This window comes from Cynocephalus volans, chromosome 6, assembly GCF_027409185.1.
Source record: "Cynocephalus volans isolate mCynVol1 chromosome 6, mCynVol1.pri, whole genome shotgun sequence".
In the NCBI taxonomy this organism is placed as follows: domain Eukaryota; kingdom Metazoa; phylum Chordata; class Mammalia; order Dermoptera; family Cynocephalidae; genus Cynocephalus; species Cynocephalus volans.
This window is the reverse complement of record NC_084465.1, coordinates 58,924,287-59,212,644: the sequence shown is the minus strand read 5'-3', so window position 1 is coordinate 59,212,644 and position 288,358 is coordinate 58,924,287. Positions and strand designations below refer to the sequence as shown.

General features: G+C 34.5%; 1 protein-coding gene across 1 annotated transcript; it reads left to right on the top strand.

Moving 5' to 3' along the window:
• The first annotated feature begins 73,936 nt into the window (after nt 1-73,936).
• Nucleotides 73,937-198,384, top strand: SEMA3D (semaphorin 3D). The gene is made up of 17 exons (XM_063100692.1): nt 73,937-74,087; nt 95,188-95,348; nt 111,871-111,933; nt 120,508-120,627; nt 125,242-125,335; nt 127,820-127,948; nt 137,015-137,157; nt 158,494-158,608; nt 159,819-159,888; nt 161,929-162,073; nt 173,055-173,277; nt 177,878-177,966; nt 179,867-179,908; nt 182,762-182,919; nt 185,252-185,316; nt 190,555-190,694; nt 197,959-198,384. The coding sequence occupies exons 1-17, from the start codon at nt 73,937-73,939 to the stop codon at nt 198,382-198,384; spliced, it is 2,334 nt and encodes a 777-aa protein (XP_062956762.1).
• Nucleotides 198,385-288,358: the final 89,974 nt, after the last annotated feature.

Genomic DNA, 288,358 nt, shown 5'->3' with positions numbered 1-288,358 from the left:
TTTTTTTTTTTTTACCTGTTAATCTTCAGGCCTTCATCTTCTATACTCTGTCTGGGACTGGGAACCTAAAAATTATATTCTGTATTACTTTGCCAACTGGGCCTTGGTTAGATTCAGTCAAGAGAAGAAATTGGCAGAAGGTTAGCAGGCAAGAGAAGCATAAATGCTTTATGCCTCTAATTCCCACAATGAGGCAAGTGCTAGTAGTTCCTGGTAGTTGCAAGTGGAGAGGTAAAGGGGTCAAGGTGTTTCTAATACCTTACGGCACTCCAGTCCTGGTCAAGAAAGCTCATTTTAGGAGATCCAGTATGTACTAGAACACCAGGTCCAACAGTACAGCAACTGGTGGACTTAGAAACTTCCATCCTTGGAGTGCTAGTAACATCTAACCTTTGAGTACCATCCTTTCTTTCCTTTTACTTCCAGACTCCCTCCTTCTTTCTTTTATTGCTCCTTCCAACATCTTTTCACCCAGTTCCCTATATTAAATGCTTTTGGCTTGATATACTTTGAATGGTTGTTGTTTCCATAACTGGACACTGACTTGATAAAGGGCTTGAGGCAGACTTTAAGTAGGGTGACAGAAAAATAAGGTGTACAAGCATGTTCATGCAACACTGTTCTAATTGCAAGATGTTATAGAAATAATTCAAGAGGCCCCCAGTGTCAGAATGGATAACTCATTGCTGTAGATTGGATGCCCCCCTGACATCATTGAGGCTTAATCCCCACTGTTGAGTGTGGGAAATCCTATTATGGTAATTGAAAGAGGTGATTAGATTGCAGGACCATTCAGTAGTGAATGAATTAATAATGGTGGCCAGAAGCGTGGTTCTGAGGGCTTTAAAAAGATAGTGAATGAGCAGGTTACTCTCTCTGCTTTTGCCATCTTGCAACATGAGAATCCTGGGTCACTGTTGTGACCATCAAGTCCCTCACCAGAGATGTTCCCTGAACTTTGGACTTCCCAGCCTCAGAAACTGTAAGCAATATATCTTGTTTTCTTATAAATTACCCAGTTCTGGGTATTTTGTTATAAGCAACAGAAAAAGATGAATATACTCATGATATTTTCACCAATAATATAATTAAAGGCAATGAAAGTGAACAAAACAACAGCTACACACAATAGGAAAGATGAATCTTACATTCATAATTCTGAGTAAAGAATGAATCATGGAAGATTATCATTTTTATGATAAAATGGCTCCTGCTATTTATTTAAAACTAATAACAATACACTATACAATATATTATTTAAAGTTATGTATGTAAATTGGGCAAAAGGAAGAGAAAATAAACTCTCAATTTAGGATATTGTTTATTTTTTGTGTGGTAGGCAGAGGAATAGAATCAAGTAGGAACACAAAGATGACTTCAAAGATACTGGTAATTTTCTAATTCTTAACTTGGATGGTGTATTATTTTTTTTAAATTTATGATTGACATATAATAATATAACAACTGGTTTATTTCTCTTAGCAACATATATTTAAGTTACCTCCATGTTTTTTCCATGGCTTAGTAGCTCACTTCTTTTCAGTGCTGAAAAATATTCCATTGTCTGAATGTACCATAGCATATTTATTCATTCACCTACTGAAAAAAAAAACTTGGTTCCTTCCAAGATTTGCCAGTTTTGAATAAAACTACTATAAACATCCATTTGCAGGATTTTGTGTGGACATGTTTTCACCTTATTTGGGTAAATATCAAGGAATACAATGGCTGTATGTTATGTTTAATTTTATAAGAAATCTCCAAGCTGTCTTCCAAAGCATCTCTACCATTTTGCATCCCCACGAGCAATGAGTGAGAGTTCCTGCTGCTCCACATCCTCACCATCCTTTGGTGTTGTCAGTGTTTTGATTTTGATCATTCTAATAGGTGTGTAGCAGTATCTCATGGTTGTTTTAGTTTGTAATTCCCTAATGACATATGATATTGAACGTCTTTTCATATGTTTTCTTGTCATTGGTATATTTTCTTTGGTGATGTACCTCTTCAGGTGTTTTGGTCATTTCTTTTATCCAATATTTGGCTTTTATTGTTGAATTGCAAGAATATTTTGTATATTGTGAATAACATCTTTTATCAGATGTGCCTTATGCAAATAGTTTCTCCTTATCTGTGGCTTTTCTTCTCATTCTCTTGACATTGACTTTCACAGAGCAAAAGTTTTAATTTTAATATACAGCTTATCAATTATTTCTTTCATGTAACATGCTTTTGGTGCTGTATATAAAAAGACATCATCATAGTCAATGTCACCTAGAATTTTTCCTACATTATCTTCTAGGAGTTTTATGATTTGCATTTTATATTTAGGTCTATGACCCATTTTGCATTAATTTTATAAGGGGTTTAAGATCTTTGTCTAGATTCATATTTTGTATGTGAATGTCCAGTCAATCCAACATCATTCATTGAAAAGACTTTTTCCATTCTATTGCATTTGCTCCCTTGTCAAAGATCAATTGACAATATTTATGTGGGTCAATTTCTGGGTTCTGTATTCTGTCCCATTGATCTATTTGTCTATTCTTTCACCAATCCGCTATGTTGGTTACTGTGGTTTTATAGTAAGTCTTATAGTTGGGTACTGTCAGTCTTCCAACATGTTTTTCTTCTTCAATTTTGAGTTTCCTTTTCTCGGTATTTTGCCCTTCTACATAAACTTTAGAAGGAGTTTGTCAATATCCACAAAAAAGCTTACTGGGATTTTGATTGGGATTATGTTAAACCTATAGATCAAGATGGGGAAAACTGACATCTTAAAAATACTGAGTCTCCATTTCAATGAATATGGAATATCTCTCCATTTACTTAGTTCTTATTTTATTTCTTTTATAAGAGTTTTATAGTTTTCCTCATTATGTATCTTATATATATAACATTAAATTTATACCGAAGTATTTCATTTGTGGAGGAGAGAAGGTAATATAAATAGCATCATGTTTTTAATTCAAATTCCACTTGTTCAATGCTCATACATACAAAAGTGATTAACTTTTCTATATTAGCCATTTTTCTTGCAACCTTGCTATATTACTCATTAGTTCCTGGAGGGATTTTTGTCGAATCTTTCCTATTTTCTAAGCAAATGATCGTGTTAATGGCATGTGTTTTGATGTCCTTTCTAGCACTTCTGATATGAGATATTTGTCTTCTCTCCTTTTTTTTTTTTTTTTTTGTTCTTCCTGGCTAGATGCTTATTGATTTTATTTATCTTTTCAAAGAAATAGCCTTTGATCTTAATGATGTTCTCTATTGATTTACTATTTTCAATTTATTTGATTTCTAATTTTTATTATTTATTTTCTTTTGCTCACTTTGATTTTGATTTTCTCACCATTTTCTAGTTTCTAAGATGAACACACAGATTATTGATTTTACACCTTTCCTTTTTTTCTAATATATGTATTCACTCTAATCACTGCTTTCACTATATCCCACAAATTTTGATAAGTTGCATTTTTATTTTCATTTAGTCAAAGCATTTTTAAATTTACCATGGGATTTCCTTTTTGACCCATGTTTAAAAGTGTGGTGTTTAACCTTCAAACATTTTACAATTTTCTAGTCATCTTTCTGGTTTTAATTTCTAGTTTAATTCCACTGGGGCCTGAAAGAAAATATTGCATGATACCTATTATTTTAATTTGTGAAGGTGTGTTTATGGCCCTAAAAGTAATCTCTTTTGGTGAATGTTCCATGGGAGATTGAGAATATGTAATCTGCTCTTGTTAGATGAATTAGTCTATAGATGTCAATTATAACTAGTTGATTGATGGTGCTGTTGAGTTCGATTACTTCCTTACTGATTTTTGGACAGCTGGATCTATCCCTTTCTGATAGAGAGATGTTAAAGTCTCCAATTCTAATAGTGGATCCATTAATTTCTTCTTGCAGTTCTTCTTGCCTCATGTACAAGTATTTTGATGCTCTGTTTGTTAGTTGCACACACATTGAGGATTGTTATGTCTTCTTGGAGTATTAACCCATTTATTATTATGTAATGCCTCTCTTTATTCCCGATAATTTTTACTCTGACATACATTCTCTCTAAAGTTAATAGTTACTCTTCCTTTCTTTTGATTACTGTTACGATGCTATATTTCTCCATTCCCTGTATATGTGTCTTTATATTTAAAAGGGGTTTCTTGTAGAAAACATATAGTTGGTTCTTCTTTTTTTAACTGTTTTATTTAGACCATTGATGTTCAAAGTGATTATTGATACTGTTCGGATAATATCTACCGTATTTGTTATTTTTTTCTATTTGTTGTCCTTGTTCTTTGTTTCTATTTTGTAATCCACACTTTTCTGCCTTATGTGGTTTTAAGTGAGCATTTTATATAATCCTACTTTCTCTCTTTTATTAGAACATCAATTTTGCTTCTTTTTTTTTTTTAACATCTTTTAGTGATTGCCCTAGAGTTTGCAGTGTACATTTATGGCTAATACAAGTTGAGTTTCAAATAACACTATACCAACTTACAGGTAGTCGTGTACCTTATAATAAGGGGACTATTCTTAATCTTCCTTCCTGTCCCTTGTATTATTACTGTCATTTATTTTGCTTATATATAAGCCTATGTACATATTTGAACATTGCTACTATCATTACAGTAGTCCCCCCTCATCCACAGATTTGCCTTCTGAAGTTTCATCTACCATGGTCAACCATGGCTTGAAAATAGGTGAGCACAGTACAATAAGATATTTTGAGAGAGAAAGAGAACATTCATATAACTTTTATCACAGAATATTGTTATAATTATTTGATTTTATTATTGTTGTTGTTACTCTCTTACTGTTTTTAATTTATAAATTAAACTTTATCATAAGAATATATGTATGAGAAAAACCACTATCTGTGGTTTCAGGCATCCACTGGGAGTCTTGAAATGTATCCCCCATGGATAAAGGGAACTACTGTATTTTGAGCAAATTGTTACCTGCTAGATCATTTAAGAATAAAAATAAATAAAAGTTCTTATTTTACCTTCATTTACTTATTCTCCAATGCTCTTTCTTTCTTTATGTGGATTGAGTTTCTGACCCATATCATTTTTCTTTTCTGAAGAACTCCTTATTTTTTGCAAAGCAGACTTACTGACAACAAATTCCCTCAAATTTTGTTTGCCTGAGAAAGTCTTTATTTCTCCTTAACTTTTGAAGGCTAATTTCACAGGGTACAGGTTGTACGTTGTTGGGATTTTTTTTTTCTTTCAACACTTTAAATATTACATTCCACCCTCCTCTTGCTTTCATGGTTTTTGAGGAGAAGCCAGATGTAATTCTTTTTTTTGCTTTTCTATCAGTAAAATATTTTTTTCTCTGGCTTCTTTCAATATTTTCTTTCTTTTTCTGAAATTTGAACACAACTTGCCTAGGTGTAGGGTTTTTTTGGCTTTTATTCTGCTTGGTATTCTCCGAGTCTCCTGTTTCTGTGTTTTGGTGTCTACTATTACTTTGGAGAAATTTTGAGTCATTATTCCTTCAAACACTGTTTCTGTTTCTCTGTTTCTTCTTCTTATATCCCCATTATGCATATGCTATAACTTTTGTTTGTCCCACAATTCTTTGATATTCTGTTCTATTTTATTCAATCTTTTTTTTCTTTGATTTTCAGTTTTGGATGTTTCTGTTTTCATATCCTAAGCTCAGAGATTCTTTCCTCTTTGTCCATACTACTAACAAGCCTACTAAAAAGGCATTATTCATTTCTGTTGCTGTATTTTCCATCTGTAACATTTCTTTTTGATTTTTTTTAGTATCTCCATCTCTTTGATTACGTTACTCATCTGTTCTAGCATGTTGTTTACTTTTTCCATTATTAAAGCCCTTAGCATATTAATCTTAGTTTTTTTAAAACTCCTGGTTTGACAATTCCAACATTCCTGGCATAACTGGCTCTGGTTCTGATGCTTGCTCTGTCTCTTCAAACTGTGTTTTTCACTTTTTTAGTATGGTTTGTAACTTTTTGTTGAAAGATGGAAATGATGCAGTAATGGGTCTTAAGCAAAGTATTGGTAAGGTAAAGCGGGAGAGGAAGGTTTCTATAGTTCTATAGTATTGTCTCAGTCTTTTACTAAGCTTGTGCCCCTAGACTGTGAACTTTACCAGTGCTTCTCGGTTTTATTTTCCCTATTAGGTGAGATAGAGTGACTAGAAGGGGGCTGGAGTTGAGTATTTTCTATCCCCAAAATGAAACGCTAGAGCAGGCTGGATTTGAGTATTTTCCTTCCCCTAAGTCAGTTAGACACCGATAAAACCCCAGCAGGTTAGACTCTAGTAGTACAGTTTCTCCTGAGGGCAGGGTTTTAAAGAATGGAATGCTCTGGCATATTTCAAAATGGTTCCTTTTCCCCTCCCTCTAACGTAAGTAAGAGGGTATATTTTTTTCTCTGACATTCACTGTGAAGACCTGACAGAGCTCCAAAAGGTAAAATACAAAAGTGTAATCCTTTGACTGGAGCACCTTGTAGTTTTTAACTCTCAGATTGTCCACACTGAGCCTTCAATTTCAGGGCAGATTTTCTACCTGAGGTCTAGTTACTGTGGAGGCTTCTGATGTGGATTTTTGATCTGATAAGTGGTGATTCTTGTATCTTTCTGCCTATTCAATTTGAAGGGCAGTGGTTTGCCCTGTGAGCTTACTTCTCTAAGGGATCTAACAAAAGTTGTGCAATACTTAGTTAGCTCAGTTTTTTACTTGTTAGGATGAAGTGTTATTGTCTAAGCTCCTTGTATGCTGGACTGGAAACTGAAAGTTAATGGCCATATTTTTACCTTTTAAAAATTGTCTCCTCTGCTTAGAATTGTAAGTTTTAAATAAAGAAAAATTAGAGATAATTAAATAATATGTAGGTTATCATAAACTCTTATTGTAGACATTCTTTTGGCAGACTCAGGAATAAGATTTGGGAAGTAAAATTTTGCTTGGTGTAAGGAAAGATATCTTTATTGAAGTGACAAGTAGAAGGAGAATGCAATTTGTTGATAGTATTATAATGATTGGTTATAACACAAAATTAAAATTAAATTAAATAGAAAATCTTGAGCTGTTTTATAAATTTGCTTTGCAAATGATAATTCTAATGAAAGTACATCTATGCCTCAAGGGTAAGAATGTTCATTGAACTAGATAAACTTAAAAGAACTGGATTCCTTGTTACCTTGTATCTTAGAAAAGCAATAGCTCAATACATTCAATTAAGCACTTTAAGAAATGACATTTATTCTTCCTGATTGATAAGACACAATTTGGTCTATTTCAGCAATAACTAGTTAAAGGCACAGATTAGAAGTGCCCCACTAGCCCACCTAATGAACAGAGACGATCCAGTCAAATAATTGATGCGTGATTTTAATTCACATAACTTTAAGTTTCTTTATCCATATAGTAATAATGATGTTAATAATAATTATTATTATTATTAGAGAGTTGGACTAAGGCTTTAAGAGCCTGGCCTGTTTTAAACCTTTGACATTTACTTAATTACTAAGCCATTAAAATCACAGTTTGTGTGAAAGTCATTCTCCTGATAAGCAGAGGCCATTTCCTACTAAACACATCTCCACTTTGCTTTTTTATGAAGACATGGTGGACATTTTTTGTGATATCATAAAATTAATTTTATCTACAAACCATAGGATGTAACACACTTGTTACATCCTTATTTTGGAGTAAACCAGGAGGAAAGGAAAGAAAAGAATATTGATAATGAGAATCTATGTTCTTTTCACTGCTTTATTATATATTTTACCCTCTTTAATGAAAAAGTCAGCATCGTCTCATAGTCAAAAAAATAGTAGAAGTACGATGCAATAGGAAAGGAAATCGTGAATTTTCTCCTATTTATGGAAAGTGATGGTTTAAGTCTGTCCAAAATAAACCTTACTATTTAGGAAAGAAATTCTATCTAATGCATTTATTTGGAAGGCATTTTGATAATATCTGTATGAATCTGTGGGTTATTTTGGAAAATATTCCTCCATATTCAGGGATACTGATTTCATAGTGGCTAAGCAGCTGCTTATGACCTTGAACAAAGCAGAAGTCTTGGAATGCCTTCCTGCTGTCTGTATAGACATGCTCTTGCCAGTTACTGCACAAAGGAATAGTTTAATTCCATTTGGAATACAGGTATTTTTAGTTTTTAAGAAATAATAGAGTACTGTTGATTAGTTGTGAACCAGAACAAATAAGCCACAAGAGGGCATATTTTCCTTCATTTCATCACCCTTATACAAATAAGGCTTCCCTCAGGTATCATTAGAATCTCTTCCCAGTCCCATTTTCTTAGAAGAATATGTATCTAAAATATACTCTAAGGGTGGAATGGTGGTGTTATAAAGGTATTAAGAAAAGCAAACTTAAAGATGATATTTTTTTCTTATATGATGCTTAGGAAAGTTGTTTATTTTTCTTTAAAAATCCTTCCTTGGGGATTGCTTATTGATATAAGTACATGTTACAAATACAAAACAAAGAGTGGTTTATCTGACTTTAAATTCTCCCATTCTGAAATAGCTGTGTGGACTCCTATATCAGGCATGGAAAACCTTTCCAACTTCTAGTAAATGTTCATAGTCAAGGAGGTTTTTCTTTTCTGAGGTCTCAGGATTTGGGCCAAAGGGGCTGGGCTGTGTTTTTATTTTTATTTTGAAGCACATTCCTGCTGAATTTAATTATTCACCACACCCCAACCCAGCTAAGTAAATATAACCTTAAGATTCTGGCTTAGAAAGGTTTTGAAAAATAGCTGATTTTTTTTTTTTTTTTTTTTTTTTTTAAAGAAAAGATTCTATAGCAGGGTGAAGTGGTGAAGTATTGTACAGAGGATATCAAGGCAGGAGTCAAAAGATAGGTGATCATTCCACCTTGCTTGGCCCTGGTTTTCTCATGTATAACATGAGGGCTAGAAGGTCTCTGAGGTCTCTCTTAACTCTGAGTGTTTATGATTATTTATGATATTACGAGAGTTTAAAACCTGAAGACCTGCAGCAAAGTTTGGACAGTTTTACATTCCAATTAACTAACCATAAACTATCTTCTGTCTTTATCTGATGACGAGAAACAGGAATACATTTACTTCTGAGAGTTCTATGTATGTGTAATTAATACTGAAATAAAAGCTAAAAGTCAAGTGTGCTCTTTCCCACCACTAAACACATATAATGATCTTATAATGTAAATATCTAATGATCCAGTGATGAGTGAATCGCCATGATCAAATGAAGTAGGTGGGGGGGAAAAACCCTGAATTTTATAAGGGGTAAAGGGAAAGTACCTGGTGGAGGATTAGGAGGTGGGTGAGCTGCTTTCAACTCATGCCATCACTTGTTCCAATTAGACATAAATTAACACGTCCCAGTTTTCTTGTATAAGGATAACAACATTTTTCACCTGTCAGTACTGATATGTTAATATGTGGGAAAACATTCATAAAGTAGTATTTATTATAGACAGAGAGGTTTTATGTATGACCCAGGTATGATTAGTTTTATAGAAATAAGCACTAAATGGCTTGTTTTATTAACTCCATTTTCCTTGTTTGTCTCTGTGCATAAACTTTGAAATCTCCTTCATTAATCTTTTTTATTCTTTCAATTCCACCAAATTTCGATTTGGTTTGTGAATATAAAACCATTCAGAGAGAACCAGGACTACAGATTTTGTAGGAAAAGAACTACTCTAGTGTGTTCTGCTGAGAGCACAGCCAAATCCTGTAAGGTCTTGCTAGATTTAAATTCTGGACCCAGTAATTATCTTTCTCCTGTCTTCTGGGCAGAGGTAGCTATATGTGGAGTTGGAGAAGCCTGGAATATGCCTATTCTTCTACCCTTACCCATTTCAGCCACCCTCCTCCATGGCTTCCCACATAGATTGATAATTATTGAAATTATACACTGAGAACTTTATTCTTTGGCTTCATTTAGCATTAAAATGTAATCCTTTGGGAAATAGTGTATTTCACATTATCTAACACATATCTACTATCATATAGTGCATATAGTAAGCGTGACTTACTCAGATTTTATCTGTAAGCCCGAATTGGAGATGGATGAGGGATAGTATAGCACAGAGGAATAGTGTGGATTCTCAAGTCACATGGTTTACTTATTCAACAATTTTTCTGACCATCTGAAAGTTGTTTTCTTTCTCATTCCTTTCTTTTCTTTCCTTTTTTCTCACACTGAAACAGGCACACCAGCAGCAATTAGTTAGTTCTAACTGATGATACACACCTCTCTTTCAGTGTAATTAAGATCATTTGTTGAATCTTGAACAGTCACTCTTGGAGTCAAGCTAAACTACAATAAAAACGACATTTTAGCAAAATTTAATCTAAAATAGACTTTTTCCCATTGGGTTTTATTGCAAGGATTCAGATAGCGTATAAGCCATATAGGACAGACTACCAAATTGTTTTTGATGATAGTAAATCTCAAACTTTTAGAAAGTTGTTAAAACCATCCTAGTGGGATCCTGTACAATGAACAGAAATTTAGGAATAAATTCAGTGACTAAATATTATCATATCCACTGTTTTCATTAACTCATTTAACTCACAAATATTTGTTAAACACCTAGTACATTAAAGACACTCAGGGAAGCACCCTGAGGATTACAAAGACATTGACACAGGGGAGGCCCTGGGCTATGTGGCTGAGTCTGCCTGTGTCATGCTTAGAGAAATTAAAAGGAAAGAAAGCACAGAACCCATGTTCCAGATGTTGTCTTCTCATGGTATGTTCAGGATGCCCTTAGTAATTCAATGTAAATTTTAAGTCAAGGTACTTCAAACTAAATCAGTTGATTCAAACTCATAAGCATTGTATTAGGGGTTGGGGAAACAAAGACATAAAGCAGCCAACACTTTTGTATGAGATGCGGACACATGCATAACTAATTGTGATACAACATGAAAAGGGCTTATAATAGCAGCGAATCAAAGTGCTTTGGGAAAACAGGAGGGAGTGATTAATTCTGTGGGGGCTTTGTGGAAAGGGTTGAAATGGCAGCAAATGGGAGGTGTTGTTTGGTTTGAGTATATGAAGCTACAACTTTGGAGGAGAAAAGGGGAAATCCAGTGTTAACCACAATACTAAACACAATATCCTGACCAACAAACTGACAAAAATACTAGAAAATCAATAGAGAATTTTTAAAAATCAAAATCTACTTACCATAAATGCATCATGTGCAAAGGGCTCTAAGCTGTGCTGTCAGAGACAAAAAGAATTATTTTGCCCTCACAATCAGCTTGCAATTTAGATGGAGGACCAATGACATAAACAAATAAAGCAACATAAAAATATAGAAAAACATGAGGAACAGACCTACGGTATGATTAATTGCAAACTGAGTGGTATGTCATTGAAAATAAATCATTCAAAAAAAAGTTGCTATAGGTCTGTGGAGACATAAATTTTCCTGTATCCAAAGAGGAAAATTATGGGGTGGGTTGGTTGACAGTCAAACCCTCAGTTATAGAGATAGGGCAGCATGAGACACAGGAAAGAACCTTGGTCAAAGTTAGGAAACTTGAGTCCCTCCTTGCCCTACCTTGGCCACCAGCCATCTGTAACTTCAAATGACTCATTTAGCTTCTGTGGCCCTCAGCTCTATGCTGCAGATGGGAGGCTGAATGAAGAATCTCCTCCACCTCTTCCAGTTCTTCCATTATCGCCCTTGTCTGCTCACCATCCCCAAACCAAGACACCCCTTGTCATTCCCTAAGGAAGCTCTGAGACCTTACACCCTGTGCTCTTAAATCAAGCTCACAAATACAGGCCCCATGTCTGCTTCTTTTCTATGGCTCTACACTGTCAGTGTTATGTTTGGGACTAAGGGCAAGGTGTGTGACCTCGAGTTCCAATCACAGAAGGATTTACCGTGCTGCTAATAAGACCTAACCTTCAGGACTCAACATTCGCACAGGCCCTTCCCATATCCCTGAGGGTGATCCCATAAGTTCACATTGTCATATGTTTTTGTAAAATCTGTAAAAGTAAGCTATTTCGGTGTTATTTTGCTTAAAGAGGATCCCACCTTCAAAATGTGTAAGTTACAGGTTCCACAAAATCTATATCTGCTCCTTGTCCCCATATACTCCCAAGTTTCCTACTATGTGATCAAGGTGTGTGAAACTCCACAAAAGAAATGTCCGAAGATGAGAATACATGGCTCACCCCTGCAGGCCTGATGTAAGGAAAAGAGGAAAGACTTAAATTTTGCGTTCGCTCACGCGCACTCGCTCTACCAACCACCCCCTCCCCCCGTCCCTCCGCCCCGATCAGGCTCGTCTTTCCCGGGTGTCAGCCCCTACATAGAAGGCTGGGCCCCCTGTCCCTCATCCCCATGCCTGCTCTTCAAAGACCACTAACTGTATTGGGGTTTTATGTAGTGGAACACAGTACTTTGCGGGGGGTGGGGGGTGGCCAGAGCTACCTCTAACTCCACGCAGCTGACAGCCTGCCCGCAGACAGGGACGATCCCGTGTGCGCGGGGCGGGGGGGGGGGGGGGGGCGGGAGCTGGGGGAGGAGATCGGAAGGGAGAGGTAATCCCCGGCGTTTTCAGCATCCCCTTTTTAGAAAGACTGAGACTCTCCCAGGACAGCTGCTGCGGTCACACCACAAACTTAAAAGCTGCCCTTCCGCTTGGAGCGTGCCTTTCCTCGCCACCCTCGCCTCCCCAAAGCTCCAGCTGGTGTCTCACTCTCCGCCTGTCCGCGCACGGCGCTCGGGGGCCAGCAGCGCCCCCTGCCTCCCCGCCTGGCCTCCGCGGCCGCAGCCTCCGCGCTCTGCCAGGGCCACCGGCGGCTCCGCGCCTCAGCCCGGGCTGCGGCTCAGAGGATCTCGTGCCTGTGCCCCGGGTCGTCGCGGCGCTCGCCCTAGGCCTGCATCCCCTTCCCCTTCCCCTGAAACGGCATCAGGAAAGAGAGAAGGACAGAAGAGTTCACAGCAGGTAAGTCTGGTTTCGGATCACCTGCTACTCCAGTGGGAGGGTGCGCTGGAGACCGCGGTGTTAAGCAGTGATGACCCCATCTGGGGGTGGCTATGGGTCCTATGGGAGGATGTAGAGTGACTGGGAGATGAGGAACCGTCCTGAGACAGAACAGGCGCTCGGAAGCGGACAAGGAGTAGACGCACAGGAGAAGAGAAAGTCGGCGCGCGGGGAAGGAGACTGCCCGTGAGCGCGGCGCCGGCGACAGCGCGGCAGCCCGGGCGCAGTCCCACCTCGCCGCAGCCGCTGCCCTGCCGGGGACTCCTCATCCAGAGCCTCCGCCCGCCGGCTCTGCATAAAGTTTTCCTCCTGAGACGTGCCCGGGAACTTTGTTGTCTCCCTGGCTCCCTCGCAACCCCCAGTCCCTTCCCGGTCAAGGCAGCGGAGAGCGCTTCTGAACGTGCCCGGTGGCTTCTGCCGGCTGCAGGTTCATTTGGAGACGCGTGAGTGGGGACCGTCCGGGGAGGACTTAACCAAAGGGTATCTGTGCCCTCTCTCGCTCCTCTTCCCGTGGGGCTGGGGGAAGGAAGGAGGACAGCAGGGTTGTTGTTTTTGTTGTGGCGCTTAGGGAGAGGGGTGGGCGACGCCTCTTCCCTAGCAAGGGAATCGCGACACTCCGCCTGATGAAGTGTGCATCCTTCTGGCTCCACAGGGGGAAAGTTGGAGTCAGACACTAGCCACGAAGCTGGCTGTCTGGGAAATGCGGTTACGGCAAAACGCTGTCTTGCTGGAGCGGGGGATCTCGTTGGAACCCTCGGCTTAACTTGCTCAGGAAAGGCCCCGATCTGCCTCCTGCTGGGCATTTAACCCGAGTGCCCCCCACCCCCGCCCCTGCCCCCGCCCCACGCCGGGTGTCTCCTCCCGGCTTCCTCCCGACGCGCCCGGAGTTGGCGCGGCCATGGGCTGCCCTGGCAGCGCACGGGCCGTTTTCGGCACTGTGACTCTCTTTGCTTGCTGACTTGTGTTCAACCTCGTGGGCTGAGTTGCTTTGCTTGCGTCTCAGCGTGAGGAGGGGACTTGACAGGAGGAGGAGACGCCGCGCTCTCGCCGGGCCGTCTGGAATCTGGGCGGCTGGACCCGAGCCGCGCGCCCAGCAGCTGGGGCGGCTGACGTCCCGGAGTCCGTGTCATGGGGATCGGCGCTCTATAGGCGAACTTTTCGCTATTTAGTCTCGAGGGAAACCGTGATAATAGGCAAGTGTCCCTACGTGAACTCTTCTTTCTCCACCAACCCCCGTTCCAACCCTACTTAGCTTGTTAGTGCTATTTGCACAAGCAAAACAAGGGGGGGGGGGTAAGTTAAAGTCTCACGAATGTGTCCACGAGTGTGTGTGGAGGGGGCAGGGGACTAGGGAGAAGATTTTGTCACAGGTAGGGAAAGTCAGAGACGCAGGTAGAGGAGACGGTTCAAGACCCCTCCTGGGTCTGGTGCTGCTGATATTGTGTAACCATGACAACCACTAAGCCAAGGGCGGTCAGAGCCTTCCAGGTTCCGCACGTGGAAAGAAAAATGTGAAGAGTGGGAAAGGGAGAGAGCCCCACATGTCATCACTCCAGTGATGCCTTCGCTTCTCCCGCTCTTTCTCTGAGGCCAGACGGCAAAGAGGATGAGCAGGAAGGACCAGGGTTGGGAGCGCTCAGCCCCAGCAAGCGGTTGCTTTAACCCACTCCAGTATTGGAGTTGCTGAGACTCGCGCCAGCAGCTAAAGTTGGCGAGGGGAGCGCTCGCTGACAGGCTACAAAATGATGGCCCAGGTCAGGGAGACGGGAAAAGACCTTGGCCTTTGTAAGGGAAAGGCCAGGAAAGACAGGAAGATGATGTGGGACGAGATAAGAATAGGGTCAAGAGGTAGCTGAGAGACAATAAACTGGTACTGATTTGGACTGCCAGCATTTCAAATGTAATCTGCCCGTTTATGAAATGGAAAATTGGAGAAGAAGGGATTTATTCAACACCTATTGTGTCCCAGATATCAATACTCCTAACAAATACTATGCAAGTGTCAATTCTCTCTCTCTCTCCTTAGGGTATTTTGGCTTTTAAGTTCTTAACAAAGAAACAAATCTGAAAAACCATATATACATAATTAGAGGAGTGAACTAGGTGGGTATCATTCTCATTTTAGACACGATGATAATGAGATGCAAAGGTGTTGATTGATATGTCCAAATATACAATAGTAAGGGGTAGAGCTGAGAAAGAAAGCACCTGGATGTGGGTCTTTTTGCAGGGACTTCAGGCAACCTGTCATGAGCCCACTTAAATGCAGAAGCTTTCTAAGGCTGCCTCTGACGTTGTATCTGTATCTGTTACCATTTACATGAGAAGAGCACCAAAGAATTTAAATGAGATCCATGGTTGAGGATGGGCACCGGCCACATCAAATCTACAGACCTAGAATCATATGTTTGTGGTATTAATATTTAAAAGGACTTATTGTACCTTGTAGGAATGATTAGTGGCTTTCACAATGTTTGTTAAAAAAAAAAAAAAAAGACATCAAACAGCCACCCCTTCCTGTGTTGAGAAAATTTCTTGGGATTAAGTTCTCCTCCGTCTACTTACGACCTGAATGCCTAAAAATGTATTTCATATTTTGGCACTATTGGTTCACCTCTGTAAAAGTCTGGTTCATCTTTGTAGAGTCTGTTGCCCATTAGGAAGAGTAAAGATTTGTCTCTGGTTACCTTCCTGCTGACTCTCTGAGAGGGGAGGTTAAGAAAAATGTCTGGCAATGCACAATGTTTTGGAATTATCAGGAAACTATGATCAACACGACTAGAAACTAAGGATAAAAGGTACAGAAGTAATTGCTGTGGCTTTTCTTTTGCCGTACACTAGAATTACCTTTGTTGGAAAGTCTTACCTAATGAATTTGCTTTATATTTAATTTATATTTATATTTAATCTCTTTTTTATGTGTTGGGAGGGCTGGTGAGTATGGGAATGGGAATTATTTTTGGTGGCAGGGAAGGTCAGAAATATAAACAATTACAAAGATAGAGGAAGTGTATCTTCTACTGTTTCTGACAGGCTAACAAATCGGACAATAGGTTCAAATTTGAGTCGCTGAGCTGAATTATTTTCTTTTATAAAACTAGGAAGGATATTGTTTGGGGCTGGAGTTAAATGAATGCCGAAAGTTTCACTGCGCCCAGTTCTTATTCTTTATACTATGCTCTCATCCCACTGCATAGGCATATGTTACCTGTTGAAGGGCTATCACACACCAGGAGGTGTCTCTGAAGATAACTTCTGGAATTGATATGCATCTCTGTGGCCCAGTATTTGTTTACTGGTTGAATAGAGTTACTGAGTTAAGTCACCACCATTTTTATTATGTATGTGGGATATCAACTTCTCAGTCTCAACGGGAAAACATTCCAATTGGTGCTAGTTTAACAGCTATTATTATATCTTCAGGTTGTTATAGCCTGAATATATAATATATAATCAATACTTGTTCACTTATCTCCATATTAATAAATATTTAATAATTTTAATAGTCATAAACCAGGACATCTTTAACCAGCTTGCTAATATTGCATTGGTAAATGCATTCAGTTTTCTCACTCTTTTGCAAAGCTCAATAAGCTACAAATATTACCCTCCCATAGAAATGTGCAAAGGAAACCAAGATTAAGTAGTCTAGGGTTCCCAGAAGAATCTGAAATTATCTGAATCTGAATCTATCTTTTATATTGGCCATATCATCCTTTAAAGATGTGTGTCTTCTGCCCCAGAAATTAGGAATAGCTTCCTTTATATCTTTGTTTTTTCTGAGGGGTATTTAACATAATAACTTCATCATTTTATATTTTTAAAACTGGTATTTATAGTGTGCTCTGTTAGTGAGTTTTCACTAGCAAATTACAGGACAAATGGAAAATTTTGCTATGTTTTTCTAATTAAATATTCTTATTAAATAGAACTATTACTACTAAGGAAAAGTTGATAAAATAAGCAAAAATGTCTAAATTATCAAGCATCTTAGAAGAAATATTGTTCTATTACTTTCAAGAAAAATAAAGTGGCATAAATATACGAAGGCGACATTATTAATTTACCATCAGGCAAATGTTTGTTTATTCAATATTAATTAATTATGAATTTTCCTGGGTCCTGCCTTGCTAAGGTTTGAATGTGTCCACCAGAAAGCATATATTGGAAACTTAATTCCCAATGCAACTATCTTAGGAGGAGGGGCCTAATGAGTGGTGATAAAGCCATGAGGGTTCTACTCTTAAGAGTAAATGAATGCTATTATCACAGTAGTGGATTTCTCATAAAAGGATGAGTTTAGCCTCCCTTTCTCTCTCCCTCATCCTCTCTTTGTCCTTCTGCCAAGGGATGAAGCAGTAAGAAGGCCCTCGCCAGATGTTGCCACCTCGATCTTGGACTTCTCAACCTCTAGAACCATGAGCCAATAAATTTCTGTTAATTGTAAATTACCCAGTCTCAAGTTTTTTGTTATAGCAGCACAAAAAATGGACTAAGACACCTCTGTAATCAATCTTTTGTATATTCTAAACAATTTTTCAAGATCATGATGTCACATTTTGTTCCAAAAATGAGCCTACCTAACTGGTACTTAAACAACTGAGTTAAGCACATACAGTTTCAAGTATATTGCATAGCAGAAATTAGACTAATAAAATTTCTCAGTAGAGATATTATCTGGATTTGCCTTAGTAAAGAGACAGCCAAAATAGTATATTCCATACATTTAACATCAGCATGCATGATCTACTTAAAAACAGTATCCAGGCTTAAAAAAAAAAAATCCATTGAAATTGCTCAAATACTCCCATAGAAGGGCCTATATATATATATATATATATATATTGGCAGCTGGATTCATGACTAATAATGGAATCATCTCAAATTATGTCTACATATTCTGGCTTCTTTTGATGGCATGTATAAAATTACTGTTAGGCTTTTACTTCCCTTTTTTTTTTATATCCTTATCGTAAAGACCAGTCTATACAAATTAAATTCAGACATTCTGAGGTTTTGGTGTTTGTTTTTCTTGCTTTCAGCTTTCGGATAAATATTTACTGCTTATATCCAAAGTGAATGCTCTACGAGAGGAAGAAGTGTTTTATAGGGCAAAAAATAATCTCTTGGAAAATAGATACTGTTCTTATTTGAAGGAACATTTTCAATTTTGAAAAATCACACTTTATTTCAAAGGCAGATATTCAAAACTCTCAGAATTCTTAGTTTAGTTTTGACACTAAATACTGGGTCAGTAGAAGTTGATACTAATTTGAGTTTTCTTGTTGAAATGGAGCATATGTTTTTTGTAGACTTAAAAAAAATTGTAGTAATGATTTTCATTACAGAAATAGTTTATGACCATTACTGAAAAATTAGAAAATACAGATAAGCATAAAGTAGAGAAATATTAGTAAGCATTTATCCATAAATTTATTATACACAATAATATATATTAATTCTTAGCTAAGGCTTAAGTATATTTTAAAGATAAATTTTATATTTGACACCTAGTGCCCATATCTTGCTTTCTAATATCAATCTACAAGAGAAGAAATCAGGCATCCTTGGAGAAATGGCTGATTCTAAGACTGGGGCAGTGAGTTTACAGGGTGAACCTGGAGCATCTTGTAGTGCCAGAAAATAAAGCAGTATTCACCACACACACACACACACACACACACACACACACACACACACACACACCCACATGATAGATGTTTGTCAAAGGGACACAGGAACCAGTTGAAAGAGCTTCCAATGGCCAAAGCTGGAACAATATGAGAAAAAACGAAAAGAAAAGAAAAGTAGTATTGACAATAATACAAGTATAAGGTACATATCTATGAGACTATGCTAGGATAAATGATCGAATAAATTCATAAGTGGGGCAGAAGAGACAAATCACCCATGCAGAAGAATTTCAAATAATGTATGTAGATACTCTGTCCTCAAGGAACACGAGTGTGGGCTCAGCATGGCAACTTCCTCCCAAAGTGTCCAGTATGGAAAAGGGATGGGGGAAGAACACTATCTCACCATCTCAGCCAGGTAATCAAGGTCAACATCAACAGTCATAAATTGTGTCAGTAGTATGTGCCCTTGACAGGATTGGATGAAAAATGACATTTTACCTCTGCGATATTTTCCCCCAAACCCATAATTTCAATCTAATCCTGAGAAAAACATCAAATAAATTACACTAGTGGAGCATCCTACAAAATACCTGACCAGTAATCTTTTAACCTATCAAGGTCATCAAAAACAAGGAATGTCTGAGAAACCGTCACAGCCATGAGAAGCCAAAAGAGATAGAGCTACTAAAGGTAATGTGGTATACTGCGTGGGATCGTAGAACAGAGAAAAAAATGTCACATAAAGATTTAGGAAATTTGAATAAACTATGGACTTTAGTTATTGTCAATTTATCATTATTGATTCATTAATTGTAACAATATCCATATTAATGTAAGATGTAAATAATAGGGGAAACTGAGTGTGGATTATAGGGGCACACTGTACTATCTGCTCAATGTTTCTGTAAATCAAAAGTGTTTTAAAAGATAAATTCTATTTTAAAAAATTATATTTAAAGCATATAGTAGAAAACTGAATTAAAGGTTCTCTGGTCAGTAACATTAGTGTCTTTCAACTTAATGCTTATTTTATTCCCCTAATTCCAAGCACCACTTTTCTGCTATTTATTTCTGTTGGCAATAAATATAAGAGAGCCTATTATAATAAACAAATATTGTAAATTAGTTGTTCTCATAATTACTTACTTTTCAAAATAAAATGGAGTATTTGAATCACTAAAAATTTCTAGATCACCATTATTATGGGCTTTCATGCAATGAAAGCTATGTATTAGTCACATCCTATAATTCAATCTTAAATATTTTTTTAAAAGGCAAGCTTTTTACTTCTGCCTCTGTCTTTGCTATTTTATTGATATTAGCAAGACCCATCATCAGTTCCAAGTGTCTTCAGTGCGAGATAATCATTATGCTTTCTAATTTTTTTTTGCCAAAGTGACTGTATGACTACTTAATCTTTCCCCCCACCTCTTTGAATCTCAAGGACATCTACTATTTTAAGTACTTTAAAGATTATTCTCCATCAAATGTTATCATACACTGTGACTATTTATTTTTTTTTTTTACATTGAATTATATCTAGGAGGCCTCCACCTCCCACACATACAAAAAATCCTATAAGCCGAGACTTGCATGTGGTCCAGCCAATGTAAAGTGGGTAGCAAATATGGCTGCCATATTCCTTTCTTCCTATTATATTTTACACATGTACAGTCATGCACCGCATAATGACATTTCAGTCATCAATGATAGCGTATATGATGGTGGTCCAATAAGATTACAATGGAGCTGAAAAATTCTAAGCTAGTCATAGCTGTCATACATCCCTTTCTATGTTTAGATAGGTTTAGATACATAAACACGTATTCATATAGTAACATGCTGTACAGGTTCATAGGCTAGGAGTAATAACTATACCATGTAGCCTAAGTGTGTAGTAGGCTGTATCATCTAGGTTTGTATACTTTGTGATGTTTGCACAAGAATGAAATTACTTAATAACGTGTTCCTCAGACATATCCCTGTTGAGTGACGCATGTCTGTATATGTGTATATATACATACATACATGCATGCATGTATGTGTAAATATGTATGTGCATGTATATATCCAGGCATATATATATATATATATATATATATATATATATATATATATATATATATATATATATATATATATATATATAAATACAGTGCTTTGTGTGTGTGTGTGCATGTGTGTGTGTGTATATATTTATATATATATAACAATACAAGCATTATTCCTTCTCTTTCTTGTGTCCCAAATTGCTGCATTTTTTAAAAAAATGTTTTGAGTGTTACTCTCTTTCATGAAGCTCCCCTAATAGTTGGGCCAAAAATCCTGTCATTTTACCTTTTCTCTCTTGGCTTTTCTACATGCCGATGTCTTACTCTTTATTACCTCATATTTATATCAACTTAATAGTGACCTGGCTCTGTGCTTCATGGTTAATTGGAGTTTCTGCTGAATTTGTGTTCTACTGTGGCAATTGTCGAAAGTTTAGAAGTGCTTTTTTTCCTTCTGTTTTTAGTTTTTATGAGTCATAGCATAAAAATACACACTTCAAGAGCTTGTTTGGGACAAGTCGGGGAACCTGATCCTAGAATGTCTGACTAAAGGGCCTCTTTTTTGGTGATATCCCACTGAATTTCCTGAAACAATGAAAGTGTCTGGAAAAAACTCACATTAGTATGACTAATACATGCTGGGCTCTCACTGGAATCTTAAATTTAGGATTTTCATTTTTGTTACACAAAATAAATTTTTAAAAAGTGATCCTGCCTGTGATAATTAAGCTCAATTAAACAGAGGAATGAAGCAACATAACATTCTGAATAAAACCTTGAAAATACATACTTAATTTGCATAATAGAGATACGTACAATTCACATTTTTGCATAGACTATCATGTTGTCTCTCTTTTTTACCTCCTTATCAATGTATTTTGAAGTCATTGATGGTTTGTGAATACTTAACTATAACTAGAGAACTATTTTAAAAAATTTCTTTGTAATGAAAAAATAATCAAATCATATAAATTTTGAAGTCTGACTTTACATATCAAAGACAAATTCTTTAAATGTTAGTGCAATTGTATATTTATTAATTTTGTCTTTAACTTATTTTCCAATTCAAAGTTCATTATTTTGGCCATGCTAACTTTTATCTTCTCTCTTCATGTATTTATATATTTTCATATCATAATCTAATTAGTGTGATATACATTGCTTCCCAAGCAGGTTGGTAGATGAAAAAAGTAGCCAGATTATTCTGTCTGCAAAAGTATCTTCATGTGATAAAAAAGTATAAGATGAATTATTAGTAATTTTAAAATGGGAAGTTAATACAAATTAAGAAGCTGTTGTATCAACTTTTGAAATAAAGCCTTTTATCACCTGTAAAGTAGTTCTTCAAAAACATTTATACCAAATATACAGATAAGTGAATAACATTTCCCTTTCTTTAGTGTGATTCACATTTCACAGAGCTGAGGGGATCATTGTCTTAGATTTCACTGTGATGAGGTTTGGCAGAAAGCATTCATTGTTCAGGTTTTAAAAAGGGCAAGTTTTTGGCAGGAATAACTTGCATAGAGAAGGAATGCTATGCTTACACATATGTACTCAATAAACTTTCAGACAGCTTGAGTTAAGATATTACAGGATTCCTTTCCCCACCCTACTCCTAGTCTCTCAATGTTGATTGTTTAGAAGCCTTCTTTCATTGTGTTACTGTCACACAGGTCATTTCATATCTTGGGAAAGAGTACTTTGATTCTTTATTAGCGTATAGTGAACAGTCATTTCATACCCTGTACACTTTCACTCGAGAGTTATTAAAAGTAACAACTGCATTCAGGTCTGCTTTCCCCTAGTATTTAGCAGTTCACAGCCATCATCTCCAGGACAGCCAACAATCATTCTTTTGTATATCTGTAACCCTTTATTATTTCCAATAATCAGAAATGAAGATTTTACGTTTCCCTTTTTTCCTTTACTCACTGTGTTTAAGCAGTATTGAAGTATGTGTGCTTTATATAGATAGCGTAGGATGAGCAGAAACAGAAATCTTGTAAATTCCACAAATCAATAAAAAGAACAAATCAGCGTTAGCCATCTGGGCCTGGCACATGGGCCTACAACAGCTGTGTTCTTTCCACCTGGAGCTCTAGATGTAATAATTTGTCCTTTCACTTGGAGTCATTTTATGTCTTTTATTGCCTCCACCTCTCCCAGCCCACAGCCAATACCACTCTTCTCCCCCGATTCCCATCCTTACCACTCCACAGATTCCTGCTATATCTTACCTGGAAAAGTGCTTTTTGCTCAAATCCACCCGTCCATAAGATCTCCAGACTCCAATAACTACTGCCCTCTCTTACTTCTTCCTGTACCACAAGACTGAGTTTCTCAAAGATAAGGACCAAATTGTAGTTATCTCAATATCTTTTTCCATATCCCCAAAGCATACCAAGTCTTGGACATGATAGATGCACAATCCCTAATACTTGAATTAAAATTAATCCGTTCAGAATCTATAACCTCTGTTTTTTCCTCTTGTGACTACCTTTGATATGAAATTCATCTCAAAGCTTATTTCACACATATATTTCCCATATATTTATATTGCTACTGAAGTCCTCTTATTTCTAATTCCCTTTTTATATTTTCCTAACTTCAAAAGTATTTATTAATACTTTGAGCTGGGGGTTATGAGAGTCACTGGTAAAACACAGATGAAAAAACTTGACTGCTGCCCTGAAGTAGACAATTGTAGAAGAATTCATTGTCATCATGGATCAAATCATAGCTCTTTATGATATCAAATCCAAATAAACAAAAGGTCTTATTCAGTGTCTTGTTCTTTTCTCTTCCACCTATTCTTTAACTATGTCATCTTCCTCCTTACCTTCTACTTTTATCTATGTGGAGATTATGCCCCGAGCCTTATATCCAACCTTGATTTCTCTCTGAGATCCCAGTCATGTCACCACACCATCCTGAGCCCTAGCTTATCACCTGGGATTTGTCCTGATTGCTCAATACTGTAGTTATGAAGAAGGCCATTTACTATGGTAATTGAAAGTTTTAGCGTCATTGATTAGTGTAATTTTTGAACTTGGGTTTTAAAGTGTGGGAGAGAAAGTGGTGCCGTGGTTAAGACTACAGGCTATGAAAGCAGACAGCCTGGGTTCAATCCTAGCTCTGTCAACTCTTGGCTGTGTGATTCAGACAAGTTATTTGACCTTTCTACATCTCAGTTTCCCATCTTCTAACTGGGTTTCATGAAAGTACTAACCTCATAGGGTCATTGTGAGGAATAACTGGGTTAATACAGGCAAACCAAATGCTGTATGGCACATTACAGTAGCTGCGTTTTACCTTTCCTTTGTCTTACACCGGCTATGCATGTTACACCTAGGTTGGATTCCCACTCCATGCACACATTGTTCTACTGTCTTCTTGTTCTTTATCTGCTGAGTTCCATCCACCTCATTCAAAGAACAGTCCTTCGGTGGTCTACTTCAAGTATATACCTGGATAAGAGAATGATTACCACCTTCTTTTTAGCAGAGAAAAGTGCTTAAAAAGATATCATTTGGGGGCACACTGCAACAGACAATGGTACAGTGATGTGAGAGAGAAGCCAGGGCAGACAGAACGCTTGATACTAGCTGTCACAGAAGAGGCAGCCAGTTATAGAAGCTAAACAGCAAGTAATAAGGTCCTTATTAATTAATAAGGTCCACTGCCGTTCCAATTCCCAGCCTTATTTCCTAGCATCACACTGTTCTCCTTTAGCTACCTCCTACTGGATTGGTAACATTGCATATTTCCTTTCCTTCCTACAGTGCTCTATCCCCAAATAAGCAATGTAATGCTGATCTGTTCTGCTCAGCAGCTCTCCCTTCCTTTTTTTTTTTTGTTTTTGTTTTTGTTTTTTTGGCTTTTATCTTGGGCCTGCTTTCATTCCCATTGCCTTGCCCACAGTTTACTTCCATTGAGCAATCAGTAACTACCCCTGTACCTCTTCTAACCAGGTATTGCTCTTGGGACCTTCCCTTAAATGCTCTCACTACTCTGCCATTTCAGAATATTCTATTTTAGTCTCCTTCTTCAGAAAGCAAAGGGAAACAAAATGATCTAATTCACTGTCTACTCACTCAAGGATCTGGAAATAAGCCCAGAAACATTCTCCATGGTACAGTTAGTCTCATGCCTAGAAACTAGATCTTTTCTAGACCACACATCAGTGCTAAACTTGCCCTGCTTGGGCCCTCTAGCTACTAAAAGAGCCCTGGATCCTTTTTCTCTAAACTTTGGGCCTCAGGGGACCTTGAAGGGCCCTGCAATGAAAATTGTCTAGTGGAAGTTAAGCCCACATCCCTTAAGGAGGAAGTTTAGGAATAGGCCAGAGAGAAATGAGTAAATTCTGCATCTAAAAAAAACCCTAACATGCAGAATGTGTCTTTGTTCCATGCTGCTTCATCTGCTGGGCAGTTCTATGAAATATAATTTTAAAAAAGCAGCAAGTATGTTAATCAATATTATTTTCCAGAATTGAACATAAAGGTCATTTCAGCTTCTGAGCAAGGGGAAGTGAAACTGAAAAACGTTCTGATTATTTTACGGGAAAATGCTTTTCTAATGCTTTTCTCGGTATGGTTTAAAATTCGTCTGTTCCCATAATTGTCACTTTTGCTTATGGATTTTCATGAATATATATTATATTAATAATAATTTATGAAACTCTATCTCACAGAAAGTGAAATGTTCTAGAGATAGGATAAATAAGAAGTACTTAAAATATTTTCTAAATATCACAAAGCTTATCACTCTATAATGTTCCTCTTAGGAATATTAAATATTTTCCTATAGTTGCAAATAGATTGGTGTAGAATGTTTCTTTTATTCTTTCACATGCAGAGAAAAAGAGGTTTTTCTTCAGATGTACGTACTTGTATATAGAGATGGTACTCAATGACTTATTACGGTTTGAGTTAACAATTTTTGTACTCTGTAGTGGTGTGAAAGCTGAAAGCATTCAGTCTGCTCCTCGACTTACCTATCAGGACATAACTCCACCATAAGTTGAGGCATACTGAATACTTAATGATTTTTTTCCAGGTAATTCTGGAGTTACTAAAGAAAAAGTTTGACTTAGATCAAGGTAACAATACTTCTTCCAGGTTCATAGCTCAGAATTGAAGATGAGTGGGGAAGGTGGGAAAGTCCTGGGGCTATCATGTGCATTCTTTATTTGAGCGCCTACAATTCTGGGGTTGGCCCTGAGTGCTTCTTCTCTAACTCTGGCACAGTTGTGCTTTCTCCTCTTCCTACTAAATGCTCTTTGTATTGTTTTTCTCTCTGCAGACTTTCCCCACTGATCCATTCACTTTTGTTGCTTTGGTTGTTATTTAAATGGGAAACACTTAAGTTATTAGTCCTGACCTCTCTCCTGGTCTTGATGCTTTTTCAGGGAGGCCCTAGTTTATGGCAACTGACCATCCACTATACAAATAGTTTAAGTTCTTATTACGACCTCACCATGTGGCTTCTCCTGTTGTGATTGTGATTTTTTACACATAAGTGCTTTAACTATACAGTAGTAGAAAGGGAGTGCACTTTAGAGCCAGGGCCGCAGTTATTCTACTTGTTATTTGAGAGAATTTGGGAAGTTATTTAACTCTATCAGCCTTAGTGTACTTATATATTAAGATGGAGGTAAATGACAGTTTTGAATTCAAAACACATGTGAGTTTTAAATGAGAATGTGTAAATAAAGAATCTATGCCGGTGCCTGATGTTATTGTTATTTAATAAATCAACATTAGTAGTTTGATTTATTCTCATCATTATATACATTAAGCATATTCTCCTGGTTGCAGAGGCCTTGAAATGCTAGGATATAGAATTTGGATTTTATTCCAAAGGCCATGAGAAGCCACCAAAAGTTATTTAACCATGAAGTAACCCAATAATTTGTGTTTATGAATCTAGGAATATTTTTTAAGGAAACTAATTAAGAGAGTTTTTTTCATAGATTTGATAAGGGCTAGGCTAATGCAATCGTGATGAGAATAGAAAAGAAGGGTACCAGATTAAAAAATGGGCAAAGGAGCTGAATAGGCATTTCTCAAAGGAAGATACATGAATGGCCAACAGACACACAAGAAAATGCTTAACACTTAGCATCCCGGAAGTGCAAACTAAAACCACACTGAGATATCATCTCACTCCAGTTAGGCTGGCTTTTATCAAAAAGACTGAGAAAAACAAGTGCTGACAAGGATGCAGAGAAAGGGGAACTCTCTTACACTGTGGTTGGGATTGTAAAATTGTGCAGCTATTATGGAAAATGGTATGGAGGTTCCTCAAATAACTGTGGACAGAAATGCCGTATGTCCTAGCTAACCCACTGCTGGATATATACCCAAAGGAATGGAAATTATTGGAAAGGGACACCTATACTCCCGTGTTTATTGCAGTTCTATTTACAATAACCAAGAGTAGGAACCAGCTGAAATGCCCATCACTGGACTAGTGGGTAAGGAAAATGTGGTATATTTACACAATGGGATACTACTCTGCTATAAAAAAGAATGAAATACTGACACTCGTAGCAACATGGATGAAAAATTATATTAAGTGAAATAAGCCAGGCACAGAAAGAGAAATACCACATGTTCTCACTTATATTTGGGAGCTAATAAAAATAAATAAACAACACAAAAAGACACAACAATTACAATAATTCATTGAACTTTTTAAGAGAAGAGAACAGAACCGAGGTTGCTGGGGGTGGGAAAGGGGGAGAGGGAAGGGGGAAAGGGAAGAATTGGTAAAGGGCCAGGAAAATCGATTATATTGTATAATGATTGATAAATAAATAAATAAATAAGAAAAGAAGAGTGCCAGAGAAATTATAAGTTACAACTTATGAGACTATTATATCAAATGTTGACTGTCTGCTATTTGTATGTTTCATGATTTTTCCCTGTTGTATATTTTAAGCATTATTATTATAATGGGAGTTTTGCACTCAGACTGGCATTGCTGTGGATTGGATGTCCCCCTAAATCTCATTGAAGCTTGATCCCCATTGTAACAGTGTTACTAGGGCAAAAAATCAGACTCTGGCAGTGTTGAAAGGTGGGGCCCTTGAAAGGTTCTTTGTTTAAGATGACTATGCCCTTGTGAATGGATTAACCCATTCATGGAGTAATGGTTTAGTGGGTTGTCATGGGAGTGGCACTCATGGATTTATAAGGAGAGCGAGCAAGCATGTTATAGAGCCCTTGCCATTCTTTCCCTGTGATACCTTGCATTTCCATGGGACTCTGCACAGAGCTCCCACCAGGAAGAAGGCCCCCACCAAAAAGAAAGCCTTCACCTGATGCACCCCTTGGACTGTGGACTTCTCAGCCTCCAAAACTGTAAGAAATACCTTTTGTTTCTTTATAAATTACCCAGTTTCAGGTATTTCACTATAAGCAACAGAAAACGGACTTATATTCCTCTCAGAACCTATATGTGTTAACCTTCAAACTTCCTTACCAATGTTATACTTTTTGAAATGACTGTATATTGTTTCCAAAATTCACAATAGGACAAATAATATCTACCCTTATACTTACAAAGTATATTGGTCAGACTTCATTCCAGCAGTATATAGAAAACCTCATGTTTTTTTTTTCCTGTAAAAGGAAGATGACTATTTCAGGTTACTGAAATAATCTTTAGATACAGAGGACGGAGAGTTTGCTTAAATAGCAACTTTCAGACATATGTCACAAAGCTAGAAATAGAAGCCAATGACAATCTTACTAAATATTTAGTTTGTGAAATAAAATAGTACTGAATTCTTATTTTGTTGTCACATATGTTTGACACTTAGGGTCCAGCATTGCTCATGCTATTCATCCTAAATGGAATTCCTCCCTTTTCTCTCTCTTTTTAAAATCTGTTGGTATCCTATTTTTCAAAAGCCAATTAAATCTTTCCCTCTCCATCATACCAATATAGAAAACATATATACAGAAACTATTTTTCTCATCATGCACATTCACACCATACAATAAATCACTTTAATTTTAAGCTATTTTATGTGGAAACTTTACCTTGCTAACAAACAATCTGTTCCTGATGTCCACATCTCAAATTCATTTTCTTTCACACCTAGCGTAGCAATCAATACTTGTTAATTTGTAATTGGAAATGAAAAAAAAAAAATTAAGTAGATTTTTGAGAGCTGAAACTAAGATCCAGAGTCATGGATAGCATTAGCAAAATATTATTTTGTTTAAATAATGAAATAGATACTTCAGAACTTCTTTTTCAATTTTGGTTACAGAGAATCAGGAAATCTTAGAATGATTATTCCTGTCTCAATCAAAAACATCTAAAATTAATCACTTAGTTGGCAGTATTGATTTAACTAAAAATGGGTGAGGTGCAAGGACGAACATTTTAGCCTCTATAAGTTACAGAAATGTTTTAAGTACTCTATTTTGCATCCTTACTATCAGCTCATATTGGTGTTAGATTATTTACGTTCAAAAGAATGTTAAGAGCTAAAATTACTCCGTAAAAATAGCAGACAATTTGTCAGTTTTCAGAAAACAGTATTCCTAAAATTCAGTTTTACAGTCTAAATATATTGAATTAGTGCGTATCCAACACAGAATTTTGAAATTCCTCCAACAAGGTGTATTTTGTCAAAATATGTCTAATAGAACATCACAGTGTGCTCAGAGGCATACAACTGAGTAATCACAGAGAATGCAACTGATGTACCTTCACTCCTGGAAGAGTAAATTTTCTCCTCCTTAATGACAAGGGATTTAGAAAAGAAACCTGGTGTATTCTACCAGAACTGTTGATACTTAGACCCAGGCAAGGTGACAAGTAATAGTCACATTGTGATGGCCATTTCCAGAAGATCAAATTAAGTTTCTTACCTGACACTCAAGTATTCTATTCTGCTATGATCACCAAATCTATAGAGCTGCCCTTGTTCTGGTCTTTACCTGTCTAGTTTTCCTTATTAAAAAAAAAAGAACATTTATAAATGTGCACATTTATTTATACTATGGAATTTTCTGCCGTTCTATATATCCACTTATATATACATGTCTTTCATGTGACATGCTAATCCTATAGGATACATATGATTATATATACTATGCATATATGATTGCATATACTACACATTACATGTAGGATAACAATTTTTTTATATATATATTGTAGGTTTAAAATGTGATGGGCAATAAGATAGTAATAAAGTTTTGGAAACTTATTAAATTTTTAAAAAATTAATTAGAAAGAATCAGAGTACTGGGGCAAAAAAAGAAAATCTTGTTTTCTTGTGTACAGTAGTTTTTATAATTACTATAAATAATATGAAAGCACACACTGACTCAAACATTCCTTTTCCAGTTGTAACACAACTTGAAATTGCCTGTTTTCTAGTCTGTGTCTTCCATTATAATGTAAACTCTGTTAGGGCAGGAATATGTCTCTCTCTTATCATCATCATATCATGTAGTGCTAATAAAAATGTAGTAGATTTTCAATAGGGAAGTGTTAAATTGATTCTTGTATAGAATGAATGTCTGTGAAGTTAGTGTCTGATGCAATGCTCTCACCGACTTAGGACAGTTAGAAAGATTGTCACTGACTTAGGACAGTTAGAAACATTCTTCCAGACAACTAGAAAGTAAATTTCATTGATTTGCTGTCTTTGTCTTATTTGAGTACCCTCTGACTTATGTTGCTGTTATCTATTTTACTGTCTTCTTCATTCAGGAAACATAAACCAGGGAGAGGTTTGCTTTGGCGACAACTCACACTCATGCGTTCATTTGTAGAGAGGGCCTTTTATAGTTACTTAGCTATTTAAAAATAAAAATAAATAAATAAAATAGATCCTACTTAAACATTGAAAAAGTTAAGTATGATTTGCTATTAAATATTGTTTGTGTAACTTGTTCTGAGTAGCCCATAGAAAGGATGGAGTTCTTTGGGGACTGGAGTCTGACTGCACCCAGCAATCTTAGGTAATGGGTAGACTGTGTGGGCAGAGGTGGGCCCTTTGCTACATAGTTGCTAGTTTTGTTAAACAAGAATCACAGGTTGATTAATCTAGTTCTGCCACTAGGCTATGATAAGAAAAGTATAAAATGCGGGCACAGTTTTCAATTACAGTGCAGACTTTAGTTCAAAATAAATGCCTTCATCAAAAATATTCATGATAATGCTTAGAATGCAGCTACTGGTGTTTTTTAAATAGCTCTTTGTGTGAGGTACAGACTTATCTAAAATGTTGCAACTTTCCATTTATCATTTGGGTGTGAATAAAGAAAAAGATAACATTTTTACACATTATCATGCTTTTTTGATGTAGTCATGTTTAATAATAGAAACCAAAAGAAACATTTCCCAATATATTCATCATAATTCTACCAGGAAGCAGATGTACAGTCTTTTTTTTTTTTTTTAATCATGTATTTATTTATTATATTACATCTTTCAGTTGTGAATATTTTCCTGTAGAGGGAAATTCCATCCTTCCTGGAATAATAATTCTCCATCTTAGATAAAAATTTTTAAACTGGTGAGTTGATGTGGAAACACACTATCCCTTCTTATATGTATTGGTCTTTTGAATGTTTCTCTATAGAGGTTGACTCCGAGTGCTTATAATGCTTCCTAAGGATATTTCTGTGATATCATAATAAATCAAAGGAATTTTAGGGGGTAAAAAAATCACATTTTTACTAAAATATAAAAAAATGGATCTCCAACAGTTAGTATCAGTTTCACAGAAAATTATATCATTTAAAGGTGAAAATTTATAATAACTCAGCCACCTCTCCATCTAGCTCTCTCATTTCTTTTATTCATTCCTGCTGAAATGCTTTATGTCTCCATCAGAACATCTCCACCCTTGACCATTCTCCATATTTCCAGAGACTCTTGACCTCACTTCTCCATGTATCTAGGCAAGACCTCCACATCAGGAATTTTGAGCACAACTTTTCAGGCAATTATAACATCTCATCTCTTGACATTTGGATGTTGCTGTAGTTTCCTACATACATGATCTCATTTCGGCTTTATGATCTTCAGGTGGGTTTCAGTTCACCTCTGTCTAATGAGATAACCTACTGGTTTCCTAGCTGCCCTTGCTAGTGTGTATTTCTTAAGGCTAATTAATTTGTGCTGGCTTCAAGATATTGTTTCAGCTAAATTTTAATAAATTTGGTAATTTACATTCACATTCACAATGCCTGTATACCATCATTCAGACAATGGTTATGATTGGTTGTTTTGGCCATAACCCTTTATAGACTCCTGTACAAAACTTCCAACTAATGTTTCTTTATCCACTTTTATTTTCTTCCAGCCCTTCAAACACTAAATGTCCATAGTAAAAAAGGGTTTTTATTTTTTCTCCTTTACTGACCTTTTAAACCTACTTTCTTTATGTCTATGATCACCCTACAACTAATAATTTAAACTTTATAAATCAGTATTCTTTAATGCAATATAGAGCAGGTGCTGTGGGCCTAGTCAACCTGGGTCCACCTCCTGATTCTGTCAATTACCAACTTGTAGCCTTGGACAACTTGTTTTATTTTTCTTTGCCTTGGTTTCAACATCTGTAACATGAAGTAATAAGAATATATAACTAACAGGTTACTGTGGGGTTTAAATGAGTTAGTACCACATGTTCACAACTTAGACTAGTGTCTAGTCCTTAGTAATCCCTGCATAAACGTTAGTTACTATTATTATCACTTTTCTTTGCTGTCTATTTCCAGTTAGTTCAACAAATTTTCTCAAAATTTCCCTCCTTTCTGTTCACTGCCAATACCATGATTCAAACCTTCGTGATCTTTTGCCTGAACTATTTTAGTAGTCTTCTAAATCAGATCCCTGTTTCATTTTATCATAAGCTCTAACTAAATTAGAATAGTGCACTCCAGAACCTTTATCTTGGTTAGGAACACTTCACCTGGCAAAAATCAAGGTCTTAAAGAAAAATATGTAATTTAAGCAAAACTGAAAATGACGTTAAGTATTATGTGTGTGTGTATATATATATATATATATGTATGTGTGTATGAATATGCATATGTGTTTAGGTGTGTGAAATCTTGTAGTGGTAAATAAAAGTGAAAGCAATACCATTCCAAGCAAATTAGATACTAATGGTTATTAAATCTGCTCATGTCATTAACATTTTCTTGGCACCTTCCTCTGTTGATTAAAAAACTGCTGAAGCACATAATATACTTAGTTAAATATGTATATAATTTTTTGTGTGCAAGACCATATGTCCTTTTAAAGTTGTGAACCAATCTGCATTTTCCCTTGCTGCTTTTTTTTTTTTTTTTTTTTTTTTTAGCATCTTCTCCAAATAAGAAACTGGCCCTTGCAAAAAGTTTTCTGTGTTTAAGATAAAAGATTTTTTTTTTCTACCACATCTTCTTTGTGTATATTGAGTCTCTTTACACCACACACTTGCTCCTGTTTTATATGGGAGACAACAGAAATAGTTAACATCTTTTTTTGTTTAATGGAAATGACCTGAAATGGGTATAAAGAAATATATTGTGGACTTCTTAAAAATTGACACACATATGTACCAAGTTATTGAAAAAAATAACAGGTGATGATGCCATTGTGGGTTAAGTATGATTTTTTTTTTTCCTGATAACATTATACCTAATAAAGTGATTGCCCTGTTTGAACACCATTTTTGTCACTTACTCCCTACCTCAAGTGATGGCAGAATCCAGTGCACACACCTTACCTTGTCATGATTGGGCTGTGATATAATTTTGCAGCTTAGACCATGCTTATCTTAGCCACATGAAACTATTGCATCATCTCTTTCCTCGTGACATATCTTACGTGCCTCCTGAAACATTACCTACTCTCAAACTCCAGCTTAAATTACATCCCGACTATGAAATTTTCTTTTATCCTATTCCATTCCACTTCTATCTCAATCAAGAATTTTTTTTTACTATTTTATTTATATTTTGTATATCTTGTATTACACTTGCATCTGTTTAACTTACAGCTCTTTGTATACAAGTTTTATTTCTCTAAATACATTGTTATCTCCTTGAGTAAAGGACCACATTTTTTTCACCATCTACAAATACATTAGAGTTGAATCTCACACAGGCTCTAAGTTCTAAAATCAATATTTAAAGTTAAAATTTTACACTGTCAAAATTATTCTGAAAAGATACTAAAGTGATACACAAATGTATTATACAGTATTTATGGGCCTCGTTAGGGGCTGGCATTCAGTCTCTCAATAAAGTAGTACACGGCTGAAAATTTTCCTTTGTATTGTGTTAGGTCGCTTTCTTCACTTCAGTGCCAGATGAAGTAATTGACTTGTATTTAGAGGCTGTGTTGTATGAAAAAAATCCATGCATCTTTAAACACGAAAATTAGATGCAGCTTGGGGAGATGCTCAGACTATGAGAACTGAGAATTACTGAGGGAATTTCATTTTCTTTTCCAAAAAGATTATTTTTTAAAAATATTGATAGTCCAAAAAAGTCCTGTCTGCTTAGCTTTCAATAAATTTGGTTGTCCAAACTCACAAGAGTTTAGACAAGTAAATATATAGAGAGATGCATACAGATATAGATAGAGGTTGTTGTTTTTTTAAGCACACAACTAGTTTAAATAATTAGTTAACTAGTTTAAATGCAGGATGCTGAGTCATCATGTAATGATATGATGTAGTGGCTCAGTTAAAGTTATAATTCTATCAGGGCTTCTGTATCACAACATTATTAAAAATGGCAGACTTTGTTCAGATAGACTTTCATTCAAATCCGTGCTCTGCTACTGACTGTAAAACCTGGAGCACTAGCTTAACATCTCTGAGCATCAATTTTATAGCAAGCTAATTGAGATTAAAAAGAGTATCTACCTGCAAGTATGAAATGAGAAGCATGGGGTTTACTTCATAGTAAGCACTCAAAAAAGGTTTGTTATTGTTAACATTATTATTGATTGGCCCATTTACAAAATAAATATTTATAACTTATAGTGAAAATTTAAGCCTTCCTTTTTAGAATGGGAGTCTATGACTTTACTCAATTCAATTTATATTTGGAACATTGACAGGAATTACTTTTCTTTACTGTTTTTGAAAGGCCATTCAGACATGAAATGCTTGGTTATTTACTTGAATCAGGACTGAAAGACTTTGGCGGGTTGAAGGCAATTCTGGGAACGAGAAGAAGGGAGCCTCTTTGAATGACTGAAGCTGGATTTCTGAATTGGGTCTTTCAGAAGTAAGGGGCTTCTTTGCCCATTTTCCATGAATTTACATTTTTCATAATAAATTGCCTTGGATCAGATCCATTTTAAGTAATATCTCTTACTTTATTCATTACTTTTTAAAACTGCAGCCTTAAATAATCTAATTCTTTTTCACTCTCTTTTTGTCCTTTCTGTTGAATGCTGGATTCTTTTTTTCTTATTTTTCTATCATACTTACCATTTTTATAGCCTTTTAAAAAATTTTTGTTTCTGATTTTTAAAGTATTATCAATACTCTATGACTCTGGAAATTTGGCTTACATTTTACTGCTTACTCTCTGACAAACACTGTGTTATTTCCTTTTCAAGAATTTTCTTACTGAATTTCCTTGTTGCATGGTAGGTGAATATTATTTTCTACTCTTCACAGGTAAGAAAGCTGAGATATAGAGAGGTTAAATAACTTACTGAAGCTTCCTCCTCCTCAGTCATGAAGATTGGACGTTGACCCGAGCAGCTTGATTTTAGGGCTTAAACTCTCAACTGCTACACAAACATTAGCTCATTTTTTTGGAGAGGCGCTTTCAAAGGCTGCTGATTTTTCTTTTGTTTGTATTTCTTTTCCTTTCTATTCTCCCTATATATTTTAGATTTTTTCTGTACTTTTTAAAATATCTTTAGTTATTTTCATTTTATTTTCCCCTTCCCTTCAAAATGTATGTTAAAATTTCAGAATACACCGCTCTTTGCCTGGCACACCCCATCCTTGTATTTCCCTGTCATTAGCTCATCACTTTGAGCTTTTGTCCTATGACATTCAGTTGCTGACTTAGTTCCTTTACTTCTGTCTTCCAAGGAGTCTGAACATTTTAAATGGTATTTTCCCTTCAGTCAGTTCCAAGATGATGTTTGCCTCTGCTAAGTGTATTTCCTTGCAGCTACTGAAATTTTCTGTTCTGCAGATTGCTCCTTGGTGCGTTTGGGAAGATGTTGCCAAGCTTCTTGTTGCACATGTGCTTGTTTTTCAGTTCCTGGAAACTTGGCAGAGCTTACCCTCTTTCTCCACATTCTTCCTCAGCTTTTCTCCCACCCTCTGAGAATACCTCTGCCATGTTGTTTTTCCCGGCATTTGCTGCACCCCACTGCACCTTCCAAGTCTCCTTTTGTTCTGAATGCTTGAATCTACCGGAACCTTCCACTGTCTTTTTCCATTGTGGGGAGAGTTGTGTTTTAATCAACTATGATATTTTAAGGTCATTCTGTGAAAACAAATGGCTACACATTCAGGAAACATAAGCAACTAAGTTTTGATCTTATTACTTTTTACTTGATCTACTTCATCTGCTTCTTTCATCCTTCTTTTATAATTGTGCTTTTATGACTTCCCAGAAACTTATAACGAGAATGTGGTTTTATACAATAACCACTGTTTTGTTAACTCTAATTGTTTATTGATGCTGTGATTTAGTACATGAATCATGTAAGAAATAACAGTACAGTGGAAAGATCACTGGATGGGCAATCAGAAGATGTAGGTCTTTGCTATTGCTGGTTCCTCTTGTTTGCTTGACATCAGCCTCTCAGTAACGCCTCTGACTCTCAGCCTTGTTATTTGTAAAAAGAAGAATGAATAACACGTAACTTCAGAGGTGATGTTCAAATGAGATAAAAAGCACACATATGTCTTACAAATTGGAAACAGCTACACAGCAGGTACAGATTATTATTATATTGACCCTCAAAGCTCAGAAATGAGTTTGTCAAGCAAGTAAAAATATAAAATAAAACAAATGAAAAATATGAATATAGCATCATTTATTCAGAGTTTTCTATTGTTTTCTTAAGGTGTTTCTCAAGATACTGAAATCTGCACTTTGGGTTTTAATAAGAGAGTATTTCTAGATAGCACTGAGAGTATCTGAAGGGTGGGTGCCATACCTGTTTTGCTGACCCAAATATCATAATCCAAAAATAATACTTGTGTGGGTAGTTCAGTTTCTTCCCATGATGGGATGGATATTACAGAGTGATTCATAGAGAAAACACAGATCAGCCTGTATGTACATGTGGCAGCATATGTTACGAATGAAGTTCCACCTGGGAATTCCTTGCTTCCTTCTGTAAAGAGCCATCTTACTCCCACAGGGATGGTGATTTCAAGCTGTTATAGCTACCCACATGTCTTATTATATAAGTGATTCATTTGTATTTTCATATTTAAAAAAATATCAATTTGCAAACCAACAGAACTTATCACTGGAAACTATATTAAAAGGACCTATTATCCCATTTTACTTAGTTTCCTTCTGGAAACTGATAAATTAATTTACCATTTCAGATCATTAATTAAGTGAAGACCATTGTATGAACAAAATATAGAGGATAAAGCTAAAGTTTTCAGTCCTTTTAAAAATTGAGTTGGAATTATTAATATGATTCCAATAGTCCCCTATTGTTCTGTTGATTGCATTGTCTTCCAGAATCATGGGAACCACTGTGAGGTCGAGTTGCTTGGATTTTATTCATAGTGTCACAATGGTGTCATCTGTTTCCCAGGACAGTGTCCTCCTCCATATGAGGCACGCAAATTCATTGCTTGCATTTTTATACTTTCTTTTCTAATTTTCAGGTTGCCTTCTTTTCTGCTCTTTTGCAATTATTCTCCATAAACCTTCTTTCTGGTAGAAGATTAAATAATATATATTTTTCTCCATAATATTTATCTTTTGCTTGTTTGTACATAGAGACTTAGCCCATTTAACTTACTGCACAGACAAGTTGTGCTTGTTTAGTGCTTTAATCTTTCCCCATAAATCATCTTTGTCTGCATCTTAAACATTCTTCCATCATGTCTCTGAACTCCTTCCAGCTCCTCTGCACCTCTTGTATAATGAGGTGCCCAGGTCTGAACACCAGGTGCAGTCCCATCAGTCCTGCCTATGAGGGTCCTATTACCTCCAGTGCTGCTATGGTGCCTTCTTGTTCCCTGAGGTATTCATTAGAGAGATGATGCCTGTCTCTACAGGCGCAGAGTCAAGCATGCTGTACCACCCCATTCTCCTGCACCTGCCTTCTGGCTAATCCTTTTTCCAGAGTGGAAAGCTCAATCTCAATTTCTCTCTCTTTCTTTCTCACTATGACTCTGTCTCTTTTGTTCTTTATTGTTTTTATTTCACTCATGCTGTCTGACTCAGATCTAATTCCTCTGTTTACTCCCCCCTTTTTTTCTTTTTATCTTGATCTGGCCCAATAGCTTCCTAGTCCTACAATTTCATGCTGTGCTAATAGCAGTCTCTGCTACTCTGACTGCATATGCATCCATCTCTTAACCACAGCAACTTCTTTCACACCTCAATGGTGCAAGATACATTTATTCTCTTACATTATCTAATGCCCTATCTTTTTGTTTTTTATTAAATCAGTAAATAGTTTGGCATTATTCTATTAGGCTTGAAAACTAAATTTTTATCAAATTTGCTTACAGAATTGAGCTATAAATTATTTTTAATATTACTATTTGCAACTTAATAAAATAGCAGTTCAGTTTTTATCGATAAATTATATAGTTTGGGAGAAATGTGATAAGTGTGATATCTCTGGAATAGTTACTGTGTAAATTATGGCTTGTGTGCCTTGAATTCTAGTTGGTCATTCTTTCTTTCTTCCTTCACCTCTTCTTTCCAGTCCTTCCTACTTCCTTCCTCCAATCATGTAGTGGTTACTGAAATCCTATCATCTGCAGGATAGTGCAAGGGAGAGAATACAGCACGTGTATTCTATGTCGTGCTCCAAAGTGATTAGCTCTGTAGCTACATCAAATCACTTACATTCTGCCATGATGTTCTCGTGGACACAGTGCTCTCATGGAGTGGAGTTTAACAATATGACAATAAGTGAGAATAAGACACCCAAATTAGGAGAATAGTGAGAGATAACACCAAAATTGAATTTTGGATCAGACTGAAGAGTACCTTGAAAACTTGAAAAGTTTTTCTCTCTGGTGTGTACAACAACAAATAGCTCCCATTAACCACCAAATTAATTTTATCAAAACACCTTCAGAATATGAATGTGGTTTGTATATGACTGGAGTATTGAAGTGAGGGAGGTGGGAAAGGAATTAGGAAAATATTGTAGTAGTCCAGGAATTAGGTAATAAAGACAGAAAAGGATTAGAGCTTGAAGGAAAATTTGAGTCTGGCACTACAGATTTGAGAACCAACTTTAAAGTACGTAGCTGGTAAAAATGATTAGATTGAGTTTTACCACCTGGAGTGTTTTCATGGTTAGTCCAGATTCCTGATCACCCCTCTGCCACTTGCTGAAATAGAGTATTTGGAGATGACAGCCTGGGAACTGCAATTTTAACAGTTCTCTCAGTTGATTCATGTGCTTATAACCGGTTGTACAATTTTTAGCTGAAAGAGCAGTCATCATCAAAGTAGGTGAATTTTAGGGTCTAGAATACGTAGGATAAAAAGGGACAGCCAAAGGGACTGAGAGCATGGGATCCCATAGGGAAAGAGCAGAAGCTGAGATGAAAGTAAAGTGAGTGATGTGGTTAATTAAGCAGGTAGACACAGTAGATTCTGTTGGTTGGAAAATGAGAAAGGAGTTAAGTAAGGAATTTATGATAGAGCTGAATAATTCTGAGCTTCTGGTCTTTGTGGAATAGAAAAAATTCAGGGTGATGACACAAATCGGTGTGCTTTCGGTAACTAAAGTGAAAGGCAGAGGCTGGCTGGTTAGCTTAGCTGGTTAGAGCACAGCTTTATAACACCACAATCACGAGTTCGGACCCCTGAACTGATCAGCCACCAAAAAAACCAAATAAAGTGAAAGGTGGAGGACTGAGTATTGTTGGGGAGAGGAGCTACATCTCCAGTCAGCAGAGCCTTTGTTAGTTTGTTTTGTTCTGTTTTCCCCCAACAATGCCGATGCATATATAGCTGTAAATCAATATAGCTGTAAATGCTTTTTATTTACTTCTAAGTCTTGTGAAGTAAAAGTGGAAAGAGAAATGGATGAATATCTTGAGATACAATGCTGAAGACTCAGACATCAAAGCATTAGAGTGAGCACACCTTAGACAATGTACATAGGTTGTGGGTAAGGGTCAAAGAGTGGAGAAAAAGCACATACAATGTACAAAGGGAAGCTGTTTAGCGATAACAAATTAACTGATTTGTGAAAGCATCTTTTCAGAAACTTGGCCTCACTTGGGGAAATGAATTAAAAATCTCTCTGTTAATAGTTTGAAAATAACCAGAATCTTACATTCAAATCATTTTCATTGCACTTACTCTCAAGTCATTTTCAATGCCAGTATTGTAACATTAACATTAAAATCGCAACCTTGCTTGTTATTGTTAACATAATTTTTTACTGCCACGTTTTTAATATTGATGTTATTTATCCAAGAAAATAAGAATGAATTTTTATTCTTATAAATAGAAAAAGTAGGATAAAAACACGGATCTATTTTTTTAAGATTTGACTAGAAAGGTGTCAGGGATAGTGAGACTTTTTATATTTCAAAGTGGCATTTATTCCTGAAACATATTAGCCTGTCTGCACAATGACCACTGTGTTTATCTTTATAAACAGTAAAGTAAACCATTATGGAAATGCACTTCCTCTGGGAACTGTAGTACCAAGTGTTAATGGCATCATTATTCCAAACAAAGTGTATTTAGAACTACTATTTTTCATGGTATATTTCTTGTGAGAATTTCTGTGAAGTTTCTTTAGTCTATAAGATAGTCACATGGCATAACTGTTTTCTTCTCACTATCTGTCATGCTGTTATGCTTTTTTTTTTTTTGTAAACAGTTTTGTTCTTTTTATAAAGAAATGTCTATTTCTTAAACACATAAGGGGATGAAGTTTGCTGATAAATTAGTATGGATTCTTAAAATTTTTCAATATTGAATTAGAATGTAGTTAAGACCATAGATCTTAAAGAGAGGCTTATTTTTTCTCGAGAGATTTTTGGAACTTTATACTGTGGAAAATCCAATTATCCTTTAAGCTGATAGAATCAAGTTCTGAATTTTATGAAATATATGACAATTGGAGACTGCTTTATTATCTTAAGAATCAATTATATTATGGAATCATGCAATATATTAAAATCTTATTTTCTACATGCAACATTTCTAAGCTAAAGTGTGTTTTTATATAAAATAGATGGTTAGAAACTACCAATTTTCAGAAGAATAATCAAAATAATTGAATGGGTCTACATAAATTTAGATGAAAAAGCACATTAGCTAAAATAAAGGGAATTGTAAAAGTGTGATACGTCATATAGTTCATTAATGTTTTGAACAGCTCAGAATTTAATAGTTATTGGTTAAGGTGCCACAGTTTTTTAATAAGTCAAGGGCTGTTCACTTGCTTTATGATAGATGCAAAGATCACCTGGTCATCTTAGGCACTTTGATAATTTTTGTTCTCTTTACAAGCTAAACTCCATTAGAAATAAATAAGTACCCAAAATAAAATAAATCATTCATATCTACAAATATAACACCCCTAAAAGTAAATAAGCTATTTTATACATTTTCAACTAATAAATTTATTTCACAGTCACTAAATATATAAATGAATCATTCACAAAATTTCTGTAATTAATACCATCAGTTGGCCCTGTTCACTGATTTGTCTATAACTAAAGATTGGTGTACTCTTACACGTTACTCCCTTGCTGAAAATGCTAAGTGTTATTAGGGGTTTAATATGTACCTGTGGAAAAGAAAATAGCTAATTGACCCATCAGGGAGATTAAAACTAAGACCAAATCCTCGTAAGCACTAAGCTCTAATGGACAAGTTAACTAGCTTGTAAGTGATTCAATGCACAGTAAGACATGTATTTTGTTAATTACTGTTATTTCTTAGCAGTATATTTTTAAATTAAAGCACAAAATAAAAGTATTTGTATCATGCTAATGTGTTTAGGGGTGGAGCATACCGATATCATCATCTTACTTTGAAAAACATTGTTTTTTAAATCAGATGGATTGGCAGGGATGTACAGACATGTTATAAAACCAATATAGAAAAAAGTTGATTATAGAATCTGGGTGTGGATATATGGATGCTTGCTGAACACTTCCACTTTTCTGTATTTGTGAAAATCTTTATAATAAAATTTTGGAAAAATATTCACACCATAAGAATATTACATCTTTTTGAAAGCAATCAATCTGATAAAACATTAAGGGAGATGCCAGTAATAACATGACACAATTTCTCATAAGTAGAAAGACAAGTGATACTATATTTTAAAATAAGTACTTTTTAAAATAAGTAAATATGAGTAAATTCCTTTCAGATCTATGCATATTTTTTGAAAAAATATTTTACTCTTTTCTGTAGATTATGTGTTCAAACCTAATTATTTTTTATGGTTGTCTATTATTTAAGACCAACCTAAAGTAATCACCTTGTGTTGTATTTTAGTCAATGAGCTTATTCAGTTTTATGGTTTTCTCTGGTACGTTTACAAAGGGCACTTTATACTGCACTTCTAGTTCCCTATAAACAAGGAAACAATCTGTACTACTGTATTTCAAATCATTTCCATCCCAACCATTACTTCACTTGCAATAAAAATTACAAACTGTGCAACTGCATTTCATACATGCTCATTTCTAAAGTGTTAATAAGTAAATGTCTGGTCATCCTTGATGTAGAGTAAGTGGCAGACCCCCCACGTGGGAGGATTTGTGTGAGGTTTGATAGAATACCAAGAGTGCACCTCCATGCCCATTCTCCTGAGGCTCTCTTTCATGGGAACTTCCATGCATTCTTCCATTTTTTTTTAAATAAAATATTTAAGGATTCTACTTAAAGGTAAATGTTATCAGCCACTGTAAGTTATTAATATCTGAGCTTTAATTAATGTATACCCTAGCAATTCCTAAGAAAATGGGGCATGGGGAGAGTTTGAAACTTAGGAATTCTCTGTTGTCTAACATCTAAACATCCCTGAGATCAGCAGACACAGGGGATAAGGTAGCTTGGAAGTTTAGCAGTCAGGAGCAAACAAGGCACTGCATGCTGAAAAAGAAAAGAAATAAGGGTCTCTGTAATGATTAATTTTATGTGTCAACTTGACTGGGCTATAGGGTGCCCAGACATTATTCTGGTTGTGTCCATGAGGGTGCTTCTGAATGAGATTAACATTTGATTGGTAGACTGAGTAAAGCAGATTGCTCTGCATAGTGTGGATAGGCCCCATCTAATCAGTTCCTAAATAGAACAAAAAGCCTGACCCTCCCATGAATAAGAGGGAATTTCCTTCTTCCTCACTGCGTTGACCTGGGATATCATTTTTTTTTTTTTTTTTTCCTGTTTTTGGACTTAAACTGAAACATCCTTCTTTCCTGGTTCTGCAACCTACAGGCATTCAGACTCTCCAAATTCTCAGGCCTTCAGACTTGGACTGAAACTGCATCATCAGTTCTTCTGGTTCCCCAGCCTTCAAACCTAAACTGGAAGGAACTGCCCTATTTGCTGTCCTGGGTCCCCAGCTTGCCAACTGTAGATCTTGGGACTCATCAACTTTTCTAATCAGGTGAGCCTATTCCTTATAATAAACCTCTTTTTCTTATCTTTTTCTCTTTCTCTCTCTCTATATACACAAACATATATATACTTCTATATATATTTATTTCTCTCTGTATTATATTTTTATATATATATATATATATCTGGAGAACTCTAATACCATCTCTGTGGGCTGGGGGGCTGAGATAATAGAAAGAGAGGAGACAGTGTAATGTTAATTTGCCAGGGCAAACTTTAAATATTCTGTGCCTATATCACATGCTATGCTTTTCTAGATATGGTCATTCCAAGAAGATCAAATGATGATTGGATCTCTGCCATATAATCTCACTGATTCACTGAAACAAATATAGTGTAAAGTCATTATAATGCCTTGGATCCTGTTAATTATATACATTAGAATGTCATATAATCTCACCAATTCATTGAAACAAATATAGTGTAAAGTCATTATAATGCCTTGGGTCCTGTTAATTATATACATTAGAATGTCACTAGGTTAGAAATCACCTGCAAATAGTTACTCTCTCAGAATGAGCAGCCATGGCTTTCCTATAATTGCCTGATTTGACATGTCAAAGTGTCCCAGTTTCTGAGGTTACTATTCTTGACTTTGATTTGCATTGGTATCTACTTTTGCTTTAGCTCCAGAGCTAAAGATTAACAAGTATGCTGGGGCCTTCTAGTATTTCATTTGTTTTATAGAATAACAAAATTTACCATATGGGAAACAAATCACTGGTCAATTTCTAATACTGACACACATTTGTATTTGTTTTCTAAAATATACTCTTTTGATAGAAATAATTTTGATGAGATTATCAATTTGAAGACATATTGCTGGTACCTAATCGTAGCAATGCTCTATTATTATTTATTACCAGCTGTACTAAAAATCAGCACTGAATGTTCTGTTGTTTCATTGTTTTCCAGGCATAATCAATAACTCTCAGTTTTCTTTTGCTGTAAGATTGTGATTGACCTTTTATGCACTTCCCCAGTCTAAGATTATTTTTAAACTTGCCAGCTTATCTTCCTCCACAAACCAGACATAGCGTTGTTCTCAGATTTTAAGCCATTCCTTTGGGGGCATGAACAATGATGTCTTTTGACTACCAAGTCATTTAATTTGGTGATCTGAGATCAAATTTAGTTGTGAATATTGACATCTCTTTAACTTTCTTATGGTCAACAATGATCCTTTCACATTCAACTTTGGCTTATTGTCATAATCAGTAAGAGGTAATTCAATCATTACTCATTTACACATTGCTGTAAAATTCAACAACAGGCAGTTAAAACTATCAAAACCTAAGATCAAATAGCACTCACTCTAGATAAACAAATACTGTCCTATAAGTAAGTACAGGTGTAAAATAAGACATAAAAACAAAACAAAGAAAAGATTGAAGTGATAATAAATGATTAATAAATCAAAGGAAACAAAATCGTAAAGTGATTGTGAAGTCAGTGATTACAAAATCAAAAGATATCTCTTTTATATATCTAGCCATAGAAACCATAAGATAATGAACTCCTGTTATAAGTAGAAAGTAAAGAAAACATCTCAGGCACATAATACATTTGTAAGAGGTGTTCTTTGCAAATAAGTTTTGTGGACGTTTTTTATTATTTTGATCAATGTAAGGTCAGAAAATCTTTTATTCATTTTACAGGCAATCTAAAACATGGGAATTTATAATATGAATTTAAAAATTCCTTAGGAAAAGTCTAATATAAAAGTTTAAGATTGTCTAGAACTTTCAGGTCAATATGATAAACTGAGTAGGAAATACTAATGCAAAAAGCTTCACTAGTACAAAATGCTTTGAGGATATAAAAACAATAGTAATCAAGTAAAATATAATAAACTAAAAATTTCATACCTGTATGATCATCACATACATAAACCCAAACATACACACACATCCATTTTGAAGCTCAATCTTAAGCGATATAGAAATATATCACTGTCTAATCATTAGCTCTTCTGGTAAAGAACAATTCACTTTCTGAAACTGATTTTGGAAATAATCTATTATTGTTTGTTAAGAACATTACACTGTTTTTGTTTGCTTGTTTGTTTTGTTTCATTTTGTTTTAACCTGGCGTTAGAAAGCATTTTTGGAAATTAATTATACATATAAACTTAGAGAAGTTTACCTGGTTTATATTGAAGACTTTCAAAGTAAAGAATGAAGGAAGAAAAGAAGACAGATTATGCAGGACCAGAAGAAGGAATAAGAAAATGAACAATCTTCTTGAATAGCAACTCTATTTTCTCTATTTAGTTTTACATAGGGTTTCTGCAGCAACTTGCCTTTTTATATAGCTTTATTTTATCTTTCTGTCTCAGGGTCATATAACCTCTCTAATTGTGTATGTGTGTGTGTGTGTGTGTGTGTGTGTGTGTGTGTGTAACAGTGGTTTTTGTTACGGGTAACAGTGGTTTTTTAACATTTATATTGCATAGAATTTGAAGAAAATTTCAGATGATACTTAGCTTTTAAATATTATGACTTGGTTAAGTTGTTTGAAAACTTTAGAAACATTGTTTTAAAGTATTATTTTGTTTTGTGTTATTATTTTGTTTGTCTCATAATGAAAGGAATTCACAGAAAACACAAAATAACACAATTTACCACAGAGGGAGGACAATGTAAAGAAAATCAGCCTTGGACTCTTTCCAGTAGAGTATAATTGTGGTACCACAGTAAGACATTGTTATACTAGGATTTACCTAGCTAGTGAGCTTACATATAAACTTAGGGAACCACAACATGGAAATGCTTCAGTGACTATAATCTCCTGGTTATAAATCTAGAAAAAACTGGAAAATAAAGAAGAGTAAAGGAGATAATCAAAACAAGCATTTACATTCGAGCACTAAATTGATTAGTACGTTGCATACACAAATTCTCTTTCAGGTCTGATAAGGTGAGTGATCCTACTTACAAGAATATATATTTTATTTTCTAGAAAAAATCTTTCTAAGATTCTTCCATTCTTAGTACATTCACAGCTCAGTCATTTTTCATGGCACCACCACACTAACAAATACCAAGAATTCTGATTATTAAAAATTTATGGCCAAACAACTTAATATTTATGTTCTGACAACCTACATTGAAAGAAAATATAAAATTAATATTTTATTTTATTCTTAAATTTCTTACTAATTACTTACTGATGGGGTGTGTGTGCATGTTGGGCACAAATTCTCAAACCTCAGAATCCGATTGAATGCTGGGCACTTCATTATCTGTTCCACACAGACTTTCAGGAGGATTTTGCTTTTTATCACATCACCTGCTGAGAACCTAACTTCATACCACACGGCTATGACACCCTTAAAAGGAATTTGGCACTTTCTAATACTGAAACTGTGAAATACCTTGACTAGTAGTTTGTGCAGTGTCTGACAGATGTTGAGCCTTGTTATGCTTACACTGAAATTTTAAAATATTCCATAGCACGTTCATGGAATTCAGTCACACATAGTTTTGAAATCACAAATTTAGACTATTAGACGCTAATGTGAATCATAGCCCTTGTATCTTAAAATTGAGAAGTCAAAAGGCCTCTGCCACAGGGAAATGAATGGAAAGCACCGTAAAGCAACTACAAAAGCTCAATATCTTAAAAAAAAGAAATCTCAGTGTTTTCTAGTTTTTCTCAGTCCAGTTATCAATTCACAGTACAATTGCCTATGACTTTGGAAATGTGATATTAGCATACACAGTGACGGTATATGGGACCATCATCATTGTTGTGTATTTTTAAGAAAATAATATTGTCAGTGTCTATTATGATATTTTTAATTTTGACCCAGCATTTTAACATTGGGACTAAATGTTTTCCGAAGTTTGTAACTACACATTTTTATTCACAAGAGCTACTTGTTCTAACAGTCGATATGAGATGCATGGGTACTGTACTAAGAGGAGTTTGCAGTTAGGATATACTCTCATGTATATATCCTAACTGCACATGAATCCTGGGGGACCCCAAGGAAGGAGATTTGAATGATTTTTCCATTTATCTAATTTTTGTGTTTCAGTAACTGTATAAACATTGTTTCCTTTTAAAAACAAGTATCTTATAGAAATGTGTACTTACTTTCAGCTAAGGTTCTTAGTGGAGATCTTATCTGGATTATTAGAAGAACTCAAATATGGGAGTCTTTAAACTAGATGATGTTATCCGTTTCTGCTCAATAAACTGTGAACTCTATCAGTGTCCCTACTGAAAGCTCAAAATAGAAAACTAAAGCAAGTTATATTAAGATGAATAGTCAAGAATATAAATGAATTTTTTAGTGAAAAGAAAAAAAATATGATGATGTAGAGCTATTCCTCCATATCTCAGGCAGGGTAAATTAACACTGATCATTAATGGTGATACTTAGTAGGAGTTGCCGACATTTACATAATTTTAAATTCAAATTTTGTCTTACTCATTTTCTGCCCCTGTTCGTTTTGATCCTAATTTCCTACAACCTACTTCATTGATCAAGTTTCTGTACCTTTGAATAGATCAAATCATCATAATCTCTGGCCGTGTTAGCAAATTAGCTGGCATTAGTAGCAAGGATAATTTTCTTAATTTTTATTCATTGGTTGAAATCTTTTATCATACTAGCAGGTATTTGAGGATATGAAACCCAGAACTAGTGCTGGGAAGGCTGGTGGGTTTGGGACGTGGTTCACTTTGTCAGCTGGAAGACTCTTAAAAGTCTAAGGAGATGTGGCAGGAAGATGATCATATGAATAAAGGCTGTTTGGAAGTAACAGAAGGAGCACTTCACCCGTGTTATATGTCCAGGACTGACTCTGCCTATTTCATATACAAGAGCAGAAAACAATAAATTAAATTAGCAGATATCTAGGTAAGTGAAAAATGTTTAGGAGATTGAAACAGAAGAAATAAATAATATGTTAATATAAGACACCAGAAGAAAAATAATTTTTTTTTCTTTTTATGAAATCCTATTACCTAAATTTGAAAAAAAAATACACACCCATACATATCCATGCACGTGTGTGTATGTATTTCCAGATTTTACTTCCAAATCAACTGTGGCCTTATGATTTTCATTATTGGTATCAAATTATTTTCCAGCAAGGTATCTTGTATAAGGTCTGCAGATAGAGATATATTTACAGATGATTGGAAATAGGAATGATTAGAAAGATGGACAGAAAACTACGCCTGTGACTGGAACTGTGGCTGAATAATGATAACACTGATGTGTGGCCAGATGTACCTGAAGGGATGAACTATATATTTTCTTGGTTCACTGACTTCAGTGTAATTGCTGCACTACATTCTTTTTTTTTTTTTTTTCAGACTTTCTATTCCTGAGGCTATTCCCTTGAATTGTCCATATTACATTTGCTACTCCTCTGAGTATCCCCACAGGTTTGCAACATCTTTTTGTACCCTATTTCCATCCACTAAAGTCTGCTGCCTTGTCATCAAAAAGTATCTGGAGACTTTATTGTGCATTCTTCCATCAACACATATTTGTAAACATATAAGAAGACTAGTTCTTGTGTTCCACTCCTCCATTTTTTTAATCTATGATATCTGCTATTAGGCCAGCTTTTTTTCCTTTCAAAAACATAAGTCATTTCTTTTTACCCATACAATTGCATAATATCTTAAATGCAGAATTTTTAAGTATAGGGTTTAAAAATAGCATAATATATGAAATGTGATATTATGTATGTGTATATGTGTGCATATATATATGTATACACATACATGCATATATATGTATACATGTGCATACATATGCATATAACGATAGGAAACTGTAAGGCACTATACAAACATAGGTAAATTGAATTATCTATTTATACCATTTAGTTTATTTTTATTTGTATGTGTTTTGAAGGTCTCAAAGTTTTGTATTTGAGTAATAAGAAATACCTCCTCATTACAAATAGCTTATAAATGCTGCTCAATACAGGATCTTCTCCCCACCAGATTTTTTATTTATTTTTTATGATTAAACATACTCTATCACCTTGCTCAGCAAAAGGGTGTGATTCCTGATAATTTTCTGTTTCTTTTATGGGAGTTCTTACCTATGAGTTATATTTTTAGTACTCCATGTATCCAGCAAGGTAGCTTTTGAAATGGCAAGTTTCTCAATTTATCATACAGTACTTAAATACCTGTAGAAATAAAAATAACCAACAACAATAGCATAAAAATATGTCAATTTCTTCTTTTTACTGTTTGATTTAAGGATTATACTTTTGTCTATACCCTCCCCAAACAATAAAACATCAAAGGCAACTCTTTGATGTATTGTTCAGGCCATCACATCTGTGTCACTTTACAGTTTATATTTGGTTTTATTCTTTCGTTCACTCATTATTTCTTTGATTCTATGCAATAAATTAAACATGTCTTATGTACCAAAGATTATGTCAGACTAGGATTAAAATGAGGGATAAGAAAAAGTCTCTGTCATCATAATTCTTATAACTGAATGGAATCATTCCATGAAAAGTTTAAAAATTTGGAAGATAAATTGTTGTGATTCATTTATATCCAATAATTCGGAGCCCTTGAAACATTCCTAATGAAGTTTCAAATATATTTCTCTTTCTTACTTATAAACAAACAAAGTTAAATCAAACTAAACACTAATAAAAGCCAAACCAAAATTGTGAACATTACCCAGCTGGTTCAGAATTTCCAAAATGTTCTCCTTGCTTAAGTTCAGTGGCCACCAAAGCCAGATTAACTTTCAATAGCAATTGCTTTTATCTTTGAAAGGTTAATCAATGGGTTGGTATTAAAATAGGAACCCATAGTAAATCCTAACCAAATCCTACGAAATATTAATATCTGCTTTACATTAATCAGATATTCCTAACTAGGGGTATAGAGTACAGGACAGAAAAGAACAAATGTAGGTTCCATGTTTTCTACCTTTGAGAAGGAGAGTGAAGGATGTGGATATCCATATCTTATTTAAGTTTCTAAACTGGGTTTAAATTTACCTTTTATGTTATTTTATTTTAATTAATGGGACTTTTATAAAATGTGAATACAGACCAAGCATTTCTAATAAAAATTTAATTTCTACATAGAGAAATGGTGAAAGTGTAAAATGCACTGCTGATTTTGAAGACAGCAAATAAAAAGTACAATATTTGATTAATAATTTTTGTATTTATTACATGTTAAAATGATATTTTGGATATGTTAAATTAAATCACATATATTATAAAAATAGTTTTATCTGTGATTTTTTACTTTCTTACTTGGCCGCAAGAAAATTTAAAATTCTGTCTCATATTTTTACTAGAGAGTACTAGAATATACAACTGGATTATGTTACACATATTATATATTTATGTGACTCTTATCTCTTACCTCCTTGAAATCACCACAAGAGTAATGAAATTATGAACATTTACCCTAGAGCTCATACATCAGGCACTATGCTAATCACTACTCACATGGTCTGATCTTAATATATATACTATGTCATACAAATTCCATACCTAATTGCATATAGCTTCATGATAGGTATGTAGTAGGCACTCATTACCATTCTTGTCAATGATTAATTTTTTAGATGATCTTATTGAAAATAATTTTTGCTTTATAAGTAAAAATATGAGACAAGTTAATTGAAAAGAGGAGAAAATTTTTTCAAGTTGTCTCAGGTAGATTTCCTCTTGACATTAATTTTTTAAATGAAGGTGGCATTGCCTTAGCATTTGGCATTCCCAAAGAAAGTCTTTTCAATTCATGGATATGGTTTAAAATAGAAATATTTAGGAAAAATATGTATAAGATGGATTATATTTATTTTGAAATACCAGAACCCAGCCAAAAAGAGAAAAGGTTATTCCCTTCACATCATATTGCTTGTCTGGGAATCTTTCTAGTGAAAAAGCAAAAGGAGCCATAAAATTAAAGAAAACATTGATGGGGTTTTTTGGACACTAAAAAATGCCATCTCTTTTTCCTTTCTTTGGAAGAATCTCTTTCTGAGATCTCTGAAATAAAACAAATATCTAAAGCCTTTATTCATTTTTTCTAAAACTTGTCTACATCCTGCTCTTGAGATCCATGTCCAATGCAGATTAGGGAAGAAAATGCTGTATTACCATGGAGAATGATTAAATGAAAATAAGACCACCATGAGCTAGATTCCTTATTTCCCTGATGTAATCTGTGTCTTTTATAAATAAATTATGACAACTTTAGAAAGTTTTTATTATTGAGTTTTAAATAAGGTTGTAATTTTATGTCTAGAGAAATAAATTTTGACTTTTAAAACAATAAATTTCATGTGAAATTAACTTTGGCTGATGCTGAAGTTGTAGATAAAACTAAGCACTTTCTCAATGTTTTACTAAATATTTTTGGTTTCAAAATCTACTATATTGGTAAAGAAATGACTAAATAAAAAATTAAATAAAACTGATTAAATAAAAAATTGGCTAATTTAAAAGTTGGGGAAGAAACACCCAACAAATTGTCCATTTTAGTGATGTTGATACACAATTGCTTAGAAATTCTGAAACACCAAAATCAACTAAAATGCACTACCAACTCCCGTATAGTCCATAGAAAACAGAAACACATTGTTTTTCTCCTTCTTTCTCTCCAGCCCCCCTTTTCTTTGGTGGCTGTTAAATTTTAGTAGTACATTAATGTATTAGAGCTTTGTTTAAATGCAGTTTTTTTCACTCTTTTTCTTATTCTCTTTCTTTGAGTGCAAAGTGCATTGCACACATCATAAATTAATACTGAGAAATCTAAATTTACCCCAATAGGGTCTCTCAGTGACGACTTTATAAACTGGGCCGTTGTTTATTCTGTGTGTGGCCACTTTGGTTATTAGTAGGGGTTACACTGACCACCTTTTCCCAGATTTATGAGGCTTGGCAAAACCTTGAGAAAACAGAGACCAGCCTCTCTCAATAGAAAACATTATTAGATACTAAGTAAACATTAATTTAGGTTAACCGGTACCACTCTGCCCAAAAGGGACACGTTCTTATTTAGCTTTGCTCTTATTCAGATGGGTGAAAGAATAAGTGGGGGAATTGCTTTATAGAGATCACAAAGAAAGTACATTTAAGTAATAGTTAAGACTTTGTCCTTAGAACACCTTTGTGCTCTCTCATGAAGAGCAGTGAACTCCTTCCAGGGAGGACATGCATCATGTCCTTCTCCCAGTGGAGAAAGATCAAGAGAACACTCAATCTTTTTAAAATTAGCACAGAATCCTCGATAGCACATGATTGATTTCTCTGGATTCCAACATAAGCTTTGAGAAATAAGGCATATTATGAAGTTAGTTAACACATGGTTTTGAAATAAACTATTAACTCATTGACAACATTAAAGTTCCTGGAGAGATTAAAGCATTTTTAAAAGGATAACTTGAACTTATATTTCACCAACAAGTTAATGTACAAAAAAAAAAAAAAAGAAAGAGGGAGGTTGATTCAAATGTTTGATTAAAAGTGATAGGGCACAGCTAGGTACAGTGTGCCATATTGAACTGGACCTGAGTTAGACAAATCAGCTATAAAGAACAGTCTTGGGGCATTTCTGAAATTTTTAATGTGGACTGGAGATTAAGTAAAATGAATATTTATTGATGAGGGGAAAAGGAGATAATTAACTTATAGATAGGTTACAAAATAGAATATTTAATATAATCTTGCTTTAGTAAGACACATTTCTATATATGCATAGAAAAATAAAGAAGGATAAAGAAGATTTTAACAGTAGTGATCTTTAACTGGAGTGCAGATAGGAATAGGGTATTTTAATTTTCTTTTTGTTTATCTGTGGCTTTAATTCTGTAGAGTGCAAACATACTTTTGTAATAGTCACAATATATTATTAATAAAATATTTAACCAGCATTAAAATTGACCTTGATGTTTACATTAAGATAATGTGTATTGTGAGAGAATATAAAGAACCCCTAGACTTTATTCAGTGCGTGTTTGTTTTTGGTGTAGAATCCCATGGGTAGTTTTAAGGATATGCAGTATGTTTTTCCCAATAACAAACTAGTTTGTATAAAAAACAACACTCAGACTTTGCTAAGAAATATTGAGTCTCTTTTCGTACAATAAGAAATAGATTAAAGCAGATTCTATCTTTTAAGTATTCTAAATGCACTTTGAATTGTGTCATTTTTAGAGTAAGAACAAATCATTGCTTTAAATAAAAGTTTTTCAAACTCATTACTTTCTCATTCCTAGTCATGTTATACATTTATTCATTCAATATTAGGCCATTCCCCTAGGAAAACCAGAGGAACTTGGGTTAAACAGATTTGGCATTTAATAAGGACTCCTTGGTAATAAAGAGCAGTTCGTAATATGTTTGTGTCTAGCAGGTTGTAGACTATAGATTAAGGGAATAAATAATGTATGACAGAGTCAGAAAATAAGAAATAAGAAGGCTGCTGTTATCACGTTGGACAGAATTTTGTGTTGATGTTTGAAGTGACTATGATGAAGAACGTCTCAACATTTTTCTAATGCCCATTTCAATTTTCATGTCAAGGCAGATGTTATGGTTTATAACTATTTCTCAAGAATACACTTGGACATTTTTAGGATCCCCTCTGGTATATCTAGAGAGGAGCAATGCCAGGTAGAAAAGAGAGATCAGAGGCTATTTCTTTTCTTTTCACTTTAAAAAGAAAATCAATTTCATTCTAGTAAAAGTGGAGGAAACAAGATTTTGTTCTATTAATATATATCCAGTTAGTATCAAGCCCCAGGTAAGGAATTAAGTCATTGCTTTGAATGGAGTTATTGTGCTTAAAAGGGTAGAAATGTATAAATATATTTAATGTTCACAGTAGCCTACTTAATGTAAAGTAGATGTAAATTAAATATGCTGTCCAATTTAAATTGCTTCCCCATCCCACCTTTTTAATCCCTTCCATTTTTCTCCATAGCTCTTACCACATTCTTACACATCATATTATTTCTTTCTGTTTGCCCTTTTTTTGTTTCTTTTTTCAAAGTGCAAGCTGCTTGAACAGAGATGCCTTCTTCTGTGTTCACTGAGGTGTCTACAGTGCCTGGAAAGGTGCTGGACATTTAGAAGGTGCTCAATAAGTATTCCTTTGGAATGAATAAATCAATTACTTTTCATTCATAGTAGCAGTTCGATTATTATTTTTAATTGGGTAAAATAGAATATTTTTCTCCTTATATTAACAAGCATTAAAAATACGCTTATAAACTTAATTTTACAAATATGATAGTAAATATTTTTATAGAGTACGTATATTTTAAAAATTATAGGACACATATTAATAGTAGCCTATAGTAATATGTTAATTGTTCAATTATTATTTATGGCATACAACAAATTTATCTCATTTTACTTGTTTTGATAATTCTTACTTTTTCTGCTATCTTGATGGTTTAACTTTACAGAGTTTGACCTTCATTCAGCAAGGAAAATGGTACTGATTAAGTATGTCTGTTGTTGTGTGGTGGGAATACTTGTTTATTCTTCAAAAACACTATAAATGATAGTGTTTATCATTTGTCTAATTTTTTGATAAAGAAATGGAATGCATAACTTAGTCTGGTCATAAAAAGAAGACAGTACAGTAGTATTTCATGAATTTTAAGATAGGTATTTTTTCCTATTTAAATATCTCTGAAATCAATGGCATCTTAAAATCAATGCCATGTGGTAATTTGATTGGCAACATCGTTATCTTAGACTTAAAATAATGATATATATTACAATGGCATGTTAGGTTAGATTAAACAGGTATAATAAATAATATTCACTTTCTTAGAAATGTTCTCATGATATGTTTAAAACCATTATTCTTTGTGAGAAAGACAAAAATTTGTTGACTTGTTACAATGATTGCAGAAAGTCTTAAGCCTTATATTTAAAGCATTTGCTGATGTAACAAGATGTTTTCATTGTTAAAATGATACAAAAAAATACCTATTTGAATAGTAATTGATATTTTTATGTATTGCATAACTCTTCAGTACTGTTTATATCCAATAGTCAATACTTAGATCTCATCTTACTGACATATTAGTAACATTTAACACACTGGCTCTGTTGATCACTTCATCTTCCTGCAAATCCAGAGCCCCACATACTCCTGGTTCTCCTCTTCCCTCTCTAGCAGCTTTTCCCCAGTCTTGGTTGCTGGTTCTGCCTCATCTCCCTGATCTCTGAATGATAGAGTATGACAGGAATCAGTCCTTGCACATGTTGTTTTCTCTACCTGAATCCTTCCCTTGGCAGTCTCATCTCTCATAAATGTCATCTATATGCTGATGACTGAAATCAATGACATCTTACAGTCAATGCCATGTTGCAATTTGATTGGGATATATAACCAAAGTTTTACATCTATCCCTGACTTCAATTCAGTTGCCTTCTCAGTGTTGCCAGGTGGATGTCCAGAAGACAGACATATCATATCTAAAACCCAAATCTTGATCTGCCAGCAAACTTCTCTTGAGAACTCTCCTTTGTATCCTATATCCTGTCTGTCAATTAATACTTCCCTCTTCAGAACACATGCAGAATCTGACCAACCCGTCTTGCCACCTCTACAGCTAGAACTCTGCGTGTTTCATCCACCGAATATTGACCTTCTCCAGATCTTTACTCCAATCTAACTTTTCATTTAGGCCTTCCCTAAACATCCTCTTTAAATTTAAACCCAACCAGAAGCATTCTCTATCCGCTTCTTTTTCATTTTTTTTTTTTCATAGCACTTGTCATGATCTCTCTGATATAAGTTTTGATAACTATGTGCCCTCTGCACCCATAACTAATAGAAAGTAGGTTCCATTTGAGGTAGAAACTTTATCTGTTTCTATGTTTTATTTTCAACACCTAGAAGAGTCTCTACTGCATTGTAAATGCTCTATAAATAACAGTTGAATGAATTTAAGACCATCAGCATCACCAACATAGGAAATACTTCCTGATTCTATCCCTCTCTCCCTCTATGCCTTCTTTTCTTCCTTCCTTCTAGCAAAATGTATTACTTGGCCTATTTAAGACCTGTGGCTCATAGACCTCCTGCTTTAAGTTAGTTGTGCATCCAAAGTTTGTGACAACTCTCATAAAAAACAATTTTTGAATTGTCTTTGCTTATATTGTAGCTCAATAGATCCTCCCAAATATGAATTATATATAATATAGCAACTTATTGTATATTATGTTGAATATTTTATTAAGAAATTTAATGTGTTCTTTACAAAAGTCTATTAACTAACAATGGCCACAAAGTAATTCCCTGGTGTATTTCTCTTTCCACTGAGTACAGTTAGACTGCATTTATCATGCTCACGGATAAAACACATGTCAGCTATGAAATAAAGTCACGTTTTGTATTTTTCTTCCTTTTTTAACTTCTAATCAGTTCTGCAGTGATTATCATTATCAGACTTTTGATCCACCTTTATTATCACTTATTAACTAGTACTTCAGCAGTAGTGTTATTTTTGAAGTTGCTGCTGGAGAACATGCCTGTCAAATTGCATAGTAAAATTAATAAGGAAAGAAGGAATAACATTTCTAGGTTGAAGGTAAGACAAAAACATAGTAGGCTATTAATTAAGCAGCGTTTAAATATGTTTGGCTGAAAGAGCTGGAATTTTACAATGATTAAAACGAGTCTAATCTTCTCTTATCCTCCGATCATATGAAAGACATACTAAAATTCTACTGTCTAATAATGTTAAGGCAAATATCATTCTACATTTTTACTGTTTTTGAAGTAATTTTATGACAAAAATTTATTGTAAGTAAAAGAGGTTATAAAACATTTGTACAGTTTAAAGATTAATAAAATTTATATCTATCATTTTTCTGTTACAAAAATACATCAAAATACAGTGCTCAAATGAGATAGTAGTGTGTTTCTCTGTTTTTCTGTGCAAAAGGATGGATATAGTTGAGGGACCAGGGTGGGTCAGTGGCTCCGTTCTGCCCTCAGAACCCTCAGAGAATTGCCCTCAGCTGCACGCTGAGCACCACTGGCTCACAGGCACCTTCAGCCTGTTTCAATAAGGAACAAAAGGGAATGTAGGCAAGTAATTTATTTTAAAGAAGTGTCAAGTGCATTACTCATATCACTTTGAATTAGTGAGAATTTATTGACGACCCTGTCCTCCCAGCTATGAGAAAAGATGGGAAATGTAGTTTATACCCTGTGCCTTGCTTACAGTTGGAACTGGTCCATTTCTAGTCCTAACATGAAGTAAGGGTGTTGATTCTGGGGGACAGTTTCTACCATGCCCACATGGCCATTTTCATCATATGATAGACATCTTTTAAAACAGATAGTCTTTTCCAAGGAAAACACTATTTGTAATGTTAAAAACCGAATTTTATTTTTCATTATGATTTCATTGTAGATTTTCAAGCAATCCATACCTTACTAAAAGTCATAGTTGTTTAGTGGAGATAATGTAAATCATAACCATAATTTTGTATATCTTGTGTGTAGTGTGATTTTTTTAGGCTGATTATAAACCCATTGGAAGATTTTCAGAAAATCAATTTGTTTGAGATTTTGTTTTAAAATAAAATATACTCTTGGTGGCTAAACATCTTAAAGAAATGGATACTATCAGAACTAAAATAAAGAATGGTTCAACTACACCCAGACATCTGAGAAACATTGTGATGTTTCTTCATCCACACCTCAATATTTTCTTTTATTCATAAAGCATAATCTACCTATCTCTGCAATTTGTTATAACAACTATCATTTTTTCTCAAGTTCTCTATAACAAATTTACATGTAATTTCCTAATTATTAAAGGATACCATTTATCACTCTTAGAAAATTTACAGAACCCTGTACTCCCAAGATTCATTTAGTGTTTAGTGAGTCAGAAGAATAGATTTTTAAATTACGTTTCCCCTTCATAATTGGTTGATCTATCTAATGAACATTTATTAGGCTTTTACTTTGAGCCTAGTCAGCTTCTATGATATAAAGTAATGTATATTTTCTATGTATAATCATCTTCCAAAATTTTTGGAGAAGTAAGATGTACATAAAATTCAGACAATATACAAGAAAATTTGCCTGTGAGTGTAGAGTGGAAAAATCTGCTTTAGTTATCCTGGTAGAGAGTGAATGAGTGTTTTGACCTGAAACTTATCCAGAAATGCTCTTTGGATGAGAGTGTATCCATGAGAGAAGAACGTCATGCACAGGGAGAAGGAAATGAACATGACTTGGATTTGGAAGGCATGTGTTCATTGACCATTTTAACAAGAACAGGGAGTGCACGTTGAGGAACAAAGAGACAAAGTAATTTGTTAGTTAAAGAAAGAACTTGGATACCAAGCTAGGAAGCTTATATTTTAAATTAGAGATGGCATTATGAAAGCAAACACTTTAAGAAACATTTAAGAAAAACACTGGAGAAAGCAAATCTGGAAACACTAAGCAGTCCCAGGACTGGAGGTTACAGGCAGAGTCCAGAATACCAATTGTAGTAAGCCATGCACTTATTCACAGCAACTTGAGGCTACATTAGTGGCCTTGGAAATGGAGTAGAAAATTTAATCCTAGAGATAATATAACATTGACATTATCAAAGGCATCACTGACACTGAGACAACTTTGGTAGTTAAAAAACAGATACTCCCTCTCCTGTCCCTCTGTGCGTGTGTGTCTGTAAACATATATATGTATGTATGTAGTCGTGAGCTCCATAACGATGCTTCAGTCAATGACAGATCACATAAACAATGGTGGTTCCATAAGATTATAATGGCTATACTCTATAGCCTAGATGTGCAGTAGGCTCTACCACCTAGGTTTGAGTAAGTACACTCTGATGTTCATACAACGATGAAATTGTCTAACAGTGAGTTTCTCAGAATGTTTTCTCATTGTTAAACAACACATGACTGTAAGCACTTGTACATATGTGTGTGTATATAGATAAAATATATTAGTTTTCTATTTGATAAACAGAAATTATAAATCTGAAAGCAGCTTTCTGATATCTGACTCTGCAGTAGATAAAATCTAATAACATTGATCCCTGAGAAAACAAACTGAATTAAGTTTTAAAAGTTAACCTCTTTTAAGAAACAAATAGGTCTATGTATGTTGTTAGTTAATCATTTTTAAAAATCTATAAGTACCTTACTAGAACCACGTAATGTTTCTTTTAGGTTGATGACTGTTAGTCTATTTCTGTAGCTTATAAAAAAAATACCTGAAACTGGATAATTTTTAAAGAAATAAAATTTATTTCTTACAGTTTGGGAGGCTGGAAAATCCACAGTCCTGGGGGAGCATCTGGTGATGTCCTTCTTCTGGGTGGGAACTCTCTACAGGGTCCTCTGGCAACACAGGTATCACACAAGATACTTGTGTGATAGAAGGCAAGAATAGCAAGACTTTTTCCATGTGTTCTTCTTATGAAGCCACCAGTCCACACCCATGGTAACTCATTACTCAGTGAATGGATTAACCCATTCCTGAGAGCAGTCTTAAAGGTCCCACCTTTCAAATACCATAATTGGATTTTTTCACCCTCTTAATAGTGTTACAATAGGATCAAGTCTCCAATACATGAATTTTTTTTTTTTTTTTTTTTTTTTAAAGATGACCAGTAAGGGGATCTCAACCCTTGGCTTGGTGTTGTCAGCACCACGTTCAGCCAGTGAGCTAACCAGCCATCCCTATATAGGATCCGAACCCGTGGCCTTGGTGTTATCAGCACTGCACTCTCCCGAGTGAGCCACGGGCCGGCCCCCAATACATGAATTTGCTGGGGGGCACATTTGACCTATAGTAATGATACATTCATTGACATACTAAATTTACATTAAAAAAATCTGACAATGAGTGGTTAATTAAATTTCCAAAGATAAGATGTCCTGTATTTTATCAGAGGCAAAGTCTTTAGGTTCTTAATTCATTGCTCTTTCCACTAGAGCATTATGCCTCCTTGCTCACGTTTTCTTTGCATCCTTTATAAAAGAATAACTGGAGAATCTGACATACATTTGAAGCATCAGATTTTAGTAGTTCAAGTTGTGTGATAATAAAAATCTGTGAAGAGCAAAAAGCTAAAATTTCTTTTTCCAGTCAACGCAAATTTCATTTTTAGCAGCAAAACGTAACTTGCCTTTTGATGGTAATGATTTTATCTTTTTCATAGTCTTTGAAGGAGAAACATATTGTGTACAATTATATAGTTTAACTGTTTTTAAATTAAAGCCATTTACAGTTTGTAATATTTTTCCTAAAACATATTACTTTACAAATTTGTACTACAGTGATTGATCAATAGGTTGATAGATAATAACATTTGCTCATTTTAAAGTAACAAAATGCAATATTTGAAAAATGAAAGTTGCATTACTACCTAATACTCCATAGTCCCTGGAGGTCAGACTTTTTTGAGTGAATAAGTAAAATAGTACCCAAATTAACTTTTTAAAAAACTCTTAATTTTATGAGGGTAATGCAATACAAGTTTTGTTGAAGAGATGTCTGTAAAACTGATTTATTGAAGTGCTAAGGGTAGGAAGAAATCTTTTTCACATTGTTTTATAATCAAGAATTTGTTGCTCTTCTTTGACATTCCAGAAGACACAGGCATGCACTATTACAATTGAACTTCACATTCTTTCTTGCCCAAGACAGCAATAATCTCTACATCTCTGCTTTTTTCCTCTAAGTAGCTTGCATATTTTACTGCTTAGACACTGCTCTCCCATCCCCTTTTTAATGTGGATATGTATTTATTTAGAAAGAGGTATGTGTAGTAAATTTTCTAGAAATGTGGGAATTATATAGACAGTACAAATGCTTAATAGCTCTTAAATTAAATATGTTCTTATTTTCTGATTATGTTTAACTTATACTTTGTCTTCTGGATAAAACTCAACAATTGAAAGGAATAGAGAAGGGGGAAGTAGAAAGATGATAGTAAAGAAAGTATCACATTAAAATATCATTTTATTATCACAAAAATTTCCCCACTGTGACCATGGAGATAGGAGAGGGGAGAAACTTAAAACTTCCCAAATTGTTAAATAAGGATTCACTCATTTCCGAATCCAAGTACCAACAGGATTCATTTGCAGACCATATCCAGTTAGAGGAATAGGACTATCCTAATCTATAATAAGGAACAATCATCAGTGGAATCGTCAAAATGGCTGTCATTTATTTTGTACATTATTTGGATAGAGATTTTAATGTATATTAATTCAAATTCAATAACAGAGCAAAGTTGTCATTACTTTCCAAATTTCCAAGAAAATCTTATTCAGGAAGTGGTAAAACTGAAATTCATACCCAAGCCTACCTGACTCCAAAGCTCAAACACCTTCCATCGTTTCATGACCCCTCTCTATATGCAGGGTTTTTCTGGGACATTCTTAAGTGATATTTTTTTTAAAAAATGTGATTCTCAAAAATCTTTAAAAATGATACTCAGAATTACCAAGAAAGTCCCTGAACCACTCAGTCATTTCTCCTATTTTTCTTTAGGTATGAATCTCTGTAGCATCCATAGGTCATTCTAGTTTAGTCCCCAAATTCCCTTATGTTTCTGGGATCATTGGGGTGACACAAGGTTTTTGAGTTTCCATGGTATAACACACAAGGATGGTGTAAAGAAATTTTAGCTGCTTCTTCACCATACATCAGAGAATTGGGCTGGTGAGAGAAAGAGGAGAAGATTGACTGCTTCTTACATGTACTTAAGAAATGAATGCTCATCTCCTACTCTGTGCCAGACACTGTGATAGGCTTTGGGGATACAGTGGTGAATGAGATAGATGTTGTGTGTTCATGTGGTTTAAAGGAAGTGCATGTGCCTGTAGATAGAGATTATGCTTGTTCTGGATTGTATAAATGCAAATATTGTGAGAGGCAAGAAATGGCCCTAATATCATTTGCAAAGATTTTTAAAACTGTGATTTTAGGGGCTGGACCCGTGGCGCACTCTGGAGAGTGCGGCGCTAGGAGCCCAGCAGCGCTCCCGCCGGGGGTTCAGATCCTATATATAGGGATGGCTGGCCTGTGCGCTCACTGGCTGAGCGTGGCGCGGATGACACCAAGCCGAGGGTTGTGATCCCCTTACCAGTCACAAACAAACAAACAAACAAACAAACAAACAAAAAAAAAAACAATAAAAAAAAACTGTGATTTTACTGTATAATAACAACTCAGTGTTTTGAGTACTCTAAAAAAAATGCAGCAGTTATAATTAAAGCTAAAATTTTTTATGTGTAAAACTTTTTTGATTAGTATAATATCCAAATAAGCCTTCAAAAATAACTTTAGGTTGGCTTACTATCAAAACTGTTTTTAAATATTAATATTAGCTCCAAGACCTCCCTCCTAGACTTTTTCTTCAAACATATTTAGTAATCCCAAATTGAATAGTCTAAATTTTTTTTCTTTTTACTCTGCCTTTTATTTTTTAATGTCTACAATTTCTACATCCAATGAAGCAATTAAATGTGTCTTTTTTTGTTGTTAGGATTTCATTTTGGCAGTGCCTATGGGCTCAACAAATTGGAAGTTTAGAGAAAACTAATGTATTATTATTGCAATAGGGATCTTATCTAACTGTGCACTGAAAAAAATTTACATTGTAAGATAAAGGGTAGAAACTTATATGCCAAATTACACAAACATATTTGCAAGCATGATAGGAGAACATGGGAGTTTCCAGGCATTCTTTTAAGTTTCATATTCACTTAACATCTTTAAAAAAATAATTGCTATCATAGTTCATTGAAGAGCTTTAAGCTTACACTTGTTGAGAGATAGTTATGTGCCAGACAAGGTACTAAGTGCTTTCCATGCATTATCTCATTTTATTCTCACAACAATCATATTTGGTAAGAACTGATAATCCTGTTTGATTAGGAAACTAGACTTAGAGAAATTAAGTGAATTTTCCCAGGGGATAAAGCTGATAAGTAGAAAAACAGGGATTACAACCCAAACCATCAAATAGCCAGGGCCCGAGCTCTTAACCAGTAGGCTGAGCCACCCCTGGAAGATTCAAGAATTTTATCTTAGTTGCTATAACACATGGTGAAAATAAACAAGTTTAATTACTGAGAATTGTGAGAGAGAGATTATCTAAGTTGAATTCTGTATTTTAAAATCCAGACCAAAATGCTAGTTTCATTTCTGAGTCAATTTCAAAGGTCATATAGTAAGAGGCAATATGATATTTTCTGTAAGAAAAAAATGTGAAAAATAAAAATGAGGAAATGTCCATTAGTAGCTGTGTGCTCAACTCAGAAAACCCCTGCTTATCCTAACTGAGGCACTTTTTAAGAGCAGAAAGATATGAGGTGGCCACTTAAGTCCAGCTGTTCAGATGTAGCTGAGGATATAAGGAGGAGTTTAAACACAGCTCAGAACCTGCTGGAACTAGATAAGGAGGGCGATGAGGTGGAAGGGAAGTTAGATAGCCCAAATACTCAGCTCATGACTTCAACAGTCATGCAAAAAAAAAAAAAAAAAAAAAATTTTTACATAGAAAGACCAGAAGGGTCTTTAGAAATATGAGGCTGCCTGAAACTTCTGACACTTGATTAGTTTCCCTGTCATATGACAGGACTCTAATCCACTCTGTATATATTGTTTATGCACTGGGCAATTGCAAGTTACTTTTTAAATACAAATGTGTTTGTTCAGGAACCACTCATTTATATGCATTAAGAGAATGCACATCTCTTAGACTATTTTTCTGTTGTTTATGACAGAATACCTGAAACTGGGGTGTTTATTCAAAGAAAAAAAATAATTTATTTTTTTACAATTCTGGAGGTTGGGAAGTCCAAGGTCGATGGGGCATATCTAGTGAGAGCCTTCCTGCTGGTGGCAGGGGGCATCACATGGCAAGAGGGCTGAGGGCTCTTCTTTTTCTTGTAATGCTACAAGAATACTCCCATGATAAACCTTTAACCATAATAAGCCATGAATCAATAACCATGAATGGATTAATCCATTCATGAGGGCAGAGCCCTCATAATCCAATCACCTCCTAAAGGCCCTACCTATCAATACTGCCACACTGAGGATTAAGTTTCAATATTAGTTTTGCATGGGACATTCAGATCATAGCAATAGGTAAAAGGGATTGATTCAGCTTTACTCATGAGTACTATATTAAGGTCCATACAGTGCCTCTATATTGCGTGACCAGTACATCAAATAGTATTTGTGAAAGAAAGTGTTATAGAGTCATACTTCAATATATAATATATTCATATGAAGGTATATATAAAGATAGTTTAAAACTCATATTAATTTTTAAAATAATAATTTTACAAAAATGCATTTTGAAATTATATAACACATTGACATTTATTTTGTTTTATTAATTTCTAATTAACATTAATTAAAATATCCATGTTGAGGACAGTAAAGCTCATGGTACAGTAACATTTAATACTTATGCAAATATATATTTGAGTTTTAGTTAAGTGTGGAAGGAATTAATACGTGCTTTTAATATTCCATCTTAGAGCTAGCTGATATATTAAGACATCCTAAGAAGCACAATTGCTCTTTGAATCTGTGGGAAAGACAACTCAAATCTTTGGTATGCTATAAATATAGTAATTTAAAAACTGTTATCAATAATACTTGGCATGTTTACAGATCTGGAATGGTTTAATATGTGATTTAAGGTACTTTTTTTTTTTTTTTTTTTTACTTATCAAAACCTAATTGAATAATAACAAAATATCTGTTTTTGCCACGTTTTTAGTTAGAAGATAAGTGCCTCCCTTTTTTTTTTTTCATTATCATAGTCAATAAACTAAAAATTATTTTTGAGCTCTTCCTATACATATCAAAGTTTTGCTGTGTTTAACATGTAATCATAGAGTGTTAATAATTATGTTAGATCAACCATGTTTTATAAGCTGTTATGAATTTTAAAACATAGTTGGTAATAAAATAACAATTTTAATGTAAGTAAAAATCCTTTTAAAAAATTGATCCTGAATAAAATGTAGCTGTTTTTAAACACTTTTTTTTTTTTTAAGTAGGGAAATTATTTTAATTAACTATGTAAAATAACCCTACACATATGTTCAAAAAAGATCAGCAACTAATAAAATAAAAAGTATGCTGAGTTCTTAAGTGGCATCATAACCAGGCAGAGGGGCCGAGCCCGTGGCGCACTTGGTAGAGTGCTGCCCTGGGAGCGCGGCAACGCTACCGCCGCGGGTTCGGATCCTATATAAGAATGACTGGTGCAGTCACTGGCTGAGTGCCGGTCACGAAAAAACGACAAAAAAATAAATAAATAAATAACCAGGCAGAGTAATTTGTTTAATGAAAGCTGAAAACAAATAACTTTAATAAGAGTTCATGAAAGCTCTATAGGCAGGTTTTAAATGTAAGGGTTAAGGGTGAGAATGGAAATTAGAGCAATGAATTAAGTAGGATAGATGTATAAAAAAATTACAACCTGTTAATATCTAATACAAAGGATATAGACGTATGTTATTGCTATACTTTGAATATACCATTAAATATACTGTATCCTTAAATTTCAGAGTCCATAATCTTATGTAAATTTGTTTTCTTCTTTTGAAGCTAGTATTTTTTCTGGAAAAGACACCCCAAAAAAGCCTAATTATTTTAATTTTTTTAATACAAGTGAAAAATCTTAAAGTCAAATATTACTCATATTTACCAATGTTCTACTTTGATTTTTTGATTTTAAAGTTTTATATGAACTTATTATTCTATTAGTTATTTAATTATTTCCCTTTCTTGATAAATTATGTGACTTAATTTAAATGAGTAACATTAGAGGCATTCCTGATACAATTATGTCTTACCCTTCCTAATGAAATTCAAATGATCACTTTTACTCTCCCCTCTTAAACTATAGAAATGGAATTTATTTGCTTACATGTTCATTTGCTTTGGTGATCTCCAGAAAGAAAAATTATTTTCTTCATTTTTCTTTATACTCTTAGATGTTCTGTAGTATTTTCCTAGGAACTCTACTTTACAGGCTTTATAAACTATAAGGATACTTTTAGGTCATTATGAATTGTCTTTAAAACCAAAGTTTGCTCTTGTATTTAAGTAGTATATTAAGGCAAACTGAATACAATAATTTCAAAATGCTGATACTCATTGATCGCTCGCTATGTACTTGGCATGATGCAGTACTTTACATCACAGTTTTTTAATCCTCACAACAAATGAGTTAAATAATTTTATCATCGGCAATTTCAGATGTGATAAGTGAGACATGATGAGGTTAAGTAACTGGCCCATGGATAAACCGGAGGCAAGTGGCAGACCTGGGCTTTGTGCCTGAGTGCTTAAACACCATACTACTCTGCTTCTGACATTTTTCAGAAGAGTTACAGAAGATATAATTGGGAAGAATTAGAAATGTGGGTAAAAGAAATTTAACAATGCAGTCATAAAAGGTACACCAATGAAAATAATAATATCAGTTTATATATAAAAGTTATAGCTTTGTTTTAAAAATTACTTTTTAGATTTTAATAGCTGAGCTAAGCCAAAAGCAGGAATATTGACTGGGCCAGGGTCTTATAAACTTCTGAATTTCTGGAAGTAGCTGGTAGATTATCTATGGCAAATTCAGATTTCTATTATGGATAACTGTCTTTCAGAGACTAGCCTTATTCTGGGCCAGCAGCCCCAACAATGAGCATGTACAAACATTCTATGATATTCACCTAAGAAAGACACAATTAGAAATACAAGTGGATTGGAAAAGTCTCATTTGAAACATTTTAAACCAAGGTGAAATCCCAAAAACATATGTCATCATCACTAGTAATATAAACAATGATCACTATTGAACTATTAATGTCTAAAGTGTTGGGAAATTTTTTAGTTTTTAATTGGAAAATATAATATAACATGAAAATTGTAAAAAACAGGACCACCACATGTCAAGAAATGAAAGGAAATTCTCAAATTTACGCATTTTGTCTGCCATTCTTATGCAGGTGTTGTGCTCTTCTTATTAAGCAAGCACCATGATAATATTTTTGAATATAATGAAATACCTATGTTGCTTTGAAAAATAAATTTCCAAGCTCAGAGTTATTTCTGCTGATACAAATGCCATGGAGCCACTAAATTAATTTGTAAACAGAATGAATATTCTTTATATGTTGTTGCGAAGAATCAGTTTTTAAAGATTTAAATTTATTTATTGCCCACGTTAGCAGAAAGATTAGATAAATATTATGAAGTCTGGGAAAATCTTCATTGGACATACAACTCAACATGTAAATTAATAAATAAATTTGTAATTCAGGAAAGAAATAAATTAAAAGTTTTGGATATTTGCCAAAACTTAGCTTTGATAATAATGACATTCCTAAAAGATAAAAGAACTCAAATAAATTATAGCTAAGAACCTCTCAACAATAAACACATGTTTAATACTTAGTTTATTATTTCAAGAAAATATAAGGGTTTTGCCTTCATAATTGCAGTAATTCCTATTCTGCTTTATTCAATATTCTTTTTATTAAAAAAACAACAACAACAAAAACCTAGGGGGCATGTATCAAAATATTTGAGGTAGATGGTGTAAAGTTCTGAAAAACAATCATTTTGTATTTTGAATACAAAAGGCTGACATTAAAATTTGACAAAATATTCTATAATTCTTAAAAAGCATATCAGAATTCTAGAGGGTAAGAAAAAGGATGATCTTAGTCATTAAATGGTGCATGGGTCAAAATGCTCTCTAGAGTAAGAATTTGAAAAGGGAAATCTTAAACCTTTGGACTATGGATTATTCCAGTTTTAAGATAGACCAATTATGATTATGGTATTGGTACTTTCTCTGATCCTACAAATTGATAACTATCAATTCCCTGCTTTGAACAGCAAGTTGACATGGGATTTAGGATAAGGAAGATGATTATCAACAAAGTCATTTACAGTAATGTTTCATTACTTTTTTGTAAATGTCTTAATTGAACAGTTTGAACCTCAGAGGCACTTTATTTCATTGGGACTCTTTGTAATTTGAAGATTGTTCTGTTGTTCAAGAAAAAATGCAACCACAGTATTAAATCTAAGTGGTTACACATGTATATTCTAAAATCTCACTATTATATTATTTTCTGTTGAATTCATTAGGGGTAAGAGCCTAAAAAAATTGATCTGGCTATAAGTAAATGGCTATAAAGCATGCAAACCCAAGTGAACTGTAGCAGTTATACTTTATTGAGCAGGTATTTATATCACAATATACTTTCAGCATATTTTAGAAAAATAAACATCATGTTTAATCCACTGTGAAATAAAAACATAACTGCTGTATTTTATCTTTAAGGACATTAGGAAGTAGATTAACATTTAATCAAATGCAAGTCTCTTCTTCATGGTCTTTGAAAAGTCAGATAGCCTTCCAGATTCCATTGAAATATATCAATTGATGAGAAATTCATGACATTAGCAGGAAATGAAGTCCATTAGTAGAAAATAAAAGTCTTTCAACAAAAACTTGCTGCACTAGAAATTCTACTCATTGCTAGGAGTACTATACACTTGAGCAGTGGTTGCATACTCCTAACTCTAATAAGCAGTAGGATATTACGTATACTAGAAAATACGTAAAAGGGAAATTCAGAAAGGATGAGATAAGGTAAATTTAAATAAAAGTTCTGGCATTCCAAGATCCATTCTAGCAGACTTCTTACATACCACTTGTATCTTTCTTTGGTATTATTGCAATTATCAATGGAATATAAAACCATAGAACTTCTCATTTGTTTGTCTTGGGTCTCAATTTCTTTCATAATTGCTGTTTAGTTCATCATCCACAATTATGCTAGTGAAGGAATGTTGTGAATAATTGGTCAATTTTGTGCATCCTATCGGAAAACCATCTAATCAAACAGTTGCTCAAAAGTATGAGTTGCAACTTGGCGAAAATGAGTTCATACATATATTGCTTTTAATTTGTGGTAGCCATAGCTCCTTGTTCCTCCTCAGATAAGTAAAAAATTCTCAAGTGATCTTATATGCACCCCGGAAGTACAAAGAAATAATAGCTATTTATACAATTTTTAAAATCAAGGATTCTTTTTCCCCTTCCATGACCTACACACACACACACACACACACACACACACACACACACACACACACACACACACACACACCCCTGAGAAAAAGTCCTAAATTAAGTGTTCTAGGTTTTCATGTGTGAAGAATTATTGTATATTTTAATTACTGTCCCATGAGCAGAAGCCATTTTTCCACATAACAGTATATTATCCTGTCTCAATGACTTTGACACACATGAATATAAATAAATAAGACAAATCAATGAAGTTCATATATAAACTTTTATATCTCTTGCTCCTCAAATAAATGTTTTGATGAGTTACCATTTATCTACTAAGTTCTGGACTCTTTACACTCCTTAGGGAAATGGCAAAAGGCTCTCTTGAGTGTTAGATTATGCATTTGGATCTCTGATTTAGTGGACAGTGTGTAAAAATCTCTCAGAATCAGAATACTCCCTATTGGCTTCATATCTGAAAATCCCCAAGAGTGCTGTTTGTCCCAGTGAACATCTGGAGTAGATTATACACAGTTAACTGGCTCCAGGTCGAGCCTGTTACAGACAGTAGCATGTAGTATAACCTATAGAATTCACTAAATCCACCTACTTTGGGTTAAATCACACCTACTTCTCTCCGTAATTCCTCCCATATACAGGACACATACACATGTGTATGTGCACACAAAATACACACACACACACAGACATACACACTGAAAATAGGAAAACATCAGTAGAAAGGTTGTTGGTAAGACATCTAGCCCATAAATTATCTCAATTAAAAGATTAACTATTGAATTAAAAGGATTGTTAGGAAGAAAAACAAAGAATTAGGATCAGCAGATTGTAGAGAATGACTGTTTTATAGTAGAAAAATATTTAAAATCTTTTAAAAAGTTCTAGCAGTTTCAGGATTTAGGCTTTATTTTGTTCATCCTCCTTAGTATATGTTTCAGCACGTGTAGGTACTTACCAGAATGCCTTAGCAGTAAAGAAAGCAATTCTTTGATTTTAAACTTATTTAATGATATTAATGAGTTGGGTTTAAAGGAACAGTATAACTACTGTTCATTGAAAACCAAAACATCAATCTTCTTAACTTACGATGTTGGAGGCACAGGGCATGTCTTAGCGATTAATGGCCAGTTGGAGGAGTAGATATCGCAATACATAGCTAAGGGCCATTAACCCCAGCTAGTCATTAATTCCCAGGAAATATCCTGTACTGAGGTCATTATTCCTAGTAAAATGCAAACATGGAAAGTTCCCTTTCTTTTGCCTATGTACATAAACATACACTTACATTACATGACTTGTTAGGTGTCATGAAAAAAAGTAGTATTTAATATGTTCAGAAGCTCAGTAAAACTAAGCCTAATGAGAAATTTAATACAATTAGTCTCTACATTCAATTTTCCTTTCACTTTTTTTGGAAAGTGTGGATAGGAGGGAGAATACATGTTTGTAGGTCAAGGCTGTGGGTCTGCTGCAATCAAGTACCAGTGTTGTGCTAACATGTGGATATAGGGAACAGGGAAAGGAAAAGGGAAATGGGATTACAGAAGCTCTGTTGAATGTGGGTGGAACCATCACACATGATCAAATACCAAAGGCAGTAAGGAGGACGCGTTGTTTTGAGTCATAATATATTAGGCACCAGAACAGACATTAGGCAAAGCTGCTCTTTGGTGTCCCCTTTTCCTTCTCTTCATAGCCATCTAATCAAGTCTACCATGCTGTCTGCCTATCTTTTCAGCAAGCCTTCACCAGGTATCACTGTTTTCTGGAAACTCTTTTTGTTCTTCATGAAACTATTTTTGCCTTGTATAAACCAATACGATACCCCTTTTAGCTGCTTCCGTAGAATCTCAAAAATATCTCCACTTAGAATTATTTTACGGTACTTTAATTATTTGTACGTAATCAACTACTCCTTTCAGAAAAGGATCTTATCTTTCTCCTCACCTTACTAAATAGTTAGGGATTAACTATGGTGTTAATGACTGAAAAGAATATATATCATATTTATGTGAATATATATATGTTCAAATATCATTACAAGTTATATAAATATACATAAATCTATAAAATATTAAAATATAAATATGTAAAACTTGTGATGCTATATGTATAAAAGCAACAAGTTTTTAAGAATCTGTAACTCATAGAATTCATCCACTTTTAGTGTAAATGGTAAAGTAAAGAGAGACTGAGTAATTTAAAACTCACGTAATTCAAATCTAATCTGATAATTTTTCCTATAGGTCAGCTAAAGTAACTGTGTTGTAGCACTAGCATAAACATGTTTTCTTACTGCCTTTGAAATAAATAATTTTTAGAGCTTATTTCAAATGTTATTTAAAGAAGGACTTTGTTAGTGTTTTATATTAAAATATGCAAATCAAAATTCTAAAAACTAAAATTTTTATGACGGGCTACTGATGGTATGGATATTTCTGGTAAAAAGGACATTCCTGTTGTCTTTCAAATTATTTCTAATTAGGTGAAACTTTCAAGAAATTTTAAGTAAATGTAAATAAAATATGTGATATGTGGCATATTTAATAAATTACTCTTAGAAACATGTTTAAATCAATTTTATCATTTGCACATGCAGTAATCTTCTAAAAGAAGAACTAAATATACACAGAACACACACAAAGAATAATTTGATACTTCCTGTAGGTATCTTTGAAAGTAATGAAAGTAAAGAATATAGTTTATTAAGCATTTGAAAAAATATAGTTTATTAAGCATTCACATTCAACATTTCACAAAGAAATTTAACATAAAATTTGAAGTCTATTCTTAAATGCTTATCATGTATAAACATAAATTGAAACACCTTATAATAGTATCTTATTTCGCTTCTCCAGATTGATCTTAATTTCTGAGATTTTAGGTAACTGGAGCCTTGTTATTCATAATCTGGGAGGCATTTTAGTTGTGAAGAGTTGCCCTCCCTTTACAAAAATTTACTTTGTTTTAGACCTTCTCTTAAAACTAAACCATATATGAATAAAATATTTATTTTGAACCTTAAATAATTAGAAAATTACTTTGAATCTAAATTTTTTTAGGGCTGAAGCTATCACCGAAGAAGTACAAAAATTATTTGGACAACAGTTAAAGCAGATATCACATCTGGAATTCTCCCTGGAAGCTGACATAGCATGATCCTTTCTATAGGCTGTTTCCTAGAAAGAGAGTAGTAAGTTAATGGAGAAGGAAGAGAAGTTGAATATTCCATCAGGAGTTGAAGATCACTTGATCCTACCACAATGAAAAGCACCCAAAGACTTTAGTGTCAAGAAGGCAGACTAGCTAAAGTCCTGATCAAGTGTTATTTTATCTACCCTTACTTGCCTGTGACCTTGCAAAAGCTATTTAACTCTGTACCTCAGTTTCCTCATCTGTAAAATGAGATAAATAATTTCCTACCCATTATGGCTGTCATCAGCATTAAATCATTTTATCTATGTAAAGCAGTTTTTAAAAAGTATCTGGTACTATAAATACTCAATAAATATTTGTAATTTTTATTATCAGGCTTTGTTTGAAATACGGGTGATTTACTTCATGTCTTAACAAAGACAACCCAGTCAGCATATGTATGGCAACCTAGTTTATAACTACTTCCTCCCACTTATACATTTTTGTTTTTCTATACAGTGCTGCCCTGTGTGGCATAGTAAGACTGCATTGTTCTAGGCCTAACTTCTACACTGGTGGCCCTAACCTGATCTTGTCCAATTTCTTCAATTTAAGTAGACTTTTAAAATGTCTTTTACATCAGAAACAAGAGAAGAACTCCTTCAAAGTGACAGCTTTTGTCTATTTTCTTTGGGGATCTTTTCTTTTGGGGATGATATGAGGTTAAGAAGTAGGCTCCTACCAGTGCTCTTATCTGACCAAACAATTTATCAAGTTATGGAAAAATTTGGAGTCTCAGACATTTGCATTAAAAACAAAAACAAAACAAAACAAAATAAAACAAAATATGTTAATAGTGGAAGAGATGTTAATTGACATAGTTGAATTTCTGGTGGTGCATTCATTTCTACACCTGAGCAAAGCCAGTCCTGAATTTTGCAACTCAGTTCTGATTCATTTACTCTGCAATAATTTCGTAAGAGCAAAAGAAGAGAGGAGAAATTGTTTTTAAAAATCTATACACATTCAGAGAATTATAATTTAGTGAAGTCGAGGAAAATCTGCAAAGTACTATATTAATAGTTCTTTTCTTATTGTTTTAGATTAAATTACCAGTGTTTGAAAGGGAGCAATTGTTTTCATCATGAACGCTAATAAAGATGAGAGACCGAAGTCCAGAAGCCAAGATTTTCACCTTTTTCATGCTTTGATGATGCTAGGCATGACCATGCTGTTTCTTCCAGTCATTGGAACTTCTAAGCAAAATATTCCACGACTCAAGCTAACCTACAAAGGTAAATATGTAAACAGTTCAGATTGTTTATTAAGATTTCTGAATGCCTTTATTGATTACAGTATTTATTTTATTTAGAAATGCATATTGACTTCTGTGAAATGTTTATAGTGTGGGCATCAGTTACTAAATTATAGAACACAAGACCAAGTATTTATTTTTGTGAGAAAAAAGGATGTTGAAACTACTCAAGTACACTTCCAGCCCAGTATTTGTGCTCATCAATTTGGTCTGCAAGTTGTAATTGATTTTGTGTTAAAACAAATGTCTCTGAAAATAGGAAAATGTTAACTCCACATACTGCTACTAATTAGTTTATTCCTCATTAGAGGGAATGTTTTAAACACAGTAAGATATCTTCAAAAAAAATTTTAACACACTAGGATCATTTTAAGATAAGCATATTCATGTCTTGTAATAGCAAAAAGGGAATGTGAAAGTCTTAGAATATTGAGATGAAAAAACGATTTAAGAATTAAGCTAATTCTTTGTAAAAGCTTAAATTAACATAAAAGCAAAGTTTATCAGTTATAGTTAGTCATCTTGTGTGTGAAGGGAATTTGTGTGTATACAACTTTTTCCACAAGTTTTGTGACCAAAGGCTTTTTTTAAAAAAAAGTAATGTATTCTGGGCTTCATTAATACAAGTAATAAAAGGGATGTAGGGAGAATCAAACTCCTTTATTCTGAACTTTGGCAGGTGAAAATTATGCTGAAAATTTTAATATCCTGTGATCTTTAACATCATATTTTTCAGCCCAAATGATTTAATGTTATTAAATAAAAATAATAAAATAATAAAAGCTAATTGGGTGTCAAATGTAAGAGTAAGTGAAATTAGCACACTATAGCCATTATGCATTTTATATGTTGGTATTTACTTGGAATTTATATCTCATGTATTGAAGAATTGAACAATTTATATGATTTTTTGAGTTTTTATATATTTAAATGTGTGGGTCTTTTAAATTAGAAGTATATTTATTGGTAATCTAGGATGAGATTTTTATCTGGGAACATTGATCTTATTATGAAATATAACTTACTAATATTTTATTTAATCAATAATTGAAAGCTACATTTGAGTGTCATCCACTTCTTAATCATGAATATGTTCAATTTTATATGATTCCCCGAAAATTCTTTTGGCCTCAAGTAAACATTAGCAGTTATGCTAAAGTATTGGATACAACTAAAAAACAAAGTCAAGGCTCTAACCACTTTAGAGTAACTAGTAGTGGATTATACTTTTCATCATAAACAATTATACAACTGGACAAACTACATGAAACAACCATTTTTAGACATTGAGCAATAGGAATCAGGGAGGAGAGAAAGAAAAAAAAAAAAAAAAACCACCAAAGGGGGAGGTTCAGAAAAGATTGCATTTCAAAGAATGCTGAGAGATAGAGGAGTTCTGAGCAGCCAGGAGGAAGATACCTGACTTAACACTTTGAGCATTCAGGCAACATGCTGAAAAGATGACATTTTATGAGCTGAGCTTCTCTGTCTGTAGAGCAAAAAATACTCAAGTCCTGCTTTAAAAAAATTTAAAATTAAGCCTCCAAAGGATCAAGATGATATGCCAGCAAATTTAATATCTGCCAGAAAAAAAAAAAACTCAACAATTTCTAAGGTAAGAAAACCCACAACAACCAGATTTGCAAAAATTTAGTAGCTACAATGTTAAATGCAATCAAAAGTTACTAGACTTATAAAGAAACAGGAAAATGTAACGTGAGATCATGCAGATGTTCACATTAGCAGACAAAGGACTTTAAAAAGCTGTTATAAATTTGTTCAACATTTTAAAGGAAAGTGTTTTAAAAGTGTAAACAGGGAATTTCAGCAGAGAAGTGAAAAATATGTAAAAAAAAAAAAAAACTAAATGGAAATCCTAGGGATGAAAAGTATATCTGAAATTAAAAATTTACTGCATAGATTGCAGATTAGAGATAGCAAAGCAAAGTTCAGTAAACCTAAATACAGAGAATTAGGGACCATCTAATATAAAGAATCCTTCTACGTTTCTTATATATCAACTTATAATGCACTACGTTAAACCAAAACTATTTCTCCAAAGCTGTTTGAGATAAGCCTTTCTATTCTTTGAGTTCTCTTTGTGACTACTATGTGGCAATATATTTAAGATTCTTAGAAGCCCTATTGTTTAACAGAGAATCTTCAAAGCTACATGTTTTAGGTTTTCTGTTGTGGCGGTGCCCCATTCCTAAAACCGAAATACAATTTGGATGTCTGCTGCTGTGTAACAAGCCTTCATGATACTCAGTGCCTTAGAAAAACAGCAATTATCTTATTATCACTCTAACTTTCTGTGAAAACCATGAAAGGACTCACCTGGGTGGTTCTGGCTTGTGCTCTCTGATGTAGTCGTCAAATGATGACTGATGTTGGAGCAGTAAGGGTCTGGAGCACTGGCTGTCTGGCATCCTCTCCTCATGCAGTCTCAGATTTCTCTGAGGGGGTCTTTGCACATGGGTAGTTTGAGCTTCCTCAAAACCTCATGTTCATATATTTCAATAAACAAGGAGGAAGTTGTTTTTTTGTTTGTTTGTTTATTTTTACCTAGCTTCAGAAGCCACATAGCATTACTTCCAGGGCACTCTACTGGTTGAAAAGTGGTAAGTCCTCACTTGATTTCAAGAGGAGAGCACATAGATTATACTTCTCAGTGATAGTTGTGTCAAAATCACATATACAAGGAACTGTGGCATGGAAGGTATTGTAAACACCTTTGTAAAACACAATCTGCCACAACTAACTTTTAGAAAGTCTTTTAATTTTTATTAAAGACTTCTATGCTGATCAGTGGGGAAAGGAAATGGTACTGAAACAATTTGATATCCATATAGAAAAAATGAACCTCAATCTTTACCCTAGAATATACACAAAAAACAATTTAAGATGGATCATGAGCCTAAAAGTAAAAGCAAAAATTCTAAAGCTTCTAGACTAAAACATGAAATAATATCTTTGCAATCTCAGAGTAAGCAAACATTTTTTAGGACTTTAAAAACAATAACCATAAATATTTTTTAAACTGGATATCAGCAAAATTAAAACAAAACTTTGCTTACCAAAGACACTATTAGGAAAAAGAATAGGCAAGGTACAAAATAGTCACAAAACTTATATCTGAGAAAAGACTTGAATCCAGAATACATATATAGCTTAAACACATCAAAAAAGAAAAACAAAACACCAAATTTATAAAGATTAATACCTGAACAGACACTTCACAAAGGAAGATATACAAAGGACCAGTAAGCACATGCAAGTGACAGACATCCTTAGCCATCAGGTAAATATAAATTAATATTATAAGGATATTCTCCTACATATCTATTGGAATAGTTGAAATTTTTAAAAAGTCAAAGATATCAAATTTTGATAACTATGTAGAATAATTTGAGCTTGCAAACATTATTGGTAAGAATAAATTTGTAAAAAAATTTTGGCAGTTACTTATACTATTAAACATACACTTACTATTTATCTGAAATTCTAGAGAATACAAAACTAATCAATGGTCTAAAAAAATCAAAACTGTTGCGCATGGGGTGGTAGGGAGGATTGACTGGGAGGGGCAGGAGAAGAAACTTTCTGGAATTTTAAAAGTGTTCTCTATCTTGACAGGGATGTGGGTCACCCAAGTGTATAGATCTATCACAACTCATCAAATTGTACACATAAGACCGGTCCATTTGCCTATATACAAAATTTATTTTTTAAAAAGTACAGAAAACAAATATTAAAAGCCAAACAATAAAAAAAGAATATGGACAGTTTGAAAATAAAGGAATTGGAAAAAGAAAAATAAGAAACTCTATCTGGTCTGTAATATAGTGAATGTTACTAAAATATTGCATTGATAAGTGTGGACAATGCAAAATAAATCACACTTGCAAATAAACTTTAGAATAGATAATTGATATTCATTGAGGATTCATTATGAGCAAAGCATTAGTGGAAGGATAATGCGTGAATTATCTCTTACCATCTTCACCATCACCCTGCGAGGCATGATGATCTGCTTCCTGAATATGAGGATACTGAGGTACTGAGAGATTGCATCATCTGCCAAGGTTACAAAATTCACTCTCAAATCCTGGGCAGCCTCTGGCTACATAGAGCCTGGGCTTCTAACCTTATCTCACTGAATATAGACACAAGTAGTTTTCCCCCCGAGACACATACCTACTAGAGTAAAAAAGTTACAGAAGCTTCACACTGATATTTGACTAAAATTGATTATGTGATTTTTAATTGTCAAAATTAAATGGAGTTAGGAAGACCACATGCATTCTTTTAGATAACCGGATGGCCAAAAGAAATTTATTGACTTTTGTGGGATTTTGTACCCTTTGCTAAACGTATAGGGGAAAAAAGTAGATTGTTATTGAGATAGTTTGTCTTTATAATCAAAATTTTGTAGAAAATTGACTTCTAAATATTAACTCAAATGTGGGAAGTTGATCATTTGAAAATAAAATTATTTGTGTTAATGTATGTTTTTGGCCTTGGCATTAACCCTGTAAAAATTATGAATCTTGTTTTATTTATCTCTCTATAGATTCTCACTCCTCTCAGTAACTTGATCTTAACGGGAGAACTGGTATAAGTGTTTATTGGATTAAATGCAATAAGCTCTGCTCTTTTGATGCTTCATACTCCGAATTTATATCTTTTCAGATATTTTAGGTTATCTACATGTCAAGAAACTGAGTGCAGGATAGGGATTCTAGAAATCTCCTCCCAACTCATCCTCAACACACACACACACACATATACACGCTCCTACCAGCTCCCCGTGGCTGCTTGTAATCATTCATTTCTAGATTATATACTAATAATAGAGTAGTCACCTTTGCTAGAATTATTGATAATCCTTACCAGCGTGGAGCATTAGTCTTTCCAACCACTTTAAAGAATGTGGGGTCAGTACTAATTGTTCAGTACTATAAAGCCTATATCTCCTATCCACTTTCAAGAATGTCAACAGTTTGTCTAATTCTTCTCCCCTCCCTCCTCCAACCCCCGCCATCAGATCAGGTAGTTTAGAAGTGTAAATCCTGGCACATCACTTCTTAAAAGTGGCCTATTCCTGAATAGTAATAAAGAAAGTTACGACATGAAAATTACTGCTAATTTGGTGTTTTGATGAGGAAAAATGCTTGTTTACCACACTCCTACTTCTGAGATAAGAATTGCAACTCTCCCCTGGCATTCTCTTAGGTCTCTGACTTATAAATTAAGATCGGCTGGTACCACCCTTTGCTTAGACAGTACTGTGATTCTGAAAGGTCATGTTTTGGTACTAAAACACTGGTAGAATGTGAGATTTTAAAAAATCAGCCAAAATAAAAAATTAAGTTTGGTCTTAAAAATAATTTTTATAGGCACAAAATCAGCTTTGTTTTCTTTGCTTTCCATGATTCATGACTTTTCGGGCGCAGACCAGAGATTCAGGCAGTAAGTATTAATAGTTAGCTATTGGGAACAGCTGCAACATAATTTGGGGGGATTTCTTATAGGTCAACAGAATTGTAATAACCATTTTATCCAAAGAATGTTTTTTTGATAAAGACTTAGCTTTTAACTTCTGTATCCACAGGAGCTTGTTTGGTTCTACTGCTGTGTTAAGAGATTTCCCTTCAGTTCATGTTTAGAATTCTTGCATATTTATGAATACTGAATCTGTTTCCTGAATAATAACTAAGGTATCATGGAAGTCAGGATGTTCAATATTTCCAGATTTTGTATTATATGATTATTACCTATATTTTGCCCTACAAGCTAGGCTTCTCACAGTGACTTTGACAGTTTATACTGTAGCTGTAAAAATAATTTTTGAGAGATGACCTACTTTAGTCTTATGATAATACAAATATTTTGTATCCCACAATGATCATGAAGGACCTCATATATGTTAGGGATATTTATACCCAGGAATCACTGGTGTCTGCAATGTTATTTGTTTGGAAAACTCCAGAAAATGAGATACATATAAGACAACAGACAGGAAAGCAGCTCATTCAATAGTTACCATATATCTTACCTATTCTACAAATATGCACTGAGGGACCTTTATGTACCAGTGTAGGGAAAGTGAAGGAAAATGGTCAAGGCCCCAGATGTTCAGAATGTTGCTGAGCATTTGAGGTAATTATGCACGTGCACCTAGGTGTTCCTTGGTTATTGTCTAATGCAATTGCGCCTGTGCACCCAGGTGTCCCGGGTTTTCAGACTTAAGTATAAAGGACGAATGGCTCTGATACATAGTGCCCCCACCCCCAGGATGCCCCTGGAGGGGCCATGGGGAGGCCGCTATTGCTGCTGGAGGCTGTTGCTACCAGTGCCCCCGGGATGCCTCAAGAGGCCACCACCACCACTGCTCCTGCTGCTATTGATGCTGTAAGCTGCTGCTGCTACTGCTGAAGACTGGGCTCATGTCATCTGCCAATGGCTCCTGGCATCTTTCCCAATCACCTAGCATGGACTTGCACGTGAGAGGTCTATGACCCAGCCTGGCATGTGAGGGGTCTGTTGACCCAATCTGTACAATGGGTTTGAAAGGTCTGAACCCTAGCCCTGACAATACAAATGGAAACAGTATAAGTAAAGTAATGAAATGTTTTGGCTTTAGTTATGAATTGCTTTAGCAATACAATTGGTGTAGCCATACAATTGGCTTCATAGGCAGGATTCCGACAATAACCCTAACCAGACAATTAGCATAGCTATTGCTGTAACTCGACAACCAGGCATTGCTCTAGGTCAGGGATAAGTCACTATCCCCTTTGAATTTATTTTTCAGATAGGCAGATAGGGAAACAGATAGTGAACAGGTAAACTAACAAGTGAATATCATTTCAAATAGTGGTAAGTGCTCTGTAGCCTATAAAGCAAGCAAGTGACTGGGTCCGGGTACCCTACTTGGGCTTTTTCATGTCTAAGTTTCACAACACTGTGAAAACCATTGTTTTCATACCCATTTTATAGATAAGAAACATGGGGCTCAGAGCCTGAATGACTTGCCCAAAAGCAAGAAGCTATTAAAGGGCAGAACCAAATTGTGTGCTTACATTTGTCTAGTTCAAGGCCCATGCTCTTGTCATGTCATCGTACCCGTGAGGGAAATATTACTTATTCAGGGACACAAATATCAAGATACTAAAAATATTCTAGATTTTACCATTACTTCTTTGGTAGCATGTTCCTTTCAATACTTTCGAATAGTAGTAATTATTTTCTGTACCTCCAAAACTTTTATTTTCATTGACAAGAAAAATTTTAAAGCCTTTTTGAAATTTTTACTTTCCTACTTTATAACATTAATTTATTAGATAAAGTGGTTCTTTGTTTTGTCGGAATTTTCTGAGAAATGAGTAGATAAGTCTATATATTTTTCTATATTTACAAATTAATTTACTTAGATGTGAAATTAAGCATGTGTCTAAAGTAGAGACCTCACAGCTATTTGACTCACTCGTCTAATTTGTTTGATTTGACTCATCTGATAATATGTGTGTTCTCTAGATTCAGTGTGATGTAGCAGTGGGGAGAGCAGGTTCTGAAACCAAACTGCCTGCATAATAACTGGTGTCATTAATTGTGAGATATTTGGATGTTTATTTTCTGTGCTGCAGCTTTCTTATTTGTAACATAATAAATCTGTAATAAAATAGTCACATGCATTAATCTATTTAATTCTAGTAAGTTTCTTGTAAAGGTGTGCTGATCCGTGTAAAGTACCTAAACCAGTTTTTGGCATAGGAGGCATTCAGTAAATGCTGGCAATTTATTTATTTATTTATGCATTCATTCATTCATTTATTCAATTAATTTTGGGCAAAACATATTGTCTTACTAGATGTTAATGATTGTTTCCAGACCAAAGGTTTCCCTATGTAAACAAGTTTGAAAAATATTATATAACTTCCTCTTGGCGATTTACAATGCACATTAAAATTGCCCCTGTGCATTCCCAAAGCATTTTGTAGTAGAGTTAGTTTCCCCCAGGCAGGAACCACCCACGGATTGTGAATTTATTGAGGGTACTTTGCAGTATTTTTACTTTGTGGTCTTCTAGTAGTCAGCACTGGTCTCTGTGGCTAACAAGCCCTTAGGTTAATAAGAGTATTGTTGACCTTGATAAGAATAGTGCTTTTGAGCAGTTGTAGCCCTCAATATGGACTAAAGTGAGTCATAAAATCATTCAGGAGATCAGATTACATAATGCAATCTAAAGTGGACATTTTTGCTGTCAAATCAATAGTAAAAGAGGATGGCCTGTTCTGACCACCTCTCCCTAAGTACCTACTAAAAAAAGCATTATCAATCTTCCACAATTATAGAATTTCCACATAATATATTTTCTATAAAGCAAGTCATTAATGGTTTAATTTTGGTGATGTGCCATGTTTGAATGGACTTATATAGTTTCCCAGACATATTTTCACTAAACTGAGACTCTTACAGTTGGGTTTGCATAGCTGTAAGACTTCAGGAATAATTTTATTGTGCATGTGATATCAACTATCAACAGTCAATAACAATAGTTTGTGAATGCCTACTATGTTTCTAGTGTTGTTCTGGCAACTAGGGGATATATCAGCAAATGAAAGAGGCAAAAATCCTTGCCATCATGTAGTTTATATTCTGGTAGAGAAAACCATAAATAATTTATTTAGCAAGATAGAAGGTGATAAGTATTATGGAGAAAAATGAATCAGGAAAGAGAGCTGAAGAGTGGTGGGGTGTAGTAGTCAAATACAGTGGTGAGGAAAGAGCTCACTGAGAGAGTCATGTTTTCTGGAATGCTTAAAAAATTACTATAACAAGTCATGCAGATATTTGGAATGTTCTTGACAGAAAGAACACCAAGTACAAAGGCCCTGAGGTGAGAGGGTATCTGGCATACTTTAGGATGCTGAAAAAGACAGTATAGCTAAAAAACAGTGGGATGGGGGAAAGAAAAAGATGGATTAAATAGAGAGTTAACAGGAGGGATTAGGCCTTCTGTGGCTGACTGTAGTTAAAGCACTGGCATTAGTCTGAGTGTTATGGGAATCCACTGGAGAATTATGAGGATAGTCCGACATGATCTGACTCTCAGTGTAACATGACCATTCTGGTTTTTGTATTGAGAATACACAGAAAGGAGGAGATAAGAGAAATAGGAAGTGAAGCTTGAGGCTATTATAATAATCCAGGTGAGAAATGATGGTCCATGAGCCAGATGGAAGCAGTGGAGGTAGGAGAAAAAGATATGAAGATAGAACCAACAGGATTTGCTGGTGGACTGAACATGAAGTGAAAGAAGGAGAAATCAAATATAACTCCAGGATATTTTTTTTTGGTAGGGGAGATGTCTGGGAATGGAGTTACGATTGATTGAAGTGGGGAAGGGTGAAAGAAGTAGGTTTTGGGGAAAGATCAAGTGACAATATTTTGTTCAAGAAGGCTATTAGATATCTATGTGAGAGGCCAAGAAGGCATTTGAATATGTAAGTCTGTAGTTCATGGAGATGCCAAACTGGAGATATGAATTTGGAAGTTAGTATATAGAAATTTTTAAATCTACAAAACTCTGTGAGATAAGTAAAAGATGAAGAAGAATTCAAAGAATTGAGTTCTGGGAAACTTTCAAGTCAGGAAATCAGAGAAAGGAAGAATTAACAGCAAAATGAACTAAAAAGTGATGCCTAGGTATGTGGGAGAAAAAACAGGAGCTGTAGTACAGAATAAATTAAATGAGGAAAGTTAAAGGAAAGGTGATGATCAGTGCTATCAAATTCAGCTAATATGTCAAGAGAGATGACAACCAAAAATTAACTTTAAATTTAACAACACATGGGTCACCATTGAACTTGACAAGAGCAGTGTCTGAATGTAGGAGCCAAAGACAAATTCAGACAAAATCTTGAAAGCATAGAACTGGGGACAGGGACTACAGATAATTCTGAAGAGGAATTTTTTTTTTACAATGGGGACATAGGCACTAGCTGGAGGGGCAATGAGATCAAGAGACTTTTTTTTTTAAATGGGAGAAAAAACAGCATATTTATATGCTGATTGAAGTAATCTAGGAGAAAAGTAAATGATGATACAAGAGAGATGTTATCTCTTATTAAAGAAAGTATTTGGTGAGACTTTATTTCCCTGAAAACAGTATTTTTAGAGCACGTTTTAAAAAGTGACATTTTTCATAATAAAGTACATCTCATTCATTATCAGTGGCAACTATTGTCAGGATGGAAAGAGAGGTTAAATAGACAAAAAAATAAAATAAAATTTCAAGGAATAATGTGTTCAGGTGTGATATAGTGACACAGGTTGTAAATACTATACACATTTAGAAGATTGATATATGGGGATTGGAAACAAAACTACAGGGAGATTAAATAATACCCCAGCCTACTGCTTTTCAGTTCAATATTGTTTGTGCTACAACTTACCTGCATCTAACCCTATCAATTAATAGTAATTGAAATCTACTGAATACTAAATGTGGAGCACTTTTCTAAACATTATTGGTTTATGGTGGTTCACAGAATGGTGGAAGTTACACAATAATAAAAGGCAATATATGACATAATATCACCATACAAGTGTCATGCAAGAAGCCTTCCTGAAATTAAGGTAGATAAAAATCTCTAAGGTCTACTGTGGTCATATATGTCCTCCTAAAACTAGGCCTTGAGACACTTCAGTAGTGTCCTTGGTTTTCCATAAATGCAGAAGGGACTTTAGAAGGGGCATAGCTTAAGTAAAGGCAATTTTTACTAAGTTTAAACCCAGTCATCTATTTTAAGGATGGAAAAGTTCTTTTGGAACAGATCTTATATGCAATTGGTTTACTATTCTATAAATTATTGAGGAGATAAAGGTTTTTATGTACAACTTCTTATTTTATAACTTCACTTACCTAAAATTTGGCTCTAATTTCTTGGGTCTTATTACAGGAATTTTCACAGTGAGATTGTTTCAGCACATGTGTATAAATATAAATTTAACAACAGTTTTAAATAGGATGTCATTGGGTCTTTTTTAACAGAATATTTGACAAATGCCTCTCTGGTTTCTTAAGAACTGGTAATATACAGTTTGCATTTGGTAAGAGTCCTTTAAACATGCTGCTTTAATCCTGTTAATTCAAAAGAGGCATAAATTAGAACTAAAGTGCTTTTTTACTTACAAAGAAAGATAGTTATAAAGACTTTTATTTGACTAAAGCCACAGTGAGCCAGACAGTCTAGAAAATAAGATAAATACTTCAGTAATCCCAACGGAGTGGTGAAGTGGAAAAAGCAATAGAAGTGAACTTGTCTGTTGGTATATTCAGTGGAAATGTAATTAGAGCTCTTTTGAAAAAGAATTTTGATTTTCTAAGTAATGCTAAATATCAAAATATAAAATATAGCTTAATGAGGCTTAGAATTAGAAGACCTACATGGATTTTAGCTTCTTCTCTGACATGTACTGTCTTTGCACAATTACAACAATTACTTGCTCTTTCTGAGTCTAGGTTTTCTCACCCAGAAATTAGGTTCTACTTAAGGATCAAATTAAATAGCATATGGGCAAGCTCCTCAGATGTTATAAAGCACAAAATGAATGTTGTAACAAACATCCAAGAGAGCCTAAATGTAATATATTTCTGAATTAATTGAAGTAATATATAAAGAAAATTTAAGGTCTTTAAAGATATAACTGTAGTTAGGCATCTTGAGTGGAAATTTTGTTGCTACAATAAGAGGAAAGATACTTGAAATGAAAGCCTATCAAAAATTGGCACGTTTGCATCTTCTTTCCAAGTTAATGTATGTTGAGTGAATGTACCTCTCTTCTTTATATGACAAAACTGAAGGGGAAAACTTTATATATTGTTTAAACTGATCAGGTAATTTATCACTTGTAGCAATTAAAGAATAAATTTGTCAGGGGTGTAAAGATTTGATCAATTTAGAATTGTAAAGGAAAAAAAGAATTTGGCCACCCTACGTATATTAACACGTCATGATTTAAGAGTTTGACAGAAACTCTAGAATGAGGAAGAAGAAAAGAATCAAGCTCTTTAACACAAGTAAGCTGAGAGTAATGGGACCACAGGATACTTTAGACTTTCTATTCCAAGTGTGGCTCAAGGACCAGTAGTGTCAGTATAATCTGGGAGGTTGTTTGAAATGCACAATCCCTGGTCTGCTCTGCTACTTCTAAATGAGAAGCTGCATTTTAACAAGTGTCCCAAGTGATTAAAATGCATGTTAAATCTAAGAAGCAATGCACCAGGCTGTTTTGTTTCATGCACCATATCCCCACTCCTCATACGTATCAGCATGTGGCAGTCACACAGGAATCCTTGTGGTTGCAAAGCATTAGCACAATTGGGTCTCCAAATAGCACATTAACTTCTCTAAATTATTAATAAGGCTGTAATAAATTCTGATTTAAAATATTGAAAGTAGATAAAACAAGGCAAACAAGAATCACTAGTTCATATACTTAATTCACATACTTAATTGACAGACTTAAATGCACATACTTAATTGAAACAAGTCCTTACTCATTTGTGACATGGTGCCTTAATCTTAAATATTCCTTGAAATTTGAAAAGAAAGGAATTCCAAATACCTTTAAGGGAGTTGAGAAAATAACTGTCAAAGTAGAATCAATCTTTCTCAGAATTATCCTCTCAGCTCTTTCTGAGGAAGTTTTTCTATCATGCCATTGCTCTTCTAGAAACGTACTAGGTATTTACACCACTGACTTTTTTTAATAGGTCAACAGGAAAAATTATCATAGCAGAACTATTGAGAATGTAAAATGACTCATTGTTACTCAAAGTATGAATTTTAAAGAACTCAGAATTATAAATTATGAATCTCACAATGAAGAATTATATAAAGTATTCACTATTGAAAACTAGCCAAATAAGAATAAATGTGTGATTTAAAAATATGGATGTGGATGGAAATGTGACAGTGTAAAATTGCCACACTCCTACTCTACATCCTGTCCTGGCAAGAACACAGTTCCGATGATATAATAGGCTTTATTTGTTTCTGATTTATGTTTCCGTATGTGATATCATCTGATTTATTATTGACATAGATAATGTTCTGTTTAAACTAATAAGCAGAATAATCTCCAGCATTCCATTATAGAGGAGCAAATGAGAATTTGATTTGTTTGTTTGTTTGTTCTTTCTGATTTGGACTTGTATTTGCAAGAAGAAAACAGTTAAGGTTGGATATTTCACCTAGAAAAGCATAATGATAATTCAGTGTACACCTGTAATTTTGAAGAAGTTTTGTAAGGATTTTAGGTTTGACTAATACTTTCTTTATATGCTTTGTATTGTTTGAGCAGTTAGCTATGGAGATTAAATATACACAGGTAAAGAGTAATTGGTAGTTTTGTGTAGGTGGAGGTGAGCTATCTTGATAACCAGAATCTTTTCACATGATCTCAAGCCTCAGAAAACCTATTGAAAGTCAGCTGGGGCCAATTTAGTATGAGGTAGTTTTCCCCAGATTAAATCCAAGGGAGAATCTATGCCTTGCCTTGGACCAAAAGCTGGCGAGGCAAACACAAGCCCACAGAGAGTCAAAGGGACTCAGTGAGCCACAATATTAGGGACTAATTTTCACTTTGGAATAAACAGAGTTTTCTTCCTTTGTTCAATTCTTGATCCAAACTGAGAACAGACGTTTTTGTTGGGAAGGGTTTGGTAGCCAAGACATTTCTGAAAACTAGGGGAAGAAAGAAGCTTCGAGGGAACTCCACAGAGGGATCTTAGGGTGCTAAGTCAGCATGAAAAGCTCTGGGAATTCATAGAGCAGGGGAGAAAAGCTCAATTTAGAGGAAAGGCATGGGCAGAAAGGAGTTTGAAAGACTTATAGATAAACTTCTTTACTTAGACAGCTTTGCAGAGAATACACTGGTGATCTGACCATATTCAAGTAAACCTCAGAATAGCTCTACTGATATAACTGCTATTTCCTGGGGAAGAAGAGGAGTGGGTGGGGCAAGAATTTGTGCTGAATATCCTGAGATGGCAGGGAAAGGTGACTGGTTTCGATGTGGGTCTATTTTTAGGTGTAAGCTTTCTCTGCTGAGGAATTCTCCTTAAAGTAGATTGGAATTTGACTTTCTCCAAAGCTGTATTTTTTTTTTTTTTAACCCCATGGATTTCTACTTCTACTAACTTTGATTTTCTTATTTAAAAAAAAAAAAAAAAAAAAAAAAGTCCAGTGAAGTATTCTTCTCTAAATGATGTGGGAAGCCATTTTTTAGCTATGTAGTCTTCTAGTCTTCTCGTGAGAGAAACTGACAGCTCCACCCAGTTCAAGATCTCTGGCAATAAATGCTGAATTTCAAGGATATGGGATCTTGTTCATTTAACAAACACTGAGGAAGTCTGTGTTGCTTAATCCTGAATTTATTGGACTAACCACTCCCTTCCTTTCTGGGGTGAAGAGGAAGAATGTAGACCATCAGGTCAAATGTTTCTTCAGGCTGAATGAACAACTGTATAAGGGACACTGAAAGAGAGATATGAAGAATTCTTTTTAGAGTGCTTATTTCAAATAGGAGCAGGGATTACCCAGTCTTTAGCCTTTCCCTCAAATGGAAGAGCATCTGGTTGTGCGTGAGGAGATGTGCTGTTGCTGAACTCTACCACTAAGAGCAGATCGGATAAGTGAAGTCCACTTAATCATTCTGGACCTCACTGAATTGGAACATGTGAGTCAAATGGAATTATTGATATGGTCTTTCCTTAGCTCCAGTTTTTATTTACTCTATTTCTGTTTTTCCCAAAGGTTAGAGGTACCTAGGAACCAGAGCAGAAATCAGTAGTAGTAGGTGGATAACAGCTTGCTATTTGGTATGTCCTCAATTTTAACAAAATTAATCATAAGGTTAATGATTAATGAAACCAAGTGAGCTCATTTGGTTTCTCTACCCATACTTAGAGATGAGAAAACTGAGGTAGCATTACTAGACTTGCTAGAAAGAATACAGTTAAGCAGTTCTTTCCTTTTTGAAACTAGAAACACGTAACAGTCTATACTACTTTATGTATTATTGTCCTTTGTCACAAGTATATTTTCGTTTTTGTTGTGAAGGAGCACTTCCTCCCCACTAGGCTGTAAGTTCCACAAAGGCAGGCATAGGTCAAACTCATTTTCAGTGTCTTTCCAGAAGGTACAGAGTATCTGGTTTCAAAAGTCAAGTTTTATGAGGATAGTGATTCACTTCCTTGTGCTAGAACTGAGAAATTATTTTAAATATGGCTATTGACTATTTGTGGAAAACATACAATTTACCCTGTAACTTTCGGTAAGATATCAAGAGATGTTGATGAGAACCACGTACATCCTCTTCAGAAAAATGCACACATAATTATAAACATATGTAAATTTCATGTTGTTGATGGAGACTTTGATCCTCAGAACCATTTTGGTAGCAATTTGTTGATGATGGGTCAAGAACACCTTTTCTGTGTCATGCTTCTGTCAAAATCCATCATACACAATGATTTCCATATGTAAACAGGTAAAATAAATGAGTAATCATAACTTTGCTTCATTAATTTTGGAAATGATAAGATTGGGGATTTTCCAGGAATGTGTAGCTAGAACAAAAGTGGGAATGTGAGGCCTGGGTGACTGAGATCACAAACTGGAAACAAGGTAGTAGTAGGAGAATGTACTGCTAAAAAGAACAGTTAGATGGAGTGATTATGTGGATTAGGTCAAAGGTTTAGATGGATGGAATAAAGAAGTCATTTAGGACCTAGACATAAGGGCTGCTGACATCCCGAGGAAGGGTGGAACTGGCCAACCTAGCACAGAGCAGGCCTCCTCTGAATGGCACATAAGAAGCAATACACTCACTGTTCCACTCAAGGGAGAAAAAAACAACAACAAAGTTTCTGTTTAAAAGGCTTAAAAATTGTGCACAGTCTTTAAAAATCACATGCCTGAGAATTTTCAGTATAGGAGAAAAGAAAATAAAGCTCTAAAGCATATTGCCAAATATTAGCCTTCACCTCTCATGTGTTTGCACCCAGCAGAGTCAGTAATCATTTCTGATTCCTGAAGTTCAGAGAGTGTATTAGCTTTAGGTGTTAAGATACATGCTCTGGAATTAACAATTCTTTTTCTTTGGGTTTTGGTTGATTATCCCGTAGAAACAAAATGCCTTTGCTTGGTTTGGCAGAAATGCAAGAAAGATAAGCTGCTTGGGGAAGAGGGAACCTGTCCCAATCCCTGACCCAAGGTCTTTTCATAATGTGTGCGTCAGCATGAGAAATTTTCATATGTAATGCCGAAATCTAATTATTTAGTTTGGCTACAAAGGATTGGCGAAGCATGCCTTAATCATTTTGATGCTAACATAGTCACAAGGCAACATTAAATCATTTGGAAATGATAATACTCCAGGTTAGTCACTATTTTTGCAGCTGTTTTCCCTTGTCAAGTTTGTTTGAAACTGAACCCAACAGAATTGGTTATGGTGAAAGAAAATAAAGCAAATGACTATGTCAACTTTATATTTATTTTCCTCACTGTAGAAGGAGAGACAAAAAATAAAATACACGGTTTGTAAACATCTTCCTCCTCCCATTGGCATTGCCGTAATTCAGGGACTCAACATGTTTCAGAAACTTCTGGGTAGTCTTCCCAATTCCACCTCTCCTCATTCTCATCTGCTGAACACTGCAGCCAGACTTATCTTTCTAACACTCAGTTATATAGTCTTTGTTACTCTCCCGCATAAAACATTTTAGTTGTTTCCAATCTCCCACATAATAATGAAACTCCCCAGCCTGCCGCCCTAGGCCCTGATTATCTAGAAGCTGCCTTTATGTCCAGTCTTGCTTCTCATCTCCCACAAATATTCTCTGTGTTCCAGCATAGTAGATTTCTTCCATTCTATAAATATTTATTAAGTGCTTAATTCATCTCAGGCTTCAAGCTAGGTGCTAGGATTCAAAGGGAAGTAAGAAACGGTCTTTGCCCTGAAGGAGCTCACAGTCCAGAGTAGGAGATGTACTAAAAATGCAGTGTGTAAGTGCAGCATGTGATGATATCTGCCCCTGTACATTCCAGTGTTCTTTCTGCATGGAATAAACTTTCTGTTACATATTTCCTGTCAAACTTCTATCTGTCCTTCGAGACTGTGCTCAAATGTCACCTCCTTTTAGAAGGTGAGGCACAATTAATTACTTGAAAGATGTGTTAACATTTTGTGTATAATTCTATTAGAATTTATTTCACATGTGTTGTCTTTTTTATACATATCTGTTTCCACACTGATCTGTGAGCCACTTGCAGGCAGGGCTCACTAATCACACAGCTTTAACACCATGCTCAATACCTAACATGCACTAGATGCTTATAAATACTTGTGGAATTAATAGCTTTCTAATATTACTTAAATATCATAATAAACATAGGGATGTTCTCATCTTCATAATATTGGTTTGATGGAAGATGAGATAATATGCTTTTTTAGTAGAACTTATTTGGCCCAAACTGAAGTTTAGGAATAACATTTAAAGTGATACTATTTATTGAACTTTTTCTATCTACCAGAAATTGTTCTAAGAACTTCATATAAATTTTCATCTTTAATCATCATGGCAACAATGTGAGTTGAAAATATTATGATTACTTTTTTATAGGTTTTGTATACACTTTAACAAACATATCATTATCACTATAAATAGCTGATAGTGGCATACTATTTAATATGTACCAGGCACAATTCTAATGCTGATCATCTATTGACTCACTTATTCTTCACACTAATATGGCTTATTACATAGTTTCTGTTATTATCCCCATTTTGTAGATGAGAAAGCTGAGGCTGAGACAGGTGAAGTGACTTGTTCTTAGTGAGTTGGGAGGTTAGGAGATGACCCTGGTAGTGGAGACCTAAATCTCACACTCTGACTCATTATGCTAAATAATGTTACATTTTGTAATTAACACTGCAATGCATGGTCCAAAATAATTGATTATGATTCATGAATACTTGAAATAATAACTAGTAAAGTACTTAGTTGGATCAAGATAAACTCCTGGGAATTGTCTCGCATATTTCGATTTTGCTCATTTCAATCTTTCTTAAACAAGGGAAATCCCATGGGAGATACAGAATTGCCTGACTGAAGGAAGGTTTGTGTGAAATGTTAGGGCTTTAGATTATATCTGTCTTAGCTATTCTCTTGGTTTCATTCTTCTCTTCTTAGTTCTACTTTACAGTCTGTATGAAATGTTTGTTGGATATTAGCCCTGCAAAAACAGGCTTACTGCACTTGGAACTGCTAAAAAATATTATACTATTATGTCTCTGATCTGAAAAATGATTAAAGTTATATTTAGCTTAATAAAAAAATTAACATAGAGTACAGATTTCCAGCCAGTGTACACAAAGCATGATTCATAAATATTAATACAATATTTCTATTTTGTGAAACCACACTCAGTTGAGATTTCAGATAGTATCATATCTTCTTCAATGTATTGCCTTTTTGTTTGTTATAACTGAGACAGAAATCTAGCTTAGAAACTAAGGGAAATAATATTTACCCATTGTAAAGTAGAAAAAAGAGTGAAGGGAATGCTCAAAAATATGAAATAATAATAAAGCCCACAGGTGATAGATGGAATACATAGCTCTTAAATTTAAGGGGCTCAAATATCCATTTTATTTTATTTATTTTATTTTTATTTTTTCTTAATTTTATTATGTTGATATACAATGTGGTTGATTATTGTGGCCCATTACTGAAACCCCCCTCCCTCCTCCCTCTCCCCGCTCCCACCCAACAATGTCCTTTCTGTTTGCTTGTCATATCAACTTCAAGGAATTGTAGTTGTTGTGTCAAATATCCATTTTACAGAGGTTGAAATTGCCATGATACCTTTTAAAGGTATCTTGATGCTTATTTTTGAGACATTTTCCTTTTTATTTTTCTCATCAATAAGTAATAAATTACTTTAAAGTAATGAATAGGCTTTAAAGTTCAGTAACATATAATGGACTTTAATAAAGTAATGAGTGATTTTTTACCCTATTGGCATTCAGTATTCTGGGATCATAGAAAATGCAATGGTATTGTAAAACCATGGGGTAAAATCTATTGAAATGATTTAGGTTTCTTATAGGAGTCTGTGCATACCACAATTATAAATGAAACAAATAATTTGTACATACAGACAAGCGTTGAAGAGAAATGGAGACTGGGAACTCCAATTCAATTATCTGCTTTGTCACCATGTGATTTTGTGACTTTAGGGCATGTGGCTTCACATTGCTGGGATTAAACACCTTCATTTATAAAATCATGACTTTTCATTAATTGATTTTCAAGGTTCCTACCAGCTTTAAAATTCTGATTCCGTTACCGGTTCAAGATCATGTATATTTCAGAACCCATTTGCTTGGTTTCAACTTCTTTGTTTATATCTTCTTCCTGCACATATGAATTAGGAATAGTGGAATCCTTCAAACACAGGCATCAATCTAAACACAATCAAAAGTAGGAAAGAGAAAAGACAAGCCATTGAGAGAAAATGTTTGCAAAAGACATATCTGACAAAGGACTGTTATCCAAAATATAGAAAGAAATATGAAAACTCAGCAATAAGAAAACAATCCAAAACACAAATTAAAAAAATAAAAAATTGGCCAAAGACTTTCACAGACACCTCACCAAAGAAGATATATAAACATCAAACAAGCATATGAAAAAATGCTATCAGGGAAATACAAATTTAAAAAATAAGATACCACTACACACCACAGAACACTGACAACACCAAATGCCGATGGGTACATGCAGAAACAGGAACTGTCATTCATTGTTGGTGGAATGAAAAATGCTACAGATACTTTGGAAGGCAGTTTGGCCATTTCTTACAAACTAAATTTCTGATCCAGAATCACGCACCTTGGTACTTACCCAAAGAAGCTGAAAACTTATGTCCACACAAAAACCTTCACACAGATGTTTATAACAGCTTTACAATTGCCAAAACTTTGAAGCAACCAAGATGTCCTAGACTAGGTGAATGGATTAATAAACTGTGGTACATTCAGACAATGGAATATTAGCACTCAAAAAATAATTTGTCAGCTGTGAAGACATGGAGGAAACCTAGATGTATATTACCAAGTGAAATAAGCCAATCTGAAAAGGACACCACATACTTTGTAATTCTAACTCTGACATTCTGAGAAGACAAAACTAGGAAGACAATAAAAAGATCAGTGGTTGCCAGGGGTTGGGGACAAGGAGTAAGGATAAATAAGTGGAACACAGAGGATTTTTAGAGCAGTGAAACTACTCTGTATGATACCATAATGGTGGGTACATGTCATTATATCTTTGTCCAACCCCCTAAAATGTGGAACACCAAGACTGAACCTTAATGTAAACTATGAACTTTGGGTGATAATATGTGTCAGTGTAGGTTCATTGATTGTAACAAACGTACCATTGTGGTGGGGGAAGTCGATAATGGAGGAGGCTGTCCATGTGTGGGAAAGCGGATATATCTCTGTATCTTCCTCTCAATTTTGCAGTGAACCTGAAACTGCTCTAAAAAAATAGTCTATTAAAAAAAAGTAGGAGAGGAAGAAATGCTATGAGATTTATGATATTCTTTGATGCTTACTTTGCATATATTGATTAATTTTATCAGTTTCCAAATATTACTATAGGAAGATGCTTTAAATTATAATTTAAAATTGTGAACACTGGGTTGTGAAATATTTTTCACTCAATTTTTTTTGTATTTACATGTTTTATATTTATTTTAATAACATGTTTTTATACATAAAATAAATGTTGTGTTAATAAGTTGCAAGTATAATGCATTGCATCTATTTCTAAACCAGTATGTGTTGAAAACTCTAGTTGTTTGCATGTATCTAAATTGGAGCTTTCACAAAATTATATATTCATTTACAAAGTGTGACAATATGTTTATTGAGACAAGTAAATATTTTGCTTAATAAGAAGTTTTTCTTTCTTTCCTTCTTTTACTTTTCCATAGACTTGCTGATTTCAAATAGCTGTATTCCCTTTCTGGGTTCATCAGAAGGACTGGATTTCCAAACTCTTCTGTTAGATGAGGAGAGGGGCTGGCTGCTCCTGGGAGCCAAGGACCACATCTTCCTGCTCAGTCTGGTTGACTTAAACAAAAATTTTAAAAAGGTTGGTTTATTTATATAAATAACTGATTGAGTTTATTTACTTTTATCTGTGCTCCTCTTCTGTTTTAAGTGACTCAATGTCAAATGCAGTAGGTCACTTACATTCAAAAAAAACATATTGCCTCTGATGTGCATTTTGGATTTTTATGGATGTAAGTACATATACATGTTCTTTATTAAGAGTGAATGAGTATAATACTAAAACCTCTGAAAATATGAATAAAAGGCATCAAAATTAGTAAATGTGTACTAGGCTGTACAGTAGAAAAGCCAAGTTTTGGATTGAAGAAATGGCAAGTGAGTTGGTTATTCACCAAGAATGAACATTTATATCTATAGCAATTGTAAAATTAAGTTTTTATTAACTTTCAGTAAACAAATAAGCATATCTGCAATTCATAGTGTGGCTATGGTAGCATTTTAACACCATACTGTTTTCTCCATACTATTATTTTACATCTGAACAGGTTCCTCCAATGGCCCAATCATTCTCAGCTATTGAAGATTAATGTCCCAACTATGGACTCATTAAGGACAATCTTAGCACTAAAAAAGGAATATACACTAGGTATTGAAAGTCCAAAAGGCAATTGCTCTTGTATCTCACCGTACCAACTAGCAGTGTGAAACCCAGAGGAAAGGGTGCTACACTGTAGGCCTTATCAATTATTATTAGCTAGTACTTTAGCAAATATTAATATCTGTGCAAGCAGAGATGAATACCAAGACTGGTAGGGATTAAATAATTGATCAGAAGACATAATATAGGGCCGAGCCCGTGGCGCACTTGGTAGAGTGCTGCGCTGGGAGCGCGGCGACGCTCCCGCCGCGGGTTCGGATCCTATATAGGACTGACCGGTGCACTCACTGGCTGAGTGCCGGTCACAAAAAAACGACAAAAAAAAAAAAAAAAAAAAAAAAAAAGAAGACATAATATATAGGGCTGGCTGGTTAGCTCAGTTGGTTAGAGCACGGTGTTATAACACCAAGGTCAAAGGTTCAGATCCCTGTACTGGCCAGCTGCAAAAAATAAAATAAAATAAATAAGTCATAATAGATGACCTATTCTGCTTCTATGAGGCTATTCGATTGATTGTTTGGGGGGTTTTGTTTGTTTGTTTATTTGTTTTTACCTTTTTTTCAGAAGCTTTGCAAAAAAAAAAAAAATTAGGAGATATTGCAAGATTTCAGGTCAGTAGTTCCCAATATAAGTTTGTCCCACTCAAAAAAGAGTTTTTTTTTTTTTTTGTTGTTGTTTTTTTTTTTTTTTTAGTGAGTCACATCTGAATATTTATTTTCTGTATATGATGGACTCTCCATCTCTAAAATGATATGACATCCTTATAGTTCTGTTGATGATTATATTTGTTGATGCTTAGGGTCAACAATTTCAAATGATCCTTAATGCTGAAATAAGACACATTACTATCATTTTACTTCAAGTGTAATTTCAGTTCCAGAGAAGGCAGTGCTGTCTTAAAGGTCTGGACAAGGTTTTCTTTTTCTTTTATTCCAGGAAGATCTCTTAACAACAAATACTTGAGATTTCTTAAATGACACAAAGCAATGATGCCTTTGTCTGTGACATTCCCACAGGAAATTATTTCCATTTCCAATATGCTTTTTTGTAATTTTTCAAGTTGACTAAGCCTCTGCAAACAGTTATCCTCGATATAATGACACTTGCATAGCCTTATTTTTTCAACATGCTCTAGGCCTTCCATATAATCAAATCCAATACTCCTAGGTCATCCTAGGACCTTGGACCTTGAAACTTCATATAGCATTTATTTACAATGCCCACTTTAACTTAACCCTCTAATTGTGAGGTGCTTTTTATAACTAAATATCCATTGCTCAGTTATTGGAGAATTATATGTTCTTAGGACTTTAGTGTGCATATACGTTAATATTGCTTAATTAATTCCTGCATTCAAACGATGTCTTTTGCTTTATAATCATTTGATTTTTAAGTAGGTCTTCTGCAAATTTTTGAAGTCTATTGAAGGAAAAAGAGTTATTTCTTATGAATGCTCAGAATTGATTAAAAAAAAAATCTTTGAATGAAAATCTATGTTCCTAGAAGAAAAAACGAGGTCTAAAATATTGCCATAGTTGTTTTTGACTTCTGTTCATAGAAACACACCTAGAAACTCTTAAGATTATCTTTTGCTAAATAAATAAATAAATAAATAAAAGTTATCCTGTAGCCTGGATATAGATTATAGTAAGGTAAAATTAGCAGTTGATAGTGTGCTAGAATTTGAAACCCTCCATTCTGACATTATAGCTTCATTCCATTTTTTCTTAAGGCTGAATTTTTTTCTTTAGTAATTTATTTTTAGAGAACTGATACTCCTAGAAGAGCTGATTGATGGTATCAAGTAATATCTCAATTGGCAGTAAAGGTCTAAGAAGGGATGACACTTTTTATGAAAGAGGCCAAAGAAAAGTCTTAGTTAGCTTTGCAGTTTTGCTTTAAGAGATGCTACATAGTTTAAAAGGCATTTTTTCAAATAGGTCCGTTTTAGTATAACCAAAAGCAATTCATACTTTTAAAGTAATTTGTTCTTGTTCTGTTCTCTGCCTTCAGGGATTGGGGAAAAGTCTATTTATCTGAAGTCAGTGTATTAGATCATTGCTTAAAATACATTCTGATAGTAGAACTTTCTTCTGTGACTATTTTAAGCAAACTCTCTTTGGCCATATTCCATGCCTGGAATGTGCTAATATTTAATAAAGTAAATGTTTATGAAATATCAATTTCTCTTATGATGTTATTGAAGTAAATGGCTATTTGAATACATTATAAAATTAGAGATTTTCTACACAACTGATACTTCTTTATATTTCTATAAAATGTATAATTCATTAGGGGGTTATGTACGCAATGGTAACAATTTATGTTTATATAGGTACCTACCATTCCAATTTCTATAAATCACTCCAGTGTTAAAAGGTACTCCACAGTAGCTAGTAAGTGTCAAGATGTAGTACTTTAGCAGTGTTTAGACCTATGTGGTTTGCATTGGCTCAGTGCCCCTCGGCAAAGATCCAAACTCCTCTGTGGAGGAAACCACACATGTTGGGACTCTGAGGGGCTGAAGGATGTCCTTTGTACTCTTTAGAGTTAGAGCAATCGACAACACATAATTGAGTTATGAGTGACTGGTTGGGAATTTTCTCCCCTGGGAAATTTTTATAAAAGAAAAAAATCTGTGGGAAATACTCAATTGAAGTAACATATATATTACTCTTATCAATTGGCATGGTGTTAGCTTAGAATAAAATACACCTACCTTGGACTGGTAAAAAATATAAAAAATAAAAATATTATATCATATAATAGGAATAATGTCCAGAGTCTGGGTGGCTCCAGAGATGGTAATATCATCTGCTTAACGATGTTATCAAGGACTTAGTTCTTTCTGTCTCTGTCTGCCAGTCTTATTGTTGGCATTATCCTTAGGTTGGTAGCAAGATGGCTGCAACAGTTTTAATGTCACATAACCAGGAAATGAATAGGGGAAAAAGATCATCACTTTTTATGTATGTCTCTTTCTTAGGAGCAAGGAAAACTTTTGCAGAATCTTCCTTTACATCTCATTGGCCAGAAATTCATCAATTCCAATTCCCAAACTTGCAAGGGGATTTGTTTATATAAATCATCTCAAGTGAAAGGAGTGTTCAGGAACCAATCACATTGATCGCTACACATACAGGAAGGGAGTAGAAAACAAGCTTTCCTAGAAAAGTAATTTACTTAGAGGCCTGGCTTTTTCACTTTAACATGGTAGCCCTAGGCAAACATAAAAGTTTTCTCAGCCAGTCATGAAGAAGTATAAAGATTTTCTAGTTCTACAAGGAAATTTTCTGGAAGAATTTATTTTTCTTTCAGGAGATAGCTTTGAAAAGTATTTATTGTCAGTAAAAATCTTTGAAATAATGTATTTTTAAAAAAATCTTTGAAATAATGTATTTTTTTTCCCACCCTGCATGGTAAAAATTGAAAAATTTGCTAACCTTCACCAATACTTCCCTTGCTTATATAAAAGTTCATTTGCCTCTGTAAAAGTTCTCTCTGTTTCTTAATTTAATCTAAGCTTTATGAAATCTGGTCTGCCGCAGATCTCTTCAATTTTGGTGATATTATTTAAGTTTTCTCCCTTTAATATTGTAACTGTTTTAAGGAGAGACATTGCTGGAAAGGAGTAGATTATAATTTAGGTCAAAGAATTAAAGAATATATCATTATTCTGTAGTAATAGCATTTAGCATTGTCTACTAAATATTTCATGGACAGAAAACATTTTAAAAACTCAAATAACTAAATATGACAAGTGTCATTGTATATATTTCTTAGCAGAATTATATATTTAAAATGCTACTTTTATTGATTTGGTTTTGTCAGTCTTTAAGCTTGAAACTATTTGGGATAATTTTTTAGTGACTAAATTTTTTATTTTTTTCTTTTCTTTCAACAAATGTCCATTGTCTACTGTTGGCAGTAAGAATGTTGTAATAGAATATAAAACTTAGGTCTTGTCATTGCTCATACCCTAGTAAGACAGACAAAGCATAACGTAGTTACAAGACAAGTCAGAAAATGTTTAAATGTCCAAAACAATGAGACATATCACATATCATAGGAATTGGGGATGGGGAAAAAATCACATATTGTGCATGGATTTGAACTAGTTCAAGATACATGAGCAGAATTTGGATTAGTGTTTACTGGTTTTTTAAATGGTTTACATTTGAATTTGGAACTTGGGGCTTATTGTTATTTTGCTGTTCAATTAGGATGGGTAAAAACATGTTTGAGAAATGGAGCAGAAGAAAGTTTATTCTTTCTTCTGTGTGTAGCTCTCTCAGAGTTTAAGCTAAGGGAGGTGGATTTTTCTACCCGAGCCTTTAACTTCCTACCCTATCTCTCAAGTCAGAGGAAGTATGTAAAAGAACTTTAATAGTCCTTGAGAAAGGTGGTCAACTGTTGATGGACATTTACATTCATTTATCATTCATTTATAAGTGATGCATTAGAAACCTGTTCTGTGTACACATTATAATAATAAAAATGTTTGACATTAGTTCAATATGGTTTAAGGACCTATGTTTTCTAAACAAATGATTCTAAACTATATTATATCTGTCATTTTGACTGCAAGTGAACATTCTCTACCTCAACTAGCCTTAAGTAGTCCTAGCAATAATTCACGTAAAATCCAGAGCTCTCTCCATATAAACTTCAGGACTAATATATACAAGCTGAAAGCCTCCCTCTTCCTCTTTCTCAGTCTTTTTTTAAATGGAGTCATAGTTGATAGTGGAAAAAAAAAAACAAAACAATCCACTACTCTGTTTGGTTATGTTTCTTAGTTAGACTTCTGATTTAATGAATTGTTGGGATCCTTCCATCTGAAAATGTTACTTATTTTGGAAGAAGTTCAAACTTGCATGGGTAGAATAAGTCTCTAAATCATGATGCAAGCACAGGTCACAAAAACAATGATTTATTAAACTGACTACTGCTTTTGTATCCATATTACTCAAGCATTTGTTTCTTGATTTTCTTTATTTTTTCTTTCTTTCTATTTTTTTTTTAAGGTGGGCTCTAGCAGCAGGTAAGTAGTCTAATAAGAAGTAAGCTTACTCTGAAACCACAATTATTATTTATTTTACCTGCTAATCTGACAGTTACTGATATGTCAGCCCATGTCAGTATAAGACAACATTATTTTTCCTTCTGAAATCCCTGTCTAGCTCTGTGGGGCTAGTTCTTCTCCCGGGCCTGGTCAATAACTCCAGCTAGCCCCATAGCTCTCGAGGCCACTCGAGGTAGTACAGACAATTGTTATCTAGAAATTAAAAGGTCCAATCTAATGTCAGAAAACTCCCAACTTCATTTACAATTGCACTCCGCTTCCTCTGCCTGTCCCCGCTTGGGCCTGCCGTGTGAGGGAGGCGCCGGCAGTGGGGAGATGTTCAGAGTCTTCTCTGTGGCCCCCACCGAGCAGTCCTCCTCCCCAAGCTTGATAACCACATTGTAAACCCCTCCAGAGTCAAATCAGGAGGAAAAAGAAAGAGTAGAAAGAGGTTCAGAGAAACATTTACTGGCATTGTCAGAGGGACATCACTTCTTGACTTTCTGGCCTTGTCAGATGTTTAAAGTTGACTTTTCTGGAATAGATGCCTTTGTGAGTTTTTGGAATCCCCCCTTTCTGGAGTTCTTTTCCTTACAGTTCTCTGGAATAAGGGTGACTGCATTTCGCCCCTGGCAGGTATGTCTTCATTCTTTATCCTGAGACAGATTCAGTGTCACCAAGTGTTCGCTTCTGGAGTCTTTTCAATCAACCCTCTTGAATGGGAGGACCACAGTTCACTTCGTGACATCCCATTTTTGAGCATGGCTCGCATCTGTTCCATGGAAAGCCATTACGTGCTTTTTCTGGACATGCTGTGGAATACTATGACACTAATTTAGCCATGTTTTTCATTGCAGCTAATTTAGCCATGTTTTTCATTGCAGCTTGTCCCTCTTTCCCCTTTAGAATTCAGTCCACAATGTCCCACAAAAGCATGTTCAATGGGCCAACCCCATGGCTCACTCGGAAGAGTGCAGCACTGGGAGCACAGGGGCACTGGGAGTGCCGAGGCCACAGGTTCAGGTCCTATATAGGGATGGCCAGTGCGCTCACTGGCTGAGCGTGGTGCGGGCGACACCAAGCCAAGGGTTACTATCCCCTTACCGGTCACAAAAAGCATGTTCAATAGCAAGTGCTTCTTGAGGTTACATCAAACCCCCTTCTCTGGCCCCTGCTCTTCACTCCTGGGGGTTGTAGGACTTATGATACAACTATCTCAGAAGAAATATCTTTCTCAAGGGGAAGGAAAGAAATTTCAAATCTCCGGTTTCTATTTTATAGCTTTGACATGGGTAAAATAGTCTAAGTCATTCTTGGCCACCTACTTTGAAAGCTTTTGCATCTTGAGGTAGCACCTCATTTTTTGCCTTGGGTAAAACATCTCTTTTAACATCATGCTATCCTATCAAAGCTATAAAATAAGATCTCGAAAAAATATTGCCTTCTGGCTAAGATAAGTGTAGTATCTGTTCTTATCAACATTGACCCATTTTTAAATAATCTTCAAAATGTATTTTCAGGGCTGGCCAGTTAGCTCAGTTGATTAGAGTGCCATGTTATAACACCAAGGTCAAGGGTTCAGATATCCATACCAGCCAGCTGCCTATATGTGTGTGTGTGTGTGTGTGTGTGTGTGTGTGTGTGTGTGTGTGTGTGTATAAATATATATAAATATATATTTTTAAATAGTTTACTTTTATTTTGAGATAACACTCAATCGTGTTTATTTTTTATTCAATTAATTTAAAGATACTTTCTCTTGAAACTGATATGTGTGAACATTAAATGTCATATATAAAGTGTTCAAAGAATTGCTATATTAAGAATCAAAAGTGAAGATCTTCTTTAACTAGGCCTCAACAAAAGCCTGTCAGTTAAACCTTCTACTTATAGTACTGAAGGTGAAATAAGTATAATACTTAAACATTTCTGTCTGAAACAATTTACATTTATTTTTGATGTAAAAATACTTTTTAACTTTTGAAAAACTGTTTAATGTAAAAAATACTAAATATGATTCTGGATAAAAAGGAAGTTTTTGTATAGGTTTACAAATGAGAAAATAATATATGAAAACAATATGCAAATTGCATGGCCTACCTAAGGCAACTTCATATTTTTATGGAATAACTTGAGACTATTTCATTTCACCTTGCTAAAATAAGATTTAGGTCTCCACGTTTATTTACGAACTTTACTCTTTTGGTTATTTACTCTTTTGGTTATACAAGTCAGCCTGTATACCGCCATCTTCAGCAAACCTTTTTAAGGAACATTTATTTAAGAACTTTACTCTTTTGGTTATTTGGTTATTAAGCCAGAAGGTCATCAGAATTATTTAAAAGGGGGCTTGCTGGTTAGCTTAGTTGGTCAGAGTGCAATGTTATAACACCAAGGTCAAGGTTCAGATCCACACAATGGCCAGTCGCCAAAAAAAAAAAAATATGTTTAAAAAGAAACATTGGATAAAACTTAATCCAACTTGGACACTTGAAGAGGATTGACTTTTTAAATTTTTTATCAAAATGTAAAGTAATTCCAGGTTTACATATGCGACAGATTTTTTTTTTCCATCTAGCAATGGTAATGTAATTTTTGTGTTATTTTTCTCCTTATTTAACGTGAAAATGGGGTGTGTAATTATAAAAATGACTCAATTACTTGAAATTCATCAAACTATTCTCTTATTTTTGAGCACTTATATTACAAAAATAACTAAGCTAAATAGTTTGTAATTTTAAACGTAATAATTTTCAGTGGAATATTTAAACATTCTTCTCTGCCTAACATAAAAAGGATTTTGTTATTTCTCTTTCTTTAAGGAAGTCTAAAACAAGAGGGTTTTCATACATGAGGATTCTGCACTTGCTTATTTTATATTGAGTATAAGCAGAAATTCTTTTATAAACCAGAATGACCTTCTGACTCCAGTTCTATTAACTTCCTCTATGGCTGAAAAAGACATTTCTGTCTAAAGCTGTACCCTACAATCTGTTATTGAGGGGAAAAAATCAGAGCAAATAATCTTCTCACTTAAAATCAATTACTGATCAAAGAAAATTGCCATCTTTTTAAATCATGTATAATACTTGAAATTAATAAAATATGAACACTGGGAAACCATGTGGATATCCCAATAAATTAACTTTGGTCTTAGGCACCCTGCTTAGTTTCATGGTGATTAATCTGTTCCTATTGCCTGCCGAGCACATGTTGGCTAGTAACCACAGAGGCAGAACAATCAACTCGTTCATGGATGTGCTGGCTCCCCAGCCTGGGTGCTGATGTGCAGGTCCCATCTGGTCACTGTAGTGTATTGTCAGGATGTTATCAGACTGCTCACACTCCTGCCAAACTTCCAACAAGGCTCCTTCTCTGTCTGCAGTTCTAAGGGAAACTCTGCAGGTCCCTTTCCAACACGCAATTATTAAGTACTTACTATGTGTGCATTACTATGTGTGGACCAGGTGATAAAGAGAGTAGGAAGAAGCAGCAATGCCCCTTGACACTGCAGATCACTGGTCACTAAATTTCAATGAGTCATAGTCTTCTTTAAGACTATAATGGAAGCTATGAGCAGCATTCCTTACAAAGGTTTCAAATCCAGCCATAAGAGCAATTGGACCACAAATTCAAAATTACCAATCCATTTGTGGATTTCTTGAAATTTATTTTAACTTGTATGGTACATTAGCATTTCTCTCTCTTTCATGAAATACTTATTTATTAAGCTTTTATATTCCTACCACCCTTCTAGATGCTGGGAATACAGTGGAGAATAAAACAGGTTAGGCCTCTGTTCTCATGGTGCCTCTAATTTTGGGGGGAGGGGGTGGATGGAGAGGAAAAAAGGAAACACATAAAATATTAATTCTTGTCAAATGTTATTTTAAAAAGTGTGGTTGTGTTTCTGGGAAACTACTTCAGATCAGAGAAGGCCTTTCTGGGGAGATGATATTAAAACTGACACCTATTTATAAGGGGATTATCTAGAGGAGGTCAGATGTATTTAGGGTAAAAGATGCTCTATCTGGAGGTTAATAATGAGATAATTTTTGAATAGTAGCATTATCTGGCATACAGCAAGAGTTCATTAAATGTTAACCGTAAATTTTGCTCAAATTGGTATTAACTTGGTAGAGATCCATGCTTTGAGGCTGGGCTATGGAGACCTACAGCTACCTAAAATAATGTGCCAAAGAGTGGTGAAGTAGGGATTCAGACTCGTGTCTTCTAATTTCACTGCATTTCATTGAACTTTACACCTAGAGAAAGTACCAAACTAAATTTACTTGCAAAAAAAAAAAAAAAAAAGTGCCAGGTGGATATGATAATCACACATGGAATCAAAGAGATGGTTGGTGAAAGAAAGCTAAAAGGCAAAGGAGGATTTTGAGCCGAGTTCAGAAAAAGGAAAGGGGAGACAGTTGTCACCCAAGGCTTTATGAAGGATGCATCATGGGCAGACTAGGGGAAAGCGCACTTTAGACTCTATGCCTGGAACTCCATCTTCTGTATTGAAGGATATTTTCTTGGAAAACTTGTAACCCTGCACTTATATGTAAATCAGAAAAAAATAAAATAAAAATAAAATAATAAAAAAAACCAAACAGAGAATTAAACTTCCCATCTGTAACAATTTCTGCCTAGGCCAGTTTCATTATGCAAGCTTTACCTGTGGTACTCCTGTCCTTAGTTTTTAATACGTCCTTTTTCGAGCTCAGATCTCCTGCCTCCTACCTGTCCTTGGAGCCCAGAGCAATCATTGTTCTCTTAATTGTTGAAATCCTTGTACCATGTGGCATTTAGAGCAACATTTTTCCAACTTTTTTACAACCATTCAAAAACTTGTATCCTGTTGTTTGATAGAGATTGCCACTATCTCTAGGTTCTGAATTTTTGTCTTTAATTAGGTTTTTTGAACAAGTTGCAACTTCCTCTTGTGTGTCCCATTCAGTGTTTTAGTATCTCTGAATTAGGACAAAGGGTGTTTGACTGACCTTCCACTTGCTGACTTGAGTCAATTAAATTGCTTCTCCAAAGATGAAACGAAGAACAGATATAATTAGAATTTCCTTCGGATGTTATAAGGCCTTATCATTATTTGAATGTTTCTGTAAGTTGCCTAATATTAAATAATTAAAAATACATTGCCTGACATTTTCACTTTACTAAATGATACTTGTTAATGAATTATATAAATTATGAATGAAACAATAATTGTTAGGGACGATGTAGTTTTTTTTTGTTTGTTTGTTTGGGTTTTTTTGAGTTCCTCCTACTTTTTTCTCCAAAGTGAAGTAAAAATTTTTGATTTTGGATAGACAAAAGCAACTAAAGTCAATATAAAATAAGTACATCACAGGTTGTATTTTTAAATTCATGCAGTTTTCTCTGTATTTTTATGAGAAAATTATTACTAAATTCCTTTTAAATTATGTTTAAAATATAACTCTATGGCACAAGCACATGTAAGGAGGCACTGAAGAGAATTTTCATTTTATTAGAATGATTTATTTTCATATTGGTAATCTATATTCTATAACTTTAGTAGAAAAATAGGCGTACATATATATTTTTAGAGGTTAGTATTTGAGTCTTCCAAGTATAGTATGAAAATATTAATTCTTTGGAAATGATCAATTAGGGACTATTACCAAGGCAATATAAACATACTAACATAGTTAAATCAGTAAATTATAGAATATGGGAACTGGTTTATCAGACATAGTCATTTTGCAATGTTTACCCATAAATGATCACTTCCAAGTGAAAAAATTTTATATATTTATTTACTTGTATTTTCTGTTGTCAACTAGATCTATAAGAATTAACACTCAAATTAAAACCAATTTACAAGCCATAATTGTTTATAGTGGCTCATTTGTAGTTACACCCTGGATGATTAACCCAGGAGGAATTCTTGGGCTCATCTGGATCCACAGAGAAGATCTCCTTTGATTTCTGAAGTTTCTGCACATGGGTGGGGAGAGCAGCAATAAGCTGTCTACATATTTGCAGTGGTTTATATCAAATCCCTAAGGCCCCAAAGATCACTTCCCACCAGAACTATAGCCTTAAAATCTGAATCTGTATCACACAAGGTTAATTAGGAACTAGTGTTCCATGGGAATATTTCGGGACAGTTGAAATAGTGCAGTTATGCAAGTGGCATCTCTGCTTCTGGTATGACTCTGAAAAGTGAAAGAAAAATATCTGGGGTTAACACTTTAAGGGAGTAGTACAGCTGCATCAACTTTTAGAAACAGGGGTATGTGCTTTGTTTTGTGCTACTAAATGCAACTTTTAATATACCTACATATTGTGGGTGTAAGGTACTAAAGTGCAAGAAAAAGTATATGGCATTTTATTGCTGATAAATTCATGAAGCAGTGAGAATATGCGTAATTGCCACACTGAAATTGTTCACATTATCTAGTGATCAAGAGAAGTGACTTCTTACAAATATTGTGGGACATTGTATTTTCAAGTGTATGGTGTGATTTTTGTCTAAGAATGGGTCAATCTCAAAGTGTACTGACTGGTCTACTAAAATAATCTAAGAATATCAGGCATCTCTTGAGCTTTTCTATGACCCATGCTGAAACTTGAGACTATATGTGAGATATATAATATTCTATACTCAATCAAAGTTAACATCTCTATCTCTCCCTCCATGTATCTGTGTGTGTCCTTCTCTGTCTCAATTTCTCTCTTACTGTTTTCCCCTTCCACATCCACCTACTCCCCCATGTAATTAGACTAGAAAAATATGGAACTAGTGGAATGCTATTTTATATATGTGTGTGTATTGCACATTATTTGTGTCAGTCACTTCAAAAGATTATTGAAAAACAGAATTGTTACTTGAACATATTTTTGCCAACTCTGTATAAGTCTAAGAGTGTGTTTTAAAAAAATTTTTTTTGTCTCTCTCTGTTTTTAGATTGAATTGAGGAAAATTCAGTTTTAAAAAATTCTTTATCAATTAGGAATCCAAAGGAATATTTTTTAAAAAAGCAACCCTTTATTCTAATGACTAGGTGGCAAGTAAAAGAAAATCCTACCATAAATCGTAATTAAAATGACATCTTTTAAATATTGGCACAACTACAATGAATTTTTTTTTTCTTTCTAAGTAAATATTTAGATTCTGGAACATAATCAGATATCTCATAGGTTGTTGTTACTGAGTAAGTCTCTTTGCGATTCCTAAATTCTTGACAGCATTGTGTCAAAATAAGCCAGTATGTAATCTCAATAAATCCTTATTTTGAAGACTTGAATGTTATATTAAGAAGTAAAATTTTCTTGTGACACTGTCTTAGAATCCCTGTGCCATGATAAAAATGATCCAAGGATAATTTCTATTTTCATCAGGTTCTAGACATTAAGGTATTAAAGATGAATAATGAGAAGATAGATGACATTTTTGGGAAAAAATCTGTTATGTAAACAAAGATTGGAATATTTATATAAATTGGCTACTGGAGTTCAACAAATTCTCAGAGCTTGTGTACCTTTGTACAACATTTACCTGCTAATCAAAAAGCCAATTCTCTTAAGCTCATAATTAGTTTTATTGTTGCATTAACTAGGATGATACAACTCAATTTACAGTTATATGACTTATAATCGATAACTGAAAATGTATGACAGAGCCCTTAAAGCACCTTTTAGAGACTAGCATTCCTTTGCAAAGAGAATAAAATATGCTTTGCTATTTTAGTGTTAAGTCTCTAACAAAATTAGAGTTGAAACTGTTAAGCTAAACAAAACTAAACTGTTACATTGGAGATAAAACGATTAAAAGCAAGTAATTTTAAACAATGGCTCAAAACTAGGGAGGGATGAAGACTTTGTTTACCACGAAGTGCTCCTTAGTGCTCCCCGGGCACAGTGTCTTCATTCTTCTCACTCTGCATCTCCCAAGAAAATGTAGTTACTCTGTCTATTGTGCTGTCCTCCTGACTCAGATCTGAGCACCTCAATCCCATGCCTCTCCTGGCATACAGAAAGTGCTTCATAATTTTGTGTCTAATGAACAAATGATTAACGAACAGTAACTGCTTGGTGTTAACTGTGAAACTTTCACTTATATTTCAAAAAGGATACAAAGATTGTTTCCACATCTTGTCATTCTTTAAACAACTCCTTCCTTTGGAAAGCACCAATGAATACATTCAAACTCAGTTTTGGAGACAACATTTATCTTATAATTTGTTTTAACTCAATCACCCAAGACACTGGTTTGATGTAAAAAATAAAACCCTGTGATGATCTTTCCTCTCTTCAGGACTCATTTACTTAACATGAAAAAAGTTCTATATTTTCTTTTTTCCCTATAGTATTAATAACAATAAGATATGTAACTCTGGACAAATCTATACATATTTGTCCTAAATTTATTTTTGAAAAGTGATTAAATCTGACCATCATCTAAAACAGAAAGAACAGGATCTGACATAGTGAAATGACTCAAAGAAATATTAATCTAGACTAGAGATTAAATACAATGAGCTAACGTTAAACCAATTGACAGATCATGGATATGTATTCTGTGTATTGTATTCTGTTCCATTATTTAAAGTTGGCCTTCGAAAAATCATTAAAATATTGAAGAATCAGCAAGTTATACCATTCCAGTTTTGCAAGAGAAAAAAGTTCTGGAGATTGGTTACATACCAATGTGAATATACTTAACATTATTAAATTGTACAGTTATAATGGTTAAGATGATAAATTTTATGCTATGTATATTTTATCACTATTAAAAATAATAATAAAAATAGAATTAGTGAGAAAAAAGTGAGAAGATACCTTGAGCTCATAAGCTCAAATATGGAGCAAAGACTTCTTAAGTATAAGATGTTATTTTAAAGGAGAGGAAACACTCAGTTCAGTATTCTGGCTACCAATGGTTAAACACAAACAAACATACAGACAAAAACTTAAAGATACTTTCAAATTCCCTGCTAGCTGCACTGTTTTATTTTTATTATTTATTTATTTAGGACTTCACGATTCTGGGTTCATGACTGACTGTTATCAATTTGTCCATGTGTGGCCCATCTGATGTATCTACTTATTAACCTACATTGCTTGTTTTTAATTATGTGTTAAACATCTGAAAACACATCATTCAGAACAAAATCTAGGATCTGGTAAATAACCTGTTTCTTACCACAAACTCATTCCTTTTTTTTTTTTTTCCTTCCATCTTGGTTAACAATTTTTCTAAATCTATCTACATATGTGCCTCAAATGTGTCTGTCTTATTTTAGTTGTTTTGAACTTTATTCTAAGGGGATCCTGCTCTTTGTAATTTTGAGAGATGTTCTTTTGTTTTAACCTAATAATGAATTGCCAAGATTCACTCATACTGATTAGTGTTGCTGCTGTTCATTGATATTGAGTACTGGATACTATTCCAAATTGTGTGTGAAAGTACAATTGCAATGATTTAAACCATTTCTGAATAAATAGCATTTTTAGGCCCTTATTGTGAACCACATCAAGGTTGGCTCACCACTTGAACCTACTGCTGGCTCAGCCACCCTGCCTGTATACACCTTTGCATTGTAATTTGTGGGTTCTCAAAATGTTCTCTAAATGAACAACCTTACTTCATTTTAAAATCTCAATAGTTTTATTGTATTTGTCTATGATGAGAGCTTTGAGTGCTATTCTCTGTTGTTCTTTATTTAGAGACATAAAACCCTAAAATTTTACTATCAAGATAATATCATATAAACATTGGTGACTTCTAAATCCTTTGTTAATTCCAGGTTTAACAAGTCAGGGTATTCCCTCAGGATATTTTCTTTTTTCCTCATCCGTTAAAACATTTTCTGTTAACACTGGTGAGAAACAATAAAAGTCTGTCAGGAACTCTTGGAGCTTACATTATAAGCATCTCAGAGCTTGCTTTTCTTGTTTCTTCTTGCCTGTGGCTTAACAGAGAGCATTCTTTCTGTAAGCTAATGAAGTAACCTAACTGTTTGAACTTTATTTTGCAAAAACCTCCTGACAGAATTCCTAAATTTTGTTTAAAAAAACAAAAACAAAAACAAAACCCCACCTTCTAATAAATTTAAGACTGTTGAGCATAATTAAAAGTTGCTAACCAGAATTTGGTGCCCTAGACCTTAATTATTTGCACAAATAAATTTAATATTAATAGTTGAAACCCTCAGTTCAGTAGACTTTGGGTCAGATTGTGGCTCTGTCACAAACTAATTTTGTGGCCCTCGACACGTTCAACAGCTGTATGAGTAAGATTTCTGACCTGAAAAAGGGAAGAATAAGTAAAGCTATCTTACTGGGTCATTGTGAAATTTAAGTAAGATAATGCTTATAAAATGTTTAGCTGAGTGACAGATGTGTCTGAGCTCTATGTATGTTAAATATTGTCAACAATTTCACATCGATCCTCGGCTTCGAGGGGTAACTTATACTTGTGACAGCGAGCTTTTCCTATCACCCCATTGTACATGTTTATAATGCACCATCACTTTGAGTCAACACAGAAAAACAGGGTACTTAGAGCCTTTTATTTAGGCAAACACTCATGTGAAATTCTGTTGATATCACAATGAGAACTTATGGCCCACTGAACATAATTTATCTATTATTACATACCTTAAAAGAGAAACTGGAAGATGAACAAACAAAAATGTAAGGTCCTACACAGTTCTTTTTAGAAACTTTTCAGAGTGGCTTTGGAAAATATTTAAATCTTGAAATTCCCACATTGCCTCTAAAATCATGTTTAATATCCATTCTTTAATTTCACACATTCACTTCTCTAATCAGAAATTTAGGGTGTTAGGGTGTTTTAGATATTCAGATCCTAACATACCTTCAAATGTTTTACAGATTTATTGGCCCGCTGCAAAGGAACGAGTGGAATTATGTAAATTAGCTGGAAAAGATGCCAGCGTAAGTATAAAACTTTGAAAATTATCTTTGTTAAACTGGTACTAATATGATAGTAAATATTTATATTGTGTTTTATTGAATTACTGGCATTAATGTATTATTTTTAAGACTAAACAAGCATATTATTTGTAAAGATTAATGTGGTGTAAAATATTTCTACCTTGCCAAAAGCAATCATATTATTCACAAAAATTCATAAATTTAGAAATACTGCACTTTTTAATGTAGTAATTCTGAATATTTTTTTAAAAAATTAGAAACACATTAAAATATTTAAAAATACATCAGAAAATTGTATTTTTAAGAATATATAGTTTTGGCCGAGCCCGTGGCGCACTTGGTAGAGTGCTGCGCTGGGAGCGCGGCAACGCTCCCGCCGCGGGTTCGGATCCCATATAGGACTGACCAGTGCACTCACTGGCTGAGTGCCGGTCACGAAAAAACGACAAAAAAAAAAAAAAAAAAAAAAAAAAGAATATATATTTTTAATTTATATACATGTATTTTGTAAGTGTACACAAAACCATCAGTTATAGCATCACTAACATACAATTAATATTTCATTTCATTTGAGTTGAAATTAAACTTAAAACACTTAGTAGTATTCTTTCACATGGTGACATTGTAGAGGTAACAAGAAGAATTGGTTGAGAATGAATGACACAGCATTCCGGCACAAGAATTAGAAATAATTTACTCTAAAATTTACTTAATAACAATGATATGAAATAACTTATAAAAGATAAATAGGGGGGCCTAGTGTAAACTTTTAATTTAAGATACCTTAAGGACGAGAGAAAACTTTTAGACAGGTATGACTAACTATTCTTTTTTGGTGTGGTCCTGTCTGGATTGCTTTTGCACTAAGTAGTCCTGCAAACTCCCACAAAGTGTGTTAGCTGTTCTATCTCCTGCAAGGACTGGAGAGTGTGTGGCTCTGATTGCCTCCTTTCCCCATCTGAGTGCCAGATGCTCTGTGCTCTGCCCTGAATTCTTACACTTCAATGATGGGGAGAATTGCTCTTTTTCAGCAAAATTAATCATATCCTGAATGTATCTCAAGATGAAAACCTTGGGCAGAATCATGGATTCTGAGGCTTTTTTGCAACATCCTCTAATGTTACCTGTAACAACAATAACACAAGGGTGTGAAGCTGAGCAATGCCTATTTTTAATAATAATGGATAGTGTGTTATATGAAAGCATAATTCAGTTAAAAAATTCTCAATGTGATATAAGTAAACAATGTGACACAAGATGCTTAATGAATTGAGGGGAGGCCTAGAAGACAAAGTATCTGAGACAACAGGTTAGTTCACTCATTTGTTCATTCATTTATTCAACAAATATTTATAGAGAGCCTAAAGGTATGTGTGAAATGGTATCTATCATAATGGAGCTTTCATCTAAAGGGGCATATAGATATTACTCAAATGATAACATACATACTAACATGACTTCAAAACAAAATAATAAAAAATAAATAAATAAACGTGGTTCTGCCTGATTTTGTATTATGTCAGAAATACATCAGGGAGTGTTAGTGTCAAATGTAATGGGAAACAGCTTTTACATTTATTTTACTAGAAACGTAAGAGATTAAACTATTGTAGAATATATTCTTCTTCCTCCCATAGCTCTAATATCTTCACTCTGTTCAACATCCCAACACTGAGCAAGTGCCCAGGTCTGCAAAAATACCAATATTGAACATGTAAGGAAAAAAGGCTTTGTTTATGAGAGTTTTCAAAATTATTTTGTTGAATGAACAGAAGCATGGTATAACCAACATAGACATTTCATATTTTGTGTTTGACCAATATTGAGTTTATAATGATGAGGCAAGTAGGAAAACAGTGTTTTTAATTTACTGCAGTAAACTAATGTCAAATTTCCCATGATGTAGATGAGAGAAACACACAAGGTTAAACAGTCAGTGAAGGTTTAAACAGTGACAGTGTTCTCACTTCAGTATGTTCACTAATTCCAGTTATATAGTAACTTAATTACCCCTCTTATTAAGTTAAAGCAAATGGTGATAAACTTTTCTGGAGATGGTATCCTTGAGGACTCTGAATATGGAACATATTCTTCCAATTTGATTCTATTTGTGAGCTAGTGATTACCTCTAATCTTAAAGCACATCTACTGCTAACACAGGATTAGTGACATGGGAGAGTTTCTCTTTTTACTAAAGTCCATAAAATTTGATGTTGAATCATTTAGGGATAATACAAGCCTTTGTCTCCTCATTTTTAATTTGTCTCTTTAAAATAATGTACTACTGTAGAGTTACTAATAATAGCTAACACTTTCATAGCAGTTACCGTGTTCAAGGAACTGCTTTCAATGCTTTACATTCATAATCTCATTTAATCCTTATAACACTATATGCTAGATTTTATTATTATTCCCTATTTTCCATATGAGAAAACTAAAGCCAGAAAAGTTAAATGACTTGTCCAATATTACATATTTGATGAATAGTGAAGCCAGGAACTGAATCCAGAGGTCTTGCCCCTTGTTCTGTGTTCTTACATAGCACTATAAAATCTGCACGTAAGGTCTAAAAATTGTATCTCTCTAATAATTTTTCTCTTCAGTATACCATACTGTAGATCCTCATTTGAACAGCATTGCACAGATTTTGATTAACAGAAAACTGAGACAAGTCTGTGGTTTTATCAACGTCTTTTATTCGCGTTGGCATTACCCTTTCTTTTCCCACCTCTCTAGTAATTTTTGCCTGCTTCCCAAGAGTGTGTTTAGGATTAACAAGTGTTTGGAAAGACTGTCCCTTTACACAAAGGTACTGTATAACTGCAAAATGGTGAATTATTTACCATAATGAAAGTTAGCTAATTGGAGCTGGGAGGCAGTGGAGAATAAGGAAACAAAAGAGAATTATTCCACTTTCTTGAACACAGTCCCCAGTTTAATCCAGGGACAGGGAGAGGTGACAGGAAGATATTTGGTAGTATTTTGCTCCTGTTTAGATGACGGTTATTCAAAAGAAAGTCACCAAAAATGTCTTTAGTCCTGCCTATAAAGTACTGGTTAAACAGCTCAGTCCAGGCAAAAGAAAGTACAGGGTGAGGGCAGCCTTAGCTCTTTTTATCAGCTTAACTGAAGAGGTTCATAGCACAGAGTTAGAGGATCTTCCACTTCTAAAGTTCGAGGATTACATTATTTGATTTTTTTTTTAACCTTTCTTTTTTTTAAAGATGACTGGTAAGGGGATCTTAACCCTTGACTTGGTGTTGTCAGCACCACGCTCTCCCAAGTGAGCTAACTGGCCATCCCTATATAGGGATCCAAACCCGTGGCCTTGGTGTTATCAGCACCACACTCTCCCAAGTGAGCCACTGGCCAGCCCAATTTTTTTTAACCTTTTAAGAAAATCTAAAAATAAAACAAAGAATTCATTGTAAAAATGTTGCAAATTACGTACAAAAAACGGAAAAAGGAGTCATTTATAAATACCTCCTCTCCCAGAGATAGCTGGTGACATTTTGATGTTTATTCTTCTATCTTATCTATTTACTATTTTTCGGAATGAAATCATTGTTCCTTAACACATTTTTTTTTTTTTCACTTCACAGACTGCCATGAGCATTTTCCCATGTCATTAAATTCCTTTTTATAACACTACTTTTAATAGCTACACTACATTCCTTTAGACATTATTTCATCAATCCCCTATTGTTAGAAGTTTGGTATATATCCAGTTTTTACTATTGCAGATGATACTGCACATGAAAAACTCTATATATAAATATTGCAAGCATCTTTGATATTGAATAGGCTTTTACTAAACATAATTTTTTTTATAGACATATTGCCAAATTGCCCCCCAGAAAGTTCATGCCTCATATACTCTAGCCAGCAGTGCATGATCATGAGAAGGTATATTTCCATGTACCTGGCTAATATGGGATACAACATATATTTGATGTTTATTACAAATGCATAAATGGATAAAACATATTTTACCTTTGCCAACAAAAATAAAAATTATTTTTACTCTTTTAGCTTGAAATTCTTTCATTGTTACAAATACTAAAGATTTTATATAGTTGTAAAAGTAGGATTTTTTAAACCGCATATCCTTACAATTTGTTCTTTTTAAATTTTAGTGTTTGCATTTTCCTTACTGATTATTTTTAGATTATTTATAGATTTATGAAACATATATATGTATACATGTATATGTTAATGTACACACACACATATATATTATTAGTTTGTGCTTCACTCATGGAAAAATATTTTTTATCAGTTATCTTATTTAATATGTTGACTTTTAAATATTTTAAAAAGCATAAAAAAGTAAAATGTTTTCCTTTGCCTTTTTACTACTACAGATTATTATTGCTCTTTAGAAATCTCCACTGTTAGATCATTTTTAAAAGAGAAATGTGATATTTGGATTTTTACATATTTATTTTAAATTGTTGACAATGTATTAAAATAGATTAAACATTCTAAGACAGAAACAGGTATATCTTCACACTGGATTCTATTTCAGAACTGCTAGGCAAAACTAACCTGTAGCACGGTGACAGGCATCTAGTGAATGCTCAAAAAGTGTTTGATGATCACATTTTTCTGCAAAAAGGTACTACAAATAAAAGCAGACCAGATTCCTAAATCATGAGTGTCTTCCCATATTTAACCTAAATAAATTAAAATTAGCAATTTTAAGTCAATTATCAGAGTTACATATGAAGCTGTATTGGATTTATTTGGGCTCTATATAAGTCTTGAGAACTATACATACTTCTGTTTTGCTAATATCTTCCCAGGTATCTGGTGAGAAACTAAAATTCTAAGTGTTAATGCACAGACTGACATGTATTTGTCTTTTCTTCAAGTCTTATTTCAGCTTTATATTTATTGTATTTATTTGATTATTTATACGTGTATAGATGTGTATGATAAAATATCGAAACATCTAATATTACATGAGAGAATAAAAAAGTCGACACTTGTTTTTGGTTCTCTCTCTTTTTCTTTCTCTTCTAGTGGGGGTGGGGTGGGTGGAGAGGGGAAGAGGCTGGAATAAGGGGAGGAAGGAGAAATTCAATACTTTTCAAAGTTGAATATATTACTCATAGGATTGTTTGGTCACATGGACAATTGCCATCGAGGTCGGTAGCTGACAAATTAGCCAGCTTGCAGGGAAAGATAAAAAGCTGCTTCTCAAAGTTATCTTTCTTCAGGACTCACAGAGTTACGCTACCATTAGTAGCCATGCAGGTCAGTAAGTGAATTAAATCGAGCTGATTATTGATCATGCCATATAAACAAAACTTTGAAACTTTGTGCATAAAAAACAAATACAACATAGAATCCTTGAGACTTAATAACTGAAATTATGAATTAAAAGGGAAGTCATTGTGAAGATTTTGTAGCAAGAATTGTTTGGCTGAAATGTCTTCCCCAGGCAAAATTTGAAATAGGAGATCTTGTCTTTTCTATCTCTGTTTACAGGTGTCTTTCCCTCAAGCAACCGATGCCTTTCCATTACCTTTAGGCTGCCTGGAGATTTAGCCCCTATCAACTTCCCCACAGAAAACTTTTACTGAGCAGAACTGACCTTTTTGTAAACTGTGTCAGATAACTCAAGACTTACCCTTATGTTCTATTCTGTGTCAGCCCGTTCAGAGACATGACGAGTACATTAATCCTAGATAACGTTTCACCAAGTTAGGGAACTGACAAACTAGATTATTTTTCAGTGCCAGCTGTATTTTAATAAAGTACTCCTAGAAATGTTAAAGAATGGGAAATGTTTTAGGTATGATTCAGAGCTTTTTGTTTTAATCACTACAATGATATTGCCTATGTGTATAAAACTTCACCCTGGGCCTTACTTGTCTCTGTAAACAGTGCTGTGTCTCTCTTAGTCCCTAATCTTTCTGACTCCATAATTTATAATCTGGAAAGGGAGTTGTTTAATTTCTTTATGCAAATATTTATTTCAGAATCTTGTGAAATTACCCTCTAAGTTCTATGACTATTTGGTAAAAATGAGCTTTTGAAAAAAATGATGAAATAACTAGCAACGAGTCAATCCCACCTCACTCCAGCCTTATAATTTCGCTCTTCCCCTCCCCGTGTACTATTCCTTGTGTAGATCTCACCCTTACATGAATCTGTTTGTGGAGGAAAGGCCAAGAAATAAAAACCCCTTCAGTGAACATGAGTGAGCAAGATAAAGGCTGGATAATACTGAAACCTCCTACCTTAGCCATGAGGCATCATTAGAACTTTTGTGGTGATTATGTACATTTCTTTGCCTTGGCTTTTCTCACATTACTGTGCCTCTATTGTTTGTTCAGAACCATTAGTATGGCATATTTACTCTCTGAATTAGGTTTTCATTTGAGATTTCATAACATGGTGTTAAAGAATGTGAAGCTAGTTCCTTGGTGGTGCCTTTGTGCAAATAGAAGGTAAGCTTCTGTTATCAGACACTTTGATGGGAAGGTGGAAAACTGGCATAATATAATTTTGTTAAACAAGACAGTCTTCCAGAAAATTGTCTTAAAATATAATAGAATCTACGTATAATAAACATAGGAAAATATTTTTTTTTAAATGTCTGCAGTGTGATTTGTACATCCTTAGGATGTCCTTTTGTAGCATACATCCTAAGCAACTCTATATGATATCCTTCTGCAGCATACAGCCTAAGGAACTATACACAGGGCCCTGCTCTTGTTAAAGAGTGCTAAATCTTCCTACCTGACTAATGAACATACTCTACCTGTGTGGCACAGGAACCAATACTGGAATTTCTCACAATCTCAAGCAACACTGTGTTTATAAGGAAGCAGAGAGCAGAAGACTCACTGAGTTCAATGTAGCATTCTTCTTTGATAGTATATGAAGATTTTGTTAACTGGGATCTACAAATTCTTGAGACATAAAGTTGCAGGCTAGCCAGGTGAAGGAAGAATTAGGAGCTAAGAACTCTGTAGCACAGATTTGCAGATGTAATTATTCACCCTAAAATCAGAGCAGCTGCTTGGATATTGACATTTTGTATAGGTTGAATTCAGGGTAATGAATAAATAATTATTAAATGTTGTGTTATATCGTTTTTTCTGCATAACCATCATAGCAATCTTATCAGTTAAGTCATCATCTGCCTTTTTAAATTTGCATGTATTGTACATATTTATGGGGTACAGTTATACTAAAATATGTGTAGCCAATGTGTGAGTATCAGATCAGGATAACTAGCATATTTGTTATTGCAGAATTGTTTCTTTCTGATGAGAACATCTGAGTTCCTCTCTTCTAGCCAATTGAAAACATACAATAAATTACTGTTAATTATAGATGTCTAGCACTATTGTAGACCACTTGAACTTATCTGTCCTATCTAGCTGTGATTTTGTCTGCCTTTTTAATTCTAAGAACCACCCTATCAACTAGGTCATTGTCTTGGGGTTTTTTTTGTTGTTGTTGTTGTTGTTGTTTTTTAATATATATATATATATTTCTCCCAACAACCCTAACAAAAATGACATTATGTCAATGACAGACTGGTGAGGAAACCCATGGCCACTCAGGAAGAGTGAAACTGGACTTTTTCTATGAAACCCAATGGTTTCATGCATCTCCAACTTCCCTAGTAAACACTTGCTTGTCTCCTGGGTAGAATCAATCTAGAATGAAAGTGCGCTGCAGCCCAGTGATTTCTCAGGGGTCTTTGGGTCCAGGAATCAGTAAGCCATAGTTAAGAAACTGCTTCTAACAATTATGTAAATAATTGGGAAGAAATAGGGAATAACTTGCAGGAGGTAACTTGAAAATAATATATAATAACAAGAATGAATATTCTGAAAACTAGGGAGCCACTATGTACTAATAAATGGTGGATAGACAATAATGAAGTTCTAAAGATAATAATAATGTAAAGAAATATTTTTAGACAGAAACAAGAAGAAGTATAAAAATTTCTTCAAAAATGTGACTTGATGTAAAAAAACTGTCATGGGACAAACAAAAGAGACTCTTGAAATCAGCAGGAAATAATCTGATTCTCATAAATTCTGTGAAAATCAAAGGAAATAAGTGGTAGACATTTTTGTCAATAAGAATGGAATACATATCTACGAATACATATTTGTGTTCAATGTAGCTGGGACAGATGATGTTGCAAACAGTAGTAGCTATATGAGATAGTTGATGTATTGTCAGAGCACAATGGATTTTGTTCTCTATGTACATCTTGAAAGAAAGTATGGCTCTCTCTTTCATATTCTGTTTATATCCACTTTCTAGGCCTCATTAAATACCACTGTAGAGATTTACATTCTAACACTGATTAGTTCAAAAGTTTTGTAACTTCGCAAAGCTGAAAAGTCCCTCTTTTAAGCCATACTTTCAATATTTGTCTTGCCTCCTTTGCTAAATCAGGTATTTAAATATTTCTCATAATCTATTTCATTTTTGCTATTATTTGTGATGATTTATCTTTTTGAAAAACAGGTGGTATGAATGATAATCTTTCAAAAACCTGAATTGTATGCTGATGCTTTTCATTTTTATGCTCAACAGACAGAATGTGCAAATTTCATCCGAGTACTTCAACCCTATAACAAAACTCACATTTATGCATGTGGAACTGGAGCATTTCATCCTTTATGTGGGTATATTGATCTTGGAGTCTATAAGGAGGTAATTTAATGAAGTGGCATGAAAAGCATAATTTATTGTAATACATTGATACTTAATGCCTTTGACATAAAGCAGGCAGATTTGAATATAAAGATTGAAGCATAGTTTATAACTAAATAAGAACTCATGTTTCTAACTGTTTTATGGACTGTCATTTTCATTTTACACTTTATCTACCTAATAAAAATTTTTTTCCATTAAAAGTTGTTTTTAGTCAGATGATGAAAATTGATAGTATAAAATGTTTAAGGAGCCTTTTTTCTATGTACTCTATGTCTTTATTTATTTTCTTCTGAGTTTTCTTTATAACTGTATCTCTCTCTCTCTCTCTCTCTCTCTATATATATATATATATATATAAATAGTATGTTGCTATTGGTAAAACAAAAACATTTTCTATAGGACCTTGTAGTGGAATTTCTCCTTAAAATAATTTCATTTTTTCATGTAATAAAGTTGACCTGTAAACGTATGTTTGCAGTAGAGAACACTATGTAAAGAAAATTTTAATGACTTTCTTAGATTTGTATAGATGGTCAATAGCACACTGAACTCATTGTTTTTGCTGGACCAAACTGACATAGTGGAAATAAAGGATATATTAATTAGGAGTAATGTATTCCAGATATCAACAAGCATTTTAATAAATGAGAAACATGCAGATTTAGGTAATTTAGTTAATAACCAGTTCTTTAGAGTGCTCTTTGTGTCATGGACTGTGCCATGAACTTTCTGTGGATTGTTTCTTTGGAATTTCACAACACTCTCAATGAAGTTGGTACCATTATAATTCCCAATTTACAGGTTAGCAAAACTTGAGTCTCAGTGGATAAAATAGACAAGGAGTCTGTATCTAGAGCAAGCATGTCCAGCTGAGCTTTAGAATATGTGCTCTAAAGTATTTCTTTGTATGTCCTGTTGTGCTCATGTTTATGTATATACTTCTTGTAAATAACCACACATATTTGCAAGATAATTGGCTGTGTGTTTGAAAGTAAAGTCTAGGCTTATGAAGCACTTTTCTTTACACTGATTTAACTGAAGTCAAACCCACAACTGTGGCTAGACAGATTTTTCCTCTCCAACCAACTTTTCTAACCAGCCCAGACTGAACTGTTTGAAAATAGAGCAACCCTGATAGTTAAATCTCTGAACCTCTAGGAGACTTGGCAACTCGAATCCATCATTCTTTGTTGCTGGTGTAATGTTCTCCGGCCTGGCTTTGATGAAGGGTAATATATAACAGTAGCTCATAGCATAGGGTGTAATTATATGAGATAGCCCCACAGCTTGGGTGTGTTTTGAGGCCTGAGGCTAAAGGCCAAACTCACAACCTGCTGAGGGAAGCAAATAGTGTTCTATAGCTTTTTAAAAGTCACAAGTGCTGAAAGGGAATTTAGATGGAGCTAATTACTGAGCTTGGGACTGTCAAGAAGCCCTGGGGCAGTCAAATTTACAAGTTCTATGAATAAGAGAATTATGAGTGAACAGGGGTATTGAGCCTTGTGAGTTTTCAGCTGGTCAGGAGTACAGGTAATTGTATGGCAGCCCTGCTTGAGGATTGTTAACTTTTCTTATGAATCATTAGTCCCAAGAAATCATTGTACTTCTAGAGGGAGTTTAGAAGGCCCTTCCATTTTCAAATTAATAAAGTTGCTCCTGAGGTGGTTGGGAAGAGAGAACAGAAGTGTGCCAAAGAGGTGGAGGAAGGCACACTCTGGGGACTGCTAGGCAGTGTGCCTGGGGTAATGGGAAGAAAGGGGAAGAAGCTAAGATGAATCCCAGCTTCCTGACTTTGGCGGTGAGTGAGAGAGTGATGTTATTTATTGAGGTGAAAGCAATAACTAGTTTGTGGGAAAATGGTGAATTGGTTTTGTATATTCTGCATTTAAGATCTGTTCAGTAGGTCATTCCAAGTGGGCAGCTGGATCTGCAATTCAGGAGAGAAGTCAGGGCTGCCACCAACAATAGTAGATTGAGCCTGGACAACCCCAGTGTGAAATGTGGCTCCAGTCATTTTCCAGCTCCACGGCCTTATGCACACTGCAAAAATCTATAAGCTTCTATTTATTCGGTAAAATGATGATGATAATAGTAATAACTACCTCCCAGAGTTATTTGGAGGGTAAAATGAGGAAATGATTGTACAGGCTTTGGCATATAGCACTTGTCCCATTCCAATTACTTAATCCTCATCCATTACTTAGCAACAGGAACACAAAAAGTAAAGAGGCATGAATTTCAAAAGTGTATAAATACACTTTATATATATATATATATCCTGTAATATGGCTGTTTAATAATCAGATTGAAACTACGTTCTTTCCTGTCTGTTCTCCCCTCTGCTGCTGCAAATCTCATCTTTAAATGGAGATGGTATTAACTATAACTTTGCCTAGTTGTGATGATTAAATGTTTTCTTACTGTCATTCTGATCCACTTACCTCTTCTCTAACAATATTCCTGTGTGTGCAGTTCAGACAGGTGCTTTTGTATAATGACCTAAGCTTAAGGAATTTTGTAGGAAAAAATCTTATAAAATTGAAGCTTCAAAATTTAGAGTGTCATGTAATTCAGTCAGTTTATCTCAGGAAGTGCATTGAATCATCTAGTATTTTTTACTTTATTTTCCTGTAGTTGTCCTTGACTAGCTCAAGGAAACTTGCTGTCTTGCTATATTCTTTCTCCAGGAGATTATAAAGGAGAACTTGTTCTCAGCTTCCATAAACATCAATTATATGGGGTTTTCTTGAAAATTTAATGAAATATTATATTTAAAACCAGAAATCTATACAATTGTAAGTTTATCTAGTATCTTGGTTCCACTATGGCATTCTCCCAGATATTTTCTTGGTTTTTGTATTTTAGCTTTTTACTATAATCTTCTGGGGCACCAGAATTTAGTTTACTTTTCTCTTTATGATATCCCATTATAGGCTTTTAGAGTCAACAGTTCTGTTTAACTTGTAGAGAATAATGTACCCTTAATGATATTTAACTATACTTAAGAGGCACTATCTACAGGTGTTTTTTTCCTGGCATGCCTCTGGTCCCACCCACATATGGGAAGCATGCCCTGAATGTGTTTTCATTGGACTTTTTTTCACACCAGTATCACAACTTTTCATTAGCTGACCTGTCCAAACTAAACACACTTGGACTTGATCATGTTACATAGTCATGGAGGGTCTATAAATTGATTTCAACATATTTTTAAATTCATGAGTTTGAAATTCTGGAACTAGATTAGTTAAGAGTGTGAACTTTGGAGACAAAGCTCCTGCTTTTCCTCTTAATAGCTATGTGACACTGAGCAAGGTATGTACTACCACTTTCAGTCATCAATAGTACACTTGCAAAGCTGGAATTATTAAAGTAGCCACTTCATTAGGCTTGTGGTGAGAATCCAATGAGACAATGTGTATAAATTCCTGGTCCTTGTTTAGTAGCTCCTAACAGCTAGGTATCATTATTGTTAGTATTAAAATGTGTTTACTTAAAATTATGGAATAGCAATTATAAATCAGCCTATTTAAATTGCTATGATTATTTTTTAATGATGCAGTTGTTTCTATTGGTCTTGTTCAAAAGAAAAGAAAAAGATCTTAAATTACAACATAATAAACCAATAATCCAATTCCCCCTACCCCTTTTGCTTCACTGCTTGCTTTCTATATAAGAGGCACTGAATGGTCCTTTCCTATTATACGTGTGCTCCAATTTAACTTTGAAGATTCTAAATCTAGAGAGAATGTCTGAAATGCTGGACTTCTCTACCTAGTGTATGCACTGGGTGAGTCATCAGCCTTTTAGCTGGATGGTAGTGTTGTCATTGTTATGAAACACTCAAGCTCATGGGGCCACCTTCATTATACATTCATATTTTTCTTGGAAAGTTCAACTTAAGATGTTTTTTTCCCCTGAATATTATAAGTCTGCCAATATCATTCTGTCTGTGACCACTATTAAAGAAACAGATGTTTCAGCCAAAATAACTATGTGGCTTTAATGTGTACAGTGTTTTCAGCATAGTGAAAATACTACAATGAGATTCTTTTTTTTTTTTTTTTGGTCCACATGTATCAACAGCTCTTAAAATGAACTACCTGCCTTAGAACACTTTTATGCTACTATCATTAAAACATATCACAAGGCTTAAGTAATTTGGTAGAGTTGCAAATGCTTAGTTGTATAGACCATAATCATTATCTTGAAAGTATAATCATTTAGCAAATTTATTTCTTTAAAGAGAACATTGGTTTTATTAGCCTCAATAAATTTGCTATTAAGCTTAAGAAATATGTGTGCGTGGTGGTGATTTTGATATTTATAGTGGTCTAGACTAAATGAATTGGTGAGTATACCACTATTTCCAAACGAAAAATTCACACAGTATTATCATTACCACATTGGGCAAAAGGAGACTAAAACATGAGTATTGAGTCTTGCCAGATACAGTATTTGCTAAAAAGTTAAAGAGCCCAGCATGATGCACATGCTACACGGTCAATTGGTTTTTACCAAATTAATGAGTTAAAATTTAGTTATCTCCTATGTTCTTGCTGATTGTGATATTTTTAAAAATCTCACTTGTGCTAATGTTTCTCACAACAGGAAGTTATATTCAAGTTAGACACGCATAATTTGGAGTCTGGGAGACTGAAATGTCCTTTTGATCCTCAGCAGCCTTTTGCTTCAGTAATGACAGGTAAGATCAATGATAGGCAGTTCTCACTCTTAGATGATTTTCTGTAAAGGTATGTGTAGACTTAACCACATTTTCTTATTGAGTTCAATATCATCTTGGATTAATCTTCACCAGCTATTTTATTCCAGTATTTTAGTGCCAAATCTCTCTGTACTGAGCATCTTTATCAATAATAAAGTGAGGCCACATCAATCCTTAATATCTGCACAGTTAGTTTTTAAATAAACTAAAAGATTAAATTCTTTTTAATGCAAATGAAACACACTTACTTGTTCTGTAATTTTACATTTAGATGTCTGGTATTTTCTTTTCCTGAACTATGTCCCCATTTGGCTCAGTATGAAAGTTAAATTTAGTAGTTCCCTAAGTGGGTAAATTAATACGCCAAATGAATCAAGCTATAGAATACAGATAATAGAATATTATAACACCTTTTCCCCAATTTCTCTATAACCTGATGATATTAATGGAAATGTTGTGGAAATTTTTGCTAACACATTTAGTCTTCTCTCACTTTGTATACATCTTAAATTCTCTTATGAGATGACCATCCTGTTCAAAGAAGTCCGTGCTGTGTGGTCTGAAGTCTTTTCTGAGGAATGTGGGCAAGACCTCTGAATTTCAACCATTATAAGGATTTCTTTTGTCTTGGTTTGGTTCATGACTTTCATCTCTTTTTATTTAACTTGTCTATCAAATGTTTGAATAGAAGATGATAGGAGAAGCACCATGACGTTTTAATTTTCACTTAAAACTAGTGATCTTGCTTTGAAGTGAAAGTGTGTGCATTTTTGTGTGTTCTGAAAATTATATGACTAATGTTCCTTCATTATTCTCAGAAAATGAGATAGATGATTTGTGATTCTGATCTGTCAAGTAGAGTTGACACACCCTTAATTTAAAAAACAATAGATATAGTCGTTGGTGACCCTTCTTAGGAATCCCTAAGTAATTTTAGATACAAAGAAGACAGTTTTAAAACCTGATTATTCAGATCCAATTTTTAGGTTGAAACACACCGTTTTTTCCTTACAAAACATTCAAATATCTGCAATTTTATATATCTCGAAGTGATGATTTGCTTTCTTTACTCTTACCAAACTTTTCTATGATGCCATTGTTGTTGGTGGTGGTACGTTTTTTTTTTTTTTTTAACTTGCTCCACAATAAGATATTGCCATTTACCTAATATATTTCAGGGAAATGCCTTCACAGGATGGAAACAGTACCGTATCTACAATTGCTTTACATAGTTAGATTTCTCTCATTTATGTTTTTGTTTTGTTTTGTGTTTTCTTTAGAAGTTGGCTATGGTAATTATTTAGGTTGAATTATCCCAAATAATTCAGTGGAAAGCTTATTTCGATGGATATAATCAATGACTTTAGAAAGTATCTTAATTGCTTCTTACACAAGACAAAATTTTAAAGAAATGAAAGTTGAATTTCAGTAAAACAATGCCTTTGTTTTCATATTTAAGCGTTTAAAAAATCTAAATGCTCTGTAGAGATTAGCCATTTTTGCTTTGTTCCATTAAGTGTAATCCAAAGTAGTTGATTACAAATGTCTCAAGATGGCAGAGGCTTCGTCCTCTATGGGGTGACATATTCTACTGCAGGGACAGCCTTCTTCCTGCCACCCCATCCACCCCCACTCAATGCTCTAACTAGTGTTGGGACAGATTGACCTCTGCCCCACTCTTTTCCTCCCTCCATCTTTTCTCTCCCCTTCCTTCCCTTTTCCTCCATCTACTCTTCCTTTTCTTTTTTCACTCTCTTCCCCCCACCTTCCCCTATTTCCCACCCCCCACCAAAAAAAAAAAAACACAAAAAAAACCAAAACATAGGGACATGCACTTTTCCTAAATAACAGGACAAAGAAGTTTGGTATGCAGCAATGGCAACATTTTTCCCTTTTCAAGAATTCCTGTTTATCAGAACTATTAGAGACATGATTAGCTACAAGGAATGCAACGTGTTATAATTACAGAGAATGACTTCAGTGCTGAAAGCTCCCTTTCAGCAGAGGTTAGGCAAAGAAAAGTGGTGGTCATTGAGGTTGTGTCAGTTAAGTAAATACTAATTACACAATCCATTCCTCATGATGGCATTTAAGTTTTAATATATTTTGTGTGTTATTATAAAGAGGAACTCCTAATTATGGTATTTTTTTGAATTATTTGTGGGGAGAAAGCAAAGAGGAAGAGCTCGTTCAAAAGAGAAACCAATGCATGTGCAATTATTCAAAAGAATTTGGATTTTTTTATATTCAAGTATCTAACATCAGTTTTACAAAGTTAATTGAGTTATTTTTTTTCTTCAACTGAGCTAATTTTTCAAAATCTGAAAGTAATGTTTATGAAACAACATATTCTGATGTTAAACAATAAACTTCTTTGGTGTCATGCTGTGAAATTTGAATATTTTAAGTAGTGTCTACTGCTATATTCTTAAAAGTCCTATGCATCTTTTTTCTTCCTCCCAGATGAATACCTCTACTCTGGAACAGCTTCTGATTTCCTTGGCAAAGATACTGCATTCACACGGTCCCTTGGGCCTACTCACGACCATCATTACATAAGAACTGACATTTCAGAGCACTACTGGCTCAATGGTTAGTGATTTCTTTTTTCACTTTTGATTGTTTTGCCTTTGCTTTTGCATAGATAAGAAGGTCATTATTATTCTTTCAAATGTGTTTTGGGATAAATGATTTAGCTCAGCATTATAAAGTATGTTTGAAATAATTCCATGTTAAATTGGAGAAATCTCCAGAACCTTCTGTATGTACAAAAATAGTTGATATTTATTGAGTGTGTCCTATGTCCTCAACACCATGCTATGTTCTAATTGATATTTTTAATATTCACAATGACATATGAAATATATTATTATTTTTTGCTTTTTAGAGATGGACAAACTGAACTAGAGAGAAGTTAAGTAATTTGATCAAAGTTTTACAACTTGTCATTTGCATAGCTGGAATTCAAACTGGCAACGTTACTGCTGTAGTCTGTGTTTTTTTTTTTTTTTTTTTGTCGTTTTTTCGTGACCGGCACTCAGCCAGTGAGTGCACTGGTCAGTCCTATATAGGATCCGAACCCGCGGTGGGAGCGTCGCCGCGCTCCCAGCGCAGCACTCTACCAAGTGCGCCACGGGCTCGGCCCTGTAGTCTGTGTTTTAATGACTAAGATATATACTGTCTATTAGCCCCATCAAAAGGGGTTAGATTGTAATGCTAACTTCTGTTACTTAAAGGTAACTTATGTTTAGGTTAAGACATACCCTTTCAAATTTTAACCATAACCATATTTATATTGACATAGATTTGTCTGATTACTCTTTTATTTAGGGGTCATACAATATTTTGGATTTCCAGAAAAAGAAAGAAAGAAAAAAACAAACAAACGACAACACCAAAAATAAACCAAGAATCTCCTAAATGAATTTATTTAATTAATTCAAGAAACAATAGGAGGCTTTCCCTCTACTTCTTACAACAGATCAGATTTTATCATGATTTTTTAATGTTCTCTAATTAACATATGACTTTATTTCATTGCATGGCAGAATAACAAAACAGTGTTATTAAAGCAGGTAGACAACATTTCTCATTCCCACCATAAATATTGGGTTTTAATGGAGGAGGCCAGAGTAGAGATTTCCTAGGGTCTATCTCCCTATCTTTCAGTGTCATTTAAGCAGTGAAAACATAAACAAAAAGGAAAACACTTTTAAAACATTTCTTTAGTCAAAACCTCCAGATCTATTTGTTTACACAAGAATGTGATTTCCATTGACCCCAAGAGTACCTTTTTTTTTGGGGGGGGGGTGTTGCTGAAGAGTACTCCTTTGATAAGGAAAACAAATATAAAATATCTACAAATATGTGATTATTCATAAATTTCTTAACACACATCCAAGGCAAGACTATCTTTTTGTGCATTGTGAGATTGTTGTGTAATTCCTTGCTTTTAGAGTAACTTTATAGATTTCACGTATATAAAGGCTTAAATATATCTGTGTAGGTAAGATATTCTTATGACTTTAAAATGAAGTGTAAGACTATGTCTCTCAGTCTTGGGATGGCAAATATCATCACATTGCTACTCTTTTAAGAGATTATTCCCTTTTTTCCCTTAACTACACCATGTCCATAAAGAAGTCTGCAGCATTGTTAAAACAATAAATGTAGGAAATATGTATTCAACTATTATTTGCATAGAATGCTGTTCTTAGTGCTATGTGAAGAGAATTACAAAGTAGGAAGCCTTTGAGTTGGTTTAACATTCCCTTAATAAACAACTCTTGAAGCCCTCTTGTATATTGAGTGCTATTCCACCCATGGGACCTGCACAGATAGGGAAGGGTCACTGACCTCATGGGTGATGAATGGTTTGCTCAGCTTGGAGCATAAGGAGAGAGTGGGAGATAAGGCTACAAAGCTATAAATAATATCCTGAAACCAATGGAGAGCCATTGATGGTTTACTTTTTAATCAGGGAGTCAGAACTTTGTTATTACAAAGGTAACTGACTAAAGGAGAATGAGGACAAAGAGAGAAGAGGCCATTGCCTGGAAACAGAATGAGAAAGGGACAGAAGCAAAGGTGGTAGCAGTGGGGAGGCAGGTGAGAATACACAGCAAAGAATATTTGGTAGAGAAGATATTTGCTTGTGAATAGAAGAATTGGAGGACATAAGGCAGAGTTCAAGAGAAGATTTTAGATGCTGGGAAAACTTTGCAATTAAAGAAGAAGCCAATAGAAGGAAGAAATTAAGGTAGGAGGAAAGGTACATCATAAAAGAAGTCTCAATGGACTGAATTCAGGCAATTACAAATTAGGAGAACTAACATTTGTGGTTCTAGGTCACTCAAGGCAGATTGCTTAGTGGTGTGATAGCCAGGGTGACCATGTGACCTGGTTTACCCATGGCTTTTCAGTTTACTTCTGTTGTCTTTTTATTTTTGAGTGTCCCAGTTTAGACAAAAAATATAGTTCTGTTTCTGTGGAACTTAATTATCTGGACTTAAATTCTAACTTTCATTTACCCGTGACTTTGATTATAGCTTTTAGTGCATCCAAATTCTTTGTCTAGTAATATGGCATAATAATAGTATCTATTCACAGAGTGTCATGGGATTCAATTAGATCATATATGGAAGTCTGACAATTTTAAGAGCTGAATTGCTGTCAATATTATCAACATCATTATTGTTATACCTTCAGATAGGAGAGGTAGGGGGCAAGACTAAAACCTGGGATGCTCTGAGAGTCTGTCATCTCTTTAGCATTTTAAACCATTTGACTACCTTTTCCTTCTCTCCCTCTAAACCTCATAATTCTGTGAGCTCACCCATCCTAAAAGTTTCAACTGTTTTCTGAGTTCCTTTTCAATATTCTCTTAAAAATATTCATTTGGATCGCTTGGATTTTAATCTCAGATTAAAAGAAAAAAAATGGTTGCTTAGTATTGGAATAAAGACACCTAAGCTTTAGTCTTATTTGTGTCACTAACCTGCTTTGAGATTTTTACAAGTTGTTTAATGGTCTTTTGATTGAATTTCTTTTTATGTACATATACGAGTGACTAGTTGGATCTAAAATCTAAAATCCTGTGAATCAAAGTTAAAAAGAAAACTATCTTGCTTTCTCTTTCTAACTTGCCCTTCAGTATCAGTTTCCTAATCTTATCTATTTTAACTTTCTTCACTTCCTCTACCCAGTTACCTTGGAATTATTGATTTCTTCCTTTTCCTCATACTCCTTATCTAATCTATCACTAAAGGCTTTAATTCCTTCAAAATATCCATCAACCCCTTGTTCTTTGCACTGCCACATCTTCCCATAGGTCTTCATTACTTCATTTCTAGTTTATTGCCACAATTTTATTGTTTACTAATTGATCTCCCTCTTTGTCTCTCTCTCTTCTCCTTCAAATTTATTTAATATAGCATCCATGGTAGTCACTACCTTAGACGCTTAAAGTGCTATTTTACTCACTGGTATAATCCTGGGAGAATTACTATTTGCACTTTACATTTGGGGATACATTAGAAGTCAGATAGTAGCCCATAGTATCTAGTAGAGGTGAGCTTGAAATTCAGATAAGTCTATCCAGCTGTAGACACTATGCTCTGTCCATTATTTGACACAGTTCATCAACCCAAATTTTGCTCTTTTGACTACACGTACCCTGCTCTTACAGCCTCACTGCAAACACAGTCCATGTCTATGTGCCATGTTGGGCAACAGCAAAGCAAAGATGTGAGTCGGTTAGCAGGTAGTAAAACAGAAAGGGAAGGTGGGTTAGGCAACAGTGGGGGAGATCTAGGCAGTCTGGCCATCAAGGGAAGTACCAGCAGCAGGTCAGGTGTTGGCTGAGGGAAAGAAAGCCCAGAGTTAGAAGAGTACAAGCTTCAAGAAACTCAGTCAGTCAGGAGTTTCCCAGTCCATTAAAACTAGGGCAGAGCAAGGGGAGAAATTATGGAAACAATATGAAGTGCTTATAATGAGGAGGGACCTGATGGGCTAAGACAAAATATTTGCTTGCTCAACAAACATTTTAGTCTTCCTTTATGAGAAATGGCCATTTTCCAAATATAGTCAGCCTACGATCCAAAGACAGAAGTCAATGGGATCATCTGGCTGGAGTCAGGAGTGTGAGGAGAGAGAAGACAGACGAATTATGCTGATTGTTGGGAATGAATGTTATCTTAGACATTATCCTATTTAACCTCGTATTTTGCAAATGGAGACATAGCATGAGGAAGGGACGTTTCAAGGTCTCCTAGCTGCCAAGCTCATTCTTCCGTTACAACACTAAGCCTGTGGGAAGAGTAGTCTATCATATCTTCTGAATCTGGAAGCTTGACTGCCTTTTTGGTGGCAGTTATGGGAATAAAGAATCTGTTTCTGCCTTAACACTGGACCTGCCACAGCACAATTACTGACACAGGCTACTAGGTCTAAAGCCGTACTGTCCAGTATGGTAGACACTAGACACATGTGGCTATTTAAATTTAAAGTAATTAATATTAAATAAATTTAAAATTCAGTTCCTCAGTCACACTAGCCATATTTCAAGAGCTCAATAGCCCCATGGGCTAGGGGCTGCCATATTGGATGGCACAGATATAAAAGATATCATCAATGCAGTAACTTCTATTGGACAATGATGCTTTAAAGTATACTCATTTATTAATTATGTACATTAGCCAATGATCATATAATGTGACACACTTGTGAATTTTCTTTCCTATTTATACAGCATGTCAATATGAAACTCACTGCTGGGTTTCATAAGATTGTTGCTGGGTTGAAAGAACTGACCAATATTTAATATTTCAAATAATGGAGTCAACACCAATGTCTTTTTTGTTTCTTCTATATATAATTACATCAGTGTATTGTTTATTTCTAGTTAGAGAATGTTTTGTTAAATTTTGCTTTCTATGCTTTTTTTTCAGTTTAAATTTCTGCTTTTTACATGCCCATGATGAACCTAACTCTTGTAAATGTAAATGTGGTAATATGTTTAAAGTGAAATGCAAAAATTAAGTTAAATTTGCAATTGAATATTTAACTGTTAAGATGCAGATTCTAAAGAATTATCTTTTTTTAATATGAAGCTACATGAGTCTTTTATAAGTCCATTTTTATCACTGACCCACTTAAGGAGTTTAAAATCCTTAATACATTTAAGTAAGCCATATTTTGTTCTGTGCCCTACTTAGGTTTAACCAGAGTGAGATCAGCTAACCTCTTCATTTAACAGTGCAAAATTCCTTGTCAGGACTGTCTTCTTCCTTGAGATACTAAGCCATCTATTAAATACCTTACCAGGAGGATAAAAAATTACAAAGATGAAATACTATGGACAGTTCTAGATGAAGACTTACATGCTTCCACAGTTTTCTTTATTAACTTGATCTTAGAAATATCAGGAAATAGTAAAATAGATATAAGTTAGGGTGGCTACTCAAATGCAGGTTAGTTTTTGTTAAAATTTTAGGATAAAACTAAGAAATAAGACCACTTGCAAAAAGAAAACACATAATGATGCCTCGCATGCATATGTTTTTGTTTTCTTTCCTGGAATAGATGAGAACTTTTGTTTTAAATTTTTATTTTTAACATATGGAGGCAGTTTGCATTTGAAGTTTCTCTTGGGATGCTCTGCTGTCTATAAATGCTTCTTCCACATAAAAGGAGAAAATTAACAAAAAAACAATAGGAAAAAGATATAGGAAGAAATAAAAGGAAGTTAGAAACCTACTACCTATTAAATCACGGGGATAGGGGTGCTCATCTGGGTGAAAAGATGTTCATAGGGAAAATGAAAGCGGTGTGAGTACAGGCCACACTGGCTTATGGTATTCTCATTTGGCAGTGCTTCTTGGTGTCATGCTAGAAGTTTATTTGTGAACATGCCCCATTTCAAACTCCATCCTTACTAGGGCATGTGTTTCAAATGCCAAAGGGGAAAACTGTGCAATAATAAAGCACAGGTGTCTATTGGTATGATTTAAAATTGTTTAATTCAACAGCTATGCACTGATTAAATGATACTAATTTTACCAAGTTTGGCAGCAAGCCAGGAAAGAGTTTCTATCATAAAATACTGACATCAGTGTTCTAAGACAGGACCTCAATGGAATCTGTAAGAAACTCTCTATTCTTGAAACTTGTATTCATTTTTAACTCATAAGTATGCTTATTGTTTAAATCACAGAATAGAGTACTATTTGATACTCTTTTTTTCATAATTATGTTTTTTTATATAATATTTGGTTTACACAATTCCACCATTCTCCTCCAAAGCAGTTTTCTTGCAATACCTGTAAAAGAACCAACATTTCATAGAGTTCAGTAAAATCAACAGTGACTGAATGAACAAACATAACAAGGCCACATATATTATATATTAGTTAAAAGTTAAAAGAAATAATACTTGAAAAAATATCTACACTGTTTTCCCCCATTGATGTCATAATGAAATTCCTGAAATGTGGATTAGTGTCATACTCTGTACCTTTGGCCATTTCAAGTGGCAATACCTGGCAACACCCAGATAATGTTTTTCATGTCCGAAGTGATTTGTTCTGTGCATTTCTACAATATGGCAATGAATTTACTTGTTCTCCTTTCAGAACTTGTGCTTTTTGCTCTGTTTTAGAATTGTCTTTCTTTTGATGAACTCTATAAACAAGTGACACTAAACAATCAACTCCTATAACCACTTCTAGCATCTGGGTATCTGAGGAAAGCTTTACAAGCTACTCTCTCTTACACACTGTAAATTTTCTACCACCTTGTTCTTTTCTAAATTATAATTTTAACTCAATTATTATGTAAGTCTGATAGACTACTAACATTACAAGGATCATCATGCTGCATGTGTAACTTGTATTTAAACTATATTAGAGTGCTACAATAAATTCTATTCATGTTAATGACCATTTCAAAGCTCACTATTTGTCAAGATAAGGGAAGCCAATCATATTCTTGTAATTTCTGCATAGTTTCAGTATTTTCCTTTTTTTGTACTTTGTTTCTAGCAGTTTTTCTTTTTTGCTCTAAGCTCTTTAAATATAGTAGTAATTAAATAAATTTTCTTTGTTTTCATGAATTCGCTAAAACCCTAATTCCACATTTATAGAAAAATTTGTTTCCACAAAGAGTTGTGTTTTTTTTTTTCAAGAAAATATGTTTAAATAAATATCAGAAGTGTTCATTTGTGACCAAAAAAGGATTTTTATTTTGCTTAGGGACCAAGATCACGTTTGTGATTTATCAACAACTTAAAAGAGAGATCCTCTTTTAAGAGAAAGAGGGGAAAAAAACAAAACAAAACAAAAAGCTTTGTATGGAATTGTTAATAGACCTTGTCAATTTAAGATTAATTAGCAAAGAATGTGGTATTCAGAAATTTAATTTTTATGAATTTTCTAGGATGATATCATAGCAAGATTATCAGGAGCGTAAAAATCCGTTGGAGTTCTAAATTCCAGAAAAGAATAGGGAAATAATAAAGCATAAAGAGAAGGTGCATGCACATATTTCCCTCCTCTCCTTTCCTCTTAAGGTTTCTCATTTCAGTAGAGCAGAGATTGGATGGGAAACATAGCGCTGACCTAAAGAAGCTGGGGTGATAATGACTTGACTACCCACCTCTTGGAATCCAACATTACCTTTTGTCTGTTGAAGGCTATTGTGAAGCTTACTTTATTGGGCTATTGACCAATTGCTGTGCATTTGCAGGAAATGATTTTCAGTATTGCCAGGGTTCACATCAATCAAAGAAACTTTAGAGAAAGCAATGTTGATTGTTTTCACCTCCTACCACTTTTTTTTGTTTTGTTTTTAAACTTTTTGTCTTCTCTTTTCTCCTGCTTCTACTTCCTAAACACTCAGAGCTCTGTGCTTTCTTCTAGGTGCCTCACATTTTCTACTTAATTAAAGTCCTTCGTTCTTTACCAAGCATTTGCTTTCACCAAAAGATTGTTTCTGAACTAGTATCAGCCAATTATAGATCTGTTACCTGGTTAATTCACAATTATATGACAGGTCTTCAAAAAGTTCATGGAAAGATGTATATTTCATTTTTTCAAAAACTTCTTGAAGAACCCTCATGTAAAACTGAGACTTAAACTTTCCAATACTTTTAAAACAAGGAGTTGGTAACCCAAATCAATTAATTATTGATGTAGTGCAAAGAGATTTGTTGTGTTCCAAATACTTTTTCACTTTACAAATGTTGTGGACATCTTTTCATGTGAATACATACAGACGTACTTCATTTTTAAATAATTTCATATTATTTTTACAAGTACATGGATATGCTCAACTTTCTATCAAGCCTCTTGTTATTGGTCATAATAATAATCATAATTATCACACCCATCACTGTCTTGATAATAAATCACATTTATTGAACTCTTATTATATGTCAGGCACTGCCAGATGCTATGTGCTTTATGTTTATTAACCCACTTGGTTATCACATCAGTTATCCTATTAGGTGAATGACATTAATAGCCTAATATGCATGAAAAAGTTGAGGCATGGAGAAGAAATAATTGGCGTAAGGTCATCTTTCCATTAAGAGGCAGAGATAAGATACAAACTTAGAAAAAGTGTCTCCAGAGACTCTACTGGAGTTGATTCAAGCACTATTGGTTGTTTATATTTTTTTCCCCTTGGGCAATTACACAAAATGAAGCAAAGAACATCACAGTATGTCAAAATTTGGGATATTTTTATAGTTTTTCCTCTGCTGTTTATTAAAGACATTGTAGTTAAAAACACAGTGACTTCATCATATAGAAGGAGAATACAAAATCATAAAATCTCCAGATTTGGAAAGACTTACAAGTAATTTGGTAGAGTTGTAACAATTGTGAGTTATCAGCCAATCATGTCCTCACCTGCCGTCTGGAATAACAGAGAACTTGTTCAGTACTTTATGTGAATAAATGTTTCTACATTTTATCATGTTTATTTGTGTACACATCTCTTATTTCAACCTCGGACTCATGGTTCTGGTTCTTTTTCCTTTCTTTCTTTCTTTCTTTTTTTTTTTTTTTTGCTGATAATTGTTTTACACACAGGACAACGGTACTATTACAACTGGATTGCTTCAGTATTTTAATTCATAGCTTCTTTTCATTCAAACAGGAGCAAAATTTATTGGAACTTTCCCCATACCAGACACCTACAATCCAGATGATGATAAAATATATTTCTTCTTTCGTGAGTCATCTCAAGAAGGCAGTACTTCTGATAAGACCATTCTTTCTCGAGTTGGAAGAGTTTGTAAGGCAAGATAAATGTATTTCCTTTATGTAAGGTATATATGTATATGTATGAAACAATTAACCATGTAATGTGAAATGAAAGTTGATGTCCATTATTCACGAGTGGTAAGATACATTCCTATTATCCTACATGGATAATTTTTATTACATTTTATTTTTTATTGAAAATAATTGGTTAAATATATCTTGGGGTACACAGTTCAATATCAATACATGTGTACAATATGTGATGATTAAATTAAGATAAATAGCATGTTCATCATTACAAAACTTAAACATTTCTTTTGTGCATTAACCAATTTCCCACTAACCTCCCTCCCCTCCCCCTCTCCCTCCCCTCCCCTTCCCTCCCCCTCCCTCTCTCCTTCCCCTCCCTCTCTCCTCCCCCTCCCTTTCCTACCTCTAACAACCACACCTCTGTTCTCTCCTGAAAGTTCAACACATTATTGTGTTTCTCTTTCCCTTCCTTCCTTCCTTCCTTCCTTCCTTCCTTCCTTCCTTCCTTCCTTCCTTCCTTCCTTCCTTCCTTCCTTCCTTCCTTTTCTCCAAGCTCATCCATATAGCTGTGAATGGCAGAATTCCATTCCTTTTTATGGCTGAGTAGTATTCCATCTGTGTATATATACTATATTTTCCTTATCCAGTAGTTTGTCAATGGACATTTAGGTTGTTTCCATATCTTGGCTATTGTAAATAGAGGTGTGATAAACATGGGAGTGCAGGTATCCCTTCCACATGATGATTTCCATTCTTTTGTGTATATACCCAGTAGTGGAATTGCTGGATTGTATGGTATTTCTATCTGTTGTTGTTTGAGAAACCTCCATACTGTTTTCCATAATGGCTATACTAAGTTACAGTCTTACCAAGTGTACAAGGGTTCGTTCCCCTTTCTCTGCATCCTCTCCAGCATTTCTGATAATAGCTAGTCTAACTGGGGTGAGATGATTTCTCAATGTGGTTTTGATTTGCATTTCCCTGATGATTAGTGATGTCGAGCATTTTTTAATATACCTATTGAGTATTCATATGCCTTCCTTGGAGAAATGTTTATTCAGCTCCTTTGCTCGTTTTTAATTGGATTTTTTTCCTGTGTTGCTTGTGCTTTAGAGGTCTTATTCGTAACGTCTTTGTCCAGTCCTACATCTTGAGGTGTTTCTCCTATATTTTCTTCTTGGAGTTTTATAGTTTCGGGTCTTATATTTAAGTCTTTAATCCATTTTGAATTGATTTTGGTATATGGCAAGAGGTGAGAGTCTAAGTTCATTCTTCTACACATATATATCCAGTTTTCCCAGCACAATTTGTTGAAGTGGCTGTCCTTTTCTCAATGTATGTTCTTGGTGCTTTTTCAAAGATCAGTTGGCTATAAATACATGGATTGATTTCTGTGTTCTTTATTCTGTTCCATTGATCCATGTGTCTGTTTTTATGCCAGTACCATCCTATTTTGGTTACTATAGCAATGTAGTAAAATCTGGAGTCAGGTAATGTAATGCTTTATTTATTTATCTACTTTTGCTCAAGATTGTTTTGGCTATTTGGGGTTTTTTGTTGATCCATATGAATGTTAGAATTGTTTTTCCTATTTCTGTGAAGAACATCATTGGTATTTTCAAGGGGATTGCATTGAATCTGTAGGTCACTTTGGGTAGTATGGACATTTTCACAACATTAATTCTTCCAATCCATGAACATGGAATTTCTATCCATCTTTTACTGTCCTCTTTAATTTCTTTCAGCAGTGATTTGAGTTCTCATTGTAGAAATCTTTCACCTTCTTGGTAAACTTATTCCTATGTATTTTATTCTTTTGGTAGCTATTGTAAATGGGTTTGCTTTTTTGATTTCTTTTTCTGCTTGCTTGTTGTTGGTTTATAAAAATGCTACTGATTTTTGTGTATTGATTTTGTATTCTGCAACTTTACTCTATTCACTTATCAGCTTTAGGAGTTTTTTGGTAGAGTTTTTAGGTTTTTCTGGGTATAGGATCATATCATCTGTAAACAGGGACAATTCTGCTTTGTCTTTTCCAATTTGGATGTACTTTCTTTCTTTCTCCTGCCTGATTTCTCTAGCTAATACTTTGATACTATGTTGAGTAGGAGTGGTGAGAGTGGGCATCCTTGTCTTGTTCTTGTTCTTAAGGAAAAAGCCTTCAGTTTTTCCCCATTCAGAATGATACTGGCAGTGGGCTTGTCATAGATAGCTTTTATTGTGTTGAAATACTTTCCTTCTATACCTAACTTGTTGAGAGTCTTTATCTGAAGCCATATCGAATTTTTTCAAATGCTTTTTCAGCATCTTTTGGGATAATCATATGGTTTTTTTCCTTGAGTTTACTGATGTTATGTATCACATTTATTGACTTTTGTATGTTGAAACATTCTGGCATCCCTGGGCTGAATCTCACTTGATCATGGTGTATAATTTTTTAGACATGTTGCTGTATTCTGATTGCTAACATTTTGTTGAGGATTTTTGCATCTATGTTCATCAAGGATATTGGCCTGTAATTTTCTTTTTTCATTGTCTTTAGGTGGTTTGGTATCAGAGTTATGTTGGCTTCATAGAATGAATTTGGGAGAAGGCTTTTGTTTCAATTTTTTGGAATAGTTTGAGGATAATTGGTATTAATTCCTCTTTAAAGGTTTGGTAGAATTCAGCTGTAAAGCCATCTGGACCTGGGCTTTTCTTTGTTGGAAGATTGCTAATTACCACTTCAATCTCATTGCTTGTTATTGGTCTATTCAGATTTTCTGTCTCTTCTTGGTTCAGTCTGGGTAGTTTGTATGTGTCCAGAAACTTACCCATATCTTGCAGATTTTCATACTTGTTGTCACACAGTTGTTTATAATAGTTTCTAATGATTCTTCCTATTTCTGTGGTTTCAGTTGCAATGTCTCTCTTTTCATTTCTGATCTTTGTTATTTTGGTCTTTTCTCTTCTTCTTCTTTTTTTTTAACCTAGCTAATGGTTTGTCTACTTTATCTTCTTGAAAAACCAAATTTTTTTTTCATTGATCTTTTCTATCATTTTTGGGGTCTCTATTTTATTTAGTTCTCCTCTGATGTTAATTATTTCTTTCTGTCTACTACCTTTAGGATTGGAGTGTTGTTTTTCAAATTATTTGGGGCACAGTATTAGGTTGTTTATTTGAAGTCTTTCCATTCATTTGATGTAAGCGTTTATTGCAATAAATTTGCTTCTTAGTACTGCTTTTGCTGTACCCCACAGGTTTTGGTATGATGTATCTTTATTTTCATCAGTTTCAAGAAATTTTTTTATTTCTTGTTTAATTTCTTCTTAGATCCATAGGTTATTCAGGAGCCTATTGTCTAGTTTCTATGTATTTGTATAGTTTCAAGGGTTTTGCTTGTTATTGATTTCCAGTTTTAGTCCATTGGAGTCTGAAAACATACTTGGAATGATTTCAGTTTTTTAAAGTTTGCTGAGACTAGATTTGTGACTGACTTTGCGGTCTATTCTGGAGAATTTTTCGTGTGCTGATGAGAAGAAAGTATATTCTTTAGCTGTTGGCTGAAATGTTCTGTATATATCTGCCAGGTCCAGTTGGTCTAAGGTGTAGATTAAATCCTGTGTCTCTTTGATGACTTGTTGCCTGGAAAATCTGTCTCATACATTCAGGTCACCCACTATTAATGTATTAGGGCCTATTTCTTTCTTTGGGTCTAAGAGTGTTTGCTTTGTATATCTGAGTGCTCCAGTTTAGGGTACATACATATTTTTTATTGTTATGTCTTCTAGCTGGATAGATCCATTTATCATTATATAGTGGCTTTCTATGTCTCTTTTTATGTTTTTTGGTTTAAAGTCTATTTTATCCAATATAAGAATAGCTAGTCCTGCTTATTTTTGGTTTCCATTTGCATGGTATATTTTCTTTCATCCCTTCACTTTTAGTCTGTGTGTGTCTCTACAGTTGAGATGGGTCTCTTGAAGACAGCATATACTTGGGTCTAGTTTTTTAATCCAATCAGTCAATCTGTGTCTTTTGAGTGGGGAGTTCAATCCATTCACATTTAGGGTAGTTATTGACAGGTTTTGTTTAACTCCTGTCATTTAATTTCTTTTTGTTTAGATGTTTTAATTATCTTTTGATCATTACTTCCCCCTTTATTTCTCTTCAATGTTAGTTGGAAATTTGAGATGACATGATTTAGCTTCTGACTCTTTCTCACTGGCATTTTTGTTTTAGTGGCAAGTTTTGCTCTTTCTTGTGTATCTGTGACAGTGATCCTCATTATTCAGATTCCCAATGCAGGACTCCCTTGAGAATCTCTTGCTGGGCTGGTTGTTTGTTGGTGAACTCCCACAATTTTTGTTTGTCTCAGAAATAAACTATTTCTCCCTCATTTCTGAAGGAGAGCCTTGCTGGGTAAAGAATTCCTGGCTGGCAATTTTTTTCTTTTAGTGTTTTCAGTATATCATTCCACTTTCTTCTGGCCTGTAGGGTTTCAGTTGAAAAGTCTGCAGTTAGTCTGATGAGGGTTCTATTATAGATGACTTGATGCTTTTCTCTTGCTGCTTTTAGAATTCTCTCTTTGTCTTTGAGCTTTGCAAATTTGACTGTAATGTGTCTTGGAGAGGATATTTTTGGATCGAATCTGTGTCTCTCCCTACACCTGGGAAGTTTTCTGTTATTTCTTTGAATAGGTTTTCAATACCTTTTCCTTTCCCCTCTCCTTCTGGAATACCCACAATTCAGATGTTAGAGTGCGTGAGGCTGTCTGCTATCTCTTGGATTTTCTTCGTTATTTTTAATTTTTTTTTTCCTTTTTTTTGTCTTCCTGGGTTATTTCAAAAAAATCATCTTCAAGATCTGAAATTCTTTCTTCTGCTTGCTCTAGTCTGCTCAAACTCTCTGTTGTGTTTTTTATTTCATTGAGTGAATCTTTTATTTCTAGAAGTTCTGCTACACTCTTTTTTAAGGTATTAATCTCTGTTAATTTCCTCCTTCATATTCTGGATTTTTTTTTTGTTTCCTTGTGTTCTCTATTTGAGTTTTCTTTTATTTCTTCAAGCTTTCTTAAGATCATAGCTTGGAATTCTTTTTCAGACATTTCAAGTATTCCCTGTACTATCGGGTCTGGAATTTGAGCCATTACTGTATTCCTTCAGTGGTGTCATATCTTCTTGTTTATTTGTAGCTGTAGTATTTTTTTGTTGATGTTTGGTCATCTGGTGGAGGACTTGCTTCTTCTGTTACTCTGGGGTTGGCTACGAGGATAAAGATTTCCTCCTCAATTTCAGGCTCTTCTGGTGACTCTTATATCAGTGTAGTCAAGTGAGTGGAAGATTGCCTGTAGAGTGGCCTTGGCTGCTACCATGGTGATGAGCTGTTCTTGTCGTAACAGAAGGTATCACGGTTTCTATGTTATGTATCACGGTTTCTATGTTACACCACCTTGGCTCCTGTTCCAGCTCTCTGTGGCCGTAGACTGAGCCCCTGGTATTCTGCAGGTCTTGACTCACCTCGGCACCTGCTGGGCTGTGTGTGCTTCCCTTCCCCCTGGGGCCCTAGATTGAATCCCAGTGCCATGTGGGTCTTGGCTCACCTCAGTGGATGCTGAGTTTTTAAGTTTGGTTGTGGGCTGTGGGCACTTCCCGCCTGGGCCTTAGACTGAGCCCTGATGCTGTGCAGGTCTCAGATTACATCAGCAACTGCTAGGCTGTGAGCCCTTCCCTCCTGGGCCTCAGACTGAGCCCCGGTGCCATGCAGGTCTCAACTCACTTTGGCCTAAGTGGGGAATTTAATCCATTTACATTCAGGGTTGTTATTGAAAGGTATTGTGTTATTCTTGCCATTTTATTAATTTCTTTATGTTATATTACTTTTGTTGCTTTCTTTCCCTTTTATTGTTTATCTTTGCTGGGATTTTTTTTGTGTGTGACAAGATACATTTTCTTTCTCTTTCTCATTTGTGTGTCTGTTCTACTAGAGGATTTTATTTTTTCTTATGTATTTGTGGTGATATATATTGTTTTTTTGATTCCAGATGTAGAACTCCCTTGAGGATTTGTTGAAGGGCTGGTATTGTGATGAATTTCCACAGCTTTTGTTTGTCTGAAATAATAAAGATAATATCTATTTGTCCTTCATTTCTGAAGGAAAGCTTTGCTGGACATAGTATTTTTTTTTTTCTTGGCAGTTTTTCTCTAAGACTTTGAATATGTCATCCCATTCTTTTCTGGCCTGTAGGTTTTCTGTAGAGAAGTCTGCTGTTAGCTTGATGAGAATTCCATTATAGGTGATTTTATGCTTTTCTCTTGTTGTTTTTAGAATTCTTTGTTTGTCTTTGACTTTTAACAATTTGATTACAGTGTGTCTCAGGGAGGTCCTTTTTAGGTTGAATCTGTTTGGGGATCTTTGAGCTTCTTGGATCTGGGAGATCATATCTCTCCCAATACTTGGGAAGTTTTTGGCTAATATTTCATGTTGGATTTCAATGCCTTTTTTTTTTTCTTCGCCTTTTGGTACACCTGTAATACAGACGTTTTTACACTTAAGGTTATTAGAAAGATCTTGTAGCTTTTCTTCTTTTTTAAAAAGTCTTTTTTTCTTTTTCTTTTCTGATCCAACTCTGTTAATTCAAAAATCCTGTCTTCTAGTTAAGAAATTCTTTCCTCTGCTTGTTTTAGCCTACTGGTTATGCCCTCAGTTGTGTTTATTTTGTTGAATGACTTCTTTAGTTCTAGGATTTCTGCTTGATTCTTTTCTATTTTTTCTATCTCTTTGTTGGATTTCTCATACATGTCCTGGTTTTTTTTTTTTTTTTTCTTTGTTTGCTTTTTTGTAACTTCATTGTGATTTCTAATTTTTTTCCCATCATGTTGAGTTTCCTTAGTATTGCCATTTAGGATTCCTCTTCAGACAATTCATCAATTTCCTGTTGTTTGAGGTCTGGTATTGGATAATTGTAGTCTTTTTATGGGAGAGTCACGTTTCTCGGTTTTTTCATGCTTCTTGTATCTCTGCATTGATGTCTGGGTAGTATCTAGTATTGTGATTGCTTCTTTTACTTTAGGAGTGTTTTTTGAAGGGAGAGACTCTTTCCTGTAGAGGTGTTCTATATTGACAGCCAGGTTGGGCATTTTAAGTTTGGATGTGGGAAAGTGTAGTAGTGCAGGCTTTGCGTGGCTTCTTCAACTGTACTCAGTCTTGGAGTTGTCTGTGGGTGCCTTCGTGGCCTAGGCAGTGAGACCCTCAGCAGTTTCTTGTTGTGATGGGTGATCTGCTTTCAATGTGTAGGCAGCTGTACAGGTGCTGTAGGCCCTAGCGGCTCTGCAGTGGGCCGCCTTATCAGCTGTTGTGGCTGGTGCAAGTCTGCGAGGGTGCAGCCAAACCCAGCAGCTCTGTAGATGCCTTGGAGCATCAGAGCCCCTGTCTGGTCTGCTGTCAGTCTGGGAGTAGGTATACACTGTTGCAACAGGCCCTGTAGAGGGCCACTAGATCAGCTGTTGAGCCTGTAGCAAACCTCAAGGAAGCAGCAGACCCCAGCAGCTTTATGGAGGGCTGGGGGTAGGGGGAGGAGGGGCCACCACTGGGCTTGCTGTTGGCACGCACACCTGTGGGGTCAGTGGGTTCATGGGTTGTGCAGGGCAGGTGCATGCAGATGTGGGGAATAACCACTTCCTTGCGGCTTCCTTGCCCAGCTGATCTGCCTGTCCACTCAGAGGGAAGAGGAGCAAGTGTCACACAGGCTCAGATACCAGGGTCTCAGTCCCTCTGCCTGTCCTAGACTCTAGGTAGCTGAGATTGTGATCGTGCCAACACCCATGTAAATGTGTAGAGGGTTGTGGGACTGGGTGGCTGTGGGCTGGTGTGGGCACCTGTTGGTTTAGTAGGTCCGTGGGTGTACAGTGCAGGCCATGAATGTGGGGAACCATGACACCTTGGTGTCTTTTCTGCTCAGTGGGCCTGCTTGCTCACCTGGGGTGGAGAGGGAGTGCTGTGTGGGTTCAGATGTGGGGTCTTGGTTTTTCTGTCTGTAGGAGACTCTAGGCAGCCTGGGCTATGGTCCTGCTGTCACCCCGAGGGAATGTGGTAGAATGCACGCAGGTCCTCCATACAAAGGGAGTCAGTCTCACCAGGTCTGAGACAGGGCACACTCCAGCCATAGGTTCAGCTCCAAGATGGTGCTGCATCACAGCCACTCAGGGCAAGAGGGAATTTCTTCTCTCTGTATTTCCACTATGAGACAGTGAAGCTACACTAACTCCAGCTACTCTCCACCTGGAACTGGGTCCTGAAAAGACTGAGGGACTCTCCTGTGGTGGAAATCACTGGTGTTTGTGGCAGGTATAGAAAGAGTTGGGGTTCTTTCCAGCTCACCTTCTCTCTGCCTGATTCTGAGCCAATTGTTTGAGCAGGGCAGAAGCTGGATACCCTGCTCTGTTCTGTATGATTCTATTCTTATCTTCCATGCTTCACAAGAAACTTGTCACTCTCATGGTACCCTGCAGTATTTCCTCAGTCATTCTGGTCAAAACGTATTGGTTTGTCTGTTGTTGTGATCTCTTTTTGTGAAAGGACTGGAGCCATACCTCTCAAGTTGGTTCTTTTGGGAAAAACCTACATGTGTAATTTTTGAGATTCCAAAAGTAAAAAGAAAAAAAAAATAAAGGGTTTACATTCTTTAGATATTTTAGTTTATTTTTCCAGTGCCTGAATTGTTGCCCTGCTGTCAGTTATGCCTCTTTGGCAGCTTATTGCTTTCATCAAAGGGCTATACCTTTGCCAGTTATTGCTGTTTCCAGTAAGATCACTGCATTGTCCCGATCCACAGAACTTAAAATGTTTTTAAACAATGTTTGATATCTTTTTTTAAATTAAAAGTATCTTAATGTAATTACTAAGGTAACTTAAACACTAACAGAATCGTAGTCTGTATTTTTATCAAAACACACATTGCGCATGTAAGATTATGAATCTTTACATGGATCTAGTAAGTTGAAAACATGATTACATTATTATTGTATTAAAAATTTTCTAGTTCATTAATCTAGATTAAGTTCTGAGAGAAAATATCATAAAGAGAAAACAACAATAACCAAATGCAAAACATTTATTTTGAAAGACACTGCCATTAGATTTTAATATTACCATTTTATGTAAAATATAGGTAAACATAGAAACGATGACACATTTCCATTTCTGTGCTATCAAAGCTCTCAACCCTTTACAGAATAATAATGCTACTGGAATCATATTTTTGACTTCACTGTTTTATTTTTTCAGTTGGATTTTCTCCACTGAAATAACCTTTCTTAAAAACTCAGTTAATTAAGAGGAAGAGCTGTTAATTTAATAAATACTCCCAGTGGGAAGCTTTCTTTGGTCTTGTACAAACTTTTCATTTTCTTCTATCTGAGCCTATCGCTTTTTGTTTTAATCTGTACCCTCAGGCTGCTGAACTGTTCCAGGGACAGAAATACAAACCATCATTGCACTTAAAAGTGCTAATGAAAACATGGCTTTTGAATCAGGCCAACTTGTGAGTCCAGATCATTCTTTACCTAGTGTCCTCACCCCCAGGGGACGGATTCTCTAAAAAGCATCCTCATTCTTTTAGAGTCTAAGAGTTCACAGTAATTTCTCTTGAAGCCTTTTGCCTAGAGATGAATGGTTGTTGCTTGGAGTAGTCGTAGTGTGTTAGTGTATTGAAGCATGCCTTATAGTAACAATATCCTGACCCTGAAAGGCTGTGCTGTGGAGTGACATTGTTTATATAAATGAGCTATCTTAAATATGTCATAAGGGATTTACAATCAATTAAATGTGTTTCAAGAGTCTCTTTCTGATGAACATATATAAGAAGTGTAAGTTTCATGAAACATTTCAATGCTTATTTCTTGATAGATGCAATCCATGTGATAGAAATTCATTTATAACAAGGTAATGCTTTTACCATAGTATAAATATACTAAAAGTTAATATCTTTTTAAATTAATTATTTTTATTGTAACAGTCTATTGTCCATATCTGTGGGGTACAGAGCTGAATATCAATACCTGTGTGCAATATGTGATGCTCAAATCAGGATAATTAGTAAATTCAACATTATACAATATAAGCATTTTTTTGTGGTAAAAGTTAATCTTAGAGGTGGAGAAATATATTAAATTAAAATTTAATTGCCCCACTTATAAATTTTGATATTAAAAATATAATCTATATGCTAAGCATCAGCCATAAAAGATTTTATTTAAATTATGAACAAACTCCTATAGAACTGAAAGGCATGGAGTAAATGAGTCTTCCAATCACAGAAAACTCTGAGACCACACAGCAAGACTTTGTCATGCTATTGTTCTTGATTAAAAAGCTAACAAATTGTGAGATCAAATAAGGACATGTGATGAATGAATTTGCTTTAAAAAAATAGATTCTTCACTCAGTGTATCTCTTTACTCAATCACTCTTTTAAGTGATCACCATCTTCGGAATTTCTTACTATGACTATGATCCATTGGTCAAATTTTTACAATATTTGGTTCTAAATACTTTCTTTGCAATTTAATTACAGTGCAAAATGCCCATGTTTCTAACTTGTACTTGATAATTTAGGATTAAATTGTGACAAAAAGAGACCACTTCCAAGTGGAGATTTCACTGAGAACATTAGAAATGATTTGAAATCTTTAAAAAGTATATTAATGTTCTACAAAATAGTAACAAGTTTAATAATAATAATAAATCTCAGCAGCATTGTTGTTATATATTTTTTTTATATAAAAAAGTTATTCTGACAATATTTGGAACTTATTATTCCTTTCTGTTGCTTCTTTTTTTTTTTTAACCTCCAAAATGTCTATTTTAGACAAATAGTAACAAAATATATGTCTCTACTGTGAAACAAAATTGAGTTTTATAGGTAAAAGTAAAGAAAGAGATCATGTTAGGGAGAATTAAGAGCAAACTGTATACTCTACTGAGTTTACAAAGTTTTTTAGTAACATGTGATTTCTTTATACTGTTTGTTCCACCAGCATGTTCCCAAAGTATATATTTGGAAACATTCAGGTTTTGTTGTTTCTCCTATTATTGTGGTTTGTTTTTATTTTTTAATTGAATACCTTGGCACAATGAAAAGCTGTTGATAATTTGAAAGATCCCTACCTCTTCAGCTCTAAACTAAAAAAAAAAGAACTTGTTTTATTGGCGTGTAAAAATTGTTTTATTGGCCTGTCAAAGATATTATTATTAGACTTAGTAGGATTTAGTGATTGGTGGGGAGGTTTTGGTAATAGGCAAACATTACACAAAAATGACTAGAGGATTGTTTACGAAACAAGGGTGAATCAGTTTTGTAACCCATCACTCATTAATTATGTCATTATTCTAACAGCAACAAAATATAAAATAACTTCTGTACAAAATTCACTATACTAGACAGTGTAATAGTAAGCCATTGTTCCTTTTCTTTAAAAACTCTTAGTACACTGAGGATAATAGATATATAAACAGATAATTACGATATAATGTGATAGAGGTAGGAGCTGGGAATTCTAAGTATTCAGTGAAACTCAAAAACATACAAAGAAAGTGATGCTCAAATTGAGTCCTGTTGGGATAAGCAGGACTACACTAAGTAAAGAAATGGAGGAGAGGCATTTCAGGCAGCACTATGGCAGGGTTTATTTTGTTCATAGAACAGTGAAATCTTGTAACCGTAATTCAAGGCGTATGTATGGGGAGCAATGTATTTTGAGATTAGAGTGGTAATTGGATAAGAAGTCTTGTTTTCACTTTAATGAATATGAACTCTATCGTGTAGGCAATGAGGAGTTACAAAATGTTTTAGGCAGATTTGACAAGATAGGTAGATACACTATTTAGGGAAAATTTGAAGGATGTAACTGGACTGATAAATATTTGTGACTGGAAGACTTGTTAGTTGTTCCTGAAAGACAAGAGGAATAAAGAGGTAAGGGTAATTTCAATAGGTATTTCAGATCAAATCTATATATAGATTTCTAATAGTGCCTTAATTTATTACCACTCTTTTATTAATTGTTCAGTATAGAGTAGTGCTGTTCAATAGAACCTTCTGTGGTGACAGTAATCTTCTGTATATGCACTATCCAATACAGTGGTCATGTAGCTGTTAGTGCTGATATATTACTAGCATGACTGAAGAGTTTAATTTTAATACATTTTAATTTTCTCTTGCTCCTGTCCCAGAAACATTGATGCCTACCTTATAAACAATTGCTCCTATGTTCTTGGTAATTGTGGTTTCTAGAAGGTAAGGCATGGGTCAGGAAAATGCACAGAGATACGTTCTGATATGAGACAGGCAACACCCCAAAATTATGGGCACACATTTTATATTTGGACAGGTTGAACTTGATGTGGCTCTGGGATATACTGGCATAATAGCCAGTTGAAAATATGAATCTGAGGATCAGGAGTGCCTGAACTTGTGAATTTGGAAATCACCACTATATTGGTGGTTCTTGAAGTACGGAAGTGTCTGAAATTGCTCAGGAATATTTGTAATACAAGATCAAAAGGCAAGGATAGAATCCTAAAGGACAATGACATTTAAGAGAGAGCATAGGAAAGTGTCTGCAAAGGCAATTGAGAAGAAAAGGTTTGATAGTTAGGTGGAGAACTAAACGAGAGTGTTGTCACCAGTCAGGGAAAAAGACTGTTTCAAGAAGATTGTCAGTGATGTCACACATCAAAAAGAAGTTGAATAAGATTATGATTAAAAACCAGGTATTAGATTTGGCAGTAAGGATATCATCAATGACCTTTGCCCAAATCATGTGAACATTCAACTTGAAATCAGATCAAGGCTTACATCTTGCTGTACTTCTTACTATCTCAATTCCTTAACCTAGAAAATGAGGACACTTATCCGTTCTGTGACTATTTTACCAGCAAATATAAGGCTTAAATGAGATCATATGAATTTGGATGTGACAGATACTAAGGAAGGTACTGAAAGCAAAGATGACTTAGATTTCTGTCTCCAAGCATGTAACAATCTATTATGAGACTGACATGTAAATAATGTAAATTACTAGTCATACTGAAATGAATTGTGTCAAAAATCACACACATATATGCATGTGCATACACACACCCACACACGAATCATACGTGTACATTTTTGGAGCCAGATCAACTTACTGTGTTTAGAAGTGGAAGAAATTGTTGGTGGTGATGGTGGTAGTGTGTGTGTATTAGAGGGTTAGGGACAGGTTACTTACCAAAGATTTTTGGAAAGAGACAACATTTGATTAGTTTTAAAGGTTGCAATCACTGTTATTATTTTGCCCTCATTTCTAGAAATATTTGTACTTGAAGGATGGATCTTATTTTTGAACAAAGTCAAAATTTGGAACCATATCTGAAAATTGTGTGAACAATTTGAACAATACAGATTTTCGTCAAGAGATGTAGATGCAAAGAGACATCCTAAAGTAAGGAAATAGACTCAGAAGATAATTCTACAAGGCGATATTGATCAATAACACCTGGAGGAGAATAAGTACCTTCATCCAAAAAAATCTCTTTCAAACTCAGTATTATCACTGTATTTGGTAGAGCACATTTCCTAATGAATTATTTTTCAGTAGTGTCACTACTTTCCAGTCAAACTACCTACTCAGTCTTCTTATACTTTCAATAAGATGCTTAGACTTGAATGATTTGTAATGGCTTTGTCAAGCTTTATCATTTTTGGATTCTGTCAAATGGTCAATAGTTTGAAGTACTAAATGGTGCAACTTATGCTCTAAAGAACTGCTCTCATAGATGGTAAATTACACAGATCTTCACAACGAGGTATTTTATGTTGACTGAATGAACAGGCAAAACAGCATAAAAAACCTTTCTGGAAAGATTTGTGTCTACTTACTTTGCAAGTTAGTACTTTCAGATAGCGTTATTTATGTCTGCATGACATTTATTACAATGTGTAAGTGTGTGTGTATGTATGTGTGCGTGTGCAAACTTCCCTTTAAGATCCACCCTGTAAGTTAATATGTGGAAATACCAGTCCCTTCAGTGAGGCTTGCTTGCAACTTTGGACCTCAAGGCTGTTTTGCATGACTTTTGGATTTTATTCATTTTTGGAAGCATTGTCCATTAGCTTACTTACTAGGCCACTCCAGATTCCAGCTGTATATGCCAGTTCTCTTTTTTGTTTTGCAGTATTTCCTTTTGTCCTTGCCAGGAATTCAGTTTGGATGGCCCTTTCACATAACTTGCCTGGGGGTCTTATTAATAGCCCTTTGCTTCTATTCCACTTGCATTGTCTGTTTTGATATATTGTCCTATTTGGAAAATTACTGCCTTTGAAGATTTGTGTTTTTAGGCTGATGACACTTTTCCGTATTTATTGATCTCTACCAGGCTGTGGTTTTTGTGCTTACTTTCAGCGTGTCGCTTAAAACCTAAATGAGAGATTTAGTGCCCATGAGTTACAGATGTGCTTTTGCTTCATTTCCATCTGTTTTCCTGTCTGAGAAATTCCTAGGAAGGGATTTGTACTGTTTGCTGCAGCTTTTTCTTTTTCTTTTTTTTTATTTAATGAACTCTGATCCTACCTGAAAAAGATTACTTGACATGCCTAGATTTACCTAATTTAGTCTGCTAAATTTTAGAAACTACGTTCTTTAGCATAACGTATTACCTATGTCCTGCATTTCTAATAATCTTTATGAGTTTTTGAAGTACTTAGAAAAACAAGTTCTCCATTTCTATTTGCTTTGTCATTCTCCAATGGCAAATCACAAACAGTCATTTCTAAACATTGGAGTTTTTAGGGGAAAAAAATATATATTTGCATTGAAGGCCTTTAGAGAATTTATACCTTAAAAACTACTGTGTTCAATACCTGCCATAAAAGGTTTTTGTTTGCTCATTTTTTCTTCTCCTCTTTCCTTTGTCTTAGATATTTGAGTTTGTGTATTTTGGTTTCCTGTACTACTAAGTTGTCTCAAACTTACTAGCAGGTGAAGTAAAAGACTTCACCTTTTTGGCTTTCAAGTTGTCTGGAATTTATTCTGGATTCCTAAGCATCCAGAAAAAAAACCACTCAAACCTTTTAAAACAGTGAAGGGCAAGTGCTAATAGACCCTATCTGGTATAAGAACAACAACAACAACAAAAGTATGCCTATAAAATAGTCTTTTTATATTAAAAAATACTCTAATATCGTGATTGATGTTAGTATTATTATTTTCTTTCTTTTTTTTTGCTTTTATTTTTCAGTGGTCAGAACTGTTTTTTTTTTTTTTTTTTGGCATTCTTCATGAACCAGTTACAAGAAACATTGTATAACACATTGCATAAGAACATGCATAGGATGAAAGGAAGGAACAACATAGTTTTCTCGTTTGATTTATTGTGTATAACTTCATTATCTTCCATTAGTTTATTTAACACATTGAAATAGCCTCATTTAAGCTCTTTCTTACTATGTAATAATATATTTTAATACAGATGGCATACCTTTTTAAAGAGGCCTTTGGGGTCTTATTTCAAGTCTTACTTTCTGTTTCTACCACATGATAGTCATAGTTTCAAGCTTCTAAATAGGTCGCCCTGGGTTTGGATTATCCTGACCGTTGTTATTTACTTATACGGCAGCACCTAGACTATTTGTATTAAGTTTTCAAAGAAACATTACAAAATCTGTCCTTAGAAATAACCTGGTGAAGATTGAGACAGCACAGAAAGGAGATGGGACAAATGCTGTGAGATTTCAGTTGCTGTGATTGAAACTCCAGTATTTCCTGGTATAAAAACGTCTGTAAGATATTTGATGGCATGTCTCAACACAAGACTATTTAATACCTGTGAGGTACAGCTTTTATTATAGATGACAAGTCAGATAAATAATACTAATGATGTATTGAAATACAACAGGCATTTAAATAAAAAACACAAAAGCACTAAATTTCCTAAAGTTGTTTATTGAATTTATAAAAATAATCAATAGAATCAAAAGAAAGCCTGTGTGTTTGCCTCAGTGTGATAGTTTCAGTGATGGATTAATATTTTTATTGATTTACGATACCATAGTTTTTATGTCACACTTCACAAGAAGGTGGGTAGTGTTAATTCAAACTAAAATCTCTAAAAAATGTTATGAAAATCATGGAGTGGGGCACCAAAGATTCATAGATCATGGCTTTTAAAGTGTTTCAGAGAATTCCATTCTCTTGCCTTCACAAAGATAAAGTTGAGCAGCATTAGGCAAAACAACTAACTTTTAAGTAAAGGAGAATTTATAACCTCTAACTCAGGATCAAACCGTTTTTTTTTTTCTCTCTTTTTTTTAAAAGTTCTTGAGGTGTGTCATTCTTCAGTGTTCAGTGGGTATTGATTTAAAAAGCCTGGTGTCCTTCAACTTAAACCCACTAGTGGTTACAAATCTTTGAATGCATTGCAGTATTTTAATAGAATACAACATGTCCTCAAGTATATTGGAGTTTTCACTGATTTTATAAAATCTTCAGAATTTAAGAGCATAGCAGTTGAAAGTCAATCATTACATTTTCCAAGAGCTTCTGTTTGTCAATATATAGGTGAAAATGACAATATTTATAAAGTGCTGAGAGAGCCTTAAAGAAGATGGTATATAGAGATAAAACCATGTTTAACAGATGAACCCAGCATAGTGACCCAAAGGTCAAAAGACATACTCAATAAAAGTTCATGTGTGACAGCTTCTAGCTACTCTACATGTCTATGTAAGATTTATAAGGACTTGAGTTTGCTGGGACAGTAGAAGGAAAATGTAATCACCATTAGCCTGTCTCATGTCTGACCTATCTATTAGAAGATACTATAATTAGAAGATCTTAGGAATTCTTAATATGCAGCCATCACCCGATCAAATGACTCAGAGGTAGTATATTTTAAAGCTACTGAAGGATTGCAAATTGTGTTTTGTTTTAATTTTTTCCTCTTTTTATTAATCACTTTAAAATTAAGAAACATTGCAAACATATAAAAAGCCACACAGAAAAAGAAAACAGGCACCCTCTGTTCTCACTACCCAGATGGAACACATGGGATTAGGCTTATTTACATTTAATTTCTTTGTTACTTTCATCTGCATCTTTGTGTAGAGGATGTCAAGGCTTTTGGCAACCTGACCGCAAAGAGGCTGTGATTAATAGAGTAGAGACACATAGAAGCAACTGGTGACTAAGAGCTGCTGATTCTGACATCTCAATAATAAATCTATTGTGTTAGTGAGAAGGTTGTATTCTTTAGAACTTCACAAAAATAAGCAAGGAGGTGACAATTTAGTACAAAAGTGGTTATCTCCCTTTCAGCCCTCTTCTGGGCTTAAAGTTCTCAAGGGGGATTGTGCAGATCTGCAAACAAATCCAGGGAATGAGAGCTGGTCAACAAAGTCAGCCCAACTGACACTTCCCTACAGAGAAATACAACTCCTTGTGGGTTGAACTTTGCCATCCCAGGTCATGCTTCTGGATGTCTGTAAGAGTTACTATCCAGTCATTAAATGCTTATGATGCATCCTGAGAGCCATTATCCTAGAAGCCATACTAGTTTCCCTGCTGACAGCAGGTGTCTTTTATCTTTGACCTGGATTTTTTGGTTCCTTCTTGTATTTCTATTCCTTAAAGAGCTGGGGAAGGATGTTGGATGAGTGGGCAAGAGCATTTAAAGATTATTTTGTTCAAAGCATTGATATTTCCATTTTTCAGGTTAAAAAAAAATGCAGGTACAGTATAAATCCCTTTCCTATCCAACAAATCTGGAGTTAGCAAAACAGTTAATTTTCTCACAGTTACCCTTAAATATGGGTGAGAATTGCAAACAGAGAGGGGGAAAATGTTTGAAAATGGACATTTACTGTCACTTTTATATAATAGAGTGTTTAAAAGAGAATATGATTGCTCATTTTTATGATGAAGCAGTATTATATACACATATTAAATGTCATTGAGCAAATACTCTAAATATATGTTTATTCATTAGCAAAATAATTTAAACACTTACTCTGTGATAGGGGTGAAGCAACAAACCAAATGTAGTCCCTGGTGTTATATTTATAATCTTTGATATATTTCCTTATCTATGTCGAATCAATACCATTTTTACTATTCATGGCTGACCCTCTCAAAATATACAAATATAGGCAAGGAAAATTTAATAAGCACCATAAATATATAAGAATATATTGAAATAAAAAAAATAGTGGGTCTCTGTTTACTACAACTAGAAATCTGCTAAAAATCATAAAGGCTAGATATGTGACTTTAAAAAATATAAATCGAGAGTCATGAGAAAGATGAGGAAACAACTTGTCTTTCTAAATTCATTTAAAAATCTCTTACTCTTTGATAATGCCAGATGTACATTTTCTCACAGGAATTCTACTGTACATGAATACAGAATTCATTATTACATTAGGAGGAAACATCAATTTTTCAACCATTCATATTAACACTTCCATCTATATTTACAACATGACCTGAGGATATTTGCATTAAAAATAAGACATATCTAAGTAAATCTGTCTTCACATCTGCAGATATCTGAAATCATCCAATAGTTAGCTAAAATATTATTTTTATTATTCAGCAGTGATACTCAAATAACAGAAGTACCATATACAAAACATAACTTTAGGGCTGACCCCGTGGCTCACTCGGGAGAGTGCGATGTTGGGAACGCCAAGGCCGTGGGTTCGGATCCTATATAGGGATGGCAGGTGCGCTCACTGGCTGAGCGCGGTGCGGGCTACACCATGCCGAGGGTTGCGATCTCCTTACCGGTCACACACACACACACACACACACACACACACACACACACAAAGTATGTGTGTATATATATATATATTTATATATATATATATATATTTATATATATATATATATATAAATTTAAGAGCAATTATAGACATACTTGTTACTAGAGAGTCATTATATAAAGCATTATTTTCTTAAAAGAAAACGTTGATCATTTCACTTCTTTGCTAATTACTAAATCTTTTGGTAGTTCTTCATTGTATACTTAATAATATACAGACACTTTGGCCTGGTATTAAAGCTTTCCTTGATCTTACCCCAATTTACTTTTATTACATTTTCCTCCACTTCTTTAATTGATCCCAGTCTTCATCTAAACCAAATTTGTCCTGGTTCTCTCTACACGTTCTGGATTGTTCCACCCATTGTCCTTTTCCCCTAGGTAACAGCACCTAGATTATCTCCTGAACCAATCTCTACATATGGAGTCTGACCCCATCTATCACTTCAAAGACCTAGTATTAAATCTCACTCTTCAGTGAAGCCTTCCTCATTTTCCATCATAAGGAAATTTCAGAGGAGATTCTAACTCCTTGGCTCTTTATCTATACCTTTCAAAAGATTTTTGTCAGTTTTATCGTATGTTTTTTATTATTCATTAACTGTTAAACATGCATTTATTAAATACCTGATAAGCAGGGTGTTAGTGACATATCTTGGGTAGGTGCTGGGTGAAGGGAATAAAGGAATGAATTTTCTGATGAAAATTAGGAACTGTTGGAAAACCAACTAGAAGTTTTTGTGCTTTTTATTACCATCCCATAACAGCAATTCTGAACAATATCAGTGACAATATACTACTGCTAGAAAAATCTTTTGTTGGTCCACTTTTATATTAGTTTTGTGTTTACCATTGTGTTATCATGTATTTGTATACATATACACACATGTATACTTATAGTCAGCTCCCCAAACACAGGAACTCAGTTACACACATGTTCCAAGAGTAAGTTTATAATGATTTGAAATCATTTAAAATTTAAAACAATGAAACATAGTGTGAACTGTGAGGTCTGATGTTTTGTTAAGTGCAAATTTTTTAGTTCATACGTGAAATATTCTATTAAATTTTAATGCTTTTAAATTTCAAAATGATTCTTTTTTTAGAAGTGTTGTTTGTTATAAGCCTGAACAACAAATTAAAAAAAAAAATCCGTATTCCTGATTTTTATGGAGCCAGTACTGAAAATTATTCTGTTGTTTAGCAAAGGAGAATGTTAAAAATGATTCACTTTGGGTGTCACATACACCCTTGGTGTTAGATGCTAAGGCTATAAAGATACCTGTGGTCTCTGGTCTCCCTTCCCTCCCCCTCTCTCCCTTCTTCAAGGATAGGAAGTGTTTATAGGAGTATGACTTTGAATTCTCTTGTTTGGAGTAGTCATTTAGATGCTTTTCTCTATTTTAGTTCAACTTCAGAGATGAAGCCTGAAGAAGATAGTTCCTAGATAGACTTTACAGTTAATTTTTCATTAACTTTACAGAACATAGACTGATCAAAGGATAAAAAAGTTTTATGTAATTCATATGTAAATATAAACAGATTAATGACAAAAGTGGCTCCAAAAGTAATTTTTGAAAGTCAAAATTAAGTACTTCATGTATCTATTCCAAGAATGAGTCTCATTTTATGTCTTATAAAAAAATCAAAGCTAGTTGAGTTGGTTAAATAAAGAAATCACATTAATTTACTGTTCACAGGGACATAATTTTAAGGAAGAAGTATATATTTTATGCCGATGTTGAATAGCATAATCCTGTTTATTCTACTTAATTGATTTAAATGTGAATGTTTTGATAAATGTCTAGAGAACATTTTTAATGAAATATTTCACAGTAAGAATAAAGTATAAAAATATAGATTAAAAATTTTAAAAGGTTTTTTATGTGTATGCTATTATGTATATGTTTATGTTGCCTTAATGTTTAATTAGTAGAGCACTAAATTTGGAAAAGACTATTTTTAAGTCTATACAGAGGCATATTTCTAATGGATGCAAATATTTGTTCTCAGTAATATAAATAGTACACAAATCAGTGCTAGGTTTTGTTGAAATCAAGTTGCCTGGCACTATGCTAAGCACTTGACACCAATTTATCCATTTAATCATCAAAATAACTATATTTCATGGCATTAGTCATATTTTAGCAATAAGAAAAAAGAGACTTGGAAAATTAAATCGTCTTTTGTGGGTCATGGAGCAAAAAGCTGGTAGGGATAAGATTTGATTCCAAGCCTGCCTTACTTACTGTAGTCTTTCACACCTCTACTCAGTCCTTAGAACTAAATTGCTTGCATTGAATTTATTTAACCATGAGAAAAGCATTCAAGGTTGAGGGACAAAACTGCCTTTTCTCTTATTTGAAAGTTCAAGGACCAGGCTCTGTGTCTTTGTAAACAATGACATTAGTAAGATGCTACTGGTAATAGCTACTAGTTTTAGTTGGTGATAGAATCATGTTGATAAAACTTTATGTTTTTTTTTTTTTTTTCCTATTTTTCAGAATGATGTAGGAGGACAACGCAGCCTGATAAACAAATGGACAACTTTTCTTAAGGCCAGGTTGATTTGCTCAATTCCTGGAAGTGATGGAGCAGACACTCATTTTGATGAGCTTCGTAAGTCACATATTCCTTCTTTCTTGAAAAAGTCTTACAGCCTAATTAATTCAGTATTTATTTTATTTTAGCCCCAAATGCCTGATTATATATAGTCCAGCATGGCTTGTAAGAGTAGTTCTTATTAAATTCACGCACACAAAGCACATGGAGGTGTTCTAGGGTTGGGCACACATTGTATCAAAATAACTCAAAGTCAGTGGAGGAAACCAAACCAGAACAAGAGACTGAAGATATGGTCTCTGCGACTGCAAAGTGGTCCATCCATTCTCCATGCAGTCTTTCACTTTGGAAGGAGACACTTTCTATGTGGAGGAAGAACTTGGTTCCTTATTCCAAGATGCCCTCTGCTGGAGAATACAGGAGATTTGGTGAACTCTGTCCCTCTGACATGTTAATAAAAGGAATACTCAGAAGCAATGGACAGATTCTCCTTTTTTATTTCTCCTCTTCACTCCCCCCAAAGCTAATACTAGAAAGATTTTTTTTTGGTTGTACATAAAGTTTGCATTATTAGCTTTTATCTGTTCAAACTTGTTTTTGTTTTTGCAATGCAGTGTAAAAATGATTATCTACATCATTGAATGATTTCATCAGTATTGTGTGTCTTACAGCATTAAAGTATATATTCAGTATTCATGACTGGCCTGTCATGTTGTATATAAGCACAGTCACATTTTAAGTAATCTTTTAAAGAATAGTATTTTCACGTAATTTACTATCAACACAGCACCAATTACTCGTGTAGCTATTTTCCTATTGTTATCAAAAAGGTAATTGAATTACCAATAAGTTGACACAAATTACAGGACAACACTTTTTAAACTGGAAGATAAAAATTACCTGGTTTTTGATTTTTATTTTATATGAAATTACATGAGGGTACCTCAAAAGGTTCATGGAAAAATAGAATTAAAAGATAAAAGGAGTCTTTCTATGAGCTTTTTGAGGTACCCTCATATACTCCTAATTGGAAACTGTGTGGGGATTATCAATTGGACCATCCCATTTATAGGTGATTGAAGTAAACACTTAAGAAATTAAATGTCCAACTCAATGTCCCATAGCTAGGAGAAAATCCACCTTTTACCTTTAATTTCTTAGTCACAGTATGGTGATTTTGTTATCTTAATTTTATATACTGCTTAGAGTTTCAGAAATATTGCATTATTAAAGATAAAAATAAATAATCATCTTTTCCCATTAATAGAAGATATTTATTTACTCCCCACAAGAGATGAAAGAAATCCTGTAGTATACGGAGTCTTTACCACAACAAGGTATGTTCAACAAAATGCTTTTAACCCTTCTGGAAAACTGTTAAATGTATGTAAGCTCTGTGTCCCTTCCTTTGTAGTAGCATGTCATACACATGTTTTCATTTTGCTTTTTCACACAGCATTTCTTAGAAAGCTATTCATATTAATATAAAAACTCTCCTTGTTCTTTTTACACCAGCATAGTACCCCCTATGTTGATTACCACAATTTATTTAACCAGTCCCCTGTACATGGACATTTCTGTTGTTTCCAGTCCTTTGCAGCTGCATATCATGCTTTAATGACTAACCTGGTGCACATGTCATTCCGCCTATGAACATGCATATCTGTGAGATAAGTTCCCAGGGTAAAATTGCTGGGCACAAAGGCATATGTATATACCAATTATAGTAAATACTTTCCAGCCACGTGTCATAGAAGTAGTACTAAAGAAATACATGCATAATGATTAAGTTCATTGGTGAGGCTGTAGTCATGAGAAAGGACACTCTTGGCTCTTAAAATGTTGTCACGTGCTGTCTTATTTGCACTTCCCTATAACCCTATGAAAATGGAAGTGTGATTGTTATGACCATTTCACTGCTCTACTCATTTAGGCAAAGAAAGTTTGTATTATTTGCTCAAAGAAGAGCAGCCAATCAGTAGTAAAATGGGACTAGAAGTGAAGATGTTTTCCTGGTTTCTACCCAGTATCCTTGTCTTCTTTTTGCGTGATGCTGTCCTGTATAAGTCACTGAGATATTGTTACTTCCTTAAAAGTTGTAGTAGCATCTATAAAGCTTTCTCAACGAATATGTGGGCCTTACTGTCTTAATTTTTATCTAATTCAGTAATATACACTTGACTGTGTTCAAAGCACATCTTTACTTCTGTTACATATTACTGCTTACATTCTTGGAAGTACTTTTCACTTTTTCAACAGCTCTGTTTTCAATTTTTGTCAATGAATATTGATACTAGTATTGGAGGAATTAGTGCTATTGTTATGGAAGAAATGATCTTACTGCCTCCTTTTGAATGAATTTTTAAACTAGCTTGTATGCAAATTATTGTTTAAGTTCCTTTCTGTGGCATATGCTTTATTTAGTTCACAATACCTTATTTATAAACAGAAATGTACTATTTGTTCAGAATATAGCAGAAAACACAATACTATTTGATTAATTATAAAATACAGAATGTGAATATTTAAATATAAGAATAAAGAAGATACCCTGAGAAGCTGCTGTCTTGGACTCCATTTTTCTGTTCATGTGTATTTAAATATAAAAAGGTGCAAGAAGAACAAGTTCCTGTAGTTTCTGAAGTTAAGTATCTCAGCCCTAGTTCTCTTGGCACCTTTCCATTCATGGAACTTTCTTTGAAGTCACTGTGTGTTCCACACACAAGGCACAGATATGTGCCAGGAAAATGTAGCCCCAAGATAGTTCTTTTTTTCCCCTACCAAGTTTCTGCCCACCCAGAGTGTGAAGTTACAAGTCAGCTCTTTGTACTTTATGGTTTTATTTTTAACGCTGCCCTGAAGACTGAGGTAATGTCGAAATGCACGTCACATCCTTTGTCCATTGAAAAGATGTAATTAAGCTACAGTACTGGTAACGCCATTAAGCATGATGCTTCATTCCTTTAAAATATCATAAGCATATGACGTTATTTTTGTGGGAACGTCACCTCCCTTCTTAGCAGCTGGTTTTCTCCCAGCTGCCTACTTATCATTACCTCCCAATGTTTCCCATTAATGTCATTCCAGGAATATTAATAATTGAGTTACTCATCCTAGGGAATCATTAGCTCATTTGTGTAATGCTGAGATGATATGTCTCTTAGATCATAAAGGGAGATATTGTTTTTAAGAACAGGAATCATTGAAAATATTAGACTCAAAAAACAAAAAGTATTTTAATTTCCAGAAATGAGATAAAAAGAAATATCTGATTAGTGTTAACAGTTTTCATTATTATTTTGCAAAAATTTGTTCAATTCCACTAAATGTCCACTGAATGAATCAGTGAGTGATTGAATTGTGTTGCTTTCTTTCAGCTCCATATTCAAAGGTTCTGCTGTTTGTGTGTATAGCATGGCTGACATCAGAGCAGTTTTTAATGGTCCATATGCTCACAAGGAAAGTGCAGACCATCGTTGGGTGCAGTATGATGGAAGGATTCCTTATCCCCGACCTGGTACGGTATGTATCCAACCTAATAACCAAATTATTTTCCTAACCTCATATTCAATTTCTAATTCTATTTTAATAATAGAATGCTGTTCACTGTAGCACCATGTGTTGTTGATTTTTAAATAACTTATTTGTTTATAGTGATGTGTTAATGTTTCCATCCTTCATTGGAACTTAATATTTTTCCTTTGAATGAGAATTTTAGGTACCATGGGAAATAACGGACGATATCATATGGAGCAAACTATGCTGACAATATAGAGCTTATTCCCACCATGTCTACAGAATCATCAAAATGACTTAGTTGTCTAGAATGATAAATAACCTAAATTAGATGTAAATGCCAAATAAGTGTTTATTTCCCACATACAGCTCTGCATCTAGCTAGAGAGTCTTCTAATCTCTACTTCTACTTTAAAAGGACCCATCAGTTATAATGTTTCATTTAAATTATCTCTTTTCTTGTTACACATTTATCTTTTCTTTATTTTGTTGCACTTTGGAATAATATGCATTTTTAATATGAGAAAGAGATTTTAGAGAACGCTAAGTTCAAAATTATTTTCAAATAGTACAAACCATGTTTAAAACACAGATGAACCAATAAGAAGCATGTTTTAGAGTTTATGCTTTGTTTAAAAAGAAAAATAACTGCAGTTTAAAAGGCTGCACATGAATTATAAATAGAAGGCTTTTTTTTCCCATTTGTTGATATCATTAAAATAGTTTTATTTAAATAATTCACGATGCGTGAATTGACTTAATACTAAGGAGGAAAAAAATACATATTTTTTTAATTCAGGATTTATTCTGAATATTTCTACCAACAGGCCTAAAACAATTATCAAATTCTACTGAATATTGTATTTTCATATGTTCATTTTAAAAGAGAAAATAACTGGTAGCTGTGCTTTCTGAATTCTCTTCCATATAACTTAATTAAATTTCGGAAGCACACCATACAACTATCTTGATTTTCCCATTTACAATTCTTTAATATAAATTTGTTTTAGGAATGTTTTCTGGCCTAATTGTAAGGTGATCATTATTTTTGCAGAAACTTTTTTTTTACATAATTTTCAGGATTCCTTTTTTTGTTTTCTCTCTTTTTTATATTGTGAAATGAACACTTAACATGAGATCTACCCTCTTAAATTGTTAATTGTACAATACATTATTATTGACTCTAGATACGATGCTGTACCACAGACCTCCAGAGCTTGTTCTTCTTGTTTGACTAAAACTTTATGCTCATGGCGTAGTAACTCCCCATTTTCCCTTTTCCCCAGCCCCTGGCAATCACCATTCCACTCCTTGATTCTATAAATTTTACTGTTTTTAGATAATTCACATGAGTGGAATCATGCAGTATTTGTCTTTCTGTGAATGGCTTATTTCACCTAGCATGATGTCCTCAAGGTTCATTCACATTGTTGCATAGTGTAGAATTTCCTTCTTTTTAAGGCTGAATAGAATTACGTTGTGTGTGTGTCACATACGTACAGCACATTGTTTTTATCCATTCATCTATCAATAGACATTTAGGTTGTTTCTGTATCTTAGCTATTGTGAATCGTGCTGCAGTGGACCTAAGTGTGATAGTATATGCCTATGTGTAGATAGATATAGATTAGATTTAGATATAGATATATGAGTACTGATAGATATACGGGGGTGATTAGAATTTGGAAAAGAGCATTCATTGGGGAAATTTTATTGTATTAATATTTTCGGGTAAAGGATTATTGACTTTTACTTTATGAGCTGAATCTACATGAGTTTGTTTAAAGAAATAAAGACTGTCACCATCAGGCCATTAAAACAATCTTTTTTCAATTATCTAGATGTTATAGGAGAAAGAATTGGGGGCTGAAACCATCTACATTAATCATAGCAAATTATTTGCATACATAGACACAGAAGTTATGTACTTTAATACTTAGAAATTGAAAATAATTATCAAAAATGATTACATGCTGATGCATCAGGATGAATTATTTTCCAATTATAGTGTAAGTTAGAGCTTCTGTGGAAGTGATTGATTGCTGCCACCACTTTCCCTGCTCTTGCCTGAGAGAGGTATGAATGTTATATGAGGCTTAAAGAAAACTCACATTTTACATGACTCTCCTTGCAAGTACACAGCCTCTTCTCTGAAATAGTGACTCCCCCCAAAATAGGAAAACATAAATGTCAGTGAGGAGTGTTTTTCATCAGTGAGAAAAGAAGCATCAAATTATGTTAAACAAATCAGTCTCTGCTGCTGAATACTCAAAATACAATGTGTTTTCACTGTAGAAATTTTCTTGAAAGGTTCAAAATTATGGAGCAAATATTCTGTATCCAAACCAACAAAGAAATACTTAACATGTTCTTTTTAACATTTTTTGGAAAGGAAAGAATTATTAGGACAAAGGAAGGGCCATTTAACAGAGGTTTCTTTTTTTTTTTTTAATATACATTCTTTCTCAGCATCAATATTTCTCATGGAATTCCTGTGCTTTCTGAAGTGTGTAAACACATGTGCATCTGAAGTTGAGCTTTGAGGATTATCCATAGCTGTACTAGGGCTACAATTGGTAGTGGAGACAGAAAGACAAAGTCTCCTTCTGGAGGACTCCACTAGAAAACTCTCTTTGATCCAGGTAGATTGTGCCCTTTTATAGAATTTAGAGAGATTTAAAAAAATTCTGTTTGCTGCCAAAGTTATTTATTTTGCTTTACAGTTTTGGGTAAAAGGAAAAGAGGTTCTTTCTGGTTGAACTGAATTGAACTTGATTATGTCTGTGCTGTTTTCAGATGAGGAGCAACCACATGAATCAATATGAATTTATTAGTATGAGACTAATAATATTGAGATATATTCAAGTATTTTTTTTATTGACCCACCATATCCAATTGGTTCTGCACAAGAAAAGTGACAAATACTCCTACTAACAAGTTTGCAGGCTGAGTCTAGAAGGCCACAGTAGACAAAGGTTATCAATTATTTCCAAGTAACTAGTTACTTTCATATTCTTTTTGAAATCACAATGACCACATTTTTAAAAATGTCTAAAATTATTCATAGATATGTAACCTCCTTAATTCATTATTCTTTAGCCATTTTTTAAAAATCTTATTTTTATTTGTACACAGTGATATTAGTCTGTTTTTCTACATTTTATTTTATATTTGGAATACTGATGTTGAAATTAGGAACATCATATATCTGATCTGAAAATGTGTTACACAAATATGTTTTTATAAATAAACTTCACCATTTTAAATACTCTACTTTTCAGAAAATCATTGAAATTATTTTTCACAGTATATCATGTAACTACACTTGTAAAATCTGAGAATGTAAGAACTGGAATGGATGATAGAGACTACATAATTCACCTTGGTTTTGCAGAAGAGAAAACGGATGCCCAGAATAATTAAATAACTTTCCCAATATCATATTGCCAAAAACAGCAGAATGAAAAGTGATGTTAAAGTTTTCTGGCCAGTCTTCTCTCTCTATTCTTTAATATTCCCTAACATTCATCTGAATGATATATACTGCTGAACTTCCTACCTAAAATTAACCTGCATTTATTTTTACATTATCTTCTGACATTCTCTCTTATCTGTTCTTTTAATAAGCAACCTAATTTCAGTAATATTTGTTTAAATGAGGATGTGATTATTTTTCTCTTTTCTACAAGCTTCCAGCTCAGAAATTTTCATTAGAAATCATATTTGAACACTTCTCACGGTACAGATGCTGTGATAAGTACTTACATTTCTAAAACAACAACATAATGTGGGTATTGTTTTCCAATTTTATAGGTAAGGAAAAGCTCAGTGAGGGTAAATGCATGTTCATGGTCTCACAGCTTGTGAAGTGATAAGATTGGGATTAAGCTAGACCTGCCTACCTGTAAATCAAGTCACTAATCTCCATATTGTTCTACCTTCAAAGTAATAAAAACAGACAACCAAACAGAACCTTACATTGTTTCCCCAGGGATTGATCTGTTCTCTGTGCAAGTAATAATGAAGTTTGAAAATGTACTACATTTTTCATTTCTTTTATTGTAATTCAGGGAAACATATCTTACTTTAATAAAAACATTGCTGAATAATTTGCTTGCTATGAAATGGTTAGGACCTTTACTGAAAGCCATTTTACGCTTCAGTTAAAATTTTTAAATAGATTATTTAAAAGAAAGAATGCCTTTGCTTTTACATTTTCTGCATCTGTATTGCTATTAAGATTGAATTCTAAGTTGTTCTTGCAGTAGAGACTTGTGTTGACATCATCATTGTTAACAAACACTACAATTTTCAGCATGTCATGCCTTCTTTAATTTTTTGGTTTTGACAGAATGTTGTATATACTTCCTTGAACAAAGAGTCAAGGCTAAACTCCTAACCTTATGATGATATCACTATTCCACAGTGTTAAGCCTGCAAATTCAAGGACGCACAAGGATACATTTACAGAATTCATACTTCAAGTGATTCTTCTGCCCTCTGGTGTCCAAATAAAATGTCTGAACAAGCCATATTTTGTTCAGGAGGACTTTTTCAATCATTTTTTACTTTCTGGATCTTAGTAATAAGAAGTTCCAAGTGAAATGGGAGAGTCCATCATACAGTGAGGGATACAGATCTGATATGGAAATCAAACTGAAGTCAGGCCGAAAATAGGCTGCTAGAAAACTCAGAATCTGGGGAAGATTTGTACAGGCAGAGGATTTCAATATTTATATTTGATTTATTTTAAGTGGTGTACTGTGTTGTCTTATTCTGTTGATGAGAGATTTTTACAATTTATGCATAAATGTAAAATACTAGTGAATGTTTACTCAAAAGTGAATTTCAGTTTTTAAACTATTCCCTTATCAAAGAGATGAGAATGAATTACTTCTTTTCGAAGTTCAAATATTTTTTAAATGTATGTTTTGCTACTCTTGAATCATTTTCCTACAGTTATTGACAATTTTTAATTGTCCAATTTTGTAAAAATAGCAATTCCTTTTTAAGTTCCATTTCCCCCCAAATGGTCAATGCTTTTACTGTTAAATTTTTAAGCTTTGCTTTAAAGATCAAAACTTACACATGAATTTGTTAACGAATGCTCCATTTTCTGGTAGGGAGTGAAAGAAGGTAATTATAGGTACTGTACTTCAATTTTATAACGTTACTGTGTGGACAGTGGTAAAGGATAAACACATTGTAGTTCCTATTAATAGCTTATGCACCAGCAAAACCTGTTCTTTCTTTGCAGATAAATACTAAAAAGAGGTGGTACAAAATGGTGGTTCTAAGCATTCCTGTGAATTTCTTGGTTCAAAAATTTGAAACAAAGCCATAAGTCAAGGACACCATGACATTAAAAAAAAAAAAAAAATCCTGGCAGTGTTTTTAAAGACGACTTCTCCCAGCAGTTCTGCTTCTTTCAGTATCTGATGCTAGAGATTTGAACAAATGCTCATTTTCAGCTCTAACTTACTTTCTGAATCTTTTTTTTCTCCCTGCCTCAGAGTGTAGGTTGTGGTTGGTTTTCTTTTGTTTAATCAATCAATTAATTTATTTTTATGCTAAGGAAAGAAACACTAAGGCACATGAAATATCAAAACCACTGAGCTAACCTCCTTCTTCCTGCTTACTGACCTTCCATGGTTTATTTGTGAATATAATGTGTCCTTTTAGTGAAAAAAAAAAAAAAAAGACAAAGTATTACAATATCCTTATAACTTGATTAAGAATGTCCTGTAAAACTTGATTAAGAAAAATATATTAAAATGTGCTGTAAAACTTGTTAAATCTCACATATTTTCTAAATAAGCATTTCCCCTCTCCAATTCTATTTTAGGAATTCAGATCTTTACAAAATCAACAAACTTTTTTTTTTTCAGAAATCATCTTCATGTATTAATCAATTAGCTATTTAATTTAACAGTCCACTACAAAAACAATGTTAAGCAATTTTTCAACTATCACCACATGTAAAATAATGAAATATCTCCCTCTCTATAACATTTCATATCTTTGTCTGAATGAGAAGTCCTGTCACGAACGACTCCTCACATGGGTTTTTCTCTGGAGAAAGTCAAAGGCAAAGGCCAAACAGGTTCCTCCCTTTGCTGCAGTGTCCTTATCGTTCGTCTTTCTGATATGAAATAAAACCTTCCAAACTTGGGATGTGCCTGTAGATATGTCTGATAGTCCTTATTTAGTCCCACTAAATTATTAGACTTTCTAAATTGTAAAAGACATTGAGAAATTACAAAGTTCTTTTTGATTCCAGGTCCCCTGGAAAGTTCATCTTAAGAAATACAGTACTTGACCAGCTCTGGGTCCTGGCATAACCTCCCTGCTCTAGAAAGGTCATTTTTACTCTATATCCAGGCATCACTGAGCTCACCTGAGATTTGTTCATGATTTTGCTTCACAAAAGCAAATCTTGGAGGGATTAGGTGATAGGCTAATAATACATAATGTCAATAATTGAGTCCACCTAGAAGACCAGATGAATGTAATGGTGCTTCAGGTAGAACTAGAATGATTGTTGACAAATTGCAACTTTTACCTTGGTTTATGTTCACAACAGCAGGCACTTGAGGTAACCCTGGAATCCACAAGCTCAAAACTCTTTGGGCACCCTGTTTTTCTTCCTACTCCACCTGAACTCTTTGGCTTGAACTTTGGCATAATCCTATATAACACATTCTTCCCATAGAGAGCTAATGGTTCTCAGAATCTTATGTCTTCATTAATCTCTTAAATTAGATCCCAATTATAAACTATGCCGGTCCTATTAAGTCAGAATTTTATTTTTTATATTGTACGAAAAAGATGTTTTAAGGTTGACTTCCATAAGTGTAATTGACCAAAGAAAAATACAGAATTCAAAAATAATATCCAAAACTTCCTCTTGATTCATATAGTGTTAGACTGTGATAGTCTTACCAAAGGAGACTGAAAAATATGAAATATAGTGGAAGAACTCCCTAAGTATCTCGCATTATCCCCATTTGTGTGCCTGAGGAATATGGCTAACATTTTGTTGTTATTGTTGTTGTGGTTTGTTTGGCTTTAAGGAAGACTTTCCTAATTAATTTAAAAATCTGTGGAAAACTGGGGAAATCTCATTTTATGCATCTCTGGCTTACTCATGCCTCCTCGTCATATTGAATTCACAGATTTATTTTCCCCTTAATATTTGTTCACCGCAAGGCCTTCCCCCTAGTGGAAAACAAACTATTACTTTGTCATCATCTCTCTAAATTACTGAAGATATCTAATTACATTTTTTCTAGGATTTTGGTTCTAGAAGGGAGAAGCAGAAGTGGGACTAGAATCTGGGCATCATGACTTCAAGTACTTAAAACTGGTGACACTGAAAGGGGCGTATGATAAAGCATGACTATCATCTCCCTTTCTCTATATTTGTATAGGTTACCTTTCTCTAATATGGTGACAGGCAACAGATTCTTAACGTGAATCGACCTTTCCAGCTACCTGTCAGCTTTCTTTCCCATAGGGCCAACATTTGCTTTTCAAATAAAGTCCTCTAAATGCCAGGCTAATTATTACATTCAATAGTGTTTTGCTTTTCTTGGTATATAAATTCCTCTAAAAGAAGGGAAATCTCAAAAGAGAGCACAAGATAGAGAAATAAATTTACGTCTGTATTGTTGCCTCTGGCCTTTCTAGCTCTGATATTTAATGTAGGGTCCTGCTTTGCCCGTATGGGTTACAGGCTGACTCTTAGGTGAATAAGCGGGTGATAAGATGGCACCCATTACGTTTGAATTTTTTACTACATAAATAAAAAAATCTGACTTCCTTTACACATTCAGTTTATTTTTCCCAGTTTGCTGAAAATGAAAGCCTGGTTCAGTCTTTCCTTGAGCCATGTCTTCTCCCACATTAGTCATTCCTCTGATTTGTTTAAAAGGAAACAGCAACCTGTAGAGAATTGCCTAAGGCAGCAGAGGGGGAAAACTTTTAACAGCTGTCTGGTGTCTTGCCAAGGGGCAAAGTTCTCTCATTGGATAAAAACCATTTTTCTCCTCTTATCCATTGCTTCCCACTCCACTACTGAAGGCCCTGTGCAAACACGCGGATCTGCCAAGCATAACATGCTCACACCTAGCCAGCCATCGCGGCTGTGACAGAGAGGTGCTGAACCAGGGCTGCTGCTGGCGGTTTACCCTTTCATCTCAGGGTTTGTCTAGGCAGGTTCTCTTTTCACTTCTACCCTTGTGCTGGGGTTAATGTTTCCAGCACTATACTGACATTTTAACATTTGGGTAATAGCTTTCTTCTTTTTTTTTTTTCTTTTGCTCAAATTTTAAACAGTCTTAGACTTTTTCAAAAATAGTAGGTGGAGACACAGAAGATAAGTTCTCTGATTTATTTCTTACGTTTACAAGTGCTAAAGTAGTGGAACTTAGGCAAATGTTAGAAAACTGGAGGGAGAAGAAATAAATGGTCACCTCTAGTATGTTCAGATGGTCTTGTTAATAGCTATTAAAAGTGCATTTATAGAGAGACAAAAGAAATCACTAGATTTTTAATACCTGGGATGTATAGCTGCAATTTTTCTAGAATTATTTGGAGGAAAATAAACAATTGAATATGACCGTTTGCTTTAGATGAAGCATTTCTCCACATTCTCTTTTTCCTTAAGAGAATTTTTCTTTCCTACTTTATTCTTACCTGCGTACATTGCTGGGCATCTCGAGTTATTTTTAGATCTGCGCGCTGCACAGCTGTATGATATCAAAGCAAAATTTCCACTGGTTTGAATGTACTAGAATAATATTTGGTTCAAACTGTACTATCTTAAACCTCAGGGAGTAACTCTACCAAATCATTTTCATTTGTACAAGCACAATGGAGAGTCAGACCTGAGAGATCATGCATAGCAAGTGAGAGGATAAAGATCTTATCCAAATACTGGCTGTATGCCATGAGGAAAAGCAGCCATAAGAAAAAATATATTTTCGAAGATCATTTTGTAATATCAATAGAAAACAGGTTTTCCTTCTCTTCTTTTTTTCTTAGATTTTACTACACTTAAACATTTTTGTCAGAGGAGGTGAGCAAGGATGAAAATTGTCATATTTATTTCTTTGCTAAATGTTCATATCTTTATTCAGCTATATTTTCTTACATTAAAATTTCTAATTATCAGAAATTGTGTCTTGAATGTCATGATTTTTTTTTTTTTTTAAATTTTGGCCACTGCATAACTACAGCTACAAAATCAAAGGAGAGTTTTTCTTAAGTTGGAGGTCTTTTTCAAAAATGTATTGCAGGCACAATCTTGCTTTATTTTTTATTTTAATGATAGGCCAACCAGATTGAACTGCAGGCATTATAAACTGTAAGCCCACTGTGAATGGCCTTTGACTGAGCTTCAAATATGCAGCCTGTAATTGGGCAAGAGCTTTGTATCATTTGAGCTCCATATCCAATTTGAGTCTCTGCTAAATCTATTTAATATAGGGTTCCTTCCATTACTGAGTTGACAGATTCCACTATGCTAAGGGCTAAGTGCTACACTGACTGAATACACAGACTTAGATCTTTAGACCAACACCTAGTGAAGAATGTACTAAATAAGTACCAAATGGCTAATATTCTAGGACTCTGCTAATCTGTTTGATACACACTTGGGACAAATAAATAGATATCAAGAAATAATCAGTTTCTTAATAACAGACTTTCAAGATTTTTGTGAAAGTTAAAGATATTCTCAAATTATTTATAGAAAATCATTAATTTTTTAGTACAACTTCTTTCTTTTTTTAGTACAACTTTCTTCTAATTCATAACGAGCCATTACTGATATAAATTGGGGGTTGGGATCATATATGTGACTAAGGCCAGGGCCTTCAGCTCCCTTAGAATGACCCTCTTGAATACTTCGACTGAGAAGTACAATGTGTTTTTGGAGCCTTGACATGATTCTAATTAGTGCCTAATATAAATGTCTCAGTTCAGTGGAGACTATGTTCCCGACTTGTCTAAAAACTAAAACAGGTAAAAGAAGCATTTTCTTACAAACTTTCTCAAATGTCATTTTCTTCTCTATGCCTCCATCAATCAACTAGTTTTCCATTCCAAAAGAATTCATTAGTCCTCTAATAATTCAAATGTGATAACGGAATTGCTCTATCTGAGGTAGCTTCCTAAATTACAATATATTGAAACATAAAATAGATTTATGTTGAGGAAGAGGATTTATTTTCTGAAGAAAAATTTTAAAAAGTCAAGTTGTAAAGCAATTCGTTTATTTTGGTATAAATGAAAATTTAATTTGTAGTAGGTTGAATTTTTTATTTTTGTACCACCAGGGGGCAGGTTATGCTAACTATTGATTTAATGGACACAAAAGCAGGTAAGAAGCAATTTTAGACAGGAGAGAAAAATTCCCTGAGGGTTTCTCCGTAGATCCTTTAGGAGAAGAGCTTTTGAATTGTTCAAAGTATAATTTTCACACCAGTTATTTTAAAAACTAGATAATTACAATTTCAAACTATTGAAGCTCTTTTGAAAGTGATTTTTGTGACTTGATTAGTTCCTTTTTATTTTTCATTAACATGGTTTCAGTTGTACTGAAATCTTAAATTTACTGAAAGGACATTGAAAATAATTGTTTCCCATTATTTATGTTCTCATGTTTACAGATTAGTTTTTTTTAACAGTTATTTCACCTTAAATTTCATGTATCTTCGTTAGAAACAATCTTCATAAGAAAAAAGTTCACTATGGAAACATTAGAAAATACCAATAAATAGATATAATTTAGAATATTTTCGAGGGAAAAATGGATTAAATATATTGAGGGTATTTATTTACCAGTACAGGTGATTCTATAGTAACTCTACTGTTCTTTCCTTTAATATTACCAACGATAAGCCTTAAAAAATTTATTGGAAGTAAGTGTAAATTTCTCAAGTGCATTAGCAATGTCTTTACCTCCTTCCACATTTTTTTTCAGTGTCCAAGTAAAACCTATGACCCACTGATTAAATCCACGCGAGATTTTCCAGATGATGTCATCAGTTTCATAAAACGGCACCCCGTTATGTATAAGTCAGTATACCCAGTTGCCGGAGGACCAACATTCAAGCGAATCAATGTGGATTACAGACTGACGCAGATAGTGGTGGATCATGTCATCGCAGAAGACGGCCAGTACGATGTAATGTTTCTTGGAACAGGTACGCTTGAACTAGGTGATGCTTTCTTTCGAAGGAATTTTTAATTATTAGACAAAAAACAAAAACATCAAAATGTTTATTAGTCAAAATCAAAATGAGTAACCATTAGCTAATGCTTTATCAGTGTTTCTTCAAATTGTATTTATAACACAGGCTCTTAATTGATCTAAATATCTCCCAGTCTCCTATTTGAGATTTCAAGGTATATTTGCTTATTACAGCTGCAGTGTGCCTGTTATAGATTAGGCGCTCAATACGTATTTGATGAATGTCTCTGGGCTAAAATTAAAAAAGTAAGGCAAAGCAATGTTTCTCTGTTTTCTAACTTCACCTTTCCCTGCCCCTATAGGGATATTTGATAAGTTCTACCCCAAAGGATCCCTTCTTCTGATTTTGAGAATCATTGACTCAGTTGACTTAAGATAGCTTTTGAAGAACATTAAGCATTACTTTGTAAAGGGGTTTAAATAGAAACTTCTTGGAGATTATTTTTCCTGTCCTTATATTTTGTGGGTTACAATTAATTTTGTAGATTAAAATAAATTTTGTGGACTCTTATTATTGGAGCTCATTGTATTTATTTTTTGTCTGCCCACTCAGTAATTATAAAATGATTAAAAAATAATTTTTACGGAAAGAGAACTATTGCTTACTTGGTGGGACTCAAAAACATGAACAAGTATTATCTAATAATGTCATGTGAATTCTGATGGCAGTATAACACGTATCATTAAACAAAATGCACTGCATCCTAGATAATATAATTTAATTAATCAAGCATTTCATAAAGAAATAGAAATTAATGTTTTTTCAAGAAATGGACATTTTAATTGGAATATGTTTTTAGGAGTGCAAAACAATTTTACAATAATTTTATATTTTAAAATGTATTGGTTTTACAGAAGTTAGGTTTATTGGGAAGCATGTGTGTGACAGACTCAGAGGGACTTTGGACACCAGTTGTCAAACCTGTTTATGTTACACATGGCAATTCCAAGGCCTGGAAAAATAAGGGATGTACCCAAGACTACAGAGATGGCTATTAAAAGGTCAAGACTTGAAATGATTAGTTTGTTATTAATTTTCATGAGTTTAACACTGAATTTGCACTGTCCACCCAAAGTTCATTCATTCCTGTCTTTCAATTCACTGTCATAAGTGTCATTCAGCCACTAGATGGTACTACCTAACTTTTATTGAGAAAATTAAAGCACTACTAAGATAAATAGGTAGCTATTCAATTTTGGCATTTGGAAGACGCATACTTAATATTTCTCAGAGATTCCAGAGTCATTTAAGAGTTATTTTGTGGAAGCAGAGTTATTGCTATCTATGTTACTATACTCCAACTCCAGTGCTCAGAACACTAGAATTTTAAACACGACAGTATAAAAATATCTATTCTGTATAAATTAATTTCAAAGTGGGATATTTTCTTTTTCTAAAGTGTGTTTTTGATTCTCTTGCTGTACGAAGATACTTCAAAAACTTTGTAGAAAAATAGAATTAAAAGATAATATGAATCTTCCCACAAACTTTTTTTAAGTACACTGGTATAGGCCTATTGAGATTATCTGTTTCTTCCTGTGAAGTGTTGGTAGATTCTATCACCTTGTAGAACTGCAATATAAGATGCTGTATTTAAGACATCTTTTCTAAATGTCAAATTTTGGTATACATGATTAACCTTGCATTGTATTTTCCTGTGTTATGTACTTTTATTCAAATGTATTGGAACAATCCAGTCAAACCCTTTTTGGGAGGATTTGTAGTATTTTTTTCTTATCAAGAAACCTATATTTCACTTTCATATCAAATCATGCTATCTTGTCTCTACTTCAGCAATTTCTCTGTCAAATACTTTAAAAACGCAACAATCATTTTAGAAAAAATTTCAACAGTATTCTTTGGCACTTCTGGGTTCTTGGAATACCTTGGGTTTTGCATAAAAATGTATTCTCACTTATTGTACAGGTCACTGTTTCACAGCTCTTCATGTTATGTTGCATTCTACTTCATTGCAATTCATTTTCCAGTTTACAGGCTTATTATACAGCCACAAAAACTAAGGTTGCTGCAGGTTGTCCTAAAAATAACAAAAGATTTTATATGGTAGCATAATAGAATAATATTAAAATCATTTGCTATATATATTTTTTTACACTTGAAACATAATCGATTAAACCTATCTATAGGGTACAGAGTTGACTATTGGTATTTATGTGCGTGATGATCGAATCAGTATTCTTAGCATGTTCATCTTTACAAATTGTTATTATTCTTTGTGTCCATTATTCAGTTCCTCCCTAATTCTCCTCCTGCTCCCCCTTTCCCACCTCTAGGGACCATAGATCTGTTCTCTCCTTCTGAATGTTCAATGTATTATTATGATTTGCTTCTTTCTTTCTTTCTTTCTTTCTTTCTTTCTCTTTCTTTCTTTCTTTCTTTCTTTCTTTCTTTCTTTCTTTCTTTCTTTCTTTCTTTCTTTCTTTCTCTCTCTCTCTTTCTTTCTTTCTTTTTTCTTTCTTTCTCTCTCTTTCTTTCTTTCTCTCTTTCTTTCTCTCTCTCTCTCTTTCTTTCTTTCTTGCTTTTATTCATTCATTCATTCTTAGCTCACATTTATGAGTGAGGACATGTGGTATTTCTCTTTCTATGCCTGGATTGTTTCACTTAACATGATTTTCTCCAAGCTCATCCATGTTGCTACTAATGACCAAATTTCATTCATTTTTTATGGATTAGTAGCATTCCATTGTGAATATGAATACCACATTTTTCTTATCCAGTTATCTGTTGATGGACATTTAGGTTGGTTCCATGTCTTGGCTATTGTAAACAGAGCTGCGATGAACATGGGAGTGCAGGTATCCTTCAACATGATGATTTCCATTCCTTCGGGTATATACACAGGAGTGGGATTGCTGGATCATATGGTAGTTCTATCTGTGGTTGCTTGAGAACTCTCCATATTGTTTTCCATGATGGCTGTACTAATTTACAGTGCCATCAACAGTGTAGAAGTGTTCTCCTTTCTCTGCATCCTCACCACAATTTCATATTCTCCCTCCTTTTCATAATAGGCAGTCTAACTTCGGTGAGATAATATCTCAATGTGGTTTTGATTTGCATTTCCCTGAATTTCAGTGATGTTGAGCATTTTTACATGTGTCTGTTTGCTATTTGTATGTCTTCCTTTGAAAAATGTCTATTCAGCTCTTCCTTTTTTTTAAGTGGATTATTTGGTTTTGTTACTGTTAAGTTGTTTGAGTTACTTCTGTATTCAGGATATTAATCCCTTGTCAGACATGTAGTGTGCAAATATTTTCTCCCATTCTATAGATGGTCTTTTCACTCTGTTGATTGTTTCCTTTGCTGTGCAGAAGCTTTTAAGTTTGATATAGTCCCATTTGTTTATTTTTCCTTTTGTTTTGCTTATGCTTTGGGGATCTTCTTTATTAAGTCTTTGCCCAGTCCTACATCCTGAAGTGCTTCTCATATGTTTCCTTCCAGGAGTTTTAGTTTCAGGTCTTATATTTAAGTCTTTAATCCATTTTGAGTTGATTTTGTTATATGGTGAGACATATGGATCTAGTTTCATACTTCTACACATGGATGTCCAGTTTTCCCAGCACCATTTACTGAAGAGGCTGTCCTTTCCCCAGTGTATGTTCTTGGTGACTTTGTTGAAGATCAGTTGGCTATAAGTACATGAATTGATTTCTGTGTTCTCTATTATGTCCCATTGATCCATGTGTCTGCTTTTATGCCAGTACTGTGCTGTTTTGGTTACTACAGCTTTGTAGTATAGTTTGAAGCCAGGTAACATAATGCCTTTGTTTTTTTTTTTTTTTGTTTTTGGTTTTGTTTTTCCTCAGGATTGCTTTGGCTATTTGGGGTCTAATTTTTCTATAGGAATTTTAGGATTGCTTTTTCTATTTCTGTGAAGAATGTCTTTGGTATTTTGATGGGGATTGTATTAAATGTGTAGACCACTTTGGGTAGTATAGACATTTTCACAACATTAATTCTTCCTTGTATTGTCTTTTAAGTGGAACTAAAATAATTTTAAACACAACTTCAGTTACTAGCACATTAATAGTGATTTTGAAGGTAGAATACATTTGTAGAGTGAGCTACAATTTCCTCAGGTAGATAGCCTCAATGATTTCTTGTCCATTTGTTGACATTATTAAAAGAATGTATATCTTATATCTTGCCTTATATGTTGAATTGAATATAATAAGCACCAAATGTATATTAGTTGCAGAGAGAGAGAGAATTAGTTTTCCACCTCTGTTATCATTTCAACCAATGTTTAAATCTGATATATATATTCCTTTTGTTAAGAAAATACTATGAGTATATTTTAATATTCTCTTAATAAATATGTTTTCTACTAGCTAAAAGCTATAATATTTCTGAAGGGAAAAATATATACATTAAGCTTCAATTTTTTGCATGCTTTATTTAATCTGGTTCTTTGAAAGGCATTTAAAGAAAAGTGAAGGGAACGATTTGAAGGATTCTAGGAATATGCTTAGAACTAAATATTGAAATAGAAACAGCAGGATAATGGGTTATGTTTTTTTTTTTTTTTAAGACATTGGAACCCTCCTAAAAGTTGTCAGCATTTCAAAGGAGAAGTGGAATATGGAAGAGGTAGTGCTGGAGGAGTTGCAGATATTCAAGGTAAGCCTCAATCCAGGGTTCCAAGAGAAGAGATGGTGAAACTGAGTAGTCCTAGTTACAAGCACACTTATTTTAATACATCATCACTTTTCCTGGAGGGGTCTTTGAAATTTGCTCCTTTATTTTTCTTTTCCCTAAGCAATGAAAAACGTGTCATAAGTTACTAAGAATGGGATTCACCTTCCTCTATAGAATAGCACGAATCCAAAACTCCTGGGATTGCCTCTCATTACTGCATTCTCTAAGCATAGAGTCAGACAAATTGCTACATTAAATAAAATCCTAGGATTGCTTTTACTATCCAGATACTTTTCTACTTTATAAATTTTACTTTCAATTTTTCCCCAATTGAATTTGAGAAAACTGGAAGAGTGTATAAATCATGCACATCTGATTTTTTTGAAAAGAAATTAAAAAAAAAAAACAAGGCTTGCATGATAATGAGTCTTCATATATGTTCAATTCCTCTGACCTGACAAAAGGAGTTAGTAGATCTAAAACAACAGTTCTCCAGGTTCTGAGAATGTTTGACTTTTTTTTTTTTTTTACCAATAAATTTGAATTGTGGCATTCTTTGTAGATCCCAATGAAATTTAATTTAAAATTATTTCTTGAAAATAATATTAGAAATAATATTGTATATCTTAGAAAAGCTTTGTAAAATACATGCTGTCTTTGGTAACATTTTTGTTGAGACAGTTTATTAAAATGGACTTTTTGCTTATAAACATCTATTACCTTAAAAGAGACTAGAGCCCTCCCCTGTAAGGGGTTCAGGTTAATTAAGATGCTGGGTTGTGCAGGATCCTGTTTACATTGTGATGATAATAGTGGTCAAGGAGTTAACAAGAACAAGACCTGCTATCTGGCCTCTACCAAAACAAACCCTTGGGTGGTTCCTAAGGGAAAGGCAGATGTCAAATATAAGTGTGAACCCAGAGGCCAAAAATAAAGTCCTCATAACACACACAGGCACATTATAATGAGTCTCATTCAGTGGTTATTAGAGAGAGGTCAAAATGAACTGTTTGGATTCCACTATTTTTATTTCGTTTTTTAAACAGCTTTATTGAGGTATGAAAAACTGCACCATATTTAATGCATATAATTTGATGAGTTTGGCCATGTTCTTTCAAAATTCATAACAAAAAAATTATTGGATAGAATTTTCTCACTTAAAATTTTCTTTCATATATTTTCTTAAATCTTTGACATCTGCTACTGTTTGTCAACTGATAAATATGGGCTGGCGAGAAATGGATGAATAGTAGATAATAAAATTTTTATTAAAGATCTTGTCGTTTTTGGTTTGATAGATGTTGGATTCATGTTTCTGATTTTATCTTTCATGCATAGAGCCATATTTTCTACAAATAAAACTGACCTTAGTTCATATCACGAAATTATGACCATCAGTGTCTTATAGTGTTCTGTAAAGAATATGGCCATCCACAGGTGCACTATAACTTTTCAGAACTCTCTTATTTAAACAAGTTTTGAACTACTGGGCTAAGTAAGACCAGAAAGAGGTAATAAATAATTATTTAGATGTTCTTGTCAACACTAGTTTGAATTACATGGAAGCAGTTAAGATAAGCAGATTTAGAAGAAGAAAACTTACTTGTGGGTAACTGGGAACAATTTTCAATGCAGTGTTTCCTCATACATTTAGATAGTTTTTCCTTCATAAGATACTTTAAAATAATTATTTTCACCATTTCTATTAAGGTAGAATCACTACATATTGGAAGAAAATAGTCTACAATAGGATTCTTTTTCCCCCTATATAAAAGAGCCTTGATGTTTAGTTCAGTAATCTTTGGTATAAGATAAAAATATATTGATTAATATTAAAGCCTGTTAATGATTATCTGTATTGACATTTAATTTCTATTTTCAGCACCCATCAATCATCTTGAACATGGAGTTGTCTCTGAAGCAGGTACTTTCTAATTTTTGAGTAAAAATTAACCACAAAAGCAACAGGTTGCTTGAATCAAAGTTTATGTGAAAGAAAATACATTGAAATTGGAAGTTAAATTGTAAATAATGTAAAATGTTTTAGATTATTTGTTTCTCTTGTAATTGATTAATTGATTAGAAGGATTTCTTTTACTTTCTTTCTTTTTTTTTTTTTTTTGCCTTGCCCTAGAAGAAATGGAACCAAATTTGATTAATTGAACACTATATTCTCCCCTTCCTTTGGCTCTTAAAAACTGAGCTCACTTTTCTAATTTCACAAGGATGTCTTTCTCTAAAGACCATAAGAAATATCCACCATAACCATTAAAAAGAGATTCTAATCAGAGAGTATAGGAGTTAGAATATGGACGGTGTTGGCAAGTGACCAGTGGTCAACCTTTAACATACTGCTTAATATCTGACTCTCAGAATCAATTTCCTCAACAGTAAAGTTAGAAAAACAATATCCACCTCCTAAGTGTGTTGTGAGTTTAAATAGGATGCTGCATACGAAGTTCTAAACAGAGAGATGGCACATTATAAATATAAAGTATATCGTAGCTAATTACACTAATGGTAATAACATTTAATATGATTTTACAGTCCCTGGTACTCCAAATCCCAATAGACTCAAACGATTCAGACTTGCATTACCATTTCTATATGCACCCCCAAGATTTGAGAAAGTCATATGATAATATGTTTAACATTAAGGCATTGCTAAAATAGTCTTAATCGACTATGTCTAGCATGGCAGAGCACTAGCATTAGGGAAAGGTTTAAATAGGTTTCTTCTTCAGGTCTTCTCCATTAATTTGCTTATTAATTTACCATTTGTTTCTTGAAAGCCTGCTACTGTGTTTGGAGGGTACAGAAATGAATGCATGACATAGCCATTACCCTCCAGAAGCTCACAATGGAGATGAGAGACAAAAGAACATGGTAACAATTCAGAGTAATAATAGAGGTGTATACTAGAGAGACAGAGGAGAGAAAGTAGCCTGGAAGGGAGCCAGAAAGAACAGGAGAAAAGAGCTAAAAGAAGAGACAACAACCTGAGCCATGAAGGATGTTGTAGTTAACCTGGTAAGGGATGGAATGATAGAGTATGTGCCAAGTAGAAGGAGAGAACATTCACAAAGGTGTGAAGAGTGAGAGACTACAGCTTATTGTAACAAATTTGTGTACAATTGGAGCAAGGGGCATATGTGTTTTCGAGGGGTAAGAAGCCAGAAATGAATCTGGAAAAGTAAGCCAAAGCAGGAGAAAGCACATCCTTCTATATCCTCCTGAGAAGTTTAACAATTTATGTTAAGGACAATGAAAACTATTAAAAAATTTAAGCAGGAGGATGTCATGATAATGTTTTTCTTTCTAGAAAGATCAGTCTAGTGTGGCAGTGAGGAAGATGGATTGGGACCTGGGGTAGAGGTGGGAATTGCTGAGAAAAAAGGGCTGAAGCCAGCAGAAATAGTTAGAACATTTATAAGTAGTCCAGGAAAGAAATGATAAGAACTGAAGCAAAGGTAATAGCTGTGGAGAGGAAGAGGGAAAAATAGATTAGAAAATTCTATATGAGAGAATGAATGTGAAATGGTGACAGGTTGAATGTGTCAAAAAGAACATTCAAAGACAACTCCCAGATTTATTTCTTGGGTGCCTGGGTGAGTGATCATGGTGCCTCTTGCTAAGCTAGAGCAGGAGTAGTAGATTTGGGGGAATTATTATGTTCACGTTTTTATTATTTTCCAAATACCTCTGAGTCCTTGTACGATAAAATGGGTAAAGAAATGAGAATAGCAAAGAGGGAAACACAACATCTAATTCAAATAAAGGAATCCCCCAAAAGACGAATTCTTAGGCAGAAATAAAGAGGAAAAACAGGAGAAAGTAGAGAAAGTTTCAAGGAGGGTATAATCATTAGTGAAACAACTACTAGACAGAGTTCATTGCATTGAGCAACTCGAAAGTCTTGACTAACATTTAATGGGTAGCACAGGTATAAAACAGATATCTGTAGGCTGAATACACATATATTACTTATGCCAATATCTATTTCTAAGATGTTCGTCTTTCATTGAAAGCTTTCCATGGCCCACTAGGGTTGAGCATGAGTTATTTGAAGGTACAGACTATAGCTTAGGCACTTGCATCATCCCACCCCCTCCACCACCACTACCACAGACACGCAAATGAATGCATATAGGGAGCAGTGCATTAATTTCAGGACTTATTTTTTAAATGAAATTTCATTTTATGTTTCATTCAATATCCTTCAGCCTTTCACTTGTGATATGGTAATCCCTAAACCCTGCTTAATACTTTCTTCATAGTGATACCAAATACCTTCTGTTCCACTTATAGCCCATGTTCTTTCAGAGATCAATACTTCATTAGCAAATGAAATGATTAATTCAAAAAAATTTATGTAAATCTCATCTCTAATGAGATGAGCCATGGCAGAGGAAGACCATCAGTTTTGCCTATAGCATCTGTGCTTGATGTAATCTACCAAAGAATATTTTCTACTACTGAAGAAATTTGACATCTTAATTCCTCAGTATAGCAGCTGGGTTTTGACCTTCTTAAATTACTGCCAAGCATACTCTAGTTGTATAGAATGCTGTCCATTTCAGTACTGACTTCTTCAAACCACCATCCCACCAGGAGTAGAAGGGAATTTTATTATTTGTTATGTTTCTGTACAAGCATTAACAATACCAGGACACCAGAGGAAACAGATTTAAATCTGTCACATGGTCTTCGAGAAAGGGAAGTTCTTAAGACTAGTCTGAAAGAGGCTTCTAATTCATTTGTTTTGCCTGATTTGCAGCAACAATTGTACATTGGTTCCCGAGACGGATTGGTTCAGCTCTCCTTGCACAGATGCGACACTTATGGGAAAGCTTGTGCTGATTGTTGTCTTGCCAGAGACCCCTACTGTGCCTGGGATGGAAATGCATGCTCTCGATATGCACCCACTTCAAAAAGGTGAAAGGCACATAGAGTTTTTGTGAAGCTTTCTTTTCCAGAAGACAAATATCTCAAACAAATGCCTTGTCTTACAGTTTAAGCCAAAGGGAAAATATTTCTTGCAATCGGTCCATGCAAGGAATATTAAAATTAAAATGTTTTATAGTTTCACATCAAACTAAATTTTGAAGCAGGATATAACAGATGTTCTGAAATTTTGACATGTGGAGCTAAAAAAGTTGATAAATTCTTTATGTTAGCTTCCTTCATTTATGTCAAAGACCGTTAAAACTTTGTCTTTATTCACTACTTTACTTTTCCTATTTTCTTCCTTCATATATCTAAATATGTATGAGTATATACTCATACCTCCGTACCATTTTGCAAGTAATTTATCAGTGCATGAGTTTGTAAAAGTGCAGATAATGTGAGTTTGTAAAAGTGTGGATAATGTACTGTCCACGATGTTTACCAGTGACTCGGTACAATTTTATTTTTATATTAATAACTCTAATTTCATCAATTCCTGCGACTCAGGTATACTTAAACAACAAACTGTTGGCCTGCTGTTTGTAGTTCGTTGCATATGTGCCCTTAAAAATAGCCAACAATTCCCAGCTAGGAATTTATTCTATACACACATGCAAAAGTGCTACAAAGTTATATACTCAAGGTTGTTCATTTCAGCACTGTTTTTCATAGCAAAATAACTAGAAACAACCTGGATGTCCATCAGTATGATTGAAGGTAGTTAAATATGATAATGATTTTAAAATGTGGGTTATAGTAACATTATTTTCTGAAGTATTGCTCCAGGTATATTTTCCTTTAAGCAAAATGTCAGCAAATTATATATGCTATATTTTTATTCTTTAAGTCTTTTTTTTTAAAATCAAAATAACAGGTGAGCATATGTTAGTCTCACTACCACATGAACATTTTGTTTTTTGAAATTTTACTCATTTGTCAAATTCTAAATTCTGGGAATCACAGATTGAATGTGTAGTATAATAGCAAATATTGCTTAAAATTAGTAGACATTTTAAATGTTCTGAAATCTCTGAATTATATGTAAGTGAGTAAATACAATTATTAGAAGTTAACAGTTAAAAGTCATTCACATTTTGTTATCGGTTCTGGCCAAAAGTGTACTTATCATAGTAGTCTTTGGGGAATGCTTTTGTAGAAGCTAAAAATCAAGAATGCTCATTAGCTGGTAATAAACCTTCAGTTTGATGAATTGACCCTGTTCCTTTAGAAGCCAAGATTTAAAAACATTCTTGACCTTATGTTCCTTATACCATCATAAATTTTTCTTCTTGTATTTCCCAAGATTGTATCTCTGATCTTACAGATATGCCACTGTGAAGTTTTCCCTTACCTAACGTATTTGTATGAGCCAAAAGATGTATACGATGAATGAATGTTTTATAAGGTTGTCATCTGGTCAGCATTGCCTTAAGGAGTACCCTAGATATTGCAGAAGGTTTACTGTTACTTCTCTGATCGCTGCAGTGGTAACATAAAATAGCCAAAGCAAATGAAAATATACTGAGTGTAAGCCATTTAGCTGTAGCAGATTTTTTCTATTTTTATACAATAGTTACTATTTTCTCTTAAAGAATATGTAACATAATGCAAAAGCCACTGTTATTGTTATTGTTATTATTATTATCACCACTATCAGAAAATCAGTGTGAGATATACGTCAGCCCATAGAAACAACATTTAGCCACTTATGCCATATCAAACTTGTACTTCTATTTCAAGAAAATCAGTGTGAGATATACGTCAGCCCATAGAAACAACATTTAGCCACTTATGCCATATCAAACTTGTACTTCTATTTCAAATGACAGTATATAATTTGTTGCTTAATCAAATCTGTGTAATAATGAATCTTTACATGTTAAGGTATTCTATATTTATGTGTACTTTCCTACCCACTACTTAAGTTCTTTTATATATTACTTTCTCAATTACTTTCCCAGTGACTGACTAAAAGAGGGTAGGAATAGTTATCTCCATTTTATATATATAAAACCTGGATTATATTTATATCCAATTGTTCTGTTGAATAATTTGTCAAAAATCAGAGAAAGAGAAAAGGATAACAGCTAAATAAAATTCAGGTCATCTTATTGGCAAAAAAGGATTTGTTTTATTAAGACTCTACTACCAGTAATATTTGGATTAATGTTTGGTTGATTGGAAAATTGACCTGCATTTAAGTTGAGCAGTAAGACAAGCATAGTTTTGCATCTGCCACTGTTAGAAGCATTAGATGTAGCCTTTCTATATTCCGATTATCATGCTTGAAGTTCTAATTTGTATAATCCTCTTTCCATAGGCGAGCTAGACGCCAAGATGTAAAGTATGGGGACCCAATCACCCAGTGCTGGGACATAGAAGACAGTAAGTATAGGTTTAATATGCTTTTTTCTCCCATTTAAAATGTTAAGCCTCGTGTTTGTGTGTCTTTTTATTAGATGACTTAAAACATCTATTATATAGGAAGATCTCATTTTGCTTAATGTTCTGGAAAAACAACAGGAAATTCTATGTCAACCTGTCTACATGCCTAAGTGAATAATCCTTTATTATATCATTATTTGTTTCATATGTCTTTTAAAATTCCTAAATCATAGCTTTTGTTTCTTTTTTACTGGCATATTCATCCTTGTAAAGTTTGAAAACTGCTATTAGGGATAAAGCGGGATATAGCCAAAAACATTTGGACAGTTAGAGTAAACTCAAAGAGACCTCTCAGAAAAGCCTGGTAAAAGTGTAGGTACTTACTGGAAAGAAGTTTTAGGTAGCCTATAATTTATTTGTATTGACTTATTAATTCATTGTATTCACTCAATCAGTAAATATTTATTAAGTGACTTTCATGTGCATGTAATTGTCCTGGGTATATTATGAGACAAAGAAACTCCTTAGGGAGCTTATGATTCTTTGGGGAGATGTCATAAGGCACAATTAGTGATAGGGGAGCTTAGTGAAAAGAGACATCACCAGAGGCTTTATCACTCAGAAAAAAATTAGTCGAATGGAAGATCTAGAATGTCATACTAGGAGAGGGGCAGGGTGGAGAATAGAGAGGAGGTGCAGTGAGTGAGTCTGAAAACAGAAAAAATTCAGTGAAAGTACATATTCCAGAACTTTAGTTACTTTTTGCTCTCAAGGGTGAAGGAAAGCACTTTTCTTCAGCGCGTTGTTAGTAACCACCCCACCAGTGATGGAAATAACTCAAATTTCATAGTCTATAACTGGTGGTCTAACAGTATTTTCTTGATTTAAAAACAAAACAGTTATTTTTAACTCATAACTTTGTTCTTTTGAAAACTAAGCTCTGGTTTAGAACAGTGTGTTTGGCTTCTTGTTCTAATGTGTCCACGACTCCCTGTCGTGTCCAATGTTTTATTTAGCCATCATTACCGTGTGCTGTGTATGCAATACTTCACATGTGCATATGAGACTTACCAGGGGCTGTTGTAGGTATTGAGGATACATCAATGAACAAAAAAGAAAACAATCTGTGTGTTTATGGAACTTATATTCAAGTGTGTGTTAGGGGAGGGAGCAGAGAGTAAACATAAAAACAAGTAGAATAAATGCTATGTCAGATGATGATAAATGTTACAGAGAAAGTGAAACACAGCCGCTGCCTAAGGCACTCACAATTACTGTCTCCACGTGACCATGTACCACTCTTGCTTACCACTACACACAGTCTATTTGAATCATCATCACCATCACTCTACCCAGGCCGTTCTTGTCAAGGTCACCAGCAGTCTTGCCTGCCACATTCAATGGCCAGTTTTCAGTTCCCGTGTTTACTTCATCTCTCATTCCATCTTCCTTGAAACACTTTCCTATCTTGACCTCCATGCAGTAGTGTGCTGGAGCCAGTTCATGTGGCTTCATGACAGCTAGTTGTTTACTTACTATTTAGCAATTTTGTGAGCTAGTTTTAAACCACTGGTGGCTTGAATAAGCCATGGTAGAGGTATTTACACCAGGAAAACCAGGCCTCTGTTTTCAGAGAAACCGTGCACAGCACACTTCTACTTCCACAGCACCGCATGCCCCCGGGTTGCCTCTTACCTTGCAGACTGCACCTTCTGAGTGTGTTAACCTTCCTTTTACTCCCACCTTCTAAATATTGGAGAGCTCCAAGTCACTTTTCCATTCTCTGCCTACTTATTCCCTAATTCCTTCAATTTCAATACCATCAGAGGCTATTTGATTCAGATAGTCCTAGTCCAGTTCTGAACTCTTCCCTATGTGCCTACTTCACAGTTTCACTTGAATGCCTAATTAGCATCTGAAACTTATGCCTGAGAAAGAATTCTGTCACCTTCTCCAAAGCCGATATATTGAGCAGTCTTGTTCACATTAACAAATAGCACCGCCATTCACCCAGCTGCTTAAGTCAAAAAGCAGCTAGGAGTCATGTTTATACTGTTCTTTCTTTCACATCCTATCACCAACTCTCCATAAGTCCTTCTGGCTCTGTGGCCAAACTCTACTACTTCTCGTCACCTCCATAGATGCCAACCTACCTGAAGCCACCTTACCTCTCCAGCAGCTGTTTCACTGGTCTCCTGCTTCCATGTCGGCACCCCTTCAGTCTGTACCCCATTTAGTAGCCAGAGTAATCTTTTTAAAAGCTTCAGTCAGATCGTGTCATTCCCTTACTTAAAATCTTTCACTAGTTTCTTAGAACAATGAGTAAAACATCCACAACCTTTACCGTGGCTTGTAAGATGCTACTTGACCTGGTTCCTGTTGTATTTTCTGACCCTCGCTCACATCACTGTTGCATGGTTCAGTCACTGGCTCTCTCTTTTTCAAAAGCACCAACCTACTTTCTACCTCTGATATGTTTGCATTTGTTATCCTCTGTATCTGAAGAACTCTTCTCTTCAGATGTTCACATAGCTATTTTCACATCATTTAATTCTATGGATAAATATTAATTCCTCAAAGACACCCTTCCTGACCACGCTATCTGAAATACCTTTCTGCCCTCCTACCTGATATTCCCTAATCTGCTTTATTTACTTTTTGTAGCAGATATGACCAGATACTATGTTCTTTATTTATTCACTTACTTGATTACTTTGTCACTGGGATGCAGGTTTCTTAAGGGCAGTGAGTTTGCCTGTCATATTCATCCCAGCAATTAAAACAGTGCCAGTATGTTAGGCACACAAGAATATTTGTGAAATGGATGGGTAAATGGAGGAATACTCAGATGGGTAGCATTTGAGCCATGCTTTAAGGAGAAAGTTAAATTTTATAAAGTAGATGAAGTAACAGAAATTAAAACTAGAGAGATCTGATACAGATTGAGTTAAATTTATGATGATCTCTGTGTTATTCTATGAAGTGTATATTTACTTCAGGCTATAAAGAGCTTTTCATGTTTCTCAGAAAATTTGTTTTTTCGAAGTAAAAGTAATTGACAACTAAACAAATAGATAATTGTTTGGAATAGGAGAAGCTAGAGGAAGAGAATCAATTGTGGGACTTAAAGTAGAGATCATGAGGGTATTTACAAGCTAAAGCACTTTGTTTTTAATGGAGAGAGAGGGCAGATTTGGATAATAATTTGTAGTAAAGAAGAAAGGAGATGACTTGATTCTAATCCACCGTAAATGTGTAATGCACTTTAGTAGGAAATCAAGTCTTGAATAATTGGCAGATAGATGTTTCTTTTCTTCCTTCTTTTCTTTCTTTGTTCATTACTTAAATTGTTAAATGCTATGATATTGCATGTTTATTAATTAATAAAATTAGCAATGCATGTAGATGATCTGTGTTTAAAATGTGAATCAAATCTAATCTCATACTTCAATGTTATGTCATAATTTATTACAAAGAAATAGTCTAGGCACTTCACCAAGAAAAACATTTTTTGATAGAAATATGGAAGACTAAAATACTCTTTTCCAAATTATTTTACGCTTAATGAATAGATTGTCTATGTTAAAACACTATTATATACAACTTTTACACTTTTAAAAATTAGATCATAATAAAATAATATATATTATACTGTATGTTTGTATGTATGTATATATGTATACATATGTTTTAAAAATTTCAAAATAAAAATTTACAATTCGGAAATGAAACATTATTGGAATCAACAATAAATTCATTTTCAGTCAAATCGATGTAGAGATGACTTTGTGTCATAGAGTCATTATTTCTACTGATTTGAAAAAGGATTTCAGACAATCAGCTCACTATTTCACTTTTCCAGCTGATTTCACTAATTTATCTTTTACTTAATTGACAATTCTTTGGTGGAATCGGTCTGAGTTTCTCCTGAGCCCTTGCCCCCTAACCTAACAATTAGCCTGCATCCTTCCTGTTTTTTTGACAAACCCCCTTTCTCAGGAAAACGGTGTCTGTTACTATGAGATGGTGTATGTCTCTCTCTTCCATGACCGGCACTGGTGATCTTTCTGTGAGTTAGGAATTTATTAACTGTGAAAACTGCAGATATAGTACGTTGAATAGGTGGAAATAGTTGATAGATTACAGATTTTAAGTGGAATCCACACATTTTGAAGGTTATATGAGGTTAATTCATAATGGTGTCAGCATGCTTGACTTAATCGTTGCTGGTAAAACCCAAATAAGTTCAAAAGAAGTTTCTTAACTATTGGGTGTATGTGCATTCATGCCATTTGCTGATAATTTTGTGTGCTTAGGCTTAGGATTCACTTAAGTCTCTGAAGCCTTACTCTTCAGTTAATGCCTAGAATGCTAAGAAGGCCCATCTGTAGAATTGAGATATCTGAATGAATATACAATAAAAAAGTGCATGTTTGGGCCAGGCTGAGCAGCTGTCATTTTTTATTTGATCAAACTTGAGCTACAGATCTCAGATCACACATGGGACGCAGCCTTTGACTACTCTGGATGGAATGTATTTCAGATGGTGCAGTTGATTTACGAGAATAAGGTGTCTGAGATACTGCTCCTTTAGCATCTCATTAGCTATCTCATAGCAAATGCATGTTGGGCTATAGAATCCCTCTGAATAAAAGAGAAAAATAATTGGTAAACAATACAAATAAGGTTCACATTCTGAGTATTAGAGTATCTGGCTTATTATCATCTCTATAGAATTTCATCAAGTATAGACCACTGTACTTACTTTCCTGACATCAACATTTCTTAATGTTACCTGCTCAGCTCCGTGGACTGATTCATGACAGAATTTCTCTTTAAAAGTGAAGTAAATTGTTCTTCCAGACTATCTACAAAACTAGTTATATTTTATATAAACAAAAAGGTTTTAAACCATTAAAAAGTGCAAAATGTTTACTCAGCTCAGAGAAACTCAGTGTTTTGAGTTAGATCTCATGAATTACTATTTTTAAAAAATCAAATGCAAATAGTTAATGTATTAATGAAAGAGTAGAACTTGTAATATAGAGATAGAGTTTTAAAAATCAATCTATAGGATAATATTTGACTCTTAAGTAACAATATTATAACATGAATTTCCTTTCTTTTTAATAATGTGCATGATTCTTTCCCCATGGCATCTGTTCTAAATCAGTCTATTTTCCCGTTGCTTTTAAAATCAGGTCAAGGTTAATCTCCTATTCCATGTTTGCTTTCCAGGCATTAGTCATGAAACTGCTGATGAAAAGGTGATTTTTGGCATTGAATTTAATTCAACCTTTCTGGAATGTATGCCTAAATCTCAACAAGCATCTATTAAATGGTATATTCAGCGGTCAGGAGATGAACATAGGGAGGAGGTAAGTTAGTGTCATCAAAGAAAACTAACATTTATTTTTTCCCAATATTTTATTTTATTTTGTATTTTGGAATTTCCTTGTTTGTTTATTTATTTTTGATTATACATATTCATAGGGTGCAGAGTTAACTATCAGTATTTGTGTACAGCATGTGATGATCAAATCAATATTATTGGCATGTTCATCAGTACAAATTTGTGTCCCTTACCCGATTCCTCCACCTTGAGGGAAATAGTGTAAAACTTAAAGTTTTTGATAGTGAGACATGTTCAACTTTTAGTACTGTATGGTGCTCTCATCATTATTTGATAAAAAGAATAACAGTTTATGCTTACTGACATCAAAGATAGCAATGGCTTTGAGATAAGAATTGGCCAATTTAATAGAAGTGTCTTAATAAAATATATTTAAAAGCAGACTGAATTTTTATGAGAAATTTACATTATTGTTTTTTCCAAATTTTCATTTCTTATGGATTGTCTATATTTTAGGACAATTCCTTAAGAAGAACAACACAAAATTTTTCCCTCCACAGTAGCACAATGACTAAATTTTAACTCATACTATGTTCAATTTAGATCAGAAAATGAAACATGTTGTCTGTATAAAAGCAGAAATATCTATTTTTACCATATCAGATGAGCAAATTGAATAAATATCTGGACATACATGCTTTTTCACTTTTATGTATTAAAATTAAATCAACAAAGGGATAAGTATTATACTCTATTCTTTTGACTTTTTTCTGTTTGTTTTACTAACACATACATGTGATTGAAACATATCAAGGAGATTCTGTGAGATATATAGGTTGTATATATTACTGAATTTAATGAGAAAGGTTTGGGTAGTCTGAGAAATCCTAGATTAACTCTATTTGAATGTCATGAAACAAAGGTTAATTGACAGAATTTTTTTTTTTTTTAATTAAAGAGGCAAAGAGAAACCAATAATGCTCAGACTACAGTTCTGAAACTCCCAGTATTAAACTAAGGACACTGTAATGAGTAATGGAATGAACACAGGATTCAGAATGAGATGGCTTGAGTTGAAACATGGTCCTGAGACCTTTGATAATAGCACTAAGCCACAATTTTCTAAAGTGAATAAAATAAATTCAAAAGTTACTGTGAAAATTAAATGAGAAAATGCATATGAGAAAATAGAATTTCAAAGCAGAGGTTTTCACAACTGTAAACATGCATATAAAATTATTGATAGTCCCTATCAGTGAGGATGTGTGGAATCAGAAATAGCACTGATCATGTGTTTAGAAAACACTGGTTCTACCTATGGTTTGACTGCTGAGGATTCATGAGCACATTATAACTTCTCTAGCACTCAATTTCTCTCTCATGTAAATAAGTTGACCAAATTTCTCTAAAACACCAGCTTCCTTGACAAGTCTATAAGCATTTAAACTAGTAAATGTAATCACTCAAACTCTACCTCAGGAAATTTTGCTTTCAGAGTGCTGACATTTGGTAATGTCTGGAGACATTTTTGGTCATCTCAAATGGGTGATTGCTCTTGACATCTACTGGGTAGAGGTCAGCAATGCTGCTAAACATGCTACAATGCACAGTCCCTCACAGTAAAGAATTATCTGGGCCCAAATGTCAATACTGCTAAGGTTGAGAAACCTTGGAGTAGAAGAATCAAATTTTGTCATAAGAAATTGATTTAAAGATAGAGTTCCACTTTTATATTGTTCATCTAAGATCTACATGAATAAGATTTTCTATGAAAATGTTAAGTTTTACATACTTAATACCTAGGGAGTAACTCCATTTTTTATGTCAAATTTTTTCCAGTAAAACTTGATTTTTCATCATTACTGACATCCATAAATTCTGAGATTATGGCAGATCCATATTTACATTGAATATTTATTTTAAGGGACCCATTTTAACCAATATATATTGAAATATTATTGATATAGAAGTGATTATCTATTTTCAAAACATACAGCATTTATTTTTTATCCAAGAAATATTGGAAGAAGATTATCTGAATTTTTTTAACATATGGATGCTTTTTAGTTACATTGCAATATTTTAGGCTTAAATGTCATTAACTGGTATTTTTAAGTTTGTAACTAACAAAGATTGAAAATTGCTTTCAGTTAAATATTTTTCATACATGATTTTTTCTCCATGGTAAGTTTAATCTGACTTTTTCAAAAGATGTGGTATTCTGCTTGGGCTAATCTCTCAGTTATAGATACCTATATTTGCCTATGGTTTTGTGCATTCAAATCTTTCATTTTCCTGTAAATGCTGTGCATTACTTTAATGTACCTTTTAACAGTATATCATATAGTCATGATGGTAACATGCTCCATGAATTTTAATGGAGCAGAAATAGTGTATTTATTGAATTTTACTTTAAAGTATCTTAGTTGTAATATTTCAACTGGTATTTTCATCTGCCTTAGGCAGTTTCACATTGTCCAGGATATGCAGTACTGCTTCCTGAGCTGAGAAAAAGGGCAATAGGCAGGCTATATTTAAAGGATTTTTCCCAGCAGGATGCCTCTGCTCCTCACCCATAAGGTCACATTTGGAATCTTTCTTCCACTCAAAAAAGCCTGAGGGAGAGACCATGATCTCCTGCGGCAGAGAGGCTTTCACCAGGTTATTCTCTGACAGGAGGGGAACATTTCCTGACTGAGTTGTTTCACCGTTGGGTGCTAGTGGGGAGGTCATGAGTCAGTTATCTGCTGACTTTCTTACAAAGCTGTTTTTGAAATTGATGATATTTATGCTGTAACTAACAAGTTGATTGGCAATCCCCAAGCTTCTGTTGAACTTTTGGAATCTGAATGAATAAAAGAGGTATTGCCTTATACCATTTACTATACTGTATTTTCTCTGTGGATTTTAATAACATTTTTAAAACAATTTCAAATATTTGCATTGTTCCATTTGTGGGTTTTTATCTTAGTTTTGTTCTTTTTATTAAAAAGCAATGTAAATGGTTTTAAAATTGGGCCAACATAAAGAACTATGAGGCCACTAAGTGTAGATATGCACAAGTAATATTTTGATGTCTATTTCAACTTTTTTCCCCACTAACCATTGCACTGTGAGCATTTTCCGCTGTCATTCAGTGTTCACACCATGTTTTTCCTCCCACCCATCCCATTTTGAAGCCACAGTGATCCATACCTTATTTAAATAGTCTATTATCCCTCTTAAAAAAGTGGTAATGAACTCCCCTATATTTAAATATTTCCCTACTTTTCTAACTAATTTCTTAGCACAAATTCCTAAAAGTAAAATGAGTGACTTGAAGACATTCGTTATCTTCATGGCTTTTGATAAACAACCACATATGGCTAATTTCCCATCAAAATCACCATATTTTTAGTGCTTGCTCTAAACTCCCAAGGCAAAATTGTGCATCAAAATTTAAGAAAGTGTTTACCAGTTTAATATAAATAATAGATTGTATTAATATCTATTTCTTTGAATATTAGTAGATGAGAACTTACTTTCTCATGTTTCTTGGTTGTTGGTTTCACTTGTATTTGGTGAATTTCCTTGTCTGTCATTTGCTTATTTTACATTGACAAACTCACTTAAAAATGATTTTAACAAGCCCTTCATATATTATGAATATTAATAATTTAATTTCATACATATTATAAGTAACTTTATTTTGTTTTTCATTGCTTATTTCTTTTGCGTTCCTAACATTTCCTAACTTTCCTACAAAAGTTTTGTAGGAAAGATTTTTAGGAAAAGTTTCATAGCAAAGATTTTTTTTTTCTTTTTAATAATGAGCCAGTTGCTCCAGTACTACTTTTTAGTGAGTTTTCTTTCTTCTAATGTTTGCCTGAAAATATATTGTTGGTTTTGTGGTATATTAATAAGTGGATTATGTACAGTCTCATTTATGTATACTCTAAAAAATTTAAAAACATGTATACAAGTGATAGCATTCCAGTTCCTTTTCCTATATCTCATATTAAATCAGAAAACTTTTCAGTACTTAGAGTACAGAGAAATTTTTGCAACAGTTTTAAAGACATTTTCTTTTTTCATACTGTGAGCTTTCTTCCTTCTTTAATCCTAATTTTCCCCTACTAATATTTTCTGTTTGTTGGAGAATGGTGATATTGAAGCTGTAGTCTTTTTCAAGACATGTGCGATGCTTTAACTATGAAAGAACTGACAGGCGAATTATCTGTTAAGAAATTACCATTGGGCTGCCATTATTAGAGACAAAGTCTCTGACTTTTACCTGCTGTTTAGTACCTAAATGTCCTTTGTCCCTTCCGTGTTACTCTTTTCATTTTAAATGAATTGCCCTTCATTGAAGATCTACATTTAATAATGCCAAATACATTATCCTTGTTCACATTAGGCAAATGGATAGTGGACCCCAGTTCAAGCATGGTTTTGATTTGCAAGGTTGAGCAGTTTTTACTTAATCACTTCTAGAATGCAGAAAATACTATGAGTTTAAATCAGTGGCCAAAGATTACATTATCTCTCTGCAGAGGAGCTGAATTTTCTAAATTGACTGTGCTGACATTTCGCTGTCTAGATACAGTCTGCATAATGCATCCTATTCCAGCACAGAATGAAAGCATTACAGAGAATGTAAGTATGAGGTAGGCAAATGTTAATCAACTACTTAATTTCTGGGTCACAGATTTTTATCTCTAAATTGCAAAAATCCTGTGAAAATACTGTATGTCAATTCAAAATGTATTTTATCAAAGATGCCATTTTTTTAAAGGCACCCTTTTGAAATTTTAGGTGCAAAAAATGTCAGTTAAATGATCTAATAGACATTAGGAAAATCCAGAAAGACTGAAGTCTATTAAAGCTAGTTTTATATCTATAGCTCAAAAACCAAAAAAACAAATTTAACATTCCATAGAAGAAAGGAAAGGTGAAGGATCATGACCAAGTAATGAAATGTCAGGTGTTTATGAAATTCTGAGTCCTGTGGGGGCAGAACAAGAGTGAAAAGGAGGGAAGGGAACCAGACTTCAGAGTAAAATAACATAAACAGGATACAAAAAGAGGATAGCAAAAGTAATGATGAACTGTTACACAATATGTGTGAAATCAAAGTCATAATTTCTTCCTGTCAGAATATTAAAGAGCACAGTAAAAAGTACTGAGTCAGAGCTGTGACAGTCTCTAAAAGCCACATTAAGGGCAGTTTTAACATTAGCAAGAATACCAGCTATGTAAAAATTTCTGGAGCTAAACTGGAACTGAAGGTACTCACATTGATTGTCATGCTGATGACCTCAGGCCATTTTCTATTAAGATAATTACAGAAATAAAGGCTTCAGAATATTAGCTCTCAAGCAACATGGCAGTAGTCTATAATGTTGCTAATAATACTTCACACTTTAACCTGCAGAGAGCTTTGCTTTTAATCCCCCCAAGTACACCATATGCTATGCCACCAACTTGATAGATGGGAGACCAATTGGTGAAGATAAATGAGTCATCATAGGGAACAGAGCAGATAGAGACCAGAATCTAGATTATGGAACCAGTATTTTGAGAACTAAGATTTATTTAAAATTTGTAAGATAATTTTTGCAATGAAATTATTTAAAAGAAAAAAAATATGTGTCGTGTATTAAATTTGAGATTGCCACTTCTGTTTAAGATTGGCCTTTTAGAACCCTAACAATTCAAAATTCACATTTCTTTAGGCATTAGACTCTTATAGTTTCTGAGAATGTAAATGAATTCAAAGTTAGTTTGTATTACAATAGAATTTTAAAATATCTGGGCCCTTAGAATAAACCCATTAGAAAAAGAATACTACACATTCAACTCACCAAATGGTCAAAGTAAGGGGAAACAAACAAACAAACAAACAAAACAAACCCTGGTGGTGTGGATTCAGTGCAAAACAGAGGCAGGCCTGGAGACCATTCAGCCTCATTAACCAGGAATCTGAGCTGTGACCTGCCTTTGGCCTCCAATGGTACCCTGCCAGCTGCACTTTTCTGGCACAGAGGGTGGTTTGCCATATCCTTGTTAGTTAACTGGGCTGGTAGCCAGAGGTGTTGCTTTTCCTTTTCTCATATTTCCAGAATTGAAGAGATTTTTTCTTACATATTTTTCACATAGTGATGCAGAGTATAGTCCACCCAGTGTGAATAAATTTAATTTAGCCATCTTTATGCCTACTTGATTTTCATCAACTAAAAGTCTTCGATACAGGGGCAAATGTGTAAACTGGGAAATCTTCCAGACTTCTTTGTTGTTGTTATTATTCCACTTAATGCTGAGCCACTCCACAATACTCTACATTAAACAGGGCTCTTGTGTCGGTAAACATGCCTCTAGAGAGGTTCACGATTCACACCAGACTGTGGGCCAGGCAAGCTTAATGTTTGAATTGTCTTTCAGTAATATTGCTTCAAAGGGTAAAGAGCATCACATTTCAGGGGAGGTTCTTTTGTTCATTGTGCTTTTTCACACTGAAATCACACAACCATGTTATGGTATACTGAGGTATGGCAAATATTTCTACAAATGTCATAGTCTAAAGTATCAAATATACACACAGTATATTCAATCTATATAAAAACATTCAATCTATAATAAAAAGGGAAATTCAGCTTTAAATGTTGCTAACCTTATGACTATGGTCCTACTCAGTTACAGCTCTAACATCCAAAAGGCTGTATCGACGCCTTTCCACTTGGCTTTTAACAAGTCACCATTTATAGCTTCCATATGCTATTCAGATCATTTATTTGGTGATGTCTAGAAAACAGAGTGAATTCCATTTGGAATCATTGTTCTATCCTATATTACAGGTAGTAGCATGCACTAGAGTTCCTTTTCTACACAATGCCTGTTAATATTACATTCTTGTTTTGGAATTGAGATACCAATTTGTGATCTTAGCACACCAATTAGTGTCCGAATTCTCTGTAAAGAAGGTCCGTTGATAGTTTCCAGTTTTACGTCATTACGTTTTCACAGCTTTTCATTCCTATCTGTATACCGGGAGAAAAATTAACTGTCTTCCAAAGGTTCAGTTATACTTAATGAGATACAAATGTGAAAAATTCTGAATATGGTTTGGGAGCTGTTACTTTAGTTGAATTTTTTTACCCTCTTCAACTGTGGCTGACAATATTTTGCTTGATGACGGAGAAACAGATAATATATCTTTTAGATTTATCTAAGCAAAACTATGTAGCCTGTTTTCATTTGCTCATGGGCCTCTCTGTTTTTAATTTATTACCTATATTTTTCCAATTCTACAGTTGAAACCCGATGAAAGGATCATCAAAACGGAATATGGGCTACTGATTCGAAGTCTGCAGAGGAAGGACTCTGGGATGTATTACTGCAAAGCCCAGGAGCACACTTTCATCCACACCATTGTAAAGCTGACTTTGAATGTCATTGAGAATGAACAGATGGAAAATACCCAGAGGGCAGAGAATGAGGAGGGGCAGGTTAAGGATCTATTGGCTGAGTCACGGTTGAGATACAAAGACTACATCCAAATCCTTAGCAGCCCAAACTTCAGCCTCGACCAGTACTGCGAACAGATGTGGCACAGGGAGAAGCGGAGACAGCGAAACAAGGGCAGCCCAAAGTGGAAGCACATGCAGGAAATGAAGAAGAAACGGAATCGAAGACATCACAGAGACCTGGATGAGCTTCCTGGAGCTTTGGCCACGTAGTTTTCTATTTAATTTAAAGAAAAGAATTCTTTATCTGCAAAAATACTGTCTTCTGTTTAGAACATCCCTTATTCTAACTCATAAATGCTTTCCATGGAGTTTTGCTAAGGTACAATAGTCTGAATATGACTACATATGGTGAATATGGGATGGTAAGGGCAAATAATTCATCTACACCAGTTTTCTAGGAATGAAACTTGTACCTGCAGAATATCAGAATTATCCTCAAAATAGGGGCTTCACACTTGTAAATGCTTTATGTTTTGAGTTTTAGAGTTTATTATGTCATGCAATTAATTGAGCTAGGCAAATATCAAATTAGATATTGTATTAAGATGCTTTATTCCTTTTTAGGTCCATTAAGCGTGGAGTTTATTGTGCAGTTGTGCCATGTTCTCATGAACAGATATATCATTCCACTCTAGAACTGGCTACGTTGTGGTAGGAATTGGAAGGAAGACACAAATTAAGACAACTCACTGTATCCACAGGAAGTATCCTAGTGAGCATGGTGTAGAAATTTGGAAAGTGCATTATTTCTTTCGGGCCATAGCGGTTACATTTAACATACTGCAACATTGATTTACTGAAGGGCATTAATGTTTCTCCCAGGATTCCTTATGACTTGTCAGGAGTAACAGGTTCCCAGAGAGAAGTTGGCGCTCAGTTATGTGTTTCTAGAAGAGATGCTAAGCTCTACAGGGACAGAATGCTTAATAAATATTTTACTAAAATATGGAGAATATTTTAATAAAATAAGGGAAACATCATGATGTATACTGCATCCTAAAAGGAAGGTATGCAGATAGGAGACAGAGGAAAGACAGCCATAAATTCTGCCTTTGGGGAAAATTCATATCCCCATGAAAAGGAAGAACAATCACAAATAAAATGGGCAAAATGTAATGGAGCTCTTTTCGCTAGAGTATAAGTAACTGCCAATTTATAGTCCAAACTGCTAGTAAAAGTTGGAGGAAAACTAAGATTTCTAAAGTATCATGGGAAGGATGAACATACTTTATTTATAACCGGTGGTATTTCGGTATGTGTTCCCTCTCTTTTTTCTAAATATTTATCATACTCTATATTATTTTCATTTACTGCCTTTATTCCTTCCTGCATATTGGATTATTGGATTATATTTGAGTGAATGGGAAAAACAATATATAATACAGAGAAGATAGAATTAAGTAGATGACAGTGTTGGGGATTGGGTATATATATTTGTTGAATATATATTTGTTGAATAACAAAATAAGTGCAAAATTTTAACAACGGGAAGGGTTAAATGAACTCTTTGACATCTTTTCTTCAAACAACCTTTTTGCATTTCAGAGGTGATGTGTTGTAAAAGTAGCGTAGTTTTATTAACTTAAAAATAAATAAGCCTACCACGTGTAAAGAAAATAAACTCACAACATTAACATAAGCATCATTCATATCTTGTTAGCACTATCAAATGTTTCCAATTTGACTTTTCCTCTAAGTATGTATGTTGTGTTTCCTGTCTGCTTAAGCAGGACTCACCTTTCCTACTTCTAACACAAAACCCTTAGCCTTCTTCTGTTTTGCCTTTTCACGCCATTTATAGTGTGAAGTGAAAAATTAGTCACTTCTTCACATGGAAGGCAGCTTTTCAGAAAACTAAATAACAGACGTTGCTCATTTCTCATGCATTCTATGTGTCTTGAAAGAAAAGTCTGTGAGAAAACCATGTGATTACAGGGCAACTTATTACAGAGTCTGTGACTGGCTCTATGTTCAAAACATTATTTTACTTTCATTTCATTTGCATTGCTTATCTATCCCAAAGTAGTCACACTGACATATGAAGTTGCGTACTCCCATTTAATATTATACTCAAAATGTTTGTAGATGTTTCATTATAAGGAAAAGTTAAGGAATAATTTTAATAAAAGTAAATCAGAATTAATCACTCTTTTAGAAAATTATGTGAAAGAATAGTTGTGGCAGGATCAGACTACTAATAGAATGTCATAACAATACTGTTTGTAACTATTGATTTGCTGGGATAAAAATGTTTCGGGAACTCATAGCAGCTCAAGGCAAAAAACTGGGACCATGCTTTATTTTTTATAAATTTCCAAATATTTGTGTATCAGACAGTAATGATCAAATTATGAATGGCTTTGAAAAAAGTTACATGAAGCTCAGATGTTAGAATTGACTTGTTAAAATAAATTTTGTTTTCATCTAAATATGAATGTTCAAACCATTTTTTAGTTACTTTGTTCTAATCTTAGTTATTCACACAAAATTTCGGTAACCTGTTTTATGCCTTATATCTAATATTCTGCCCGCTTTAGATACAAAACTATTAATTTATGATAATTACTTAAGATACATTGGAAATATTATTAGCAAAATAAAATTTCATATAATAAAAAAGCAACATATGGGGACAAAAATTTTCTGTGTATTTTTAAAGATAGAGGATATTGGAAATATTTTATTTTTTAATCTTTTGTTTAGAACACTTAGAGGAACAGTATGAAAATATTAAATTCACAAACACAATATAATATATAATTCCTCACCACTAAAGATTTTTCCAAATTTGCTTTGAAATAATGAAAAATATTGTAGTTAATAGTTTCAAATATGCTAAGAAATCAACTTTCTATTGAGAGGGGCTTAAAGTGTCTGTTTCTTCTTGGTTTCATATTTTTCTCCCTTGTCTTCAATACATATATTTTATTTCTTTGTGTGTGCTCACCTGCATTTCATTCCAGCTATTTATGCTGCTAAGTGGAATCCTGCCTGTCTGCATTCATTTACATTTAATTTATTAGAAATTTTAAGAGTTTGTTTAGAAATGGATAGTCTAAATAATTAATTTATGTAGAACCTTTTTTCAATGAGCTCAAAACACTACATTCATATTATTGAATAAACATTTCTTAAAACCAACCAAATTACTTTAAAAATGGAAAAATAGTTATAGAGAAATTTAGTAATTTACAAAAGCCATAATAGCAGTAGAAGAAACTCAAAATCTCATCATACTGTTGGCTAAAGTAATGCTGTGTACACTGTGCTGGCTACAAAATAGTCTTACTCTTGAATTTTGCCTTTGATCTATGTTTTGGTTCTTCATATGCTATTACATTTTGTTCCTGATGAATTGTGTAGACTCAGCTAAAAGATAAGTTAAAAAAAGTCAGTGCCTGTTGTTCAATATTATCAAAATTGTATTTCCAAGGACAAGTTGATCCTATTCAAATGTCTACAAAATAATAAAGAGCACTCATTAAACACTGATTTTCTTAAACTTGAATATAAGATATATTTCTTTTCTCTATATATAATATAAATACAAATGGAAATCAAAATTGAACTATCCTGGCTTTAGAATGTCACATTTCTCTTACACAACATGTTGGAATTGATTAGCCTTACCGGGAATGGACAGTTTAGGAATAGATGCTTTTATAGAAAGATATATTCTTCTCAGTAAATGACCATAAATTTACATAATTCAATTTACATCTCAGGTTAAAAAAATAAAATCCAAGATTCCCACATTCTACACATTGCAAGTGCAAAGACAGGAGCATGCACGTGACTTTTACCTCTCATTTAAATATTTTGTAGTATAAAGTATTTATGGAAAGTTTGAGATAGATTATTTTTTGAGAAAGGGCAAAAAATCTGTCAGAAGCCATAGTTAATCATTTAATTTAATTCTGGTATTGTGAGTGGTTAGCAATCAATTTTGCATTTACAGTTTTACTATTTTAAGAGAAATGTAGTCTTGCAGTATAAAATAGTAGAGAATTGTTAAATGTATATTTTGGTTTTATTATAATAAAACACAAAAATTAGTGTTCTATGCTTATAAACAGAGTGTTGCTTTGTGTGCAAATTTTGTTTTTAAAACCCAAATATATTAAACAAATTTTATATGCAGAACTTAAATAAAATATCAAAGAAAACATTTCCTGAAAATTTTCAGTAGATATTTTTTACACTGTGTAGTACATTGAATTATATCCACCCAAAACTCACTGAAGCTTGAATTGTGTCCCCCAAGTTTTATGTATTAGAAACTTGGTTCCCACTGTGACTGTTAAGAGGGTGGGAAATCCTATTACAGTAATTGAATGGTGGAGCCTTGAAGAGGTGATTGGATTGTAGAACCATGCCATAATGAATGGATTAAAAATGGTGGTCATGGGCAGGTTCTGAGGGCTTTAAAAGAAGAGAGGAGAGAGTCTGTCTCTCTTTGTTCTCTCTGCTTCCACCATCTTGCAATGTGAGATCCCTGGGTCACTGTCACCACCACATGATGGACTTTGGACTTCCCAGCCTCAGAAACTGTAAGCAATAAATTTCATTTTTCTTTATAAATTACCCAGTTCCAAGTATTTTGTAATAAGCAACACAAATGGACTAATACAGAAAATTGGTACCAGGGAAGTGGGGTGTTCCTTATAACCAATACTTGAAAAGTGGAAGCGGCTTTGGAACTGGGTGTTGAGGAGAGGCTGGAAGAATTTAGAGGAATAGACTGGAAAAAACCTAGATGCTGGTGCAAGTTTAGAAGACAAGAAAACCAGGGAAAGTTTGGAATGTTTTAGAGACTGGTTAGATGGTGGTGACCAGAATGTTTATAGAAATATGGATTGTAAAGACCATTCTAAAGAGGTCTCAGTTAGAAATAAGGAGTTTATTGGAAATTGGGGAAAAGATCAACCTTGCTATGAACTGACAAGGAACTTGGCTGCATTGCATCCATGCCCTAGGAATTTGTGGAAAATGGAACTTAAGAGTTGTGAACCAAGGTATTTGGCAGAAGAAGTTTCTAAGTAGCAAAGCATTAAGGAAGTTGCATGGCTACATGTAATAGCCTACACTGAGTTATGGCAGCAAAGGCATGACGTAAAGCCAGAGTTAAAAAGGGAAGGAAAATGTAAAGATTTGGAAAATTTGCATCCTGGCCTTTGGTAGAGAAGGAGAGAGCATTTTCAGAAGAAAAACAGTGGTGCTAAGAAGATTAGTACAAAAGAAAGGGATTATCGAGAGAAGGGGAAAAGGCCCTGAAGACAGTGCAGAACCCTCTGGGGCCAACCCTCCCATTTCAGGCCCAAAGGCCTAGAGAGACAGAATAGTCTAGGGGAACAGACCTGAAGTGCCCTCCACAGGCTCCAGGACCACCTCATGATGCTTCTTCTCGCACCCCTGCTGCTCCAGCTATGGCTACATCAGCCCCAGGCATGGCTGGACCCACAGCTTTGAGAGATACAAGCCAGAACCTTGGCAGTGTCCACATGGTGTTAGGTCTGCAGACTTATAGAATGCCAGAGCTGTGAAGGCTTAGAAGCCTCCACCCCAATTTCAAATAAAAATCTGGGGCCCAGTAAAAGATCTGTCACAATGGCAGAGTCACCGCTTAGAGTCTTGGTTACAGAAATGCCAAGTGGAAAGATGGGGTCAGAGTTGCAGCTGAGAAACCCCATCAGTGCCATGCCTAGTGCAGCCATGAGAGTGGGACTGCCACGGAGGCCCCAGACATGTGAAGCTACCAGAGTGGAGTACTAGCCTGAGTGAGCTAAAGCATCAACTGAGACCAGGAAAGTAGAAGAAGCAGAGCTGCCCAAGGACTTGGGAACCCAACCCCCATACCAGCCTGCAGAGGACTTCAATCATGGAGTCAGCTACAAGATTTGATGCCTGCCCTGATGGGTTTTGGACTTATTTGGGAACTGTTACCCCTTTCTTTTGGCTTATCTCTCCCTTTTTGAATGGGAATTTGTACCTTATGTTTGTCCCACCATTGTATCTTGGAAGTAGATAACTTGTTTTGATTTCAAAGGTGGGACTTTGAACTTTGAACTTTTGAGTGGAAATAAGTTAAGACTTCAGTGATGAAATGAATGTATTTGCATATGAAGAGGAGAAGAGTTTTGGGGGGCTGGGGGTGGAATGTGATGGATTGACTTATGTCCCCCCAAACTCAATGAAGCTTGAATTGTGTCCCCAAGTTTTATGTATTAGAAACTTAGCCCCCCCTGTGACTGTTAAGAGGGGGGGAAATCCTATTATGGTAATTGAAAGGTGGAGCCTTGAAGAGGTGATTAGATTGTAGGACCATGCTGTAGTGAATGGATTAAAAATGGTGGTCAGTGGTGTGGTTCTGAGGGCTTTAAAAGAAAAGAGAGGAGACTGTCTCTCTCTGCTCTTTCTCTGTTCTCTCTCTGCTTCCACCATCTTGCAGAGACCTCTGGAGGCAAGGAAGTTCAAGATCAAGGTACAGGCAAATACTGTATCTGGTGAGGCCCACATTCTGGTTCATAGATAGTGCCTTCTCATTGTGTCCTCACATGGTGGAAAGGGTGAACAAGCTTCCTTTGGTCTATTTTATAAGGACACTAAACCCATTCATCAGGGCTGTACCCCCATGATCTAATTGCCTCCCCAAACACCTCACTTTCTATTAACATCCCCTTGGAGGTTAGGATTTCAACATATGAATTTGGGAGGGGTGTGGGGTCAAACATTCAGAACACAGCAGCACTTATAGTTCCTAGATCATGTCCAAGATGTTACTGTAAATAAAATACAAGATTAATAATTGAGAAAATTCCAGGTATGTTTATTTGAAAGTAGGAAGACACACGAGTAATTCTCAAGACAGACTAAACAAGAGCATAACATTTAAATTGAGTATTGAAAGCATCTGTAAACACACAACTTGCTATCTGCATTAACGTGGCTTTACTAGTCAAGAAAACTCTTGCCCAGAAAGATGGAGTTGCAAATACCTTTATTGTTTGTTTCAGAAGCTCATATACTATTTCTTTGTGTTTATATTGGTATAAACACACATCTTGGAGAGTGATTTGGCAATATCCAATGAAGTTAAAAATGCAAATATCCCATGAACCAGCTTTTCACAATTGCTGTACACCCTTGAGAAACTTTTCCACATTTGCAATAGCAGACACTTTAAAAATACGTGTATTGCATATGTGTATTAATTATTCCACAAAAATAGGACAACCTATATATTTAAGAAAAGGAGAATAGATAAATTGAAGAATAGTCACTAAATAGATACAGAAGTTTAAATAAAAAAAAAGGGGGACTGCATGTATCAACACAGAAAAATCTCAGAAACACAATGTTAAAGGGAAAAAAAAATCAAGGACTGTGAGAATGTAAACAGAATGATACTAGGTATATCAAGTTTAAAGAAGCAAATGATACTGTTTACAGATACATACATTCGTATCTAAGTAATAAACATACCAAAAATTTTCTAGAAAAGTTAAGCACTAAATTCAAAATAGATTTTTCTTTAAGAAACAAGGGAAAGGATGAGGCATAGGGAGCTACAGGTGTTACAATAATTTATTTCTTTTTAAAAACATATATAAGCCAAATATAGTCAAATTTAACAAAGTTGGGTATTAGATTACAATTTTAATATATTACTCTCAACATAATTCTGTATACCTGAAAAAGTTCATAATAAAAAATGAACTACGAATCTATGCCTCAATAAGAGAACAAATTCCTGAGTAGTAAATTCTAAAGAGAAAGGGAGAGAAAGAGAGGAAAAGAGAGAAAAATAACATATAGAACAATTTAATATTCAGCCATTATGTAATAGATGCAGTCTTCCAGTTCCAGTTGCTCTTTCAGTGTGGACTTTCTTGGACATACTGATTATTTTAAAAACGTTGTCAGTTAAGATCTTGTTTGGCCTCAGAGATCCAGGAAAAATGTCTAGTCTTCAAAGCAACAACTTATTGTTATAGAAATACCTAAGGCATCTAGAATATCCAACTACATGCTTAATATGCCAAAAGACTCCAAACAGTTGAGCCGGCCTTTCTTGGATTGAACACTGTTCAAGGTTGATGTTTAAAATACGGAATTTCTTCTTTCTGGCTTACATATCAAATTTATAAACCAACTCTTGCTCTTTATGCAACCTGGAGAGTGAAGATAAATATTTATATCTTGCTAAATATCTCAAATGGTTTCACAAATCCTCATCTTCTTAAGGAAAGATTTTTATATCAACGTATTTCCCACTTTTAATTCTATAGGCAGGAAAGGTGAAGGGCAGAGGGGAGATAGTGAGAGGCTGTGTAATGGACACAGAAGTACAATGAGATAGGAAAAATAAGCCCTATTAGTGCAAGGTCGACCCAGAAATCTACAATCAATAATTTATTGCATGCAACCAAACAACTAAAAGAGAGGAGGTTGAATGTGCACATCACAAATAAATGATTTCATTTTGCAATGATAAATAGACTAATTACCCTAAATAGATCAGCATACACTGTATTTAACTCCACACCCCCTAAATTTGTACAATCAATAAGTTTCAATAAAAAAATTAATTCACTATGAATATGTTGTTTATAGATAGAATATTTTGTTTATAGTTTGTGTACAGATAGGTGAAAATTTAGCCCAACATTTTTGCCCTTTGCAATTTCTCTATTTTATTGGGTCCTGCGAGTGAAGGGCTAGTGTATTTAAATATGTATTTTAGGAGTATAAGGTAGCATATCCAGAGAGTATTAATTTAAAGTACATAAACCTGGATAAGGAGAAAATGTAACCAATTTACCAGATAGGAAGTTATCATTTGGGATCAGGAAAAGGGTTGTTTAATGGACCATATTCCTCTGAGCTTTTAATACATTGAAACAAATTACTATTGGACAATTACCTCTAATTATTGCATTGTGTTGTAATTGTAGCCCTTTCTTACAAGTCATTTTTACTATTGAAAAACAAATAAAAACTTTGACTTTCCTGTGGTAATTTGTGTTGTAGTTAGTCTTTATAGACGTTTGGAAGTATTTTTTTGTTTCAGTGGTTGTAGGCAAAGTTAAGAGTGAGAATTATCACACTTTATTCATGTGTAGAAATTACAGAAAACTGGACAGAAAGCAAGGATGTAATTATTAGGAACTTTATGATTCAGACTATTTATCAGTACATTTCTGTTGCTTATAACAAAATACCTGGAACTGGGTAATTTGTAAAGAAACAAGATTTATTGCTTACAGTTTTAGAGGCTGGGAAGTCACAGTCCAGGGGATACATCTGGTGAGGTCCTTGTCATGGTGGTGACTCTGGGTATCATATGGCAAATATGGCAGAGCAGAGAGAAGGAGATTAATCTCCTCATTCACTCTCTTTTTAAAGCCACCAGAACGATTCCCATTATTCCAATAATGGATCAATCCATTCACGAGGGTACAGTCCTCACAATCCAATCACCTTTAAATTGTCATAATAATATTTCCCATCCTCTTAACACTGTCAGAATGGGTGTTAAGTTTTGGGGACACAATTCTATCTATAATAGACTTTAGAGATTTTATCATGTAGGCAGGAAGACATATTTTGGTATTTTTAAGCAGAGAAATGGAATAATGAAATTTCATCACTTTTGCACAAGAGAAATAAACATGAAATAAAAAATGACTTTAATATCAATGTTGTGCAAATGGGTGGAAAATAGTACTATTTACAAAGAATAGGAAATGCAGTGGGGGAAACAGGTTAGGCTTGGAAGATCATGGTTTTAGCAATGAACTCTGTAAATATGAGAGGATTTGAGGAGCGTCTGGTAGGCACTTTGAATGATGGGTTTGGTGCTCAAGAAAAACGAAGTTGGGATTATTCTGTGGTCACTGGCAAAGAGATAATAGAAACAATGTACCAGAGAATAGGCTAAGCATAAATGGAAAGGGGTGGTCAACTTAGAGCCTAAATTCGTATGTATCTTGATGTAAGTCACCATTAATATTTCTGTGTCCCAGTGAAATGTCACTAAGGTATCAAAGAGCTTAAAACATATGAATTTTCTTTATTTCTCCCACCAGAAACTAAATTTCTTTGGGATTAAATCTCTACTTTTTTTTTTTTTTTTTTTTTGTCTGTTTGTGACCGGTAAGGGGATTGCAACCCTTGGCGTGGTGTCGCCTGCACTGCACTCAGCCAGTGAGCGCACCAGCCATTCCTATATAGGATCCGAACCCGCCCCCGAGTGCGCCACGGGGCGGGCCCTAAATCTCTACTTTTAATATCTACTGCAATTTCTATAAACTGGAAGAGAGTTAAACTTGTGCTGCATAACAACAAGAGTTTTCTCCAAAGCTATTGTGATTCCTTATTTAAGAAACTAGCAGGAAAAAATTCCACCAAATGGATACATTTTCTGAAATTCCTTCTCTATGTGCTTCTTTTTAAATCAAATTGGTAAATTGATGAAGGTCTATTTTCATTTTGAATGTTCATCTGTTTTAGCAAAAACAATAACAAACTGGTATTGTTGTTTTTTCTTTTTTCTTTTTTTTTTCTCCTTCAATTCAGGTAGACTCAGGGTCATTAACTACTTGGTTTCAAACTGATAGAAGGGTCATATAATTTGTAATGGATGGTTTCTTTAAGCACAGGGAATATGAAGAGGTCTTTGAAGAAAAATTTAAAGATTTAAATTCATGGCACAGAAAAATATAGATAGATTTCTTTGACAGAGAGTCTTTGGTTAAAAATATTTTAAATTATTTTATTTTGCCACAGTATTTCCCTGTGTAATTAACATTAAAGGGGCACATAGTTCTTCAATGGAATCTTCTCAGAAGGATATTCTACTAGATCTTTGAAGTCCAATGCTTAATGAGAGCAAACAAAAATTGTAGCAGTTTCTTTATCCATTTTTCACCCTGTTTATATTGTCTCAAAAATAAAGTTGGATTAGTAACATTGGTTACATTTACACATTTTATCTGTTAAATAGCAAAAGGGTGAATTTAATTTCTGTCACTGACTTAGAATTATTAAGATGCATTATGTATTTTAAAAGTGAAATACTGATATATAAGAGTTTTAATTTTAATTTGAACCCAGGATGATGTATGTAATTTGATAAACAGAAATCAACTCTTCAGGTCATGCTCCTAAAAACTGAACATTCCTCGCCATTAGTAAAACTTGAAATTATTTGCTTTCTTTGTGATTATATAAAAACAAAAACAGCAAACAATAAATAAAAATCATCTCTTTTGAATATCTGTTTTAAAACAAGGTTCTGTTTTATTCATCCCAATCAACCCTAAATAAGCTTTAGGAGATGATGTCAATATAATGGTGTGAGGGGTTAATAGAGACTAGAGGGAAATAAAAGTGCTCAATTCTTATTTTACTGGTAGGGAAATATAGATATCAATAAGTATAAGAGTTCAGTAACAGTGAAAACATAGAAGTATATGTCTTAGGGACAGCCCCTATAGAAATAAAAAAAAAATTATACTTAAACCAACAGAAGAAATTTATTTCTATCCAGGGGAAGCAGGAGAATAAAAGGAAACAATGAGAGAGTATTAGATGTATCAGATATGAAATAGGATGACAGAAATATGACCTACTATGATATTTACAACAAATGAAGAGGACTAAGCTCATCAATTTAAAGACAAAGTCTTCAGAATGTATTTTAAAAATTTCAGCAATAAATCATTCACAAGAACAAAACACAAAACAAAAAGATACAGAAATATTGAAAACAAATGTGTGTAAAAAAATATTGGGTGAAACTTAACCAAAAGAAAGTTAATATCTGGCAGAATATTTTTTCAGGTGAAGAAATATAAGAAGCATGGTTATTGTATTTAAAGAAATCCTTATCAGTCAAGAGATACATATTAAAGGTTTAAATGACATGATTTTGAAATTTAAAAAATAAAAAAAGAAGAGATAAAATACCTCTGAAATAATAATTGCTGAAGCCAGCTGATGGGTGTAGCGGCTTAATATACTATTTTCTCTCTACTTTTGTGTTTAACCTTTCATAATAAAGAAGTTTTAAAATGTAACATAAAGGATAAAAATAGTGTAGAATTCAAGTGAGAGTAATAATAGAAAGACAAAATATATTCATTTAAAATATATGTGTATTGAATATCAGAGAATCAAAGAAATAACTGAACATTCCAGGAAAAATAAGATTAAACAACAACTTTAGTTGGCTGTTTTGATGCTTTATTCCTGGGAACTGATAGTACAAGCAGCAAAAGAGTAAGTAGAAAATACAATTAACTATGTATTAACACCATGACACTATATCCAGAAGAGAAGTAATATGCATTCTTTAATCACATGCAAAAGATTTGCAAAAATAGATCACATGTATTAGCTTATAAAGAGCCTTAATAAATGTCAAAGATCAATACCTACAGATTATATTTGTTATAATAAAGTAATAATGATTAGAAAACAATAACAAAAGAATAGCTTAAAATCTCATTATTTTGCAACTAAATCATGTATTACTAAATAGTCCTAAATATTTAAAATTTAAGGAAAATTCAAAGGGAAATCATAGACATTTAAGAAGTACCTTGAACTGAATATCAGTATAAATAATACTTAACAAAATATGTGAGCCACATCTAAAGCATAATTTAGAAAGAAACTTAGAGATTTAAAAACGTTAATTAGGAAACAAAAAACATAAATAGTACATCAGTCTGTTTCTGTTGCTTATAACAAAATACCTGAAAATGGGTAATTTATAAAGAAACAAAATTTATTTCTTACAGTTTGAAGGAGGCAGGGATCACATCTGGTGAGGGCCTTCTACAGGATGTAGGGTGTCACATGGAGAGAATGTGCTGAGCAAGAGAGCTAATCTTCCCACTTGTTCTCCTTTCAAAGCCATCAAAACCACACCCATTACTCCAAAAATGCATCAATCCATTCATGAGCGCACAGTCCTCACAATTGTATTATCTCTTAAAGGCCCCACCTTTCAAATATAATAGCCAGATTTTCCACCCTCTTAGCACTCTTATAAATTGGGTCAAGGTTGCAATACATGAACTTTTAGGGGCTACATCTAACCCACAGTAAACAGTAAGTAAGAGAAATATTTAACTCAGGAAGCTAGGGAAAAACCCATAAACAGAGTTCTTCTTAGAAAAAAAAAAAAAGACAATAAATAAGGAAAGGAACCATTGGAATAGAGAACAACAACAAAAATATAAAACAATAATAATAATGTGGAACTCACAAAATCAAAAACCGACTCTTTGATTGAATTGATTAGATAGATTAGTCTTTGTTATGCATTGCCAAGAAAAAATATGAGGACATAAACAAACATAGAATAAAAAAGGGGAAATAACTACAGACACAATAGCGTCTGCATTGTACAAAAAGAATATTATGAAAAACTTAATAACATTGAAACCAAGATCAATGAAAATATTCCTAGAAAAATACAAAATATAAAAATTATCTCAAGAATTTAAAAACATGAATAGACTAATAAATACTAGAGGAATTTAAATTGTTGTAGAAGACCTCTCCTAAAATAATAAAAAAAAATCCAGTTTGCTTTAAAGGTGAGTTCTACCAAACTTTTAAGGAATATCTAATTTTTAGATTATGTAAGTTATTTCAGAAAATAAAAATAGAGCTACAGTTACCCAGTTCATTTTACAAGATGGTGTAGTGGGATCTTGATCCCAAAACCATATAATAGAGAAAATAAAAATTTCAAGCCCATTTTATTTGTAAACATAGATGCAAGCATAAAAAATAACACATTAGCTAACAGAAGCAAACAAATTTTAAAAAACTTTTTGGCAGAATCTACGAAGGCTGAATGGGTATATATCTTGTAACTCATCAATTCCACTCCTAGCACAGACCCTACAGAAAGGTGTCCTTGCATTCATTTAAAGATATTGACCAGAATGTTCACAGCAGCACTATTTTAAAAGTAAAAATTTGGAACAACCCAAATTTCCTTTTATAGTTGGATGAGTAATTAAAGTATAGTATATTCATGCAAATGGAATTCTATACAAAAATGAGAATTAATAGGCAAAAGCTATGCACAGATGAATCCATCTCAAAACACAAGGGTTGAAAAAAGAAGTGAGATACAAAAATATACACTGTATGATTCTATTTACATAAAGAAGTAATGTGTAGTCAGCGTAGTGGTTTCCCTTAGAGAGACAGAAATTACAAGAAGGGAACGAGTCTTCTGGGGCTCTAAGTAATGTTGTTTCATGACTGGGAGATGAATACAGAAGTATGTTCAATTGTGAGTTTTACACTAAATAGATAATAGATAGACAGATAATAAAATTTACATTAAAATGTAAAAAACAATAATTTGGTCAAGTAGGGATTTATCATCAGAAGCTAGAATATTTTGATAACAGAATGATCTATTAACCACTCTGTGAATACACCATAAGTCACTGGATTATACAGTTTAAATAAGTGAATTGTATAGTACCTGAATAAAACTACTTAAAAAAGAATTGATAAATATAGCTTGTCACATTAATAGACTATATAGAAATAAACCAAGCTGATTAACGTGATTGGAAAAATAGTAACTTTTGCTAAAGATTAACAATGATTTTTGATTTAGTTTCTTTTAGCCAATTGTAAGTAGAAATGAAACATCTCTAAATTGGTAAAGATTATAAATCAAAGTTATAGAGAGAATACTATACATGAAATCTTGCATTCTTTTGTTAAGTTCAGGAACATGACAAGGATGCCCATTATCAATGCAACTGTTTATCATAGTTTTGGAGGTGCTGTTCAACACTAATGGAAAGAAAAGGAAGCAAGAAATGAAGGGATTGGGTGAGAAGTGATAAATATATCATTATTGATAGATGATATGTTTCTCTACTAAGAGGGAAAACCTAGTCAACAAAACCTATTAAAATGAATAAAAAATCAACCTACAAAAAAGTAGCATTTCTCTACAATAATATTAACAAATAAAATTATTTTTCAAATTATAAATAAATAGTAATCACAATAATAGTAAGGATTATAAAACATTTTGTATTTGAGTGCATACACTCTCTATGGAGTTAAACTTTAATTATAACATGATCTGAATAAATGCAGAGATATTTCATGTTAAAGGATGGAACAAGTTAATATAAAGCTATTAATTCTCTCCAAATTAGTCTATAAATTCAAAGAAATCCCAATCAAAATTGCTATATAGCATTTACACTGTGGTTTATTGATTCACAAGAGCTAAATTAATGTATGAAAGTTAAGTGGAGAGAAGTCTTAATGTACCAAATGCTATATTATATACAAAGCTATATAGTAACAAAGACAGCATGGTAATGGCATAGAAAGAGATGAGTAAATCATTATAACTTAAAATGAGCCCAGATCGTGTATGTAAAAGAAATTAGGTTATTTAGTAGATAATGGGGAAACTGGCTCACTATATGGAAGAAAATAAAATGGTATCTCAATCTAATAGTATACATAGTAATGGACATTAAATGATTTAATTACCTTAATGTGAGAAGTAATCATATAAAGAGAAAAGAATAAGGGAAGGAGACTACAAAAAAAACCTTTTTAAAAAAGCCTTTCATAATCACAGATAACTGAGGAAAAAATTATATCAAAATCAAGTGATTCTCTATAACGAAGGGCACAATTAGTAAAATTAATAGGCAGCTGACACAATGGAAGACTTTTGCAAGTTCTATAAACAGTAAGTGATATCTAGAATACACAGGGAATTTTTACAAATCAGTAAGAAAATATAAAGATAGGCAAGATAAATAGATAATTTACAGAAGAAGCCAGTTATTAAAAACCATATAATTATAAACTCAAAAACATTGATATTCAGAGAAATGTAAATTAAATCTATTAAAGATATCACTTTGATTCCAGTAAAAATTTAGAAAGCTGTTCAATCAAGTATTGCTAGACACATAGGGACATAAAATCCTTCATAGGAATGTGGGCTGCCTGGAGAGAATTGGTGCTATTTAGCCAAATGAAGTACGCACTTGGCTTATGAGCAAGCAGTTCTACTCCTGGGTGTATATATACAAGATAGATCCTGGATACACACAGTTCCAAAAAGGTACATATACAGCTATGGTATTGTTTGAGTTTCCACGGTGGTTTGAAGCCACATTGACAGCTATCACAGAGAAAGTGGATAGGTTAAAAGTAGTGGAGACATGCCATGGAGTAAAGTGGAGTAGTTAGAAAATGAGTGGATAAAGACATAGCCACATGGGCGATTCTTATAAAAAGCATAATGCTTAGTAAAAAAAATATGAACCAGGGATGGCTGGGTAACTCACTTGGGAGAGCGTGGTGCTGATAACACCAAGGTCAAAGGGTTTGGATTCCTGTACCAGCTAGCCACACACAAAAACACACACACACACACACACACACACAAACACACACACACTAAAAATAATAAATAAATAAATAAATAAATAAGAACCACAATTAAATATATAACCTATTATTTTTTACATTAAAAACATATGCATACAAAACAAGAATACTCATGTTCAATAATATATTCATTAAATTAAAAATACTCAAATTTAACGTGTAAATAATTGCTTATGGAGAGAGAAGAAGATAGGAGGGGAGAATCAGCAGTAGAACTTTAGGAATTGGGCAGCGGGGTGCCCTGTCCTAAACCCACACTTTGAAGGGCCACTCCACTGAGTAACTGGACCCCAAACCCACTTCTAAGGCTTGTGCAGCTCTGTTCCTTCGGTTTATCTACCCATGGTGTTCTTAAAGTAAAACTAGAGCTGGATGGTAGTTAAAGTAATAAAAATGGATTTTATCCAAGAACTATTGCAATAGGATAAAAGAGACCTCAGGATACAACTGGGCTCAATGCCAAATACAACATGGGCAAGTGGTAATTTATAGCTAGGGAGCCGCGTGGCTAGTGGATGGGAAATTCCAAAGAGGGCTAACCCAACTTGACAGGATTCATGCTGAAGGCAGGCCAGGTTGATCAGATATCACCTGGGATATGGTGGAGATGAGGAATTTGATCTGCCTGTGCTTAGATCAACTAGACAAGATTCTTGTGGGCAACGGAGACCCAACAAGGACAGACATTGAAAGCCCAAGATTGAAACCTAGTTGAGAAGAAGGCTTAGTGGAGCTGGTAGCAGTTTGGTCAAGAAGAGAGTCTTTGTCAGTGTGGCACCCCCAGGCCCAAGAAGGAAAGCAGTGGTGGAGGAAGGACTACTGACTGTAGCCTGGGGCATTCACATGTATGTGGTTGAAGCCAGTTGCAGTTCAGGAAGCAGGGAGAGGGAGTGAGCCACAGACCTGAGGCCTGTGGCTCCCATTTATAGTCTTGCTCCAGCCCTGCAAATATAATGGGCTAGCCTAGGTATACAGATAAAAGAGAATAAAAATAAACAAATAAATGAAAGTAGATTTGCACAAACCAGTGATAATGTGTGATGAACTGTAGACTATAATTGGATCAAGACTCTGTGGCTAAGGTTAGAAAAACAGCAATGCAATTTGTGCAGATCCACAGGAAAGAGGACAGCTACTGAGCAACTGGCCATGGGAACATCTGTGCCTTTGTAGAAACAGATCCCACCAGAGATATTATTGCAAGAAGACTGCTCCCTCTAGTGAGGATAGCCATACTACAGATTTCCTAAGTGAGTACTTAGATTGCTATGCTTTTTACTGGGATGTTGCTTTTGTTTTTAGATAATTTTTTTAGTGCAATAGTCTTACATAGATTTTTCCAATATACTGGCCACAATCTGAAATATAGCTTATTGGGGAAAACGTAATTTGAGTTTTAAACCTTGGAACAAAAACATGAAAATTGCTAATATACACTAATTATTGAATACATGCAGTGTGCCAGCTGCTTTGCAGACATGATCTCACTTAATCCTCATAACAACCCTTAGACATAAAAATTATTATCTACATTTTTCAAAAGAAGTTGAGACTAGCGGAGAATAAATGTGTGAACTAAAATATCAATACGATAGCACAAAGCTAGTAAATGGCAGAACCAAAATTCATATCCTGGCTGCCTGATTCTAAATGCCAAGTTGATAACAATAACAGTACTGTCTTTTTCCCACGTAAATTGGAAATGTCAGTAGTAAGTATTCTCATCACTGCTAGATGGAGACTTAATTTTGTTTCTATTTGTTAATAGCTAATAATTATAGAAGATAATATTTATGTAATGCAACCTGCATTAAATTATTTTAAAAATCTATTAAAGTAAATACTATTTTAATTTATATTTACTAATGAAATAACTCAGAATTACAGACATTAGATTAATTATCCAAATATATTTCATTTATTTTACACTTACTGATATACCACATAATTTGTGCCAGTTCTAAGTGCTTTAAAAATATTAGCTCATTGAATCTCCATAATCCCCTGTGAAATCAGTATTGTTTTGATCTATATTTTACAGATCAGGAAACTAAGGCACAGAGAAGTTAAATAACTTTTCCAAGGCCACATGGGATCAGAGATAGGATTTGACCCTGAGCTGGGTGACTGATATCCATTCTGTCTTGCCTTAGGGCTACAAGTTAATAAAACAAGCACCAACTCTCAAGTCCAACACTTAAACTGTGTTTTGAGAATGTCTATGTGATATTATCATGGTCAAGAAATTATACTTAGGATGACTATTAGGTGATAAAAATTGAATAGTCATACTAATTTTCTGTGTTGTAGCATAAGAATTTATATTAACTACATTTGTTCTCTTTCTTTTGAGGTGATTGTTTTTTCCTATGATCCACTGAATCAATATATTCCCAGAGATTTAGAAAATGCAATCATGATGTTAGGTGGTGTCAAATTAATTAACTAGGTAGTAGTTGTAGGACCAGTAAAAATATTCATTTAAAAAAATTCAGTTAATAATATTCTAGTTAGTTTTTCATTCATATTTATGAAGTTGAAGTCATCTTTTTGATAAACATTTGGTTACTTTTGCATTTTAACATTACCCTTTCAGCTAAGATCAATTGTGGTTTCCAGAGTGAGTATCAAATTAAATATCAAATGAAGGCTCTTTGCTAAGTCTGAGATGATCTACGGGTCAGAAGTTATTGCTCTTCTGTCTAGAAGTAAAGAGTGATAGTTTCTGTATAAATGAAGTGAGTTGTGGCTCCATTTTAAGAGGTGTATTAGACAGAGGAGGCTTAAAGGATTCCACTTTCCATTTTGGCATAGATCACTTTATCTCCAGGAAGCCAAGTTTGTAATCAGGACATAGGTCAGGTAACACTGTCAACATGAGCAGGCTGTGCTTTTCTCCAGAACAGAGTTTGCATATTCTGTACTGACTAAGGTGCAATCGGGATTACACCCAATTGATTACACACAGAAGAGTAGATTCAAGAAGAAAGTTGCAGGAAATTAATATAATGAATATTTATAAAAATACTGAATTTGAGAGAACACCTTGTCCTGAGATTTTAACTTATTAGGAATAAAAATACAAAAAAAATATGAAGATAGTGATTAATAATGTTGTAAATGGTATATTTCTAGTGGGTAGAAAACTGGCGACTTTCCAGCAATATGTTAGTCTTTATTCCAAATTATTTCTTGCCATTTTTTAATATAATAAGGATTTATTATGTGAACACATTATGAATTAATATGTACTACACAATCATCCAATATTACAAGAGAGAATGAAGCAATGCAGACAGATTTATTAAACTGTATCTTTACTGTCCCCTTGGCCTATTCTGTGGAAAGCTCCCATGTCACTGTTGCAGAGGAGATATCCCTAAAGGCATAGAATCATACGTATTTCCATTAGAACAATAATCTTTTTAGAAGCAGAATCTAAACTCTTCAAAGTGTGTGAGTGTGTGCATGTGCGTGTGAGTGTGTGTGTGTGTGTGTGTGTGTGTGTGCGTGTGCGGGCATGTGTGCGCGTGCGCGCGCGCGTGTGTGTGTAGGCAATCTTGACTCATCATTCTGACTTTTTTTTTTTTTTTTAATTTTATTTTGTCGATATACATTGTAGCTGATTAATGCTCCCCATCACCAAAACCTCCCTCCCTTCTCCCTCCCCCCCTCCCCCCCAACAATGTCCTTTCTGTTTGTTTGTTGTATCAACTTCAAATAATTGTGGTTGTTATATCTTCTTCCCCCCCCCGCCCCAGTTTGTGTGTGTGTGTGTGTATGTGTGTGTGTGAATTTATATATTAATTTTTAGCTCCCTCCAATAAGTGAGAACATGTGGTATTTCTCTTTCTGTGCCTGACTTGTTTCACTTAATATAATTCTCTCAAGGTCCATCCATGTTGTTGCAAATGGCAGTATTTCATTCGTTTTTATAGCTGAGTAGTATTCCATTGTGTAGATGTACCACATTTTCCGAATCCACTCATCTGATGATGGGCATTTGGGCTGGTTCCAACTCTTGGCTATTGTAAAGAGTGCTGCGATGAACATTGGTGAACAGGTATACCTTCGACTTGATGATTTCCATTCCTCTGGGTATATTCCCAACAGTGGGATGGCTGGGTCGTATGGTAGATCTATTTGCAATTGTTTAAGGAACCTCCATACCATTTTCCATAGAGGCTGCACCATTTTGCAGTCCCACCAACAATGTATGAGAGTTCCTTTTTCTCCGCAGCCTCGCCAGCATTTATCGTTCATAGTCTTTTGGATTTTAGCCATCCTAACTGGGGTTAGATGGTATCTCAATGTGGTTTTGATTTGCATTTCCCGGATGCTGAGTGATGTTGAGCATTTTTTCATATGTCTATTGGCCATTTGGATATCTTCCTTAGACTTTTTCTGCTTTGAAGATACGTGAGGCAAGAAATGAACCTGGTCAGGGAAAAGGAAGCATAAAGTGCATGGAAAAGTTTATGCTTTTCTAGGAGAATCTTGATTAGCTAGGAGGTTGACAGAGGTTTATCTCTAGCTCTTCCTGGCATCATTTTCCATGAGATTTCCACAGTTACTTCTAGCCTAGTTGAACTATACAATATCCTTCCTATTTCTCCACAGTTTAGCAAATCACAAATGTCTAATAACATACTCATTTGACTTACACATACTGTTTTCATTCAAATGAGTCGCTGCAATGAATTATACCATAGGCTGGGTGACTTATAAAACATAAATTTATTTTCACAGTTTTGGAGGCTGAAAAGTCCAAAATCCAGCTGCCAGCAGATCTGGTGTCTGGTGAGGGCCAGCTTTCATTCGTAGACAGCCATCTTCTCACTGTAACTTAACATGGCAGGGCAGAAGGGAGCTCTCTGGGACCTCTTTTAAAAAGTCACTAATCCTATTCATGAGAGTTCTTCCCTCACGATCTAATCACTTCCCAAAGGGCTCGCCTCTTCCAAGTATCATCACATTGGAAGTCAGGTTTTAACATACAGCTTTTTGGGGGAAACAAACATTAAGTTTATAGCCCATACCCTTCCTAGGTAGACATGACCACATGCACTGAACAATGTTTAGTTATGCCTTATACCCATATATACTCACACATAGCATACCCATATCCAATAACTGTTTTGAGATTTAGATATATCAAAAATTAATAGTTGAAGTAAAGACTACAAAATGGAGCAGGGGCACTGGGATAAGATAAAATAGAAAGTTGAATTGTTGAACCAAATAGTAGCAGAAATTAACAGCTAGAGAAGTAACAGGGAATAAAACTTGGATGAGAAGCCAAGCTAAAGGCCAGAAAGAGGACAAAATGAGAGCCCTGAAGGATGGTACTGAAATTCTGAGATTGAAGTGAAAATAATATAAACATCTGGCTAGCGAGTAGGGAGAATTATACGAATTATGGTGGAGTTATGGTGAATAGAGACTTTTATTCCATAGAAAGAGGTGGTTCTAAGCTAGAAGGACCCCAGTGAAAACAAAGATGAAAGCCAGTATGTGAATCCAGTGATGGTATTGTCACACCCATGTGACAGGGGCTGGAGAACTGTGTTGAAAGCAAGAAAGGAAATGAAGGATGGGTACAGCCCCATGGACAGATCGAGACTCTCATTTCTCTCTCCTTTATCACTGTTAGATTGGGTAGTTGTTTTTAATTACTCAAAGAATTGGGTCACAGCCTGAATGGTTTTGTGGGTTGACCCACCCGTCCAATTACATTATGTTGAATTTGCTTCTTTATATCAGGGGGAAGATTTCCAACTAAGATGGAAATCAAAAAATTCCTGTGTTCTAGATTTAGAGCTATATGTCTTTGGACTGTTTTAATAAATCATTCCACAAAGACTTCAGGATGTTTTCTTTCCTCCTGAGTGTTAGTTCCATTTTAGCCTTGGAGAAAATACATTACAAATAGTTTCTAGCAGGATATGAATATCAGCCTCCAATTAGGCAAACTTTTGATCATAGAACTCTTTAAAGAAAATCCTTTCAAATACCTCATTATCGGGGTTCTCCCAGCACAAACAGTAAATATTCCTGGCAGTATTAACTTCCCTTCCAATTTTTAAAACCAAAATTATACCTATTATAATTGTGATGCAAAACCAAAACTAATAAACCATTTTAAAGCTTAACAATGGATGCAAGAGGTGTCCCCAAAGAGAATTAAAAAGATGCAGCCCTCCTGATCCAGACTTATTCTCAAAGAGAGACAAAAAAAGACATTGTCGAACACCCTGAACTGGAAACAGTCAGTAGAATGTCAGCTGCAAATGGGGTGCAAGGCACATTTCTGTCCAGCCATCTACACATTCTCAGGGCCCCCAACATACCTAAAGATGCAGGCCCTACAGCTTGTGCCACCTGGCAGGCAAGCAAGCACTCAGGCCACAAAATGAGACAACCAGGAAAACAATAGCTGCCCCTGGCAGGGAAGGATCAATAACCAATGAGCACTGGGACCCAAATTCGCAACAGTAGCAACCCAAAGAACTAATTCTTACCAATATTTTTCTCCAGTCAATCTACATTTAGAAAGGAAAAGATAAAGACTTTTACCACTCTCATTTGATTGGAACCTGCAGACAGAAATCTGGGAGGTTGACTTTGTAAGTTTTTTCCTTGGGCTGGCTTTGTCAGAGGGTCCCCAATTTCAACTGTAGTCTCTGGAACAAGTGGCATGTCCCAACAATCCCACCTTTATTATCAAAACTGTAAGAGAGGAAAAGTATTTTCCTCTACCCATCTTATGTTCTCTGGTTGGGGCCGAGTCTATTAGACTGGCCAAAGATAGATTAACAAGGGAAAAGCAAATAGAAGTTTATCAAATAACTCTTCACTATTAGACTGGGACTCTGGGTTTTGTTAGAATTACCAGAGGGAAACATCACTAGGAAATTTTCCCAGCATTGAATTTTTTTCTGCAAAAAAACCACTTAATTTTAGTCCAGATTCTGCTCATTTCCTGGTGTAGTTCATTTACCTCAGTAGTTTGAAACAAAGGAGTGTTAGAAACTCCTCTAGGATTAAGGGACTATTCCTCACATTCATGTGCCATAATGATTGACATTTCCATTACTAGAAAGGTAAAGGTTTTGTTTTTGTTTTTAAGTATAAGGCTTTTTATCTCCTTTTCTTAAAAAAAATACTTCTTAAAAATTTATCAAAGGAAAGAAAATCTATTGGGTGCAAATTTTCTCAACTTCCCTCTTATAATATTATACGTGCACCTGTTCTTATCTCTTTAAACTGTACCTTAGAATTTGGGGGATAACTGTCCACTTGAGCTCATTCATGTCAGCTTTTGCCAAGAACTTACTACTTCATTTTTTTTTTCTCTCTATTTACAATATTGCTTCTTCTCTAGCTAACCTCTCTGGTCATATCCTTTCCAATTTTCTTTCTTTTGCAATCATGTTTCATGATAAACTTACTAAAAATTGCTGTATCTATTTCTTCTCTTTTTTATATTTTTCAAACCATGGAGAACTGGAGTTTTTCTAAGATAACCAGTGACTTAGGAGGTGTCAGTTCCAACAGGTACTGTTCATTCTTCTTGATTTCTCTACCACCTCCAACACTAATAACATCACCCTCTTGAATTAATTTCACTTTTGAATTCTACTAAATGAGTCTCTTCTGGTCATTTTGTTTTGTTTTGCTTTGATTAATTCATTTTTAAATGGACAGATAAGAGTTGTATATATTTATGGTGTACGACATGATATTTTGATATAGTTGTATGTATACATTGTGAATGGCTAAATCAAGCTAATTTTTATATCCATTACCTCATATACATCTTATTTTTTTAATTTTTTTATGGTGAGAACATTTAAAATCTACTCTCATAGCAATTTTTAAGTACAGAATACATAGCTATCAACTATAGCCACCATGTTATATGACAGATCTGCTGCACTTATTTCTCTGTCTAGCTGGAATTTTGTATCCTTGAACGAACATCTCCCCAACCACCATCTTCCCCCCCAGCTCCTGCTACTCTCTGCTTCTATGAGTTTGACATTTTTAGATTACACATGACATTATTCAGTATTTGCCTTTCTGTGACTCATTTATTCCACTTAGCATAATGTCCTCCAGGTTCATCGATGCTGTCACACATGATAGAATTTCTTTCTTTTTTATGGCTGTAATCCATTGTACATGTATACTACATTTTCTTTGTCCATTCGTCCATTGGTGGATATGTAGGTTGATTCCATACCTCGGCCAGTGTGAATAACACTGCAACAGACATGGGAGTGCAGCTATCTCTTTGACATACTGATTTCATATTCCTTTGGATATGCACACAGTATTAAGATTGCTGGATCATATGGTAGTTCGATGTTTAACATTTTGAGGAACTTCTATCCTGTCTTCTATAATGGCTGTGCTAATTTACATTCCCACCAACAGTGTGAAAGTGGTGCCTTTTCCCCTCAACCTCCTCAACACCTTTTACCACTTATCTTTTTGATAATAGCAGTTCTAAACGGTGTAAGGTGATATTTCATTGTGGCTTTGATTTGAATTTTTCTGATGATTAGTGATGCTGAGAATTGTTTTTACATACCTGTTTTCTATTTGTGTGTCTTCTCTTTTCAGTTTTTTTCACCCAGTTTTTAATTTGGCTATTTGCTTTCTTGCTATTGAGTTGTTTGAGCTCCTTATATAAGGGGTCTTCAAAAAGTTCATGGAAGTATTTGTATTTTAATTCCTCTTAACACAAACTTTTTGAAGTATATTTGTATATTTTGGATATTAGCCCCTTATAAGATGTGTGGTTTGCAAATATTTTCTCCCATTTTGTAGATTGTCTCGTCACTCTGTTGATTGCATTCTTTGCTATGCAGGAGTTTTTAGTTTGATGTAATCCCATTTGTCTATTCTTGCTTTTGTTATCTGTATTTTAAGGGTGATATTCAAAAAGTAGTGGCCAAAATAAATGCCGAGAAGATTTTCCCCTATATTTTCATCAATTAATTTTATATTTTTAGTCTTATAGTTAAGTCTTTAATTTATTTTGAGTTGATTTTTGTATTTGGGGTGAGATACGGGTCCAATTTCACTCTTCTGCATGTGAATATTCAGTTTTTCCAGAACAGTTTATTAAAGAAACTGTCCTTCCCCACTGTGTGTTCTTGGCACCTTTGTTGAATATCAGTTTGGTTTTTAAAAATTCTTCCTGCTTCTCTGCCATTTTTTAAAAGTCTTTTTTGCAGCTTCTTCTTATCTTGTCTATTTCTTATATTCTGACATACTCTAGAGAAGATTCTAAGTTACCTGAAATCATGCCTCTTTGGTTCAAATGCCAGCTCTACTATTTGAGAGATATGTGACTTTGGGAAAGTTATTTATCCTTTCTGTGGCTAATATCATAGTCTATACAGTGCAACTATTAGCTATGACTGTTATTTTCCATGGGCAATTTATTCCATACCATTAGCTCCATCTGCTATTTCTATTCTAAAAATTCCCAAATAAGCATCCTGTTTTGAGAGTCTTCTTTGGAGCTCCAGATTCTTATGCTAAAATTTCTATTATCTGTTGTTTTCTGGATTTACCATTCACTGCAAAGTAAAATGACCAACACTGATCACATAATTTCATATTTCTTGTTTATTCACCAGAATAAATTGTCCTGGGAAGGGGCCTAGAATAAGTGAATGAAGAGTAGCAGTGAGATAGGAAGTAGCTGGGGACAGGAGCCTCTGGGCAAGGGGAGCTTTAAAGAAGGGAGCAAGAACACAGGATTACATGGGAGGCTACAGAAACAAATCTTACCTACCTTCAGATCGAGGAAAAGTTTTTATTTTCCCTTTCTTGTCTTGCATTTCATGTGTAAAATAAGTTGGCAAATCAACCCAGTGTACCCAGAGCTGTCCTGGTTTTAGCACTGAAAGTGCTGACTCCTGAGAAAATCCTTAATCCTGAAAAACCAAGAGAATTGGTCACCCTATATATAATCCAGTATATCTTCAAGTGTAATATGTAGTGTTCATTCATTGTTCCTTCAAACTGTAACTGTCAAATTCCTATTACTTGGCAGGTACTGTTTAGTTTTCGAGGACACAAAGATGAATTGAATATTGCCTTTTCTCCTAAGGGTCCTTGTACAACACCTGAAAATAATTTACACTTCAAATTGCTTCTTATAAATATGTATGGACTCAGGCCAGAAAGTCACAGCAATGGGTCCTTGTGATATAGACTCTTCATAAGGCTGAATAATCAGAGACTGATTCCAGAGATAGAGAATGTGTAGAGGTTAGAGCCATTTTTAACCTATACTGAGCTGGGACAGGGGGAAAAAAAATGGAAGAAAGAGAAAGAAAGTGACAAGGTAGAGAGGAGAAACATGCCAAGGAATAAAATACTTGGGAAAAGATAAAGAAAGAAAGCTTCTATTCCCTCATACTGCATGTTTTCAGGAACCCATGCTTCTAAATTCTAAGAAAGAAAAATAAACAGGTTCCTTTCATGTACAGCTAACTCTCGATTGCAGTTTGATAATTTTTCTTTTCTATAATACAAGTTTGTAATACTTGGATCAAAAATTCTTTTTTTAAAAATAAGCACTAATAAATATATTCCCTTTGAAAGCATGGTAACAACACAATTATGTACAAGATAATTAAATTAATCCAAATTTTGTCTTGGCTTAAAAATAACAGTTCTTACTAATGGCAATCATCAGATTTTAGGTATATTTTATTTTCGAAGTTATCTCCAGTTTAGTAAAATTATATTTATTGCTCAATTTACCACATAGTTAAAAAGACCTCCAGGAGAAAGTTCCAAAAGACCTCTGCATAAAAACACATATTTTTTTCTCTGACTCAATCTCTAGTAGTTACAATACCACCCCAGTTTTGTTTACTGAGCTAAGTGTTCTCATAATACTTTTACCACTGATACTTTCCTCCAAGAAACTAATATATTTTGTACATTATTGAAATGTTCAACTTGATTAATAGCAAAATTGCTTCAATCAATGCTTTGTTCTGAGTATGTAGTAGATACATAAACATTAGATTCAGATTAAATTTGCAGTTGTGGTAATGAAAAGAAACACAATAGACCAATTTGAGCCTCTTGATCATATTTTGCCGGCTATAATCAAAGATTTTTTAAAAAGTCCAACTTATATTGATTCCTATCAGTCTTGTATCATTTTGTTTTATACTGAAAGTTTTTGTAGTTGCAAGAGAGCCAAATATAGAGCAAAAAAATTAATAAATAACAGAACATACCTGCTTTGGCAGTTTTGGATTATTTGTTTGACTAGACAGTGAAACAATTCTTTAATACATTCCAGAATAAAAAGATATAATACAAGTTTTTAGAGATAAATGTGCTTTACAATGATTATCTGATGGTGATATGCATACACATTCGAAGTGTGTGATATAGTGGAAAAATTAGTCTGGAAATCAGGGTTCTGTCTACTGTTCTGGGAATTGACACTAACAGATTATGGACACTTCATTTAACTTATTTCTGCCAGGTTTTATTAACGAAATGAGAAAGTTGGGATATATGTGTTTCCTATATAGTACTTTTTGAAATTTTTTTTAGAAAACATTAACAGGTATAAAATTGAAAAGGGGTTGATAGATCAGTTAAGTTTGGGAAATTCTCTATTTTATATCCTATTTTGCAAATTCACAGTGCATATTTGTAAATAAAAGAGTCTAAATAAATTAAAGATTCAATTTACCTTTTTAGGGGACTATGTTTTTAACCAGGTTGATTGAACATGGAACACACTTTTTTTGCTATTTTATACACATTTACAAGCTAAAAGACTTCCACGGTCTTCTCATTTTGAAGGTTCATGATTATATTTCTGAAAGGGCCTTAGTAACATGCTATTGAGAAAGAAATTAATCCTTATAAATCTTATTCGAATTAGTGAACAACTGTGGAAATAAAAACGATCTTAAGTTATCTTGCTTTTACCAGGCACTAATGGTTGCAGAAAGTGTGGACTCCCTATTTTAGTTATAAATTGTGTTTTCTGTGCTTAACACTAAAAGGCCTACATTCCTTTACTGCACATTCATTGGAATGAAGGGTCAGTGATTAAAATTTTCTGGGTGAGAAGAGGAAGGAAGCTTTAAGTACAACATTGGATTAATTCTTGTTGACAAAATCCTTCCTTAACAACAGGTCAGCAGGTTTGTAAGTTTACTAAATGGTCACCTCTCAGATATGTCTATATTTGAAGTGTTGGCTTATGTAGCAGGAAGACATCAAAGGCTTCTCTTACCAAATAGTACTACGAACATCTTTATGTCTATTTGCTTAAGCTTGTTTCTTTCTCATTTGGAAAAAATGGGGCACAGAGTCTATCTTATTCTAAGAAATTTGGGCTGATGAAATTTTGCAGAAATTATCACTATTTGCATGTAAAAAATTTTATATACTCATCATGGAAAATATACCTCTGCAGTCTCAGTCTTAAAAAATTACATACATTTCTGTAGATAAGAAAGTGAAATACTTACCTCCCAAACCAATTTCCCTTTCCTCTCCGCTAGTTCCTATGGAAATTACCCCATCTGTTTAACTCAAAGAATTGTGAGACATAGTAAGTTGTTATTTTAAGTCACTAATTTGGGGGGTGGTTTTTAATACAGTAATAGGTAACTGAAATAAGCAACAAGGAAAACATGTAGAGGTGTCTTGTTCAGTGAGGTAGACACCAGCCACAAGTAGCTACTGAGCACTTGAAAAGTGGCTAATATAACTGAGAAACTGAATTTTGAACTTTATGTAATTTAATTAATTTAATCTTAAAAATTGAAGCAATATGCGTTATTTTTCTGTTAAACACAACTTTGTTTTGATAGGATGATATTTCATTTTAACGGGTTGTATGAGTGCTATGGTATTGTTATTGGATTGTAGTCTGTCAGACACCTGTGTTATTTCTAGTATTACACATAAACACACCATTAACAATATTGTAATACATATTATTAATAATTACAAAGAGAATATAAAAATAAAGAAAAGCTTCATCAGTACTAAAAACTAAAGAAGGCTGTGACTGAAGACTTTCCAGATGTTTTAGAGTTTTTGCTATATCTAGGCAGATGGGATGATCTTAAGAGATAACATGCAAGAAACACTTGGGATTTTCCCCATATTATTGCAGTTTGGAGGTAATTCTGACAAAAATCCCTCTGATGTCTTTTACGTCTTTTACACAAGATGGAAACCACAAGGAAGAAGCTAAAGTGGGCAGGATCATCAATTCAAAAAGAAAATACTCAGGGGCTATCCTTGAATTGCATGGCCAAGCCAGGCAAGCACAGACACTGACAAGGCTCTAGACAGACACTGAAGCCACTAGAAGGGCTTCACAGAAGCAAAACTCCATGCTGTGACTTCTTTGACCCTGACACAGTTGTTATTCTCCAGCTGAGCTCTTTGATCTCACAAAGTAAGTTCCTAGTAGCTTTATTTGCCTTCTCTCTTTTTGTACGGTCGAAGATGTCAGGAAGGGACCAAAATTAGTATCTGACAGGATCCATCCCATTTTCTGCTTGATCATAAATCAGTCCTCTCTACTGGAAAAGACCCATAGAGAGAAGTATGAGCAAATAGAGAAAAGGCACCATCTAAAGAAAAAGTTTCTGCATTGAAAAAGGTGAGAGCTGGTACCTAGGACTAATGTTTCCAACTGAACATAAACAACCCTTGCAAAATGTAAACAATAACCAGATTGGGTCACCTGGGGACTGCGGTGGACAAGACAGACAGGGCTACTGCATGACTAGGCTTGAAACAAGGCAGAAACAAGTATGCTCTGCCACTACAAAAATAGAAATGCCTTTTTTTTTTACTAACATGAGAGGCTACTTGTTCTTTATCAATGACAGTTCTAACTGGGCTTTAATCTTCTCTCCTCCTAGATAAAAATGACTAGGCACCCAGTCACTGAACAGCCCCTGCTTTCTAACAGCACTCAATCCAAAATAAACCTCTACTTCCTTAATCCCTTCTTGGAATCACATAGTTCAAGCCCAAACACTGTAGGAAGCTCCAGCCCAAAATTTCTCTTCCAGAAACCCTAGGTGTCTATAGCAAGGGAAGTAAACACAACAGGTGCGTTCCTAGAAGTCATGGCTGGTGAGCTTTGACACCACCTAGAATCATCAGAGGATGTGATTCACTATGAACTAATTTAACAGAAAACAAATTAAAACAAAACCAAATCCACAAAAGATGATAAGAGAGAGAAACTTTTAGATTTCCTTTTTTTTTTTTTTCCGGATAGATTCTAGAGATTATGGAACTCTGATACTTGAGCAAACAATTAGATGAAGGGAATATTTGAGCCAAAGAAAATTCATGAAGACAAGAAACATAAATGATAAATTTTAAAAGTATAAGGTAGTCAGTGATCACTAGATTGAAGTGCTGAGTGAAAGAGAGAATAGAGGATGCAGAGTAGACATACTACATATGGTACCCAATGGATGAGTGAGCAGAGGTCGGGTCTTGGGTCTTGTCTAATGGGGACTGCATACACCTGGAGGAAGGGGAACATTTTTACCCCACACAAGCACCATCTTTCCGGAAGGCACAAAAGAAAGAATAGGCTGATATCAGACCTGAAGAAAAGTCTATTTTAAATGAGATGTTCAAAGATTAGGTTAGCGCTTCCCATGCAATAGGCCACAGCACAGGCAGGTGCTCAGGAACTCAGTTGCTTATCATTTGGGCATCACAGTAAGGCCTGGGAAGTCTGGAATCCAGGAGTCAATACTTTCCAGCTGCAAAAACCACATTCATTTACCCCAGTTTGCTACACATTTTCTAAGCTTGCCATGACATGAAAAATGTTTGGAAGCACTGGCCTGGAAAAATCCACATATTCAGTCACCCAATATTTATCAAGTTCCTATGGTGTGTCTAGTTCTGGATAACAGCTGAACAAAAAAGCTAAGGGCCCTGAATGCATTCTTCAGCTCTCCACGTTTTAATATCTTTTGCAATATCCTCCTAATTTTATTCTCTCTCCTATTCCCACATAACTCTTCTAAAGAACTCCTAGCATCTCAATCCATAGAATCACCAAGTTTCAGATGTCTTAATCATTAACCTGAGATATAATGATCATCGTCATCATCCCCATCAACTCAGTGTGAGTGCATATGTGTGACTGAATAAGTGTTACATGTGTGTTGGGTGAGATAAAAATTTAATACTAAAAAGGGAAGGGTGTGTGTGTGTGTGTGTGTCATGAGTTTGGCTCAGGTCAATTCAACGTAAATCCTGAGAATCTCTAGGAAGTTTCATACTGCTCAGTCATCTTGGTCAAGTTGATAGCAGTCAATTCTCCTACTGGGGCCACTGTAGAAATCGACCAAGGATGAAACATTTCTAATAGCTCCTCTTATCCTTTTCTCTTATTTTATAGGACCTTGCGTCATGAAGTCCCAAGTTTTCAGACTTGTTTGTTTGTTTGCAAATCTAACCATTTCCACTCTCAATATTTTCTTTAACTTCTCTTATAATATTGGAGTAGGATTAAAGTATTTCCTATTTGGGTTTTAGGTTTAATTCTTTGTGGAGAGTGAGGGAAGGAAACAAAACAAATAAAATCAATATAAAAGAACACAAAACGAAAAGCCAGCAGTGACTTGACAGCTATCTCCCTGTCCATCACCATTACACTCCCTCTTGTTCCCCTTCAGAAATTCTTTTTGTTAGGCCATTTCTCATGCTGGTCCTTGACACAGGCCCCACTTTCTGCATTCCCTTCAGAATATTCTTATCCTCTATCTTTTTCTCCCTCTTCTTAAGCAATTTATTAGTATTGAACCTGGGCACTTTATTTAGAAGGATTCATCCTGGATCCTTAAAGGGATCATATTCCCTGAATCAAAATTGCCATATGGATGAACAACAGCATAAAATTTCTAAAATTGTGACTGCTAACTAGTTTCTGTTCATAGCAGCAGAAAACAGAAACACTGTGAATAAATTAAACAGAATGGGAATGAATGAATTGTAAGGACACTGGAGATCTCACATGTTTTAGTCTGTTTCATGTTGCTATAACAGAAATACGTGAGACTGGGTAATTTATAAAGGAAAGAGGTTTATTTGGCTTATGATTCTGGGACAGCTGCATCTGGCACTGGCCTCAGGCTGCTTCTACTCATGGAGGAAAAGCGGTAGGCAGCTGGCGCATACAAGCAGATCACATGGCGAGAGGAAGCAAGCGAGAGAGAAGGTGCCAGGGTCTTTTAAACGATAAGCTCTCGTGGGAACTAATAGAGCGAGAACTCACTCAGTACTCCCCCCTCCTCCAGGGAAAGCATTAATCCGTCCATGAGGGATCCACCCCCATGACTCAATCAGTTTCCAACACCGCCACATTGGAGATCAAATTTCCACATGAGTTTTGGAGGGGACGACACATCCAAACTCCATCATCACATAATTGATAAAACTTAGTACTTGAAAGCAGAAAACTGTGTATCCTCCACTTAAATTTTCATAGTTAGATGTAGAGCTCTATTATGCTCTACTTTGGGATTTTCAGAAATAGAAGTTATGCTCATATGATTTTAGCAAATACTAGATATAAATTCATAATTTCAATGCTGCTCTCTTCTATTTCACTTTTTCTGTTCTAGCTCCTTTTTACTGTTATTGTTCAGGTTTCTTACTATATGCCTAGCACAGTGCTTTACATGTAATAGACGTTCAATTAATGTGTCTCACTTTTCTTACATTTTCACTTTGAGTACATCTTTTCTGCAAGGTTTCTTTCTCCTATCTGGTCTACCAAGATGTTTTTTTTTTTTTTTTTTCCACATTCCTTTCTGTACATCATCTGGGCTGCCATTATTCACAATTATTGGCTTTATCATATTTGTAACTTACAGGAAATGCCAACTCCAGCAACGTTAAAGTACTAAAGGCCCAGTGATTACATTCAACACGAATATGTAAGGCTCACTCTTGGGAACAACCATAGTTCTTTGTTCTAGTAGTGGTGTGACTCTAATACATCCCCCTCAAGTGTGAAGCTCTGACTAGTTAGACCCAGTCTCTTTTCCTCTCCCATGTCTCTTCAGTTATCCATTTGTCCAAATCCTATATTAGGAAAGAACACTAAAGGAAGAAGTATAATCCTATTTCCAAGTTTTCAAGCTTTTTTCCTGAGTTCCCTTGAGTACCAGAGCTCAAAATCATATAGATGCTGTTCCTTTTAAAGATAAAAGGAGATACTGTTACCCCACATGGTAAATAAATCATAATAAATCTAAGACAAAGAACAAGATGGGCATTAGCAAGAGACCAGAGAGCAAGTTTGGAGAATCTGAGGATTAGCCAATTGCTCCCTAATGTCAAACCAAGACCCAGTAGAAATAATCATTCTGGCATCTGACAGGAGAAGTCAAAGGTCGGGATTTAATGCCGCTGTAGTCTGATTTTCCCAATTTCATTGAGCAGGTGCTTAATAAGGCATGATTATTTGTTATGTTTAAAGAGTTCAGAGCAAAGTAAGATGTAGAGTCAAGAAAGAGAACGATTCCAAACTCTATTATTCTGGTGAGAACATTGTAAACTTTTTGTTAATGACAATTATGTTGAGGTCATTACTTGGTCAGAGTTGATTTCTTTGCACAAGAAAAATATGTAATGCAAACATATTAGATTACAGGGAACTACTAGTGTCACTGATGAGTCCTCAGTGATTACAAAGGACGAGAAAAAGTTTAAGGTCAACAGAAAGAGCCCTAAGTGACTGGGTGATTAGATAAAAATGTGTTTCACTTTGGCTTCTAAGTGAAAACTATGTGTAGAGCTGGTAGAAATTTTCAAGCAACCACCAGGACTTACTCATACAGGGATAAAGAGAGAGCGATAGCAACAGTGAACTTGAATAAGCAAGAGAGGAAGAGAGAAAAATAGAGATCTTTCCACAAAAACATAATCAGTGCTAAGAAGTTTGAGTTAATTAGAAATTCTTTAAGCATAACAAGCATAATATCAGGGATTTAAAATTGCTCCGTCAACCCATTTCCTTTCTTTTTTTCTTTTTCTTTCTTTCTTTCTTTTTTTTTTTTTTTTGTCCTTAGATATTGTTTGCATCAACAAATTTAACTCAAATTATTAGCAGAAAGGGCAGAGGCTCAAGGAATCAGAACTCAGAATGACTGTCTGGGTTCAAATTCCGACTTCTCCACTTACTGAGGGACCCTTGCTTGAGCATGTGACTTAAAGTCCCAATATCTCTGTTACTTTGAGATAATGATACACCATTATGATAGTCTTGTAAAGCATTAAGAATAGTTTTGGGCCCAAGGTAATTTATTAAGTTAGCCATCTTGTAATTGGCATTCTTGTTGCTTTAGGTAAAATTTTATCCCAGAAATATCAAGAAAAACAGTCATGAGGCATGACCTTGGCCTTTATAGCATTAAAAAAGAGACAGAAGCAGATATTTGCTGAAAATTTAACCAACACTCAAGAACACTAATCTCTAAGATTGCTCATAGTAAACCATGCCACTTGGTATTTACACCTTTGTGTATTTCCCTTTCACCTTGAGTCCGTGCTGGCTCTTTCACTCACATTAAACAATAGTAGAAAGCAGCAATGACACTGTGTCAGTCCCAAACTTAAGCCTTAAGAAGATCTGGCAGTTTCTACTTCTGAGCTTTTGAAAGCCCTAAACCACCATGCAGTAAATCTGGTTACCCTGCTGGAGAAATCACATTGGGAGACCACATGGAGAAGGCATGGGTAGAGGGAGAGGCCCAGAGACTACAGGAAAGGAGAGAATGGCTCAGCTATCCCAGCAACCCAGCTCAGTCAAGCTGTCCAGCTCTCCCTGCGCAAGGAGCCAGGCTTGGGATGTTCCAGCCCCAGTGACTCTCAGACTCAACAGGCATGAGAAATCTGAAAGATAAGAAAAAATGACTTCAAGGTCAACTCAAAGAATGGTGAGAAATAATAAGTTGTTATTTTAAGTCACTAATTTGGGGGATGTTTTTTTTATACAGTAATACATAACTGAAATAAGCAACAAGGAAAACATGTAGAGGTGTGTTGTTCAATGAAGTAGGCACCAGCTGCAAGTAGCTATTGAGCACTCGAAAAGTGGCTACTGTAACTGAGAAACTGAATTTTGAACTTTATTTAATTTAATTAATTTAAAATTTAAAACTGAAGCAATGCAAGCTATTTTTTCTGTTAAACACAACTTTGTTTTGATAGGATGACATTTCACTTTAATGGGTTGTATGAGTATTTTGGTTTTGTTATTGGATGGTAGTCTGTCAGACACCTGTGTTATTTCTAGTATTACACATAAACACACCATTAATAATATTGTAATACATATTAATAATTTTATGTCAATTACATACTGAAATGATTACATTTTGGTTATATTGGACTAAAAATATATTATTAAGATTAATTTTACCTATTTCTTTTTACTTTTTGAAATGTGACTTCTAGAAAATTTTAAGTTACCTAGGTGGTTTGTGTTATACTTCTACTGAACAGCCTGTAATAGGGAATTAAACAAAGAATTTTTTTAAAGTAGACTTTGTTTTAATAGAACACCTTTAGATTCCATATACCACCCCTCACACAAAGTCTCCTCTACTATGGACATTTTACATTAGTCTGGTTCATTTGTTACAATAAATGAACAAATATTGATACATTATTATTAACTAAAGGATATACTTTATTCAGATTTCCTTAGTTATTACCTAATGTCCTTTGTCTGGTTCAGGATCCCATGTGACACTTAGTCATCATGTCTCCTTAGGTTCTTCTTGGCTTACACAGTCTCAGAGCTTCCTTGTTTTGTTTGTGTGTTTTTTTGTTTGTTTGTTTGTTTTCTTTTTTCTTGTTTTGACGACAGTATTGGGTTGGATGATGGCCCTCAAAAATATATTTTCATGTCCTAACCTCTGGGACCTGTGAATCTTTACTTGGAAAAAGGTTCTTTTAGATGTAATTAAGGATCATGAGATGAGATTATCTCGTTTTATGCAAGTGTGCCCTAAATCCAATAACAAGTGTCCTTATAAGAGACACACAGAGGAGAGTGACATAGGAGAGAAAGGAGCAATGTGATCACAGAGGCAAAGACTGGAGTGATGCAGACAGAAGCCCCCAAATGCAAACAGCTACCAGAAGCTGGAAGAGTCAAGGAACAAAATCTCTCTTAGAGCCTCTGGATGGAGCACAGCCCTACCAACACATGGATTTCAGACCATTAGCCTCCATAACTGTGAAAGAATGAATTCTTATTGCTTTAAACCATGAAGTTTGTGACAATATGTCATGGTAGCCACAGGAAATTAAAACAATGACCTTGACTGTTTTGATAGTATTGGTCAAGTATTTTGTCCTCTCTTGGAATTTGTCTGGTGTTTTTCTCACGGTTATGCCTTCTTGGGAGAAAGATCATAGAAGTAAAGTGCTGTTTTTATCATATGGTATCAAAAACATGCTATCAACATGATTTATCACTGTTGATTTGGACCTTGATCACCTGGGTCAGGTGATGTTTCCCCACTATGAAGCTACCCTTTTCCTCCTTCTTTTCATAGTGTGCCATTTGGAAGAAATTTTGACAAATCAATAACCATAATTAAATAGAAAGGAAGAGATCGCTATGAGAGTGGCTGAGAAGGAGGGGCAAAGAGAAAAATCAATCAATTATAACAGTGCAAAAATGGTGGGTCACCTTTGCATGGGAGACAAGAACTCTACTCCTTTGAAACAAGAAGTAATAAATAAAGGATAGGTAAAAGGGCAGAAATGTTGAATAGGTGATATAAAGAAAGGTTAAAGACCTCATAGATGAAGGCCTCTCTTAAGAAAGTTAAATTCAATTAAATTCCATAAATATTTATTGAAACTCACTGTATACCAAACACTGAGCTTGGATCATGGAGAGTCTAAATTTAGCAAGGTTTAGTTTCTGTCTTCAGATGTTTATTATGTGAAAAGAAGGATGTATTAGTCTTTTCCTGTTGCCTATAACAAAATACCTGGAACTGGGTGATTTATAAACAAAATGAGTTTTATTGCTTACAGTTTCTGAGGTTGGTGGTAGCGACAGTGACCCAGGGGTCTCACATTGCAAGATGGTGGAAGCAGAGAGAGAAGAGAGAGAGAAAGACAGACTCTCTTCTTTTAAAGCCTTCAGAACCACACCCCTGACCACCATTTTTAATCCATTCACTACTGCATTGTCCTACAATCCAATCACCTCTTCAAGGCTCCACCTTTCAATTATTATAATAGGATTTCCCACTCTCTTAACAGTCACAGTGGGAGCTAAATTTCTAATACATAAAACTTGGGGGACACAATTCAAGCTTCAGGGAGTTTTGGGGGGACATAATTCAATCCACTACCAAGGACATCATGTGAATAAGTTATAAAAATAAATATAACAAGGATATAAGGATATATATCTGTACATCTTTATTATAACAAGGATAACTTAAGGATGTTTTAAAAGGATTATGCAAAAGTAGCATTCACATTCATCTAAAACTCAGAAAAGTTTCTAAGAGTCAGCTGGTTTTTGAGAGGAAAACCAACCACTCACCATGAAAACTGACATGGTAGCATTACCTAATAGTTGTCAAAATAGCTTTCAACTCTGTGGATTCTGAAATGCTATTTATCACTGACCCAGAGTTGATTGAACTTGAGGATAAAGTTCAAGCCAAGAAAAATCATAAAAATATAAACTATAATGAAAAGTATTAATTATGTTGTGAACTAAAACTGTCAGATAAGCTTTACATAGAAAAATTAGATGAAAAACCAAAATATTAAAAGATTGTTTGATAGCCTTGAATGGTACAATGGTTATTTACATAGTATTCATGTGTAAAAGTATTACCCAGGCAAACTTCATTTCCATGGTCCCTAAAAAATGAAAATGGAAAGAGCTCTTAACACTGAAGGAAATGAGTCATGCTTAGCACAGGGTCTGGAACATAATAAACTTTCAGGAATTATTATCATTTTTAAGACCATAACTGTTTAGCCATCATTTTCCTTCCCCACCATGGTTTACTTCAAGATGGCAGCATTATCATACTCGTTTATGCTTCTCTAGTGTCTAAAAAAGTGCTTGTCACCAAGAAGAAACACAATAAATTGACTTATTCCACTTAATTAAAGAGGAGTTGATAGTATCAAGGGAGCAAGAAGTGAAATTAATTTAGAAGCTGATAGAAACAGTGTGCTCTAGACTAATTTGGTCCTTTAAAAAAAGAAAAAAAATATGTACCCATTTGAAATAATGTCTCATTAATAAGACCATTTTAATGCTTATGAATATATGTATGTGAGAACATACGTACATGAGAAAGCTACAATTTCCTTTGTGGCAGTACTCTGTTCTGTTCTTGATTAAATGGAAAGAATTAAAGAGAATCACCAGGGAGAGGGGGTTGGGGTGACTGTGGTTTGGGGGCTTAGTTGGTATTTATAGGTAAAAAATGGAAGAGAAGGTGTTATAAACTTAAACTAGGGAGGTCCAGTGCTAACCAAGTCACGGATTGTCTCTATGGACTGAGTTAAGCCCCTTAACAACGTCTCTGTTTTATTCTCTCCATCTGTTTTACCAGACTATTGGGAGGATTATTTAGTTAATGTTGAAGACTATATTTATCAATTCCACAAAATGTCTGTTATTTAATGATGAGAGAACTCTAAACGATGCGGTGGGAGTATCACAGGGGTTAGCAACAGCATTGTTGTCAGTTGAGTCCTTTAGAGACCCACAGGACAAAATATGATATGCAGTTTTCAGACCATTTGGAATTGTGTTTCAATAATTATTTCTCCCCCTAATTCCCCCAAGTCAATTGGGTTTTCTACTTTGTGGGCTTGACAAGCAATTCGTTTTTTATGATCATGGAATTTTTGAGTAGTTTCAACATTATTCTGAAAATGATTTCTCTAAGCAGAAATTAGAGGGAAACAATGCACTACAAGGTGATAACCTATCTTTCTACTTTGTAAGTGAATTTTTCATTTTACCTCCTTATCCACATTCTTTCTCTTTTTCTTTAGTGAATAAAACAGTCTAATTTTTGGTAACATGCTCCTAAAAACCACAGACTGGGAATCCCCCAATATAATATATTTAAATGCAATTTTTCTATAAGAGATAGAACACAGATAGACTAAGAATTTAGTAAATAACTCATGCTGAATACTTCAAGGAGAAAAGAATCTTCTTTGTAAATGGAGTTTCATAAAGTCTGCATTTAAAAAATTCCATAATAGATATCATTCTGATTCAGGAAGATGAAAACACAGCTCAATATGCTTTAGCATACCTCTGTTTTCCAGTTATAGAATAATTAAGTCAGCACCTTGTATTCTGAGACTAAAATGAACTTTCCTACTTCGAAAAAAAAAAGGACTATAGCAAAGAAGAATATTCCAATACATTTTTAATCTCAGTCTCACTAGAAAGCTTGGTAAATAAAATCTCATCTAAAATGAAACCTCCATATGATGTAAATCTGTTCTTTCAGGTCAGTAGGGTACCATTTGGTGAATTACCTCTGTTCCTTCCTACCACCAGAGAATGATATTACCTCAAGTATGTGGGCTAGTAATGCTCACCAAGCATCAAACTCTTCTGAATTACTCCAAGATCATGCCCAGTTTGAATAAAATTGAAAATATTATTAACGAGTAATTTAGACTTTAGGCCTGAGGCTAGGTTCATGCTGTTACTCAGTCAGGATATTGGCACTTTCTCTTCTTTAATTTATGTTTGCACAACAGTGACATGAGCTAAGTTTGAATACCCTTTCAGAAATCTGGCCTAAATCCCTCTTTGTGTGGGTTTAATTTGTACCCTTCATAGTATTTCTTTGTATTATAGCTGCTTTCATAACAGGTTTGAATGAAATTTCAGATATGATTGAAAGTTCTATTTTCAAAATTAATCATGCCACAGCAATGTGAACCTGGCTCTCTGGGTGGTAATCCTGGAGGTAATGTTCTCGTTTGAAAATGAAAACACTCATTTCTGATCTTTATTGAAGGTTATCATGTCTACAGACCATGTGTTTGGCATGACTTCAGAGCGTGATCCCAGTCATTTCTACTGTGCTGCATATTAATGCAGGAGCTCAAATTCATGTCAGAATCATAAACAGAGCTGGATGCTTTCCGAAGTGGAGGAAGGTGACAGTAATGGAAATATCAAGGAAAGTACAACAAGCACCCAAAGGAAGCTTTATAGAAGGTGGAGTGTAAGAGAGAGATGTCCTGATCTGGCTGCATAATATTTCTCATCTTTTTTCCCTCTGTACTTCTGTAGGAGCTTGTGATAGGTTACGTGTCTATTTTGAATTGACGGTCACTCCCGGCAAAATTTGGAAGCTTGACCTATAAGCTCCAACACATATTACAATTCAGCATCCTTCATTTGTGCACATTATTTTCTCCAGTTAACTCAGTTCTCCTTCCTGCCTTCTCTTACTCTCACAATGAACATCCTGCTTATTGCTCTTGCACACCAAAAAGACCCGATATGAGTCCTAGCAAAATTCTTAGCTTGGATCTTCCTGTACATTTCAGTGATTATTTGAATAGAGTACAGGCCCAAACTGGCAAAATAAATAAATAAGTAAATAAATAACAATGTTTTGAGTCAATGTGTAAATACGTATGGCCAGTTATCTAGGTAATATTTGCATTTTAATAGTATCCTTTAATAATTTGAACTGAAGACAATGATAGGTAATTTTTTTATGTGCAAAGCATTAAAACTCTTTTTCTTTTTTCCTTCTTTCTTTTTAAATTGAGAAATAAAATTGTATATATTTATCTTGTACAACATGATACTTTGAAGTACATATACCTTGTGGAATGATCAAATTCAGCTAATTAACTTATTCATCACCTCACATAGCAATCATTTTTATGATGAGAAAATGTTACATCCACTCTCCCAGCTTTTCCCATGAATACAATATATTTGAATTAGTCTGCTTCTGTTGCTTATAACAAAATACCAGGAACTGGGTAATTTGTAAGAAAACAAAATTTATTGCTTATGATTTTGGAGGCTGGGAAGTCCAAAGTCCAGGGAATATGTCAGATAAGAGTCTTGTTTGGTGATGGAGACTCTCACATGCTGTCTTTCTAAAGCCCTCAGAACCATGCCTCTGACCACCATTCTTAATCCATTCACTATGGCATGGTCCTACAATTTAATCACCTCTTCAAGGCCTAATCTTTCAATTACCATAATAGGATTTTGCACCCTCAACAGTTACAGTTGGGATTAAGCTTCAGTGAGGTTAGGGGGACATCCAATCTACAGCAATACTAACTATGATCACTATGTTGTTCAAGAGATCTCTTGAACTTATTCCTCCTATTTAACAGAAAGTTGATATTCTTTGACCAATATCTCCCCAACCATGACCCCCAAACACTCCAGCCTCTGGTAACCACCATCCTGTCCTTTACTTCTTTGAGATAAACTTTTTTAGATTCTGCATATGTATGAGATCATGTGGTATTTGTCTTAATTTGCCTGATTTATTTCACTTAAAATAATATCCTCTAGGTTCATCCATGTTGTCACAAATGACAGGAATTTTTTTCTTTTTGATTGCTGAATACTATTTCATTGTGTGAATATACCACACTTTCTTTATCCATTCATCCAGTGATAAACACTTAGTTTGATTTTATATCTTGGCTATTGTGAATAATGCTGCAATAAACATGAGTGTGCAGGTATCTTTTTTACAGACTGGTTTCATTTCCTTTATACACATATATATAACTAGAAGTGGAATTGCTGCATCATATGGCAGTTCCATGTTTAGTTTTTGAGTAAACTCCATACTGTTTTCCATAATGGCTGTACTAATTTACGTTCCCACTAAGTGTGTGCAAAGGTTTCAATTTTTCCACCTCCACTCCAATGCTTACCTTTTGCTGTTTTTTGTAATAGCCAACCTAACAGATGTGAGATAATATCTCATTGTGGTTTTAATTTATATTTTTTGGATGATTAGTAGTGTTGAGCATTTTTTCATATAACTGATTTCCCATTTTTATTACTTCTTTCAAGAAATGAGTCCTTTGCACATTTTTAATTATTATTATTTTCTTGCCGGTGAGATGTTTGAGTACCTTACATATTTTGAATACTAAGCCTTTATCAGATGTATGAATTTTAAATATTTTCTCCAGTTCTGTGTTGTCTCTGAACTCTGGGGTTTCCTTTTGCTGTGAAGAAGCTTTTTAATTAGATGTAACCCAATTTGTCTATTTTTGCTTTTGTTGCTTCTGCTTGGTGTCAAATCCAAAACACTTGACCCAGAACAATGTCATGGGGCTTTTCCCCTATGTTTTCTTTTAGTAGTTTTATAGTTTCTTCATAGTTTCAGGTCTTATGTTTAAGTTTTTAATCCATTTTGAGTTAAGTTTTGTACTTGGTATGCAATGAGGGAATAATTTAATTTTTCTGCATGTGGCTATCCAGTTTTCCCCATACCATTTATTGAAGAGACTGTCCTTTTTCCAGTGGGTGTTCTTCGCATCTTTGTTGAAAATCAGTTGACTGCTAATGCATGGAATTATTTCTGGGCTCTCTATTCTGTTTCATTGTTCTATGTGTTTGTTTTTATGACAGTATCATGCTGATTAGTATAGTTTTGATTGGTATAGTTTTGATTAATACAGTTTTGATTAGTAGGTTTTGTAGTATATTTTGAAGTCAAGTAGTTTGATACCTCCAACTTTTTTCTTTTTGCTCAAGATTTCTTTGTCTATTCAGGGTCTTTTGTGGTTCCACACACTTTTTAGGGTTGTTTCTTCCATTTCTGTGAAGAATGCCATTAGAATTTTGATAGGGATTGTATTAAGTCTATAGATCAATTTGAATAGTATGGACATTTCAACAATATTTATTCCTCTAATTTATGAATCAGAGATATCTTCCCATTTACTTGTGCTGTCTTCTATTACTTTTATCACTGTTTTATAGTTTTCAGTGTCAGGACTTTCACCTCCTTGATTATATTTACATAATTTTTTTTTTTTTGTAGATGAGATTGTTTTCTTGATTTCTTTTTCAGAGAGTTCATTGCTAGTGCATAAAATTGCTAATAATTTTTATATAGAGATTTTGTATCTTGCAACTTTATTGAATTTATTTATTAGTTCTAACAGTTTGTTGGTGGAGTCTTCAGAATTTTGTATATATTTGATAATGTCATCTGGAAACAGAAACAAACTAACTTTTTTCTTCTGATTTGGATGTCTTTTCTTTCTTTCTGTTGCCTAATTTTCTAGTTAAGACTTTTAGTACTATGTTGAATAGATGGGGCAAAAGTGGGAATTCTTGTCTTGTCCTGACCCTAAAAGAAAATCATTCAACTTTTCACTGTTCAGTACTGTGTTAGCTATGGGCCTGTTGTATACGGCCTTTATTGTGTTGAGGTAAATTCCTTCTATATCTAAGTTGTTGAGAGTTTTTACTATAAAACTATATTAAATTTTGCCAAGTGCCTTTTCTGCATCTGTTGAAATGATTATCTAGGTTTTTGTCATTCATTCTGTTAATGTGGTGTTTAACAGAATTAAAACCACATTTACAAATACTTGGAAATGAAGCAACAAAAACTTGAACAACCAATAGGTCAATGAAGAAATTAAGAGGGAATTAAAAAACTTCTTGAAGCAAACAAAAATGGAAACACAACATACCTAAACATATGGTATACTGCAAAAGCAATTCTAAGAAGGAAGCTATACCAATAAATGCCTACATCAAAAAAGAAAAAAAAATTCAGTTAAACAACCTAATGTTGCACTTCGTGGAACTGGAAAAATAAGAACAAACTAAACCGCAATTTTTCTCCTTTGACTGTATATATTCAAATGACCCATCTTCAAGTGTCTGAACTTTCTTTTAAGTTTGTGATTCTTTCTTCTGCTTGGTGAATCCTGCTTTTTATACTCTCTATTGCATTTTTTATTTTATCCATTGTATTTTTTTAGCTCCAGGATTTCTGTTTGATTATTTTTTTTTATTACCTCTCTATTAAATTTCTTATTCTGGTCACATTGTTTTCCTCATTTTCTTGAATTGTTTTTCTGTTTTTCTTGACATTCTCTGAACTTTATTATAACAGTTATTTTGAATTTTTCTTGTCAGGAAGGTCAAACATCTCCGTTTCTTCACTGGCACTTTATTTTGTGTCTTTGGTGATGTCATGATTCCGTGATTATTCTTGAGCATTGTGAGAGTGGGTCAATGTCTGAACATTTAAAGCAGTAAGTACTTATTCCAGTCTTTATAGACTGGCTTTGTCTGGAATAGTCCCTCAACAGTCAGCCTGCCCCAGATTCTGGGAATGCCATCTGGTATGGTCCCAAAGCCCAGAGCCTGCTTTGGGTTGTGCCACAAGCCCAGGGCCCACTGCAACCAGTGCAGTGCCAAGGCACAGCAAAACCCCAGGAGGGTTTCTACCTACTACTGCACCTGCCTGCCTACCACTAATGGCTATTTAGAACCTGGGGCCACTAAAGTCAGCTCAGTGGTGGTGCGAGATGCAGATAAAGTGTGCCATGCAAGCCTGAAGCTTGGAGCTTTCTGATTTCACCTGGTACCAGAGTGGCTCTTAGGGTTCAGTCCACAGGCACTGGCTTGAAGTCTGAGGCCACTGGAGTCTTCCCAGGGCTGAATTTTACTGTGGTGAGCCCTGTATTGGGGTCCAAAGCAAACCTGTAGTACTATGCTCACTTTTCTCTTTTTCCCCCAAGCAGATAATATCTCTCTCTACTCTTCTGCCTAAGGCTGGTGGAGGGGTGATGCAGCTAAGGAGAAACTCTCCTTTTTTTATTGTGCTACAGCCAGGTACTGTGATCTCTCACTTGTTTTTCTTAGCTCTTGTGAAGGTATTTTATGTGTGTATAGTTGTTCGAATTGACATTTCTGAGGGGGGATCATTGCTTGAGAGACATATTCTGCCATTTTACTCCGCCCCACATGAGGTGAATTTTGAGGTGCCTGCCTGTGTCTCACCCCACTTCTGAGAAAACCAGACCTATCTGTGACTTAACATACCATAAGACACTTCCCTATATGGCCTTTCCTAATTGAGTCAGGAATATACACTATCTCTTTAGAGAATTATAGGATGGGAGAGGGAATTAATTAGCTCTTGGGAGCACAACTGAAAAAGCTTGAATGAAATCATTTACTAAAGCAGCATTTCTTGGTGTCCATTTGTGAGTGATGAATAAATCTGTAAAGAGAAAAAAAAAAAAAGCAGTGTGCTGACAGAGATAAAGATGAGAGTCTTTTGTGAATCCAGGAAACAGGTGGAATAAACTTCTCAACTACTTTCAATTCTTCTGAGGCCTGGTTTCATCTTCTGTGTGGTTTTCAAGGTATCACGTACAGTTTTCTTTATCTGTCTACTGCATATCATTCCCTCTTTTTCTAGTACTCTCTTGCACTTTCTTCTCCTTTCTCCTTGCCTCCCTCTATTTCTCTTACTCTCTTGGTCTCTGACACTATCTCTTTGACTTTCTTTCTGTCTTCCCCCCCTTCTTTCTGTCTTTCTAGCTCTCTGATCTCTCCCTCATTTTCACCCTTTTCTTTGTTAATATTGCTCTCTTTTTCTGTGTGTCTCTTTATTTCTCTGTTTAAACTTGATTTTTTCTAGATTTTCCTTGAAACTAAATAGTACAATAAAGTTTTAAAGCAAGCTGGAAGGATTAGTGAGAAAACCAAGTTTCTTTATAAGTGGATATGTTGGAGTTTGGGGGGAGGGTTCTATGTCCCTCAAGTCACATCCACTTTACCTAAGTGTGTGTTAGAGCAGCATTTGCAGTACAACCTTCTACAGTAATGTTTTTTTAAGGCTCTGCTGCTCTATTTTGAAAAATAGCATGAACTGTTAGCACAACTATAATGTGTTTTCAGATGTGAGAATGGAAATTGCGAACTCTAAGAAGCCTGCTGGTATTATTGTTAAGTCAGTTGTATACTGTTAAGTGATATACTGATGGGGACAACAGTTCCTTAAACAGTATTCCCTTGATATTTCCAGCTCCCCAAGTTTTTTCACATCTGTTCTTCTGAAATCATTGGATGGAAGGGAGGTATTGATGTAGAAATTTAGAATGGTATCTTTCATTTGGGAATTCACTGAAGGAAAGGAGTGTGGGTTCCTCCAGCTTCTTAGAGTTTTTGGTACAATCTAGGACAAATGAAATCTCACCTTCTGTATGAAGCTGGAGTTTTGTGTGCTCATAATGCGACTCAAATTATCACCTGCCTAAAAACAGTAGTTGGCTGAAATAAACTAAGGTTATTACCTTATCTTTACCAAATTAAGTTCTCAGTTGAATTGTTTCTCTGGATTATACATTATTTTAAAACCTGTGTTAATTTCAAAGACAATTTATAATGTTACATGTACACATTCAAGTATAATAAGAAAACCAACCTCAAGCACCTAAACCTCAGGAACCTAACTGGTTGATGAAGTAGTTTAAGAAACAGAACACTCAAATATAATGTAGTCACATTTTGTACTCCAGGAATAAATTTTACTCTTTTTTTAAAATCTATTTTCTTTTGGTTCCCTTCTACTCCCTATATTTTCCTGACTAGGATACCAGTACAAAGAAGAATATAAGTAGACTAGTCATCCTTGCCTTATTATCATCTTATTGTTTTTAGTGTTTTAACCATTAATTATAATGTTTACTGTCTGTTTCTGTTGATGCCCTTTATTAGATTGAAAAAAAATTTCTTTATATTTTTAGTTTACTAAAAATTTTTGTCAGACATGAACATTGAATTTTTCAAATGATTTTTTCTATAGGTATTGAATGACCATGTCATTTTTGCTTTTAATTATTATTAAAGCATAATTGATTATACATATTTGTGAGGTACAGAGTTGACTGTCAATATTTGATGATCAAATCAGGATAATTAGCATATTCATCATTAGAAAACATAATCATTCCTTGTGTCTATCATACACTGACTATAAATCCTAACTCCTGACCCAAAATTCCTATGAGAGAAAAATGATTGGCCTAGTGTTCAGTGTGAACTTGGGTCCAGCCTATTGTAACCCAGGGGAGAATACCATAGAGGTCCATGAAGATCATTGCCCACACAGTAGAGACGATGATTAAGGACTCTGTGATCAAGAACGTGGCATGTTTTACATTATAAGTTGTGTGGGGGTAGTAAGAAGATGATTGTTACCTTTAACATATCTTCTCTCTTGGTTTTTAGTTTTAACACATTTTACTGGTTTGTTAATTTTAACATATTTATTCTCCCATGGTAAAAGGCAGTTGCTGAGTTCATAAGAGATAAATGCAAAAGGTAATCAGTATTCACCATTTTTTAGTTAGCTATATCACAAAAGAAAAAATCAAAAATACAATCAACAAACCATCAAAAAGCCATCATTTTAAAAGTATTTTTATTTCTTTCTTCCTATTTTACTATTGAAAAAGCATAAAAACGTTTTCATGCTAGATTAAGGCCAAATGTTTATTAAATTAAATGTAAATTAATTTCAGTCTGCAAACTAAGAGATTATCATAAACTGGAAATATCTTATTTCTCATTATGTATTTGGGACTATGCCAAGTTTGACATTAATTGACAGCTATTCTGACAAGTAAATCAAATTTTAAAGCAACTACTCCCTGACAATATACTAAACCTAAATGTATCTGTGCATAGATTATGAACACAGTATTAATGTAGTATACAAAAAATGAGGGGAATATTATGCAGGTTTTGGCCAGATTGAAAAACAAGGAATAATGAAAAGAAGCAACAAAATTTGAAAGTCAATGATTTGACCTTTTATGAAGGCTGAAAAAATTGGGGAGGTTTTCTATCGATCAAACATTTCCAAAATAAAACCAACTATCACTTATCATTTTAAAAAGCTAAGGATATTTAACTTAATACAATAACTTACTAAAAACTTTGCTTTATCTAGAAGTAATATTCGAATTATTATTATTAGCCTCTCATTCATTTGAGTTTAGAGAGAAACTTTCTAAAAAAAGTACTATATAGAAAGGCACAAAGCGGGTCTCTGTCTGCAATGTGCAATGCTTTTTGTACAAAGCAACAGAGGCCAAGGGAAAACTTCTCCTCCCAGCCCTGAAACTTTGCTGAAAATAACTGACAAAATGTAGATTAATAGGAGAAAGGCCATTACAAATTTATTTGATCACAGTTTCACACGACATGGGAGTCTTCAGAATGAAGACCCAAAGATAAGGGAAAACTGCCCATTTTTATGCTTGGGTTCTATGAATCAGGGACAGATATGTAGAAATGATATCAGGCCAAAAATGAATGATCCAATGCTAGTAGACTGAGTGGGGAAACCCAACAAGGCCTGTGCATTCAGATTTTTCTTGGCCTCTCTGTGCAGCATTTCTTCTTCCCAGGTATGAGGCAGGACCTCTTCTGAAATGGGGGTCTTACTGACTTACAATCAGACGAGGAGGCCAGAGAATTTCTTTATGATCAGCTCCAAGACAGAAAGGCAGCAATTGGGGGAAAGTGGTGCAGATGAGAGTATATTTTTAGTCTTTATGGATGGCTTTAAGGAAAGGGGGTTCTAGTTTCTATGACCCACCTTGGGGAAGAGAGATTCCAGATCCTATGGCTTACCTCAGGGGAGAGTGAGGCTGAGAGACAGGAGGGCAGGAGAAGGTCAGAGGAAAACTTTGCTTTTGAGGCTGCTTCTGAGGCCTCTATTTTGGTGTATTGTCTTCTGAGCCCCAACACAATTCACCTGCTTAGTAATATAGTCTGTGAAATAAAGTAATATTTTTGCCCAATTTTTACTGATAAAAGCCTCTAACTATTTGCATATGGATAAACTGAAGATACAAATAGACAATGGCCAGACCACATACAACAAAACTCTGACCCGCAATCTGGGCAACTAGTGAGAAAGCCAAACTGCAACCTCTGCAGCAATCAGCCCAAAACAAACAAGATTTGGTCAATGACTGCCAGCTTTCCTAATTTTTGCCCTTGCTTCCAACTCAGGATCAACCAGTGAAAGTCCAATGTGCTTCCCAAACCAGTGATATAAGATGCTGCAGTTTTAATTAAGCTATCTCCAGCTTCCCCATGACAGACAACCACCTCTAATCAGAGCATATCTGAAGTATTCCTTTTCATTTTTTTTCTTCTTCTTCACAGTAAAGCCCCCGACTCTGGTGACTGTCTTTGAGATTCTGCCAAGACAAGCTCTGAATAAATAGCCTCTGTTTGTCCTCATTTGGTGGTCTTTATTTCCACAATATATCTTTCAATGTGAAGGTACATTAAATATTAAATTAAAAACTTAATAGCAGATCAGTTTATCCTAATTTAAATAATTATGCAAATTATTTCATGATATCTATGAAGAGGTATCTAGGTAGAGTAGCAGACTGATCGTATACATTGTCTACCTTCAAAGACATTGACTAAAATAAACTTCCAACAATGAGGAGAATGACAACTGAGTATTGGTGGATGTTATAGATTGAATCGTGTATCCCTAAAGTTTAAGGTTTTAGAAACTTTGTGACAGGGTTAAGAAGGTGGGAAATCCTATTACAGTAACCGAAAGATGGGGCCTTGAGGAAGTGATTAGATTATGAGGACCAAATCTATTGATGGTTTAATGGGGGTGGTTCTGATGGCCTTTTATTTTATTTTTTTGACAGCTGGCCTGTACTGGAATCTGAACCCATGACCTTGGTGCTATGAGGCTGCACTCTAACCAACTGAGCTAACTGCCAGCTGCCTCTGATAGCTTTAAAAGGAGAGCATGTGAGATGTGCTCCCTCTCTAGCTTTGCCATCTGCCATGTGAGAACCTGCATCACTGTGTACAGTTACCACCACCAAGGCTCTCACCAGATGTGTTCCCTGGACATTGAACTTTCCAGCCTCTGAAACTAAGCAATAAATATTGTTTCTTTACAAATTACCTAGTTTCAAGTGTTTCTGTTATAAGCAACAGAAACAGATTGATACACTGGACAAGATATTTCAATAAATGTCTAAAAGACAAGGCTGTTACCTGATGGACAATGTTGAGGAGGTTGCAGCCTTGAGTACAGCCTGGAAGAAGCACATTTGCCCTAATCTACCCTGAAGAATCACAAAGAGCCTTAACAGGTGACTTGGAGGTAGAAATATCTGTCTTCTACAGAAAATAAATGAATTTTGTCAAGAGAACTAAAGGATCTTGTGTCCCAAAATAGAGAGGCCTGTATTCTGGGTTTCCAGGCTTCCAACAACAATAACCAATTCTCTGCCCAACACTACAATATTACCAATCAAAGAGCTCCTACTAAATATACAGAGTTTTAATTGATATAGCCAAATATAGAATTTTGCTACTAAGTAAGATGTGGTAAGTCTAAGCAAGACCCAAATTTCCACTATAGCAACTAGAAAAAAAGTGGTCAAATGATAAAGTTCGTACTTTTTTAAGGCATCAGAGAGCTGCGGAGCGAAAAAAGTCTTGCTGGGCTAAAATTCCAGAGATTGGATCATCATTCAAATGTGAGCTAACAATAGGCTTCTTGTTTCCTTTGGTGGTGTCTGGTGAGTCTGAGGATAGGCTTAGGGTATAGATTTGACCCAAGCAAAGGGTCTCTACAAGGAAAAAGATAAACCCAGCAAAGCTTTTAGCAGTTGTGTGGACACTGAGTAATGAAATTGAGTAACAGGCCCCAACAGAAGGCTGACTTTGTGAAGAATCTGCTGAAATCTAATGCAGTGGGAAGGCCAAAGAGCATAGTCTGAAAGGCAGAGTATAATCTCCTGCAGTATCAGAGTTTGTAGAAAAGACTCTCCTGAGAAGGGTATAATAACAAGAGAAGTAAGAGATAAAAGCCCTAGAGAGAATGGTGAATTGAAATTGTGGGTCAATAATCACTTTTTACCTTGAGGCTCTTCCTGATTCTAGACACTGGCTAGTAGCTGAAAAAGCTGGAGGTCTAAGCTTGGTGTATGGCAGAATGCTGATTCTGAGGATAGAAATTTGGACAGTCACATTATTGACTAAATAGAAGGTTTGAAAGGCCAAGCACCTTCTCAAGACATTTGCAAACAATGAATGTTAGTTGGTCAGAAAGCTAAAGGTAAAGATGAGTAATGAAGGACTAAATTGAATTTTAGGGCAGAGTAGATAAAACATTACTAGGATCTCAACTGAAATTCATGAAAGGTCATGCCCTAGCATCAGGAATGAATGGAAAATAGAATAAATCCTTCAAAAATCACTCAACCCTGACCTAGCTTGATTCTACACTGTATTGTAGTGATCAGTACAGAATATATAAGGAACTCAAACAACTTTACAAGAAGAAAACAAGCAACCCAATTAAAAAATGGGCAAAAGAGCTAAGTAGGCATTTCTCTAAGGAAGATATACAAATGGCCAACAGACATATGAAAAAATGCTCAACATCACTCAGCATCCGGAAAATGCAAATCAAAACCACACTGAGATACCATCTAACCCCAGTTAGGATGGCTAAAATCCAAAAGACTCTGAACGATAAATGCTGGCGAGGTTGTGGAGAAAAAGGAACTCTCATACACTGTTGGTGGGACTGCAAAATGGTGCAGCCTCTATGGAAAATGGTATGGAGGTTCCTCAAACAATTGCAGATAGATCTACCATACGACCCAGCTATCCCACTGTCGGGAATATACCCAGAGGAATGGAAATCATCAAGTCGAAGGTATACCTGTTTCCCAATGTTCATCGCAGCCCTCTTTACAATAGCCAAGAGTTGGAACCAGCCCAAATGCCCATCATCGGATGAGTGGATACGGAAAATGTGGTACATCTGCACAATGGAATACTACTCAGCTATAAAAACGAATGAAATACTGCCATTTGCAACAACATGGATGGACCTTGAGAGAATTATATTAAGTGAAACAAGTCAGGCACAGAAAGAGAAATACCACATGTTCTCACTTATTGGTGGGAGCTAAAAATTAATATATAAATTCACACACACACACACACACACACACACACACACACACACACAAACCGGGGGGGGGGGGAGAAGATATAACAACCACAATTATTTGAAGTTGATACGACAAGCAAACAGAAAGGACATTGTTGGGGGGGAGGGGGGGAGGGAGAAGGGAGGGAGGTTTTGGTGATGGGGAGCAATAATCAGCCACAATGTATATCGACAAAATAAAATTTAAAAAAAAAAAAAAAAACAATAGACAAGAGTTGGAACCAGCCCAAATGTCCATCATCAGATTAGTGGATACGGAAAATGTGGTACATCTACACAATGGAATACTACTCAGCTACAAAAATGAATGAAATACTGCCATTTGCAACAACATGGATGGAACTTGAGAGAATTGTATTAAGTGAAACAAGTCAGGCACAGAACGAGAAATACCACATGTTCTCACTTATTGGTGGGAGCTAAAAATTAATATATAAATTCACACACACACACACACACAAAAAAAAAACCGGGGGGGGGGGGAAGAAGATATAACAACCACAACTACTTGAAGTTGATACGACAAGCAAACAGAAAGGACATTGTTGGGGGGGGGAGGGAGAAGGGAGGGAGGTTTTGTTGATGGGGAGCAATAATCAGCCACAAAGTTTATCGACAAAAGAAACTTAAAAAAAAAAAAATTATACTATCTGCCAATTAAAAAAAAAAAAAAAAGAATATGGGAAAGTGAGAGATATTGATCCAAGAAGTTGCTTGGTAACTGGTTACCTACTGTGGGCATATTTTAGCCGTTAATATAGGCAATGTCTATGTGAGACTTTGCAATTTCTGCTTCTCAAAATACAAAATTTTAAGTGTAACATTTCCTTAACTACAACATAAGCTCCTTGGAGACAGAGATTGTGTCTTCTAGTGCCCAGTCAGTGATTACCTGTTGATCGATTGATAGCATCATTTTGCATACTGCCTGTTGTGTCTTTTCACAATGTGTTAAATGCAGTACAAAACGAATTCCCCATTTAGAGTCAGTTGCTTGACCATAAAAAAGACATGAAGGTAAAAACAAGTAGAGCAAAACAAAGAGTGTACCATTTAGAACAACCGGACTCATGTCCCAAAATCTTCAACTGGAAGTAATTTTCTAACTGGATTTTACCATCAGAGGAACAATTGTTCCAGCACACTTGGATTGATGCAGTGTTTAATATGCTTAAGTTGTACAGTATGGGTAGGCCTTTTATTTTGTTAATGTCAGTTGCAATTTTCTAATAAAACTATTTTTTGTTTATTAAAAACAAAACAAAAAAAAACCTGGTATGTGGTAACATGTATAAAAGTGAATAATACTTTCATATTTTTCTGTATATATGTAAGGTATCTCTGGAAGGATACAGAAGGAAATGATCATATTTGCTGTTTCCAGACAAGGAACCAGTTGTTGGGAAGAAGAGGAAATGAAGAATTTCCAACAAATACCCTTTGTTACTCTTGAATTTTGAACCACGTAAATGTATGGTTTATCTAAAAATTTTGAATATTATGAAGGTAGAGCTCCAAATAAAAAAAGATGACAAAAATAAGTAGTAACTAATTACACCTTACATTCATTGAGCACATACATGTGCCATGCATTTACATGCATCACCTCATTTAATCCTTACTTTCAATCCCATTTCTCACATTTTGGGAAGCTGAAGTTTGGTGAGGTTGTCTTTTTAAGTTTTCTATAGGTTTGCTTTGAAAAAAAGTTTTCTATATGTTTGACCCTTTGTGAAAGACTAAAGAAATAAGAGAAGTAACTAGAGAAGTAAGCTTTGCCTGCAATTAAACTAAGAACTTAATTAAATAGCCAGATAAGCATTGCTATACCCAATAGCACAATATACTCAGATGTGTCTTGGTAAATGCTGCATATTAGAAAATATATATTCTAAAATTTGACTGAAATTGACTTTAAAATAGAAACATTATGCAGTACTTAAGGCATCAGAAAGACTAAGCTGTGAACTAGGAATCCTGCTGACTACAATTGGAAAATGCAAATAATCTCCTACAGACAAACAGCTACCCACAGAAGTGGGTCTAGAATCACACTGCCTTCAGGGTCTTCCCTCTCTGCCACTGTGAATGACTTTCAAATGGAGGATTGGGTCTTGGTATGTTGAAAGCCATGTGGAAAGCATTTTCCTCACTGACTGTTGAGATTAAAAGTGATCTTAAGTTTACCTTTAGAAAATTCATATATTATTTAGTGAGTATCACATGTTGCACAAAGAGTTGCTTATAGGAATTCTAAACATTATTCTAATATCTTACATTTGTAAGAGAAACAATCAATGTGAGATTAAACCGTACTCTCTTTAATGTTATATTCCTGGAATCCTGCTGTATTTTTGTCAACTATCTGAAAGAAGAGCTACAAAGAACTGTTCTTCAAAGATTGTAAATAATTCCTAAAATATCAAAATATGTAATGTCTCACCCTCAGGAATCTCTGAGTGCTTCATATGTTTGTGCTGAATAATAGTAAATTTATTTCAATTGTTCCACACAGATGTGAAAAGAAACTCTCTCATATATATGAGTATCACTTTTATAATTTTAACTTCCAGGCCCAATTTCAGGATGGATCCCTTTATTCTATGCTAACTACTAGCTATTTTAGTTAAACTAGACTTCTTGTATTAACTCTTTTTTTCTAAAAATTCAGATCATATTTGCCTCAAAAACAGCTATTTATTATATTTTAAAAGTTTTTCAGAGGTAATGTTTTTAAGTAACTGCTGTGTCTGATATAAATGTTTTCTTTTACAGTATAAACTCACTAAATTGCATTCCATAAATTATTTCAGTGAATTATCCGTATGATTTGAAATCAATTCAAATTCAGAATTATATACATTTCACATGTCAATAATGTTAGTGTAATAACTATAACATTCTATTGTTGATTTCATCCCGTATACATATTAAATAATTTTATTTAAAAAAGAAACTATAATTTTTAAGAGCAAACTCAAATGCTTATGATACTGAATTTCATTTGAAACACTTTATTCTGTGGAAAGGTGATATAATGTGTTTAACTAATCCTCTGTGTTCCCAGATTTTTATTTTTATTATTTTTTTTGAAAGGGAACAATTGGCTTCTAAATTTCACTCTGACACCTCTCATTTCATTATAACTCTATACCACCTGAAAATAATCTAGCAGAAGTTTACTCCCTACCAATTTCAATAGAGATGGAAACATTTAAGTATCTCTTTGGAAGGAAGGAAATGGTATCTCTAACATGCCTTTCTATATATTGTGTCAACCTCATAGTTAAATTACACTATAGACTCATACCAAGCACTATTCATGGTCACACCTCTTATCCCTGTATTAACCTTTAGGTTTTTACGATCTGTTAGGCATAGATACACATCTGTTCAACAGACCAAAATCATACCTAGCCACCTGTCTAAATCTTTCAAAGGCTACTAATAAAAATACCTTGAGTATATAAATTGTGTCTACCTTTAAGATGGATATATTTTCTGTGCCCCATAATTCTCAAGCCCTGTTTTCAGCAACTCACATGTTTGCACCTGTGGCTAGTTGGTTCTAGATTTGGGTGAGGCATAACATCTCAGGTTTGAAGTACGCTGCATCATTTAATAGGATTCAAATTAACTGTGGCAACATATAGTGAGAATGTCTTTAAAAACTGTTGTATCCAAGTGTAAATTTAATTTGTGTTAAATTTCCTGGGTCCAAATGGTGTAATAGGAATCTCAAGAGTTTTAACAGCAATTTAAATATTAAAGTATTTAAAAATAACTTGATTTTGTCCCATTTATTTCAAAGTCCATTATAAAAGGAGTTTCTGAACAGTACAAACTGGACACTAGTCAATTTACTATTTTTTTCATAAATATTCTACCTCAACAAATTTTAATTTATTTTAAAAATAGGGAATGTACTAAATAATTAATAAAACTAGATCAAATTAAAGGTATCAGATGTAACAGAAGAAGTTCACTTTTAACTAGAAAAAGTCTGCTGTCTGTTAAATGGTACATGGAAATGAGAAATAAAGCTAAGGCTAAGACTAATTTATTGTTTGTGACATGGTTAATTGCTGAATTTAGAAACACTAACAAATAATAATGCAGTATTTATTATGTAACTGATGATTCCATGTTATTGTAGAACAAAGAGAAACATTTAAATCACACCATGGAACTGAATTAGGTTTTGCTTAAAGAAGATACGGATCAATAGAAGCATACTAAGCTTGGTATTGTGTCGTATTTTGGAAAATGTTGACCTCGTAGCCTCTGTTAGCCTTCTGGCAGTCTTGTAAGAAGTACAGAAAAAACATTAGGGATTCAACTTGAATAGGGGCAAAGAAAATAGGTAGGAGTGGCATTGCTGTCTTAGTCCATTTTGTGTTGCTATAACAGAATACCTGAGACTGGGTAATTTATAAAGAACAGAGGTTTATTTGGCTTACGATTCTGGGACAGCTGCATCTGGCACAGGCCACCGGCTGCTTCTACTCATGGTAGACAATGGCAGGCAGCCGGTGGATACAAGAAGATCACATGGTGAGAAGAAGGAAGAGAGAGAGAAGATGTGCCAGGGTCTTTTAAACAACCAGCTCTCGCAGGAAGTAATAGAGCGAGAATTCACTCATTACTCACCCCATCTAGGGAGAGCATTAATCCATTCATGAGGGATCCACCCCCATGACTCAAACAGCTTCCAACACTGTCACATTGGGGATCAGATTTCCACATGAGTTTTAGGGGGACAACACATCCAAACTCTTATCAACTGCCCATTGCTACTACATATAGATTCATTCATTTGTTGAAATCTTAATAGGTTACACTTAAGGTAGTATTATTCGTAGTCCATGAAGCTTAGAAATCGAAAAGAAAAAATTTCATAAAATGCCTTTGATGCTAATTATAGGAGTTACATGTTATTTTGAATAATAAATGGATAGAAATTTTAAAATGCAGTATTATTAGTAGAGAGCTCTTTCCATTTCCCCTCTCTAGAAGAATAATTCTGTTACAAAATCTACTGAAATAGATTTGTTATTAGTAGTTAGCTCGATGATAGATGCTTAGTTTTCAGGTGTCTTCAGAATCTCAGCGGATTTTTGAGCATGGCTGTAATTTGCAGCAAAACATCTGTTTAATGAACACATTACAAACAATTTTGAATATTTTTGATTTTTAGTGTCTTTTTGTGGTCTAACAATTTTTACATGAATTTAAGATGTCAAGAAGAAGTTTTAAAGGTATATTATTAGATACATGTTTAATCTATTGGTTGTGACCATGTAATACTCACCACATTGTGCTTATTTAGAGTAAAAATAACACATAAGATTTATAGCTAAAGACACTCTACTGATTGCCCAACGGTATCTAAAGAATACGATGATTTCTATTACACTTTATGTCATATGTTATTGGCAGCTGCAATGGATTGAATGGCCACCAAAAGTCATTGAAGCTTATTCCACACTGTAACTGTTGAGGGTGGGAAACCCTATTACTGTAATTGCAAGGTGGGGACTTGGAGAGGTGATTGAATTGTGAGGATTTTACCCTTATGAATGGATTGATCCATTCTTGGAATAACGGGAATGGTTCTGATGGCTTTAAAAGGAGAGTGAATGAGAAAGTTACACTCCCTCTCTGCTCTGCCATTCTGCTTTTGAGACCCCTGCACCACCACCACCACCAAGAAGACATTTGCAAGATGTGTTGCCTGGGCTTTGGACTTCCCACTGTCTGAAAGTGTGAGCAACACATTTTATTATCTTACAAATTACCCAGTTTCAGGTTATTTCTGTTATAAGCAACAGAAACAGACTAATACAGCAGCTTAAAATTTATTTTTATTATGATACTAATAAAAATAGTAGCAAAGCAAAAGTTTTTAAGATAAGATGAAAGTGAAATATGTAATTAGCTACTGTACATTCTTACTGGCTACTGCACCTTTCTTTAAAAAAGAAGACAACTTTAAATATATATATATATATATATATATATATATAATTATAAGTGGCAAGATATAGACCCAAATGTCTTCATGATTCTTTCTTTTTGGTTTAACTGGGTGTTCTCCTGTACTATGATTAAAATATCAGCAAGTAAGAATCAATTATGTTGTCAAGGACTCAGCAGTGAATGGAAGATTTGTTGCTGCTTCATTACTTCTAGTAATTCTTTGTAGCCAGCCCTTTAATACAGGTGTTTGTGGTTATCAATCACTGAGAGAATCTCTCAGCTTTTCTCCTCTTTCAATCAACTTTCACTGACTTGTTGCTGCAAGCAGTACATTTGCCTCAAGCCACTGGCTTAAAAGCACTTGTAATTCAGAAAGAAACATTTTATGTTGTCTCTGTTAAAACATTAAAATTATAACTTTCTGCCAGATTTATGGATGGGGGGGACCGACTTACGGGCTCCTGGTGAAAATGACTGGTGTCATGAGAGAATGGAATGGGTAATTTTCAAGTTTACAACAGTTTCAGGAAGGTTCTTTCCTTTCTTGTTTACCCCTACATTTGAAATGTGAAGGTATTGTGCTACTGATGACAACTATTATGCAAGTCGGAATGTGAACAGCTTTTATAACCAGGATTTCCTCAGACCACACTAGGGTAAGGATTCAATACTGTCACAAAATCAATGTAAAAAGTTCAACTTCAACTTTAGAAGTATGAGAATCGTAGGTCCCTTCAGATCCCTCCCAGCTATTTAAGCATTTCCTGGTTGGAAGGATTCTCAAAATGCTCCTAAGAAATAACGCCTTGGGATTTCAGAAGATTATATAGGTACACATTAAATGTACTTTTCCTCTGCCAACACTCAGATACAAGTCCATGAGCTGAATTTAAAAATTATTTTGGTGACACACAATTTATGAGTTACTATTTCCACTGTCTTCCAAACCTTAGCAGATGTCTTTTCTCTCTCCTCAGGAAGGTGTTCTCCCATGAAGTATCTTAGTTCCACATATGCTGGTTCATATTGCTGGCCCTTTAAATTTGCTGTTGCAGGCTTCCTGACATATATACATATATATTTAATTTTTTTATTGTGGTGAAATATATGTAACATAAAATTCACCACTTAAAACATTTTTAAGTGTATAGTTCAGTGACATCTGTACGTTCACATTGTTGTGCAACCATCACCACTCCATTTCCAGAACATTTTCATCATCCTACACTAAAACTATGCACCCACTAAACAATAACTCCCCATTTTTTCCATTTTCCCTCTCCCCCAATCCCCTCCCCCCTCCCCTGGAAGCCCTTGAAAAGCACTATTCTGCTTTTTGTTTCTATGAATTTGACTATGCTAGATACTTCGTACAAGTGGAATGATATTTGTCCTTTTGTGTCTGACTTATTCCACCTATGTCTTCAAGTTTTATCCATGTTGTTACATGTATCAGAAATTCATTTCTTTTTTAATGTTGAATAATATTCCATTATATGTATATACCACATTTTGTTTAGCCATTCACCTATCAATGGCCATTTGGGTTGTTTCCATCTTTTGGCTATTATGAATAATGCTGTTATGAATATTGGTGCACAGATATCTGTTTGAGTCCTTGCTTTCAATTCCTTGGGGTAAATAATCAGAAGTGAAATTGCTCGATCATATCATACTGTTTTCTGTAGTAGCTGCACCATTTTACATCTCCACCAGTAATGCATGAAGGTTCCAATTTTTTTGCACAGCCTTCCCAACACTTTTCATTTTCTGGTTTTTGATAATATCCATCCTAATGGGTATGAAGTGGTATCTCATTGTTATTTTGATTCACATTTTCCTGATGAGTAATGATAAGCAACTTTTCATGTGCTTGTTTGGCCTCCTGATTTAACAGCAAGCTACCATATCTAAATTTAGAACAGGTTACATGCTAGAGCATCTAGTGATAGTAATAGACTGAGCCATTGAACTGAAGGCCAAGATAACGAGTTGCTGATTCTTAAACTGAAATTCATTTCTAATGAATTCTTTCATTAGAAACATTTTAGGAAAATATTAGGGATAGTTTCAAGTCCTGAATTCATTTTGTAGGACTGCCAAAATAAGTTACCAGATACTTGGTGGCTCAAAATAACAGAAATTTATTCCTTCACAGTTCTGGAGGCTAGAAGTCCAACATCAAGGTGTGGGCAGGGCTGTGCTCCCTTTGAAGGCACTAGGAAAGTATCTTTCCCTGCTTCATCCTGGCTTCTGCTGACTGCTTCTCTACAATCACTGGTGTTCCTTAAATTGTAGCTATAAATATCACTCCATCTACTACATCTGTTTTTGCATGGACTTCTCTGTGCCTCTGTATCCAAATCTCCCTTTTATTTCTCTTATAAAGATGTCAGTCATTGGATTTAGGGCCACCTTAGATCCAGAATGATTCCATCTTGAGTTCTTTAATTCGTTACATTTTGACAGTCCCTATTTGCAAATAAAGTCACATTCTTAGGTTCCAGGTAGATTTGAATTTGGGTGGGACACTATCTAACCCACTACAAGTCCGTAGGCATGTTTGTGTTTCCCTCTTTTATCTGTACTTTCCTGACCTATTTTTATTCTGTTGGGGCATTTCTCACATGGAATCTTAGCAACACGTGTGTTTGTGTGTCTTCTTATATTATGAACACTTTGACATCAGTTTTTATGACTTATCTATCTTTGTAATTCTAGTTGCTAGTATAGCATCCTGAGCCAATGTGCAATCTGATGAAGGTCCACCCTATTCAAATTACAAATCTGTGAGTGGAAAAATAAATGCTCTTTGCTGTAAGCTATTGAGATTTTGCAGAGGTTTGTTTCACATCACTATTGTGGCAATATTTGACTAATAAAGAGATAATTAAAATACATTTCTGATCTGCAAGGGACTTCTTTTTTAATAAATTTTCTTAAGGATATGCACATTTATTTGTTCAAATAACAAATTTATAAATTGAATAACAGGTGAATAAAATTCTCTGTAGAAAGTAGGGCTTCAAATTTTCACAAAAACTGGAGATGTAAAGCATTTAAAAATTTACATATTTCATTTTGTAATCTCTACGATTATTTAAATCTCTCTCTAAAGTCATCCAAAAAAATGCAGATATCATTATTTTTAACTGGGAGAGATAATAATCTTTTCAAAGGCAAATTAATTTCTAAGCAAATCAACAAGTCCACTTATACAAAGAAATCAAGAACAGAAATTAAATAAGTTTAGCAGTATGAATTGCATAAAAAGTAATAAAACAGAATATAAACATGACGGTACTTCAAAAAGTTTGTGGAAAAATAGAATTGAAAGATAATGGAAATCTTTCCATGAACTTTTTTTGGGGTTTTTAATTTTTCCTTAAAAAAGAAAGATTATAGAAAATATGTTCTCTGACCACAGCAAAAATGGAAATTTAGAAAAACTCACAAATGTGTGTAAACTAAACAACTCTCTTCTAACTAAACAGTAGGTGAAAAGAGACATTACAGGGAAATTAGAGAGTACTTTGAGATAAACATCAAAGCACAACATACCAAAATTTGTAGGATTCAGTGCTCATGTAGTCCTTAGAGGACAATTTATACCTTATAAACACTTATACTGAAAATAAGAAAAATCTCAAATTAGTACTGTAAACTTCTGCCTTTAGAAAATAGAAAAAGTAGAGCAAACTAAACCAAGAGCAAGCATAAGTAGGAAATAACAAAGATTAAAACAGAAATATATGGAATAGGGAATTAAAAAGCAAATCAATGAAACCAAAAGTTGATTCTGTAAAAAGATCAAGAAATTTACAGACCATTATTTAGACTGACAAGAAAAAGACAGAATACTGAAAAAAAGACAGAAGACTGAAATTACTAAAATCAGAAATAAATTAGGAGCATTATGACATTGTCACTATGGCTTTCTGTAGTGGTAAGATTTAGTTTCTCTCTCTTCATCATTTGCACTTTTGTTCTACCAGAGGGTTTTGCTGTTTCTTGTGTATTCGTGGTAGTGATGGTTAAAGATGCCAGGTACAGTACTCCTTTGAGGATTTCTTGTACGGCTGGTCATGTGGTGGTGAACTTCCACAGTTTTTGTTTGGGAAATCTACTATTTCTCTTTCATATCTGAAGGATAGCCTTGTTGGCAATTTTTGGCTTTTAGTGTTTTGAATATATCATCACACTCTCTTCTGGCCTTTAGGGTTTCTGATGAAAAGTCTGCTGTTAGTCTGGCAGGTTCTCCCTTATAGGTGACTTGATGCTTTTCTGTTGTTGCTTTTAAGATTCTCTCTTTGTCTTTGAGCTTTGCCAGTTTGACTATAACGTGTCTTGGAGAGGACCTTCTTGAGTTAAATCTGTTTGGGGATCTCTGAGCCTCGGGGATCTGAAGGTCTCCCTATACCTGGGAAGTTTTCCATTATTATTTGGTTGAATAGGTTTTCCGTGCCTTTTTCTTTCTCTTCCCCTTCTGGAACACCCATGATTTGAATGTTTGTGCACTTAAGGTTGTCTGCTAGCTTTCTTAGATTTCCACCATTTTCTTCAATTTTTTTTTCCTTTTTTTTTTTTTTTTTTTTTTTTTTTGTCTGCCTGGGTTATTTCGAGAAGACTATCTTCAGGATCAGAAATTCTTTCTTTATTTAGTTGATTGACTCTTTCAGTTCCATGAGTTCTGATACACTCTTTTTTAAGGTTTTAATCTCTGTAAATTTTTTCCTTCATATCCTGGATTTTTTTTTTCTCATTTCATTATGTTGTCTAACTAAGTCTTCTCATATCTCAGTGGGTTTCCTCCAGATTGTTGCTCAGAATTCCTTTTTAGTCATTTCAAGGGTTTCCTGCTCTATATGGTCTGGTATTTGAGAATCACTGTTTTCTATTGGTGGTATCATATTTTTTTGAGTTTTCATATTTCTAGTATCTCTACATTGACGTCTGGTCATCTGGTAGAGCAGTCGTTTCTTCATTTACTCTGGAGTGGGCTTTGAGGAGGGAGACGTACTGTTCTTTTTCTTGTCTCCACTGGTGACTCTCCTTGTGTCAGTGCAGGTGAGTGTCTGGAAGGCCACCTGCACGGTGGCTGTGGCTGCTGCTGTAGAATCAAGCCATTTTTTGGAAGCTTTAGCTGTGGCTGTGGCAATGGCAGTGGCTATGATGGGCCACCCACATGGAAGTGGTGTTTTTGGCATACTGTCTTATCTTCTTTTGGGGGCAGGTATTGCCACCCTCAGCTCCTTGCCTGGGACTCTAGGTGTGGTTTCTTGCCTTGGGGCATCTTTTTAATTTCCTCTCAAAATTACTAATAAAGGAGAGCAAATTACTGAAGACAATCTAATTATATTGCTTTTGGTATCTTGATTATGGCCTTCTTGAAAAATAAGTTTCCACTTCTCCACCCACTACAGACAACTATTTTAGTATATTAAATGAACATTCTTGCAATCTACTCTCTATACATTTATTTAGAATCTTTGTGAAATATAAACTGCATTATATCTATATATATGTTTACTTTGCATAAATTATAAATAATTGACTTGTGTTTCTTACTATTTTTCACTGAAAATATTATATTTTGGAGATCTACAGTGTTTACATGTGTAAATCTCTTTCTTTGACTCTGAATAATGCATTCATATTCCTGTGCATGTAGGTAACAGACTTGACTCTTCTGTTCCCCTGGTCATGGCACCCAGACAATCCTTTTCTGTGTTGTTACCTGAGGGTGAACATGCTTGGGTACCTATATTCTGGCAAATTTTTCTACAAAACGATGTTGTGTTTTATTTATTTATTTATTTATTTATTTTGGTGGCTGGCTGGTATGGGGATCAGAACCCTTGACTTTAGTGTTACAATTACAACACTGTGACTTTGAATTTAAAGTAATATCTTTGTATTTTAGTTTATATGAGGGGTCTTCAAAATGTTCATGGACAGATTCATATTATCTTTTAATTCCATTTTTCCACAAACTTTTTGAAGTACCCTTGTATTTATGTGATTGCTTGTGAATTTATATCACTTTACTTGTTTTTTTTTTGTTGTTGTTGTTTGTTTTGTTTTGTTTTTTCTTTCCTAAAGAAAAGTGTATTTCTTTATTCTGCCCAGGGCAACTTAGGGGATAGGTAAAAGGAAATTAAAAAGTACTTGCTTATACATCCTGGTCCTCTTTACTATAGGCTGGAGTTCTTTCCACACCACAACCAATGCATCTTTGGTCACCATAATGGTTTTTTCCAGAGTTGAGGTGAGTTGTTGAGAATGGCACTGAGATCCATTAACTTCCTTATTTTTCTATGTCATCTTCAAGCTTAGGATTCATGCTAGGTTCTCCAAAACCCAAAGTCTCCATATTTTTTTGACCTTTATTAGCTTGTTATGTTGGTACTTTCTGGTATTCCAGTAACAATTATTTTAGGAAAAAAGAACACATCTAATATCTAGTAATGTATTTCAACCCCCTTCTATGAACATGTTTTTATGCATGAAAACATATCTAATGGACTCTTTGTCTATTTATATCCAATATATGTCAGCATTCTATTATAAAAGGTGATTTGTAGCTCTTTCCAGTACATCCCTTGGATTATTGCTGGTATTCCTCTTCAATCTCAAGCATATCAAAACGGGAGTATTCTGCACTTCTTTCCAGAGTATTATAAAAAAGCAGCAACATGTTGCCTCATAGCATGTCTTTTTCATTTTATAGCACAATGAAATAAGCGTAAGCTAAACTAAAATGTCTTACTTAAGTTTTTAAAATTTAAGTATATTAACTGTATGTATTGTACATTATTGCCATATAGAAAAAAATTTTTCTGACCATTCAGTCTGCTTTGATTTCCTAAACAACTTGAAAAGTAAATTTTATAATTCAATGTGCTTAATTCTAAATTTACAGACAATTATGCTCAGCATATAAACTTAAGTGAATATATTAAATTCTTAACAATAATTATTTCTCTCTCTACAAATGAATTTGAATCATATCAGGTAGAAAACAAAAATAACTTCTTTAAAGAGGTACAGGTTATTTTCTCGCCTATTTTCTATTTTAAAACTCAAACCAATGGAAGATTCATAATTGTAGAATATAAACATTGCTAGCAAATCCAAGTGACAAAGGCAAGACCACACAGCCAGAGAAGACAGTTTGTTTCAAGGGTTATCTTAGTTGTTACTTACTTTTTCATTGGCATGTACACAGTGTCATTTTGGTCAATGCTCTATGGATAACCATTCGAGATAAATTGCATCAATAGTTGGGCAAACATAAACATTCACAGATTGAGAACAAAACATCTTCCAAAGCATGTTTAGGAAAAATCTTTCAGATGGTGTATTTGCAACTCCAGGACTAAAGGAATATATTTTTTTAACGGGATAAACCTCTCCTGAGATATTACAATGAGAAAAAGTGTACAGATTTGATAAAATATTGCAGATGGCAGATTTTTTTTATCTCACAATACATTTCAAAGTACTATTTTAAAAATATTTTAAAGCATATGTCTTAGAAAAGATAAATGTAAAAATTATAAGAAACTGCAAAACTACAAACCTTTTTTTTTTTTTTTCCTGTTGCTGGTAAGTGTTCTCTCTAGTTACATAAAAGATTTACATTTCTTTTTACTGTAACTTAGATTTTTAGCCCCAAATTTTAGTGACTTTTATTGTATCTTACAAGTCTGATATTTAAATATATTTCAAGGGGAGACATAAAATAATACAAGCTAGTTGCTCAGTAGTAAAAATAGTTATAGAAAGTATTTCTATTTTGTTCATTCCTGATATAGACACTTTACATAGTGAAATAAAATCCAAATGTGGTGTGGAGTCTATGGATCAAGAGGTAATTTACACTTGGCACTTTATACCAACATAGAAATCCACATCCACTTGGCTTGAGATGAAAACATTTGAGGAGAGAATCATAAAGTTACCCAATGAAATGATTCTCTTTCTTTCTTTCTTTTTTTTTAAAATGTCAGTCACCTTCTCATCTGAGTTTTTTGTGTGTGGGCATAAGAATGGGATGTTTAAGCAAACAAAAAAATCTTCAATAATAATTAAAACAAAATTTCATGGACTTTAATTCCCACAGAATTTAGCAAGCATTGCATTTAATCAGCATTATAAAACAGTCTGTGTAGATGTCTTAGATATTGAGAAAGGAGGGATACAATTTTGTTTAAGGTAGAGAGAATCAATTTAGCTCAATACAGTTTGATAAAACTGGACTTCATTCAGATCAATTTTTCCCAAGCTAAAATAAAAACACCCTCTTTCTTACAAACCATTATGCTAAAATTCTTTGACTTTGATATCTATTGTGAGACTATTTTGGACATGAGTAACTGAGAAAACAATACCATTTGAATCTATTTAGTGTAACAAAAAAAGCTATAGAAATTCTAGAAGAAAAAAGCTATTGAGACACAAATTAGTTTGTAAGAAAACATCAAAAGAAGGACAATTAATTCTTTTAAAAACCTTGCCTTCAGATCTCTGTATAATAATTATTAAATTAAAGTCCTTTTGAAGAAGGAATTATAAACAAAATCTATTAACTTTTTATTCCAAAAACAGCATTTATGAATGTTTGAGTCAGTCCATCTTACTAGTAAGGCCAAGTTAATTTTGAAATCAGAATATCTAATATTCTTGTATATTTATTCAAAGGTCAAAATCTCTCTATATTGTATTTGTAGATACTAGAAAGCTACCAGATAATGAAATCTTATTTTTTTCATAAGAATAAGCATTTACTCAGACTTTCCACACAATTAATAACATGTTTTCCTTTGCTAGTTTACTCTAGATTGGACTGAAAGTTGTAGCTATGTGGGAGATAAAATTAAACATGGAGAGTTCAACATGATAAAAGTTAATTTGTAGCATTGGAAAGTCACTCCCTCCTCATCCTACTACACAGGGTATTATTTAATTATGGAGATAGGACATACATAGGTGACTATTACTCAGATGTTCAAGAACTTACTTTGGAATAACTCTGGTCTAGTTGGGGTCAGGGAGCTCCTGGATTATATCCAGATTTGGCTCTCTGAGAGGAATTCCCTTGTCCATCTTTCTTCATGGCTTCTGTTCACCTTCTAGACAATTCTTTCTTGCTTATTAAACTTTATGGGCACAGGTGAAGTAGGCAATGGGGCATAAATCTTCTTGGGTATCATAAAAGTTCTCATCCATGTCTGATCACCCTCAATATCTGATAGGGTTCCTCATCTCCCACCATCCCCCAGGTGATGTCTGGTCACCCGGGTTTACCTTCATCAACAATCTTGTTAGGTCAGCTTAGCCAGAATCTCCCTTACCCCTATTGTTTCCTCTTAATAATTTTAAATTCACTGAGTCCCACCCTACTCCTTCACTATAAATTTTTGCATTTCCTTATGACATTTGGAGTTGAGCCCTCTCTCCTCTTCTGCAGAGCCCCATTGCTGTGTTTCCTACACCTGACACATGCTGGTCTGAATAAAGTCTGCCTTACTGTTTAACAAGTATCATGAATATATATATATTTATATATTTATATATTTTTATATATTTATATATATAAATGTTATTCCTTAACAGATACAAATTTGTGTACAAATTTCATAGCAAACGTACTCATACAATAATTTGGGCACCCAGTGTTTGTTTTAATTTTCAAATAGTCAAATGACTTTAAAACCCAAGCTTGTGGTTTCTTTGGAATACACTGTACTCAAAACTTCTTTAGGCTTCTGATCTATTTGTTTCTCACAAGTAATTGGTGAAAGCTCTTCCTTAGAACTAATTCTCAAATGTAAGGTATTTCTTTGCATCCTCTTTCCCATGCCTCTCTCAACTTAATGCTAACTACTCTGTGGCTATCTGGAAAACTAGGCTTTTTAGGAAGAGGATCTCTACATTCCCTTTAAATTCTGATTGTAAACTGGCTGGTTTTTCTCTGGGCTCATCTAACTAAGGGTAACATCACATGCAACTAACAATAACTAATCATGATATCAACATTCTGCCTCAAAGTATGCCCAGTATCAGCAGTTAATTAAGTACACTTTCTGACTTGTAGGTTACTACAAGTTATATTTTTACCAAATATTTTGTTACCTTATAACATGAGTTGCAATTTTCTCAGCCTTTTCTGATAGTTGCTTCAACACTACCCAATCATGAACCCATTTGGGGGGCATTTGTTTATGACAGTGTTCCTCTTTTGATATCATTTTTTAAAAAATTGGTCAACTAATACTGAAATAATGTTGCACAGCAAATCACCTTAAAATTCAGTCATTTATAATAAGAAAGCACATGTTTTTTGTTCACAGTTCTGCAGAATAGCTACAGGCTAGGTTCCAACTCAAGACTGCAGTTTTGGTTCGGACATGCTCTGTGTGTTTCCTCATCTCTTTGAAGTAAGCAGGTGTCTAGGACACAGCCTTCTTAGGAGCACAAGAGGCCAAGCCACCCAAGCCAAACCACTCAAGCTTGCTTGAGGCTTCTTTGAAGTCATGTCAGCTAATGTTCCATTGGCCAAAGCAAGTCCAATGAGCAAAGCCCAACATGGATGAAATGGAGTAATATACCCCATCTGCCCTAGTCCACTGCAAGGTCATCTGGCTGAACGATGCCTTTGACAATTAAAGCAACAACAACAATTTAAACTCTCTCTCTCTCTCTCTCTCTCTCTCTCTCTCTCTCTCTCTCTCTATCTGTCATCTTCATCATCTATCATGTTACTATATTATTTCTTCTACAACAGGGAAAAGAAGTAGAGCTATAACTAAGATAATGTGATTTATAAATTAAATACCTATATATTGGTCTTTTTTGTGATGTTCTACTCTATTTACTGATAGTGTAAAATGAAAAGTTCCCTTTACTGGTAAATTCCAGAAAAAGTGAAACTTTTAATTGAAATCTTTGGACAATTTCTCAAAGAGTCATTTATTCATCCATTTCTTAATAAATTATTTAATGATCTTACTATATGCCATGTACTGGGAGTAACCATCTTCCATTATTCCTTTGGCCTTTTTTATTTATTTATAGAGATTCTTTATATAAAGAGGACATTACCTCTTTGTGTATAATGTGTTACAAATAACTTTTTCATGTTTGTTATATATGTTTGCTTAGGTGTCTTTTTGATTTACATGTAGTTGAGTTTATCAACTATTTGATTTATATTTAGTTAAATTCATCAATCGTAATTTATCAATTATGAATTCTGAATTTCAGTCATAGGAAAGATGTGTCTTTGAAAACTTGAATAGATAGTACATCTAAAGAAGTTAATATGAAATCTTGGATACATTATTTTATGAGTCTCTAAAGAAGATGATCATTTTTGCCATAAAATTATTTTTTGCCATAAAATCAAAGCAAAACAGAACAAATAAGACAGAAAGGAAAATGCCCTTATGAGTGTGAATTTGTGATTTATAGGAGCAAAGAAGGAAAAAAAAAAATAAGAAAAGAAGGAAGTATGGGGTTACAAAATGATTAGTTATTTTTATATCGGAAGCATCAATCTTTTATGGAAATTTAAGGCCAGAAGTATGTTTCTCATTTAATTTCTAATTATGGACAATTTTTAAAAGTGAGCAGGCTAATCTTTAACTTCATTGTAAAAAAGACTAGATTTCTGTGAATAAGGAGAGTGGAATGCATAGTCACCTTCTTTCATGGAACATATAGAAAACCTCTTCATGGATGTGATTTGCCACAGTAAAGTGATGTTGAAGCCGGAATCTGTTACAGTAATCACAGCTCTGTCTACAGCTGCATCCAGCTTCATTGAGAGTCCAGGTGCTAAGCATTCCTTACAGTATAAAGCAGTTGACAAGTTGAAGGTAACCAGACTATGTGTAGAAGTCAGAAATGTGGCTTCTAGCCAAGACAATAAGAGTACTGTCCATGTGAGTGACAACCCAGGACACAAGGGGGTAGGTGGTCAAAATGAACAATAGCCATTGTAGCCTTCTGTAGTGACAGATCATTTGTTCTTGGCTAGTTTCTGTGCGTGCGGGTGAGTGAGTGTGCATGCACGCACATGCTAGGGGTGTGCTAATGTGTTTAAATAAGAAGAAATATGTCTTTTTTCTCTAAAGGTTTGATGAAAATATGGCACTGATGCAAGCACAGTTTTGTTCCCTGTAGTAGCCTGCTTTTCTATATTCAATGTACATTCCTTCTATTCATTAGAAAGCCATAAATAGATCAGTTTATATAAAGAATAACACAAAGTTATTTCACTTCAAACATCCTTGAGAAATATTTACTTTAATTGTCTCCCTAAGCTTGTTGCAGTGAAGATGTTTGAAGATCCATTGTTAATACAGAAGAGATTCTGTGCCAGTTACGTCATTAAGATATTTAAGACACTGGATTATAAAATAATCGGACAACAGAAAATCTGGAGGATTTGAAAATCATTTGGGTAACCAAACATTCATGATTTTCCAGTGAAGAAGCTAAAGATTGTTTAATGTCAAGAAATGCAATACAGACATCTGAGCAAGATCAGGCATGTTATTATCGAATTCTACTCCAATTCATATTATTGAACTCTTCAGATCACTTTAATCTTATAAATCATTAAATCACTTCCAGCCAGTCTCTGTCTGCCTTTTCCAAACATTTCTTTTTTTTTTTTTTTTTTTTTTTTTTTTAAATTTTATTTTGTCGATATACATTGTAGCTGATTAATGCTCCCCATCACCAAAACCTCCCTCCCTTCTCCCTCCCCCCCTCCCCCCCAACCATGTCCTTTCTGTTTGTTTGTTGTATCAACTTCAAATAATTGTGGTTGTTATATCTTCTTACCCCCCCCCATTTGTGTGTGTATGTGTGTATGTGTGTGTGTGAATTTATATATTAATTTTTAGCTCCCACCAATAAGTGAGAACATGTGGTATTTCTCTTTCTGTGCCTGACTTGTTTCACTTAATATAATTCTCTCGAGGTCCATCCATGTTGTTGCAAATGGCAGTATTTCATTCGTTTTTATAGCTGAGTAGTATTCCATTGTGTAGATGTACCACATTTTCCGTATCCACTCATCTGATGATGGGCATTTGGGCTGGTTCCAACTCTTGGCTATTGTAAAGAGTGCTGCGATGAACATTGGGGAACAGGTATACCTTCGACTTGATGATTTCCATTCCTCTGGGTATATTCCCAACAGTGGGATGGCTGGGTCGTATGGTAGATCTATTTGCAATTGTTTAAGGAACCTCCATACCATTTTCCATAGAGGCTGCACCATTTTGCAGTCCCACCAACAATGTATGAGAGTTCCTTTTTCTCCGCAGCCTCGCCAGCATTTATCGTTCATAGTCTTTTGGATTTTAGCCATCCTAACTGGGGTTAGATGGTATCTCAATGTGGTTTTGATTTGCATTTCCCGGATGCTGAGTGATGTTGAGCATTTTTTCATATGTCTGTTGGCCATTTGGATATCTTCCTTAGAGAAATGCCTACTTAGCTCTTTTGCCCATTTTTTAATTGGGTTGCTTGTTTTCTTCTTGTAAAGTTGTTTGAGTTCCTTATATATTCTGGATATTAATCCTTTGTCAGATGTATATTTTGCAAATATTTTCTCCCACTCTGTTGGTTGTCTTTTAACTCTGTTAATTGTTTCTTTTGCTGTGCAGAAGCTTTTTAGTTTGATATAATCCCATTTGTTTATTTTTCCTTTGGTTGCCCGTGCTTTGGGGGTCGGTCCAAACATTTCTAAACATTCTCGTTCCCTATCATTTGCCTGCATGTTGAGAAATGGAATGCCAGTTTTTCTTGGATTCAATGTGTCCATATTGTTGATATTTAGGGAAAAAGATGAAAGAAAAGTAAAAGGAAAAATATTTTGTAACAAATCTTTTGATATTTTGGTAATTCTCACAGATGAAGAAAATCACACACTCAGCCTGCCACACATGTAAGAGCTAAATGTGAAGTATTATGGTAGGTGTGAAACCAGGTACAAAGGAACTTCATCAGAATGTGTTTGAATATCTCATTGTTTCAGAAATAACCCTTATAAAATTGGGCTACTCTTCCCTCAATTAAAATGTAATAAACTCATTCTGTATACAAAAGTAACATATACAATTACATTGCTGCCCTCCAAGATTTATATATGTCAGGCTCCATAGCCCCTGAATTTATTATAAAAGCATACCATTGGACTACTATTTTTTTAAAAAATCGTTATATGTATTGTGAACATTTGAAGCAACAGTTGTTTTGTGCCAAATGAGTAGTGGTTACAGATAACAAAATACATATTTGTATTTGCTTACTAGCACTAATAACTATCCAAACAACCCTACATAAATTTAATTAATGATCATTTAAAAATAAAACAATTATAACAAAATAATTTTGGGGTTAGAATTTTATCTGATCATACTTCAATAAGCCAAAAATTTACTTATGTTACTCTAACTTTTCCTGACAAGTTTGTGACAATATATTAGGGGGATAATGTATATTAGGGGAATATGTATTAGGAGGATGAGCCGTATTTTGTGATGTCAAAATATGGCTTACATATTTATGTAATTTATTAGATATTTTTATGTTCATATTTGCTAAAAAATTTATCATGAATAAATAAACAAACTTCCCGTAGAAACTAAGGAGAATATATAGATCCAGTTTCTAGGAAAGAAAAGAGATAATTGGAGTAGAGCAAGAAGTGTTCCTTTAAATACTTACATGACTTCACGCAGTGATTTGATCAAATAGATTACGTGCAATTCTTGGGGGCAACACCTTTAAATCTGGTGTCAACACCTTGGGACTGAAGTGAGTCTCTTCACTTTATTCAACAATAAAGTTTATTTTTTGTGTAGTATAAAAATTCAGTATTAGAAATTTACTGTAATTAGAAATTACTGTAACTATATTCAGTCCTATAACCACTTTCTGAAAGACATGAAAGCTCAAAAAAGATATTTGTTTGGTCAGTCTATCTAATAAATGGAAAAATTAACTGGTGAAATCTAAAGCCGTCTTTTATCTGAAATACATAATTATCAATTTGATTTTTTAATTTTTAAAGATTCTGCTTGAAAACCCATTGTATGCTAAATTTAAAAGATGCATTTTTATTATTTGGAAATGTGTTTTTTACCTAAAAGGACAACTATGCATATTTTTTGGAAGATCAAGATTTAAAATAAAGATTTGGGATTTCATTGATATCCTTGCATGTTCTGTGCAAAGATTTTATGCAGGTCTGGTATAGTGAAGATAAGTTTAGAGTGTAGTTTAATTCCCTTCCAGGACTTTGAAATCTTTTTGTTTTATAGGTATTTTCATTATATCTATATTAATATTTTTGACATTTAACCAACTGCCATTATAGACCCTAATGTATGAGATTATTGCATATTTCCAAAAGATGAATGACTTACTAGGGTTAATTTTAATTTATATAACTGAGATCTCTTGTTCAGAAAAAAAATAAAAATAAGATATTTAAAAATTTTTTTATAAAAGATTTAAGAAACAAATGTACAGTAGTCATTACCTTTACTTAGATAATACTTTTCAACATGAATATAAAATATCAATATTTTTCTATCTGAATATATAAAATATCAATAATAGCTATATAGAAAACAGATGCAAAGATGACAAAAAATATAATACAGCAGCAAATCTGTCATCACCTGTTAGGAACCACATCTGATATTGTTTGTTTTCCACTTGCAATGGACAGGGAATTATTTGTAGTACAGTAGTAGTTTCCAGATTCATCTGCAGGCCTACATTTGAACAAATTGGAGTATATTACTTCCATGTATTTTTATTAACAACATGTCTATTTTTTAAGAATAAACTTTTGTTGTAGTGCAATACACATATGGAAGAATTCACAAATTTTAAGTGGATAGCTCAATGAATATTTGTAAAATGATCACACCTGTGCCTCTTTCACTCAGTTTTAGAAACAGAATGATATTTGCACCCCAGATGTCCCTCTGGTTCTTCCCATTCCAACCTTTCCCAAAGTAATCAGTATCGTGACTCCTAATATCATGAATTACTTTGCTACCTGTTAAATTTTATGTAAATAGTTTAATGCAGGATGTACTCTTTTGTGATAGTCTTCTTTTGTTCAGCATTAAATTTCCAAGATTCATTTGTATTACTGTATTTAATAATAGGTGTTTAGCATTTCAGGTAGTTGTTTCATTTTTTGCTGTTTAGTATTCTATTGTATGAATATATCAGAGATTTTTATCCATTCTACTTTTAAGACATATTTGTACCCCTCCCCTCTTATTTAGTTATTAGGAATATTGCTACTATGGCCAATTTTATTTTTGTCTTTCGTTAATTATCATATCCATTTCCATTGGGTGTAAACCTAGGAGTAGAATTGCTGGATTATAGTGTATGTTTATAATCAGCTTTAGTAGATACTCCAAAGAATTTTCAAAGTGTTTGTATCATTTTGCATTCTTATTACAGCTTATGAGAATACCAGTTACTTCACATCCTCATCAACATTTGTAGTTTCAGTTTTTTTAATTATGTTTGTTAAATTTAAATACTTGCCATTTATGTAGGTGTATAGTGCTCTTATTTTTGTATTTCTCAGTTGACTAAAGAGATTGAGCAGGTTTTTATAGGTTTATTGCTCATTTGGACATTTTCTAGTGAAGAGCCTGTGTCAACATTGTGACTATTTTTGTATTTGGTTATTATTTTTTTATTGACTTGTAGGAATTTTTGTATCTACCGAACACAAGATATTTCTTAGGCAGTATACATTGTTAACATCTTTTTCTTGCCTTCTATACTTTTCAATTATTTCAAGTTGCCCCTTAATTTGCTTGTTAAATATATATTCCTTAATATTGTTTTAGCAGTTGCCTAAAGATTGAAACACCCAGATTTAATAAAAAAGTAATACTTTCCTTACTTCTTTGATGATGTGAGGACTTTAACACTTTCAATTTTACTTACTTCCCTCTTGACTTTTGTATTACGGATGTCACACATTTTAATTCTACATGTATTTTAAATGACAAAAGACATCATTATTGTTGTTTTACATTCAGTATTCATTTATATTTACTTTTCTCCTCATTTCCTCCTTTTGTTCACTTGGAAATAAATTATTAAATTTTTGCATGTCTGGAAATGTTTTTATGTCACCTTGACTTTCAATAAACACCTTTTGCTGGATATAGACTACTAAATTGACAGTTATTTTTTCATCACTTTAAAAATATCATAACATTTTCATCTCACTTTTATGGGATGTAATGGTGAACTTTAGCTGTCAACTTGACTGGATAGAGGGATGCCTAGATAGTTGGTAAAGCATTATTTCTGGGTATGGATGTGATGTGAGAGCATTTCCAAAAGAGACTGGCATTTGAATCAGGGGACTGAGTGAGGAAGATCTGCTGTCACCCAGTGTGGGTAGGCAACATCCAGTCTTCTGAGGGCAATATACAACAAAAAGGCAGAGGAAAGGAAAATTGTCTTTCTTTGTTTCTTTCTTCTGTAGCCGAGAAACCCTTCTTCTCCTGCCCTTTTGTTACTGGGCACAGGTCAGGCTGCATGCCCCTTTTCAAAAACAAACCACTCAAAAGTCAAATGTTGGTGAAAATGGAAGTCAGCTTTCATTCAGGCATACTGGTGACCTGAGGAAAGATGGGTTAGCCATCTCTCAGGTAAACCTGAAGGAGAATGGCCAGACTAAAGCCATCTCAAAAATTTAGATTTACTGAGTGTTTTTTAAAGAGGGGGCTGAGGGAATGGAATGTGGGAAAATGAAAAGCAGGAGGGAGGGGGATGTAAGCCACGTGGGCATTATGCAAGGTCTCAGGTGCAAAGTCTCTCCAAGACTCCATCTGGTTTCTCCTCTGTCCCTTGCTGTTATCTCCTGGTCCTGCTGTGTGAAATATACTATAAAGCAAATGTACTTCACAAGGCCTGGTTTTCCAAAGCCTTGCAGTTTCAAATATTGGCCTTGCAGAGGACAGGAAATTTTCCTCAGGCTATAAAGTCCCTGTTGTAAGATAAAGATTTGTGACACAGCAAGGTTGCTGGCTCAAAGACAGACTAGTTACTGATTGATATGATACTGTAATGATATTGTAAAGATACTGAGAAATTGTTGTAAGAAGGGAATGTTTGCTAAGATCAAGCTTTTGTTAATGGATCACTTAATTGCCTTACTGGAATTTCATCTGGCTTGTTTCACTGAAAGTTACCAGCATATATTGTTAAACTATAACCCCACCTATGTTCTCTTCCTGTAACTTCCTGGTCTGGAAAATAAATGCAGGAAGAGAACCCCAATTCAGGGTTAATTTCCTAAGGAAGGGATCCCTCTCACTTTAGGGTTCCAGTGGGAAATTAGACACTTTGGGGCTTCTCACTGCTCAGAAGAGATGGGCTTTGAGTAATCATTTGTGGTTCTATCACCTAGAGGAAGTGGGGTGACAAATCTGTGGGGGGGCAAAGGAACACTGCTGGATTCAGCCATAGCTTCACTGATGTCTTTCCTCATTTCCCAGGGTCTGGAAGTTTGCAGCTTCAGGCTGGCTACAAAACAACTTTACATTTATGTAAATAATGTCATCTTGCCCCATAACCAAAGTTCAAAATATCAAACAACCATGGGAAAAGAAGGAACTCAGAGAAATGAATGCCAAGGAAAAAAACTGTGTCCTTTTGAAATTTGTCTATGGCCCATGTGGTTTTAGGTCCCAGCATGGCTTCAGTCCTGCTTACTCCCACACTTGCACATCAGATCTCCGGGTTCTCTGGCCTTTGGACTTCAGGACTTGTGCCATTGGCCCCATAGTTTCTCAGGCCTTAAGCTTTGAACTGAGAGTTACAGCATTGGCTCCCCTAGTTCTCAGGCCTCTGCTGGACTTAGACTAAACTTGCCTGGCTCTCCAGCTTGCAGTTGGCCTGTTCTGGTACTTCTCAGCCTCCAGAATCTCATAAGCTGATTCCCCTAATAAATCTCCTCTCATATTCCTCTATGTCTATCTGTTTTTCTACCTAAATCAATCAATCAATCTATCTATCTATCTATCTATCTATCTATCTATCTATCTATCTATCTATCTATCTATCTATCTATCTATCTATCTATCTTCTGTCTGTCTACCTATCTATCCATCCATCCATCCATCCATCCATCTGTCCATCCATCCATCCATCTATCCATCCATCCATCCATCCATCTATCCATCCTGTTGTTTCTTTCTCTCTGGAGAATCTGGACTAATGCACGGGTTCTAGTAAGAACTCAGCTGTCAGTCATTCTTTTTTTCCTTTAATAGCAATATATTTTGTTCTCTTGTGATGTTTTAAGATTTTTTTCACTCTTTTTTTCCAGGAGTTTGACTATGGTATGCCTAGGTGTGGATTTGGGTTGGGGCAGGTAATTCTTATCTGGCTTGAGATTCACAGAGCTTGTTAAACCTATGAGATGTGTAGGAAATATCAGAAAATTTTTCAACCATTTTCTCTTCAAAAATTTCCTTTTTCTGTTCTCTCTTTTTCCTCACTCTCTAGGACTTCAATAATTATTTGTATGTTTATGCCTCTTCACATCTGTATGTCTCTAAAACTCACTATTATCCACTTCTTTCCTTTTCTTACTTTAGTATGTAAAGTTTCCACTATCTTCAAGTTCTTGCATCCTCTTATCTGCTCTGTCCAGAATGACATGGAACTCATCTATTACGTTTTTAATTTAAATTAAAAAAAAAATTTTTAGAATTCCTATTTTAATTTACTTCTTTATTTCAGTTTTCTATCCTTATCCCCCCTTTTCTGAATGTTAAATTTAGTTATCTTAAAATTTATATTTTTAAGTTGGGATGTGTGTGGGTCTGTTTTTGTTATGTACTTTTTCCTTTTGGTCCTATTTCTTAACATGTCTGGTAATTTTAATTGAATGCTGTATATTTTTTAAGAAAAAAAAAATAACTAGAGGTTGTAAATGATGCCTCTTTTCTGCAGAGAGACATTTTACCCTACCTTTCAGAAGCCTGATAAACTGGGAACACAGTGCCTTAATCCAGTCAGGGACTGAGCTAAATTGGGGCTCAATCTTACAAATTTCTAAGATTTTATTTAATTCTGGTTCGATGCCAAAGTATTTATTAGAAATTCTCCTTCTTCTTCTTAATAGGTTATGAACGTCAGTTTTTGTTTATTCAGAATTTTGGAAATACAGAAAATTCCACTCTGTTTTTCGTTGATTTACTACTTTGTTTCTTACATTCTTTTTTTCTGCAACTTAAGAAGTAGTCAAACACTTTGAATTTACTCTTCTGTGTCTTCCCTTTTATAAGGACATAGCCCTTCAAGACTTGGCTATCTATGGAGACCTAAGATTCAATTTTTATTTCTCTAGTCCAGTGAGATTGCCAAAATTGATTCTAGTTTTTCTAAGCCCTCACCCTCTGACAGGACTCTCAGAGCTTGTCTGATACGAAGAGCTGGAAATTTTTCAGTATGGAATGTTATCTCAGCTCCCAGCAGTATCTCTTACTACCAGCACTTTGGTCCCTGAAGGTCAGGTTGCCTAGGTGATTTTTTGATGACTTCAAATTGATTTTATAGTAATTCTTTCGCTTTTCCAGCTGTTCTCTGTAGGACCTCACAGGTTACTACATCACAGCTGGAAGCAGAAGTTCAATATCAATAGCTTGATTCTTTATATTTTATTTGTTTTAAAAATCGAAATATTTTATATAGGAAACGACAATTTATTTTTTAAAAATGTATCTATTTTAAGAATAACTAAGCTTTTTACAGCAAGAAGATGTAACAGAAGATTAAGTGGGACTTCTCAAACACTCTAATTACCCCCATTCCCTAAAGCAGCTTTCTAGGCCATTCTAACAGGAGATTTTGAAACTGGTTATGTCAGTCTTAAATCACTCAGTTTGTGTGTCTTAAAGCTAAGAAGTTAGATACGTGAGGTGAAATATTTCTCTGGAACGATCCTTGCCATGCTCCATAGCAGAGGTAGTGTGTGCCCCCGCATTGTAGGTCAACTGCGAGAGGCTGTTCAAAGAGAACCACTCATGGAGCTTCATACCAACCAGTGCTACTTTATGTCCCCAGAAAATTCCATGGACTGCACTCAGCAATCACCCAACTAAATTCACCTGCTGACATCTCTGCTGCTGTCCCTCCAACCTCATACACATCAGTGAGGCTGCCTAATTCCAATATAAATGATGTTGGCAAATTATCCACAGTTTGATTCTCATACTTGGAGGAATGTCTTCATCTGAAAGCCAAAAGGCCCCTCTGTGCTCAAAACTGATTGTTTTCTATCATGTTTACAGATCTTCTCCTCTCTCCCCAATTAATCAAAGGTTTATGAATCTGGGGAGTTGAGCATTGAGTAGAGTCTGGAGGGCAAGACATATTTTGTAGGTTCACATAGTTTTTCCACTAGTTTGTATTGCACCTGTGGGCAATGCTTTTGAAATCAGAAGTCGATATTTTTTTTTTTTTTTTTTCCCATTTTGGACTCCAAATGGCATTTTCTTAACCACTTATTCCGCTACAAATCTTACTCTAGGGAAAAAATGTGGTGCCAAATCTTTCAGATTAAAAGAAGATGGCTGTTGGAGACAAACAAAAAACCCAGAAATTACTGAATATTAGTATCTCAAATTCTTATTCTAACTTTGGCATAGGGGATATAGGGTATAGGAGTACCTGGTCTCTGAACCCACTGACCCTGAAAATGAATTTTTCTCCCTTTTTAATTCTTAGGTTGGGCACTTGACCCACGCTACTCTGCCTGAATCTTTTGTTCTAGCAGTATACAGATAGTTGAATGACTAAACATGTGTGCTATTTATGGAACTATAAAACAAGTAAGATATAGTCTTTGTAGTAAAATAATTTATGTTCTAATAGAGGAGAATAGTATGTTCCTAAACAACCATAACAAAGTGCTATCAAATCACAGAGTCAGGAATAATTTATTCTGATTAGAATTGCAGAAACACTCACAGAGAAAGTGACATTTAAACTGACCTCGGAGGATTATTAGAGCTTGATAGATGGTAGTGGGTGGAGAATGGGGGAAAACATTCTGAAAAGAGAAGGGAGTACAAGAAAAATCCATAACGTGCAGCAATGGGAACTTGCCCTTTGCATGAGTTTGAAATTATAACAGACTTCTTTCCAAAATTTTTGTGATATATGTCACGACTTCTCTTTATAAATAAAAATTTTAAAATTTTGATCATTTTTAGTTTCAATAAGGTAATGCTATAGTGTGAAAATTAGGATAGCTTTTATTGAAAATACATTTCACACATTACATATTATTTGATTGGCAATGTTTTGTAAAAGGATATTGGAAAAGTTTGAAAGTTCAAAATTTGGTAAGTAATTACATTAATAGTCAAGAGTTAGCTTTTTTCCTACTATATTTAATCTTAACTATGGTATGTCTCAAAATTTTATTTAACATTAATGTTTCTACTTTTCTACCAACAAAATTGCTATGGTCTGGATGTCTGTATCCCCTTAAAATTTAGAAGTTGGAATTCTAACCCCCAGCTAATGGTATGAGGAGGTGGGACATTTGAAAGATGATTAGACCATAAGGGCAGAGACTTCTTGATTGGGATTAGTGCCCTTATGGAAGAGACACCAGAGAACTAGCTAACCCCTTCTACCATGTATTGACACAGCAAGAAGGTGCCATTTATGAACCAGAAAGTTGGCCCTCACCAGACACCAAATCTCTTGACATCTTTTTTTTTTTTTTTTTTTTTTTTTTGTCTTTTTCGTGACCGGCACTCAGCCAGTGAGTGCACCGGTCAGTCCTATATAGGATCCAAACCCGCGGCGGGAGCGTCGCCGCGCTCCCAGCGCCGCACTCTCCCGAGTGCGCCACGGGCTCGGCCCTCTCTTGACATCTTGATCTTGAGCTTCCCAGCCTCTAGAACTGTGAGAAATAAACTTCCGTTGCTTCTAAGCCATACACTTTATGATATTTTGTCATAGCAGCCTGAATGGAGTAAGACAAAAATGATCTTTTCTTTTACAATATCACGAGAGTCACTTTGAATAATATCATGGAGTAACAGACAAAGATAAAGAATATTGCTAGTTTTAAAAACACATAGTTTGAATGCTATATACCAAAAACATGGAAATGATCAAAATTGGATTTTGAAAACACAATGATAGCAGATAGCTAGTTATAAATAAAGAGAGGAATCAGGTGAGTGTATTTGATGCCATGTTAACTCTAGGTCTATGAGTTCACAGAGGTGGGTGACAATCTACTGATGAAAACTGGGTAACGCCATGCACAAAAGAGGGCCTGTTCTTATGAGTGTTGATGAATTGTGAAGAATGTGTACAAGACTCATGGAAATGATCGAGAGACTGATGATTCAATTCATGATAAAATATCACAAAGAAATATGGACAGACTGACTGAACAACATAATCGTCTATAAGAATATTAAAAACATAATATTGTCAAAGAAGGGAAATTATTTGGCTCATCTGAGATCCAATTGTTAGAAATGATAAACTAAATATGGTCAGATGAAACATTTTTGTCTTAATTTTTATATAACCTTGTTATACTGAAATTAATATTGTGCATTTTCTATGTCTATTGTCATGCAATAAAGTTGGATGTGACAAGGTATTTTAGTTATTCTAAACCCTTAGGTTTATGTTGAGAATATCTTGAGAATAATCACACTAGTATTTATAGACACTTGTTTCTGGAGCTACAGAAAGATGTCATAATTAATTAGGAATAAGGAATATGAGTAGTTTAAAATTTGGTACATGTACATGGGTTATTTTTCTGTTAGTCTCTCAAATATATAAATACTTTTCTCAGTAGAATATCTTTTCTTACGGGGATAAGTTTATTAGCGTACTAACCCTGATTAATACAGTTTAGCTTTTTATAATTAATTTTACCTTCAAGTAGAAGTTTCTTAAGAGCAAGCTAATGTGTAAACTTAATAAATTTCAGAATTATTGTCTTTCTTGATGCTGATCTGATTTTGTGAAATCATTCATACTTTAGACACCCTTTCTTTTCTCTGTGTGGCATTAAAAGTAGTTACCATGAAATATTCACAGATAATTGTCCCAAAAGTATTATTATATTATGGCATGAAAAGCAGTTCCTTAGGAACATCAGGGTGATAGTCAAACATTCTTCTTTCTTTTTTCTTTTAAGTTGTGTCATGAAATACATGGGAGGTGAAAAATGCAATTACTACCTAGCCACTCTTCAATCCTTTATTGATAAAGAAAATTCTCTGGTGGTTTATCAACTTAGACTTGATGAACTGTTTCATCATTTGACTAATGTAGAGCCATGTGTCTGATAAGACATAGAAGATATAGAATGAGTTATGTAGTGTAAAAAAAGAAGAAATGAAATGAAAAATGAGAAATGAATGAATAAAAAATAACAAGAAAAATAAAGAGAGTAAAAGAGAATTCTATTATTCGTGCTGTAGCTTGGGTATCTAGATTAGAATTTTAGTAATATAACGTTTTTATACCTTTAAAGGAACTTCTAATCCACCTTCCTAATTTGGTCACTAGAAGATCACAGTGTGAATTTTATCAAATCTCTCAAACTTCTTAGTTTTAAAATGGAAAGGGTCGTAATCTTAATCAGGGATCTCTGGTCCTTTTGAGGGTAAATTTAATTTAAAGTATATTATCAATAACCATGTATAAAGCTGTTTAACATAAAATCTTTGAATAGAGCAGGGAGGAGATGTTGATGCTGAGGACCCGGACTAGGGTTTACAGGATATCTATGAATGATGGGATGTGACAATGTTGCACTGAGTGAAAGTTTGGTTAACAGTACCTTCAAAGCCTCTTCCAACTTTAAGATTCTGTGACAACTTAGGGATTCCCAGTTGAACTCTTCATATTGAAATGGACAGCAAACAAATAAAAGTGAATAGAAAACATTTACCTCTACTCAAAATATATACAAATTGAATAGAGAATTTTATAATGAATATATCCACAATCAACACATCGTTAGTTTCCTAGATCAATCTCAGATCACAGGGAAGTGATATTAGATGTGACTAGATCGGATTTAAGTAAGTATTAAAGATAAATTTAATTGGTGTCGAGTTTTATATAATGCACTATCTTTTTCCACTTTCAGAAATATTTCAAAGGTTTTTCATCATGAAGTTTATTATATCAAGTGCTTAGTAAATATTGAAAGAAAACTAGATAATGCCAAATAATAAAGCTCATCTAGTTATAAAATAGTTTTAGACTGAATATTGACTATCAAGTGTATGTTAGGTATTTACATACTAGGAAAGTTATTTATGAGTATCTGCAATATAAACATGCCTCCCAGAAATGAAAGAGGCATCTTTTAAAGAGCCTGAAATTGAAAACTTAGGGTAATAAAATCTTATAATGTATAGCAGGGGTATTTTAAATTATTGTTTACAATATGTTGTCTTCTAAGATTTCTTTAATTTGAGACAGAAATTTACTGTATAAAAATGTACAAAACATTCTATACCAAAATTTTACATATGGCGCTCTGACATTACTTGCATTAGGTCCTATACAAACTCTTTTTAGTTTAGCTAATATACAGACTGACAGTCTTGCCTTCACCTATTCTTTTCTCAAGTTTTAATGGTAAATTTTGTGCTGGATCAAGATAATATACAGGCTACAATTCGCAACTCAAATTCCCAAAACATTTCAATTTCTGTCTAAATTGAAGTAGATTATATAAAAAGAGAGGTGAAATATATGTGGCAAAATAAGGGCCTTTGATACTTTCCAACTTTAGAGATTATATGGCTGCTATTCTTTTGGATTAGCTCATTTAATATGAGTGGCTATGATCTTTATGGAATGATGTAAATTATTTTGTTATGATAAATTGTAAAGTAGCTTTTCTTTGCAGAAAATCAAAAGCAAAAATAATCTTAAATGCTATTGTGCAATATAAGCACCCTGGAAAAGCATATTTAGTGCCATCATGAGATGAGTTAGACATAGTGTATAGAAGTTTAGTTGTCCTAAAACTCCTGGATGTGAGGGAAATGTTGGAGATAATTTTATCCAATTCTACCATTTTGTTGGCAAAATTGAGACCTGAAGATGTTAGTGGCAGACATAGAATAAGAATATACAATGTGTGCTTTTCTGCTATAACACGTAGAACTAACCTGTTTTAAGGCTTACAGAAACTTGCAAATGGATTGTATGTTGGGGTTTATGAGTGTTGGAATTTATGAGTCTGCTTAAAAGTTTAATTTAGCTTTAATTAAAATTGTACCTCAATGCAATGTGTCACTTAATTTTAACTACTTTATCTTGTTCACCACTTCATCCCCAGCTTTTAAACAGTGTCCAGCACAAAGTACAGTATTCATTATATGTATGTGACATAGAAATACAAATAATGTTTGCTAATGTTTATTTTACATAACACTAAAACCAGGAAATGTACCATAAAAAAGGGTTTCTTGAGTCATAAATATTTAGGATAAACACCCCATACTAATCCACCCCTTCCTCTTACATCATTCAAATTTAATTGATCAGGGAACCCTTCCCTCGCTTTTGAGTAAACCTTACTAACACCATGCAAAATATAATTTTGGAAAAATCGTGTACACTAAGGTTTTGTGTAAACATTAAAATGTACATTCTAATGGATTTAATAATTCTTCTATTATATTACCCAATTGATTTTTAGTAAAGGTTGTTCAAAAGATAATTCTTGTTCCAGTCATCTAACACTATGCAACAAACCTCCTCAAAATCTTGTTGGTTTAAAACAGCAACTTATTATCATTCACAGTTCTGGTGATGAGAGGCTCAGATGTGAGATACCACTTAGAGCTCTTTATACAGTTCAATTGTGGTTAAATGGAGACTGAGGCTGGAGACTTTTTTACTCATCGGTATGGCACCTGGACTGGAAGGGCTGAAAGTCCTGGGACCTGTTAGGTCATCTCTCTTTCTAGGCACTGCCTTTTTATTTTGTACTGGGTCTGTGGCTTTTAGTCAAACAGACACTGCCTCTTTCAATATTATTCCATTAAAGTCTTTGTGATATTCCTACTATTCAAATTGAGGCTTACTATATAAAACTTGTGCCAAACCACAACTCTCTTTCAGACAGATGATTATCTTGGGCCGTACATCAGGTTGTTGTGGCACAAGTCCCTGAAAATTTATAGGGCTCCTATTATTTAGCAAAAAATTCAATAGGCTTGTCCTTAAGATCCTTAGAAGGTCTTTTGAATAGCATAAATTTTCTATGGGGCTGCACATTTGGTCCTAACAAAGAACCTGTGTCCCACTTTGGATTTTATCTTTGTCCATTTCTTACTTTGAGAATATTTTGTTGAAAATAGAAAGGTCTTTACTTTTGGTGCCTATATATTTCCTCTAAATTATGTTCAGAAACTGACAACATTTTTTTGTTTTAAATTTATTGACAAGTTAAAGTTGTATATATTTATGGTGTGCAACATGATGCATACATTGTTAAATGGCTAAATCGAGCTATTTAACATATGCATTATCTCACTTATGTTTTTCGTGGTGAGAACACTTAAAATCTACTGTTGAGAAAATGGAACAATTTGGTCAGCCTCCCCCGGAGCTGGTTCAGGGTTGCTCAGTAAACATTGTATGTGTGGGTGGAGTGAGTGAGCCCGTAGGGCAATGGTTTGGCTGGTATTTTATTGCCTCAGGTGCCCTCCCTGTGCAGCCATGTTTTTTCCAGACCCACAACTTCTAAGGACCATGTGGCCAGTTGCCTAGCTTATAGACCTGCGTGAAAGGGTCCGGTGACCCAGCCTGGCATGTGAAGGGTTTGTGACCCAGTCTGTGAATGGACTTAAGGGGTCTGGGAACTCCAGACCCAGCCCTAGCTCAACCATCAGCCCAGTCAGTGCAGGATTACCGGCAGGTAAAAGAGCCTGACAACTGGCATGGTTGCCTAGCTTTACAACTGGCGTCACAAACAGGACTAAGAGATAGACTATTGGCACTGTGAGCAGGATTCACGCCATCAGCATTAGCCTCACAGTAGCCCTTGTCATAGCCAGACATCTACTCTCTTAGAATTTTCAAATATACAATACACTATTATTAACTACAGTTACCATGATATACAAAGGATCTCTTGAACTTATTCCTTCTGTCTAATTGAGATTTATGCCCTTTGATCAGCATCTCCCTAATCCTCCATCCCCACCCTCCAGCGTCTGGGGAAAAAAAAAATTGAACTCATAGAAACAGAGAGTGAACAACTTTATCCTTAAAGCATCTTTCTATTTCATATTATATTATAATTATCTAGAAGAAGCAGGGTAGAATTTTTAATAATCAGTGTTGGAATGTTCTTAATTGGCCACCAGATCATTATAATCCCTTTTCTTTTTTCACAGTACCACAAATAACAGTTTTTACAATTCTACTGTCCGTGTATAATTGGCACTTTTTCTTAAGCTTTTAATGATTTTTTTCATTACTGTGCTTTACATCCTCACCAATTTCCTTCTTGAGTGACTTTCAGCTTATAATAACCATTTCTTCAGTGTTCTTCCAGCTTCTGCCCAATACCCGGTCTGAAAGCTAATGTCATATATGTTATATCTTTTTTCCTGCAACTACCCCATATCTGAGAACCAAATTCTATTCTGGTTATTTACTGCTACATAATAAACTACCACAAAAATTTAGTGGCATACAATAACAACCATTTAATTTTGTTCAAAATTCCTTGGGGATGGCTCATCTCTGGGGCCTTAACTAGAGTAGATCACGTGGTTGAAGATGGCCAGGAAAGCTTTAGCAGGGTCATAAGTTTGAAGCTTTAGATCTCTCTATCTCTTTTTCATTCCAATTGTGTGGGTTGCCAGGTTTCCTTTTCACTTTCTTCTGCTTTTCTTCTTCTTTTTTTCTTTCTTTTTGTTGGCATCTGGATGGTGCAGGGATCTGAACCCTTGACCTTGGTGTTATAAAACTGTACTCTAATAAACTGAGCTAACCCACCAGCCCAATTTTTTTTCTCTTTGAGATCTGCTGCAACTAGAATATCCAAAATGATTATTTTACTCACATGTTTGGCACCTGTGCTAGGATAGCTATTTTTCCACATGGCCTCTTTACCTGCCTAGCCCGGACGTTCTCATAGCATGGTGATCTTAGTTTGTTAGACTTTTTGCATGTCTATTGTGATAAGTGAGCAATCCAAGAGTTAAAGGTAGAAGTTTCAGTGCTTAAAAGCTAGCCTTGAACTCATGCAGCATTATTTATGCCACAATATTTTGTTTATATAGGTTTAGAGCAGATTCAGTGTTAGACGGGACTACATAAGGGTCTGAATATCAGAAGACATGGTTCATTAGGGGCCACTTTGAAGACTAATTATCACAATGCCTGTTCCAGCAAAAGAAGTGGTTGGAGGCCAAGTAGATCACAGAATATTACAAAAGAATTTCTGGTAAACTGGAATTTAAAATTATGGTAGAATTTATAACCTTGATTTGCTTCTACTATTTTGTGATTTTCATATTCTCGCCATCGGATTACAACATAACATTTATTCTCTTGGGAATTTTGTGAAGCTTTCATAAAGATCTATGGCAATCTTACACTTTGTAAACATCAAGCTGAGATGATTTTTTTTCTCTGAAGATGTCTTAATTTTTAAAAATTATTATTACAAAAATTAATAATTTGTACCACTAAAAGAAATTGCATCCAATTCTGAGACTTGATTACAATAGTTTCTTTCTTTCTTCAAATTTTTATACTGTGTTATTCTATGGATAACATGCACTATTAAAACAGAATCAGTTTGAAATACTATGAAAATTCTAGCTTATTTTAAACTTTCATTGCTAAACTCAAGCTTAAAAAATAAGCTTCTATTTGTTAATGCAGAAAAACTGTCAGTATATCAAAACACATTTGGGGAATTCTAAAGAGATAAATATCTGTATGTTAAGAGTTACCTTCAGAAAGAGTAGAATAATGAGGGACAAATTGTGTGGGATACTGAATACTTTGTCAGTAAAATAGAGACTCAATATGCTCTTTGATTATGTAAGTATCAGCTGGGACATTCTGGGCACAGTGTAGAACACATACTGTTACTAATGAGCCTAAGGATAAGAAGCATGGAACAGCACATAAAATGGTATTTGAATACACAAAACTTATGTTGGCCATCAAATCTGAGCAGGAATATTGTGTCTAGGAACATGAAACAGACCACCATTCAGAAGGTCAGTGAATCTGGAAAAAAAGATAAGACAATGAATTAAAAGAGAAAAAAGGAGGCAAAACACAGAGTACAGATGGCAAATAAAGTAAGAGATAAGGGAGAGTAGAGTGACAGAGATACTCTAGTTGCATGGTTTTGTTTTTCATATTTTTAGGTGAGTAAACTAGGATGGATTATTTTAATTGCCTGGTCATAGTTTATTTTATTTTCCTTTTTGCTGCTCTATGTACCTCAGTTCAAATTATTTCCATATTGGATTAAATGGCAATGATATAGATACAGGTGGGAGAAATGATTCTCTGCTCATTTTTCTGTTAATACAAAACAGAAACAATCTGTCTCCATTCACCTTCTCTTTCTCTTCTTTAGGTTCTCTAATATCTCTTTTCACTTCCCCACACTGGAGCAGCTACAGCTGCAAAACACAGTGTATTGAGCACATCCACAGGGAGAAAAGAGAAGTTAGAGGGCTTTTCGTTCAGCAAATGCTCTTGGATGTCTGTTCTTTGGAGTATCTGGGGACAATTATCACACAATCTGATTGTGAATCCTGTTATTTTAATGGGACGTGCATTTGTGGGTGTGTGTGAGTTCACCTTTGATTCTTGGCTACCACTGAAGTATGTTTTGGGGAAGCATGAGGAAGCACCCAGCACACTATATACCTGTAAACGTTTTCAGAGGGATATTTCCATTTGAACAGAGATTTCATCTAACAGAAGAAGGTAATTCTGCCAATTCTATTCTGTAAGTTTTATTTCCATTAGGACTGAAGCTTAAAATTGAGTCCCCATAATCTGGTTATTCGTGGTTTAGAGCAGAAGGCATGACAAAAGAGAGTTCCTTTTTGATCCTGAATGTCTGACAGGTAGTGAATGGTCAAGACCGCACAAAATTAGTTGAAGTTGTCGGAAGTAAACTTTTAGAAGGGAAATGATTTAATTATTTTCCTACAAGTATGATTTTTTGGAACTGTTTTCTAAAAAAGTTCTGCACACCCAACAATCTTCTTCTAATAAGACCACACCTGGAAACTGGAGTGTTTTGCTCAAGGCATTTTTGCTAGAGAGGTATTTGAAAGGTATGAGAGAGATAAATGAAACCACCTGGAGACTTGCTCCAGTGGCAACTGCTAGCTGTTCTGGGGTGGAGTTATGCGCACTCCACTGCAGCTGTCAGGCTGCTACTTTGTTCTTTACAGTTCCTCTCAAAACAATATCCATTAAAAGGTGTC

Bases quoted from the DNA above. Each gene is read 5' to 3' on its own strand.
- SEMA3D (XM_063100692.1), top strand. From the start codon at position 73,937: ATGAACGCTAATAAAGATGAGAGACCGAAGTCCAGAAGCCAAGATTTT. The intron at 177,967-179,866 runs GTAAGCCTCAAT...TTCTATTTTCAG, and splicing joins AGGAGTTGCAGATATTCAAG to CACCCATCAATCATCTTGAA. The intron at 190,695-197,958 runs GTAAGTTAGTGT...CCAATTCTACAG, and splicing joins GAGATGAACATAGGGAGGAG to TTGAAACCCGATGAAAGGAT.